At 39.6% G+C, this 288,358-nt stretch overlaps 1 protein-coding gene across 1 annotated transcript; it reads right to left on the bottom strand.

The window, feature by feature from the left end:
- Window positions 1-59,043: 59,043 nt before the first annotated feature.
- tinagl1 (tubulointerstitial nephritis antigen-like 1) lies at window positions 59,044-172,236 on the bottom strand. The gene is made up of 12 exons (XM_028819067.2): window positions 172,046-172,236; window positions 153,952-154,309; window positions 130,441-130,504; window positions 108,029-108,121; window positions 106,048-106,162; window positions 99,832-99,952; window positions 96,751-96,901; window positions 88,948-89,137; window positions 87,179-87,224; window positions 74,761-74,884; window positions 61,078-61,123; window positions 59,044-60,200 (listed from the first exon to the last, which is right to left on the bottom strand). Exons 2-12 carry the CDS (start codon window positions 154,268-154,270, stop codon window positions 60,054-60,056), a joined length of 1,416 nt encoding a protein of 471 aa, XP_028674900.1. The 5' UTR covers window positions 154,271-154,309; window positions 172,046-172,236; the 3' UTR covers window positions 59,044-60,053.
- Between the last annotated feature and the right edge of the window lie 116,122 nt (window positions 172,237-288,358).

The following is a 288,358-nucleotide window of genomic DNA, read 5'->3' as shown; positions in this document are numbered from 1 at the left end:
GGTTGTGTATTCCATCTGTGTACTATGCACCACATACTCATCCTGGGCATTCACTGTGACTATACTGGTTTCTTGGGTCTGTAATGCTGTAGTTTCTAGATCTGAAAGTAGCTGAGCATAGGATGCCTTAAACGCGAGCTAAATGTCCTCTTTTTTACAGTAAGGATACACAGATGTGTTAAATTTATGTCATAGATGTATGAGTCCCACTACTTTGGAAACACTTTCTGCCAACACTTTCTTGTCATACAGACGGTGTAATATTCTGAGCTGTGTTTGGTGGAATCATTCTGTGTACCTCTTCCACATTGTTAGGAGTTACCATCTTCTCAGTCCTCAGCATTTGTGCATTCCAGTTTGTAATTTCTGCTGCTAGAGAGTGCTCCTCTGCTTTCTTGAATGTTAAGTTTGACTCTGCTAGTAGCTGATGCTGTAGTAAAGGATCGGCCATACCACACACTATGTGATCACACAGCACCTGTTTGAGATGTTCACCAAAGTTAAAATGCACTGAAAGTTTTCTCAGTTTAGTAATAAAGCATGAACTACTTTGATTAGGCAGTTGTTTATCATTATATAATTATAGTTGTTTATAATTATATTAGATAAATGATTCTTAATAAGTTTTTTAATAACTGTAAAATCATGTCAGTTTTTCATTGGGTTCTCTCGGTAACAGGGAAAAAAACCTTTGTAAAGAACTTCCTTTTCCACTTTAAAATCCCACCTACTAACATTCTACTGGAAATTACCAGAAATAGGAATGTCAATAAAGATCAATTTAAATTTAACTCGTTAATGAACATACAAATACACAACAGTAGGCTTCTAAATTTTGGAAAGAAATTGGTGTCTCCAGATCAGATCACTCAAAATACCAGAGGAATTACTATGAAGGCTTGATTTTTCTAAAGCCACATGAAGGGCACAGCAATCACTTCTGTCAGAATTCATGTCCTCAAAGGTGAATGTGTTCGAGAAAAAACAGTCCTGTCAGAAAGAAAATATCCCTGTTTGTGCCATGATCTGCATTCAACAGACCTGTGCTGACCTGTCACTGGGAGATATTCCACGCAAAGTATTTAGAGCAAAATGACAAAGACTCACATAAGTAAATATGTTATATGTCTATAATGAAGACATTTTGATTAGTTAAATTGCCTGTGAAGGCTTAATTGTTGCCTTAGAACCTGTTTTCATCTGGGCTCAATCTGCAACAAAACAATACAAAAATAGACAATATTGTGATATTTGCCCGGACACCACCAGTCTGAGACCACATCTTTATCCAAAAGACTTCTTTATTTCTCTTCCTCTCCACACAACAACACTCAGTCCCGCACAACCACAGTGCCTTCAGCCCCAGTCACCTCTCTCCTGGGCTTTCTCTCTCCTCGTCCCTGGGCCACCTGTCCTCTCTCTCCAGGAGCTTCGTCCTGCTCCTGCTCCTGCTCCTGCTCCCGACTCCAGCTCAATGACAGGAGGGAGGCGGCCCCATTTATCCTCACCCGGATGAGCTCCAGGTGCTCTACCTGACGTCACGTCCTGGTGAGGCGGAAGCGTCAGGAGATCACCCGGAAGCACTCCGGGTGACCCTGGAAGGATCGTCCTCCATCTGTGTGGTGGAAGTACATAAGTCCCAGACTCCATGAGGCTCAGGGCGCCCCCTGGCGGTGAACAGAGGCCCCAACGGTCCTGAGCCTTCCTGCTCCCCTTCCGTGGGCCTCTTCTACTCCAGGGCGGTTGCCCCCTCGTGGCCCGGAGGACAAATGTGCCTCGTCTTGGTCCTTCCAGGCGTCCCAGCCGGGTCTGACCCCCAGCCATGTACGACATTGGCCCATCGCCAGCGAAGACTTGTCGGCGGAGCGGCCCATCCCACGAGGGCAGGTTCCTAACGAAGTTTGTCCTCCGGCTCGTCCAGGGCCCGGTCCTGTAACACACAGAAACAAGGGGGCAGAGCCGCTGCCAGGACACCTTTCCCTGGCGTCCCACTGTGCTGCACACTGGCAGCGCTCCCCCCATCGACCGGCACCCCGCGACTTGCCTTTTTTTGCACCCCCTCCGCGGGTTCCAAGCTCCTTTGGTTGGGAACACTCGCACACCAGAGATCCCTGCTGGCTTTGGGGCTTCCCCCTGCACCTGCAGAGGCCTGCCCGTCTCCGAAAGTTAGCTCACAGGCTCACGTCTCACTCTGTGGGACGACCCAGCTTTATTCCTCGGGCCCTCCCCTTTCTTCTGGGGTGTCCTGACGGCATGAGCCTCCCTACGGGAAAGGAAGAGACCCCTTGCCGTCTGCACCCGTGTGGATCGACACACAGCTGATGCTGGCGCCGATGATGGTGCACTAGGACCCACGGCACTCATCAGCTGGCATCTAGGCACCACCCCTCCCAGGCGATCAGCCCTTCTCGTCGCCTCCACTGTTGGAACTGCGGCTACTCGTTCACCGAAACCACACGATACCGGGAACAATTCGCTCGCTTTTCCATTTACATTTACGACGCAAGTCCTACTTACCTGCATCTCCACGAACCTCCGGCCAGAGAATCCAGCGCCGCGTTCCTCCGCCCCCTGACATGACGCAACTGCCGTCCTCTTCAGCTCGACCAAACAGTCTCGAAGGTCGTGTATTACCTGTAACATGGACTCGACGGTCCGAAGGGAATCCTCCGGCTCACGCCGAGTCACAGGCACAAAAGGAACGTTAGTCGGCGAAGGACTTACCAGTTCATCGGTCCTGATCGCCGGCTGCGCTCCCTGGAGCTCTCTTCCGGGTTCTCTCCGGCCCTCCCCTTGCTCGAGATGGACGTTCCTTCGTCCCACCTCCATCCAATCATCGGTGGGTACGTAAGACACGCCGTCCAATCTCTTGCTTGTCACGGGTATGGACTTCCTGTCCGCCACCATCTGCTCCCTTCTCCTGAGGGGTTGACGAGACCCGCTACCGCTCCTCTGTCGCGGCCTCTCGAGACGCTGCGGACCCTCCTTTCCCTCCAGCGTCGCTATCTCGGCCTCGCTGTGCAGACCGACACAGCCTGGCCGGCGACACGGACCCAGGCAGCCCCACCCTGCAACACAGACGCTGGCCTCGGCGCAGTCGACCCTCGCGAGCCGACTGCCGCCAGGCCTGGGACTTACTTCCTGGAACCCGTCCTCTGGAACACCACGCAGCCTGCCGGCCATATCCATGGCTGTGCCGACCCCGAACCTCACGGGAACAGCGACCACTGGTAAGTCCGCAGCACTCGGGTCTCTTCTGTCGGCTCTTTTCCCCATCGGGTGGGAGACTGTGCTTCGGCAAACCTCTCGCGGCCCCTGGGCGATCCGCGAGCCGTCCGCAGTGAGTAACGGGCCACTGCCATGCGGCGCGTGTGTGTGGTTGACTGAGGTGCCGGGCAGCTCACAAAATATTTATAATAGGGGTTCCCCGCCTTGGAACAGGCAGGCAGTCCCTGTTCGGGCGCCATTGTGATATTTGCCCGGACACCACCAGTCTGAGACCACATCTTTATCCAAAAGACTTCTTTATTTCTCTTCCTCTCCACACAACAACACTCAGTCCTGCACAACCACAGTGCCTTCAGCCCCAGTCACCTCTGTCCTGGGCTTTCTCTCTCCTCGTCCCTGGGCCACCTGTCCTCTCTCTCCAGGAGCTTCGTCCCGCTCCTGCTCCCGACTCCAGCTCAATGACAGGAGGGAGGCGGCTCCATTTATCCTCACCCGGATGAGCTCCAGGTGCTCTACCTGACGTCACGTCCTGGTGTGGCGGAAGCGTCAGGAGATCACCCGGAAGCACTCCGGGTGACCCTGGAAGGATCATCCTCCATCTGTGTGGCGGAAGTACATAAGTCCCAGACTCCATGAGGCTCGGGGCGCCCCCTGGCGGTGAACAGAGGCCCTAACGGTCCTGAGCCTTCCTGCTCCCCTTCCGTGGGCCTCTTCTACTCCAGGGCAGTTGCCCCCTCGTGGCCCGGAGGACAAATGTGCCCCGTCTTGGTCCTTCCAGGCGTCCCAGCCGGGTCTGACCCCCAGCCATGTACGACAATATATAAAATGGAATTGATAAACATATTATTACATTAAAGATCAAAGACAGACTTTCATTTATCATGTGCAATTCTATAACAAAACTAATATTATACTTTAAAATAAAAACACACATAATCTGGCCTTATATCCTTTGTACACCATTTTACAGCCTTGGCTGCAAGCTGTGATGACAGTTGAATAGTTGGTTCCCAAAATCGGACGAGAACTTCATGTTGACTAGAATTTTTGCTAATGATGGAATACAATTGGTATTATATGTCTTTAAGATGTACATACTATCTTACAATTTGCACTTTAAAACAGTTAGCCAGTGTAACACAAATAAAATATTTCCACATTTCCCTAATTGATTGACCTGGTTTCTTTCAAATTACTTTTGGATGCTTTTTCCTGTTTACTTGCCTGTAGACCAGGGGTGTCAAATTCAAGGCCTGTAGACCTTGGGCCTTTTTCTAGTAGTCATCAATATTCAAAACATGTTACATACTGCCCATGATGATGGTTAGTGTTCTCAACAACCCCTTTAACAAGAATTACATATACAGATTGTATATGTAGATAATTTATCCAGATTACAATTAAACCAGGCATTAAAACACATTTCCAAAGTCGGCTGCCATTTACCTGTACAACACAGCACACCACTACTAACCTGAAGTTGGAATGGAAACTGATTGCTTATAATTAGTGAACAAGAAAAAATGAAAAGAAAGTGACTCGCCATCATAAAGAACTTTAGTGTTTTGGCATGATGTCAAAATCTCTTGAAGAGGACTGCTCCCAATCCGCTCACTTTTTAATATTTGCACAGATATCAGAGTTCGCCACATCACTATGGCTTACATGACAAATGATTCTTATGTTTTTCCTCTGAATTGATTTTGTATGTGGATAGAAAATGCATTTGCATTTCCACTCATATTAAATGCGATTGGTATACATTTCTGAGCAACTCGGCATGATGTCTGTGTGAATCATCACCAACGTGTTTGCACCCAGCCTTTTATGTGGTCCATTGAAATCCAATTGTGATGCTCATTAACACAGATGTAAATGGATGTCCTTTGCTTTAGCTGAGAGTATATCTCAGTCAGTCTCCTGGTTATTCTGCAGTGTCTAATCAGTCTCCACTGTCTCATCTGCCTTTTGATAACTGGCAGTTGATGAATAACAGATTTATATTTAAGGATACCATTACCAGAATGTAATTGAATTTACTCAAGGGAGGCAATGCCAATGAATTTAATGCTTACTTCACTTTAGCATGAAACAAAGATAGTATCTTACTTTTTCTTGTTTTGCATTGAATAAATTATGAAAAATTGATTAAATGACTAAAGTCCCTAGAAATCATTGTGGCAGGTTTACTGGTAATGGACAATATTGTGTCAGTAGTGACTGCAGTATCAGCTGAGGTCAAGATGTACACAACCAAAACTATTACATGAACACTCTTACAGAATGTACAGTAATATGGCCACAGTCCAATGGTGAGTAAGCTGCACTTTCAGATTGCATAACTATGCTTGTACAGTAATGTATCCTGTATTATGTTATTTTCCATTCACAAAATCAGCAAGTGTCTCTCTTTTCTTTTGTCATTCTCTATGGTGCTCTTGCCTGTGTGTGTGTGAAATACATCCAATGCCAGCATGTTAGGAGGAGTTTCAGCACCAGATTCTGCAAAACAATGAGGCTGCAAAATATGTATCCCCCATGGTTACTATAGTGGCTCTCATACATTATGAGGTCCTGCTCCAGTGTTAAGAGCAAACACTTCATCAAAGTGTCAGCAAAAACAAATACTTGCAATGCAAGGAGGACAGCCTTACCACCAGCCTGGAGAGGTTCATCCCAGATATGTTAGGTCCATGGTTTTTCAGACTTCCCTCCCATCAGCTGGTTCACCACCTGTGCAATCTCAGTGAGATTGTGTGGTTCAGAGCTAATTGGAGGATCAGGCTCAAAAACCATGGACCTAGAGATGCCTAACGTCCCAAATGGAGGATCAGCTTTAAACAACTGCTGAAATTAGCCAGCCCAGCAGGTCACAATTGCAGCACCATCTGTAAGGACTGTTGCATCACCCTCCAGGACTGTGGCTCTCAGAGGAAACGATTCAGATGTGCTTAATACTTTGATTCAACTATAAACAGGACATGGGTCACTAGACCATAGATGGTGTGTCACTTGCTCACAGATTCCTCTAACAAATCGCCCCCTTATCTGCCCTCAGAGCTCTCACAGTCATCCTTCTCAGTTCCTGGTACAAATTGGAGTTGCCATTAAGCTGTGCACTATGACTATTATCAATGATATCCAGAGTACCCTGCCAGATGAAACACCTTCTGGGAACACTGGCAACAACAACACAACTCTCAGCAACCTTCTCCCACATCACATTAGAAACAGACAAACTATGTACAAACTCGTTAGTAACAGCCTGATCTTGGAGTCTGGCCAGGTCCAGCCTCAGTCTCCTAGTAGGTGGTACCCTACTGGACCTAAGCTGGGTCTTCAGAGTAGCAACAACATGTCTGTGGTCAGAATTCAAAAATGGGGAACTTCTGTAGACACTGCAGTTCTGTATGATAATATATTATATGATATTGAAAAAAAATTCAAACCTTATCTTAATTTAATTCACTGCATTTAATTTAGTTCTGTGAATTAGAAGATTTATGAATATAGGAAATGTTACAAAATCATTCACTTAACTTTTGTTTGTTTAACTGTAGACTAATACTGTGACAAACAGATCCACCACTGAGTCCAAAACCCTGGAAACAAATAACACACAGATAATCAATAGTTCAAAAACAGAGGCTTTTATTATAAAATACCTCACAGCAGGTTTCTTGGTTACACAAGCGCAAAATACACAGTATACTCTTTTTTTCCTCTATCTGTCTTCTCTCTGATGTCACACACATGCGCATGGGTGCAGCTAGAAGGACCAAAAGAAGGTAATTCCACGCTAGGCCAGGGTTGCGGGGTTCAGTAAATCTTTCACTTTTATTTCTGCAGACCAGACATGAGAAATTCTGCTTGATTTCAACAACGTCACTTCCAGTTCCGCTCCGATGATGTCAATTCCAGTTATAGCCCCCATATGATGTCACTTCTGCCAACCGTCAAAAGCCAGTCATCCTCCATTTGTACTCAGTTCTGTTGCTGGACTCAACCTGTACACTTCTGTGTTACCTAATCTTTGTATTTGCAGCCTTATTCAAGTATACAGGTGGCTGCCCCAAACCTCCTTTTGGTGTCAAGGTCTATTCATTTCACAGGAGCAGAACGTGAGGAAGACCATGACAATCAACCAGGACCTTCAACCATTAAAGGATCAGGTTGGCGAGTATCATTCTCGAGTTGCTGGGTTGGAGGCAGTCACTGTGGGTAAGGAGAACTTGGGGAGGGCTTCAATCCAGGGGTCTACAAAAGATTACTGGGCATGTAGATTGGGGCCTATGGACTAGAGCCGGGCTCGGAGGAGGACACACTGGGGACTTATTATGGACTCCCGGGAAAAGGGACCGCTCCACAACCCACAAAGAAAAATTCCTTTGAGAAAGGCGGGGGTGCCCTGGGCCAGTAGGCAAGAAATATTTTTCAATGAGAGTTTAATACATCTTTGCCAGCTGCTCCACAGGCTTTCAGCCAATGGACTAAAATCTGCTGCTGACCGAGACTGGTCAAATAGTAAAAGCGGTTTAACACTCACCACCCCTAAACAAACACTGGGCCTAGTAATGGATGTGGAGACTGCATCCTCATGTGCCTCCACGCCATATTCACAGCCAGAGGCTGGCTTCTAACAGTGACGTGGGAACTCCCGGGATGTCACACGCTGATACGTCATCCACAGATGCCACAGTAACTTGTGAGGAAACCATGCCCCTTGAGGTCACCTCCAATCCTGTCACAAAACTGCACTTTTAATTTAGGCAGACTCCAGCTTCGTGTGAAGGAAGCAATGGAATGATGACACCCTTAAATTTGCAAAAAATGCAGTTGTTCTAATAGATGGCCATCGCACTCAGCATCCTATGCCACAAGGTCCTCACTTTGTGTTAAATAATGACCTTCTATATCGGGTAGCTGAAGAAGAATGAGAGGTGTGGTCCCTGTTGTTAGTCCCACGGACTTACCAGCGACAAGTCTGTGAACTGGCTCAAACCCACATCCTTGGGAGCCCATCTGGGCCCCGAAAAGTCTTTTGAGCATATCAAGCTCAGAATTTTTTGGATGGGAATCAATGAGGAGGTCCGCCGCTTTTGCATATCCTGTCTGGAATATCAACTGCGGCAGATGTCTGGAATGTCAACTGCAGCAGATTCCTAGAAGGGACCGTGCTCCTCTTGTTCCCCTACCCCAGATTGATATTCCCTTTGAACAAATCAGGGTCGACCTTGTGGGACCCTTAGAGCCCTCGGCCAGGGGGCATAAGTATATAATGGTCCTGGTAGATTACGCGACCCAATATCCAAAAGCTGTTCTGTTGCTCTCAGCTACAACCAAAGCTATTGCATAGGAATTGGTGGGCATCTTCTCGCGAGTCTGCATCCCTAAAGAAATTCTAACGGATCAAGGGACTCCCTTTACCTTGGAGATGTTCATCGAAATGGACAAGTTACTGAAGATAAAACATTTGAAAACCACAGTGTATCATCCTCAAACCGATGGTTTGGTGGTGTGGTTTAATCAAACCCTCAAACAGATTCTTCACAAGGTGGTCAGCGAAGATGGAAGGAACTGGGATCAGCTCCTCCACCTCATCCTTTTTGCATATCAGGAAGTCAGACAACTGCGGGGCATATTGAACATTCTAAAAGAAATTTGGGAAGAAGAGGCCTGCCACTCAACAAACATATTGGAGTAAATCATCCAGTTACGAGATAGATTTGCTAAAAGCCGACCTATGCTATACTATAAACTCACTTGGAAAAGGCGCAAGCAGCTGAGATTAGCTGCTATGACCGTGGCACGTCTCTACGAGAGTTCTGCCCAGGAGATTGGCAAGGCCCTTACGAGATGAAGGAGATGAAGCGGCTCATCAATTATATGGTTAAACTACCAAATCGTTGGCCAAGTGAGCGGGCATACCACGTGAATCTGCTGAAACTGTGGAAGGATAGGGATCCGGATCCCTCCTCCAGACAGCCCTGTTCACTTTTTCATTCGTAAATTAGATCTTAACTTCGGCCCTAATTTGACACCCCATCAACAATAAGAGCTGGAAACAGTTATCCCAGTTCTATCCCAGAGGTAGTGAGTGAACAACCTGGATGGACCTCCCTGATTGTGCATGACACAATGACAGAACCCAGGGTAATAGTCCGTTTTGGCTTTCAGAGGCAATAAGAACACAAGTGGAGCTGGAAATCAAACGAATGCTGGAACTAGGCGTGATAGAGGAGAGTCATAGTCCCTGGTCCAGCCCTATCGTCCCAGCCTGACGGGAGTTGGAGGCTTTGCAATGACTTCCACTGGCTTAACCACGTCTCCCAATTCAACGCATTTTTAATGGACAAGTCAAATTCTTCAACACCATTGACATGACAAAGGAGCATTGGCAGGTTCCCTTAAAGGATACTGCAAAGGCGAAGACTACATTTAGCACCCCTGGTGGACACTGGCAGTATTGTGTCCTTCCATTTGGGTTACATGAGGCACTCGCGACATTCCAACATGTGGTGGATAAGTGCTCCACCCCATAACTCATATAGTGCTGCCTACCTGGATGATGTCATTATCTGTTCCAGCACATGGAAGGAATACCTTCAGCAGTTACAAGTGGTATTGTGGGCATTAGGAGAAGCCAATCTGTGAATTAACCCAAAGAAATGTTTGTTTGGATTAATTGATGCCAAATATTTAGGCTACATGGTGGGGCGGGGTACTGTGAGACTACAGTGTTCTAAAGCTGATGCCATACTTAAATGGCCCCATCCAAAGACTAAGAGGCAGGTCCAAGCCTTTCTCGGATTAGCAGGCTACTATTGTCAGTTTGTGCCCCTTTTCTCTGAGAGAGCGGCACCCTTGACAAATCTCACAAGGAAGAGAAGTTCGAATCATGTGGTATAGGATGCTAAATCTGAAGCTGCATTTAGTGACTTAAGGCAGGAACTTACATCAACTCCAGTATTGAAAGCTCCTAACTTTTCCTTGCCTTTCATCCTCCAGATGGATGCTTTGGACACAGGTATTGGAGCCGTGCTGAGCCAAAGTGTCGAAGTATTGAAAGCATTCAAAATAAAACTAGAAAGAGATCTCAAAACACGTAACATGTTTTTCAAGCCAAACTCTCAATTTAGATTCCTTTTACTTATGTAAAGCTATTTCTCCTAAGAAAATTTAGGAGAATATCTGTGACAAAATTGACTCTTTAATGAAACATCAATGAGAATCTGTTAAGTCTGACATTAAAGATCAGCCTTTGAGCAGTAAAATTTCCCAATAGGAGTACATCACAGTACAAACACACAGACACACCCAGGCTATTTCAGCAATGTCGATTCACCTAAATTGCATGTGTCTGGACTGCAGGGCAAAACCAAAACACCAGGGGGGATGTGCAAATACCATGCAGGGAGCACACAAACCATAAGTCTCTTTCACTCAGAGACAGCAGAACTATCACTGTGATGCCCAATAGGAATAATTATGTATCCATCCATCTATATTGCTAACCTGTCGATCCTGGGCAGAGAGAGAACCTATCATAACAATCATAGGGCATAAAATAAAAATAGCACCTGGATAATAATAATGTTGTAATGGATAATGATAAGATCATCATCATGATTATTGTCCTCAATATCTCCCATTTATTAACCTAATATTAATAAAAATAACCCATCCATCCTTTTAACCCTCTTATCCAGGGTAGGGTTACAGAGCAGAGAGAGCCTATCACAAGAAACATTGGAAGCAAGGCAGCAACAGCACCTTTCCATCACAAGGCTAACACACACACAGAGGCCAATTCACCTGTTTTTAATAACATTGAAGTTCAGTATGTTCAGTAGAGATGCTTTAACATAAGGCAGAGAAGTAGTGCACAGATGTCATTCCTGACTCACAACGGCAGGTTCTAAGTGGAAGCTGTATGTTCTCCTGATGTATTTACGGATTGGTTGGTATCAGTGTCTCCGAATTTACTCACTAACAATGTTGTGCTTAGTTCTTTTATCATCATATACCATATCCTCAGCAAGATGGACTCATCATGCATTAAAAAAAATCAATAATTAATTTGTGATGCTTCATTCTACTCTGTCACACATTCTGCCTTTTTCATTTTCTGAATTTTTTTTGATTGTGTGTGCACACAAGACACACCATGGAAAATGTGGCTTGGCTCTTTCAAAAATCTAGGTCTTTCATTAACAATACACTGCAGTGTAATCAGTTAAGTATGGATTTATTGTTATGTGTACAAAGTACAATGAAACTCACTATGCTGCCACTCTCTGAGCATCTTGTGCTGTAGGCTATGTAAAATAACTAGAAAAAATGTAATGGGCTGGTGGGGTTCAATGTTGGGTTGTTATGTCTCCACCCACGAAAGTTGCTGGAAGCTAACAAACAAGCAAGAAATGCATCCTTACCTTGAGAAAATAGTAGTCGTTGATAAAATAATTACTTCCAGTTTCCTTTTGTTATAACATGGATACATAATAAATGCTGAAGGCATGTTATGTTAAATAAAAATGTTTGCTGTTTCAAAGTAGATGTACTGTATTTGGTAAGTTTTAAGGCTTTTCCTTTAAACTTTAGATCCTGGTACCCTATAGGCCTATTGTAAACTGCAAGAGCAGACAAGGCATTTTTTAAACTTATAAAAGAAGCTTCACCTTAGAATACAACTTCAAGTGGCAAATTAATATACAGTATATCATGATTGTGAAGAAATTACTTTGACTTGAACATGATCCATTTATCCATTAATAATCTGATCTGCAAGACACGGTAATAGAATAGCCAATTCTGCTAGGCAAAAAATATTGAGCTTGTCAATATTCAGCCTTATGAAAACCTTACTTTTGCAATATTTCTAATCTGTAGAAAGAAGATCTAAGAAGGCTAGGGGATGTTGTTAGTTAATGTTACTTTAATGGCTAAGAAAGCACACACTGTCATTCCTAATATTAAGTAAGAGCATTGTGAATGTTCAGGCTGAAGCATTGTAACCTTTGGCATTTAAAGTCCTCACTCATTCTATATGCAACACTTTCAGAGAAGAATGTTACTGTAGGTTTATTGCACCAGCTCAGTCACAACTTCAGATCTTTTAACTCGTGAGAAGTTTACTAAAATTAGGTGAGGTTAATAAACTCTTAAGAAATGGCTGAGATGTTTACTGGTATGTTATGTTTGGTGATCATACACAAACACAGAGCCTATGTCTTTGAATCCATTTAATTTTGAATTTCTTAAGTAACCATTAACCATATTCAAAAACAGAATAATAGCAAGGACAAATATTTTGGTCAAGTGGTTAGCATGTTGGACTTTCAATCAAATGGTCGAAGGTTCAAGACCAATGTAGACAATTTAAAAAAAAAATCATTTTGTTTAATTGATATTGAAGTTTTGTCAAATTACTTTAATATGACAGTTAAGCAGCACTGGTCAAGTGGTTAGTGTGTTGGATGTTCAATCAAATGGTTGAAGGTTCGAGACCAATGTACGCAAACTATTTTTTTTAAATTTTACCAATTTTTCAACATTTATATAAAAATATGGAAAAATACTCTTTTCAGTGATTTGGCAATGTTGGCTCTGTTGATATAGTTTTGGGCTTTTTTAAGTAAGATTGAGGATTCGGTATTCCAATAGAGAAAAGCCTAATTCCAGTACTTCGCACATGTAAGGTGGTTAGGATTTTCTGAAATGAGAAATGATTGTGAAATAATGTTACATTTCATTTTAAGATCGTAGGTTCAATTCCGCTCTGCAGCTAACGTTATTTCTGTCAAATCACTTTCCCACCCAATTCAAGGTTTTTGTAATGTGCTAAGAACTCTGTGTCATTAGGGTGGCTAAAAACTATACATACTGTATATAGTTGACCAAAACTGCTAATTGTTCACATGTATGTGCATTGGTTAAAAGCACTATATATATGTGTGTATTTGCTAAAAGTATAATATAAGGAAATATTTTATTCAAAAATGCACTAAAATGCAAAAAATAAAATTGTGTGGTGCCCATAAAAATTTATTTAATTCAATTAAAACGCATAGATTTAAATGATTACAAAAAAAAAAACTTACAATATGAAAATGTCTCCAATTATAACCATTATCCTATATACTTTAATCAACTTTTATATCATGTGTGATTTTCTTTCCAGTGTTAATGTGGTTAGGAGTTTCACTTTAACGAATCTATGCATTTTAATTAAATTCAATAAATTCTTTTATGGGAGCCACACAATTTTATTTTTAGTAACATATGAGCAACAGAATCTTAGTGCAAGAAAGAAAAAACATTTACATTTTAGTGCATTTTGGATGAAATCATGTCACATAATCTTTTAAAAATGTATTGTTTATGTTTGGCCTTGGAAGGCTGTAGTGGTTGCACTTGTTTTTATAACCTAATGACCACTTTCTTGGTATCTATGATGACTTCCTGCCAGTTTCTTGCTGGGATAACCAACTTCCTGTTGAATGGTGGTCTGTAAACACAATGGAGCTAGAGGGGCTGTTGTCTCAAAAATCTTCCCAAACTGACCATGGCATATTTTATACAATTAGTACAGTGCAACATGTCATCTAAAAAACTTGAAAAGGGATGCAAATAGTTTCATTAAAATTATCTTTTCAATTGCAAAGGTAAGTGCTCTCTTGTTAATTCTATTTTGCTAGCTAATGTCATACACCATTTTAATTTTGATTTATGATTTGAGCAATTTTCATTTTCTTTTGTTCTTTGTACGTGATTAGTATCAAATGTGTTGAATATGGAGGTGGTGGTAAGATGCAGTGTGATAAGCCAAGTCCAGTGGCTGTACAAATAAAGCAAATATAGACAGCCGCTTGGCTCGTCTCTGACATTGGAAAAAATGTTGAAGAAATAAAGCTTTTATGTACTTGTGTTAGCACCCCTTCCAAGATTAACACGGCATTGGCACAAAGTTTCACTGGTGTTTGAGCACAAGGTTGCTCAAAGGGCTGCCTGGAAGCCTACATGTGCTCCAAGAGCAAGCGGTGGGGATCGAAGTAGCCGACACTGAGGCACACATCTGAAGCCATCTTTTGAGCGCACTCGCTGTTTCTGGCGGAGGTGCGTTCCTGTAACCACTGCGGGAGAGAGGGCAAAAGTGCTATATTTAAATTCTGAGTGACAGGTCAGATGGATAGTACATAAGGTCCACGGAGAAGGGGGGAAAAAAAGTTAAAAGTTAAAATAAGGACTTTAAAAAAAAACGGTTATGTAGTACTTGTCTGTAAGTTTACAAAAACGTTTAGAAGAAATTATGAACGATTCACATGGGGCACCTCGTTCCTTGGTGTGGAATCGTGTCCACCTAGAATCTGTAACAAATTGATGAGCATATTTTGCGTAAGGCAGCACGTATTATAACAATCTAGCATCTATTCTACCCCATGTCGATCATATCAGAGAGGCTATGAAATGCTTCACTAAAGCCGACGTGGTCATTACACCAGTATATGCGCAAGACACTCCTCATTAAATGTTTTTAGTATTCAGTGATTTCCAGATCTGTAGCTGATATGTATTATTGATTTCCAATAAGCAATGTGAGTAAAAGCGTGCACTGTATAACTAATCACAACTGTCTTTAAAACCGAATCGGTGCAATCGACAGTGTCTCCTGCAATTTAGCGAAAGCCTCTGGATTTCTGCGTTGATGAGACAAAAAAGTTGTAAAGAAACTTTGCAAATTTAACCAGAGGTGGACATAAAGATCACTCAAGTACTGACAAGAATGAACAGCTGGATAAGCACATCTGGAGCCAAGCTTTCAAAAAAACACTCGACTTTGTCAGCAACATCTTTTCTTTATGAATGCATCTTATCAAAGGCTGTGGTGGAGGGCAAATAAGTAGTCTTCTGAACTGCAGCACAACAGAGTAAATTATTTATGCAAATAGAATTATTGAAAGACTAAGCTTTTGTCGTTTCCGTATACTTAAACCATCTTCCAGTTACACAATCCCCTGCAGCCCATGACACATTTAACATTCCCTGCTCCTTACCTGTCTTTTTACCCAAAGAATCAACAATGAGTTTCATTCAAGGCTTTACCGTCCTTCCTTTCATACACATAAAATAAGACACACATTTCCTCTACATACGTGTTCAATAATAATAATAATAATAAACTGTCAGGAATGAGAAAAAGCACAAGATAAGAATATTTATTAGAAAAGCCTGGGTATCAGGGTGAGGAGGTGCCTTGTCACCCATTATGTGAGTTTGTCTGCCGCCCCTCAGTTACACTGGCACGCGTGACACTGGGGGCAAATGCAATGGAGAATACTGACAATGTACACCTTCAGAAGTGGAATAAATGGACTCTATACTGAAGCATTCCATTGCCAAATGTAAAAATACACAGAACATTTAAGATAAACAATGAGTTTTGTTAATTATAAACAATGCAACATAGCTATCATATGTGTTGTTACTTTTTTATTTATTCTCATCAAACGTTACATATCTACATGGGAAATGAATTTGGGTAATATGTTTATAATAATTCTGATTAAAATACAGTCAAAATATATTAATGAACAAACTGAGACAAGTTGGCCTTTAGCAAATATCAAAAAGTGTCTGCGCTGTCATTTAGGACAGAATGCATTGTTAACGTCATGCACTCTCTACTGACACGATGTCACGATAAAAAAGAAATCGAACAGTCCACGCAAACTCATAGCCTCCTTGTATTTTGACCTTATGATTAATTGTCAATATCATATAAATAAAGTAATTTTAAGAAGATGACAAGTCTGCTATAGTCAGTTCAATAAAAGCTCCATTTAAAGTGTTTGCATATCTTAATACATAATTCGCCTGCCTCCTCACTCACTCACTCACTCACTCACTCACTCACTCACTCACTCACTCACTCACTCACTCACTCACTCACTCACTCACTCACTCACTCACTCACTCACTCACTCACTCACTCACTCACTCACTCACTCAATCACTTACATCCGTCCGAAGCCGAATGCGCAGTCGCCTTCTGTGCACTCACTGATGTCAGTCCGAAGCCGAATGCGCAGTTGTCCTCTGCGCCGCTGGCCCGAAAAACCTTACGAGACTGAAATCCATCCCCAACATCGCGGCAGGCGGCGGATTTAGCCTACGCATTATACAACTGTCTTCAACAGGTACATTCATGACTTAAACTTTTCAAAGTTCGTCTCACTTCCAACTTATACAAATGCCTCCAAAGAGAAAATTTGCTTCATCCGACGAACGTCCGTCCGAAGCCGAATGTGCAGTCGCCTTCTGCGCATCCAACCCCAACATCGCGGCAGGCGGCGGATTTAGCCTACGCATTATACAACTGTCTTCAACAAGTACATTCATGACTTAAACATTTCAAAGTTCGTCTCACTTCCAACTTATACAAATGCCTCTAAAGAGAAAATTTGCTTCATCGCGGCAGGCGGCGGATTTAGCCTACGCATTTCGGGATTATTATTCTGAAATCCCAAATCCTTCCGCCCAGGCGTAGGATATTAGCCCCGATCACAGCCAACCCTCACACTCAAAATAATACGTAAGAACATATTATTATTAAGTACTTTCAGCGGGCGAGTGATGTGAAGGTGCAAGTTAAAGATGGGCCACATCAAGGGAAATTACTACCAAACAGTGAGAGTGTCTTCACAAAATATGTAGTCTACAGAGATTTTACAACTTTAGTTGCATACTGACAGGCCTCCAGTATACAAGCAAAAAACGTTGTCATAGATAGCATGTCTTTTTTAAGTGTACAGTATTTTTTGCCATGATAAAGTCATACATATCCCAAACCTCTTAGTTAATTATCATTACTTACATCACTTTCTTATTTATTTCTTACTTATCATTTGTTCTTCATACACTACTGACACAAACTCGTGCCCGTTTCATCTTACGTTGTCGAAACGGGCTTTTTGTCTAGTAATTCATAATAACGGGAACAAGTAAAAATTGTGACTTCCTAAAATGGACACTCTAAACGTTGGCATTTCAATGAATAATTTAGGAGGTTTGTGTGTGCATTTCAATATCGATTTAAGAACTAAGTAAGCCACCTGCTGTACTAAAGGGTAGCTCAAACAGGGGAATAGAAAAAGAATTTTCACAAGAGAAGGATCAATGATGCGAGCCTCTTGTGTTTTTACTGAGAGAAAGTTACAATACCATTGCTCCAACTAATCAGCGTAATTAACGAGCTCCACACAACTGAACTACTACTACTGTTCTTAGTGCAGCGGATGTAGGCAATATATTTTGTTTGACATTTGCATATTAAATTGGTTTAATTGACACAAGAGTATCATTGTTGTATTCTCCCAATTAAGCATTGCATTAAAAGGTTGCACGATTTATCGAATCTTTTTACTGTATATATAAAGTTGATATATGACAATACTGTATATCTATGGAACAGCAATCCACAATAACAATAATGAATTCTCAGCAACTACATGAATTGTCGTTTCAGGCCGTCACTTATTTATATCAACTGAAGTGTGTAGTGTCAATACAAATTACAAAATATAACTAGAGAGTTAAGTGTCAGATAGACTCTCAAAAATATAGAGCTCAATGCCTTCGAGTGTGTTGAGGCTTCACAAAGCCTCTTTTATTTGCTCACGTCTGCTCAGTGCTTCGACCGACTTGATGGTTCAGTAACCAGTGTGCATGTCTGCTCGGTGTTTCGAACCATGCTAGATAGTTCATTAACCAGTGCGCATGTCTACTCTGCATTTTGAACTGCGCTAGATGGTGCATTAACCAATGCGCATATCTGCTCAGTGCTTTGAACTGCATGTCAATCCCAGTGCGTTTGTCTGCTTAGTGCTTCAAACCACGCTAGATGGTTCATTAACCAGTGTGCATGTCTGTTCAGTGCTTTGAACTGCGCTAGATGGTTCATTAACCAGTGTGCATGTCTGCTGAGCACTTCAAACCATTATTTATTGAGCTCCGTTAGAAGTACATATGGTGTCAGCAGAGTTCAAAAACTCGATAGAATTGCCAGGCGAAATGAATGTTTGTGAATGATTAATACATTTTAAATGATGGTGCCCAATAATACTTAGTGATAAGAAACAAAACTATAAATTATACATCATAAAAATGCCGGCTTGTAGACTGCATAATGCTGCAAAGAAGAGCTTTAGTAATACAGGTGACAACACCTCTCTCACTGTAATACTTCTCATAAATATCCCTTCTTTGCTTCGTGAAATGTTTTCAACATCTATATATATTTTTTTGTCTTCATTAGGAGAATATAATGATACTCTCATGTCAGTGCTACCAATTTAAAATACATACATACATAAAAAAACATTCATTATATACATCCAATCTGCCGAAAACAGTAGCGGTGCAGCGGTAGTGTTGCCGCCCCATAATAAGGCACGCGTGGGTTTGGGTCCAATGTCCATCGAGTGTGAATTGTTACCCAAAGAGTATGTTTTTCTTTTTTTTCCATTTAACAGAAAATTCCATCGTGGATTGATGCAAGGCAAGCTATCGAAGTGGGATTGGTTTGCCATAGGTGGCCCATGGGCACACACCCCTACTAATGATAAATCAAATGCAAATGTGCACCTTGTTTCATGTTTATAACAAAACAAATCATTTGAGTGACGATTTCAGCTGTTATGGTTGTTGATTGCGGGTTTAAAGGTTTATATTTTTCAGTATTAATCAGGTGGAATGTGTTCTTACTTTGAGTGTTGCGGTGCGGGCTACACGTTAAATGTGTTAGTGACTGGAAGATTGTTTAGGAATGATACAGACAGGACATCTATCATATTTGTTTAAGGTAATGTTTTATTATTGTACTGTGCTGTGACTGAGATAACTTTTTACTGATCGCCTATTCTGACCTGGAACAATGTGTTCACGAGGGAGGGATGCTGCTCGTAAAGGCAGGTGCTTTTTTGACAGCAGGTCCAGATGTGTTTATCCCGCTGCTTTTTGTTGCCTCAATACTCAAGAGAGTTTTTTTACCACAAAGGCATCTACAGTGGCTGCTGTTTCTGTTTGAAAGACAATTGTAATTAGTTGTGCAGCACGTAGATCACTTGATATATGCAATGCTCACTTTGAAATGTTCCGTGTGTGTCTGTGTGACAGTGTGTCGGTGACCAGTCTGCACCATGTCTCTCAGCCTCTCTGATGTGCTCTGGATTGAGAGCAAATTCAACCTGATCTGCCACAGTGGGTTTGTTATCACCCTATTCAATGAAGTGATTCAAATACGTCAAATGGCAATGAAATTAACATGGATTAATGTGAGTTGCCTTCTGCAATTAGTCATCGCAATTTGATGGCGATTCTAAGTGGGGATGATTCTCGAACAAATCTCTTATGCGATCCTTCTGCAGTATCTCTCAAAATTATTTAGTTCAAATTGGTTATAAAGATTTAATTCCTGATCGTTTTTTTCATTATTAATTTTGATGAGTCTTTAATTCGGATCGAACTCAGGTAGGCACTATGCGCAGAACTTGAAAAGCAACCACCTTAGTCAGTTGAGCACAACCAACTGTGACGCCATCTTCGTAAAAAACTTGTTACTTTTGTGCTCCACAAATTATTGTAAAGTATTAATAAATTAAATATCTCAATACTTAAATAATAACATCTGTTGATTTAAGGATTTTATCTTATCTTTCTCAAATGTGCTTACCTAAATACAGGGTTAAACCTTTATTTTCCATCTACTCTGTTTTAGTTAAGTCAGAACGAAGAAAACATTTAAGGATAAATAACAAGGCTCGTTTTCAACCCAGCCACAGGGGATGCACAAACCAGTGTGTTTCTTCGTGCCGGTCCCAAGCTCGGATAAATGGGGAAGGTTACATCAGGAAGGGCATCTGGTGTAAAATTTTGACAAATTAATATGCGGACAACAATACAAATTTCCATACCGGATCGGTCAAGCCCCGGGTTAACAACGACCGCCACAAGTACTGTTAGCCAGCAGGATGCTGGCGGAAATTGGGCTACTGTTGGCTGAAGAAGAAGAAGGAGAAGAAGAGGGGGGACACGTGTCCAGAGGCAGGAGGAGAGGAGGAAAGTAAAGAGAGTGGTACTGAGGGTAGGACCTTTGAATGTTGGCAGTATGACTGGTAAGGGGAGAGAGTTTGCAGATATGATGGAGAGAAGGAAGGTTGGTATATTGTACGTGCAAGAGACTAAATGGAAGGGGAGTAAGGCCAGGTGGATCGGAGGTGGATTCAAATTATTCTATCATGGTGTGGATGGGAGGAGAAATGGGGTAGAAGTTATTCTGATGGAACAGTATGTCAAGTGTTTTGGAGGTGAAAAGTGTGTCAGGCAGAGTAACGATTATGAAGCTGGAAATTGGAGGTATGATGATGAATGTTGTTAGTGCATATGCACCGCAAGTTGGGTGTACAATGGGTGAGAAAGAAGATTTTTGGAGAGAGTTGGATGAAGTGATGAACAGTGTACCCAAGGGACAGAAAGCGGTGATTGGAGCAAATTTCAATGGGCATGTTGGTGAAGGGAATAGTGGAGATGAGGAGGTGATGGGTAGGTATGGTGTCAAGGAGAGGAATGAAGTAGGTCAGAGGATAGTGGATTTTGCCAAAAGGATGGACATGGCTGTAGTGAATACATATTTTAAGAAGAGAGAAGAACATAGGGTTACGTACAAGAGTGGAGGAAGATGCACAGAGGTAGATTACATTGTATGCAAAAGAGCTGATCTGAAGGAGATTGAACACTGCAAAGTGGTGGCAGGGGAAAGTGTAGTTAAGCAGCATAGTATGATGGTCTGTAGGATGATGTTGGAGATCAAGAAGAGGAAGAGAGTGAGGGCAGAACCAAGGATCAAATGGTGGAAATTGAAAAAGGAAGACTGCAAGGTTGAGTTTAGGGAAGAGGTGAGACAGGCACTGGGTGGCAGTGAAGAGTTACCAGACAGCTGGGAAACTATAGCAGATGTAATAAGGGTGACAGCAAGAAGAGTGCTTGGCGTGACATCTGGAAAGAGGAAGGAAGAAAAGGAAACCTGGTGGTGGAATGAGGAAATACAGGAGAGTATACAGAGGAAGACAATGGCAAAGAAGAAGTGGGATAGTCAGATAGATGCAGAAAGTAGACAAGAGTACAAGGAGATAAGGCACAAAGTGAAGAGAGAGGTGGCGAAGGCAAAAAAAAAGGCGTATGATGAGTTGTATGAGAGGTTTGACACTAAGAAGGGAGAAAAGGACCAGTACCAATTGGCTAGACAGAGGGACCGAGCTGGAAAAGATATGCAGCAGGTTAGGGTAATAAAGGATAAAGATGGAAACATACTCACAAGCGAGGAGAGTGTGTTGAGCAGATGGAAAGAGTACTTTGAGAGGCTGATGTATGAAGAGAACGAGAGAGAGAAGAGGTTGGATGATGTGGAGATAGTGAATCAGGAAGTGCAATGGATTAGCAAGGAGGAAGTAAGAATAGCTATGAAGAGGATGAAAAATGGAAAGGCCGTTGGTCCAGATGACATACCTATGGAAGCACGGAGGTGTATAAGACAGATGGCAGTGAAGTTTTTAACCAGATTGGTTAATGGAATCTTGGAAAGTGAGAGGATGCCTGAGGAGTGGAGAAGAAGTGTACCGGTGCCGATATTTAAGAATAAGGGGGATGTGCAGGACTGCAGTAACTACAGGGGAATAAAATTGATGAGCCACAGCATGAAGTTATGGGAAAGAGTAGTGGATGCTAGGTTAAGAAGTGAGGTGATGATTAGTGGGCAGCAGTATGGTTTCATGCCAAGAAAGAGCACCACAGATGCAATGTTTGCTCTGAGGATGTTGATGGAGAAGTTTAGAGAAGGCCAGAAGGAGTTGCATTGCGTCTTTGTGGACCTGGAGAAAGCATATGACAGGGTGCCTCGAGAGGAGCTGTGGTATTGTATGAGGAAGTTGGGAGTGGCAGAGAAATATGTAAGAGTTGTACAGGATATATACAAGGGAAGTGTGACAGTGGTGAGGTCTGCAGTAGGAGTGACGGATGCATTCAACGTGGAGGTGGGATTACATCAGGGATCAGCTCTGAGCCCTTTCTTATTTGCAATGGTGATGGACAGATTGACAGACGAGATTAGACAGGAGTCCCCATGGACTATGATGTTTGCTGATGACATTGTGATCTGAAGCGATAGTAGGGAGCAGATTGAGGAGACCCTGAGAGAGGAGAGGAATGAAGGTCAGTAGGAACAAGACAGAATACATGTGTGTAAATGAGAGGGAGGTCAGTGGAATGGTGAGGATGCAGGGAGTAGAGTTGGCGAAGGTAGATGAGTTTAAATACTTGGGATCAACAGTACAATGTAATGGGGATTGTGGAAGAGAGGTGAAAAAGAGAGTGCAGGAAGGGTGGAATGTGTGGAGAAGAGTGTCAGGAGTAATTTGTGACAGATGGGTATCAGCAAGAGTGAAAGGGAAGGTCTACAGGACAGTAGTGAGACCAGTTATATTATATGGGTTGGAGACGATGGCACTAACCAGAAAGCAGGAGACAGAGCTGAAGGTAGCAGAGTTAAAGATGCTAAAGTTTGCACTGGGTGTGACGAGGATGAACAGGATTAGAAATGAGTACATTAGAGGGTCAGCTCAAGTTGGACGGTTGGGAGACAAAGTCAGAGAGGCAAGATTGCGTTGGTTTGGACATGTGCAGAGGAGAGATGCTGGGTATATTGGGAGAAGGATGCTAAGGATAGAGCTGCCAGGGAAGAGGAAAAGAGGAAGGCCTGAGTGAAGGTTTATGGATGTGGTGAGAGAGGACATGCAGGTGATGAGTGTAACAGAACAAGATGCAGAGGACAGAAAGATATGGAAGAAGATGATCCGCTGTGGCATCCCCTAACGGGAGCAGTCGAAAGTAAGAAGAAGAAGAAGAAGGCTTGTTTTCAATTTTTTTTTTTGAAACTACAACATTAGGGCTGTGGAACCCCAAATGTCGGGCTATTAAATGTGATCTCAAGAAAAGATTAGGGTTAATAATACTAATAATAGGAGCAATAATAATGATACAGTGTAAAAGTCAATATTCATCTAAAGACCCGGTGCTCCATGAGTGAGGCATCTTATTTTGTTTGACTCTTACTATCGTATAGTACCTTCTGCCTGTCGGCATTAGTTATATATATATATATATATATTTTTTTTTTTTGACATCAGACACTGGAAGCCGCTGATGAACCCTTGTCTTCGTTGTCAGTCTGTAGCAGCGAAAAAGTAAAAGCAATACAGTTTTAACAGCCGTCATTGAAGTTGATCCTGAGTTTTTGTAACGTTAATGAAAATGGCCAGGAGGTGTCACTAGAGAGGTGAGTATCAAATGCTTCAATACAATTTCCGACACAAATGATTCAAATGTTTCTGTGCTTCGTGAGGCTTCACTCCTCCCATCACTAGAGACAGTATGCTTGCAATGAAGAAAGCCTTCTCAGAAGAACATCCATTGAATTCTGTGTTCGTTTATCCGACCACCAGCTCACGAACCCAACATTTACACAGTATTTCAGTTAAACCAGTGCAATAGCCATTCATATATCCACTGAGTCAACTAAAATAACTAAAATAATGCAAACAATTTTTCTTGAGCAATAATTTTCTTCTAATTAAGAATCTGGGGAAGGAGACTTCTAGCAATTGTGTTTCCTAAGACCAAACTTGAAGATCCCTATCACAGAGCAGTATTTAGGAGGGCATACTCCAGAATGTAAAAACTCCAAAAATCAAGCTCTCCACCGTGTTTCCTAGACTAGCTTAAACTGGTTTTAATATATAAATAGTGACTGGAAATAAATACTTAGGAACTAACCTAGATAACAATCTTTACTGGAATACTAATACAAAAAAAAAATATTCTCTAAATGCAACCAGCATTTATTTCTCCTCCATAAACTCAAACTATTTAAAGTAGACAAGGACCTCATGTTGTCCTTTTAATGCAGTATGGTCCAGTCTGTGATCACTTTCAGTTTCATTGCCTGGTTTAATAGTCTGACAAACCAAAACTCAAAAAAGCTCCAGCACATTACGAAGTACGCAGCTAAAGTTATTGGGGCTGATGTAGATGATCTGACTAGTGTGTGTCAGAGGGCAATGTTAAAGAAACTGGAAATCATCTCAACTGATGAAGTGCATTGAGCATGGGAAAGGCACTATATAAATTAAATGTATTATTATTATTATTATGACAGACATCCATTACGTGTAGAACTAAATTTCAGTAAATCAGGAAGGATAATTGCTTTGAAAACCCACACAAATCACTCCAGAAATTCCTTTCTTCCTTGTGCCATACGACTTTTCAATAAGAAATATCGGAAATAATGATTAAGGTTTAGATATATATCCTGTAACCTTTTTTTTTTTTTTGGTGTAAATACGCATTATATGACTGCCTTACCTTAACCTGTCTTGTTCTATTTGTTTGTTTTATTTCATTCTGTCTGTTATTAGATGCAACTGAGAAGGCAAATGTCATGTTTTCTTGTGTAAACACGACTAAATAAAGAAACCTTAAACTTTATCTCAAGGTGCTTTTCATGTTACTTATTTTGCTGACTGTTTCAATACCCTAAGAAACAAATAGCACAGCACAAAGAAAATATTCACCTAAGCAAAAAATTTATATACATATTTAAAATTTGTCTGTGTGTTGGATGAGGAATTGTTTTCGTATAAAAAAGTTTGAACGTGAGCATCAGTAGGCTTGACGCCCTAGGAACCTAGTTACCCAAACTATTCTATAACATTTCAGTAATTATTTACTGCTCTGATTCTGATCTTTCTGATCATAAAATAGGTGATTACAATAGCAATTGACCAGAAGAATTCGTAATTAATTGCAGAATCACAGTATTTGAGGGTTCATCTAGAGTGCCTCTTTTCTTGCACGATTTGGCTCAAAAACTAATCACTTCGTCTCATAACAGCTATAGACCGTCCTCAAGAAACTGTGACACAAAGACACACACACACACCCATCATCAAGATTTCAATGTTTTCAGCATCAGGGGACCCTAAAACGTCAAGATCCCTTGAAAGCTGGTGATCAAATTTTTTGACGAATCTAAAGCTTTCGCTCCTCCTCCATAGATGACAGGTTATAGTGGGGGAGGGTGCAAAGCAAAAATAATCAGAAATCTGAAGCATCAGCTTATAAAAAAAGAGAGCTGCTGGTCAATATAACTAAATCAGTTATGAGTCAAAGAGAGAGATATTCAGAAATCAGCATTCATACCAGGAAACATGCATGATAAAACAAGTATTGCTACATGAATCATTTGCCCCTTGTGGTCATTTAACATCTGGGTTGTTTACCCTGTTTACTTTGATTTTATGAGAGTGCTTTCCAAAATATCTTTTGTAAGGATTTTGCATCACGTTTAAGTGGTATGTATCATCACTAACACTAAGGAAATAGCAGAATGTATAGTAAACGTTAAGTACAAACCTGTCTTCTCTCACATGAACCATAGTGCCTAGGCTCTAGTCCTTCTTTTTGAAACTAGTTCTGGTATTTTATTGTCTAGGTCATGTTCCACATGTGCATATTTAAGGCTTACCATTCACACATTGCCTTTTTAAAATGCAAACTCATAGATCAGTCATGCTGTGACAGAATGAAGTGATGATCCGTAATTAGTTGTGCAAGTTCTGCAAAAGCAACAGATTGAAATGGGCAACTATGGGAAACATTGAGAGAGTGAAAGTGAGCAAATCAAAGGTTTAGGGATCATGTAAAACACAAATATTTGCTTTAATGTTCATTAATCGAAAGAATTTTTCAGTAAGCAAGGAAATACTTAAATATAGGTAAGACAGTAAAACTCTGGCAAAGATATGCAAAAATAATTAAGCCCAGGTAAAGTAAAAAATGACAATCAAATATTAAGCAAAATCCAAAACACTGTAATTGCTCCACTTCAATTTCCATATATTGTACCTAATGAGAGTTACAGTAACAACATATTGAGCTGGACAGACCTGGGGCCTCATGCATAACGGCGTGCGCAGAATTCGCACTATAACATGACGTAAGCACAAAAGCCGAAATGTGCTTACGCACAGAAAAATCCAGAAGCATAAATCTGTGCGTTCGCCAACTTCCACGTTCTTCCGGTACATAAATCCCAGTCAGCGTGAAAAGTAACTCCTCCCAGAATTACGCACATTTGAATATACAAATCAATATAAATAGCCCTTAAGCTCAGCGTTCTGTGAAAAGATAATGGGAAAAGCACGGGGGAAAATAGAATTTCAGCGAATACCAAGTGGAGGCAAAGAAAAACGATACTATTTGTTAGTTTAAACAGTGGTATAAACAACAAAAGGAAGTCAATCAAGTGACATGGAGTGTCAGAGAAACTCGAAAGCTCAAGTTCAGAAAGTCGCACAGTGCCCAAAATAAAAAAGTTGTCACATATCAAAGTCGCCGTGAAAAGGCGAGTCGTAGCCCATCGTCTGAGTGTCATATGAATACTCATTAGGGTACAGACAAAAAAAATAGGCACACAGTGGGAAAAACCCACGAAATGTCAACTTCAATTTCGAAATTTTAGAACATAAACTTCATCTTAAAATCATTTAATTTACTAGTTTCTCAAATCCCATCATAACTAAAGTAGCACATTAAATGCTTTGTTTTGTATTTGATCTTCAATGTGCTCTATGTGTGTGAATCACTACATGCTTCTGGGTTTTGTCTTCCTCCGACAGGACACAGAATCCATTACATTCGTAATATTACAGCTCTCTGAATAATTAAAATACTGAGATGTATACTTGATATAATTTTCATGATGATAGGAGTTAAAGCATGTTATTAAACATGGGAACACGGTGGCGCAGAGATTGTGCGTGACCTTCGATGAATTTATTGCAGCAGTACTGTCTCTTTCAAATGTACTAACCCCCAATTCCTGTCCTTAACTTTCTTTCTCCAAATACCCAATCGCCACACAATCAGCTCTGTAATAGAAGTTAAGCCATCTGTAAGCTTATAACGCCGATTCTTCAAAACTTTTAAGAAACATTTAAATATCTTTGTAGTACATGTTTATTTATTCTATCCTTCACACCAGTCCCAGTGAAGCATACAGTGAGAGGCAGGAACAATCCGTGAACGGAGCGCCAGATCCTTGCTAGCGTAGTGACACCGTGTCCTTTAATTATTAACGATATAGATTATTTAAATGAATTTAAAGTTTTATCTGTATAATATAATAAACATATTTTGCTGCATTTCATCTTTAAAATGATATCGTCATCATATGTAAATACGCACTTTATAAAGTGGCTCTGGTTGTGCAATATTATAACTGTAGTGCAAGTTTACAGTGAGGTGATTGTACTAATAAGTACAAACAGTTCTACAAGGAGCAGTTGATGGACAGATTGAATGTGTTTAGAGCTCTTAGGATGAAACTCTTTCTGAACCGCGAGGTCCGTACAGGAAAGGTTTTGAAGCATTTGCTGTGTGAGAAGCAGTTCAAATAGGAAGCATGGCTGAGGCAGCGTGTGCTTGATGCTGTATACCGATAATTCTCTTTCCAATCAGCTTCTCTGAGTGGTGCAGTGAGAGTAATTTGGAAAAAGATGATCCGCTGTGGCAACCCCTAACGGGAGCAGCTGAAAGAAGAAGAAGGAGAAGAAGAAGAAGAAGAAGAAGAAGAAGAAGAAGAAGAAGAAGAAGAAGAAGAAGAAGGTGCAGTGAGAGTAACAACGCTAAAGCAGCTATGGTATTTGGAATAGTTTGGCCATTCCGTGGACTATTATATTGTTACAGGTTAATTACAATCAGATGCCTTAAACTAATAAACAATATGCAGTTAATTTCAGTCTATTTATAAAGCCGTGTCAGGGATGTGGATCTGAAAAAGAAAGATAAACCACACAGGAACAGTAGCACTGCTTTGATGCTGGGTGCCGCTAGTCTGCAAAACTGAGCGGAGAACTTGCATACGACAGGGTATGAGTTACCGTGGAAATGTGTGTGGCTTTACACCAAGTTTAGGTTTTATAATTTGTGATTTGAACGTGGAAACGTTCTTACGCAACATTTCTGCGCGTTCGCACCGTTTATAAATGAGGCCCCAGGTCACACTGTCATTAAAAACATTTTCTAGTTCATCCTGGAGAATTTCAAAACATTCCTGGACTAAATCTAAGATAAAATTCCTCAAAAGGAATGTGGTTTAATCACAAATCAACCTAATTAGCTCCTCTTAGTTCAGAAATTACATCTGCTTACTCCAAGGTCCTCCTGAATTGCTTAGGTCCTCGCCCACTCACAAACACCGAGCACAGCAACCCTGCGCAAAAGTAAGTGTAAGCAGCAGAAAACTAGGACAAATGGCATGCAAATAAATGCAAGGTGACACATGTAAATTGAAAACAAGTGGCTTGCACAAAATAAGAGGTGATGCACAAAAAATTTGAGGAGTGTGAGCATTAAAATGTGTTGTGCACAAAGTCAAAGGGGTGGCAGGATTAATAGCTGGTGTGCACAAAAACAGAGTTGAGTGTAATAAAAAGGTAGGGACAGATTCAAAACAAAAAAAGAATGGTGATTTGTGAACTGACCTTTCAAGCACTTCTGAGTGAAAGTTTTATAACAGTAGTGTCATGAATACTGGGAAAATTATTTTTTTTATTTAAACTGCCAAAGAAAGGTTAATAGCAAATATTTTTAATTTTTTGTATCTCTTGCTTCACGTGTTTCTTCAGTGCCTTTTCACCATATCCTCTTTTGACCGGTGCTCCTTCTCTCAAGCATTTTCCCATAAAGCCTGCTTTTCAGACTCTATCATTATTTTCGGTAATCCTTTCTTCTCTCCGTGACCGGTTTTATACATCCCGTATTTAAAGGAGACTCTCAGCATGCCTCCTATGAGTTTACTCCTCCTTGTGTGTCTCACACTCGCACGTCCTCTTTCAGTCTTGTTACCAAAATCAAACTGACCAATCAGATTACTTGTAGGGTGCTGACACGCATACACCTAGGCTAAGAGCTTTTCTAGCTGCGTGTGGTCTTCAGAATGAAAACAACCCAATGACTCCTTAGCAGTTTTACTATATTCATAAATTTGGAGAGGTGTCAGATATCTCTTAACAATTACCCAGGACAGAGAATATGGACCCACCTGTGCTTGCCGCCCCAGTGGCTTTCGTAAGAAGACACTGGCGATACCATATATTAGCCATATTGCTGGCATATGAGTCCTATTAATCTTTGTCTCAAGAAAATACATCCAAATAGACAATGTCTTTAGTGAAAACTTCAAGTCTTGCCCTCCATTGCTTGGGTGTTTCACTTGCACATTGCGGTGTTTGCTTCCTTTCGACGTTGTGTCTCTTCATCTGTGTCATTAGAATGACGTCGTTGTTGCACAACGGTGTGTGCTGCACACAGGTCTTTTGCAGTGAGAAGTGAGGTGCATGCAAGTGCAGAAAAAATTAAGTGCATGCATGTGCCATCTAGTGGCTGTGGTTAAGCATGAGCAGAATGGACTACTCCACACACACAGGTCTTTTGTTTATATATGTCTAACGATGTAATAGATATTTACATACTGTCACACACACGCACTTAGGGGACAGTCAAAAGGCTCGATCGCATGTGAAAGAATGAAAGACAGGGGGATAAGAACGAAAGACAGAGGAATAAGACAGGGGGATAAAACGGACATACCGGCCAAAAAAGACTCCTCAGCTGGCTCCGTGGGGTCGCCATGTTTCCGGACGGCCCTGATAACTACAGTCCATCAACCACACTCCTGACATCATCTCCTGCCACTACGTTTGACGTCAGCTCCAGCCTCTCCTGCACCTCCTCACTGTTAATTGCACTTCATTTTTTGTTTGTATATAGGAACCAGAGAGAGACCTTTAATTTTTCAAATGTTTTGCTTTGATATTGTCCCTTATTTTGTACTGGACGCTACACCCAGTATATGGGGAGGATTCCGAACTCTTAACCTGAGTTTCTGTGTGTTTATTCTTTCACACTACAAATTACATAATTGAATTGTAAATAGTACCACTTTCAAGTATTTCAGCTCTGATGCTGTCATTCTAGTTTATTAAAAGTATAAAATCAGTTCTTTTTTACATTGAGTGCAAATAAACTAGGGCTTTGTGTCCATTACATTTCCATTTTCACTGTTGTGCAACAAAGATATCTGGATGCAAACCATCTGTTACATCTCGCTCCTTTGATAAACGAGTATAGTGACTCCAGATTATTCTGAAATAACTGAGTATTGTTCTATATATGTGGTAGCATTCCATCTATGGCTCCTCTCTACCCTTAGAAAATAAATTAATGGATAGAGAAAGTTATAGCCACATTAAAGTTATTTTATTTTGGTGTACATACACATGTACATTTTGTTTTATTAAACTAGATCTGCAATATCAGAGCTTGGAGTGCATGTTTAAAATTCCTGTTGCTTGCACTTCAAGGTCATCATACAGAAGCCTTATTTTGGTTGCTTGTACTTATGATATCATTCCTGCAGTCATTCTTTAATCTCATCCAGAATTGATGATAACCTTACACACATAAGCTCCAAGTTCCCTTAGGCTCATTACAGGAGAGGTTCAGAAAATTGAGAGATGTTGATTTTTTTTTATTAAATCAGCATTAATATATCTATCTATCTATCTATATATATATATATATATATATATATATATATATATATATATATATATATATATATATATATATATATCCATCCATCCATCCATCCATCCATCATCCAACCTGCTGAATCCAAACACAGGGTCATGGGGGTCTGCTGGAGCCAATTCCAACCAACACAGGAACCAATCCTGGGCAGGGTGCCAACCCACCACAGTATATATATATATATATATATATATATATATATATATATATATATATATATATATATATATATATATATATATATATATATATATATATATATTGTGAAGGATTGCTGGCTTTCTATTCCGGCACTCACACCCAGGCCGCCAGGAGGAGCTCTCCCGACAGCATGAACGTGTCCCAAATTCCAGCAGGGCATCATGGACTCTGTAGTTTATATGCACAGCCCTGCTGGATACCATGGGGGCCTCCAGGAGTTGCTGTAGGGAGGTTGTCGGACTCTTATGTGCCCTATAACCCGGAGGTGCGTCAAGATCACATGACAGGAAGAAACGACGTGCCTCCGGGGTAAAGAAGAGTTTTTATATGACCCGGAAGTGTTCCTAGTCACGTGGACAGAGAGGACGAAACACTTCCGGATCAGGACTATAAAAGGACTATGGGAAATCCCAGATGGCGAGCTGAGCTGGGTGGAAGGGTGGCAACGCGCCTGGGAGTGTGGAGGATTGATTATTGTGTATTGTTTATTATTGAGTATTGTGGAGAGGAGGGTGCTTTGTGCACAATTATTATTATTAATAAATCATTATTTCGACTTTTACCTGGTGTCTGGAGTCGAGTCTGAGGGTTCAAGGGGTCACGGAGACCCTCTGTCTATCACAATATATATATATATATATATATATATATATATATATATATATACTAGTTATTTAGCCCGTTACAATAACGGGCGCTAGAACAGTAGTGCATAAACATTAATAGGAACAGTCTATATTAAATGGCAAGGGACTTTGACCTCATTCTTTTTGTTGGTCGTATTTTTCTTTCTACAGGAGTAGACAATAGAGACAAAAGAGACAAAAGAGAAAAAAGCATTAGTGCCCAGTTCCAGCTCCCATCTTTCGTTCGTTTGTTCATGCCCCATCAAACCCTTTGACTGGCCCTATTTGCGTGTGAGTGACAAGTGGTAAAGACTTATTTTAAGTCTGCATCTGGCATCCACTTTAATTATATGCCATCGACCTTACTCTCTATTTGCTTTCAGTGACTTTGTTTCACTATTTCCTCATATCTAATATCTTTGATTCTTGAGGTAAATCTGTTAGACCTCATGGCATCTGTTCTGTGGGAACTTCTTTAGCACTCTTATGACCTTCCTAAAATACAGAAAGCATAAAGATGTAACCTTCCTTATAAATGGGCATCAAAGTGGGCCATGGCAAATAGTAAAATAACATTGTGTATGCGTTGTTCAAACATCCTTTAGACATGTACTGAATAAAAAGACAAAAACTTAGGAAAAATGCTGGGAAGGATCATTCCAAATGATGTTGGCTTTAGTCATAGTATTTCCACTTACTTTTTTTGATCAATGTAAAGTTTGTAATTGCCATGTCAATAACTAGTTCTTGTATTTTTATGAAAGTATCTCTCTGAACTATCACCTAGGATTCTACAATTTTCGCTTGATGACAAAAGCGTATCAGTCTGGGACTTCGCGGACTGCATGTTTTTTTTTTTTTCTAGTCTGATATCCTGTTAGGTTGAATCATTTACAGTATGTTAGAAAACAAAAGCACTGATATCTGTGTGATTATATCCGTCTGGCTCAGACCAGGGCCTATTGTAGGAATATCGATCCCACCCACGACTGAAAGTAAAAAAGCACTCTGATTATCTTTAAGAGACTTTGAACCAACATACTGAATTATGTCCCTTTATTCTATAAGCTGAATGATTTTTACATTAGGAACTGTCTATAACATTAAATGCAAACATACTTTCATTCTCATATTTTAATGAAAGTATATGTGAACTAACTGTATTATACATTAAAGTTGATTTTTTTTTTTTGTTATGGCATGTGCTGAATGTGCAGAATTACTTGACAGCCATGCTAGTTTTTAATGATTATAATTGTGGCAACTGTTGCAGCTTGTTGCCATTCTGGGAGGTTTAATTTGATTCTTTACAGATTTTAAACAGCTGCTGTTTGATTTATCATTAACAGAAAACAAAAACTATACAACAAAAAACAAGTGTGTAGGCAGCAGAAATTGATCTCCCCTTTTATTTGAAAAGGGTGGCATAGCAGTTAGTGAAGTTCCTTGAAAATCCTGAATCCCATCTCAGGGTGGAGTTCACACTTTCTTCCTTTGTCTTTTCATTCATCTGTTCAGTTTTTCCTCCTACACTCCAAAGGCATGAAGATTAGGTTCACTAGCAACTGCAAACTGCCCCGGTATGAACAGGAGTGGATGTGTACATGATGTCTTGACATTTTTATATTCTTTGCACTTTGTAGATCGGCACATTTGGTTTTTTTTTCCTGTAATCTGTTGAATCCGGTACAAAGTGGCAATTGTAATTGTGCTTTAAAATGTGCAGAAATACGTAATATTCAGACTTGTATCTTGTGTTAACTTGTTTTCTCTAAACAATATTTGAAACACTCACAATGACTAATTGTGTTCAGAAGTGCGGCAAGGGCCATTTTATATATACAGTACATATATTGTCACACAAGTGCGCATGGGAAACAGCTGAAGGGCCTAAACACTAGTAATTCTACGCCAGGCCAGGGGGCGACGGAGTGTAGTGACTGTATCTCTCAGTCCCTTGCAGACCTTTCCCGGGAAATCCCGCCTCTTGCCAGCCCCAAGGACGACGTCACTTCCGGGCACGAGGACGCCACTTCCAGTTCCTGCACCATTGACGTCATATTCCTTTCCAGGCCTATAAAACTGCCATCTTGCCTCAGTACAGGCAGTTCTGTTCTGGACTCTGATCTATACACATCGAGTACAAAAAGAAGCTATTTTGCAGCCAAGCATATTATACGGGTGGCTGCCCCAATTCTTTATGATGTCTCTGACTCATTCTTGTTACAATATATATATATATATATATATATATATATATATATATATATATATATATATATATATATATATATATATATATATATATATATATATATATATATATATATATATATATATATATGTAAATGTAAAGCCCTACTCTCTGGAAGAATAATTGTTAAAATATAATTGCACAGTGGGTCCGGAGTTGAAAAGTATAACTAATGAGAAATCCTTTAGAGATGTAATAGACTCATCACCCTCTTCAATGTTAAAAAAACAAAGGTCAAGTCAAACTGCATAAGGTGTTACACGCCGGTCAAGATACTTCAGCATTATATGCACTTATGAGGACAGATCTTGGATACTGAGCCCCATTTAGGACTTAAAATCACAAGAAGGTCATTATAGAGCTGGACAAATACCAAAAGAAGAGCTGCCAGAGTAATTTGAGGGCTGGAGGCTCTGAACTGTAAGAAAAGATTAATAGAGCTAAATCCTTTCATTTTAAGTAACTGAAGATTAGGATGCGACATGATGGAACTGTTGAAAATTATGAAGGCAGCATGAGGGGTGGATGCCAGCTGTTACTTTTAAACTTGTCATTAAACAAGAACATAAAGAAGCCAAGGAAAGTTAACCAAGGATAAAATGTACACATATTTTTGAAAGAATATCTTTATATGCAGTAGAGAACTATTGATATGTATAACAAATTATCCAACATTCTGGATCTGGAAACTTACAGATCTTCACAGTTTGAAAAAATATTTTAGAAATAATACATAAATAAAAATCAAACTTTCTTTTAAACTTTTTTTCCTTTCTTTTAAGCTTTTTTATTGTACAGGTACAGGAAGAAGCATTCTGTAATATACTAGTATCAGAACTGCTCAAACATGACAGCATCTGAAACAGTGGTTAGAGAAAAGAATATGCTGAGGCCATGACCAATAACTTTCAAGCAGTCTCAAAGATACTTTGTCTAACCTGATTATTAAGAGGCAACAGGGGCACATCTGATTGATATGGGAGAATGGTTGGTTTAACAATTTATATCTCCAAATCTGAACTCTTTGCTCAGAAAAGTGTGGCTTGTTCCTAACATGTAAGGCCTTTCCTGCTACCCTAGGTGAAAGAATTCAGATACCTCAGGATCAGACGCAGGTCTACATTCCCATCCTCACCTATGCTCACCAGCCCTAGGTGAGTCTAAATGTTAGTTTTATTATCTGAATCGGCATGCAACTTAGGCATTATCTTTATAAAAGGCCTGTCAATTTTAAAGACATTGCTGAACTATCTAAAATCTATTTTTCTATCTTTTTTCTTTCCATGAGAAAGACACCAGAAATATTTGGTAGTCAGAATCCAAGGATGAAGGGATTCTGCTCTCTTATGCACAGCTCAAACTAATGAAACTCTATAGAACGCTCAGGAGGGGCTGAGTAGGAAGTTGGCCAAGGTCTGTCCATCTCGGTGACTGTCCTTTACTTTGTCTATTGTAACCATACATGGACAAAGCAAGGGTTTCTTTTTTTCTAGTTATGCTGCTGACTGGAGTTTTTGTTTTCTTTTTCACCATGGCGAGCTGGCTTTAGGTGTGGGATGACGTTAATAGACATATATTGTTTACTGTCCCTTTATGTTAGTGAATTTGAAAATAGATATTTTACTCTGTGTTTAACCTAATATGTAGCTTTATTTGTCCTGGGTATGACGTTAAACTGCATCCGGCCCTGCAAGCGGTCCTCCAACTTGCAGGGAAATCATGGGGGTTGGTGGCAGGATTGGCACTCCAGCCACTGTAAAATAAAAACTTCACACAGTTCTGAGACTACAGAAAGGACTCCTTTTCGCTCTCTGTGGGAGTAGCTCTGCTGCAGCCGCCCATAGGAAGGCCGCTCGAATCATGAAAGGGATGGGGGAAAGCCCTCGGGAGCCCCATCCCCAGAAGAGTTGAAACCGTTGGAGAGCCAATGGGGTCAGATCTGTTGGGGATCGGAACTGGTGTGGTGCTGAGGCGTCGTCTGCTTCACAGCAGCACTCGGGTCCCAATTTGACCAGCCCATACGGGTAGGCGCATGGAATGTCTTGTCTCTCCGGCAAGATGATCATCTTCCTCTGCTGTCGCGGTGAGTGATTTCTCGGCGAGAAAGACATTTTATTTGCTGCTTCACTTGGTGGTTGATGGGTGCCCATGGGGTGACACTCCTCTGGTCATGGGTGACTTCAATGCAGCCACTGGCACTGACAGGGCTGGCTATGAGGATTGTCTTGGTCCCCATAGGTCTGGTGACCATGGTGAAAGTGGCTCCATATTCCTTGACTTTGCAAAAGGTCAGGGGCTGCAAATCGCTGGATCATGGTTCCAGCGCCAAAAACCGCATTGTTGGACTTGGTACTCCAATACTGGTGGTGCGGTGAAGGAGATCGATCACATCCTTGTGGGCAGACGCTGGAGGCTCTTGCAAAACTGCAGGGTCTACAGAAGTGCCCAGTTTGTGAATTCTGACCACAGACTTGTTGTTGCTACTCTTAGGATCCAGCTTAGGTCCAGTAGGTTACCACCTAATAGGAAAATGAGCCTGGACTTGGCCAGACTCCAAGACCAGGCTGTTTCTAATGAGTTTGCACACAGTTTGTGTGAGGAACTTGCGGATTTGGGTACGACTGCCGATCCTAATGTGATGTGGGAGACCTTCCGTGACAAGACCCTGAAGGTTGCTGAGGGTTGTGTTGGTGTTACCGGTGTTCCCTGAAGGAGGTGTTTCATCTCGCAGGGCACCCTGGATATCATCGAGAGGAGTTGCAGCGCACGGCTCAATTGCAACTCTGGTCTGTACTGGGAACTGAGAAGGACGGCTGCGAGGGTTCTGAGGGCAGATAAAGAGGCGTTTGTTAGAGGAATCAGTGAGCAAGTGACACACCATCAGTGGTCTAGTGACCCTCGTCCTGAATACAGAGGAATCAAAGCATTACGCACATCTGAATCTGTTCCTCAGAGAGTCGCAGTCAAGGCGACTGATGGAACGGTCCTTACGGATAACACTGCAGTTGTGACCTGCTGGGCTGGCTACTTTGAGCAGTTGTTCAAAGCTGATCATCCGGCTAGGATGTTGGATATCTCCTTATCCACGGTCCTTGAGGCTGATCCTCCAATTAGCTGTGAACCCCTCAATCTCACGGGCGGTGAACCAGCTGAGGGGAGAAAAGGTTGCAGGGATCTGTGGTATCCGAGTTGAACTTCTCCTGGCCGGTGGTAAGGCTGTCCTCCTTGCATTGCAAGCAATCTTTGCTTCCATTTGGGAGACTGGCATCATACCAACTGACTGGAAAATGAGACCTGTCGTCCCTATCTGGAAAGGGAAGGGTGATTGCCTGGATTGCAGCAACTACAGAGGGATGGCACTGCTCTCGGTGCCAGGTCAGGTCCTTGCTAGGGTCGTCCTCAATAGGATCCGTGATCACTTGCTCACCTACCAGCGACTGGAACAGTATGGTTTTACGCCTAAGAAGTCTTATGATCGACCGCATCCTGGCACTGAGGGTTCTCATGGAGCACAAACGCAAATATCGGCAGAGTTTCTTTGCAGCCTTTGTCAATTTTGTTCGCAGGATCCCCTGGAGGTTGCTGGATATCATGGCCGGTCTGTACACTGGTATTGTGAGTGCTGTGCAGAATGGAGGAAGAACCTCTGTATTTTTCCCAATTGATCTGGGGTTCATCAGGGGTGTATTCTTGCTTCTACTCTGTTCAATGCTTGTATGGACTGGGTGTTGGGCAAGGCTGTGGGGTCCAGTGGCTGTGGGGCATCTTTTGGTGAAGAAAGATTCACAGATCTTGACTTTGCTGACGATGCTGTGATCTTCGCGGAGTCATTGGAGTCTCTGATAGGGGTGCTCGAGAGACTGAGCGAGGAGTCTGAGTGTCTGGGCGCCCAAGCATCCTGGAAATTAATCTAAGATCCAGGCCTTTAATGACCTCTTGGGCACAGCCTTTAGCAGTGTGTCTGTTTGTGGAGAGAGTGTCAACCTTGTCGAGAGGTTTACTTACCTTCTGAATCCGTCCGGCTTTTTTCTTCCCCATTAGCATGGCATCCCTAGAATCTCCCTGGTGGTCGTCCTGTGGCTCCCTGCCGCGTGTGCGCATTTTGGGGGTGCTGTCTCGGGGTGCACCTTCGCCGTGGCTGTGCTGTACATGTGCCTCGCACTGCTGTGCCAGGTCCTTACACAATTTAAAGATGGACCGGAATCCTGCCAACTATGCCAGTGTAAGATTGGTGTTATATTGCACCTGACCTGACACAGATTGACACGGGAGGCACATGTAAAATAACACAAATATTTTTTTTTCTTCACCTGTGGGGCACATCTTCCCCCTGAACCCCACAGGTAGAACTCAGTCCCAAGTACAAGCACTCCAAGAACACACAAAGTAACACACACTTTCTCTTCCTCCACCACTCCTCCCTGGCAACCTCGTCCTCCTCCTGATTCTGACCGCCGAGTGGTGGTCGCTGGTTCCCTTTATTGGGTACCCAGAAGTGCTCCAGGTGCTTGATTGCCGACATCCGGCTGCACTTCCGGGTGTAGCAAGACCAATGCCTGAAAGGGGCCAGCAGCTCCTGCTGCAGCACCCCCTGGCGGTGCCTGCAGAACCCAACAGGGCCGCGCAGAACTTGAACCCCCATGAAGCCCTGTGGGAGTCTGAGGCACCGCTGCAACCCAGAGAAGCTGCCCTCTAGCATCCAGGGGGAGATACTGGATTTCCCACCCTTGCCCCCCTGGTATATATGGTGAAGGGGCGTCCCGGCCAGGCATAGGCCTTGGCCATCTGTCACACTTAGTATACATTTTATGGTTTTGTGTACATTTTGCCATCACTAAAATTACACAAATTATGCATTGCAGTGCTATAAACGTGTGACGTCAATGTGATTTTATATATATAGATGGTGGTGCCCATGATTTTTATGACTGAATAGGAATATTTGTGAAGATTTTTCTTTTGTCATTTTTTTTTAAATTTTTGAAACAACCTCTTTCATGTTCAGAAATCCCAGGTTCTTGAGGATTATGTTTTATTTTACTTTTTGAAAGTTTAAAGCAGCATCTTTCACCTTATAAAAGTTTCTGGTGACTTTCTAGTTAAATAAATATTCCTTTGTGCTTTCTCAACAAGCACAGCATATACAAACAGGCATGTGGACTGGAGTATAAGTGAAGCAAATAAACAAATGTGAGTATTACAGTGAAAAGAGATGCGCCTTTGACCCTGTCCATGGCGTTTTCTATGATAACAGATACTGTACGGTATATATTTTATGCTAAACAGTTGTTAAAGAGCTTATAACAAATTGCCTTTAACAAATCCATTATGATTTATGATATTGTAAAAGATAACATTTTCTCTGCTTTTGGTGTGGGTTTTTACTGTTCTTTGGAAATGCAGCAATTGACATGCAGTATGATGTAGTGTTTTCAGGTAATATGTTGTCTTCTATACCTTCCGTAGAACATTGCCAGTAGGGACTAAGCTAATTCAGTGGTCATCTTTTTAAAATATTCTACTGGAATACCATCTGCACCTGTTTTGAGAGTAATTTATAGCATTTTGGATTTGGAAAGATTCGTGGTTAATCCAGCTCTTCCATGAAGAGAGGATCAAGCTGCAGCATTTGTGTTTTAATGAAGAAATTATTGGCACAAGCTTCACTTTCATTCCATTCTGTTTTGTATAAAGTGTGCTAGCATTCTTTAAATATATTAATTATTTCTTTGTGTTTGCTGATTTTAGTTCCAAATTGACGTTAAATGTCTGCAGTTGTGGTTAAATCTTCCCCCTTATGTTTTCCCAGAATTACCGTCTTAGTGTTTTTTTTTTTTTTTTTCTGTTTCACACAGCATTATGTGATCTTACGTATTCATCATCAGTTTTGCAAAACTTTGTAATTAGTTCAGATGCTCTATTAGTTTGTACTTTATTTTTACAAGAAACACGTGAAATGATTTGTCCCCTGAAATTTGCTTCTGTTGTTTTTTGAGTATTCCTGTAGATATCTTTGGAAATATGTTGGTATTAATGATGATTTCCATTTTTGTAGAAATTACTTAAATATGTTATTTAATATTAACAGGCTGAGTCCCCAGTTGTAGGTTGTTTTAAAGACGTTTAACAAGAGTGGCTCAAAAGCCAAAAGAAGTAATTTAGAAATAGCATGGGAATTGTAGTTGCAAAAGTGCAGTTTTATCAGTAATTTTGATGGTGAAGAAACCACCATGGGTCTGATGGGTTGTAATTCTTGAAAAAACATTGCACTATTTAGGCAGATTTAAAGATAGAAATTGCAGCTGTTGCAATTGCAGCATCTAAATCCAATTTTAATACACAATTAAAATCATGTGCAATCGTAAGCTTATATTGAGAACTGAAACAAGAATTTTAACCACAAATTCTTAATTTTCCAAAATTTGTGCATTTATAGTGTGATAACGAGAATTATTTCAGATTCCCCCATCAATATAGTATAGTACCCCTCACATTACAAAATTATCTCATCTATACTAATAAAAGGCAAAGCCCTCACTGACTCACTGACTGACTGACTGACTGACTGACTGACTGACTGACTGACTCATCACTAATTCTCGAACTTCCCGTGTAGGTGGAAGGCTGAAATTTGGCAGGCTCTTTCCTTACAGCTTACTTTCAAAGGTTAGGCAGGTTTCATTTCGAAATTCTACGCGTATGGTCATAACTGGAACATATTTTTTGTCCATATACTCTAATGGAGGAGGTGGAGTCACGTATCGCGTCATCACGCCTCCTTCGTAATCACGTGAACTAAAAACAAGGAAGAGATTTACAGCACGAGTCAAACGCGGGAACGAAGGTAAATGACGTTAATTTTTGACTGTCTTTTAATACTGTGTAAGCATACATATTAACACATGTGCAATTAAACGTGTGCATTTACGGGGTGATTTCTCAGGCTTAAAAGCTCGCCTTTTATCAAACGCGGGAACAAAGGTAACTGACGTTGTTCACTGTCTTTTAATACTGTGTAACCATACATATTTACACATGTGCAATTAAACGTGTGCATTTACAGGGTGATTTCTCAGGCTTAAAAGCTCGCCTTTTACTAAAAAGGTAAATGCAAAACTATTTTCAATCATTCTATGATCTGCCTTCAACTGAAGGCACCGTGGCTGATGGTAAATGACGTTAATTTTTGAGTGTCTTTTAATACCGTGTAAGCATACATATTAACACGTGCAATTAAACGTGTGCATTTACGGGGTGATTTCTCAGGCTTAAAAGCTCGCCTTTTATCAAACGCGGGAACAAAGGTAAATCACGTTCTTCACTGTCTTTTAATACTGTGTAACCATACATATTAACACATGTTCAATTAAACGTGTGCATTTACGGGGTGATTTCTCAGGCTTAAAAGCTCGCCTTTTACTAAAAAGGTAAATGCAAAACTATTTTCAATCATTCTATGATCTGCTTCTCACAACTGAAGGCACCGTGGCTGATGTTACGTCACTTGCTGTCCAACCATAAGCGTTACCTGGTAGGTAACCGGACACTCACTTCACTCCCTTTTGGGAATCGAACCTCTGAGGTTTTCTTTTGTTCTTAATTAAAATTTAAAAGCAATACTTCACCGCTGCTAAGCCCCTCTAGCGCTGACGTCCGAGGTTCGATTACCGTAAATAAGTGCAGTGACTGTGTAATTACATTCACGGCATTCGTAGTCTGATTCACAATCTGATTGTATGGGTGGTTATCTACCAGGTAACGCTTATACTTGGCCACCAAGTCAGGTCGAAGTGATCACTCGAGTAAAGGCAGCTTCACAAAAAAACAGATCCTTAACAAACTGTTATTAGTATATTTTCCCTCAATTTAAAAACGTTTTATTTTCTTCTTAATAAAAATTTAAAAGCGGTACTTCGCCGGTGCGAAGCGCGTGGATTTGACCGACTGACACATACAGACATATTCATGAGTGCAGGTACTTCGGAAAGAAAGCACCGTGTAAACCTAAAGTTTAAATTAAGTTCATAGACCTACAAAAGGTTGCCATTCATTTGAGGCAAGATTGCTTTTCTTCTGTACAACTATACGTTGCATTCTCAAGAGTGTGCTTGCACGGCTTCGGATATATATATATATAATATATATATATATATATATATATATATATATATATATGTATGTCTATATATAAATATGTAAGCTTATAAGTACTGCCTTACTTCTCTTTAAGAAAGGAAGATGTAATGATACTTGATTTAAACGATTCCATGTCTTCCTGGGTTTGCGTAGCTTATTGTCAATATCTTTACACCTGTTTTAACACTTATTTACTGAAACGGGCTTTCACGAAAAAAGTTAGGGCTTTGCTACAGGATACACCCTCCACAAGTTAAGCAAGTAAAAATAAAATATATATTTCTGTTTTATTTAAACCTTTTAAGTTTGTATGCATAGCCCCATTTGGCTGTTTAATTTTTTTTTTCTTTCTTCAGTAATATTTAATCTCCTTAAAGAAAAAGAACATATCCATTTTATTTTTTTTGTATCTCTTTAGTAATATTTTAGTGTAAAAGGATAACCAGTATTTAAACCTTTTATGTTACTTTATACATTTATTTTACACAATGTTGAAAAATTAATAAGAAAGCTACATATTTTGGCAGCTGCTGCTTTCATTTTCAATGAAATGAAAAAAGCTCTCCAAGAGAAAACGTCAATGAAGAAACCCTCATTTATAAAAGTTTGCTGCAGATGACTTAACTGAAAATAAATGAATAGTTCCTATGTGTATAATACATATTTATCTATTTTACTTATGCCTTTATTCCACCAACTTACAACATCTGAGGTACAATTTGTTACATTACTTTTGTTTTTTGCAGCACAGGCAGGTGAAGTGACTTCCTCAGGGTCACACAGTGGTGTCAGTACCAGGATTTGAACTGACAAGCTCCGGGTTTACTGAAATATTACTGAACAAAGAAAAAAAACGAAAACGGGCAAATAGGGCTATGCATACAGATGTCCATCCGTCCATTATCCAACCTGCTATATCCTAAATACAGGAGCCAATAAATACATATGTTTATATACAGTATATATATATATATATATATATATATATATATGTGAATGTATGTATGTATATATGTATGTCTATATATATATATATATATGTAGATATGTAAATTTGTATATGTATATATATGTTTATGTGGATGTGTATATGTGTATATACGTATGTATATGTAGATATGTGTATATGTAGATATGTATATATATATGTATATGTATATATATGTTTATGTGTGTGTGTATATTATATATATAAAAGACAGCAACACTCATAACAATGACAACACAATTACATTGACAATCATGTTACGTTATTTTTAAAATGTTTCCTTTTTTTTTTTTCATAACCTCTTTAACACACTACATCTCCGCTGCGAAGCGCGGGTATGTTGCTAGTTAGCTATAAAGGGGATTGCTGCGTCAATCAAAATTCCTACTTGTCATTGGTAGAGGGAAGTATGTGTCCCGTCTGATCTCTTTTCAAACTGGGCTGATGGTTTTTATTTATTATCTGACTTCCAAACGCTGAGATGCAAGAGCACATCGTGAGGACTGAAACCTTCCTGGATCATTGCAGGAGTCAATGATGAACTTGCATTCTGTCTGACATGTTCACGCATTCATACCAAGCCAATTTATAAAGATGATCATTTTTTTTGGGTGTGCTAAATACCATCTGGAGTAACTGAATTTTTTTTTTGTCCAAGTGTTCTTATAGCGCATTTCGTTTTTTTTTTTTTTGCTTTTTTCACTGAGATGCAAGTGTTTACTTCTGTTTTAGGTGCTTCTCTGAAGTGAACAACTTGTAGAGACACAATCCAACTTTAATTATGGAGTTTATGTTGATTTATGGTTTTGCTTTCATAAATGCCAGGTTTTTGAGCACATTTAGGAGCGCAATTAGATGAAAGGGTTGAAAATATATGAAAAGCAAAAGAGTGCCAAACATTTGTGCATTAATTCAAATTGCAGAGATGTGATGTCATTTAAATTGAGCATCTTTTTAATGGTCCTTTTTATAAGCATTAATCTATGAAGAATGTTAAAGTGAAATATTCAGTTAATACAATTCAAATTGCTCTGCATTAACAGAAGTGTTGTATTTAATTTACAAAAACAAATTTATTTAATAAAATTAAACTCAACACTGACGTGGATTGCCAACACCGATTCACTTGTTAAGCACGCATGTGGCAGTATCCCATTTTGGATTGTATCTATTTTCTTTGACTTGGAGTTCTTCACCCTTCTTACTTTTTATCTGAGCTTCTATCTGCAAGGATATTTCTCTGTTTCCATATTCAGTACATTATAATAAAAAATCTTGAGTAGCAATTTATGATCATCTAGTCATTTACCTGCTTGCTGAATGCAACATTTTAAGGATTATGTGGAGATGGATACATTTAATGGTAGCACTGTGCTATACACAGGAACCAACCTTAGGTGGAAAAACAGTTCATCACAGGCTTTAATACGCTGTACTTTAAAAATCCACTACATTTTCAATTATCTAGTTTACTCTAGCCTTTCATCTGGTTCTTCCATGCCCTCTGTTTATCTGCTACCACTCAGTAAACACTATATAAAACTATATGAGTCTGTGTTTTAATGGCCCCCCTGTGTTGTATATGTCTTAGTCTCAGTATACAAATTACCCATTATATCACCATGGAGTACGCATTTACCATCCAGCAGGGAGAATGGAAGGATAAAGGCTGTCCTGAGTTAGTTGCTTTCTGGTTTAAATCTTTTCAAAGTGGGGCTTCCAACACATCTAACAATACAAAATTTTATAACAAACCGTACTTTCCTGGAGTGGGAAACACCAATTGTGAATTATTTAATTAAAGTCCCCTTTTAGAATCTAAGAGAGTTCAACAAAGTAGACTAATTCAAATTAGAACATTAATGTAAAATGTGATACAAGGTCAGATTAACCACCTACATTTTGATGCGAGATGGCATACTGAGTCTCTCTCCGACTTTTCACCTGATGGCTTTCTGATGATGGCTGTAGATGTTTGTACCTTTGGCTATTTGTGTTTGCACAACTAAGCCAGCTCTGCAGTTACTTCGGAGGTTGATCAAAAATTCTTTTGCGGTGTCATTTCCTTCATGTAACTCTATCACTGGCCCCATCAAAGACAAGTGTATGGATCTCTCTATTAGAGTTAATTTACATTAAAATTCTTAATTGTGGTTGCAAATGTCTCTTGTTTTTGGGTTTTTTTTTTCTCACCTTTGGTACATGTTATCTTAATTAATTCATTAATTCATTCCATGATTCACATGAGACTTGTCAACACTTTCATCCTTTCATATGCTCCCGCAATACACTTCTGTGGCACTGGTGCCACTGGTTGGCTCCCTCCTTTTGCTGTTATAGTAAATGTCGGTGCAGTGTATACTTAGTTTGGGTGATTACGAGCCATTAAACCAAAATAACATCCAGGACGTTTACAACATTCTAATATTCAGCATCTTTCAGGCCATCAAGGTATCATCTAGCCCATTGTTCATGGTATGTTGGATGTCCAGCTAAATTTATTAAATTAAATTATGCAGTAACAAGAATCATATTAGATTATTAGACAGAAATTATGCAGAGAGAGAAAGATTTGAAAAGGATTTGATCCTTTTTTGTAACTGGAAAATTGTGGACACTATCTGCTGAATGTTATCGTGTTTGTGCTTTGAAGATTAAAGGCAAACCTTTTCAGACACATTTATAATTTAAAGAAAGGCTCATTAACACTACAATTGTACACCTACCAGCACTCTCAGCTTTTGCCAGCGGTGGTGAAATTTTACAAAAATGTAAAATAAGCAGCGACTCGCTTTCCTGCTTTAGTTTGATTATTCCAGGGTTGTGCCTCACAGTGATGGCTGGGAATGCAGAGAGCTTTAAACAAGCGGGGGCTCAAAGTCTTGTGCTGTCAGCATAACTGGAATCCCAGGGTATTAAATGTGAGCTCCAGCTTAACACTCGACTACAGAGAGGGGCCAGGTGGAGGGTGGGCAGCATAGTAAAGTTACCGGTTATCCTCCATGCAGAGGTTTAGAAATTAATTCTTCAATTTTAGTGGTGCTTATTTTAGAAGATGCACTTGTTTTTAATAAAATCTGTATGCTTACTGTATTGTTAATGTTTGCTAAGGTCATGTGCCTTTGACTGTTACCAAAGCACAGTGATCATTGAAGTACTCTTTTCAGATCCTAAAACAATGTCCACCAAATCCATATGTTGAGTAACAATAGTTACTTAGTTAGTCAATGTTAATTTTTTTAAAGTGCAGTGGTGAAACTGTTTCCCATTTTGAAAGTGACTTTGTGGTAGTTTACACACCATTGCTCAACCACTAGCTCTTAATTCCATGCAAGTAAAGTAGTTTTTTGCTTTTACTGTTCTGTTATATTGCCTCTTTCTTTTACTCATCCCTTCATAATGTGGTTCAGGTATCTGTTTAAAATGACTCATGCCTGCACTGTGTGGCTTTTGTTTTGATAAGATTTTATGCTTTTAGCAGTTCATGTGTTATGTTCTTGTTTTATTTTTGGAAAGTTTTTGCCAGGCACTTAGATCTTATCAGCTAATACAAGATCACATCAGTTCTTCCTATATGATGATTGGCATTTTGTTCAGGCATAGCACAAACATGGCTTTGTATGCCAGCCATGTAGAGTAGACATAACATACTGCTGATTGGAAAGTCAGAGTTTCTTAAACTCACCTGGTTCACTTCTTCATAACATTAATGCCAGACAGTCTCAAAACTTGTAAACGTATACTGCTCAATCAGGCTGTAATTTCATTACCAAGGAGTGGAGATGTGACAATAGAAGTTGAGACAAATAAGGGGAAAGGAGATAAGATTAGACAAAACATCTTAAAATTCTGAGTGAATGTGGCAACATGATATGAACCAAAAGTAAGATATCAATATTTTTGATGTTACTGTTTGTATGGAAAACCTCTGTGGATAACATGGATGTCAATTAACAATTTTCTTCATTCTTTTGTTACCCCCTAATTTCCAGTCAGTGTTGGGTGTGCAGACTTTCTCCCCTGTTGCAATTAGAGGGGTTGGCCTTTTGTATCTGAAATTGTTCATCTTCTGTTCATTAACTGAACACAATCGTCTGTTACAGAGTTGTTAAGTGCTAGTGAACCTGCCAACAGATATGTGAGCACCACTTGAGGAATTGTTCTGCTAGGGTCATGGAGACAGGACCGTTTCTACTATTAGAGTGAGTTGGTTCCTCTCACCAAGGGAGTGTATGGGAGTGTCTTGTGATCAACTGGTTCCCCATCCACTGTTGGTGTTCATATTGCCAATGCTACTGAGATAGGCACAAACACTTCTCGACCCAAAATAGGATTATGCAATATATGTGGACTGGTGTTTTCTCCCATTGACTGGCACTTCATGTAGGATGAGTTCCTGTCTTATGCCAAAATGATATTACTTTAGATATTTACTAGAAGCCCCACTTTGAAATTCATTTCTAAAGGCTTTTGCTCATCTCATAATCCACTGGCATATTGGACTTGTCTCACTTCAGTTAGCTGAGAAATATGCACATCCAGCAAGCTTATACAAGGATCAACTAAATATGAGTTCTGCCATTCTTCATGTAGATATTTAAGAAATGCAATTGTGATGATTTTATTTGTGCATTTTTTTTCCACAATATTTCATTTGGAAAGAATGCAGCAGGTTAGCTTGAAATAACATTTTATCATTAGTCATCTTCTAAAGTGTACCTCCCACTTCAGTGTGTGTTTCATTTTTATTTGGAACATTAATGCATCTTTTATGAGCATGCAATGTGAAGAAATTCTGGTTTTGTCCCCCACTGTTTTGTATTGAATATAGTTGGTAAGACCTGCTGCAACCCTTCTGATACCAGAAATATGAGCTTGACTTAAACAACATAGACATACATAGTCACGGCACTACCAATATATTAAATTACCATTGAACAGTCCAGTTATATCAGCGCCTGGTGCCAGAAGGCAGGTCCCATGAGGAACATAATTATAAGGACTTGCTGGTGACAATGAAGGGTAGTGTAGGTGTTTGTGATGATCATCTCTACAAGGACATTTAATTGCCAAGGAAGGGACAGTGTTTGAGGAATTTAGTCAATGGACAGTTTTGTTGCATTAGTTTTTGGTTCCACTGCCATTCTTTGCTGAAGTACGGCAACATTATACAGTGTGTGCCTCCAGAGGGCAAATGGTCTCATCCAACCCACCTGTGTTAACATGCTGTATGTGGCTTGCATGTGTTGTGATCCCCACAATAAATAGTATGATTGCAATTGACTTGTTGCAATCGTGCTTGGTTTATTGAATTCTTGGGACGGTATTTGGCAATATATGGCATATTAGCGACTAGGCTGATTCCAGGGCTACAGGGGTTGCATTATGAGGAAAGATTAACAGAGCTGAGCCTATACAGTTTAAGCAAAAGAAGATTAAGAGGTGACATGATTGAAGTGTTTAAAGTTATGAAGGGAATTAGTACAGTGGATCGAGACTGTTATTTTAAAATGAGTTCTTCAAGAACACGGGGACACAGTTGGAAACTTGTTAAGGGTAAATTTTGCACAAACATTAGGAAGTTTTTCTTTACACAAAGAACGATAGACACTTGGAATAAGCTACCAAGTAGTGTGGTAGACAGTAAGACGTTGGGGACTTTCAAAACTGGACTTGATGTTTTTTTGGAAGAAATAAGTGGATAGGACTGGGGAGCTTTATTGGGCTGAATGGCCTGTTCTCGTCTAGAGTGTTCTAATGTTCTACTGTTCTAAAATAAGACATTCTATGGAGAAGAGACCTATGGGTTTGCCCCTAAAAGGATGAAGTGGTCTGGACTGGCTTCTGCCCTGCACTCAATGCTGCTGGGGTAGGCTGCAGCTCCCACAACAGAATTGGACCAAGCGGGTACTGTACATGGACAAATAAATCTTCAAGATGTGGGGCTGTGGGGTGAATCTTCAGTAACTGGGACTGTGGGATGCATGATTGAGTATACTCCAAACTAGATTAAGCAGGTTGGGGAATAAATGGATGAATGGGTAATGTATTTGCTTTTAAAACTGTATTTTTAAAATGTAAATGTCAGTTTAAATAACTTTTCATCAATAACATTTTAGATAAACAAAATAGATGTTTTAGAGTCTGTTTAAATTAATTACTGCAATTAAAATTAAGCATTAAAAGTGTATTTATAAACCATCCCCAGGGATTTAGACAGGAAGATTCTGTTTAAAATGACAGTACAGATTTATGAGGAACCACCAAAAGTAGACAACGGTTCTAAAGTGACAGGTGCTTTCTGCATTGATTTTCAAAAAGTGGCAATACAACGGTTAATTCTGCTCCATCAAGACTCTTGCTTAAATCTTGGTCTGGTCACTGCCTGTATGGAGCTTGCAAGTTCTTCTCATCTTCATTTCTTTTAGTCTCAGATACCAAAAATGAGTATCTATAATAATAAAAGGCAAAGCCCTCACTGACTGACTGACTGACTCACTGACTCACTCATCACTAATTCTCCAACTTCCCGTGTAGGTGGAAGGCTGAAATTTGGTAGGCTCATTCCTTACAGCTTACTTACAAAAGTTAGGCAGGTTTCATTTCGAAATTCAAAGCGTAATGGTCATAACTGGAACATATTTTTTGTCCATACACTGTAATGGAGGAGGCGGAGTCACGTATCGCGTCATCACGCCTCCTACGTAATCACGTGAACTAAAAACAAGGAAGAGATTTACAGCACGAGTCACACGCGGGAACGAAGGTAAATGACGTTAATTTTTGACTGTCTTTTAATACTGTGTAAGCATACATATTAACACATGTGCAATTAAACGTGTGCATTTACGGGGTGATTTCTCAGGCTTAAAAGCTCACCTTTTATCAAACGTGGGAACAAAGGTAACTGACGTTGTTCACTGTCTTTTAATACTGTGTAACCATACATATTAACACATGTGCAATTAAACGTGTGCATTTACGGGCTGATTTCTCAGGCTTAAAAGCTCGCCTTTTAGTAAAAGGTAAATGCAAAACTATTTTCAATCAGTTTATTGAAACGCTCCCGTTAAGGATTGCAATAACATATTCGCGAGATAAAAGAACGAAGTAGGGGGAAATGGAGGAAGAGCCGCGAACAGCTAAGAGCAAAAAATTAATTAAACAATTGAGAACGGAGCGAGTTAAGCATACAAGCATGTTCATAAGGGAAAGAAAGCACGGTGTAAAACGTAAGTTTAAATTAAGTTTATAGAAACGCTCCCGCTGCGGATTGCAATAACATATTCGCCAGATAAAAGTTTAATGAGAACACACGAGGTATAAACGAACCACATGCCGTGGCGCAACGTTAGGGGCAACAGTTTCAACCATTCTATGATCTGCTTCTCGCAACTGAAAGACGGCACATGGCGGATGTTAGCCGACTTGCTGACCGCAACGTTAGGGGCTTCAAGTATGGCGCTGACGCCACATCTCAGTGCCAACACTTTGCGGACTGTACTTAAAAGACACGCCCTCCTCACTGGACAGTTAAAAACACCAATCAAACTAACGATGACATCAAGTATTACCCAATCAAAAGTAGGAAAGGAGGCATCTTCATAAAATGCGTGTGGGATGATTTGCATGAGACGCTGCTTTAAAAAAAAAAATGATAAAAAAAATACGGGATAAATCCCGTCCAGTATTGATTCAAAACGGGACGCGCAATTTCATTCTCAAACGCGGTACGATTCCGTATTTTAAAGGATGGGTGGCAACCCTACAGTGCCAGGTAACCACCCATACAATCACATTGTGATTCAGACTAGGAATGCAATGAATGTAATTACCCCGATCTACATACAAGGCGAAAGTCTTGCAACATTCAAAGATGATGGTTTGGGATAAGTACACCATACAACATAAAAGAGCTTATGAAGCCTTGAACCGAAAAAAGCAAGATCTCAGAGATCGTAAAAAAAAAAATAGGAGGTAATGTCGTTTTACTCGCTGTAGATTTTAGTCAAACATTACCAGTTATTCCACGAGGGAGACCAGCAGATCAACTCAACGCGTGTTTAAAATGCATGCTTCTCCCACGCTCGGTTATATGTCGCGTGTTCTCGGGTAGGTGCACCAAAAAATGTATACATTTAAGCATGTAATGGGCAAACAAAAAATGAGGTATACCCGAAGGCACTGCAGTAGTACTTTATGTAACTTTACTTCTTAAATGTTAATGTTTTACTGTTTAATAATTTATACGCTTCTTATATGTTGTTCAAATTCTCTTATCAAAATACCACTGACAGCGCAATGCACGATAACATGGAGTGAATACACCATACGCATCCGCCCACGGCTGCCCTGCTGTGCGCAGATAGGAGTTGATTCTACAATAAAATAAAATAAAGATAAAAAGACTAAAACAATCATCACCCATAAAGCGGATAGTACACGTGACGTACTATATGTGTACCACATTTCAAGTGTATAGGTGAAACGGTTTGCGAGCTACAGGTCATTTAAAATCCTGGACAGACACACAAATTGCCACGGTAGCAAATTACAGAAGATTTTACTGTTTAATAATTTATATTTATATGAAATGTGCTTCTTATATATTACTTCATATTCTCATATGATAATGATGTTAATGTTTATATTGATTTCTGTGTTATTAAAACTGCATGTATGTGTGTATATGTATATATATATATATATATATATACTAGCAAAATACCCGCGCTTCGCAGCGGAGAAGTAGTGTGTTAAAGAGGTTATGAAAAAAAAAGGAAACATTTTAAAAATAACGTAACATGATTGTCAATGAAAGCCCGTTTCACTCAGTAAGTCTTATGTGTGTGTTTATGTATGTGTGTATATATATGTAGATGTGTATATGTAGATATGTATATATATGTATATGTATATAAATGTTTATGTGTGTGTGTATATTATATATATAATATATATATATATATATATATATATATATAAAAGACAGCAACAGTTATAACAATGACAACACAATTACATTGACAATCATGTTACGTTATTTTTAAAATGTTTCCTTTTTTTTTCATAACCTCTTTAACACACTACTTCTCCGCTGCGAAGCGCGGGTATTTTGCTAGTTCTAAATAAATGAATGACTCTGTGCTGGCCTGACATGGGTAGTTGTCAGACAGTGCAAGTGTGTCCGATGGTAGACTGGAATTCCATCCTGCCACAGATGGGGGACAGCCCAAGTCCTATGTCTGATGTAGCTCCTCATGACCAGGCAATGGAAAATAGATGGAGGAACTTAATAAAAGTCTTTCAATGATGTGCCCCCTAAGAAACTAGTTAACAAACTACAAACAGCAAGGAATTATTGCTTCGTGTGCTTAAGAGTCCAGCATTAACAATCTTTTTCATTGATGGCTGATATTAAATCAAATCAAATCAACTGGGGTCCTGCAGAGGGGCCAGTGTTTAGAATCAACTAGTTGTTAATGTATATAAATAATTTACGACTTTGTGGTCGTGTCATCGGACTTGCGGCCACATGTCTTGGACACTCGGGTGAAGAGAGGGGTGGAGCTGTCAACTGATCACCACCTGGTGGTGAGTTGGCTTCGATGGTGGGGGAGGATGCCAGTCAGGCCTGGTAGGCCCAAACGTGTTGTGAGGGTCTGCTGGGAATGTCTGGCAGAGCCCCCTGTCAGAAGTAGCTTCAACTCCCACCTTCGGCAGAACTTCGACCACATCCCGAGGGAGGTGGGGGACATTGAGTCCGAATGGGCCATGTTCCGTGCCTCTATTGTTGAGGCAGCTGACCGGAGCTGTGGCTGTAAGGTGGTCGGTGCCTGTCGTGGCGGCAATCCCCGAACCCGTTGGTGGACACCGGCGGTGAGGGATGTCGTCAAGCTGAAGAAGGAGTCCTACAGGACCCTTTTGTCCTGTGGGACTCTGGAGGCAGCTAATAGGTACCGGCAGGCCAAGCGGAATGCGGCTTTGGTGGTTGCTGGAGAACGACTTTCGGACGGCTTCGAGGAGATTCTGGTCCACCATCCGGTGTCTCAGGAAGGGGAAGCAGTACAGTGTCAACACTGTATATGGTGGGGATGGTGCGCTGCTGACCTCGACTCGGGACATTGTGGGTCGGTGGGGGGAGTACTTCGAAGACCTCCTCAATCCCATTAACATGCCTTCCAATGAGGAAGCAGAGCCTGGGGACTCAGAGGTGGGCTCCCCCATCTCTGGGACTGAGGTCACCGAGGTGGTCAAAAAACTCCTTGGTGGCAGGGCCCCGGGGTGGATGAGATACGCCCGGAGTTCCTCAAGGCTCTGGATGTTGTAGGACTGTCTTGGTTGACACGCCTCTGCAACATCGCATGGACATCAGGGACAGTGCCTCTGGATTGGCAGACCGGGGTGGTGGTCCCACTCTTTAAGAAGGGGGACCGGAGGGTGTGTTCCAACTACAGAAGGATCACACTCCTCAGCCTCCCTGGAAAAGTCTATTCAGGGGTCCTGGAGAGGAGGGTCCGTCAGATAGTCGAGCCTTGGATCCAGGAGGAACAGTGTGGTTTTCGTCCTGGTCGCGGAACAGTGGACCAGCTCTATACCCTTAGCAGGGTCCTGGAGGGTGCATGGGAGTTTGGCCAACCAGTCTACATGTGTTTTGTGGACTTGGAAAAGGCATTCGACCGTGTCCCTCGGGGAATCCTGTGGGGGGTACTCCGAGAGTATGGGGTACCGGCCCCCCTGATAAGGGCTGTTCAGTCCCTGTACGATCGGTGCCAGAGCTTGGTCCGCATTGCCGGCAGTAAGTCGAACCCGTTTCCAGTGAGAGTTGGACTCTGCCAGGGCTGCCCTTTGTCACCAATTCTGTTCATAACTTTTATGGACAGAATTTCTAGGCGCAGCCAGGGCGTTGAGGGGGTCTGGTTTGGTGGGCTCAGGATTGAGTCACTGCTTTTTGCAGATGATGTTGTCCTGTTTGCTTCATCAGGCCGTGATCTTCAGCTCTCTCTGGATCTGTTCGCAGCCGAGTGTGAAGCGGCTGGGATGAGAATCAGCACCTCCAAATCCGAGACCATGGTCCTCAGCCGGAAAAGGGTGGAGTGCCCTCTCAGGGTTGGTAGCGAGATCCTGCCCCAAGTGGAGGAGTTCAAGTATCTCGGGGTCTTGTTCACGAGTGAGGGAAGAATGGAGCGTGAGATCGACAGGCGGATCGGTGCGGCATCTGCAGTAATGCGGGCGCTGCATCGGTCTGTCGTGGTGAAAAAGGAGCTGAGCCGCAAGGCGAAGCTCTCAATTTACCAGTCGATCTATGTTCCTACCCTCACCTATGGTCATGAGCTATGGGTAGTGACCGAAAGAACGAGATCGCGAATACAAGCGGCTGAAATGAGTTTCCTCCGCAGGGTGTCTGGGCTTTCCCTTAAACATAGGGTGAGAAGCTCAGTCATTCGGGAGGGGCTCAGAGTAGAGCCGCTGCTCCTCCGCATCGAGAGGAGTCAGATGAGGTGGCTCGGGCATCTGATCAGGATGCCTCCTGGACGCCTCCCTGGTGACGTGTTCCGGTCACGTCTAACCGGGAGGAGGCCCCGGGGAAGACCCAGGACACGCTGGAGGGACTATGTCTCTCGACTGGCCTGGGAATGCCTTGGGATTCTCCCAGAAGAGCTAGAAGAAGCGGCTGGGGTGAGGGAAGTCTGGGCATCTCTGCTCAAGCTGCTGCCCCCGCGACCCGACCTCGGATAAGCGGGAGACAATGGATGGATGGATGGACATAAAAGTAAGAAACAGACTCATTATATTAATTCATTAATTACTGATGAAAAATAGTTTTGCAATTATGAAAAGTAAAATTGGAAAAGGTTTTGTTATCTGCAAATTTGGGTGAAGAAGTGCTTTGAAAGATGACCTTTAACCTGTCACATCATTATTGGGAGGACACACCCCTTATGACAGGAGACACAAAACGATGGCACCCATAAATAACTAAAATGGTGGTGGAATCATCCCAAAAATTTAACTACAATTAAGGTATGCATCCATTTGAAAAACTGATTTCACAGTCAGATTCCTGGCCTAGAACAGCATGCATAACAAGTGTAAGAGCACCTTTGCTAATAAAAGACACAGGAATTTACTGAAAGGCAGATTCCAAATAATGCATGTTTTGTCTGTTTTCAAGTTTTAACACATAAAAATTTCTGGAGTTATTTTCACTATTGTTCTTGTTATTTTCATTATCTGTCTTGCCTTTCTCTGTTTACATAATTTCTAGGTAGCTGGTCAAGTGACCACAATTGTCGCACTGATGATGTCAAGGGAAGTGACAGTATAAATACAGAGGCAATCACACACTGCCTTTACGCACAATGGAAACAAAACCCTTTAATGTTCTTAGAGGTAATTATTTTTCAATCAAGTAATCTTTGCCTGGGATTTGTGTTCTGAGTATGATCTCTTTTTACTGCATTACCGATTACTCAGTTTTGTTTGGCTTTCTCTGTATTGTAACTGTGCTATTTGCTTCTTAATCTTTTCCTGGTTTTGCTGAGCTCACAATAATCCCCATGCATGTTTGTGTGCCCTTAACACGTATAATGCTGAATGGTCGTTGGAACTTGGTGCTGTGTGATCTGTGACCTAATGGAGTTACAATATATAATAGCTACCTGTATTCAGCAGGCATCTAAACTTTAAAGTTAAAAAGTGAAGACTAAAAATAAATAATATCTGTTAGGAAAACATTTGACTTCTGCTTTTTGATTTGATTTATGTGTTTTGATGTAAATTTTCTCTGTGTACTAATCTTGACTACAGCTGACCATTCCATTGTTTTTTCTTTTGTTAATCCCAAAAATGCTTATGGACATGCCTCTCTCCCACAACAATTACTCTGAACTTAAGTCAAGACTCAGTAAAACAGAGGATAAAAGTAAGATGTATTCAGATTGTGTGAAATTAAATTTTATGTAAATAAGTGGTACTCAGGTGTTGTACCATGTTATGGATGTAAATTCAAGCAAAATAACACCTTTTATTGGCTAACTAAAAAGATGAAAATATACAAGCTTTTGAGGCAACTTGGGTCCCTTCTTCAGGCAAGATGTAAATAAGTATAAAAATCTACAAGCAGGCAGTGCAATATTAGGAAAATCAAAAATTTCAGAATTTTGGTTCTAGACACTACACTGTATAACAAAAATGTAGGAGTCCTGGTAGAGATACTATGAATAATTATGCTAATTAGATGTTGGAGTTGTGTAGTATGCTGTGTGGTGTTCAAGTTAAAACAGGTTGTATTTTATCTGTGTAACCTTCTTATGAGGACTTATCTAGAATACCATGTGCATTTTAAGTCTCCATGTTATAATCAGAACATAAGAGAAGAGCAGAGTAATGTGATGTTTTAGATGATTGTTGTGGACTGCATCATCAGTTCTGAAGCAAGCCTTTGAATATGAATACAGAGCTGAGATGTCAAACAGCTCAAGATTAAGTTTTACAGAATTGTCAGACATATTTCCTCACAAAGAGGACTGTAGATACACAGATATACAGATTGAGTAACTACAGAGTATCACTTGACATCCGTCAAATTTATTATTATTCTGGAAACATTAGCTAAAGAGGAAATGATGAGCTGTGATATATGAGGGGGAGTCAAGCTACAGTTGGAAAGTGGGATTTATTAGAAAATAAACAAACTTTAACAAAACTGATAATGTCATTTCTCAATGTAGTCTCCACACTTCTCAATGCACTTGTGCCACCTGCCTGGATTCCAGCAGAATAAAAGGTTTTGTCTTGTCCTCAAAACCACTTGTACACCCGAGTTACTGTCGAACACTACATGCCGAGGAGTACTACAGTCACTAGTGCAAGTTACTGTGACTTGCTGGAGACGAATGTGAAGCCTGCTATTTGATCCAAGCGATACAAGACAATTCCTGCCCACACACTGCTAAGAACACCGAGGCTTGTCTGGAGAAACTTAAGTTTGAGGTATAGCCACATCCTCCTTATTCATTAGATTTGGCACCATGTAATGTTCACCTTTTCAGACCACTAAAAAAACATCTGGTTGGTCTTCAATTCAAGACAGATGATGACGTGAAGAAAGCAGTGCGAGGACAAGACAAAACCTTTTAGTTGCTTGCTGACATTATCAGTTTGTTAAGGTTTGTTCCATTTTCTAATAAATCCCATTTTCTAACTTTAGCTTGACTCCCCCTTGTATATTAGATAGATAGATAGATAGATAGATAGATAGATAGATAGATAGATAGATAGATAGATAGATAGATAGATAGATAGATAGATAGATAGATAGATAGATAGATAGATAGATAGATAGATAGATAGATAGATAGATAGATAGATAGATAGATAGATACTTTATTAATCCCAATGGGAAATTCACATTTTTTTTTTTAGATTAGCTTAGTGGCTTTTCCTTTGAAGCTAATTGAAAGGAGCAAATCAAATGACTTTTTCTTAGAGATCTAGAGGCCACCATGTTGCATTGGACAGAATTTAGAAAATTGTTTTGAAAATGGACCACCTGAACTTTACATTTTCAAGAAAAAACATAGCATTTTATAAATATGCTTCATTTTTCTATTTTCTGAACTGAATTATGAAATAGATGCATTAAAAATCTATTGTAATTGCTTTACTGTAGAAAAAGTAATAATAAGGAGTATACTCATATTGTAAAAAGTTGAACCTTTGGTTTGGGTTAAGAATTAACTTGTTTAAATAAGGTGAGCGGCAGAGTATTCTGATTCTTTACTTGGATTTTGTGAACTGCAACTTCATGTTGGGAAAAAAATAGATGTATTGGTTGTATCTGTCATAATGTGTAACACATTTTATTGTGCTTTAGGAATCTTCATACTGTAGATAAAAGCAAAGAAATGAGGGGCTTAGACTATTACAAAGCCATCAGTTGTTGCTCATATTGAAATTCTGTCCCAAAGCTGTCAGAACCAGAGTTTGTTAATAGCAGGCTGATTTTGTAAAGCCATTCTCTGCCTTTTTCAGCCCTTAGAAACAAACAGGTTTAAGTTATCATTTGTGTCAGTAACTATAATTATGTTAGACATGCTGTATTTCATAAAGAAGCTTAATGTGGAATTTATGGTTCTTTTCTTTTCTTAAAGTTGGCTGCTCTAGAAATAATGAGATGCTGTTTAGAGATAATAAAGCTCTCTTTCCTAGTTCTGCAAAGCTAAAACCAATGTTTCAGTGCTGCTAGAGCAGTCTAGGGTAACAGTGTCACTTCCACATTGTAGATGGAAAAGAACACCTTTTTACATTTATTCAAATGTTCAGTTTTCAGAATTACCTTTTAAAATTACACTTGCTGCTTTGATTATGCCATATTTGCTCCTTAGCTATTTGTGATGTAAGTCATGGCCTGGGTCAACACAACATCTTGGTCTTCCCAGATGTTTTCTCAAGTGTTAGATTGTCTCAGAATGGATTTATGCATCCCAGACAGGCTTGATTCCGGCCTTACAGTAACTGCACATACAGTCTTAGCCTCTCCATGACTGCAAAACTGGATTAATGTCAATAGTCAAAACACTGTTAATTGCAGGGTAGACTGATGAGATTTTTAATGCATTTTGAGTCATTCAATAATTACCATTTTGGAGGAAAAACCAGAGTTATTAATTACTTAAGTCACACATATAAAAATGCTTTAATGTATCAACACAAGCCTGGTGACTGTGAATGCTGAATTAGAAAATTTCAATTAAGACAGTCAGTGAAAGAGTTTGACTTTTGATTCACTGATCACCATATAAAACTTAGCACTGAGTCTTCAAATGATAAGGACACTATTTAAGGTTTGCACATTGATGACAAATTTTATTTAGCAGATATAATGAGACTTAATGTGGAATTGGAGAGGTTTTGATTTTGTTTTTTTCAGACCAGAGAGCCTAACTTTCAGGTAATAACATCTTTCCATTTTGGCTTTTCTTTATTTTTTATCGTCCACCTTTGCATTGAAAGGACTTAATGTGACTCTTATATTAGAAAGTTTCCAAGAATCACATGCTGCTTTACACAGCCCAGTCTTACAAAATAAAAAAATAGATTTAAATTCAAGCAGACAAAATATATTTTAAGACTTTTTAGAATATATTAAACAAAGAAATCTTCTTGGTTGACAAGTAGGTGGAATGGTTTATGTACAGTACAACTATCACACATTTATTCACACATATTTATTACTCCTAAGATCCCAGCCATCAAAGCTAATGTGAGAGTACCATTTCAAACTCCCCCTTCCCATCCCAGTTCTCTTCACGAATACAAACTTTGATCCTACTGATACTCTGCCAGTGTTTACCCAGTAGGGATGCACCTTTCAAGGCTGAAATGTATTAGCCAATACAGTGTATCAGTGATGAATATCTTTTAGTCACAATACTAAAGCAAGGTTGCAGAGCCCACCACTTGGTGAACTGTCTTACAGAACTGAGCATTACTTTGTAGTAATCTGTTTGTGACTGTGGAACAGCCCTTAATAACTACATTAATTCCTCATTATAAACCAATAGGCAATCAAAATCTGAGCATCCGCAAAAATTAATATCAAACCACCCTTGTCAACCCACTGAAGAAAGTCAGACATCTATTCGGAATGGTTATTAAATATAGCTTTTACATTAATAAAAAAGGCTGAACTCCTAGATACAGAAAACAAAAGACATGTTCACATGTTTGGAATTGGTGTTTTAGGAGATCCTGAGTTTTTTGCTGCATTTTGAAAACAACACAGTGGTCCAAGAAAGGTGTGTAGTTGGCCTTTGAATGGTTTTTGTAATAGCTGTTCACTGCTGGCTCATTTATGGTGGTGATGCATATCCTCCATGGTGACATGGCCCCATACGCCAATGACGAATGCTTCAATCTGGCACTCATTCTCTCCTCGGGCAATCTTAAAATAACCATTTTCTCCCCAGTTCTTTCCCCAAGAGTTGGCAGCGATCTACAAAAACAATGAAGAAGGAATTTATACAAATATTACCTACAGAAGCACAAATAAATAAAGTGAAATAAATAAAGGGCTGACGTCACTTTCCAAAACATACAGAGGTCAAGATTTTAATTTTAAATGATGTTATCCTCACTGTCTCCACTGTGATCTGATTGGAATAAAAGTTTTGTTTATTTAACAGGCAGCCTTGGAATCACAATAATACCTAAATCAACTTACTGGAATGTTTGACACATTAGTGCTTAATCCTGAATATATTGTGTTAAACTGTGGTAAATTCCAAGCACATTGTTTAATATTGCTCAACTTCACCTTACCAATCTATTATGGTGCAATGGAAAAAGGATGTTTTGTTTTATTTAAATTGGAAAGGTTAAATGCACTTTATGAAACCACTCGTAAAATGTTGTTAGAATCAGCCAGGCAATAATCAGTGATGCCTTAATTAATCAAGAATGCTGGATCTTTGCTAACCTTTCAATCACTTTATCTTCTTTCAGTGAGAATTTCAAGGAGTGCCTTCCTCTTTCTTTCTATGTTCTCTGGATTTATTGGTGGGTATATATATATATATATATATATATATATATATATATATATATATATATATATATACACTGTATATTTTTTTTTGTAAGATGGGAGTGTTGCATAAGTTACTGACATGTACTCATTGTAATCAATTCCTTAAAATCAATAAAATATTTTAAAAAGATTGACTTGAGTAGTACACTGAGGAACAATAAAAGAATGTTAGAAAACTTAGCCATAATTACAAGGTGATCAAGATCCTTATAAATTTCACAAAGTCCAGGAGATCAATTTAATTTAAAATACAGTTTTCAGGTAACAAATGTGAGAATCTTACCCAGTATTTAAGAGTCTCTCCATTGAGTCCCCACTCTTCACCCCATCTGAAAAAATATGTTACATAAGACTAATTTACATTTATGAACACAACTTCACACTTTTCATTTAGGCAATTATAGATCTTTCAGATCTATAAAGACCCATATAATTGGTTGCTTTCAATATTTCAAATAGACTGGAGGCCATAGGCTCAAAACGTAGAATTAGAACAGTATACAAAATGTCATAATATAATCTCTTAATAAAATGTTTTCTAGTGTTGTGATTTTTTTTTTCAAATTTAATTTACTTGGATTGAGAAATGAGTCAGGAACTAGGTGTTTTTTTAGGGAATTTGACCCACTATCATATTTTAAGCCCATAAGGTGTGGTAGAAATTTAAAATTGTATTAAAGAAAGAAACCTCATCTAACAGGACAAATCAGTAATCAGGCAGGAGAAAAGACGTCCATTGTATCTTTTAATTACACCTTGGCAAAATTCTTTAGCGGGGGTATTCTTTGAATGTTACAGCATGGTCAGAATGATCACAGAAATAAAGAGTAGAGGTTCATTTTACAAACTGTTGAATTTACATAACATGTCAATCAATGCAAACATTTACTCTGCTTGGTTCGTTGGTTTACATCCAAATGACATATAAAATATAAGTCTATTATATTCTGGTTCTTCTTTATACCCTTGAGTTGAGCCACCACCCTTGAAATTTCTGTACATTTAACAACTGTCCATTCTGGTTGTTTACAGGACATCTGCTGACTTCTTAGTCATCTCTTCGTCATCTTTCAGTACATTTTGTTGTTCACTTCACCTTTACCTGGTTTCCAACATTTATTAACTCTTTATGCTATTTCTTTAAGATGAATGCTATGCTATCCTAAAAATTTTCCTCCATATTCCACCCTTTGGGACTTCTTAAATTCCAACAAAAACTGTAAAGACCAGTTTCCTACTGTATCTCGATTCCCAATGTGTATAAAATGTGTGTATATTAAATATGGACTAAAAAGAAGTAAAGGACTGCCTGGCCAGCTGAATTTGGGGAAATAACAAATCAATGTAAATAATTAATACCTAAGATAAATCCCATAAATAAATAATAGCTAATAAAGATAAATCACATAAATCAGTAATAGCTAATAAAATCAATTCTAGTGAATAAACAATAACATGTATCAAAGTCCCTTTTCCTCAGAGTATACTGGCATTACATGCTTTCCCCTGTAAATCTCAGATTTGTGTCCCATAACCTCATAACTATCAAGTACAATGATTAAACATTGTCAACAACTATTTGATTTCCTTCTTATACAACAAACATTGGCTATTATTAATTTATGTGATTTATCTCAGGTATTAGTGTTTTCCACTGATTTGTTATTTCCCCAAATTCAGCTAGCCAGGAGTCTTTTTCTTCTTTTTTACTTTAAATTAAATTTTATTTGTTGTTATAAAAATACAAACACACACTGCAATATGAAAAATAAACAGTCTAAACATAATTGCAATTAATGTAACATGTAAAGGAAAGAGTTAAGATACAGTACATTCATCAGAATCAACACGTGAAACAACATTCTTACCAACTGTGGACAGTCATATGATGATGAATACCCTATTCATAGTATTTCAGATATTAAACTGAAACCTGGTAGACTATATACTTTAAATCTGAGAAGTGTAGCTTCAATACTGATTATGCCTACTTAGACTAATTCAGAGTTCAAGATACTACTGTATGTGAATAACAGATTACAGCAAACATAACTTCATCCTGCAAGGGCTACTGGAGTAAGTTTTAGCTGGTACAGGACTGCTGTCTCTTAGTACAAATTTATCATTTGTACTCTTGTTATACCTTATTTCAAAATATTGTTGAATTGCTTTGAAGCTATTTAATGTACTTGGATTTAGTCAATTACCTTTACATACGTTGGTGTATTTTTAGATGACCTTAATAAACTGATCTTCTCCAGCGGTGGGTTCTCTCATAACTACTCATTTCACCAATGGGGATGCCCTGCCCACTCTTACCTTTGTGCTTTAAACAACAATTTCTGGTTCATGAATAAACTTAAACAGGTAAAATTTGTTTGCGAGATCATAAACATTGAGAAACACTGGTCTAGACTATAGGAGATGGACATGAAACCTCAAGGTAATAATTTTAAAAACCAATTGGCCAATCATTGTGTGGTCTGCTTTTATGCCAATTTTGTAATTATTATTAATAATAATACATTTTGTTTATTTATATATTTATAATTGCTCAAGGTGCTTAAAACAAAATAGTATCTGCATAGAACAATAAACAAATAAACACTTGGTATACAAAAGTATTAAACAGAATGAAAGAAAGTATAAACTAGAGTATAAAACTAAATTCAATGTGAAGCGAAATGCCTGAACAAATCACATGATTTATGATGTAACACACACATACACAAATTATCTTGAGCATCTCGACATAGAGATCATGGCTGCATCATGGCTGCCACAGTTCCAAGCGTTCATTTGATGCGTCCTCTGAGCACGTCCTCAGAAATTAATGTGGCGTGTGTGCGAGTTGCAGTACCAGCAAAAAGTTGGGAGGCAGTGCGATAAAAGTCGGAATGTGACGTCACAGTCTCTGTTTACTATCTACATGTGACAGAAAGCCACTTTGAGGATCCTCTGGGATTGATGTGCATGCTTCGATTTTTGATGAATGGTTCGATGTGGTGAAGCAAAATGCTGATATACAGATGCATTTGTGGTGCTTTATATTAAAGCGTAGCATATTCCCCATCGTAATAACACAATACATTTTAAAAGCCTCACATATCAACTTCTGTTCCAGCTTTTTTTTTTTTTTTTTTTTTTGCACCTTTACAACAGTATCCGAATGTATGGCAATGAATTTGAGCCACAGAGAAAAAAATGAAGAACATGGTGAAAAGGTCTATTTTGTGATTAAAGTGGATATTTCGGCTTTAATCTTGAAATGTCCACTTTAACCTCATAGTTTACTTTGTCATTAAAGTAGACTGTCGTAAACATCATCTTTAAACCGACCCAGTTGTTAATCGCTACGTCCTTCTGGGGCTTCCTCCTGACCTGACAGCAGCAATCTTCACAAGAACACATTACATTTATGATATTCCAGCACTCTGCACATTTAGAATCCTTAGATTTATACTTGATATCACTTTCATGATGAAGTGTATTAAAGTATGTATGTTACATTTTACAGATAAGTCGTTAACTTCATTTAAATAACAAATACTGATAATTATAATTACACATGTTGCGGCGGCATGATCTGCCTCGCAGGGAATCACATCTTCCCTGTCTGGAGTTTGCATGTTTTCCTGGTGGGTTTCCACAGTGTGCTCCAGTTTCCTTCCAAAGACATGAAGGTTAGGGAATTTGGTGACACTAAAATGATGCTAGTGTATGTGTATGTGTGTGCTTGTGTTCACCTTGCAATGAGCTGATGCCCCGTCCAGAGATTGTTTCTGTCTTGCGCCCTATGCTTGCAGGAATGGGTGCATCCCTAGATTGATGGATTTAGTCATTAAAAATCCTTTTCAGAGATATTGCAGCAGGGTAACCTTGGAATTTAATAGTTGTTTCAGGCAATTCATAACACTGTGAAGCCAAACCTTTTCTCACCGTGATGATATCTCCCACTGCCACCAGGTGGAATCTTCCAGATTTACGTAAAGAATGCATGCAAGTATGAACAGTACAACACTTGCGTAGCAGTAGCGTCTACTGGAGATTGAAGTATAAACCACTGGAGGGCAGTGGCAGACATGTTCTCCATTCTGGACAGCACAATATCATGTCTGACAGTGTTGAATGCTGCACTAAGATCTAACAGAATTAATATGCTGGTTTGTCCTGAGTCTGTTGCCATAAGCAAATCACTGGTTACCCAAAGCAGAGCAGTTTCACATCTGTGCTGTGCCCTGAAACCAGACTGAAAAGGTTCCATCAAATTATTGGAAGATAAGTACTTAGTGAGTTGGGAGGCTACAACACACTCAAGAACTTTTGACAGAAAAGGTAAGTGAGAAATAGGCTGAAAACTGTTAAGATTGTCAGAATCAAGACCAGACTTTTTTTAACACTGGGGTTACAGAAGTGATTTTAAAAGTGGCTGGCACAAAGCTGGTGTCAAGAGATGTATTTATTATTGTTGTAACAGTCGGGATTATGGCATGAAGGCAGGATTTAAGAAGTGTGGTGGGGATGGGGTCCAGTACTCAGGTAGTCGTCCACCTCTTATAAAGCAGGTCATTGACAAATGCAGACGTGACTGGTAAAAATTTAGTAAAGGAGCTGGATGGAGTGGGAAGACAGTTGAAGATATAAATAGATAATGGATTTATGTTAGTTGAATTTGTTTTTGTTGTTCTAATATGTGCATCAATTTCAAATAGTGTCAAAAAAGGATGGTGTGTATAAAACTGGGTTCACATCCCACGTCAGCCTCTTAAGCCAATTAACTTTATTAGGAGTACTTCAGTTTTTGTTCAACATATGGGAAAAAGTGTACGGTTGATCGACCCTACGTAAATGAATGTGGGTTTGTGCTTGCATGTGCTCTGCAATGGACTGTCATACTGTTCAATGGTGCTGTAAAGATGAAAGGAGTGTGATGAGCAAATGGATTGATGGATGACTTGTACATGATGTGGCATTGTGCCACACTGGGCGGTAACTGTTTTCTCACTGCCTTGCTGGGTTTTCTCCCACATTCTTGAGGTCTATATTATAGATTAAATAGCTACTCCATATTAATACAGTATATGAGAATGTGGGACTCTGATTGAGTATGCCCTGTAATAGACTGACTGGCTTCCTCCTTTATATATTGTTCAGCTAAAACTCTGACTTCCCCTCTATGTACAATGTGGCTAGACAGAGAAATAACTGGTACATGGAGATTCAATACCTCTGACTTAAAAATGTGTACCTAGTTAAGGTGATCACGTAACATTTGCTTCAACTACTACTGTGTTATTCTAGTGAATGACTTGACAGAAATAAAAAACTCTGAAAGAAAATAAAATAAAAGCTCTACTCTGTTGCATTGGTCACATTTTAACAGAGTATGATGCTTATTACACTTAAATATTTCCTGTAAACAAGAACCTTTATTACTTGAACCTCCGGTCTGGTTTAATAATTATGCACGGGATAGAATAATGCCTGCACATTTCTGGAGTTTATCCAATCATTCAAAGATAAAAATGTGCCTTTGTTCCGCTAATGAAATGATTAACTTGAGCAGGATTTTATCTGAGAGTAGTTCAGTAGAGGTGCCATGTTACTCTAATGTTACTTATTCTTTCAGGTGAGGCCCCCAGCATGCTGGCTACTGTATTCTGAAGCATTTAGAAGGTAAAATCAAGTGTGTATATCAAAATCAAATCAGGATATACAAATTCAAGAGAACAACATATGTACAACATAAATCATAAAACAAGCTATTTCTAAAAGCAAGGGTTTTAAAATGAAGAATTTAAAAAATTGGGTAAACCTCATTTTTTAATAAAAGCTGTTGAAAAATCTATCCATCTGTCCATCTTACAAACCCACAGGAAAGCCAGAGGCTAAAATGTAATCTATCTATCAGCAGTTGTGCCGGAGGCTGTAGATCCTCTATCAGCTTTTTGCTGGGACAGTAGATTACAATGTGCTCAAATGGACCACAGTCACACCCTTCTTGAACAATGCATATTTTCAATTCAGAGCAGATTAATATTGATTGTGTACAACTTGGCATTCTTCCAAACAGCAGATGGCTACTTAGGGGTTCAGCGGCCAGAAACAAAATGTGAATGGCACTGCACAAAGTGTAATCCTTATCAGCAGTCTCTGCAGTACTAGACTACATAACATTACACCAGGCTCAGAAGAGGTGATGATAAAAAGTTTCAGCCATCCATCCACCTATTCATTCAAATAATCTCTATAATCTAATTTTAAGGCTGTTGGGCACTGGAGCCTGTTAACACATTCTAATACAAAAGTGATTGTTATATGTCCTCAGTTTACTGATACATTCTTCATTGACATATCAGCATTCTTGTTCAATGGCTCGCATTAGTGTCTCTTGTAGTAAGCACTGTATCTTCTGATGTACATATTTTGCACATTTTTTAAAATACATCCAGTACTAGAACAATGACACTTTAAGAGCAGTAGTGAGAAACTGATATCTTGATTCAAGCCCGGCCACTGCTTGTGTGCTAAGTGTATATTCTGCATGTGTCTATTGTAGGTTTTGCTCAGAGTACATCAGTTTTCCTCCTACATACAACAGAGGTGTTAAACCCAATTTTACTGAAGGTCAAAAATAACACTTTATATATCAAATGATGGCCAGAATAGATTAACAAACTACCTCCACATTTTCTTTACAAACTCACACAGTTACCTCTTTGTGCACCACAACTATGTATTCTGTCTTGCGTCACTCTTAAAACTGCCATTCCTTTTTATCAGCTTTTCTTTGTTTGGACATTGCTGCAGGTTAGAGAAGCTATAAGGGACTGAAATCAGCCTTCAGTAAAAATCAGTGCATAAAGTTAGGCACATTTGACAATTTTGTAGCTAAAGTTAAGTATATTTGTTTACACTTGCATTATACTGCATTAAGATCAGACTGTACTTGACCACATTAAAAAGGGTGCAAATGCACTTGGCATGGATCATACAAACCACATTTGATTGATAGATAGATAGATAGATAGATAGATAGATAGATAGATAGATAGATAGATAGATAGATAGATAGATAGATAGATAGATAGATAGATAGATAGATAGATACTTTATTAATCCCAATGGGAAATTCACAAATTAGTCAGAAACAGATATTGATTACTTTTAACACATATTGGAATGCAAATGTGTCTTCTATTCATATACATCAGTCATGCTAGTGGAAATGAAAAAAGAATTGTGTAGAGTGGTGGCAGAAGTCAGGTAAGCCATGAAAGGGTGGCCATCCCTGACACCTGTGCAGCTTTAAAAAGTGACTGCAGTGGCAGCAGTAATGTGTGTGAAGGCAAGCTACCATCTCCTTCATGAATTGTTACATCTTTGGAATCATGCTAAAACACTAAAGTTCTTTATGGCAAGGTGGCAATTTAACTTCTTTTCTCTTTTTCTTGATGGGTCATTTCGAGCAGCCAATTTCCATTCAAACTGCAGGGTACTACTAACCGTGGGGTGCTGGGCTACACAGATAAATGAAAACGGACACTGGAGATGCATTTTAATGCAGATGAAAATGTATTCTGGATAAATTATTAACACTGTGGTGGGTTGGCACCCTGCCCGGGATTGGTTCCTGCCTTGTGCCCTGTGTTGGCTGGGATTGGCTCCAGCAGACCCCCGTGACCCTGTGTTCGGATTCAGCGGGTTGGAAAATGGATGGATGGATAAATTATTAACATATACAACCAAATGAAATGTGAAATTTACATTAAAGGGGTTGTTTGGGAAAAGTGATGGTTATCTCTCTTTTGAATATTGATTAAGTTAATCACTTTAAAAAGATCAAATGGCCAGAATCGGCCAGCACCCAGACACTCCTGTTTACATCCTGAGAACATTAAAGTTAATATTATTTGCAACTCTAAATTAGATCTTTATTTGTAGTATAAGCGTTCCCAGTAATAAGATGGTAATTCTTACAGAACTGGTTTCTGCTTTGAGCTTGATGATGTTGGGATAAGCTGCAGCTCTCTGTGACCTTGAACTGGAATGAGCAATTGCAGAAAATGGTTGGATGAAATCAGAGCCCTGGCATGCTGATGTATTTACTGAGTCTTATCGAGTAAACCTTTGATGGGAAGTGAAACTGCCTTCTGTTTCAAAGATATACTCCTTAGTCATTAGATCAAAATGGCTAAATAATCAGGCCTAGATACCAATCATGAATAGTTTCATTCCTACAAGGTGACATACTGTAGCTGGAGTGAAAATATCATGGGGAAAAAATTTGATTTGTAACATGAAACAATAATAATGCAAATTAAAACCTAACAAAATTATTTTGATTTAACTTATCTGGTAAATATTCCTTAGCACCTTGATTTTTCTGTATCAATATTATGCACATGGTGGCACAGTGATTAGTGCATCTAACTCAAAGGTCCAGGAAACTAGATTTGAATCACAACCCATTTGTGTGTAGTCTTCTTTTTCTCTATATGTGCATTTTCCTTCAAAAACTCTGGTCTCCTTCCCAAGTCCCAAAGATTTGTAGGTTATGTTAAAGGGTAGGTTCAGTGTTTATCAAGTCAAACGTATTTCTTCACAAACATTATATTAATGCATTTGCCATCTGAAATTATGTTCTAAAGTTAAGCATTTTCTATAAATGTAAAAAAAATCATAGCCACTCCTGGTATTTTATAATGAAGCCTATTGTGCTCAGAACGCTCAGAAAACAAAAGTCCAAAAACGTTATGAAAATATCAATTTTTCAAGCTAAGAAAGTTGTCGAGCATTAATCTGTGAGATTACACACATATTGTAAAATAGCTTATACAGTACATGCCATATTCAAACGTAAAACACCAATATTATGAGATTAACATTTTTTAAAAGAAGACCACCTGTGTGGACTACATCAGTGCTTGTCTTCATTCATAAAAAAGCGTTTCACTTTCAGGGGTTGTGGCATTTCGAAAAACAAAATTACATTGTGATCAATTAAAGTATCTATCTATCTATCTATCTATCTATCTATCTATCTATCTATCTATCTATCTATCTATCTATCTATCTATCTATCTATCTATCTATCTATCTATCTATCCATCTGCTACTTCAAAGAAGATTTATTTGGTAAGTTTTTAGGCTTATATTTTCCAGTGGCACCCTGTGCCCCAAAGGTTCTATTATAAAACACCAGAACTGGCTATTTATAGAAAATGATTAACTTTAGAACACAATGTTGCGTGGCAAATGCATATATACCATGTTTGTGAAGAAATACCTTCGACTTGAAAAATACCAAACTTTTTCTTTACCTGGTTACTCCAGTGACTGTTAGTTTGATGACACTTCCTCTGCTTGTCCATTTACTCTGAACTGGCCTTAGAGTGCATGGGTGCTTGTGTAGGAGTGTGCCTGGTGATGGACAGCTGCTGCTCCGTCTATTGCTAGCTCCTACACTGGATGTAATTCTTTTGGGATAATCTCTGGCTACGTCTCTGGCTACCTGTGACCCTGCAATTTAAAAAAGCAGGTTCATTAAATGGATGGGGGGTTTATTATTCAATGTCTTAACTACTTGTGGCCACTTTACCTGAGTTACAATACATTATCGAGAGAATGCTACAGTTTAGAGGAGCAAAAGCAACTATGTTAAGAGTCTTGAATAATGTTGAAAGGTGTGACAGGGGCTCAAAAGTTTGTAACTGACAGAATGTGCTGTGATGTAGAGATGAACAAACAGGATTACTAAACACTGAAAGAACTAGAGCTTGTACTGGGCAAGACAAAAGCTAAATTCACTTTTAGAGAACACATATTCTCAATAGCCCCACTAGGGTATTTTCTTCCCTTTTTATTTTTAATTCTTCTGAAAATGTGCCCTTCCAATCTGATATTACAGTATATTGTGTTTTGGAATAAAAACCTACACTTTTGTAAATTTTGTGCTCTGGAATAATTTTGTTCAAATTCCAAAGAGTGTCGCTGCAACAGTATTTTATTCCAGTTTTGTTTATTTTGAAAACTGCATGATTTTAACCTTAATCTTCTTTCAAAGAAAACTGTACTTCTTGAGGACGTTGTCTTGCCAGTTCCAAAAACAATATGTTGCTCAAAAAAAGAATCTTTTATATCTCTGGCCAGCATTACTTCCTTCGAAAATTCTACAGTCATTTCCCTGACAGGATTAGGAAAGCCAGCTTCCTTTGCTTCCCATAATAATTTGCAAACTACTGGCTAGTATTTCCATGAAGAGAATATAAAAGAAAAAAATAATAATAGGACCAGAATATTCCCTGGAAGACTGCCATGTCATTCTTGCAGACAGACAGCAGTCAGCAGACCAAACAATAGCCCTTCTAGCAGGGTCAACTTGCAAACAGGAGCATTTCGTTTTTCCCATCCTATGGTTATTAAAATATGATCATTTATGAATCCTGACATCTGACAGGTTTCAAAAGGATTCTCACGCATTCTAGGAACAAGTAGAAGAAAGCCTCAACTCAGTAGTGATGGCTAGTTTAACTTCAGTTATACAGTATCATCAAGCATGAACAGACCTCGTGTAGAAAAGCTCAGTGCTCATCATTGTGGCATCATACCTGTCAGTGTGGAGAGTGCAAGTTACTTCACTGACTAACATGTTCAGCTTACTGACTAATAATGCTGGTGAGAGAGTGGTGACATATTGTATATTGATCCTTGATGCATCTAAGAATTTAATTGTACTCTGTGTACGTCACAGCAAACTTGGACTTGAAATTGACATTATTAATTGTGCCTGTATTCGCGTGTTCAGTGGTGTGTCCAATGATGAACTATTGCCCTGTTCAGACCTAATGCCTGTCATTCCACTGCTTCAGTCAGGACATATCTCAGTAATGATTTATTTAATTCATTCATTCATTATCAAACCATGCTTCATTCATTTCTAGGCCAAGGGGGCTGAAGCCCATCCTTACAGCATTGAATGCAAGGAGCAACCTTGAATAAAGATATAGTCCATGGTAAGGTACACTCCCTCACACCCTCTCACTCGCTGTTACCAAGCCTGTTTTGAGTGGGTTAAGTGAATGCAGAGAAAGATGAACAGCCATCATGCTGACAGTCACTTAGGGCAAGGGTCAACCATGGTGTAATGATATGATGGACATAAGTGGACTTAAATTTATAAACCTCATGATTAATACAGTAGATCATGCATTTGGAAAAATAGCTGTCTTTCAATACACTACTCATTCCTTAAAAGCATACAACATAAAGATGCTGAAGCCTTATGTGCTTTTGTTGCAATGTCTAACAATCATCTCTTTGCAAAGAGTCTCAGTTGCTCTAGCACTTAATGGTTCTAGCACAAAATGATATTGTAAATACACATTATATACTGCATGTTATTTATAGCTTTTTGTGTTACTTTTGTTGGTATTGTATTATTGTCATCTGTTCTAAACATACATGCACATAAGAATTTCATTGGACTTGGTACAGTAAATGTGCACTTACTGTAGTTAACTTAATATGTAATCTCTTTATTTAATCCATTTGTTTTTGTTTTTAGTGTATATATAACATCTCATAAGTTAAAGGCTACAAAACTCTTTAATTTGTTAAAACATCCAGTCTGTTAACTAATGACATCTTTATAATATTTTTGCAGCTTTTTTCTTTGCATGTATATTTACTTATCTTAATAAACTTTAATATAAAGAAAGGAGAAGGTAAATAAAGTGAGAGAGGATTTCTTCTTTGGATAAAATGGCTGCTTTGTGCTTTCTACAAAGAAGGAAGACCTTTGCTTATATTTCATGGCCAATGGGGGTTAAAAAATAATGGGAATTCCAGTTTTCTTTCAGCATTCCATAGATATTCATTTGAGAGGCTTAAAAGAAGCTCAGAACTGTCCAATTGTGGTTACCGAGGTGGACTGGCACTCTTTTCAGAGGTGGTACCTTTATAGAACTGAACTGGATTAAGTGGGTTAAATCACAGAAGAATTGACTTTCCTCACATTCCTGTTAGTTTCTCCCATAGGTTAACATTCATTACCACCATTTGATTTTAATGGTGTGCTAAGGCATGCTCCTCTACCAGTATACTGAAAGTTGTTTTCATGTCCCAAAGCCTTCAATTTACAACCAGATGGAATCACTCATTAGACAGTAAGCTTAAAATATTTTCATGTATTCTGGTAAAGGAGGTGTGCTTTCTTAATCAGTGGATCTCTGGGGAGTTCACTCACCAATAATCTATAATGGCTTACTTTTAATACAAATTATCATTCAGAATTAGAGTTGTTGCACCACACAGAGGCGGTTATCTGCTTAAGCTTGTTCAAAGGTGTGATAATTGTAGAATGACTAAAGTTTTTGAGCATGGAAGGAAGCAAAAGGACTATGAGGCTCAATTTAGGCCTAAGGCAAGATAATGTGTGAAACTGCTATCTTGCAGATGTGGTGTGTTAGGTGGGAGGGAGGATGTCTGCTATGGCAGGTGTTACGCCAGATGTTTTTAACTTGATACATGACCACTGTATGGATTTCTTCTTTGCTCATCCTGCAATAGCCAAGAAAGGTAACCGAAGAGTGAAGCAACATCTGGGGATAGAGGCATATTTTTTATAGTTTGTAATGCTGTATTTTACTGTCCATCTGCCTGCAAGTGTTTGTATATGCTTAGGTGAGAGTGGGGACAATGAAAAAACATCTGTACACTATGTATGGCAAAACCAGCTCAATTCATTTTATAATAACACAGCTTTGGAAGAATTGTTTACAAATATTTTTGACAACAAGGGCACGGGCAGGCTGAGAGATTATCTCAGGGTTACACAGTGAATCAGTGCCAGGTAGTAAGTAGGTGGCTTATTCCCTAGTTAAATGCCTTAGGTCATGTATAAGACTGGAAGGATATGGTACTGAAATTTTAAAGCATACCATAGGAATTCTGTCTAACATAAGACTTGCGATACTTGCATAAGAGAAAAAAACATTTTTGTTCTGAATTTGTCTAGAAATGTGTCTGCTGAAGAGGAATTCTGTTATATTATCCCAAGTTGGCTATCAATTGCTTATTCATTTGTACCCCTCATTGGAAACTTCCCATTTTTTTAGCCACTGCCAGCACCCATATTGTTTATTGCAGGTTCATGAGGAACATTTGGTCTGGACATTGGGAATAATGCCAAAGTCAACTCACGATGGTATGTTCACTCCATTGAGAAGCAGAGCATATTCATCCCCTCATACACATCCACCCATGCTTGTACCAAGCCAGCATAGAGACACCAATTAACATAGTATATATATTTTGGGGCTGGGAAGAAAAACATGAATATTTAAAGAAAATCCACACATGTATGAAGGAATAGCAACTGCTTTACTCTCAATCTGAACATATCCTCCAAATGTTGACAGACATTGTGGATGTCAGGAAACACCTTGTGTTATGCTTCCACTGAGGCACATTCCTTTTCATTTTCTTAAAATTTTACTGACAGACGAGATTCATTGCTCCCATGTTCATGGCATTTTCCATAGAAAGGCACTGATGTGCATGATTCCATAGTTAAGGTATTTGTGTGTAAGATTATTTACTATAACACTCAGAAACTACCTTAATCCAGCTCAGTGCTGCGCGTGGCAGAGCCTATTCTGGCAGCATTTGGCATAAGGAGAGAAACATCCCTGGACGGGACAGCAGTCTATTGAAGGGCTCACCCATGCAAACATCCAGATGCAGAGACAAACCTAGACTTGCCAATCAATCTAGTTTTTTAGTCAATCATGATACAAAGAATGGCAGCTGATTCCTGCTTTCTCTCCACTTGCTCTTCTAACTCAAGATTATAGTCTTCTTTATACAGTATGATAATTGCTCACTTAATGTAAAGAGCTTTGTACTGTGAAATGAAAAATCATACACAGTTAAGTCTGCCTAATTGAATGACAGCTCCTCTTACCCAATGATTCTCACTGAGTGAGTTCCATGCTTCTTGTATTGTGGTGGTTTGTTCTCATTCAGTGGAACGTGTCGATAGATCCCACTTTTGTAAATAAAGAAATCCTCATGGACCTCCATGATAGCTGTAAAAATGAGAAAGAGAATTTTGTAAAACAGAGGACAGCAAGATCTACTGAATGTTCAAAGAATATTGTCAATAATAAACATTTTTTTTTTACTATTAAAGTCTGGTTTGCCAACACAACTGGTTATACATGGTGAAAAAATAAGCATGGCTAGATAAGACTTATGTAAGATAATGTAGATGATGTGAAGCCATGGAAAGGCTAAACTGTGAGGGTTTTCTTTTGAATTGAGAACTAACAGTAAAGCGCTGATCCTAGCTAACATGAAGAACAGAGCATTTCATATAAATAAATACATAGACATACATTCCTTAATGAACAAAAAAAAACCCATCTGAAATAAAGCAAAATGTTTAATATATGTAATTGTAAATATAAGGATATACCATGCATAGAAAAGCTGCATAAATTAAAAATAAGACAAAACCAGATTGTTCACAATCATATACAACCATAACAGAATGTATTCTTAGTATCTAGCACAAGCATAATAGATATAAAGGCCAAAATTAAAATGATCCAATTTGTTTATTTATCCATATTAATTTATTTGAATTAACAGGTATGGGGAAATATCAGAAAAAGAATAAAGTAGTATCTCATCTTAGGCATCATGTACAGTGGAAAATTGCTTTGTTTCAGAAAGTGTCTATAGAGAATTCCTTAGGTTGCCCCCAAAGTACAACTTGCATACCTACTCACATGTAGAATTACAATTGCATATGAGTAGCTTTAAATGAAGCATTTCAGTGTATAGTAACATTTTAATGTGGGGGGCTGAGACTCTGTGCACAAAGCTACATCTGAGGCACATACCAGAGCTTGTATAACTCCAATACAGCCAGAGAGTACAAAGCAAATTATCTGCAAATGACAAGACACATTTAAAAAGGAAGAGCTATAGTATCGGAGATTGTTCATTGGCATCCACATGCTGTTTACTACAGCATTGTGACCACATGTGTGTGCTGTGACGTGTGAGTCCCAGTCTTGCACCCCAAAACACGAAGCTGAGTCTCATTACTTTAGCGACACCATCTTTATTCAGCTTGAAACAGGAATAGTGTGGTTATGTATTGTAGCAGGATCTGCCACTCTCCTATACACAGACACAGCAGTCAGGCAGGGTCATGCCCAGGTTAGTGGCCAAGTAATACTGTGCCCTGCGCATTTATAATGTTCCTTGTATCACCCATCAATGGCAGGTGCTTATAGCATGACCGCGATCTTTTCGGATTCGCTTTTATGGCGAACTGCATGGCTATGTCTTATTTGTGAAACGGAGCCGTGTAATTATTGTTGCTACGTCTGATTGGTGAAACGGAGTCTTGTGATTATTACTGCTACGTCAGATTGGTGAAACAGTCATGCAGTAGATCCACTGGTGGCTTCTCTCTGGCAAAAATATAGCGTATCTAATGGAAAAAAAGTAATGATTCGAGTGTTGCCCAATGTAGTGGAGTAAGAGTAGAGTTTCTTCTTCACAAATGTACTCAAGTAAAAGTAAAAAATATGGTGCAGTAAAGCTACTCTTAGAAGTACAATTTTTTTAAAAAGTTACTCAAGTAAATGTAATGGAGTAAATGTAACTCATTACTACCCACCTTTGCTCCTGAAGGAGGTTGTAATCATTGGCACCTAATCTGGAACACCTGACTCTAATTTTATGGCTATTAAGAGAAAGTAAATGTAGGGGTATACTTCCAATTGACAAATCTGTACTTTTGTTAATTGAGATGATGAGAATGAATACACCATGTACATTTTATGTGTCATTAGTTTGAGTATATCACCTTTATCTGTAGGCACTGTTTTCATGAAGATCTAATATTTACTTGTTTAAGTATGTTGAAACAGTCAACAATTTCCATGAGGTGTATACTTTTTCAGATGTTCAATACATCAGGTTAGTTGATAAGTCTAAATTAACTCAGTAAGAGAGTGTACATGAGTGGGCTCTTGCAAACAGACCGATGTCTTGTGCACTTATGCTTGACTGGTGATCCTTAAATAAGTAAGAATGAGTGTGCACAGATGTGATCTGTGATTGATTGACTCATATGCAAGTTAGGTTAGGTGACCCAATATGTGTGAGTTTTAGTTTATAAACTAACCCATACACCTTTAGTATATGAGTGAGAGTGAATGTATGTGTAAGTATGCCATATATTGGACTAGTGCCTGTAGGATCAGTTCTAGTTTTTCACAATAATATAATATAAAAATCAGACTGAGGAGATGGATGGATAATTAATTTATAAACACTCCCAGTTTGTGTTGTTCAGTTTGTTCCTGACTGAATGCATTTGTTCTTGTTCTAAAATCACTTTTCCATTTGTATAAGGAATGAAGCATAGCCAGAGTAACTCTGTTTGTGTTTTGCTTCCATTGATTTCTGAAACCACCTGCGCTATCCCATCTGGGTTGTTTCTGAAACTGTTTGTAGACCCTAATATAAATTAGAAAGGGCTCAATAAGATCTTGCAGAGCTGGATGGTGTTGCTGAAGATTCTGTGGTGGTAGGCAGGCATGAGGAGCCCCAGTGGTCACCTCAGAACCAGTTCCCAGAAAGAGAGAGGTAGTGATAGTTGGGGACTCAGCCATTAGCGGGATTGATGCACAGGTTTGCTCCAGAGAAAGGGAGTAAGGGAGCCTTCTTGGTACACAGGTGGGAGACCTCCCTGGAAGGTCTCCAGGTCTAGAGCAGGGATGGATCCCAGTGGTCATTGTCCATGTTGGAACAAATGACATACATACATATAGTTCTGTGATCCAAATTTAAACAGTTATGTGCCAGGCCGAGGAGCAGAACTGACAAGGTAGTCCTCTCTGAAGTTCTGCCTATGCTACACTCCAATCCAGGTAAGACTGAGTAGATTAGAAGGCTTAACATGAGGCTCAAATCTTGGTGCAGGATAGGAAAGTAAAGTTTTATGAGGCATTGGGACTCCTTTTGGAACAGATGGGATTTGTTCTGCCACGACAGGTTACATCTGAACTAGAGAGGCACCAATGTGTTGGGGCGGTGTATATGTAGGTTAATCAAGGATTCTTTAAGTTAGGGTATGGGGGGATTAGCAGGGAGCTATGGACAAGCCAGGCTTAGAACTGTACATGAAGGAACAAAAAATAGTGTAAAAATAAAAATGCATAGTAATGTAAATTCTAACCCAACATTTAACACTAGAATTACCAGAGTTTACGAAAAAACTCGTAGATTCGGCCCACCTTAAATCCATTCACACCTCTCCACCAGCGTCCTTTGTTCTCTAAATGTGCCAATAAAAACAAGCTGCAAGCAGCTGGCTATTCCCCACCAATTTAGAACGTGCACGAGCATCTCCCAGCGCATGCCTTGATTGATTATCTGGGAGTGAAGTGGAGTTTTAGAGTGGAAATAATAGATCGTTATTTGGAATGTGAAGTCCAAACATCAAATAAACACTTTAACAAAAGGTTCAAGAACAATACAACAGCTTCTGTGGCGTAGCGGTACGTTTTGCTGTCTCAGAGCACAGCAGGCTTACTGTCCATCAGAAACCTGAGTTTGATTCCCCGTTGAGGATAAAGAGTTCTTTTTTTTTTTTTTCTTTTTAACCTCAAACGGACATACAGTGCATCCGGAAAGTATTCACAGCGCATCATTTTTTCCACATTTTGTTATGTTACAGCCTTATTCCAAAATGGATTAAATTCATTTTTTTCCTCAGAATTCTACACACAACACCCCATAATGACAACATGAAAAAAGTTTACTTGAGGTTTTTGCAAATTTATTAAAAATAAAAAAATTGAGAAAGCACATGTACATAAGTATTCACAGCCTTTGCTATGAAGCTCAAAATTGAGCTCATGTGCATCCTGTTTCCCCTGATCATCCTTGAGATGTTTCTGCAGCTTAATTGGAGTCCACCTGTGGTAAATTCAGTTGATTGGACATGATTTGGAAAGGCACACACCTGTCTACAGTAATCCCTACTCCCCACGAGTAGTTTATATGGTTATTTTTATATTGTCATGCTTGGGCCACAGATTTGCACAGAAACACAGGAGGTTGTAGAGAGACAGGAACTTTATTCAAACACTGCAAACAAACATTTGTCTCTTTTTCAAAAGTTTAAACTGTGCTCCATGACAAGACAGAGATGACAGTTCCATCTCACAATTAAAAGAATGCAAACATTTCTTCCTCTTCAAAGGAGTGCTCATCAGGAGCAGATAATGTCAGAGAGAGAGAGAGAAAAAAGCAAACAATCAAAAATCAATAGGGCTGTTTGGCTTTTAAGTATGCGAAGCACCGCCGGACAAAGCAGCTGCAAGGATGTACAATGTAGAGGAAGTCTTTCAGCATTTTTCAGAGGAACGTCCGTATCCTCTAGGCCAGTGTGCGAACAGCCCCGTTGCTCACACCCCCTCCGTCAGGAGCAGAGAATGTCAGAGCAAGAGAGAGAAAAGCAAACAATCAAAAATCAATACGTGCTGTTTGATCTTTTAAATATGCGAAGCACAGTGCAGGAAGCATATCGCTTGACAAAGCAGCCATATGTAAGCCCAGCAAGGAAGAGAGCAATGTGAAGGTAATCTTTCAGCGTTTTTTGAGGAGCGGCCGTATCCTCTAGGGGTGCGAACAGCTCCCGTGCTCACAATATATTTGAGGAGTTTTATTTAATATGTAATACGCGCTCTGGTTGGGTAGCTTCTCAGAAATCAACTGGGCAAACCAACTGAGGAAGCATGCACCAGAAATTAAAAGACCCATTGTCTGCAGAAATCTGCGAACCAGCAAAAAATCCGCGATATATATTTAAATATGCTTACATATAAAATCCGCGATAGAGTGAAGCCGCAAAAGTCGAAGCGCGATATAGCCGAGGGATTACTGTATATAAGGTCCCACAGTTGACAGTTCATGTCAGAGCACAAACCAAGCATGAAGTCAAAGGAATTGTCTGTAGACCTACGAGACAAGATTGTCTCGAGGCGGAAATCTGGAGAAGGTTCCAGAAAAATTTCTGCTGCTTTGAAGGTTCCAATGAGCACAGTGGCCTCCATCATCCGTAAGTGTAAGAAGTTTGAAACCACCAGGACTCTTCCTAGAGCTGGCCGGCCATCTAAACTGAGCGATTGGGGGAGAAGGGCCTTAGTCAGGGAGGTGACCAAGAACCCGATGGTCACTCTGTCAGAGTTCCAGCGGTCCTCTGTGGAGAGAGGAGAACCTTCCAGAAGGACAATCATCTCTGCAGCAATCCACCATCAGGCCTGTATGGTAGAGTGGCCAGACGGAAGACACTCCTTAGTAAAAGGCACATGGCAGCCCGCCTGGAGTTTGCCAAAAGGCACCTGAAGGACTCTCAGACCATGAGAAAAAAAATTCTCTGGTCTGATGAAACAAATATTGAACTCTTTGGTGTGAATGCCAGGCATCATGTTTGGAGGAAACCAGGCACCGCTCATCACCAGGCCAATACCATCCCTACAGTGAAGCATGGTGGTGGCAGCATCATGCTGTGGGGATGTTTTTCAGCAGCAGGGATTGGGAGACTAGTCAGGATAAAGGGAAAGATGACTGCAGCAATGTACAGAGACATCCTGGATGAAAACCTGCTCCAGAGCGCTCTTGACCTCAGACTGGGGCGACGGTTCATCTTTCAGCAGGACAACGACCCTAAGCACACAGCCAAGATATCAAAGGAGTGGCTTCAGGACAACTCTGTTAATGTCCTTGAGTGGCCCAGCCAGAGCCCAGACATGAATCCGATTGAACATCTCTGGAGAGATCTTAAAATGGCTGTGCACTGACGCTTCCCATCCAACCTGATGGAGCTTGAGAGGTGCTGCAAAGAGGAATGGGCGAAACTGGCCAAGGATAGGTGTGCCAAGCTTGTGGCATCATATTCAAAAAGACTTGAGGCTGTAATTGCTGCCAAAGGTGCATCGACAAAGTATTGAGCAAAGGCTGTGAATACTTATGTACATGTGATTTCTCAGTTTTTTTTATTTTTAATAAATTTGCAAAAACCTCAAGTAAACGTTTTTCACGTTGTCATTATGGGGTGTTGTGTGTAGAATTCTGAGGAAAAAAATGAATTTAATCCATTTTGGAATAAGGCTGTAACATAACAAAATGTGGAAAAAGTGATGCGCTGTGAATACTTTCCGGATGCACTGTAAAATTTATAAATTGGTATGCACTGTCAGTTAATGAGATTGTTATATTTTCATGTGGGATGCTCCTTTTAAAATATTTTTTAACAATTGAGACTGCAATTAACATGAACAAGTGTCCTTATAACAGTTATTTTTAAGATCCATAACACACAATCAGACAGAACACTGCGTAATAGAGAGACAGACAGGCATAAAAGTCACTAGATATATAAATAAACAGGGAAGGCACATGTACTGAAAAAAAAAAAAGATCAACATGTGCGTTGATCCTGCTGCACTGAATAAGCTCACATGCTCTAACACCCCCCCCCCCCACTCCCGATCTGACTCTAAGTAACAGCGCAAGTACAGACGCAAATCAAGTGTATGTGTGTACTGTATAATATTAACAAAAAGAGCAGCTTACTACTGAAAACAGCAAATATAGGAGTGAGTGGGGATTGAACCGGGGACTCTTGATCACACTTGGTTTGCATCTGTACTTGAGCTGTTTCTTAGAGTCAGATGGGGGGGCTGTTAGAGCGCGTGAACTTATTCAGTGCTGCAGGATCAACGCACATGTTGATCTTTTTTTTCTTTCAGTAATAGCGCCAGCATAAATCCACACCCGATCTGACGCTGTTCGTTTTCAAATAATATTGCATTACTGCGATGATATTTGCACATATATTGTCTCTTTCTTTCAGGTGTGTAGTAGGAACCACAGCATAGAGAGAAGTGTGTACATTGTAACAGGTATACATGTTGTAAATGTAGGAAAGACGATCCTTGAGTGTGTGTGTTAACAGTTAACATTTGAATTTGATGATTGCATATAGCGCTGAACTTACTGCTCTGTATTATTCTATCCTCTGCATGTCCTGGAGTACAAAAGAAACAGCATACAGCAACATGTGGGGACTAGCAAGATCGGGAAAAAAAACACGCAGTCACTGATTACAAACCGCAAGATGTTATGCAAATGAATATGAATAATATGAATAATGTTGCATCCGTGCCACAAAGTTTTCCGAAATGTACTATACAGGTCATAAAACGAATAATTCCAAATATCTTATATGCCTATGTCTGTGGTTTTTTTTTTTTTTTGACATCATACACCATAAGGTGCACACTAATTCAGCATGAGCAGGAACACTCAATAAAACTGAATAAAAAAAAATCAAGTGACGGTGAGATACGAAGAAGGCAGATTCGCCAGCGTTTGTGTGTCAGCTTTTATCCCTCCAGATGAGAGAATGTCCAGTTCCATTGTCTCAAAACACCACTCACATCTCCAGTTATTCCATTTCATATGAAAAGTAACAGCGTCAGATCCCTGGGTGGGGGGGGTTGTGATAGTATATATCGTGATTGTGATTTAGAGAGAATAAAAGTTAAAAAAACGGTAACTTTTACAAGTCCTATAAATGCACACCGTGTGTTACAGTCACAAACCAAATGTATGTGTGTACTGTATAATATTAACAAAAGGAGCAGCTCACTACTGAAAATGGCAAAGTGAGTGGGGATCAAACCAGGGACTTTTGATTACAAGTCAGCAAATCTTACCACTATGCCAATGAAGCTGTTGTTTATTCCTTGAATTTTTTGTGAAAGTGTTTACTTGATCTTTGGACTTCAGGCTTCATACATTATATAGTTTATGCCTACATTTTGTCATTTACTACTAAAATATGAAAAACGTTTCTGTTTTAAAAATGTGTTTACACAGATTACTGTAGAAACGGAACACACATGAGATGCGTGTGTTCCAAATAGCGATCTATTATTTCCACTCTAAAACTCCATCACTTCAGTCACTCCCAGATAATCAAACAAGGCATGAGGTGGGAAAACTTAGTGAACGTTCTGCGGTGGTGGGGAATGGAATATCCGGCTGCTTGCTGCTCGTCTTAATCGGCACATTTAGAAGACAAAGGAGAGGTGAGAATGGTTTTAAGGTGGGCCGGATCTACGAGTTTTTTCGTAGACTCTGATAATTCTAGTGTTAAATGCAAAACTAAAATGAGTAATACATTACAAATAGCTAACCTAAATGTTAGAAATTTCAAAAATAAAACAAGTGAGTTGGAGTTGTACATATCAGAGCATAATTATGATATTATAGCAATAACAGAAACCTGGCTAAACAACAAAGATTAGGATGAGTATAACACAGAGGTATACACATTTTTAGGAATTATAGACAACAGAAAAGGTGGTGCGGTTGCTGTTCATGTCAAACAGAATTTAAATGCAAGTCCTCTTCAGTTGGACAATGAGCCCTATCTTAGTGAGGACATATGGCTTTGCCTGGAAAGCATTAGGGAAGGAGGCTTTATTTTAGGAGTGTGTTACAGACTACAGATGGCTCGGTGGCAACTGGGCGACAGTCAACTCAGTGAAAGGACAACTCGGCGAAAAACAACCCGGCGAAAAGACATGTCAGTGAAAGACAATTCAGTGAAGAAACAACTTGGCGAAATACAACTCGTACCTTACCAGTTAGGTAATAGATAGGTTCAGAGATTTTTTAATTATATTTAAATGACAAAGTGATTTAAAATGTTGAAAATAAATTGATATAATTGACGAACGAACTTTGTTCTGCAGATGGAACAAACTCTATCTTACATTATCTTCTGCAACCATCCATCCATCCAGTTTCCAACCCGCTGAATCCGAACACAGGGTCACGGGGGTCTGCTGGAGCCAATCCCAGCCAACACAGGGCACAAGACAGGGAACCAATCCCGGGCAGGGTGCCAACCCACCGACCAAAATTGCTAATCCTTTATATAAATTGTATTGATTGTAATCGTATGATAACAATATTTAGCATACAAAAGGTAATCTGCGAGTACGGCTTAAGGAATATCTTTACTCTCAACGTATTGAGACTCTTATAAAGCAGGTGATTCTGTGGATTTTCTGGTGCCCTACGTTGTCATTTAAATATCATTAAAAAATCTCTTTGAACCTAACTATTACCTAACTGGTAAAGGATGTCGCCGAGCTGTCTTTAGCCAAGTTGTGCTTTTGCCGAATTGTTCTTCACCGAGTTGTCCCTTCACCAAGTTGTCTGTCACCCAGTTGCCCCTGAACAACTGCAGACAATAATTTCAATGCACATCTTTTTAGTACTATTAAAAAAGCAAGTTTACAGGGGGATATTAACTACCCAAGTATTTACTGGGATAACCTTACAAATAGCAGAGCATAAGAGCAGTAGTTTTTAGAAGTAATCAGTGACTGTTTTTTAATACAGTGTGAAGATGAAGGTGAAGCCTGTCTGGATTTAGTATTTTATAATAATCAGGATAGAATTGAGAGTGTAGAGCTGATTAAACCACAAGGGTTAAGTGGCCATAATATAATACAATTGCCAGTGTTTTTGAAGAGTGCGGATACAAAGACTAAAACTGTTAAATTTAACTTTGGTAGGGCACATTTTGAGAAGATATGGCAGAGTCTAGGAAGGATAGACTGGGATAAGCCTTTAAGTGTGGAGACAGTCAAGGAGCAGTGGAACAGGTTTAAAAATGTTTTATTTGTAATCCAGGACAGGTACATACCCAAAATTGGAATTAGTAATACAATTTTCAAAAACTCTGTTGTGGATTAATAAAGAGTTGAAAATGAAGCTGCAATGGAAAAAACAGCTGTATAAGGTGTATAAGACTCCAGTGTGAATCGTTGTGCATTTGAGAACATGAGGCAACCATTAAGAAGGATATTAGGGAAGCTTAAAGACAGTTAGAGAGGAATATAACAGATAAGGTGAAAGATGACTTCCGTATTTTAGCAGTAAAAAACCAGACAAGGATGAGGTGAAATGCATCAGGAATAGTAAAGGAGTGAAATAGCAGATGCTCTAAACTCACATATTTCTGAGGTCTTCACATGTGAGGAAGTAGATAATCTCCCAGTGGTAAAATAGATAATTTGATTAATATTTACAGTCATAAGAGTTATACTAGGAATTTAATTCAGGTAATTTACATTCTTGCTGTGTCTGACTAGTAAGTAAGTGACAGAAGGAATGTGCACTATGATAGGTTAGTAATCCAACTAGAGCTTAATTTAATAGTAAAGGCTCCTGTTACCTGAGATCATAACAAGAACAAATAGGCAACAATAAACCATGGATGAATATAAATTTGTTTGTGTGTAATTCAGGCATTTTTGCACTGAGAATGCAGTAAAAGAATAAACAAATCAGTGGATAAAGAGAGATAATAATTTCAGGTTTGGGTTATAATGCTTTTTTTCTTTTAGGAGCCAAAATTTTCATTTGTCCAAACATTGTCCCTGAAACATGTTGCCTTCTGAGGAATGACAGTCCTTTAATTACTGAAATTGCCAGAGAAAGGAAGGGTGAAGGATCACAGCTGAAAGTGGCAGCTTAAATGACAGATTCACCTGTAGATTCCTTCAAGTAATGGGTAGGTCACAAGGTCAGTGGAAAAGTGTGCCTTTTGTCACAAGCCCAGGATTTGGTGGCACTGCATTCTTTTTGTAGCACGAGTATGTCATCTTATATCTATATGTATATATAAAAAGATCAGCAAAATCGTGCAAAGTTTTCATGTGATGTCTACATGCAATGCTCATTTTTCTTCAAACCATATACATCGATATATCATTTTTGTTTGTCTTCACTAGGAGAATACAACAAAGATACTATCATGTCAATACAACCAATTTAACGCGCACACGAAAAACAAAATACCTTATATACATCCACTCTGCTTAGAACAGTAGTAGTTCATTTGTGTGTTAGCAGTTGACAAATAAAGCCTATGTAATGGCACATGCTTACAAATTGTAAAATATTCAATTGCCGGCAAAATCATGACTGATGATCATCCGGGAGAAGTCGTATTCCTTCCATATATTTATTTAGATACTGGTGATACTTCAGAAAGTAGATTACCATTTATCTTGCATAGTTTCAGCACTTGCTATAACTATAAATAAATCTTGGGGCCAGAGTTTTGACTGTGTTGGACGGATAGCACATAATGCAAGCTATCAAGGTGGGGCTGGGCTACAATAATACTTCCTTTGTTCTTGTATATGATAATAAAAATCTTTTTAAAATAATCCACAGGAAAATGTCATGTCTGCCCTTTTCAACGCTAGTACAAGGTGTTGTTCATTCAGTTGTGCTTTTACAAGACCCCATGCAATAGGACCTTTTACTGTGTGTTTCAATAAGACTGATGGCTTTGCAACTTGTGAGCAGATAAGGAACTTTGAAAAGAAAGGCATTTCTCTTAGATTGCTAAGGAAAGACATGTATTTGCCATTTTTCTAGAAATGCCACCTATCACAGCGAGACATTCTGTAGGTGATTTCGGTAGATAAGCCATGATGTGAAAGGTCTAGAGGAGATCTGAAAGAAGGCATGAAGGAACACAGGAAAGAAAAAAGCAAAAGGATTACTTAAAAACGATGAACACCTGTCCTTTGTAATTCAGAAATCCATACTTAAGTCAGAGAACAGAGTGGTTTCTACATACGAGGCAGGTTATACATTGATAGAACAAGCTTTATCATATCATTTAACAGGGGTGAGCACAGCATTCTGATTTCATTCACTGGCTTGGGTTACTATATGTGGAATTTGAATGTTTTTCCTTGTCTTCATGTCGATTTTCACTTTCAAGTCCACTTTCTGCTCACAGTCCAAATATTTGCTCATGGATGGAGTTCAGAAAAGGGCTGGATTGTTGACTTTGTATTTCTGTAAAGAAATCTGTCAGACTGCTTAGAATTTAAAATTAATGGGGAAAACTATCTATTGGGTTGTTACAGTTTTTTTGCAAGTTTTCACAATGGTGCTACCTTGTCTAGAGTACACATTAATCATAACCCCTTTTTCATCTATTATCTTAATCAGGCAGAATAACTAATATGACTTTAAAAGTCAAACTGGGACAAAGAATGGTAAGCAGGTGAGCAAAAGTTTTCACTTTAATTTCTTTGAAGATAGCATCTTTCTATTAAAATTTCATTCTGAACAAGGCATGAAGTTTATTAAATTTAATTTTATATTTCTGTGAAATAAAAATTGAAACTGAATGCCAATGTGGATTGTAGCAGAGAATGTTAACATGCTAGAATATGTTTGATTACCTTGTACAGGCCCATTCTTCATGATCTCCTTCATTATCTCCTTTTCCTGAGAAAAGAAAAAAATCCAAAATGAGAATATGTTCTGAACAGGACATTCCAAGTAATGCTTAGGAGGTGAATTTTCAGTAAGGACAGAGCTCATTTCAGATGTAGTGGACCGGGCAAACCTCATCCATGGGTGCAATTTTGACTGCTGCATAGTATACTCAGGGAGCAGTAGCTTCAGGGGAGTTAGAGCAAAGTTCTTTCTTTCTTAAACCCACAAGAAATGACATGTCATTGTAAAATTTCGGAGGTCAAAGAGAGCCATGACCTCTTCTGCCAAACATTTAAAGATAGGAATATTTGCAGATATTTCCAGCTTTCCATGGCTTTCAAAATGAATCCATCTCAGCATTAATAACAGCTTGCTATACATCCAGTGACAGAATTCTAATAAATAAAGGATTTTTAATGACATTGTTTCTTGCTGTGGTTTAATGTGTAGCAGGTTAAATTGGGAGTAAATTACAGGTTTGGTTATATTTCATGGAAGGTGGTGAAAGGTATTTCTAAAGATGGTGCAGTGCCCCGGGGAACATGTTTCTCAAGAAAGCAGTGTTAAAATATGTTGTCCAGATTTGCTTATTTTATTCACAAATTCTCTTTCAATGGTGGTGTATTGATCCTTAACAGAAATGATGCTAAAATCTTTACTTGTTATTGTTTACCTCACAAAATGTAAATCATCTGATTAATATTAAAAGTATTATTTTTAAATATCTTGGTGAACTTCAGATAATTTGATATCTTACAGTATTTAAAGGGTGGACAGGATGAAAATCTGGACCAGCAGAGTATTGCAGTAAGAGTGAAAGCACACATGGTTAGCAGCAACTCAAATCTACAGCTAGTGCAAAAATAACACCACCATCAGAGGGAATTGAGCCCTGTAAATATTGGTGTAGTCTCATATGGTGACTTGAAAAGAGGCTAATGTAAGCTCTATCTGATACAGGACAGTGCATGGTCCCAGGTTGGAAGATGAAGGATCAGGTTGTTCTTTTAAGCTTAATCACTGGAAAGACTAGAAGTAAACTAGGCCTTGCCTTTTAGATCATTAGGAGGCAATACACAGCTGGAAGAAAAGGTGCCACATTGCTCCTTAATGAAGATAGGCAGAAATCTCCAGAGGGCCATAAAGAAAGCTAAGATCAGGCACACCTTAAGTGAAAGAAGGCCTACCTCCTACCTTGAAGTCATTCTGGGAGTTGGCTGAATGTGCCTAGAGAATGGGAATTAATATAGTCTCATCCATCCAACTTCAATAGAGTCAAAAAGATCATTTAGAATGAACGTTCGGTGATAAGAAGAAAAACCCAGGGTTGCAAAACAGAAAATGAAGACGACAAGAGGGCATTTATAGTGGTATTTGGGAGGTACTTCCTTCCAAATATACACCTCTGTTGAGGTTAGAAGCAGTGTTTGCAATTCACTTTTTGAATTTGGCTGACAAGGAAGCAAGCTGTTATTTCCAAAACAACACCCCCCCAAAGTATAAATAATGTTACCAGTTTTTATGATGAAATCTCTATTTGTTGTAACTCCATTTGTATCTCTTGTCATATAATATCAAGGAAAGATTTTCTTATCATTTTAAAAGTATCATAACTAATATCTCATTTGTATTTTAATGACAACATGCATTAAAAGAGTGACATATCCATTGCTACACCTCAATATGTAACTTTTCAACTAGCCCACCTCACTGAAAGCTAATGTTTGCTTACATTTGATGAGAGCCTGTAGGGAGGAGTGGTCTTGTAGATCTCGTTAGATGAAGACTGTGCATTAGGGCAGTGAGTGATGGCTTGTCTCTTCCCCCGGCCTACAGAGCCGGTTTGCACCATACAGCGATTGCCATGAGAGCCCGCAGCTGTGTGTAGGCCAGTGAATGGGTAACACTCTTCTGTCACAATCCTGTCAAGGAGAAAATTGAACAGCAACACAAAGTGAGTCTACAGTGAGTCAATTCAAGGAGCTACTAGAAGCATCCTAAAAATGTCAGAATGTGCACATCAGGGAAAAAAAACGTGTACCAACAACTTCTGAAAGAAAAACGTTTATACTAGGGAAGCCTCCTGGACAGTGGTACTTTTCATGTGTCCAGGCAAGCTTATAATTACTATAATAACAGCATCCAATAAAATAATAACCATGTGAATCAGAGTTGCTTTCAGCAAGTAGAGTATACGTGTATATACCAAGTGCCTGGAATTACAAACCATATTAAACATATGTTTGCTTTATTAGCTTGCATTTCAGCTCATTACATAAATCCTTTACCATTGTGCTTGTGCTCACACAGTATTCTCTTGAACTGCACTGGATTTAATCACTTTTAGAAACCCGTCTTCACTCTGGCCATACACATCATCTAAAACAGATGAAATGCTCTCCAAACATGATTGCTGTTACAATGGATATTACAGGTCATATAAAAAACTGAGGGTTCAGCCAGTTATCTTATCAACAAGCCAGCCATCACATTGAGCACCTTCAGTATTTTGTCTTCCAAAGGTACTTTGCCTCAAAATAAATGAATCATAGGTTGACCCAGGTCATTGACTCATAACGTTTGTCAGTCCCATCTTGGCATAATGGATGACTTGTGCGTTGATGGAATGTCACTGCTCTCAGTTAACAAAAGCAGCTTCATTCTAGCTAGGTGCCTTTATTGCAAAATGAATATAGTAAATTGACCCAGTTACAATAGGAACACCTGATACTGCTATATATAGCCTTTTTTTGTCAGCAGAAACCTGTAATGTTTTGTGTAATTACACCCAAAAAACGAAAACTGAATTTAGTGCCTCATCAGATGGCTAATGACTTGATGGTGTAAAGCTTTGCTGAGATATTCCTGACCTGTCAGCCAGTTCCCTGAGAAATGACAACACTGGGGAATATAAACTGCTGAAAAAACAAAAAAGGCTTATAGGCAAAGGTTGTAAGTGTGCCACTGTGATCTGTAAGGGTTATTCATACACATTATTTTGTTTCCAATGGGAATCCATTTGAAATGGTGAATGTGACAAAGATGAAATGAATCAAGTGTTACAGTGTTGAAGTGCTAATGTGCTATGTTTGGTTGGGGTTGTCAGAGTTGACAGTAATTTCAAGGTTTCCCAAGCATGCAACCTCTACAGTAACCGTGTGCAATTTCCTAATCATGCTTGCTAGCAAACACATTGTACCCATATTTGGAGGTTGCATGTTCAAAGACAAGGTATAAAAAATAGACAACATGGAACCTAGAAAGCACACCTATGGACAGAAAGAAGACATTGCTCCTGCCAATGCCTAGGACCACCAAAATGCTTTCCCACACTCTGACTCGAAGTTGGTCAAGCGCAGGAAACTCCGACTGCATCTGCTTTGGCCAGGTATTGCTCTCCTTCGACTATTATTTTATTGTGAGTGTTAAACCAGTAATAAACAAAAGCTAAAGTATAATCTTTCTTTAGTGTTACTAATCCTTTACTTCGTTTAGAATCACTGCTGTACCGCTAGGGAAAGATATAAGATATATCTTTATGTATATTGTTGGGTTTGTAATGGCTGCAATCTCTAACCAACCTCTTTTGAAGGAGCATTTGCCTGCTGCTGGATACAAGGTTCTTCAGTGCAAAAATGCAGAAATGGCCTTCTTAGAAGAGAAATAAAATGCAGCCTATAGATCATAATTAGACAGAACTTTATTTGTCCCCAGGTGGAAATTTGACAATTTACAAATAAAACACTGCACACAGTGAGAAATGTGTGGGTGCATGTCCTACGGTGGACCAGCACCCAGTCTAGGTGTTTGTTCCTGCCTTGTGCCCAATGCTAGTTGGAATACGTTCCAGACTTCCAAACTCCCCCAAACCAGACAATGGTCTGAATTAAGTGGGTTAGAAATCACATGACACACCAAAACAAAGAAATCAAATGGTAGCCTTCCAGCCATAAGACTGATCACCAATGTCTTAAAACACAATTTATATTTTAAGTATTTATCTGTTGTGTTCACATCCTTCATAAAAATTGTAAGCTGAATAAATCCTTGCAGGTTAATTTTGTTTTGAACTATAATTTTTTTATCTAGATGTACAGCATTGTTTCATTACACATTAAAGTGTGGTGCTCACCTGGCTAAGCAAATAAGGGGCCAATTGGGGAAAAAAGGAAAGTTTTTGAGACCATACAGACCCACTTTTTATTCATGTAATATGTCCAAAGTATCCGTAAGTGGGAATTCCGGCTTTCAAATAATTTGTTAATTCAAAAAATATTTTTTGTCTCTTCACCAGACAAGCATTGTAGCAACAAGGCCAGGGCGATAAACTGTACAACACAGACCTGCCACTTCAGTTGCTGCCTTACTATGTGGCACCTCAGGAAAAGTCAATTCACCTATGCATGTGCATAATCTCAAAAATTGTGCTTTAGCTCTCTACGTTTTAGCCCTAACTACCACTGACATTTTTAAAATGCAAAATAAGGATGTCTAGACATGCATGATGCAACTGTCTTACAAATAGTGTACATCATAGGAAGGTGCTATAGAAAGAAAAGTGAATTTATTTACCTGCTTCCATTGTAAACGTCTTCTACTTTATTAATAACTTATTTTTAAAGAATAGATTGTGTCCACCTGACTTATTACCTACATAGAAGAAATATGAAAGTCTTCAATCCAGCAAGGCTGTCCTGCGTATGAAATGGCCAGTAGTACTAGTTAAAATGTTTTTCATGCAGTCTTTGGCCTTCTGTTGCAACCATGGCATTAACTTTTACTCACTGTTCTTTATATATTTATGGCACTATTAGTTTGAATGTATTTTCCAAGCAGTTTTTAACATTTTACATATTAGCAGTGATGAATCCCCTATTCAATATGTTTTATTTTTGAACGTTTCTTTTAAATAGTTTACTAATTTTATTTTTATTCCGGCCGCCATTTTATTTTTATTCTGCCCGTTGCCAGTTAAATAACATGGAGATCATGTGACACCCTTGTCATCGTGATTTTTCTTTATAAAGTTGTGGCATGTATGTTTCTCTCAACTGAGTGTTGGAGCATTTTCAAATTAAAGAAAACAAACGAAGACAACTTTACTTTTTGGTTATGAATCTGTCTTTTACTCCAAAATGTAGTGGCAATGCTTCACAGAAAAAGATGGGGGCTGACACAGAAAGAGAATGAGCAGCTGACACCACCAGGGATGTGTACCAATCACAGTATGTTAAGAGACGAATTCTGCACAGCTGATGGATGGAGTACTCTATCTGAGCCAGAGAATACAGCTTCGTAGGTCACCACTGGATGTTCACCACAGCTCAGATATTCAACCTGAGATGCCTTATGGTGTGAGTCCATAGCAATTCACAAAAACAATCATAAACATCAGCAGTCTCCAGGGTGTTTATGGTGATGTTGAATGGACAGCACACTTTAACAGCCCTGATTCCACATTTCCTTGAGTCACCCAAAGAGGCATTTTGATACTTGCCATTGCTTTGAATGTACAATTCATAACAGGGTCCTTGTGGACAGCAGCCCTTACATATGAATGTGAAAATTAACAGTTTAACTTGCTCCTAGTCTATGTATCACAATGTGCATTTAAATATACAACGTATTGTCACAGATCTCTCCTCTTGCTTGTGATGTACAAGATGGGAGCTTAGGCAAAACTCTGTGGAAACCGGAGAGGAATCCCAAATTCTTCAAATTGTGTTCTTCTCTTTTCTCAGATGGCTACTAAAAACAATTAATGAATAGAAGGACAAACTCAAAAGTGCCTGTAGCAGAGACCTCCAAGTGATTCCAAACCTTTCTGTTTACAGGTTGCCGGGCATTTAAGTGAAAAAGAGAAGCCAGGCAGAAAGCTGGTAGTTCATTTAAAAAAAAAGATAAAGGAAAGAACTCTCCCCTCCTTTAACCGCCACCTTATCGTGGTGGAGGGGTTTGCGTGTCCCAATGATCCTAGGAGCTCTGTTGTCTGGGGCTTTATGCCACTGGTAGGGCCACCCAAGGCAAACTGGTCCTAGGTGAGGGATGAGACAAAGAGCGGTTAAACAAACCTCCTATGAAGAAAAACAATTTTGGACGGCGTTTTCCCTTGCCCGGACGCGGGTCACCGGGGCCCCACTCTGGAGCCAGGCCTGGAGGTGGGGCTCGATGGCGAGCGCCTGGTGGCCGGGCCTGCACCCATGGGGCTCGGCCGGGCACAGCCCGAAGAGGCAACGTGGGTCCCCCCTCCCATGGGCTCACCACCTATGGGAGGGGCCAAGGAGGTCGGGTGCGGTGTGAGTTGGGTGGTGGCCGAAGGCGGGGACCTTGGCGGTCCGATCCTCGGCTACAGAAGCTGGCTCTTGGGACGTGGAATGTCACCTCTCTGAAGGGGAAGGAGCCTGAGCTAGTGCGCGAAGTTGAGAGGTTCCGGCTAGATATAGTCGGACTCACCTCGACGCACAGCTTGGACTCTGGAACCAATCTCCTTGAGAGGGGCTGGACTCTGTACCACTCTGGAGTTGCCCCCGGTGAGAGGCACCGAGCAGGTGTGGGTATACTTATTGCCCCCCAACTTGGAGCCTGTACATTGGGGTTTACCCCGGTGGACGAGAGGGTAGCCTCCCTTCACCTTCGGGTGGGGGGACGGGTCCTAACTGTTGTTTGTGCGTATGCACCGAACAGCAGTTCGGAGTACCCATCCTTTTTGGAGTCCCTGGAGGGTGTGCTAGAGGGCATACCTTCTGGGGACGCCCTCGTTCTGCTGGGAGACTTCAATGCTCACGTGGGCAATGACAGTGAGACCTGGAAGGGCATGATTGGGAGGAATGGCCCCCCCGATCTGAACCCGAGCGGTGTTTTGTTATTGGACTTCTGTGCTCGTCACGGATTGTCCATAACGAACACCATGTTCAAGCATAGGGGTGTTCATATGTGCACTTGGCACCAGGACACCCTAGGCCTCAGTTCGATGATCGACTTTGTGGTCGTGTCGTCGGACTTGCGGCCACATGTCTTGGACACTCAGGTGAAGAGAGGGGCGGAGCTGTCAACTGATCACCACCTGGTGGTGAGTTGGCCTCGATGGTGGGGGAGGATGCCGGTCAGGCGTGGTAGGCCCAAACGTGTTGTGAGGTTCTGCTGGGAACGTCTGGCAGAGCCCCCTGTCAGAAGTAGCTTCAACTCCCTTCTTCCGGCGGAACGGCGACCACCGAGAACTTCCCACCAAGGGAGGTGGGGGACATTGAGTCCGAATGGGCCATGTTCCGTACCGGCAGGCCAAGCGGAATGCGGCTTTGGTGGTTGCTGAGGCAAAAACTCGGGCATGGGAGGAGTTCAGGGACGCCATGGAGAACGACTTTCGGACGGCTTCGAGGAGATTCTGGTCCACCATCCGGTGTCTCAGGAAGGGGAAGCAGTGCAGTGTCAACACTGTATATGGTGGGGATGGTGCGCTGCTGACCTCGACTCGGGACGTTGTGGGTCGGTGGGGGGAGTACTTCGAAGACCTCCTCAATCCCATTAACATGACTTCCAATGAGGAAGCAGAGCCTGGGGACTCAGAGGTGGGCTCCCCCATCTCTGGGACTGAGGTCACCGAGGTGGTCAAAAAACTCCTTGGTGGCAGGGCCCCGGGGGTGGATGAGATACACCCGGAGTTCCTCAAATCTCTGGATGTTGTAGGACTGTCTTGGCTGACACGCCTCTGCAACATCGCATGGACATCAGGGACAGTGCCTTTGGATTGGCAAACTGGGGTGGTGGTCCCCCTCTTTAAGAAGGGGGATCGGAGGGTGTGTTCCAACTACAGAGGGATCACACTCCTCAGCCTCCCTGGAAAAGTCTATTCAGGGGTCCTGGAGAGGAGGGTCCGTCGGATAGTCGAGCCTCAGATTCAGGAGGAACTGTGTGGTTTTCGTCCTGGTCGCGGAACAGTGGACCAGCTCTATACCCTTAGCAGGGTCCTGGAGGGTGCATGGGAGTTTGCCCAACCAGTCTACATGTGTTTTGTGGACTTGGAAAAGGCATTTGACCGTGTCCCTCGGGGAATCCTGTGTGGGGTACTCCGAGAGTATGGGGTACTGGCCCCCCTGATAAGGGCTGTTCGGTCCCTGTACGATCGTTGCCAGAGCCTGGTCCGCATTGCCGGCAATAAGTCGAACCCATTTCCAGTGAGATTTGGACTCCGCCAGGGCTGCCCTTTGTCACCGATTCTGTTCATAACTTTTATGGACAGAATTTCTAGGCGCAGCCAGGGCGTTGAGGGGGTCCGGTTTGGTGGGCTCAGGATTGGGTCACTGCTTTTTGCAGATGATGTTGTCCTGTTTGCTTCATCAGGCCGTGATCTTCAGCTCTCTCTGGATCGGTTCGCAGCTGAGTGTGAAGCGACTGGGATGAGAATCAGCACCTCCAAATCCGAGACCATGGTCCTCAGCCGGAAAAGGGTGGAGTGCCCTCTCAGGGTTGGTAGCGAGATCCTGCCCCAAGTGGAGGAGTTCAAGTATCTCGGGGTCTTGTTCACGAGTGAGGGAAGAATGGAGCATGAGATCGACAGGCGGATCGGTGCGGCATCCGCAGTAATGCGGGCTCTGCATCAGTCTGTCGTGGTGAAAAAGGAGCTGAGCCGCAAGGCGAAGCTCTCAATTTACCAGTCGATCTATGTTCCTACCCTCACCTATGGTCATGAGCTATGGGTAGTGACTGAAAGAACGAGATCGTGAATACAAGCGGCTGAAATGAGTTTCCTCCGCAGGGTGTCTGGGCTTTCCCTTAAAGATAGGGTGAGAAGCTCAGTCATCCAGGAGGGGCTCAGAGTAGAGCCGCTGCTCCTCCGCATCGAGAGGAGTCAGATGAGGTGGCTTGGGCATCTGATCAGGATGCCTCCTGGACGCCTCCCTGGTGAGGTGTTCCGGGCATGTCCAACCGGGAGGAGGCCCCGGGGAAGACCCAGGACACGCTGGAGGGACTATGTCTCTCGACTGGCCTGGGAACGCCTTGGGATTCTCCCGTAAGAGCTAGAAGAAGTGGCCGGGGAGAGGGAAGTCTGGGCATCTCTGCTCAAGCTGCTGCCCCCGCGACCCGACCTCGGATAAGCGGGAGACAATGGATGGATGGATGGATGGATGGAAAGAACTCTGCCTTCTGATTTTATGGTAAAGGGTACCAAAGCCTTAAAATCCAGGTAGTCCATTGACCTCTCCTACAAAAAGAGAATTTTGATAAGACTGTGAAAATTGGGCAGTATATTAGTATCTGGGAAGGATGGAAAAGCTGCTTTAAAAATATAAAATTGTACTGCATTTATAACAGAGTAACACACTGATAAACCTAAACAGGCCTATTTTAGAAATATTCTGCCTATGGAACTGCTTGACTTAATTTGAATAGATGGTATTGTGAATTTTAGAGTTAGTTGATATTTAGCATTTAAATATATATTTTAGATGAATGTGACAGGAACTAATTGTTGTTTTACTAAAAAACATTGTTCAAATAAAAAAAAAAAAAAGCAATAAACAAAACAAAAAACTGCTACCCTTTTCTGCGCAGGTACCACCAAGCTCCATCAATTCGGCCACCATTGCAACCTGCTTGGTTGCGAGTGTCACAGGAAATCAGATTCTGAGGAGACAGTAGTGGTGTCATGTGTCCCATGGACTGAATGGATATCCTGTCTGAGGCAACAGCTGAAACAGAAAGAGCAGAAAATATCAGCACTAATGGATTTGACTGTGTTTAAAACATCAACCTTGTGTAAAATGGCCTTGGCAGATACTCTGTGGTACCTTTCTCTTTAGATGCATTTTCATCTTAGCTCTTTTCCTATTAATTTACCCTTTTTTGTATAGTTACCTATCTTAATTGTATCCTAGGAATGTGTCCACAATGAGTAGACACCTGTGTCCATATTTATTAAACATTTCAGAGTAGGAAAACTGTCCTAACAGGCTCAACATTCTCAGAGTGATAGAAATTGGGCCTATTCCTGGAATTGAAGTAATAGCATTTAATCAGTTTTCCTAATTTAGGAAACTACTAAATTCACCAGGATTTAAGAGAGCTCATGAGCTGCCCTAAATCATTAGGAGCTGCCAGAAGATGGTGTTCAAGCAGAGTTCAGCACACATATCCAGGGAAAGGGAAAATGTTTTGGAAACGCTAGACAAGAATGAACTGATAAAAATATATCAATTTGACAGAGATTATATAATACATAACAGATCTTGTACATTATGTGATTGATCTGTCTACATGGATAATCAATATACAATCAGCTGAAAGTTCTGGTAACGTTACTTTTTTGGCCACTGGGAAAATGTAGCTTTGCCATAGTGATGATCTGGATAAGTCACAACCAGCTTTTTCTGAACCAATCTTTAAATGACCTTACAACACTCACATATATACATTTGCCCATGACAGTGTGAAGCAATGTTAAATGTATCCACGCAAATCAGCATGCACATAAACATCATTGTCGCAAGTGTGGATAAACATGCAGATGTAAATTGCAAGCCGTATTACAGTATCAACACACAGGTGGTCAAGGATCCAAACTGTATAGTAGTAGCCAGCATATTTTTCCCATGAAGATAAGCAGGGTTGGATGTGTGATTGACAGTGAAATGTCAGGTGTGCTTAGCTCTGCATTCCATGAATCTCTGGAAAGTTCCAATTATATTTTGCAAGCCTGGGAAGGTTCATGAAGGCATATGGAGATAGCAGGGCATTAGGTAAATAGAGCCTCTCAGAAAACAATTGGCGGTTAAGAAGAGAGACACTACACAGCACACGGCTGAGGATCATCCATCCCTGCACTCATTCATCCATCCAGTTTCCACACCTGCTTTATCCTAAGCAGGGTCGCAGTGAAGATGGAGCCTATCCCAGCAAGCATAGGGTGCAAAATAAGACAAGTCCTGGATCATTCATTGAGTGTGTTTACATACACACATATCTCGGTTAAGGCAGAATCCTTGTTTCTTAAAAATCCATGTTTACTTTGGCAATTAATTTTTTGAACTTCTCCTTTGCCAAAAAACTCAGACGTTATTAAAATGTGCAAACAAAGTTAAACATCACTCACCGTGAATCTGAAAATAAATATGATCATTTCTTGTGCTTTATAAATATGTTTAGTCAAATTAATGCTTTATGTATAAGTTTCTGTTTCTGGACAGCATGCAGAACAATCTTTTCTGCTTGGATGTGCAATTGAGCCCAGCAAATTAATTGGTATGTGTGCTCCTTGCCTTACACCCAGTGCTGCTGAAATAACAATAAAGCAAGTATTTTTACTTCAGTAACATAAGTATTACATTAAGTTACTTTAAATAGGTACTTTACTTTTGGTAACTTTTCGTTACTTTAAAATGTATTTGGAATATGTAACGCACATTACTTTTAACATGTTACCCTACAACTCTTGTTACTGAGTTTATACTCTGTATGTTCAGCTCATCAACATAAATGTAGTGATTTCTGAAATAGTAAGACAGACTATTTCAGCTAGGAGAAGGAACAATGTGATCACCTGAACATTTGCCTCTAGAAATTTATTTTCTGGACACTTCCACATGTGGATGCTGAAAGCATGTTCAAAGCAAATACATGCACAGGCTAACAGAGTGCAACGGACATGCACAGATTACAAAATTCTTAACAGTAACCCGGTTAGGTTTACACCGCCACATAATCTGGTTATTTGTAGAGAAATCTACTTCTGTTAACCAGATGTCTCTAACTGGAACAAGGATTATATGGCATTTAGATGGAAGGTTTCTTTTAAAAACTAGGCTATTGTGGAGTATGTTATGGTGCCTATTGTTAATTACACATGCCCATTATTGGGCTTTACTTTCATTTTGTGTGTGTTATAGCATTTTTCTTTATACCGATGTAAAGTGGTAATAATTATGTGACATGCAGTGCAATATTCTACCTTATGTTTTTCTTTTTCTACTACTACTACAGCTGCTATTATTACTATTTATATTGTCTTTGTGGTGCGAAAGCTACAAAAAGTAATCATAATTTCCAATTTGTGGCTTGGAGTGCCAACAAGTCATGATGTCATTCATTCTACAATGTGAACTTGTAAAATATTTCATCTTTTAGGTAAGACAAATTCTTATTGTAGTGTGACATTTAGTGCAATTCCTAGGAGTAATTCAGAAATGCCTGACAAATACAAGCCCTGAATAAAGACACTGAATGCTGAAAGGCTGCAACAACTTCAGTGTCAGACCTAATAATGTGCTCTTTAGTAAATGATAGATTAAATAAGCATAACATCTCAAAAAGCAGAATGAAGATCATTATAATGATGAAAATCTCAAAAACCAAGTGAAGAAAACACAACACTATATTATTCCAAAGTAAGATCCATAAATCCTTACAACATTCTAATAAAAATTTGCCAAACTTACTTTTGTAATTTTTACATTGACCTCAAAATAACAGATGCTTAAATAGGCAAGGAGTCCAGTTAAAAAAAAAAAAAAAAACCCAGAAGTTAGTTGGAACAAAAATTTGTAGCCCTATTAGGTCCCCAGAACTTAGTTTGAAATCTACTGCACCAAATAAAAGAATAGGGAAAAGAGTGAGTTATACACACCTGCAGTGGAGAAAGCCCAAGAGGCTGCACAGTTTCCTTGGTCCAAGGGTTCATGTATCAATCCTGGCCACTTCTCTGCTGCATTGAAATAGCGAGGCAGAAATTCAGTTCCCATGTCCATCTGCAAAGACAGGAACTCTTGGTCTTAGTCTCGAATAATGTGAAATTTTGCTCTTTTTTTGGGTCATTCACCTGGAAACTAAACTATATTGTAAAGTTACAGTATCTCTTTTAATACACACAATAACATAAATGAACTGGACTGTGCTTCTGTAGAAAGTGCATTATCTTTCAAAGATTACCAGGAAAAAGCATTCTCCCATAACTATCAGTCAAGCCGCCAATTCTTTACTCAAATACTACATGAAAGAAGCAATGCTTTGAGAACATGTCACTCAATAAGTGTGTGTTTCCGTAGAGCATGGCAGACTGCTTACTGCCACTAGGCAGATTACAGTTACTTGATGGCAATGTATTCTCAGGGAACCCATTGATATTTATTATAATATTATAAAGGATCATTTTTAGAAATGAATCTAGTGATGTACAACAGACTTTGTATATAATGGTTTTAGAATTTAATTTCTAGTCTTAATTCCTGCTATAAAACTATAAAACTGTGCAGATTAATGGACACATTTTTTTCATTTGTCTAGGCCTTCAGTACAGAATGTCTGCCTCCTTTGTCTCTCTGCCTCCTCCTATCTCATCACCATTCTGTTTTGAGTCCCTAACATGATAAATTTATTTTAGAAATTGAATGTAGAGAAAAGCCAAGCAAAATGACACCTTTTATTGGCTAACTAGAAAGATTACAATATGCAAGCTTTCGAGGCAACTCAGGCCCCTTCTTCAGGCAAGATGTAATCAATATTTTAGAAATTGATTAAGTCCTGTTCAGGGTTTTGGCATGGAAGTATTGGTTTTGTTGTTTCTGGAATGACTCTAGCCACATTTCCTAGTTTATAGTGCACTCAGAGAGTTTAATTTTTATGTTTGCTAGTTTCTGCAACACCATTTTGTTTTATATATACTGGTGGACTCCATTATCTAGATACTGTTCGGGGCTGCCGAGGGCTTGGCCATTTGCCTTGTGACATTTTTTTTAAATCTTTTATTGAATTTATTAAAAGCATGTAACATTCCATACAATCAAGTCAAACATGACAAAGCTAAATTTAATTCAACCCCCATCATCACTGTGACAGTAAATACTGTCACACAATCTATCTGTGACTTGGATAAGCAAAACTACAAACTTTTTTTTGTGCATGTCTTTCTAGTATTTCTTGATTCTGAATCTCTGTTGGTCCTCCCAACAACAATCTTTGTCTTACGTTCTGGTTGTAGTATTTTTGATAGTATTTCACTTCCTGACAATGATTCATTTCCCAGCCCTGTGCATTCATCTATTTTCTCACTGTTAAAGTTTGTGAGAAGTACACATTTCTCATTGCTTCCAAAGATTTTAAGATTAAAGCAAACTGTGTGTTTCTGTTAACCCTGTTCTAGAAAAGGTATTAAAAAGTGCTAATTCACCAGTTGCAGTAAGTTATATATACACTCTCTAATAAGCAGTTTTTGCACAGGATTTTTTCACAAAATAATCAGTCAATCACAGAGCATGTTCCTTGGTTATATATGAATCAAATTGCTTAGAACATTTGGAATCACAACATTTGCCAAAAGTCTGCCTTTCCTTTTACAGCACAGTGTCATATGGAGGGCTTTATGCATTGCCTGTAGTTTTTGTATTGCTTAAATATTTTGAAGCTTTTAAATTTAGTTTTAAAAAAGAAATATACAATATAAAATAAAAATGGATCTATGTTGCAAATATAAAATACCATATATCCAATTACTTGCGATACTTTGTGACTAACATCAATCCCCACTAATTAAAAGATACTTTATTTATAATTTTGCATCACACCTTCATTTTGTGTTACTGCCATTTGTGACTTTGCAGCAATGTCCTTTCATGATGTGTTACTTACAGCTCCTAGACTTTAACTGGCTAGGCTGCACTGATCTTGATTGAACAGCTTTTGCAAGTTTTTCTGCTCTTATGATAACAAAACCCATGATGTTCTCATGTATGATTATAATTAGAGCTCACATTTCATATCTTCTATGCATTTCAATCCTCAGGCATCGAGAGGTCAATCTTTCCTAGTATTCCTCTCTGTTAATCATTCAACACTAAATGACAGACACCCTATCAGACATTAACAAGTCTTATGATTTTTATTTGAGCAGTCCGAGGTAAATACCAAAGCAGTAACCGTTTTTTAACCAGGCGACAAACATTTAATGAAAGAATTTGTATTCCAGTCAATGTCCCAAATAAAAATTAAACTCAATTCTCCTCTTATTTTCTCATCTCTTCTACTAGATTTGTATTGTGTGTGATTTGAAGATAAACTGTATAAAAAGAAAAAAGCCAAAAAACAAACTTTTATAAGCCAGGTAGACAGAGAGACAGACAGAGAGACAGACAGACAGACAGAAGACAGACAGACAGACAGACAGACACTATGGCCTGAGCACACATCAGAATGGACACAAACAGCAAAAAAAAACTAAAAAGAAATAAACACTTCTGACTTTGTGTTTACAGTCACAGTGAGGCATTATACAGACATATTGCTATTGGCATAAAGGAGCTCCAGTAGCGTTTCTTGACACACTTCTGCTGAAATACCCATTGGCTGAAAGGCCTCAGTGTTAGTGTGTTACACAGAGGATGTGCAGCATTTTTCATAATGACACTCAGAGCATATTGCTTTGGATCTGAACCATATGAATTATTTTGCTACGTAGATGTTAGTCTTTACACTGACATATGTTGAAAATAATGACTAATTGGTTGTCAATTTCAAGATTTCTTTTAGGAAAATTACTGAATGCAGCTTGTTGTCATTCTGGAAGAAAAAAATCAGGTTCTACTGTTGATGTTATGGACAGGGACAGAAGCATTTACATAGCTATTTTCTGAAAAAAATATACAATTTGCACTTTTTTCTGTGTATCTGTGAAAACTTGAAAAATATTCTGTTATCTTTAAGTGTTTAAAACTATGTTCAAGCAATTTGAAAAAAGGTACCCTTTTATTTAAACAAAGGTGGCACTAAAATCTGAGCTTTTAAATCTGCAGTACAACCATATATGAACACAAGTTAGAAAATGTACATACTGTATGACGTAACATTCAGGTGCATTTGGGAACTTACTGTAGTTAATTGTTTTGAAGGTTGTTCCATCTTTATTATTTACTTCTTTAAAGAGACCGATACAACATTTTTATTCAATAAATGATTATGTAGCAATAAGTTATATCCAGAAATAACAGTGATAACAATGTATCTACATTTATTAGTAAAGTACATAAAATACATGTTTGCTGATAGCATTTTACAGTATCTCATAGTCAAAAACCAAGCCCAAGGCTGTGGTGGCTAAAATGGTATTCATTGACAGAAAGCCAACTAATGTAAAAATTGCATTGCTTGATGTCTTGTTATTTTGCTCTTTGTGAAGCGTTCATAGGTAATTGTAGTTCATATTTTTTAAGTATAAACTTTTTGTGAGAATTACCCAATGGAAAGTTAAAGCCTCTTTGGAAGTCTTAAGCTAAAATTGTTGGCTTTAATAGATAGCTTGTCATTCTGGTCCTTTGACATTAAATTATAGTGCCACGGAAATATTAAATTATTATAATCTACAGATAATTTAGCCATGGTGGTTTTTTTAATTAATATAAAATACCATTCTTATAGAACCAGTTTTATCTAGCTTTTTTTTGTTTTTTTTTTTATTTCAAAGCGCTTTGAGTAGTGAGAAACAGGCTATATACATGTAAAGAATTATTGTTATTATTAGCAGTAGTAGTAGTAGTTGTGCTTTTTTTTTGTGTTTTTTTTTGTTTGTTTTCTTTGCTTTCCATACTTGCATGTTTTACTTTTATGGCTACAAAGATAGTTTACCTGACTTGGGCTAGCATGACCAGCAGGGGAAGTGAGTTTGTTTGCTTGGCACGGGTTTATACAAGCCGCTGTGACTTGTATAAGCAACAGGTTCAGGTACCAGACATTGCTGCACACACAACTCTCCTGATGTATTTATCTGACAAAAGCAGCAATCAAAAACAGCAAAAGTAGAACGTATACAAGGTTAATTTGAAAAAGTAAACATCTGTAATTGAAATCACACAGAATGTTTCCCTGTTTTAAAATAGACAGGTGCAAAAATTCAATAACACTTTTCAAAGGGAGTTTTGAAATTTAAAAAATGTATGGTCCACTCAAGAGGTTAACTTTCCTGCCAGATTTACTTGAAGAATAAGTGTGCCAAATTTCAACAAAATCTGTCCACTGGGAGCTTAAATGTTCCATGTGGATAAACGGACCAACAGAGAAGACAATTACAGTGTGTTCTTTTTCCCATTACATGCAGAGAGAGAGGTTGGGAGCATGCACTGATACAGAATGTTGCCGTACCCACCACACAATGAACCGTCTGAATTGGGACCTTTGTGCAGTGAGTAACACCACCACACTGGAACTGTGTGAGGTTTTTTATGGTGGCTGGAGTGCCAATCCTGCCACCAACCCCCAAGTTTTCCCTGTAAGTTGGAGGACCTTCTTGCGGGGCTGGATGCAGATTAATGTCATACCCAGGATGAAGCAATTGCAGGTTAACAGCCGCTTAAGGGCCCAGTGGAGCAGAGTCACTTTTGGCAGATCCAGGATTCGAACCGGCAACCTTCCAGTTGCCAGTGCAGATCTCTAGCCTCAGAGCCACCACTCTGCCAATGCAGAGACAATTAAAAACTGCTAAAGGTGATCCCCATGCTAAAAAATATGACAAGTTTAGAGAGTTTTTGGCTTTATAGATTTATCAGGTTTGTCAAAAATTAGATATTTGATGGATAGCACAGTGACACAGTTGATAGCATTACTCCCACACAGTGTATGTCTTGTGGTTTCATATTCTGGGCCATTCACTGTATGTGTTCATTTTTGTTCAGGGGAACCAGTTTCGTCCAGGGGCAACTGGGTGACAGACAACTGGGCGAAAAGACAACTTGGCAAAAGACAACTCGGCGAAGGACAACACAATGAAAAGAAAACTCTGCAACATCCTTTACCAGTTAGGTTCAAGAGATTTTTTAATGATATTTAAATGACAACGTAGGGCGCCGGAAAATCCACAGAATCACCTGCTTTATGAGAGTCCCAGTACATTGAGAGTAAAGGTATTCCTTAAGCCGTACTCACAGGTCACCTTTTGTATTCTAAATATCATTATCATACGATTACAATCAATACAATTTATATAAAGGATTAGCAATTTTGGTTGCAGAAGATAATGTAAGATAGAGTTTGTTCCATCTGCAGAATAAAGTTCGTTTGTCAATTATATAAATTTATTTTCAACATTTTAAATCACGTTGTCATTTACATATATATTAAAAATCCTCTTTGAACTTATCTATTATCTAACTGGTAAAGGATGTTGCCGAGTTGTATTTTGCCAAGTTGTTTTTCGCTGAGTTGTCCTTTCACAGAGTTGTTTTTCGCCGAGTTGTCTTTTCGCCGAGGTGACTGTCGCCCAGTTGCCACCGAACCCTTTAGCTTGATTTATAGAAACATGAAATTTGTTCATTCATTCATTTTCCAGCACTGTTATTCTCCTGATTGGTCACATGTTGCTAGACATTCGTAAGTCACAAAACAAATTAAGGATTACGCTAGTCCCCTGTAGGGTACACAGTTGTACACAGTCACACTCACATATTGGTCCAATTTAACATTACTGACTAATTTAAGAGACACATTTATCAGGTCAGTCCAGTTTCCATTCACATCCAAAGTAATGTTAAATTGTGACTTACCAATGACAGGCTCTAGCAACATGTGACCAATCAGGAAAATAACAGTGTTGGAAAATGAATGGATGAACAAACTTCACATCTCTACAAATCAAGCTAAAGACTGTTTGGCTTTGAATAAACCCCAACGCAGAATGACATATGAAAACCAAAGTTAGTATAATGGAGCATAGACATTATCAATGTGACAAATCAGGACAATTTAAACTGACATTAAAGTACCTTAATGACAAGTCAGAAAAAGAAGAAATTACTTGATTGTACTCAATGGTGTCTATTAAAGCTTACTTCAGGCAGTTTTCATAACTGATAGACCATCTCACCTGCACTTCATGCATGTTCATAACTGTACTGGAGGGTTTTTTTGTCCCCAGTCGGTAGGAAATGGCTTCGTTCAGAGTCATGCCCCAAAACTGGCTGTAGTTGCCTGCTTTCCACCTGAGAATAAAAAGGAGAATTGGATACAGTGGGTCATGTTAGACAGTTTATGTTTGCCAACAAGAGTCAACCCTACAGTGTATGGACTCTAAGAGGCATATATTTAAGGAAAAAAAAGAGAAATGATTGTCTTTAATGGTACAGTTAGTCATTATGAAGGAAACAAATATTTTTAAACTATTAGTGCTAAAAAGTGCAGATAAAGATGGCCAGTGTCATCATGGTAAATTATCTTATCAAACCACCTTCCTCTTGAGCAAGAGCTACATCCGATCTTTTGGTTTAGATGTGATGGCCAGCTTGTAAATTCCACTGAATTAGGCTAAATTTATTGTTATCTAAACCATTCCATGTTAATAATAGTTTCCTTTAGAACATGACTAATGCAATATTGAAATAAATAAACTACAAGAGTTGATGCTTCAAAGAAATAGAATTTAACAGCGTGTTGTTTTCCACACTTTTCTGTCAATTTAACCTTAATAGTGTTTCATTTGTGTTTGCAAATCTATCATTTGGAAAAAGATAGTATTTTTAAATAAAGATGACAATAAAAATGAAGTGTACATATTTTCACTAAAACTGTATATGTCTAAAATACTGTAAAAGCACGAGTTTGAAAATGTTCATCCATGTAACATATTTTGTGCAATCAATATTAACAAAGAGTGGGAATAAACTGTCATATTGTGCGTTGGGCAGATACAAACATTGATTGTTGTAAGGAGGCCATTAACCTCTAGTTAATAAATGTATAGTAAGTTTATTGCACACTTTCATTGTGTATGCAATGTGTGAGTACAACTTCATGGGTGACTGTTCACATAATGATCACATAGTACATTTATTTGATACTTTCAAAGATTTTTTAATAAATGCAAAACACTGAAGAAAATTATTTTGACTTAGAAATTATATTGTGCAGATTGGAGAGGTGAAATTATTGATTGAACCGCCATTACATATTTATCTTTTTCTCTTACAAATTCCATTTGTAGTGGAAAATAGATTGGATCTGGATCATTTGAATATTTTTAAAGATGTCGTTTAAAACAATAAGGCAGATGTACCACAACTGTGACTGGATGGATTTATGAGGCAGCAGTAACTCCGCACTGGACAGTTGTATTATTCCTGTTCAAACACCCTTTCCAAATGTGTTTTCTTTTTTCAGTCACTTTTCAGACACACCAAACACATTGGTGTATAAGCAGTTTAGCTTTGTTGTTTTTATTTGAGGTTCACACCAACAAGAAAAATAAAAGTTGCCCACAGAAAGGGCATTTCCCACCTATTCTAAAATGGTCTGCTGCTGGATGCCCTTACTCTTTAGCACTTAGCAGGACTTTTTTGCCAGCTCAAACTTACTCAGTTTTCTCCAGGACTAATACGTCTTTAGTACCACCCTTTAAATTGTAGCGTGGACAGCAGAAATTCTTGTAAAGTCCTAATAACTGCCTATAGCTGTTGTCAAGATTAACAGAGGGCATCAGCACCACTTGCCATATTATATATCAAACGTTTGCACAGCATTACATGCTAATGTAGTTCATTCGTTGCCAATTTAATTAAAAATCTGTAAACAATTAGCACAATAAACAGTGAAAAAAGTGGTGTGATAAATGGATAGTTGAGTTTTATATGAGAAAGGTGTTGTCAGCTGAGGTAATCACTAGATTGCATCTACTAGTTATATACTGATTTATTTCCACCATCTCCTGATATAGAAAGGTTTTAATTCTTGAGATTTTTAGGGTATTGCAGTCAGATTTTTCTTTCCATGAATGGACTTCACTATGAACAGAGAATATGTTGTGTTCCAATTATATTTTCCCATCTGAACCTGGATAAAGAAAGGAAGCTCACCCATAGTCTCTTGAGTTAATGGAGTTGATCATTTCAGTATCAATCAGACAGACATTCTGCTCACAAGTCCACAAGCCTTGGTCAGTACAGGTACTGGGGAAAAATAAGACAAAAAGAGTAAAATAAAATTCTGTTCTCTACCACGTCACATATTTCAAGATCACAATTATTGATAAGGTAGAAAAAGTTCTTTCATTCCAAATATATTAAATTCTAAATAGCCGAGAAGAGAATTCCTAAATGTCTTTGTGCTATCGTGCTTTTTCTGTTATCAGTAAAAGTCTATTACTAAGATCAAGTCATCCAAGGCAAAGCTGAATATTTGTTTTACTTTGCCTCTGCAATTAATCTTTAAAGAACCATTAATTTAGAGCAATACAGTTACGAATTACAATTAAGCTCTTATGTCAAGATGCTTTCATTATAGTTAAACAATACAAAGAAAGGAAATCAGAAGTGTAATGAAGTCCTCCCAAAAGGTTACTTGTTTAACACGGAGCTGTGTCATCTTGAAAGTTGGCTGAACAAAAATGGGTTGCATTGTTTGCATTACATTAAATTAAAAACTAAAAAAGTTCTTTCATTCCAAATAGGATTACTACTTTTTAATGCTTTGATTTTTTCTTGAGTCAGGTTTCTTTCACTCAGTCTAAACTTTTGTTGCAACTCTAAATTTGTCATTTGTATTTCAGTGTAATGGTGTCATTTGAAAATTACATGCTTCAGCTTATCATGACCTGGGCTTTGAAACTGGATAAAAAGTGTTCTTTAAATATGAAGTGCTGTGTAGTAAAGTAAAGTGCATTGTAGTAACTAACAGCATTTTAAATACACGATTTTTTTTTTTTTCATAAAGCACACTTCCCATTGACAAGTTCAGATTACTTTAAGAATTAATAAGAATAACACAGTAAAACAAGTTTACTGTAACATGCATAAGAAAACTTAACCTAACTCTTCAAGCAGCCCATGGTCAAGAGGGCCTAAGAAACAAATTTATATAAAAAAAAAAAAATCATGATTATAAAGTTCAGTTTGTATTTTGTTTCCAGAGCTAATGTCAGTAAAATCATTTTTGTTTAATATCTTGAAATTTAGTTTTAATTCTAAAGAATGAGTATTAATTACATTTGAGCAGAATAAAGGTCCAAGCAAGCATTTTCTTTTCAGTGCTTCAGGGTAAAACAATCTCTCTAACTCTGACTTCTACTTCTGGGCATGCATCAAACTTGCAGAAGACCTTTAATATTCAGGGTCATTAGAACAGATTTTTTGGAGTAACAAGTGAATTAAGAAAATCATACTCAATGTGTTCTAGAAACAACTTTTTTAATGTGCCTTACATGAAATGGCTACTGTCATAGTTACTGGCTTGTCAGTGTATGTGGCTCTATGCCTTGAGCATAAAATCAAAGGATGTCCAAACATTATTAATTTAATGATGAGGTGGCAGAAAATGCCACTTAGTCTGCTTTAGGTGTTGAACTTGTAATGTTGATTGCTCTATTAGTCCTGTAACAGCTGGTTTGTAAATTTCTTTTTTGAATTTCAATGGGTGGTATAATTACACTACAGACCTATAATATAATATGTGTTGTGTGGGTGTTGTGGAACATACTTAGTAAATAAAGAAGTGTCTTGAGCCATCGTTAATTATGAACTCCAAATATGAATGTCTTTTATTTACACCTACAGATGGAGTCCCAACATGCTGTTATTAGTGCAGCATGGCAAACTGAAGAAATCTAACAGAAACCTTCCTTTAATCAGCTAGGTTCATTTACATTTAATCACAAGAAACATTTCAAACACACCAGTCATCATATGTCCTGGTTATGATGTTAAACTCCATCTGGCCCTGCAAGTATTCCTCCAGCTTGGAGGGAAATCTTGGGGGTTGGTGACAGGATTGGCACACAGCTCCAAAATGGCAGACAGGACTCCTTTCTGCTGCAGCCACTCATAGCAAGGTTGCTCAAATTATGAAAGGGATGGCGGAAAGCCCTCAGGAGGTTCATCTTTGGAAGAGTCAAAACTGTCGGAGAGCCACTGTGGTCAGGCCTGTTGGGGATTAGAACTGGTGTGATGCTGAGGTGTCGCCCAGTTTAAGCGCATGGCACATCTCTCTCCAGCATGGCGATCACCTTCCTCTGCTGTCGGTGGAACTTCGTAAACTCCACACTTCAGTGGCGCCATTCTCTGGCACTGGCCAGATCTCTGTAGGTGGGTACACCTTTTATTGGTCTGGTTGCTCTGATGGCTGTCATGCTCAGGGAGTAGCTGTTGCTGTGGCAGATTGGCTCCATATGATGGTGTCTGATGTCGCTCCTTTCAACAAGCATATTCTGAGACTCAGACTACGGCACTCTCTGGGTGCATTGTCTTTTGTCTCAGTGTATGCTCCAACCACATTGAGTGATGTCTTGGTGAGAAAAACATTTTATTCACAACTTCGCTCAGTGGTTGATGGGTGCCCGCAAGGTGACACTTCACTGGTCATGGGTGACTTCAGTGCAATCACTGACACTGACAGGCTGGCTATGAGAGTTGTGTCAGTCCCCATGGGTCTGGCGACCATGGTGAAAGTGGGACCATGACTTTGCTCCTTGACTTTGCAAAAGGTCAGGGGCTGCGGATCCTGGTTCCAGCACCCTGAGCCACATCGTTGGACTGGGTACTCCAATACTGGTGGTGTGGTGAAGGAGATTGATCACATACTCGTGGACAGACGCTGGAGGCTCCTACAGAACTGTAGGTTCTACAGAAGTGCCCAGTTCGTGAATTCTGACCTCTATGGTCTAGAGATCCACGTCCTGTTTACAGAGGAACTGAGACATTACACACATCTGAATCTGTTCCTCAGAGAGTCGCAGTCAGGGCAGCTGATGGAACAGTCCTTACGGATGACACTGCAGTTGTGACACGCTGGGCTGGCTACTTTAAGCAGCTGTTAAAGCTGATCCTCTGGCTAGGACGTTGGACATCTCTGGGTCCATGGTTCTTGAGGCTGATCCTCCAATTAGCTGTGAACCACCTAATCTTACTGAGATTGCACAGGTGGTGAACCAGCTGATGGTAGTGAAAGCTGCAGGGATATGCAGGGTGAACTTCTCCAGGCTGGTGGTAAGGATGTCCTCCTTGCATTTCAAGCAATCTTTGCTTCCATTTGAGAGATTGGCATCATCCCAAATGGCTGGAAAATGGGTCTTGTCGTCCCTATCTGGAAAGGGAAGGGTGATTGCCTGGATTGCGGCAACTACAGGGGCATGACTCTGCTCTTGGTGCCGGGTAAGGTCCTTGCTAGGGTCATCCTCAATAGGATCTGTGATCTCTTGCTCACCTAACAGCGACTGGAGCAGTCTGGTTTTACACCTAAGAAGTCTACCATTGACCGCCTCCTGGAACTGAGGGTACTCAAGGAGTGCAAACACAAATATCAGCAGAGTTTCTTTGCAGCCTTTGTCAATTTTCGTAAGGTTTTTGGCTCAGTTGATCGAGCCCTGTGGGGCATCCTGAGACTTTGTGGGTTTCCCCCTGAAGTTGCTGGATATCATGGACAGCCTGTACACTGGAACTGTGTGTGCTGTGCGGAGTGAAGGCAGAATTTCTGCAGTTCTCCGAGTTGATTCTGGGGTTCGTCAGTATTGTGTTCTTGCTCTTATTCTGTAAAATGCTTTCACGGACTGGGTGTTGGGCAGGGTCGTGGGGTGCAGTGGCTGTGGTGCATCTATTGGTGAAGAAAGATTCACTGATCTGGACCTTGCCAACGATGCTGTGATCTTTGCGGAATCAATGGAGGCTCTGATCAGGGCTCTGGAGAGACTGAGCATGGAGTCTGAATGTCTGGGCTTGCTAGTGTCCTGGATAAAAACCAAGATCCAGGCCTTTAATGACCTCTTGGGCACAGCTATTGGCAGTGTGTCTGTCTGTGGAGAGAATGTCAACCTTGTCAAGTGGTTTACTTACCTTGGCAGCGACATTCATGTCTCTGGTGACTCTGGTGATTGGAAGAGTATGGGGGGGTCATAAGGTCACTGGAAAGGGGTGTGTAGTACTCCCGATATCTTTGCAAAATGACAAAGGTCCAGAGTTCTGGTGCTCCCTGTTTTGCTATATAGTTGCAAGACATGGATGCTATCCAGTGACCTGAGACGAAGACTGAACTCCTTCAGCACTGTCTCTTTAGAGAGTACTTGGGTACTACTGGTTTGATTTTGTGTCGATCAAGTCGTTGCTGACAGAGTCCCAAATGAGGCACATTACCTACATTGTGAGGGAGTGTCAGTGACGGCACTACAGCCATGTGGCACAATTACCAGAGGGTGATCCAGCTCACAGGATCCTCATTGCTGAGGACCCAAGGGGCTGGACCAGGTTAAGGGGATGCCCATGTAACACCTGGCTGTGGCAGATAGATTGTCATTTCCGAGGGGTGGGATTGGACCGTTTGTCTGCCTGGGGGTTTTCCAACCAGGATCCTGAACTGTTTTGTCATGTGGTGGGTGCGGCAACACCCTGTACCAGTGCCTGCTTCCCAACCTGACCTGACTTGAATAATCACACAAATAAACTGCTATCAGGGAAAGCATAGTTGTGAATTTTTCCTAAATAATTTGTTTAACAATGGTCTTACTGATAAATTTAAAGTAAGTGTAAGCGTCTTTGACAGTTTTTCACTTTCCTACCACCAATTTTTGTTGCAGAGTCTGCCATTCTTTTAAACTGTTTAATGAGGTGTACAGCAGGTTTTATGAAAAACTGACTTCTACATGTGTATCTTCATTCAACAAAGCTTGGAATGTAGGTAGTTTGCTTTTGTACAGTTGTTGTGGTATTTCAATTAGACACTGTGCATTAGTTATAAACGTTTTTATTCCAACTTGTCCTTGGGTGTATACTTTTAACTTTTACTTCAGCATTACACCAAGCCTACCTGTTTGCTGTTGGCACTGTGACCCATTCAGGATTTAAGAGCACATTAAAATAACTAGCTCTTCTCTTTCTTCTTCAGAAATGAGCTCTATACATTATTTCTGTCACACTTGGATTGCACTAGATGTTTGACCTGAAACAAGATTTTCACTCCTTTGGCTTTTTCTTGAGCATGTGGAAAGTTGAGCTATTTTGCACTTTAATTCTGTGCCTTTGTGGTACACATTTCATATGGCAGGTGATTTGGTATACCTTTGCAGCTGCTAGTTGTTGTACAGTGTTATTAGGTGTTATGTTTTCTTGATCATTGAGAACTTTCATTGAAAACACTTTTGTTTTAGACATCATGCTTCTGTTGGGTCTCTGTGTTTGCAACATAAAACCTTCCTCAACAAAGCTTTGAGGATATTATGAGAACACATAATGAGAGTTTCATTAAGAGATGCCACTCTTATTTTTTAATCTGAAGATCTGCAAGATTTGTAATCCGCTTAAAGGCTTAGCTATGGTATAATTCTTCCACTCCTTAATTGAAACACATACTAATATATAACTACAGACTCTTTTATAAAACTTTACTCTTAGTTCTTCTAATTATGAAAGCATAAGTAAACTGTAATATAAAATACATTAGGCAAAGAGAAAACTAAGGACATCTTCTTTGTGTATCCTAAATTATTCTGGAAATGATGATATATCTTAACATGCACTAGAAACGTTCTGCTCTTTGTAAATTGTGCTATTTTGTGCCTCACAGGCATATGCTACTACAAGATATCCCAGATAATTTAGAAAGTTTCCTGAAAGCATTTCAACTAACCTGAAGCTACAAAAAAAAAAAAAAAAACAACAAAGCAAAACACTTGTTAGGGCTCAACCAAGTCTTTAAATCTGATATGTAATTTTGAGCTTAATGACAATGGTCTAAAATGTGTTCTAGCCTGTTACAGGTAGAAAGAGTAAAGAGGCCATGACTGAAGTGACAGAATTTTTAGAATTTTCTGAATACTATTAGTTGTGGGCTGAAGTATCTATGAAAATGGTACTTTCTTCTTAATCACTAATAAGACCCCAACATTTAATGAAGCCTGTGCTCTTGAGAGATCACACTTTGTTTCTCAATCCATTCATTCACTGCTAAACCTACTGAATTTTACTGACACGTCTAATGTTTTTCTAAAGGAAATTAAAAAAAAATAATAATAATGCAGAGTATCTTTCTTGTATCCACTGCTTTTAGTGATATCTACAGTAATTTCCTTTTAGTGAAGTACTGTACAGGTTTCTCTGCACGTCAACAACCATTGCTCATATTTTCTACACATAGGCATACATATCGACTGGAATGGATTTCTGTCTGCTCAGTCCTTCAATGCACATCTCCTGTAACAGGTTCTTACCTTAACTTAATAGTATTCCCCTCTTGAACTTGCTATCTATGGCCGAGGCTTTGCACACTTACTGCAGACTTTCTTTTGAGACCATAAAATGCAACCTTTTTCAGCGAAGTGGAAAACACATTGCTTTAGCTTGTAGTGATAAAAGAGCAGTCCTTTCATGAAGGGGACTAACATTTCTTGTTTATATGGGTATGTCATGTCATTTCATTCTTCTATTAACATGTTTTCACCTGAACTATATTATAATACTATGTGTGGTCACAAGTTTAATACACCTAATGCCATTGAAAACCAGATTCAGTGCTGGATGTATGGATTGATGTATCTAATCATTAGTTGATTTCCCATTTGTGCTGTGAAAACCTTAAATTCATTTGATTAAGAAATTCAACTAGATGTTGAAAATATCAGGGTCATGCGTATTTATTTTGACTCCTGCATTTTAGCTGCTACAGATTACATGCTAACAAATTTCTACTCCAGATAGCTAATTGCCTTTCATCCTATAATTGCTGAAATTAATGGGAATCTGCTCACCAGAAGGCTGCTGCTTTACAATGCATTATTGTCACATTCCTGTAAATAATACTGTGACTTTCATAGCCTTTTGCCGTGGTACATTATGTTTCTGGTTAAGCCTATTTGCAGATGGGTACACTTGTTAGCTAGAAAGGATGTACCTGGGGCCTAATTTATAAAATTTGTATGCACACAAAAAAGAGACTCAAAATGTGCATATTCAACTTCCAATGGGAGCATGATTTATAAAAGAAATCACAACAAAAGAGCATGCGTATATTTATGGCAATTATGACCCAGGAGTATGCAACATTTCAGAGGAACTGGGGAATTATTTCACTCTTGATCAAGTAGGAAAGTGTAGCTAACTGATGACTCTCACACATAGTTCATGTCACCAAGTCATTATTATAATATGCACTGATGTGAAAAATATATTACATCTTTAAAGTGATGAATATGATGTACAGACTGTGCTATTTTAGTTCACTTTTAAAAGGGCCAATGCTGTGCTGTTTTAGGGAACTGGTCAACATGTCAAGAATATCTCAGCAAAGCTTCTCTCCATCATGCCTGCTGTGCTGGAAGCCAATAGCTGACTGGCGTGGTACCTTATCCAGTTTTCATAAGGTGTTGTTGCACATAAATAAAACATAACATGTTTTGTCAACTTAAAAAGGCAATTTGCAGCAGTCTCCGATTTTGCTAACATAATCAGAGCAATTTACTGCACTCATATTGCAATAAGAGCACCTAGCGAGAACAAAACTGTGGTTATTAATCAAGAGCAGTGACATTCCATTAATGCACAAGTCATCTGTAATGTCAAGGTGAGACTCACAAACATTGCGGCTAAGTGGCGTGGATCAACCCTTGATTCAAAGTATCTTTGACAGACGTGATGGTACTATACGTGATGTCTGGCTTATTTGTAACATACCTGGATAAACCCTTAGTTTTTCATATGACCTGTACTACTCATTGTAACAGCAATCATGTCATTACATATGCCAGATAATTGCTGCTACCCATTCAGACGCGAGCCCATAATGCCTTTCTCTAACCCCCAAGAACACAGAGGAGAGTTGCTATAATGCCATGCAGTATCTTACATTCTCAGTCACAGAATGCAGCCAGATAATCTTAATTGTAGGCAGCTGTGTGTTGATGCGTCAGAAAGGAGCTGCTCTACCAGACAACAGCATCGTGATTGTACATGTATGAGGTTGCTCCATTTAAAGAGCATTCACATGCACACATTTACAAGGTGATTGTGATTTATAAATGAAATGTATGTATGCCAGGTTTTATAAATCAAATTTTTTTGCATACTTTTTCCTTTTTTTTTGGTATGTACATATTTTTACACTCAAATTCACGTAAAGTTTTATAAATGAGGTCCTGATCAGTAAGTATTCCTTAGGCAGTCAAATGTTACTCTATATGGATCAAAGGTTCCAATGTGTGTCACAAAACCACACCGCGTGACATTACTACCACCAGCTGAAAGGATCTACAGACTTAGTTTTCTCTAAAGACTCAGTGCTACAAATAGTTTACATTATCAATAGGCAAGATTCAGTCAGTGTCCATTAAAGTTCCTTAGCATACTATAAATGCATTATCTTTTTTTTTTTTGTTATAAAGTTATAAAGAGTTATGTGTTCTGATGTACCTCCTACTGCACCAGTACTGTTGTAATCAGGGTTTGGCTGAAACACAGGAGCCTATTTTACGCTCTGCATTACAAGCTGGTCAGCCCGTGTTTGCCTCTTTCTTCAAACGTTTTTTTTTCCCTGTTCAGATGACTTTTACTGACTGAATGATAGCATGATGAAATTATGATATTATATTCTGAACAGGTCATCCACAAAGAGAACAACAAGATTTCACCAATGCCCATTAACTTGATTTTGAAACTGCTTCATTTTTTAGCCTGTGAATTACACACACGCTCACAAACATTTGGTACCTACCTACATGTTTTAAATAAATGTGTCTGCATGTATGATGCTTTTGCTGACTGAACAGGCAGTTACTTGAAAAGGGCAGGACTACCTAATAAAGTGATGTTTATAGAAAAGGTCCAATTTTAATAAATGAAAACGAATCTACACAATTATTACAAGCCAGAATCTTGCCCGGACAAGCACACAATTTATTTGGCAGCCTTCAGAAACTTATTAAGTCATTCAGTAAATTTGTGTTTCCTGCTGTGTATTCTAGCCAGTGCCACAAACAAGAGCCCATCTCTTTGACTTGTTACGAACAGCAAAGTCTTTCTTTCTCTTTACAGTCTGAGCAGCTCTAAACTGTGAATTCATTTATTTTTTTCTTATTGTCACATATTTCCTGTAGTTGTTAATATTTATCGTGGTTGCTACTACTAAATCAAAGGAGGACTCCCTAAAACAACCCAAAACATTTCTGTGATAGCATTCTTTCAGAATTTTCTCTTATTAAACTATTATTGGTAGACTAAACATGACCGGTGTTTTGTTAAGTTGTATTATGTAAGGCCCAAACTACTGCAAGTTTGACTATCTCCTTTTAAGGATAAAACACAGAAGAGTTCCATTTTTAATCACAGCCAGAGCAGCCAACTGACCGAAATGGTCAACAACAGTTTTCTGAATATCAGTTCTTTTTACTGATTCTGCCAAGCCACTCACTTTCTAAACAAACCCGTCTTATCTGTTGAAATTCACACAACTGAGAAGATAGCAACACTAGTGAAGGGGAGAGACAGCAATCTGCATTGCAGAAATGCCATTCCATCCTCCTTTTTAAATGGCCGAGGCTTTCACTCACAACATTTACATTAGGCTGGGGATGTGCTACTGTTATCATATAAGTTTACCTTAACTCTTTTATGGCTGAATATTTTTTCCAAAACACTCAGTTTTCTGAAAAGCACACAAAGCAACGTGTTTCACACATAAATCAACATAAAACGTCTGTTGCTACGTGCTGGGGTTGCTGTTGGCGCTTGTTCGGCATCTCTTGCGGTAGTGGCATCTTGATGGCCAGCAGGAGTGCACAGTGGGCTAGCTGCCTTTGCACAGCAGGTGGGCAGCAGTGGCAGTCGTAGTGTAATGCAATAGGGTTTGTACCTCTTTTCATCATAAGTGGTGGTCTTCCCAGGCAAAGGCTGCTGTAGGCATACCAGCTACACAAACGTGTTCAACACCATGATCACCTGGGGACTGGTCAGCTAATGCTGGTACCTCACTTTTGTATTCAATGTCAAAGCCATTTTAGAGGTTGTTTGCTCTTCACTACTCATGCAGGGAATCGAGGTTAAATCAACAAAGCTACTTAACTTTCCTTCTAGCAAAGAAAGTCAAACTTAAATGTAAGGGTGAGTTTTGTCGCATTTTACAGCTGATTACCGTCCTCTACCCCAGAATTTCAAAAAAAGTCGACATTAGCCCTGAAAGAGTTAAGCTGTCTTTCTGAAAGGATGCTAATTAACATGACCCTGCTAATATAAAACAAGTAGATAGATAATTGCATCATTCCATTCATTTCTGAAAACTATTTCCTTATTACAGGACATGCAGCACCAAAAAGGTAAAACCAACACTACTTGGTGAAAGGTAGAAACTAATCCTGGATAGGACACCGGTTAATATAAGATTAGTATTATTGGAGAAAACAGGGAAGATGTTCAAATCCACATTAACATGCACAGGATCATGAATTGAACCCAGGCACTAGAGCTATGATGCTGCTGCACTAACCTTTGTTCCATCATGTGGTCATAACAGTGATTTCAAACTTTCCCCTTCCGAGTATACACTATGTGCTACATGGTATAAAATAAATCAGACCTTTCAGATTATTATTTCTTTCAATCTCTGAAATGTGTCCATTACTTCACTGAAGATCCAGAGCTATGTTTTTGGAGTTTACTTTTCTAAACACCTGCATATAGAAGCAGGGTGATCTGAAGATAACAATGAGTAAGCTGTGGACATCCTGCACTCCAATGGTCTACCTCAGAGAACTGCCGACAACGGAGCCTCACTCAGACTTTTCAGAACGCTTGGTGGGCGGGCTTTGCAGCGGTACAAAAAGAGGAGAGAGACCGAGGTGAGAGAGTATTACAACAAAGTATTTTTATGGTCCCGACAGTTTCCGCATATGACACGAGTCTATAGAAATCTCGTTACTACGAAGTACATTCAGCAGATGCTTTCATTACAATGAAGTGACCTTGAAATGCTTGAATGAATCATCCACAGAGCAGTTAGTTCTGTGGTCGCAGCTCAGTTGTGCACATTTGCACAACGATCCCCAAACAGAAACATTGTAAAAAAAATGTCTTTCTTCGAACTTTCCTCGTACTGTTTTTTTTTTGCTATTTTTGTTTTCTGTGGTTTTCAGTGATACCTTTTCCTTATTGCTTGTCAACATTTGAAAAACATCCATTGGAATTTAACTCATTGTCACCCTCCTATAGAAATGGCAGACACGAAAAAACAATAACAGTGTTAATGTTTGTGATGTGTAATCTGTTGAAATGACAAATGCAATGCATATGTCTTTGTTTGTTATATGCAAAAAAAGAAGAAAAATCTGGGGTTGCAAACATATGCGAACTGCTGCATTTGAAGACAGTTTATGTGGTTCAGTGATGCTTTTTCAAGAAACATTCCTATTAATGCGGCACTTATTCAAGAAAATTAATTTTCTAAACTCTCTTGGGACCTCCGTCAACGGGACAACATGCCGAAGAGCATCCCGAAATGCAATCACCACGTCTGTTTAAGACTGTTTATCTGTTTCCGGGGCAAAAGCAGGTTCACAGCTCTACTGTGAAGCAATCGCGCTTTGGGACGCACTTCATGATGATGTTCCCATTGGGGGGGAGATGGGTGTGGGGTGGGGGACTCCCAAAAGAGTTCAGAAAACTCACAATATGAACAGGCATACATGCAGTATTGGGCACCCCATCTTTACCCACTCTGCAGACTCAGTATCCAGCCAAATTGGAGGAGTGCTGGAGGAGCTTGAGGAGGAAAATCTGAGGCAGCTGTGGAGCAGCAGCACGTGGGGCAGAAGCAGAAGATAACCGTTGTTCAAGTTGGCAGATAAAGTGGCTGCCAAACTTGATTTATGGGGCTGACAAGTGAACATTAGGATTTATGATATGTTTCAAACATTAGCAGAGGTTGTTAAACATACCAAACCAGGGCCTTCTTTCTCCCAGCTGGTGTATGATCACATATCTCAGCTTTCAATGGAGTTTGAGCATTATTCCCAACCACAAAAGACCCCCGAAATGGAAAGGAATGGATCTGTGAGCCATTTGTGAATAAGCCAGGTGAATCAACTTTGTCTGTACTTGAAGAGGATCAACTGCTTGAGGTTGCAAATGATGGTGGCCTTAAAAGTATGTTTGAAATAACTTCAAATCTCCATACGTTTTGGATTAAAGTCAAGGCGGAATATCCTGAGGTTGCCACAAAAGCACTGAAATGTCTGCTTCCATTTCCAACATTCTATCTTTGTAAGACAGTGTTTTCTGCAGTGACAGCAACCAAAACGAGATTACAGAGTAGACTGAACGTAAGCAACACACTTCGTGTGTCACTGTCTTCCATCGTCCCCAAATGGGATTGTCTGGTTGCAGGAACACAAGCTCAGGGCTCCCACTGATTCTGCATTATGATAAGTTGTATAATTTCTATTATGATATTATAACTTAATAATAATAGAAATGTAATGTAGATTGTGTATAAAACTACGAACCTGCCCCGAATAGCTTTCAACACTATCATCCCTGAGAAACTCATAGAAAAGTTGAGTCTGCTAGGCTGCAACACTTCCTATAAAACTGGATCCTGGACTTCTTTAACACTGCATCCAAAGTCAAGAAGGCAAAGCAGTGTTTCCACTTCCTTCAGTGACTGAAAAAGGCAAGCCTATAACCACCATTAAGATCATTCTAACCAGCTGCATCACTGTCTGGTTTGAGAACTGTAGTACCTCTGACTGTAACATCCTCTAGTGAATAGTACACACAGCTGAAAAAATCAGTGGGTCCTCTCTGCCCTCCATTAAGTTCATCATTATAAAGTGTTGCATCTGCAAAGCATTGTGAAAGAAAGCTCTCACTACTCCCACTGTCCCTTTGTCCAACTTCCATTGGTTAGGAGCATCCAAACCAGTTCCGCCAGGTTCTGCTCCTCTTGGCTGCATGGACTCTGTGATGCCCTCCTGCCCTCGGATCTGCTCCTAATAACTTATTTATATGTTGTAAATTTTTTACTACTGTTGTTTTTATTGAATGTATTTATTACTATCCATTTCAAATTATTACTACATATTCATTTATCTATTATTTATTTGTCTATTCATAATACAGTATAATACTTTACCAGTCTTGCAGTTGTCCTTTTGTCTATGCATGTTTGCACTATAGTATTGAGAAACCTTATTTTTTGCCACTGTATGCAGCAGTACAGTATGTGGATGGTATGGCAATAAAGCCCCTTGACTTGACTTGACTTAATCTGCTGATCCAGTTCAGGGATGCTGGACATTGGCAATGGTGGATGAAATGTGGAAAACAAATTTGGATTATACTAATTTATTCAATTCTTGATTTGTTGGAATCATTATATTGTTGGGGACTAAAGATTTTTTAAGATCTAGTAAAATGTTGCTACTTGATAGAATCTTACAATATTTCTCTTAAAAACCACACAATGCTGCTGAAAACCTTTCACTTTCAAACATTATTTGTCTCTCACCATAAGCATTCCAATGATGAATGTGCGGTTTGCCTGAAATCTTATGGTTTGCATTTCTTTTAACCCTCCCAACTTCTTAAGGTTAGATTAACTCTGTTTTATCTAATTTCAGAAAACTGAGACATCATCTTGCAAGAACTGTATAGGCTCTGTTCAATTCTAACAGAACACAACTGAAGCCCATTAGTTTTAAATTTACAACAGAAAATGTAAAATTGAGATCTTAGTATCAGCAAGTGTTTAAAAGATGATTTCCTTCAAATCTGTAAACGTAATAACAATACAAATTAAAACCTTAAATCAAGAAGGTAGTGTCAAATGGAAATAAAAGCAGCAGATGACAAGTTCAATAAACAGGCAGAAATACAAATAGTATTCTAACATATGACTACACCCTTCGTGTGTCCATATAGAAAATGAAGCAAAGTAACAATAAGATCATCTATTCCTCTGAAAATACGTGGATATAAAAAAATCCTCAATTTTCTCTTTCATTTTCTGTTTTATCCATTTTTCAAGTACTTTAAGTACTGATGACTTAAGGGTCTTTGGTATGAACTTAATTAAAATTTTACAGTATTTGCTTTTCCGTTCATAGAATTTTATTAGCATGCTTGTACAACTCTGACACCTTCTGCTCTATTAAAAACAAAAATAAGCTATGATTGATATTGAGCTCAGGAGTCTTTCACTAATATATTCTGCTCCAGCGTGTCTATTTTCTGTAACTTATAAAACATGTTTTTCACATTTTTTGATTGTACACTATTTGGCCAATACATTTGCCAATCCTTTCCTGAAAATTTTGGAGTGTGCCTGTGTGAATTTGTGGCCATTCAGCCAAAACAGCATTTATGAAGTCAGGTACTAATGCTGGATGAAGATGATGATGATGATGATGATGATAATACATTTATTTATATAGCATCTTCCCTTGCTCATGCCCGCAATCAGTGTTCCAATTCACCTCAAAGGTGATTAATAGGGTTGAGATCAGGGCATTGTATAGGCCTCTCGAGTTCTTCTGACAAACTCCTAAAACCATGTCTTTATGGACTGGCTTTGTGAACAAGGGTGCTGTCACACTGGAGCAGAAAAGGGCCTTCCCCAAACTGTTTCCATATAATTAGAAACACACAACTGTCTAAAAGCACAGCTCTTGTGTATGGAGGAATATTTTGGACAAAATTAAATAAATGAATGCACAAATAAATAAAAGTAATGTAGTAATAAATAAAGAAATGTGCATCAAATGTGAGCATAAATAAATACATGTGTCACAGGCTTCCAAGTCATAAGTTTTCTTTTTTCTTAAATCTTCTTTTTAGTAATTCTGGTGTATGTTTATATATATTTATTTATCTACCATATTTATTCATTTAAAGAGCTTCTGTAAAAAGTCAAATTTCTGCCTGTGCAAGACCTACAGTGCATCCGGAAAGTATTCACAGCGCATCACTTTTTCCACATTTTGTTATGTTACAGCCTTATTCCAAAATGGATTAAATTAATTTTTTTCCTCAGAATTCTACACACAACACCCCATAATGACAACGTGAAAAAAGTTTACTTGAGGTTTTTGCAAATTTATTAAAAATAAAAAAATTGAGAAAGCGCATGTACATAAGTATTCACAGCCTTTGCCGTGAAGCTCGAAATTGAGCTCAGGTGCATCCTGTTTCCCCTGATCATCCTTGAGATGTTTCTGCAGCTTAATTGGAGTCCACCTGTGGTAAATTCAGTTGACTGGACATGATTTGGAAAGGCACACACCTGTCTATATAAGGTCCCACAGTTGACAGTTCATGTCAGAGCACAAACCAAGCATGAAGTCAAAGGAATTGTCTGTAGACCTTCGAGACAGGATTGTCTCGAGGCACAAATCTGGGGAAGGTTACAGAAAAATATCTACTGCTTTGAAGGTCCCAATGAGCACAGTGGACTCCATCATCCGTAAGTGGAAGAAGTTTGAAACCACCAGGACTCTTCCTAGAGCTGGCCGGCCATCTAAATTGAGCAATCGGGGGAGAAGGGCCTTAGTCAGGGAGGTGACCAAGAACCCGATGGTCACTCTGTCAGAGCTCCAGAGGTCCTCTGTGGAGAGAGGAGAACCTTCCAGAAGGACAACCATCTCTGCAGCAATCCACCAATCAGGCCTGTATGGTAGAGTGGCCAGACGGAAGACACTCCTTAGTAAAAGGCACATGGCAGCCCTCCTGGAGTTTGCCAAAAGGCACCTGAAGGACACTCAGACCATGAGAATGAAAATTCTCTGGTCTGATGAGACAAAGATTGAAGTCTTTGGTGTCAATGCCAGGCGTCACGTTTGGAGGAAACCTGGCACCATCCCTAGAGTGAAGCATGGTGGTGGCAGCATCATGCTATGGGGATGTTTTTCCGCGGCAGGAACTGGGAGACTAGTCAGGATAAAGGGAAAGATGACTGCAGCAATGTACAGAGACATCCTGGATGAAACCCTGCTCCAGAGCGCTCTTGACCTCAGACTGGGGCGACGGTTCATCTTTCATCAGGACAACGACCCTAAGCACACAGCCAAGATATCAAAGGAGTGGCTTCAGGACAACTCTGTGAATGTTCTTGAGTGGCCCAGCCAGAGCCCAGACTTGAATCCGATTGAACATCTCTGGAGAGATCTTAAAATGGCTGTGCACTGACGGTTCCCATCCAACCTGATGGAGCTTGAGAGGTGCTGCAAAAAGGAATGGGTGAAACTGGCCAAGGATAGGTGTGCCAAGCTTGTGTCATCATATTAAAAAAGACTTGAGGCTGTAATTGCTGCCAAAGGTGCATCGATAAAGTATTGAGCAAATGCTGTGAATACTTATGTACATGTGATTTCTCAGTTTTTTTATTTTTAATAAATTTGCAAAAACCTCAAGTAAACTTTTTTCACATTGTCATTATGGGGTGTTGTGTGCAGAATTCTGAGGAAAAAAAATTAATGTAATCCATTTTGGAATAAGGCTGTTATATAACAAAATGTGGAAAAAGTGATGTGCTGTGAATACTTTCTGGATGCACTCTATCTATCTATCTATCTATCTATCTATCTATCTATCTATCTATCTATCTATCTATCTATCTATCTATCTATCTATCTATCTATCTATCTATCTATCTATCTATCTATCTATCTATCTATTCCTCCAAATGCAACATGACATATGGCTTGAATTTAACACTGTCACTTTCACTCGTCAAAGCTGACAGGGCAGGCTCTAGTGAGTACTCTTTGTTGATGGAGTGGATGTATGTGCTTTGCTTCATTTGGGAATCTTATGGCTTCTGTGCATGCTCAAAGTTGAGACCTTGCACATCAACTACGAGTGCAAGAAAAAGTTGCCCAGAAATGTGAAGAGTGAGCAGAATGTGAAGCAACATTAATTCTATAAACTCTGAATTCATCATTAGGAGTCTTCATCTCAAATGTCTGCTGTAAATGTGGTATTTGATGGCCAAAGGTTTAAGCCCAGTGTAATGACATTTCAACCAATTAAAGCAGTGCATTCACTACAAGCAGCCCTCTAAGCCTCGATGAGTAAAAGTGACAGTTGTAAACCCAAGTCACATTTCTGGTTGCATTTGGAGGAATTAATTACAAAATTAAACAAATAATGAGGTAACAAAAACATTCACTGGTACAATTATACATTTACTGTCACATTTCATGCTGTTTTTCTCTATTTATTGTTACATGTCACATTACTTATTAGCACATTTATTTATTTAATTTTTTTTGTTCAAAATATTCCTCCATACTTGTGCTGATGTTGCTTCCAAAGGCAGTTTTGAATTCTGCTGTGAGCGATGGAACAGAAAATAGACAATGTTTACATTCTATGCACTCAGCAGCTCAGCTCTGTGTTCTGCAGTCCTGCTCTGTAAGTTTAGGTGGTCTTAGACACTTTCTCTTAACAGTAATAACATTTAGAAATCGCCGGGACAGATGCAGCAGAGCAAAAACTTCATATACTCAAAGCTGAGAGGGCAGGCTGTAGTGAGTGCTGTGTCTTAATTGGTGAATTGACTTGTGGCAACGTTTAAAGACACTGAGCTCTTCAGTACAACCCATTCTATTGTCAGTAAAAAAGTAATAGTGCTGATAACAACACAGGAATGTTCATCTAAACTATGTGCTTGTGTTGCACTATGAAGGTACTAAGCATGTCCATCACTCCAAACTTTAATTGTTCTTTGTGGGTTTTTTTCAGGCTTGTTTTGTAAACAGGGAAAAGGTAAACAGAGTCATAGGGACAGTTTAGCAACGGATTTGCAGGCTTCTTTTATTGACCTGTTCTAAAGTTCAAAGAGTTGTATTATTCCTTGTTAGCAGGGTTGCATACTGATGAAAGACTGTCAGGTTTCTTCCAAGGAGCAAATGACTGAATTTACAATTTGTTACAGACAATGCATTTTCTGCATTGACTTTCTTGGGGTCACAAGAATGGTTCAAATTCTGGCCTAGTCAAAGCAGCTTTGGAGCCTGTATATTCTCCCTATTTCTTTAGGGAGTTTTACTTCTAAATACATGTTATTAAGGGTGTTGATTGGCACCTATATATGGAAGGCATTAATAGATTTTTTTGAAAATGTAGAATTATTCTGACAGCCTATTAAAGCAACTCAAAGTTGGGTGATAGTCCTATGTAGGCCCTGTGAAATACAAATTCTCACATTCTAATACACTATTGAAATTAATAGCAGCTACTTGAAACATAAATTTCCTTCCTTAATTCATTTACTAAACCAACAATTTCAATACAGGGTCATTGGGAAACTGAGCCTGTCCAAGCAGCATCAGGTGCTAAGCTTGGAGCAGTCCTTTGCAGTGTTCTTCAAAAATCCCTTGTTAAAAAGCAGATCACCACAAGTTGAAGAAGCTTAAATTCCAGCTTTGTGTTATTGTTGCCTATATCTATCACTTCTCTGAATTACCCTTAAAATAGCATGTAGCACAATAACTTCTTGCTGTGCAGGCAGAGTGCATTACTTGATTTCTCTTGAACAGATCGTTTTGTAAAGTGCTGTATGAAATATATATTGGCTGAGTACCTGGATCACGCCATAAGAACACTAAAATAGTAATACTAACCACCTGTAAAACTAAACAGTTAAATAAATCACACTGTTGTGAAGTAGAGTTTTATTGGACTACTTATATTGGACTCCTTCCATTTAGGATTAAGTCTTATGCTTTAAGTCTGACTTTCAAAAGCACTTCATAATCTTTGTAGTGGATTGCAGATGGCTATTTAATGATTAGATTTGCACCTCTAATTCACTCTGTGACCCTGAGCGAGTCACCTAGCCAACCTGGCCTTAAATTAAAAAAAGTACAGTATAATAATAATAATACACTCAGCTTTCCAGTCACTTTGGATGAAGATGTCAGTCAATTATATAGTAACTAGGGGGTTCGCCCCCTGCTCACTTCACTCGCCAACCCCCCCAGGCCTGCACTATGCACCAGCCACTTCACATCTCTGCTGCTGCTTGCTGCTGCTGCCTGTACAGCAGCTGTCCCTTTTTCTCACTGCCTTGTCTCTACGATGTTCTACTTTGTCATCTACTCTTTGTCTTTAATTTCCGGCCCTGTTTGTGGTTAAATCTCTTGGCACAAAATCTTGTCTCGTGGGACAGGAGTTATTGATATTTTTTAGTTTATAATTTAAAAACGAAATAAGAATCTGAAAATCTAACAACATCACATTAAAGTTTGATAGATTCTGAAAAGAATGATACCAAACATATACAGTATATGTAGGTTTTAAAATAAGCCTCATTTAAAGCGTGACAAAAAGTGACATAAAAAGTAACATAAAATCATTGCACAAAATCGTTTTATATATATAGAGTAGATAATCATAATACAGTAATTGAATAGATTATGAAGCATAGGCCACCAAAAGATTTTCTGTTTCATTAAATTTGACCCAGGCTAAGAAATTTATGGATGGCCCAGGAAGAAGTGCTTGACTAGGACTTAAAAAGATTTCAAGTGAACTTGTGGTCAGGAAACAAACTAAACAAGAGTTCAAGTGGTAGGAGGAAGACAAAGGGGACTTCTACGTGAAAGGGAAAAGAAAGATTAAAAGGTGCAATACTGAAGAAGGTTATAGCAATGTGTACTATAGTTGGGAATAAAGAGGCTACTGGTAGTTTTTTGTTTTCCTCTAATATTGTATACTTTGTTTTACTCTTTTGTTTGGCCCTGCCTGTGTTTACATCTATTGAAAACGCTCTATATTCCACAATACTGAATATGTGGGGAACCCAAAAATGCAAAAGCCTTTACTATAAAACTTACAGCAATTCCCTTTTTGTCAATTTAAAAATACTATCAATGAGATGCTATAAACTTGTCCCAGTGCTTCTCCCATTCCTGGAAACGTTTTCTGTACTCATCTTTTGTTACCATGTCTAGAGCCTACTACATTTTCTTCCTGAATGATAACACAGTTACTAACATGGTAGCAAATCTTCTTCCCTTCAGTCTCAGTTTTAATTTTGGGAGCAAAAAGAAGTCACAGGGTGTGGTGCTGCTTGTTTGAAGCCTGTGGCAGTGCCGAATTTTAAGAAAGAAAAACAGTGCAGATCACACTTGAGGGTGCAGGTGCATGCTGCTGTGATGCTGTGCAGTCACGGAGTGTTCAATTGGGAAATGAGCTGATTGCTTGTTTAACATGCAGGTGAGACCAGCTCAGATGTTCTTCATTGACACTCTGGAAGTTGTTAGTGAAAGCAACTGCACCTACAAAAGTATAAAGGAGTCTGAGCAGGATGGATGGGACCAGAAAGAAAAGGAAAAAATGATTGATCTTTCAAAAACAGTGATGTACATAAAACAACCTGGAGTGCAGAAAGGTGCTGCTACATAGCTATATCTGACTCAAAGATTTACCTTGGTAGCCTCTATTCTAAAGAGTTATTTTGTTTTATTCCTAATAGAAATATATTTTTTTGTGAATGCAAAATGAAGATCAATATAAATCTGAATTTTGATATCTCGATGAGATGCCATATGTCTTCATATCTGCTGTGCTGTCTTTGTAAATATTATTGACAATACTAGACATGTCTTTTGAAGGTGGTCTTGACTGAAACTAAAAGCAACATAGGATATTAGTTTTGGAATCTCTGGAAATTAGCAGTGTGATTTTTTTTTTGGATGAAAACTGTCAAGAAGAAGCTTACATGAAAGTGGGACCAAACTCTGCCAAATACAACAAATTCGTATTTTTTTCCCCTATTTCAGTTGTGAGATGGTCCACTCCACGGCTGGGTCTACTCAAATATTTGCAAATCTACTATGCATGTCACTCTTTTTCAAGTGACCATTGTGTACATTTATTGGAAACAGAATGACACTTTTCACTAAACCACATTGGACATAGGTATGCTTCTTTGTGCTCACACACTGTACACATCTTCTTCTACAATATAACTTCTCTCCATTTAACTTCTACATACACGGCTCACAGAATAGAAGCAGCACTTGGTTCTGATGTAAAATAACATTTAAATATTCTGCCAGGCCTGAGAGGGGAAGATGCCTCCTTCCTGGCAATCATGAAACTTAGATTCTGGCACTTATAAATTTCAAAAGCAAATTATGATTTTCATAATAATTGGACATTAAAAAGGACAGCAAAATTTGACTAAAGAAGCATCTGAATGCATTATTTTAAGAGGAAAAAAAATGGACAAGTGTACTTGTTAAAAAGATGCTTTCTGAGCACCGTCAGCTATTGTACTGCTTCAGCCATCAACCTGCAGTCTCCCCAATCATCTTTACAAGGTGTAGACATTCAACCAATTGTTTGGTTGTTACAACTTTAAAATTAAAAGGCAAATGCTGACAAGGAACAAAAAACGCTCATTTTATTTTGTACAGAATAGCACCTTAATAATTTTTTTTTTAATAATTTTTGCATTTATATAGTGCTTTTCTCACAGCACTCAGCAATTGCAGGCCTTGTACAAGGGCCCAACAGAGCAGAGTCCCTATTGGCATTTACGGGATTCAAACTGGCAACCTTCCGATTGCCAGTGCAGACCCTTAGCCACAGAGCCACCACTCATAATGAACATCCAGAGGTGGCATTAGGGATGTGCGGGGCCTAGGGCTGACCCACCCCCACTCGGGGCCGGTTACGTCAAACTCTGTTACCGATATGTGTGGACTGTATAAACCTGTGCGTGAATTTAAGAAAAATAATGTCAACATACACTGGATTTTCTCATTACAGTATTCATCTAAATTTTTGCAAGATAACACGTGGACTTTATCAAAATATAACGATATAATCTATTAAAAAAGTGCAATTCAAAATTCATGACAATACCACAACAGTGCGAAATGTGATGTGGTGTCATACGGAAATTAGTAAAGCCCCTTCCTGAAAAGTACCCAAATTGCAAGTATATTCTGAGTCTCGATATGCAGGATGTCATAGTCTGGAGTCACGCTGGTTATCATTATACATGTTTTTGTACATTAATATTCGGACTATGGAATTTTTTCGAAGACGTATGGTATTTGACCTTGAAGAGGGATTTTAAAATGGTTCCTCTTAGAAGCATCTCAAATATATCTATATATACTGGAGAATATAACTTTTCAAATCTGCTCGAACGGGAGACATGGACCTCAAAAGTGAGGCCCTCTTAAGCGCTGGGTCTTCGGTGGTCACCCCACTTGCTATCCCCAAATGCCGCTCTTGTGAACTTCAAGTCAGTGTGGTAAAAGGAAAGATTATAGTACTAAGAATAAACTTACCACATGTTACAATTCTCCTTATATGTTGCTCCTAAAGTGTACTGCTGTCCATTTCGATGGCAAACTGTAAGAGGGAAGATAAAACGTTAAGGAGAAAGGTGAGACAGGGAAGGAAGCTGGTGTTAAGTAGTCAGTCAATCTTTAAAAGTGTCAAAAGACAATAAGAAAGTTTAGAATCCTGTGAAGACATTTCACATACAGTATCTTATTAGGTTATCTACACTTCAGAGGGTACAAGTACCTAATCCCTTAACAGATAATAGGGTATCAGCTCACAGTTTTCCTAATTTATCATCCTAATAGAATCTATGTCTTGATTCAGAAAAGAACCATTAGATTATCTGTGGAGTTTAACCTCATACAAGGAGGGTGAAACAAATCAAACTGGACCAAACCTTCTACTTGTGCTCCTCAAACTCAACATTTAAAACCAACACAAAAAGATAAAGGAAGGTGTTCTGTCACAGAAGAGAACTCCACCTATAACAGTACTAGAACCTTTGACTTTTAAAGATCAAACCTCTATTGGATACTAGAAGACCTTGAATTTCAAGCCATACCACTAACAAAAGGCTAACTACATCTGACTTGCCAAGGATTCCCTAAAAGATATAATATAGTAATGGGTAGTAAACATTGCATAAAGTCCAGTGGGTAAACACTAAATAAAAGAACAGAGTCATAAAGGTTCATGTCACTCCCAGTTGGCCACATTAAATGAAGTATGTATTAGTTGAGTGCTCATCCTGAACTAAACAGTTAATGGCAAAAGATGATAATGCTGTGATGCACAGAATATTTCTTTGTCCTGAGTTAGTGTTCTAGACCCTGAATTGAGTAGATATCACTAATGAGACTTCCACTGATGTTCATAAATAGATATCAATCGAAATTATGGCTATAAAGTAAATAATAGTAAAAATAACGATGATGATGATGAAAGAAAAATGGCACTGTGCTTCACAGATCCAACATCTTAGGATTGAATTTCAGTCATTATATCTGATTCTGCTAAGACAGACTCTGGATCTTTTGCACCCTGTATTGAAATATTCAGGGTAACAATTAGAGAATATTATACAATGTTGTAATATCATATAATAATAATAATAACAGTTTCAAGGGAAGGTAGTTGTACTCACTAATCATGCTCAATGTGTTGTATTTTTATTAGTAAAATTAAAACTAAAATTTTTACTGTATTCTCTACATGACAATAATGACCTTGTAAAACCTATAATAATCAGATATATCCTTTATAGTCACATATTGAACTAGAAGCCTGTAGATAACCTCTAACTTAAACAGGACTGGCAAAAAAGACACACATTGGAAATATTTTACATCAAGAAGTAAAAAGGTGGACATGCTGAAGGAGAAACTGCACAATGCAAATACGAGTCATGATGAATGACTTTTTGTATTTATTTCAGCTTTAACATGAGACCTGTGTCATTCTTGCAATGCAAACAGTAGACGAAAAAGCATTATACAATAAACACGTGCTGTTTGAAGACTTTTTAAGTGCATTTGTATATAATGTGTCTGTCTATGCGTCTGTTTTTTGTTGAGATGTGGCACACTTATTCTTCGAAGAAATATGTTGAGACAGTTCAGTTTCTCTTCACATATTTTGAACAGATTGCACTGTATGAAGTTTTAAAATTTCAAAATCTCCCACTGAAAAGCACTGGTCCCTCTTGAAATGGAGAAAACCTGTGTAACTTTAACTGGGAATTAGCTTACCGTTTTAATTTTACCTTGACAGTGGTTGTTCAAACTCAGTATTTTGTATATTTTCCTATTTTACTCATCTGACAGCAACTCGGATGCCCAATGCAGATGAGTCAAATGCTGGAGACGTACAAATAGCTCACACACCAGTGACCTTCTTCTGTTACTTTAGGTAACTTAACTAATACAATACAAAAAAGTCACTTATTTGGAAATAAATGGATGGGAAAAACAATCATGTAAACATATAGAAGACTGAATTGATTGGAGAATATTATCATCAGATTATTATTGTAAAGAACTGACATTATCAATCTGTAGCTAAATGGTGCTTGAACTAATTAATAACATGGGAAAGGTGCAGCAGGCCTAACATATAAATATAGGATGAGTTTAAAAATGGACAGCGGTGTCATGAAGTGGGAAGCTTAAGCGGCTTAAGCCACTGTTATCTGGTGCTCAGCTCCTGAACTTTCAGTCCCAGACAACAATCGTAGCAAGCACCTAATCTTCTTGCAAATTGTGTACCTTTTGCATTTCCATTATGCAATAAATCAGTTCTTTTCCAAGCTCTAACTTATTTATATAATTTTTACAATTTACTGTGTTTTAACTAGATTAATTACTAGACAGGGGTCTTATTTCAGTTCCTGTTCTCCTCTCATAGGTTAATATTGATACCGATTTCTTGTATTAATAAATATTTTTAAATTCCTAATTATTGGGTATACTTTCAAAAATGTCATGTTTATGAAAATTTAACAACAGTAGTCACAGACCCTCCAGCACTAACACACATGAAGCATTGCTATTTTCTCATCACTTGAATTGCAATATGCTGTGCATGAAATCTATTGAGCCACCACATTCCTTTTTGTGCTGTTTTTAAACTCCATTATAAAGTGCAGTTAGAAAACATGTACTTACTGTAGTCTTCTAAGACATGCAATTGCATTCTATTATTGCTATTACATCTGGATATGACTCATTGTTACACAATATTTAATAAACAAAAATGTAATAAGTGACTTGTGGATCAAGTAAATAAAAAATGTGAAAATGCTTGAAGTTTCATATCAGTTAACTATGTTGCTAAACACATCTGAATGTTGCATCATGCGTACGTTGTCTAACTTCTCAAATTCAGGCATAACTGACTAATTAAACAAGTGACTAAAGTCACTGAATTGAAGAACATGACCCTGATTTGATTTTAGAATATTCAGAGTATAAGCCAGGTAATTACCATTGTTTAAGGTTAGAAGCAGTTGTCCAGTCTTATGGAAGTGACAGGAGGATGTTTTTAAGACACTTTCACCTTAGAACAGATTGAAGGAAACCTACATTTACTCCCTTATTAATACATGCTGTGTGCAAGGGAGGAAAATATGCATTTTTTATTCAGGTAGGTTGAAAATCCTCTTATTATGTTTTTAAACCTGAATTAAGTCGTTTTTACTTTTAATTATACAACAAGTAACCAGGAAGAGGAATTAAGAACAGTGACATGAGTAGTGAATTGTAAAATATTTACATATTGATGTTTACATTACATGTAAGCCTGAGACTATAATATTGCTAACATTCATTTTTATTGTGTAGGGTTGTGTCAGTGTTTGTCTGCAAACGAAAAAAGGTGAAAGAGAGAAGGCTTCATCGGGTGTGCAACTGATAAGGAAAGAACAGGTAACATATGCATAGGAGGGGAACAAGGTAACAAAGCCAGGGCAGATGAAAGAAGAAAAGTTGAGAGTATTGGAGAAAAAGCTGCCATTAAAGAAGATGAAGGGAGACATTAAAAACTTAGTTGTTCATTAAGACCTGGAGAAATATTTAATCCTAGGCTGAGAATGAGTTTCATTTCTTTGTTTTTTTTCTTTAAAAACTGTCTTAGAAGCATTGTGAAGAACACCAGCAGGGGTATCAGTGTAGTTTTGATCATGGGATGTGTGAAATGTTCAGGCTTGTAGGGTCTTTTATTTTAATGGCTCAAATGTGCCCCTTGAAACTGTCTTCTAGATGACTTCCCTGTTTTACCTAGGTCAATGGCTGGACACTTTCCACAAGAAGTGCAGTAAATATGATTTTGACTGGCAGGCACCCTGTTACAGTAGGTTAGGTGGTTGACAGAAGGAGATCAAGGGAAGAACCAGAAAAAAGATTATATGAAAGGATTAGTCTGCAAAGTTTTATTTGATGAACTGTGGGAGAGATAAAGTGCTAGTGTGGAATGGGAGGACCAGCAGGATGCAGGTTTCATTAAAGGGGTTCCTGTTAGAGTGGATGTTATAAGTTCTACTCATGACTTGATTTAGGGCCCTATCTCCAATATGAAAAGAAACTCCTAATTCTGAGTGCTTCATTATAGAAGATCTCATTACTAAAGAGGTGGCAGAGTATATAAAAGTAAAAGAGGTGGAAAGTTTTAACTGTGCAAAAGATGAAAGGAGCTGTAGAGAAGGTTATTTGTGTCAATTGGTTGGCTTGTAATAGATATTTTTACGGAAATTGTGAAGGAAAATCTCTGTAGTTTCCATTTTACATTTTCATTATATAATTTGGCTTGCATGTCAAAAACTTTTCACCTACAGTTAAAAGATTATTAGAAAAGCTACCCAGAAAACAAAGCTTTAGACTTATAGAAAGGATACGTGAAATTCAAATAACTCTAATTCTTGTTGTGTTAGTTGTGCTAGTAAAGATGTGTTAAATCTATCAGGGGAGCATCATTGCAAATATTAACAGATGCAACACATCTGTGACTGGTTGCATCATTAGATTGGTAATATGCAGTCTTTGCCCCTGGGTAACATCTGGTCTGGACAGCTACAGGTCAACAAGTAGTAGTCTACAGAGATGTGTGACTCATTTGTACTTTGGCAGCCCAGTGCTCAGCTGGGAAATCAATAAAAAAAAAGATTAAAACTCACTCAGTAAAAAGAAAAAAGTGAGATATGATCGAAAGTGTAGAAGACTATGTGAAAGTATAAAAAAATAGTTGCAGGACATGCTGTTGCAATATGAATCCTATACATTTGAAAGTACAGTGACTTGCAGAAGACATCTGAAAAAAATGATGTAGATATTTAAATTATAAGTATGTTTATATATGATAAATTGATAAATCCTGGCTACCCATGACCCTGTATTGGACACAGCTGACTAAGAAACATCATGAATGGATTGATGGACTAATTGATTAATGTTATGAGCATGTAACTCCAATTCTTAAATCTCCCTATTTTTACTTAAAACTGATTTTTAAAATCCAACTTTGTAATATTAGATGAAGCTCTATGGAATGCTTTCAGCTTTTTCAGGGTTCTGGTGGCTATTACAAAACTTGTCATGGCCTATTTCCAGGATTTACAGCCATGTGTGGCAAGAGCAGACTACTCCACAGCATGGCAGCATCTGGAAGTGGGAATCATGGATGGCTATATCATCTCCCTGCTTTTTGCCTTCACCATAATCATGGAAGTGATCATTAGAGCATCTTGACGAGTAGTCAGAAGACAGCACATAAGACCTGGACTGAGGCTGCCACCTATCAGAGGATATGTGGACGACCTTAAAACACTTACTATGACTAAGGCTTGTAATATATGGCTGTTGAGAAATCTGTAAGAGAACATAAAACTGGCTTAGATGAAATCAAGCCAAAAAAGTCCAGAAGCATTTCTATCATCAAGGGGAATGTTAGACCAAAGCTTCTGCTTTGGCAATGAGATGATTCCAACAGTCTAAGAGAAGCCTTTGAAGAGCCTAGGTTGGTAGTATGATGCATCCCTCAAAGACATAGAGCAAGTACAGCAGCTCAGGAAGGGTGCTGTTGGTGGCCTGGAGAGCATCGATAGAACCTCACTTCCTGCCAAGATGAAGCTCTAGTGCATGAAATTTGGGCTCCTTCAATGACTAACATAACCATTGACCTTATACGAATCTCCAATTTCAAAGAGACTGATCAGCTCATACATAATGAAGTGGCTGGGTCTTCACAGGTACCTTAGCAACATAAGACTCTATGGCAAAGGATTCCTACAACTACCCCATTTCGCATCTCTCAGAGGAGTACAAGTGTGCCAGAATAAGACTGAAACTGAAGGCGATGCTAACAGGCATGTTTAATTAATTTGTAGCTTAGGCTGCTCCCATTCTGGAACCTTAGAGGAAATGGAATCCACCAGAAATAACCTAGTGTGCTAAGGTGGGGCTCAAGTCCAGGGACATTATGGGCCAAAACTAGCAAGGGTGGAGTGGTGTTAGCCTTGGGGCCAGTACACCAGTCTGGAATATGGCTACTTGGTCTCAGAGACCAAGTTGTGCAAAAGATACATCTGCAGGAAGGGGCAGCAAGGTGTGGAAAGGCTATGGCTCATGAAAAACCAGGCCAATAGATGAGATTGGAAGGAGTGGAGAAAAGGAAAGGACTCTGGGAAACAGATACACTAAAAGCAAGCTTTATCATCAAGGCTGCTTATGATGTCTTGCTATCTCCCAAGAATCTCAGCCACAGGTACAGAGAGGATCCTATGTGTTCCTTTGCCAAACTCCAGCAAAACATTCTAGTGAACTGCAAGATCAGCCTTACTCAAGGCAGGTACACCAGGCAGCACAACCAGGTGCTATGGTGTCTTGCAGCACTGCTGGAAAAGTACGAGAAAAGGTCCACCAGCAAGCTGTCAAAGACCACACAAGAGCTGCTGAGTTGGGTAATCAATGGCTTTGGATGAAGAGGAAGGATGTCTGGGCCTTCAAGTGAGTGTATAGCATTTAGGGGATGCCAGGATTCAATGCTAAACCCTCTGTTGGTGTTGTGGGCCTATCAGTGAAGCACCAAGGAAAAAGGGTGTCCACCTGAAAGCCCAGAAGATAGTACCACTCACTTGACCATCTTGCAGAGTCTCTATGTTGCCGGAGTTATTCCACCAATGAACAACACTGGAATTATTGCTGTTTACATCATCAAAGGCTACAACAGTGCAGAAGATGATCTTGCAGAATATAGGCATCATGTCCCAAGTAAATTAAGGAATAGTATCATGCAGTCCCACATAACAAATCAGATCAGCAGAACAATGTTGACTAATCTTATGACTATCATGAACAATGTCTCACATTTTCTGCATGATACCCTGTTCAAACTGTAGAGCACCTTCAGAGTAAGGACGGTTTTATCAGTATTCAACAGGGAGCCATACAGGAGGTTTACCTCACCAGCTGCTTTCAGACTTTACAACATATCTTCTGATAAGACAATATTTATTATCTGCCTAATTATTTTACTTTTTAGGCTTGAATGTAGTTTTTTTTATTTTTATCTGACTGATGTTAATATGTGTGGCTGCTGGCACATTGAAGTTTCTCTTTGTGATCGATTAAAGAATCTATCTATCTATCTATCTATCTATCTATCTATCTATCTATCTATCTATCTATCTATCTATCTATCTATCTATCTATCTATCTATCTATCTATCTATCTATCTATCTATCTATCTATCTATCTATCTATCTATCTATCAGCAGAACAATGTTGACTAATTTTCTGACTATCCTATCCAGTCCCTTAGCAAGCTTATTAGTTATGATTTTTTGAAACAGAGCAAGTATTCAACTTTTCACTTTTAGCCGCTTAAAAACAGAGCTGCTGTCATCAGTTATATACCAACTAGCGTGAATCAACTTTGATTTGCCAGACAAAGTAATCTAGGAAACAAGAATGAAAAGAGAAACCAAGTTGAGAACAAAACACTATGACAACCTGCCTCCTCTACTTAGATTTTTTTTTCGCCAACTTGTGGTTTCTGCGTAAGAAGCTAGAAAACAACAAAGCCAGACTGACTTTATGAAGAAGCATCAGAAAAAGCTGCATTTATTGTTTCTCTAAAATGCAGCTAATCACTAAGACTCCAGACACCACAATACAGCCAGATAGTTTTGCTGTCTTTCACATGAACTAGACTCAACTGTCAAGTAAAAGAAATCTCTAAAAATGTCTCTAAAACTGTTTACATGATCTTATGTATTTAATGATCAAATACATTTTATCTTCCAAAGAAACTCTCCAGTTTTTTTTTTTCAGGCTGCTGTTTACATTCTTCCACAACAAACACTGATAATGCATTGAACAATCTGTACAACAATAATACAGGATAAGAATGTTTACATTCAAAGGGATTATTTATTGTCAAAATTTAACGAAGCATAATCGTGAATACTAACCCTAAATATCATCATCATGTCACCTACCACTCAAGGGGTGCTAACACTCTGGATCACTGATACATCCTGATAAAAAATTATTTACAACCCACTACTGTGCCCCCATCTCAGATGGTCCAATCACCTTTCTGTATTCCAGCTGTCAACTCACAACCACACTCTGAAGCAGAACAGCCAGCAAGGAAAGTGGTACAGAGCTGAACTAAAGGAACAGAGGAAAAACAGAATGACTGCTTTGATTCTGTAAATTGGTGTTTTGTTACAGTTTGGGTTTGTTCCATGATTATCTTTTGTGCATTGTTTGTTTAACATAAATTATAATTATACGTATATTTAATGTAATAATATATTTTTCTTAATATTGTTCTGTTTATTTTTTATTTAGTATCTAAGTATTGTGTTATGTTCTCCTGTCTTCCTTGTGTTTTGTGGGTGAAACCCTAAGAGGTAGGACCACCCTGATGTCACCACTGAATGACCACCCTCAGCCTTTATCTTTGGTTGCTTGGAGCAGATCCTTTAATTGGTTCATTGTTAATTGAAGTGTGCCTTATTTAGTGTATTGATTTTCTGGTTTCTGGAATTATTGCATTTTCTTCTTGGATTTTGCTGTTGTTTTATGGATTTGGATTTGTTCACCTTGCATTGCCTTTTACATTCATAATTTTGCCTTACTTTTGCCTTTTTGGGTATTTTTGTTCTTGTTTATATAAATAAATTCATATTTTATAAAGATTCTTTGGGATATAAATCTCAAGACACAGTTTTTATAGTTTACTTTTCCTTTGAGAGGTATTTTGATACATTTTGGGACATTTAAAAGTTATTCGAACCTTATAAGCCTGTTCCACATTTTTGAGGCACGGACAGCCGTGGAGCCTATTTGTGGAATTGACAGACCAAGCTGCTTTTGGTGAAACATTTTCTAGGCAGGCTAGGGAGGGTCTCACACCAATTTTCCATTTCCTGTGCTATTCCATTACAACAACTGGGACACATGTAGAGAGTGTGGAGATGTTATAACTGGATTCATAAAAAAATGTGTGGATGTGTTTAATTTGCATGTTTTTTAATAAAAAACTGAGGATCACCAGTTATTATCGTAATTTTACTGAAGGCACTCAGTAATGCATTTTGGGATAATGATATGGAAGTATACAAGAAATGCAGGTACATGGTCAGTAAAACAATTAAAGTAGTTATAAATCAGCAGATTAGATTAGATTATTTAATTATAAGAGTACATGTAAAACCATAGAAACTGTGCCAATGTGCTGTACAAAGAAGCATTAAAATAAACACAATACAAACAATAATATAGAAGCAGATTAATAAAACAACACTTAAAACATTGCCCACAATCCCATTATACACATTGAAAGGCAGAAGAAAACAAGTAGGTCTTAAGCCGACTTTTAAAAACCTCAATAAAGGATGAACACCTGATGTAGAAAGGCAAGTCATTCCAAAACCTAGGAAGAATAGCCCTGTCTCCCCTTGACTTCAGCTGAGATCTTGGAAGTACAAGGAGTAGTTGTCCAGATGACCTCAATACTCTTGGTGCCGCATGGGTTGAAGGAGGTTGCACGTGTATTTTGGAGCAAGACCAAGGCTTTAAAAACAAACAAGATTTTAAAATCAATGCGATATCTTACTGGTAGTCAGTGGATTGAGGCTAAAACAATTGAGATATGATCCTTTTTTCTAGGCCCAATTAAAAATCTAGCTACTGAGTTTTGAAACAGCTGAAGGCGCGACAGAGCTGATTTGGGAAGTCCCACATATAAGGAATTACAATAATCTAGCCGAGATGTAATAAAGGCATGAATAACTGTTTCCAAGTCATTCTGTGAATGAAAGGATTTTAGTTTAGAAATTTGCCTCAGTTGCTAAAAACTGGACTTTACTACAGTGGATATTGTGTTTTTCAAAACTTAGTGATGACTCGAAGATGATACCTAAGTCTCTGACATCATTATGAATCATTGCTGTCAAGGACCCTAACTGTACCATTTCCACTGCAGATGTGGTAGGACCAAAAATAGTGACTTAATGTTTTATTTTCATTTAATTGTAAGAAATTTTGTGCTATCCAATATTTAATATCCTCACAGCATTTCAACAGCTTTTTTACAAATGAAGTGATGTCAGGACTGACTTTGAGGTATAGCTGCGTATTACCAGTATAACAATGATAAGTGACATCATGTTTTTGAAAGATGGAAAATAGAAGAGGAGCCACAATAGAGCCTTTCTGGGACGTCTTGTGTGAGAAGTGCTGGCTGAGAGAAGTTCCCATCTATGTTAACAGACATAGATCTGCCTTTAAGGTAGGACTTTAATCATTTTTATGCAGTTTTGAATGCCTACTTCACCCTCAAGCCATTTTAACAGAACCCCATGGTCCACTGTGTCAAATGTACATTCAATAAAACTAAAATTGCAGAAGAGCCCGAGTCTAAAGTTAATAGAATATCATTTGTCACCTTCAGCAAAGTCAATTCAGTACTATGAAGTTTTTTAAAACCTGATTGAAACACATCACATAAATTGTTATCCTCCAGATATGAAAGTAACTGGAATGAAACCACTTTTTCCATAATTCTGGACAATAATGGGAGCTTAGCAATAAGCCTATAGTTTGAAAGAGCTGTAGGATTAACAGTGGGCTTCTTCAGCAGAGGCTGAACAATTGCATATTTAAAGTTGTCTGGCATTATACCAGATTTTAGACAGTTGTTCATAATAGCCAAAACAGTTGGACTAATAGCTAGTATCTCTAAATGGATGTGAGGGTAAAATATTTAGCGGATAATTGGAAGGTTTCATATGCAGGATTATATCAGCTAGCTGAGAAGAGGAAATAGATTGAAAGGAAGTAAAATGTCTGTGTGTGTTGTCCCACAATAATCAACACCTGGAAGAGTAATGCTGGATCAAATGGCTTGGATTTAAATTCATAAAATAATTGAGAAAAAACTCACAGGTCTCAGGTGAACTCTCAGAGAAGCCACTGACAGGTAGGTTGAAGAGAGCATTTACGGTGCTAAAACAACACCCTAGATCTCAAGGCAGCATTAGGAATTAGACAAGATAAAAATTAGATTTTGCTGCTCTCACAGCTTCCTGATAGGACTTCCAGCGAGTTCTGTGAATTTCAAGAGACCTGCAGTTTGTTCTTTTTCCACCTCTCCGCAGCCTTGTCTGAGAGCATTTAACCAGGGTTGAACACTGGATTTTAACTTGGCTCTCCTTAACCTTAAGGGTGTGACCAGATCCAGAGTATCCATACAAGTGAGATCTAGAAGCTTAACTTTATCAGTAATATCCGAACACACAGAGAGGGCTTCTAACACCAATGGTAAATGAAAGTCAGAGAAGATATATCAGAACTGCTGCAGTGTGTCAGCATCTATACAAAATCCTTACTATATCCATGAGGTCTATAAACAAGGGCATTCAGTACAGTATTTGTAAGATCAATTTTAAACAGCTGAGCCTTAAAACTGGAGAAATTGTCTACAGTGATAAGTCTACATTTAAAATGATTCTGAAAAACTGTAACAAGCCCACCACCTCAACCAATGATTCTAGGTGAGCTAAAAAAGTCACAATCAAGAGGAGAAAGATCATGGAGAGAAACAGAGTCACCAAAGCTTAACCAAGTCTCTGACATAAATAGAAAGTCCAGGATGCCAGATGTAAAAAAGTCACTTAAAATAAAAAACTTATTAGCTATGAACCAAATTCATTAAGGCCATCTTCACGAAGCCTTTTGAAGGCGTTTCACGGTCTGTTAGATTCTTCTTAATCTTACGTGAGCATTTAAGTGAGCAAAGGCCATTAAACTTAACTCCTCCACCCCTCGCACTTGAACCACCGAGAGAATATCCAGAGCACAACAGATCATAGGAATTAAACTGACGGTCAGGGAACTTGAGTTGCGTACTTCAGCTCAGCCTCCGACGAGATCCGTGATGTATATAGTGCAGGCATCGTATAATTCCTAGAGCAACACAGTGATTGTATAATCCAGTCTCCCAGGCGAGGCATAGAGTTCAAACTCCTCAGCCCAACAGATGAATAAACAAGAGCCATGAAACTGCATAAGCTTAGCCCATAAGCTGAAGAACAGATGATCAGATCCAAAGAATATAGTATAAAATAACTATTCACTCTTAACGCAGCAATCTGCTCCCCAAAATGCCATCCGGGCACATAGGGTTCAGAATCATGTTAGCCAGTGAGGCAGAATGAACAGACAACTGAACAAAAACCGAAAGAAATTTGCTACTTACTCATGGTCTGCCGAGTCAGACTGAAGTGTCACGAGCAAGTGAGAGCTTGTGCAAACCCCAAGACCGGCAGCAAGATCTTAGCGAAGGCAACAGAACAACTGTAGGCTGATCTCTAGCAATCTTAGGTCTCCAAAAAGTTCAGGAAAAAAAATTCAGAAAGTCCCAATCACGAACACGAAAAAAAGATCCCACAATAAACGAGAAGCGGCAGACAAACACACCAGACTTCACCCAACTGGAATGAAGATAAACGGGAAACCAGCTACAGCAGCAGTAATGATTCCTGCAAACTTTAATAAAACTTACAGATTACAAAATAAAACTGAACCCACTCTCATCCACACGTTCCTCTCTCCAATGAACTTAATGTCTTCTTTACCTACTTTAAATGCAAATGACAAGACAGCAGCCATTCAACTGCCTGCAGCACCACATGATTCATCCTTCTTTGTTTCTATGCATTTCAACAACGAGTGCTTTGAGAGACTGTTGCTGAAACAAATTAAACAAAATATTCCAAATAATCTGGACAGCCTCCAGTATGTATATTGTCAAAACCAGTTCACATAGGATAACATATGAAAACTGGTTAAAACAGGAACAAGCAGCCACTTTGGGAGACCCTGCCCAAGTGTTAATATTAAAAGGACCAATGACCCTGCACTAGATTAATGTCTTTATACATACACTGGATTCAGAAGTCTATTTTTAGTTTGTGCAGTCACAGTTTTAGATCACAGGTGTAACCTAGTTCATAAATAGCAAATAACAGTAACATAAAAGTATGGTTCACCTTGAGAGACATTACCCTTCTCAAATTAGTTATTATAATATTATTATTACATGTATTCATGAGATTGTTTTCTGTATAATGTATATAACTGAAAACATGTAATGGACCTCACCAGGTTAATTCACAATGCAATGTTTTATTTTCTTGAACATTCCCACCTTCCTTTAATGCTTTGACAAACCTTAATGCTTACATGTAAAAAAGTCTTTACAAACAGTAAATTCATTAGTTATGATTCAAATAAAAAGCATTCCATTTGTTCTGTTTGAACTTTTTCAGCACAGAAGACAGCACAAATGGTTAACTCTGAGAACAGTAACAACTTGGGGATCATTACTCCTTTATTAAAAGGGTGGTAAAAACCTAAATATTTGTATTGGCTGTGAAAGTCTTTATTAGTGATGAGCGAATCCTGTTTATTTTGCTTTACTGTGAATTTGGCAAAATCATGGAAATGTTCAAGAACTTCACTGAACTCCACAAAATGCCCTGAAGTCAATAGGGAAGGAGAAAACGGACTAATTTTGAAGGGATTAGGACCACTAGGAAATGTGACCTACGCTGTGAGGCAGCAGTGCAAAAGATGCAGATGGAACAATAACCACAAAATACACCAAATGGTCACAAATTTGCAATAATAAAAATAAATAAATTAAAAAAAATATCTATATATATATTAAAAAAAAAAAAATATATATATATATATATATATATATATATATATATATATATATATATATATATATATATATATATATATATATATTAAAAATATATATATAAATCATTGTGCTCACAGAGTTGCAGTCTTGGGGCAAACATGAGCCATGCGATGGAGGTGTGGAACTGGCTCATTCTATTGTTTGAAGTCATGTCTCTGGGCACAGCTGGAATGTCTTTTTTGTTTTCAGTCTCTGTGGAGATGCTTTGCACTTTTTTCTTACTCTAAGAAGACAGAGATGCCTTGTAAACTGTACTAAATCTTTGATTACTGTTTTACAGGGTCACATGTGTTTTCTGTCAGGCTTTAAGGCTTGTTTTGGTTTATACCAGCAACACAATTATTATGCATTTAAATTACCAATGTGGCACTGCACTGCCAACACACTGGGGGGTGGCTTAATATATTCGGTGGCAGTACTCATTATATTCTAATTATGGTCAGATAACGTACCCCTCAAAAAAATGCTGCAAGTTTTTTTTTATATATTTAATTCTTTTTTTATTTTTAATGCATGCAGGGTGGAACATGGCCCTTCTAATTGGGTTATTACATCATGCATGCCTTAAGTAGATCGGCAATGATTTTTTCAGTATACGATCATGAAAGTTCTGCACATGGCTGATATAGCTCTGTGTTGTCACACTGGCCTTTCAAAGCATCGTGGGGCACTGTGAAAAAAGTTTGTCTAAGCCCATGTGAACTTCCATGAATATATTCTGTGAACAAGGTCACCTGTGAACACAGCATATTCAATGCAAAACAACACCTTGTTGAATTTTGACGATCAACACTAGTCTTTATCCATATGACATATTTACTTAATTTAGTTTTACATTTAGTAACTATTACTCCCCTAGTCATAAGAATATGTGACTCAGATAACATTTAAGATGCTGATGTTATCATTGGCAATAAGCTGTTATTTCTCAACAATCCTCAAGATCACTGGCAGTTAAAATGTCTGATATAGTGTATTTTTTGCTGTAACAAATCTGTTTTGGACTGTACATAAACCTAGCATGTACTGATTTTCCATCCATCCATCCATCCATTGTCCACCGTTTATCCAAAGTCAGGTCGTGGGGGCAGCAGCCTAAGCAGGGAAGCCCAGACCTCTCTCTCCCCGGCCACCTCCTCCAGCTCCTCTGGGGGGACCCTGAGGCGTTCCCAAGCCAGCCAGGAGATACAATCCCTCCAGAGTGTCCTGAGTGTGCCCCGTGGCCTTCTCCCAGTGGGACATGCCCGGAACACCCCCCTGGATGCACGTACCAGCTCAACTGGCTCCTCTTAATGTGGATGAGCAGCGACTCTACTCCGAGTCTCTCCCGGATAACTGAACTCCTCACCCTATCTCTAAGGGAAAGTCCAGCCACCCTGCGGAGAAAACTCATTTCGGCAGCTTGTATCCGCAATCTTGCTCTTTCGGTCACTACCCAAAGCTCATGACCATAGCTGAGGGTAGGAACGTAGATTGACTGGTAAATCAACAGCCTCGCCTTTTGGCTCAGCTCTCTCTTCACCACGACAGACCGTTGCAGAGCTTGCATTACTGCGGATGCCACACCGATCCGTCTGTCAACCTCCCACTCCATTCTTCCCTCACTCATGAACAACACCCCGAGATATTTGAACTCCTCCACTTGAGGCAGTAATGTGTTCCCAACCTGGAGAGCATTCCACCCTTTTCCGGCAGAGAACCATGGCCTTGGATTTAGGGGTGCTGACTCTCATCCCTGCCGCTTCACACTCGGCTGTGAACCACTCCAGTGAGAGCTGAAGGTCACTGTCCGATGAAGCCAACAGAACCACGTCATCCGCAAATAGCAGAGACGAAATTCTGAGGTCACCGAACAAGACCCCCTCCGCTCCTTGGCTGCGTCTAGAAATTCTGTCCATAAAACTTATGAACAGAATTGGTGACAAAGGGTAGCCCTGGTGGAGTCCAACCTCAACAGGAAACGAGTTTGACTTATTATCGGCAAATGCGGACCAAGCTCCTGCTCCTCCTGTACAAGGACTGAATGGCGTGTAGCAACGAGCCTTGTACCCTGTACTCTTGGAGCACACCCCACAGGATGCTTCGTGGGACACGGTCGAATGCCTTCTCCAAATCCACAAAACACATATGGACTGGTTGGGCAAACTCCCATGCCCCCTCCAGGATCCTGGCCAGGGTGTAGAGCTGGTCCAGTGTTCCACAGCCGGGATGGAATCCACATTGTTCCTCTTGAATCTGAGATTCGACTATTGACCAAACTCTCTTCTCCAGCACCCCTGAATAGACCTTACCGGGGAGGCTGAGAAGTGTGATCCCCCTATAGTTGAAGCATATCCTCCGGTCACCCTTCTTAAAATCCAGAGGCACTGCCCCCAATGTCCATGTGATGCTGCAGAGACGTGTCAACCAGGAAAGCCCCACAACACCCAGAGCCTTGAGGAACCCAGGAGCTTTTTAACTACCTCGGTGACCTCGGCCCATGATATGGACGGGCTCCCCCCAAAGTCCTCCAGTTCTGCTTCCTCTAAGGAAGACATGCTGGTGGGATTGAGAAGATCCTCGAAGTATTCCTTCCATCGATCAATAATGTCTGCAGTTGAAGTCAGCAGGGCCACATCTCCACTGTACACAGTGTTGGTGGAGCACCGCTTTCCCCTCCCTGTACTGATTTTTTTTTTTTATTATATCAATCAAACTGCTGTAATTATTTTTTTTCTGGCACCATCAAAGCCATACTTTGCTTACTTTGCCACATTAAACACCAGTCATAGCAGTAGCATTGAAAAACAGGTACAACCGCAGTAACATCAAAAGGCACTGCTTGACATAAAGGTGGTAAAATATCATATGTCAAGACACTATTTTCACAAATGTATTGTTTAAGTAAAAGGAAAAAGAATAAAGGCAAGCATGCTAAACTGAGAATGATTAAACAATCCTCTGTAAAATATATTTAACTGTGGCGATTGTTCCAGAGTACAAAACACACTCCGAGTTTCACATCTGTGTTCAGTACAGTGCAAATAAGTTAAGTACTATCAGTTTTTAACTGAGTCTAGACAATTGGTGGCTCACTTTATACACTCAACATTACATATTTTACTGCTTTTAGAAAAATCCAATATATTACAATAGTTTTACAAATAAATTTTCCCCTGAAGACTCAAAGAGTTAAAGACTACATGCAAGTTTCACTTTGTGTATCTTCTTTGTATTTTCTTATGCATTATCAGATTGCTGAGGTGGTTCATACAGTAGCCTAAGACCTTCAAGAGGCTCAGTTTGAGTCTTAGCCTGCTCAATCTCGGTGGAGTCTGCACATTCTCTCCAGACATGTTATTTTTTTTCTCTGGAAACTTTATTTTTCCAGCCACATCCCATGTCAGAGTAATTGTACACCATAAATTGGCTCTGCATGAGTGAGTGTGGGCATGTGAATGACTGTGTCCAACATTAGACTGGCATCCCAGGTTAGTCCATACTTTTTACCCAAGATAAGCTCTAGCCGTGCAATTTTAAATGGCTATGCTTTTAGTAAAAGGATAGCCAAAATAGTGGGTATTTATAGCCGAGTATGATTAATCTAGCAAGGCTAAAATTTATTAAGGCTGTTCATGTTGTATTGGCTAACTGAAAAGATTACAAGATGAAAATATGTTCAGTTAGCCAATAAAATGTGTCATCTTGCTTCACTTCTCATTACATCCATAATGGCTAAAACGGTACATCATCCTACTACTTGAGGCTGTCTAAACATTAGTCATGAAAGAAATAATATAATACATAGGGTTGGTGATATTATACCACAAAGATACTATGGTAGACAAATTCATGTCTGAACCTTGCTCTTATTCATATGTTGCGTAATTATCCATTCATTTGCCCCAAACACCACTCCTAACTGCAGACGTACAGCACACCTTTACAACACACAGAGGGCTAGTCTGCATTGCTGACATTCCTTCAACTGAGATTTATCAATCTGTCTCATTGAGGAGCCGCTTTGTGTTCCAAATTGAACAAAGTGAGTCCTTGAACTGAGTTTTGTTTTATTGTTGCATTGTTCCTCTTCAGAATGAAGTTTTCCTCTGACAGAGGGCCTGGTTCAACATTCCAAATAGCATAAATGACTAACAGAGGTAATTAGTGCTTGTTTTATGGCGCTTTAGAGAAAGTAAAAGAAATACAAAGAAATTTCATAACTACGTACAAACTTGTTAGACTTTAGCCTTGATACTAGTCCATTTAGCTGTTGCCTTTTGTAAGGCATGGGAATAATGAGCCAGCCAATCTAAAACAAGTGTGGACAGATTAGGCATCTTTCTCTTTAAATACACATTTTCTTTTTCATAAAATTGACAAAGAATAATGCTTTGATTGTCTAGTTATGTTTAGCTCTCTTTTGTTCTAGCCTATAACATAATAATACTTCTTTTTGTCACATGAGCCAGATTACCTTTAGCAAGGGTGACGTAACCACTAAAGTATGGTTCAGTTCTACGTTAAGTTTCAGATACCAATTTCATGAAAGCTCCAGCTTTCAAAATAAAACTATTCAGTTTCTCTTCCACTGATTTGAGCAAGGAGTAAAGAAGTACAGCATTGTAATAAAAAATTGTAAAATATTCATTTTATTCAACTCAATCTGATCCCAGACTAACAGACTGAAGAACATTTTATTTCCAAGAGTCTTGTTGTCCATCTCCCCTTCCCTGCTTCAAAGACTGCCAGGCACACCCTTTGGTTCCCCTAGGGACAGCTAACACTCATACAAACGCACACACCTACACACACAAAATACAGATATGCGTTCACACAATCGAACTTCCGAGGACTGATATGTTGTTATTTACAAAGATGCTGCTATTTAAGTAAATACTCTTTATTGATTATATTACTTCTGGGCATTACATCATAATCATTGAAAACTGTCAAACATGCTGCTTTTTAGTAAATACTGTTTATATAAGTATCAATATACTATATATAATAAGTACCTTTATTATACCAAATGTAACATACATTATTAATATAATACTGCATATATTGAACTTCTGCGGTGGGTTGGCACCCTGCCCAGGATTGTTTCCTGCCTTGTGCCCTGTGTTGGCTGGGATTGGCTCCAGCAGACCCCCGTGACCCTGTGTTCGGATTCTGCGGGTTGGAAAATGGATGGATGGATGGATATATTGAACTTTTCAACAGTCATCTTATTGTAGTCTCTGTGTAATGGTTGGTAATGCATATGTTTATGAATTATTATCTTTATGTCTACTTTTTAAATAAACGTGGTTGTAAATGCAGAGATGTCAACTAAATTTTGTTGTATTGAAATACAATGAAAGAGAAGATTAAGAAGCCTCTGATGGTATTTGTGTTTAATGCAGTGACAGATGTTCAATGACTAGGATCTACTGATATTCAAAGCAGTGACAGTTCATTCTGTAACTTATCTATTCACATCCTTACATCTACAGAACATCAAGTAGCTTGAATCTGTCTGACTTAAAATAGTAATGCAGTAAAACTTAAAGTAAATTTTACATTCAACATTTAAAGTATTTTTGCAGCAAATGCAAAATAAAAAATCGGCATATATACTGTAACAAGGATATCCAGACAATTGATGAATCAAAAAGTTCAAACTATCATATAAACACTGTGAAATTTTTGAGCTCTTTTAAGACCCTCCCCATCTGTGCTACATACTGAAACATGGTTGACATGTCCATCAAGGGTTGCTTGTCCATTGCCGAGGCAACCACAGGTTCTCAGTGCCGCCAACTGCAAGTTCACAGCCTCCCCATGTAACACGTCTGTTGCCCGATGCGAGGAACATTCTAACTCGGCTATTGACATGGCCCAGTCACTGCTTGTTTGCTGTGTCTTTGTGTACTGAAGTGGTAGCTCCCTTATGAGTAAATACCCTGACTGTTACTGTTTTGATGGGAATAAAGTTGGTTTTCTTGAAGCCTTTGGATTCAGTGTTTTCTCTCGGGTGCAATACAGTGACTCACACATCACATGGTACCAGAAGTGGTGTATTGAGGCGCACAACAACAGGAGCACGATGCTCCGCTTCCACCAGAGCTAGATGAGGCTCCTGCAGACGCACCTGTCTTTGCACGTCCCAGAGATGTGCTGGTGAAGATGCATCCCTCAGACAACCAAGAGTGTTTCCTTTTCTGTTTTGAACATGCAGCAACACTGATGCACTGGGATAAGAGAGGCTGTATAGCTATTTTGGCCGGGGAGGCCCTTCAGTTTATGCAAAACCTTCCTCCTGAAAGACTTGATGATTATGACTTTCTGAAGCAACAGGTCGCAGGTTTCTCCCGGGGTGTTGAGGAAAGACATTTTAAGGTCTCTGTTAAGTTAGCTAGATGTGAAATCCCAGCCCTGTTGGACTGCTCCAGCCGATTCCCTATACAAAGACGGACTGGGTGAAAATTCGTTGTGTTCACTGAGATGTTAAAGAATATGAGACTATTTAAAGGGAGGAGCTTTAAAGTTTGGACTGCCATATTATATACTTCACCCTGGCCTCTTTAATCGGGAGAGGAATGCCCTCTTCTCAAGCTTCCTAGCCATCTGCAGATCACCTCTGCCTGTATTAGACAGAGAGGGGCTTGTTGCTGACAAGGTCGGTCAAGAAGCCGGCTTAGAGATTGAACCTGACTTGTCCAGTTAAGTAGGGGACAACCCTTCATGTGAGAGTCCGGGACAATTGGAGGAGTCTTTACATCAGGCAGCCGCACCTTCAACCTCCACAAGCTAGGCCAACAATGAGAAACAATGGCTGGAGAAGAACAGGGTGCTGTGTTGGGGCCCCAGGGACTGATACTCCGACTGAGTTTGTGCACCTGCAATGGGCCAACAGCAGCTAATAGTTTGCATTTAAACAAAAACATGTTGCAAATGACTCTTACTATATGGAGCGGGAGGGCCCAAATTTCAAAACACCACACTTTTTGATTAAGGATGGTTTCTCATATTCTGATTGCATAGGGCAAGGCTGGATTGAGCTGTTGGTGGTCCCAAGCGGGCATACAGAGATGGTTTTAAAAATTGCTCACACCCATGTCTTGGGGGGTTATCTTGACAAGGAGAAGACAAGGGATCACATTTCGAAACACTTTTATTGGCTGGATATGGGCCGAGACGTGGAGCAGTTTTGTAAAGCCTGCCCCAACTATCAAGTTGTTTCTGCTCATAGACTCGCTATGGCTCCCTTCTCACTGATTCCTATTTTGGATGTCCCTTTTGAGAGGGTTGGGTTAGATATTGTTGGTCCACCCTGATGTGACCTTTCCCTGGAAGGCCAACGCCCAAGCTGTTGCGAAGGCCTCATCGGAATTATTCACACATATTGGCATTCCTTGCAAGATTTTAACTGACCAGGGTATGCCCTTCACCTACCACATCATGAAGCAGCTGTGTGAGAACCTTGCAATTAAATAATTAAACACCACTGGTTATCACCTGCAGATGAATGGCCTGACTGAACGATTTAATAAGACTTTAAAACAGATGATTTAGTAGGGGGCCAATGACAACCTGACATCCTGGTACATTGTGTTGCCTTTCCTCCTGTTTGCTGTTTGGGAGTCCCCTCAGGCATCCACTGGCTTGAGTCCATTCGAACTGTTATTTGGCCACCAATCAGGGGTGGAATTGGATATTTTTCGAGAGGAATGGATAGGAGTTTGCAGTGCAACTCATTGGGTGAAAGTTGTCAATCAGGTCATTTTACTCCAAGAACAGATTTCTAAATTGTCCTCTATCATGGTAGATCATCAGCACCACGAACAGGAGGCACAAAAATATAATTATGACAAAAAAAGCAAACTTTGCAAATTCAAAAAGTGTGATTGAGTACTGGTTTTGACTCTATCTGATCCACATAAATTTCAGTGGCTTGGTGTGGCAATTGTGGAAGAACGTGTGTCTCCCGTAAATTAAAAGGTCAGAATTCCTGGCTGCCAGCCTATACAAATCTTGCATGTGAATCTTTTGAAAGAGTGGCATGAGCCCCAGGATGTGTTGGCCATGTCAGTGGCAGTCTCACAGATTATTATTTGTAATGATCTGATGGACACCCAAAAGACTGAGTTGCTGTCGCTGATCAGAAGGAACTCTGATGTCTTTTCGGCCGTACCTGGCTGGACAGAAATTGAAGAACACAAGATCGTAACAGAACCTGGAGTTAAAGTACAGATGTGCCCTTATTGCCTTCTGGAAGCAACAAGGAAGGTGATACGTAAGGAGGTGAACCAGATGCTGTTTATTGATGACTTGTTGGAGAAACTTGGGCAAGCCTTGTATATTTCCACCCAGGATCTCACTATGGGGTACTGGCAGTTGCACCTAGAGGATTCCAGTTGCGATTAGACCACATTTGCCACTCTGGATGGGTTTTTCTAATTCACCAGGCTTCCTTCTGGTCTCCATGGTGTGGCATTGACTTTTCAGCAGATGATGGATCAGATTCTGCAACCCCATTCCGTGTATGATATAGCATATCACGATGATATGGACATTTTTAATAATGACTGGAAGTCGCATCTTGACTGCCTGCAAGGAGAGCTTGACAGTTTGAGGCTGGCTGGGTTGACAGTTGTTTACAAGTGTAAATTGGGTATGTCAGAAATGTATTATTTGGGGCTACTCAATGGGAAATGGTGTGATTTAACCTCATTTGGACAAGGTGGATGAGGTGCTTGCATATCCATGTCCAGAAACGCAGATGCAGGTTCAAGCTTTTCTTGGACTCGCTTGTTATTGAAGTGTTAGCTCCCGTTTGAGTAAATACCTTGACTGATCTTGTTTTGATGGGAATAAAGTTGATTTTCTTGAAGCTTTTGGACTCAGTGTCTTCTCTAAGGTGCAAGACTGTGACTAGCATGTCATAACACCTACCAAGCAATTCAAATGAACTGGAAAAATAGTACTTTGTATACAAACCTTTCACTCTTAGAAATATCATTACATTGTAATGGAAGAAGCAAAAACATTTTATGCAAAAACAAAAAATCACATGCCATGAACCATATGACATGAAAATGACAGACTATGTGAATTTAAAATAGTAATGTAAAGCTTTAAAAATATACTATAATAATAATAATGATAATAAATTTTATTTAATAGGTGCCTTTCTTAACATTCAAGGTCTCCTTACAATGAAATTAAACAACATGAATAAAATATAAAAACAAGAGGATGATAAAATCAAATGGCAATAAGGTACAGAGGTAGTAGCAAACATACAAAGATAACAGACAGTAACAGTATTAAATTCATAATTGGTACACCAGTTTGAAAAGATAAATTTTGAGGGCAGTTGTAAAATGTGTTATTGAGTCTAGTTGATGGCTATGAGAGGGAAGAGAATTCCAAAGTATCTATCTATCTATCTATCTATCATCTATCTATCTATCTATCTATCTATCTATCTATCTATCTATCTATCTATCTATCTATCTATCTATCTATCTATCTATCTATCTATCTATCTATCTATCTATCTACAAACAAAATAACTGAGGCAGTCTTCTTTTTCTGTGAGTCATATTACATACGCTAATGTATGAAGCAAGTAACTTTGTTACAGTGGTTTATAATTATTAGTAGAAACTAATGGTTTATTTTGTGAATATATACTGTACCATTTTAAAAATAAAATACTTCTTAAAATTATTATTGAATTATTCATGGCCAAGTCAGCTTTTTATCTTACCCTTTCCATTGGTGTGTGGTGGTGGTGGAGGAGGTATTCCTAGGCATTTTCTCCAAAAGTCTGGACAGCAATCTGAAATGGTGCGATTGCAGAAGAGGTCACAGTAGCAGATGGTATCCATATATTTCATAATACAGGTGTCATCTCGACCTGGACAGCAGCCTCCCCGGCGCTCACAGTATGAGCCATTAGGGTCACGTATACCATGATAATGTAGGGGAGGTTTAAGTTCCCTGCGAGTTCGAAGCAGGGAAGCCTGCAGCTCCCCAAAACAAATCAGGGAAAGCACTAGGACAAGCACAACTGCATAGATCTTCATTGTATTTTTGTTGGTTTGAATGGCAGTATCCTTTCAAACCTGAAATGGAAACATAAATATAAGGTGAGGAATGGCTCCAACGTTTCATTTCAAATGGTCTACTTTACCCAAAATCATTGCCTTTTTTAATGAAATATAAATTAAAACCATGTTTGGGAAAACCTCAGCAACTTCCACTATTGGAAAGTGAAACATACACACCCTAAAGGAATCCAGTTTGGATTACTGCAATACAGTATGGCAGAGATAGAGGGCAGACAATGTTATACCCAAAGTCTTATGGCTTGTGTAGCTCCCTGTAGTGATGGTGAAGGTTACACCACTGCCACAATAAGTGGTGCTCACAGCGTTACAGAAACAGTCATTGTGTTACCACATTCAGTGCAGTGATCTAATAAACGTTCCTCATGCCTGATGGACATCATTGTGCACCATTCGTACAATTAAGAGAGTTTGAGCAAAGTCGTATATTGGGCCTTAATGAAGAGGAATGGAAGGTGTTTCCATTGCATCAGTGTGGGCAATGATGTAAAGCATATCTGTGCATCTTAGAAGTATGGATATACATCAAAACCAAAGCATGACAAGGGATGCTAGGGCACACATCAGAGACACAGTCATACTATACATGTCCACTCTCCCATATGCAATTGTCTTTTTTTTGTCTTGAAAGATGACTGCTGTTATGAACTGCTACTTACGTATGCCCACCATGCACTCTTGCAGTAGTGCTTTAAACATGCAGATTGGAGAGAAGAATGGTAGTTTTTTCTTCTTTCCTAATGAATGAAATTTTTACTTGGAAATCAGTGAAGGTCATGCATGTGTCTGATGGACACATGGTAAATAGGTAATCACATCCACCTTGTATAAACCTGTGACTCACATCACCCGCACTGGGCATCATAGTGCTAGGTGGTATCACCTATATTGTTCATTCAAGCCTAGTTTTGTGGAGGGGACATTGAGCAGCTTTGCCATCATCTAGACAGTCAAGACCTCATTCCTACATGAAATGGACGTTGTGTTCCTCCAGTAAGATGATGTTTGCCACATTTCATCTATACTCTGAAGATTGTCTGTCAAGTCCCTTGGCCAACATGCTCACTGGACCTCTCCCAGATCAAGCATGAATGTCACTGGTTTGGAAAGCATGTCTCTGGCACTCAGTCACTGACACTGAACCTCAACAAATCACACCTACAGGTTAAAAGGTTATGGACTGACATTACACCTAAGGACATTTTGTCTTCTGTATGATTGTTTGCATGCCATCTTATACACAAATAATTACAGGAGTTCACACAAGGACAGACATCCTCAGATCTGCAGATGACTCTGCCACTGTGAGTGTTCTACAAGATAAGAAGGTAAGTGATATTGAAGTTGTTGATGAGTTTATTTGAAGGTGTGATTGTTACTTTTTACAGCTAAATATTTCTAAGACAAAGGATATGGCTGTAGACTTCAGGTGCTCCCCCCTTTCCACTGTCTTGACTTTAATTAATTAAAGGGGAGACAGTGGAGATGGTAGCTAGCTACAAATATCCAACAACAATCATTGATAACAGAAAAAATTTTGATTAATGAATTTGGAGGAAAGGGCAGACACAGCTTTTCTTTCTTAGAAAAGTGGAGAAAGTTATTATGACACTTTTATAAGTCTTTTATTTAATCTGTTGTTATATTTGCTTTTATATGTTTGTTTAGCAACCTAAGTATTAATAATGTAAACCATCTTAACAAAAAATATAAAACTAAAAGTAAAATGATTGATTTGCAGCAGACCTCTGTGACTTAATTGTATTACAAACAGCTATGAAAAAAGCCAACTCAATGCTGTCAGACAGCAGCAATCCCCTTTACTCTAATTTCAGCTGCAGGTTCCTGTGGTAAAGAACAACAGACTCTTTAATTCCTTAATGGTACATTTTGAATTATTATTTTGTTTACTCTTAAAAGTGTTTTTTTTCTTTTTTGTACTAAGCTTGAGTTAGTACACTATTTGTCAGTTCTGGTGCCTTTGCTGATTTTCTTGTATCTGTGTAACAATGTCTTATGTTTTTGTACTTTCCTGCTGCAAAAAAAAAAATCCCTCTGGGATAATAAAGTCTGTCTACCCTAACCTAACATAGAGTGCAGTCCTGTATTACAGCATGGGAATTTTAACCCCAATATTAAAGTAAGAAGTGATATTCTAAGTATCAATAAACCAAGCTGTACCAACTTGTGTCTGAGGCCACATTTTTAACACACTCGCAATACAGAATGCCTTTTTTCCACTTTCCACTGGTGAACTAAGGCCAATGAACTGTTTTACACATGGGAGAGCCAGAAAGAAACAGTTATTCTACGGTTTCAAATGAAAATATGGGTCCACCTTATCTTGATTATTTTTAAAAAGTGACTTATCAATATTTACTATATCTTGTGTTTTTCAGCTTTTTTTCTTAACTTTGACCCTATGATGTACTATTGTCTGAAATTGCTGTTCTGTTTATTTTATCTGGCAGTCATGCAAATTGATTTAAAAAGCACTTTGCAATAAACAATAGTTTCTGTGAAAAGTGCATTACAAAGGTGACCTGATTAATTGATATTTATTTGAAGTATTAATGGTAAAAAGAAAAAAAAAACTTGACTAAAGTAGGACATGGAGTGAATATTCAGTTGGTTGCCAGATTGTCATGAGAGGGGTCTCTATTGGCAGAGTGAAACACATGACAGTCAGCAGCTGGAACAGTATATCAGTAATCAAGGCTGTTCAACTGAAGGACAAGGTTTTCTCAGTTTAATGATATCTTTGAGACAAAAGCATACAGGATTGTGTTTCTCAGCTATTAATAAATTCCTCTCACCCTGCACCAGACATGCAGAAAACCAACAATTAGTGACAGAGTGTGAACAAGTGAATGCATTTCATTGGCAGCCAATGCATCTTATTCATCTGTATGGACAAAGGTTCATCCAAAGGAGCAAATGTACACAAAAAGTGACTGTAGATTTTAAGTGCAATTGGATTAGTTAATGTATTTTATAAGTGTACATTTTCTGTTCATCTTGTACTTGTATTTTTATCAGAACCCCTGAGGTTGTGCAGAAAGTGTTTTTTTCAGTAAGATTGTGGGAAGTAATAAACAAGTATGTATTTTCTGTTCAGTTATTCTATTGATCTATTTTCATTTTGTTGCATCTTTTATAAATCTGTTCACTGACAACAGCCTCACAGTCTCTAATACAAATGTACACAATTATGCTATTCTTACATAAATAAGTTCATATATATAGTTAAATAAATTGTAATCAAGATATCTATAATATTTGGTTTCAATGTAAGTCTCCTGCATAGAGTTTATTTCCAAAAAACAGTGTCAAAATAGAAATTTTGAAGTATTGTTTTAAAATTCCAGCTCTAAAGTCTCTTGTGTTGCCATTTAACTAATTTCAGAATGATTTCAAGATCAAGCTGCCGGATCTTGAAAACACATTGACTGATTTTTATCAAAGAAAATTAACTACTATAATAATTTAAGGAAAGACAGTATCAATTTAAAACTTATGACACTGGAGTTAATTCAATACATGATTCAAAACAAGAACAATGTGAATTGATAAATGGCATTTTGTTTTTCTTGCCATGTTGGTTACTTTGCTGTTTTATGTAATGAAGCTGTTGTTAGCATGGATTCCAGAACACTTTTGGCAATAGCAATAAATCTGAACTTGATCAGAGCTCCTTGATATCAGTTTCCTGAGATCATTACTATCTCACAATGACACATATTAATTGTTTTTTTGTGGCCAAGATTGTATAACTCACAAATGGACATACAGCTTTTTATTTTTTTACACTTATCCAGTGGCAGCTATGTAAGTCTCAGCTGTTTTTGTCTCTAATATTTGCACTGCAAAAAATGAAATCTTAACAAGCCAGACAATCTTGAAAAGAAATAATAGATCTTGTTTTTTTATTTTAAGAATAACTGACTTGAGTAGATTTGTATGTGTAAGATATATAATCTAATTTTTAGAAAATTTAACAAGTTAACAAGTTAAACTTTCTCACTATATTGGCAGATAATTTTGCTTGATTCTAATACCTTTTTCTTGTTTTTCTTGTTAAAACAAGAAAAAGGTATTAGAATCAAGCAAAATTATCTGCCAATATAGTGAGAAAGTTTAACTTGTTAACTTGTTAAATTTTCTAAAAATTAGATTATATATCTTACACATACAAATCTACTCAAGTCAGTTATTCTTAAAATAAAAAAACAAGATCTATTATTTCTTTTCAAGATTGTCTGGCTTGTTAAGATTTCATTTTTTGCAGTGTGACCAGACTATATAGGGAGTGGTTAGAAATGGTCTTCAATAATGACGCAGAAAAGACTGCGTTGTGCACTCAATCACCTGTACTGTTGACTCCATTACTCAATCCTGACAAGACCTAACTTTGTAACCTTTAAAAATATCAGGCAACATAAAGAAGAGGCATTGGAAATAGTAGAGAATACAAACAATTTCCTCTACCAAGTACTTTATCCCATTACTTGACTCGATTCATTACAATAATGAATTGGTGATGCAGAGGGCATCTGTTCTACCTTCTTTCACTAATTGAATCCTCCACTGTCCAGAAGTGTACTGCCAGTTTCATTGGTGAGTCTAAATTGCCCACTGAGTGTGTGTGTGTACATCTGTGTACCCTACAGTGACCCTGCAGTGGGTTGTTAATTCATACAAGGAAGGTCTCTGTCTTGGACTATTTTATGTCAGATTTGGGTTCTTATTCCCCACAACTCTGGAATCAATAGATAAAAAGAACCAGTGTGAAATATTAATGGATGAGAGGCCTTAAAGTAACACAAATTACATAAACGTGTTAAAAGAGAAGCAGTTACAAAAATCAAAAAAATATTATAGGCAAACTGTCTGTTCCTATACTTGTAGGGTATTTTACAGTCATGGCCAAAATTATCGGCACCCCTGGAATTTTCCCAGAAAATGCACCCTTTCTCCCAGAAAATTATTGCAATTACAAATGTTTTTGTATATATATGTTTATTTCCTTTATGTGCATTGGAACAACACAAAAAACAGAGAAAAAAGCCAAATCTGACATCATGTCACACAGAACTCCAAAAATGGGCAGGACAAAATTATTGGCACCCTTTCAAAATTGTGGGTAAATCGTTTTATTTCAAGCATGTGATGCTCGTTTGAACTCACCTGTGGCAAGAAACAGGTGCTGGCAATATAGCAATCACACCTGAAGCCAGTTAAAATGGAGAAAAGTTGACTCAAACTTTCTGTTGTGTGTCTGAGTGTGCCACACTAAACATGAAGAACAGAAAGAAGAGCAGAGAATTGTCTGAGGATTTGAGAACAAAAATTGCGGAAAAATATCAACAATCTCAAGGCTACAAGTCCATCTCCAGAGATCTTCATGTTCCTTTGTCCACTGTGCGCAACATAATCAAGAAGTTCACAACACATGGCACTGTAGCTAATCTCCCTGAACGTAGACGAAAGAGAAAAATTGATAAAGGACTGCAACAAAGGATAGTCCGAATGGTGGATAAACAACCCCAATCAACTTCAAAACATATTCAAGCTGTTCTGCAGACTCAGGGTGCAACAGTGTCAGCTTGAACTATCCGTTGACATCTGAACGAAATGAAATGCTATGGCAAGGGAGCCAAGAGGACCCCACTGCTGACACAGAAACATACAAAAGCCAGACTGGAGTTTGCCAAAAATGTACTTGAAGAAGCCAAAAACCTTCTGGGCGAACATCTTGTGGACAGATGAGACCAAGGTAGAGCTTTTTGGTAAAGCTCATCATTCTACTGTTTACAGAAAATGGAATGAGGCCTACGAACAAAAGAACACAGTACCTACCGTCAAACATGGTGGAGGTTCTAAGATGTTTTGGGGATGTTTTGCTGCCTCTGGCACTGGATGCCTTGACTGTGTGCAAGGCATCATGAAATCTGAAGACTACCAAAAGATATTAGGGCACAATGTAGGGCCCAGTGTCAGAAAGCTGGGTCTGCGTCAGAGGTCATGGGTGTTCCAGCAGGACAATGACCCCAAACATACCTCTAAAAGCACTCAGAAATGGTTGAAGACAAAGCGCTGGAGAGTTCTGAAGTGGCCAGCAATGAGTCCGGATCTAAATCCGATTGAACACTTATGGAGAGATCTCAAAAATGCTGTTGGGAGAAGGCGCCCTTCAAATCTGAGAAACCTTGAGCAGTTTGCAAAAGAAGAGTGGTCAGAAATTCCAGTTGAGAGGTGTAACAAGCTTGTTGATGGTTATAGGAAGCGCTTGATTTCAGTTATTTTTTCCAAAGGGCGTGCAACCAAATATGAAGTTGAGGGTGCCAATAATTTTGTCCAGCCCGGTTTTTGAGTTTTGTGTGACATGATGTCAGATTTGGCTTTTTTCTCTGTTTATTTGTGTTGTTACAATGCGCATAAAGGAAATAAATATGTATATACCAAAACATTTGTAACTGCAACAATTTTCTGGGAGAAATGGTGCATTTTCTGGGAAAATTTCAGGGGTGCCGATAATTTCGGCCATGACTGTATTATAATAATAATAATAATAATAGATTTTATTTATATAGCACCTTTCCCATGGTCAAGGCACTAACAGCATATAAGAAAGAACGGCAGGGTATACAGTATATAGCATTGTACAAACCAGATAAATAAATAAATAAAGAAGATTACGACAGTGAATTTAGAGAAAAAGCCTAACAGACAACATAATTGATGGTCTAGCACACACATACAGGTTACATGAGCATCCTGACAGAGAAATAAACTGAGAGAAGGGTAATTAAGTCAAGTAGAGCTAAAAGCCTTCCTGAACAGATGAGTTTTGAGTTGTTTTTTAAAAGAATTCATGGAGTCAGTTGACCTGATTAATATCGGTAGGTCATTTATTATAATAAACTAGTCATTTAGCCCGTTACAATAACGGGCGCTAGAACAGTAGTGCATAAACATTAGTAGGAACAGTCTATATTAAATGGCAAGGGACTTTGACCTCATTCTTTTTTTTGGTCATATTTTTCTTTCTTTCAGCATTTCTTTTGTTGATGTTTACTTGCTGAGCTGACCGTTCTTCATGGGCTGCCGCCGTGTATTGTGTGTCTTTAATTTTCTGTGACAGTAATACTGTCTTGTATGTCCGCTGGCTTGTACGTCCGTAATATACCTTTACTTTTCTCTGGCGGTAATACAGGCGTGCACATCGGTAAAATGCCTTTAATCCCCTCTGACAGTAATACTGGCTTGTATGTCGCTGTAATATGTGTAACTGTATTGTGTACCTTTAATTTCCTCTCGCAGTAATACTGGTTTGTATTTCCATAAAACGCCTCTAAGTTTCTCTGACAGTAATATCGCGCGTCGCACCGTGCCTCACGCATGCGCACTTCACCAGAAGACACACACACACAGACACCTGGACGCACACAGGGATTTTATTAAAGAGGATAATTATGTGAATTTCATTAACCAATTAACAATTACTGTAGTAAATTTAATGACGAATGCTGTCCATAAAACTCGGCTCCTGAATCTTTAAGGACTACACTGACTTTATAATGAACCGAACCATCATGTTAGCTAACTTGCTGAAGTTCTGTCAGGCCTGCATTTTTATGCTTACAGCTAACACTGTACATTTGGGACAACTTGGACAATCCAGATAAAGCAGTTCATTTATACTCTCTAGCAAAGAGAGACACACAAAAGCAGGTCTATACATCAATGGCTTCCCCAAAGTAATGCAATGACAAAAGGGTATCTGATTTTCAATAGTCTTCTGCACGCCGTCTGTGGAGCATCATTAAGCATGCTGACTACCCCAAAGAAGCCGAAGAAAAGCTATAGTTAAGGTGGACTTTATTAATGATCAAATAACAGTGTAAGTGAACTTACTAACTGGTTGAGAATATTGCAAATACAGTATGGCAAGTATTGTTATGCCATTCAAAAATAAGCAGCAAATAAACACTTGATTATGTTTGGTTATGCTAGATGTCATGAAACCGGGGAAATTATTAAATTTTTTTTATATCAGAATACAAACAGATGTTTTCCATCCATCCATCCATTCTCTTCCGCTTATCCGAGGTCGGGTCGCGGGGGTAGCAGCTTGAGCAGAGATGCCCAGACTTCCCTCTCCCCGGCCACTTCGTCTAGCTCTTCCGGGAGAATCCCGAGGTGTTCCCAGGTCAGCCGGGAGACATAGTCCCTCCAGCGTGTCCTGGGTCTTCCCCGGGGCCTCCTCCCGGTTGGGCGTGCCCGGAACACCTCACCAGGGAGGCGTCCAGGAGGCATCCTAATCAGATGCCCAAGCCACCTCATCTGACTCCTCTCGATGCGGAGGAGCAGCGGCTCTACTCTGAGCCCCTCCCGGATGACTGAGCTTCTCACCCTATCTTTAAGGGAGAGCCTAGACACCCTGCGGAGGAAACTCATTTCAGCCGCTTGTATTCGCGATCTCGTTCTTTCGGTCACTACCCATAGCTCATGACCATAGGTGAGGGTAGGAACATAGATCGACTGGTAAATTGAGAGCTTTGCCTTACGGCTCAGCTCCTTTTTCACCACGACAGACCGATGCAGAGCCCGCATCACTGCGGATGCCGCACCGATCTGCCTGTCGATCTCACGCTCCATTCTTCCCTCACTCGTGAACAAGACCCCAAGATACTTGAACTCCTCCACTTGAGGCAGGATCTCACTCCCAACCCTGAGAGGGCACTCCACCCTTTTCCGGCTGAGGACCATGGTCTCGGATTTGGAGGTGCTGATTCCCATTCCAGTCGCTTCACACTCAGCTGCGAACCGATCCAGAGAGAGCTGAAGATCACGGCCTGATGAAGCAAACAGAACAACATCATCTGCAAAAAGCAGTGACCCAATCCTGAGTCCACCAAACCGGACCCCCTCAACACCCTGGCTGCGCCTAGAAATTCTGTCCATAAAAGTTATGAACAGAATTGGTGACAAAGGGCAGCCCTGGCGGAGTCCAACTCTCACTGGAAACGGGTTCGACTTACTGCCGGCAATGCGGACCAAGCTCTGACACCGGTTGTACAGGGACCGAACCGCCCTTATCAGGGGGTCCGGTACTCCATACTCCCGGAGCACCCCCCACAGGATTCCCCGAGGAACACGGTCGAACGCCTTTTCCAAGTCCACAAAACACATGTAGACTGGTTGGGCGAACTCCCATGCACCCTCCAGGACTCAGCTAAGGGTGTAGAGCTGGTCCACTGTTCCGCGACCAGGACGAAAACCACACTGTTCCTCCTGAATCCGAGGTTCAACTATCCGATGGACCCTCCTCTCCAGAACCCCCGAATAGACTTTTCCAGGGAGGCTGAGGAGTGTGATCCCTCTGTAGTTGGAACACACCCTCCGGTCCCCCTTCTTAAAGAGGGGGACCACCACCCCGGTCTGCCAATCCAGAGGCACTGTCCCTGATGTCCATGCGATGTTGCAGAGGCGTGTCAACCAAGACAGTCCTACAACATCCAGAGCCTTGAGGAACTCCGGGCGTATCTCATCCACCCCCGGGGCCCTGCCACCAAGGAGTTTTTTGACCACCTCGGTGACCTCAGTCCCAGAGATGGGGGAGCCCACCTCCGAGTCCCCAGGCTCTGCTTCCTCATTGGAAGGCATGTTATTGGGATTGAGGAGGTCTTCGAAGTACTCCCCCCACCGACCCACAACGTCCCGAGTCGAGGTCAGCAGCGCACCATCCCCACCATATACAGTATTGACACTGCACTGCTTCCCCCTCCTGAGATGCCGGACGGTGGACCAGAATCTCCTCGAAGCCGCCCGAAAGTCGTTCTCCATGGCCTCCCCAAACTCCTCCCATGCCCGAGTTTTTGCCTCAGCAACCACCGAAGCTGCATTCCGCTTGGCCTGCCGGTACCTATTAGCTGCCTCCAGAGTCCCACAGGACAAAAGGGACCGGTAGGACTCCTTCTTCAGCTTGACGGCATCCCTCACCGCCGGTGTCCACCAACGGGTTCGGGGATTGCCGCCACGACAGGCACCGACCACCTTACGGCCACAGCTCCGGTCAGCCACCTCAACAATAGAGGCACGGAGCATGGCCCATTCGGACTCAATGTCCCCCACCTCTCTCGGGACATGGTCAAAGTTTTGCCGGAGGTGGAAGTTGAAGCTACTTCTGACAGGGGGCTCTGCCAGACGTTCCCAGCAGACCCTCACAAGGCCTACCGGCATCCTCCCCCACCATCGAAGCCAACTCACCACCAGGTGGTGATCAGTTGATAGCTCCGCCCCTCTCTTCACCCGAGTGTCCAAAACATGTGGCCGCAAGTCTGACGACACGACCACAAAGTCGATCATCGAACTGAGGCCTAGGGTGTCCTGGTGCCAAGTGCACATATGAACACCCCTATGCTTGAACATGGTGTTCATTATGGACAATCCGTGACAAGCACAGAAGTCCAATAACAAACACTACTCTGGTTCAGATCGGGGGGGCCATTCCTCCCAATCACGCCCTGCCAGGTCCCACTGTCATTGCCCACGTGAGCATTGAAGTCTCCCAGCAGTACGAGGGAGTCCCCAGAAGGTATGCCCTCTAGCACACCCTCCAGGGACTCCAAAAAGGGTGGGTACTCCGAACTGCTGTTCGGCGCATACGTACAAACAACAGTTAGGACCCGTCCCCCCACCTGAAGGTGGAGGGAGGCTACTCTCTCGTCTACCGGGATAAACCCCAATAAACAGGCTCCAAGTCAGGGGGCAATAAGTATACCCACACCCACTCGGCACCTCTCACCGGGGGCAACTCCAGAGTGGTAGAGAGTCCAGCCCCTCTCAAGGAGATTGGTTCCAGAGTCCAAGCTGTGCGTCGAGGTGAGCCCGACTATATCTAGCCGGAACCTCTCGACCTCGCGCACTAGCTCAGGCTCTTTCCCCTTCAGAGAGGTGACATTCCACGTCCCAAGAGCCAGCTTCTGTAGCCGAGGATTGGACCGCCAAGGTCCCCGCCTTCTGCCACCACCCAACTCACACTGCACCCGACCTCCTTGGCCCCTCCCATAGGTGGTGAGCCCATGGGAAGTGGGACCCACGTTGCCTCTTCGGGCTGTGCCTGGCCGAGCCCCATGGGTGCAAGCCTGGCCACCAGCCGCTTGCCATCGAGCCCCACCTCGAGGCCTGGCTCCAGAGGGGGGCCCCAGTGACCCGCGTCCGGGCAAGGGAAAACGCCGTCCAAATTTTTTATTCGTCATAGGAGGTTTGTATAACCGCTCTTTGTCTCATCCCTCACCTAGGACCAGTTTGCGTTGGGTGGCCCTACCAGGGGCATAAAGCCCCGGACAACAGAGCTCCTAGGATCACTGGGACACGCAAACCCCTCCACCACGGTAAGGTGGCGGTTCGAGGAGGGGAACAGATGTTTTTATTGGCAAGAATATTAAAGTCTAACACTTCACTAGGACTCTTCAAGCCTCTACAATTCAAAAAGAGCATGGAGGTGGGAATAAAAAAAGTTATTAAATTTAATGCTGTTGAGTCTCAAGAATTTAAATTTGCAGCCTGATAGTGACATTTAAATTTTTGAAATAGATAATGACTACTGTCAGACTGGATTGGGTTGGCCTTCTTTCTAACTTGCTTATGATAAAATTCAGTGAGAAAGGACTGATGCAGACAAATATTTTTACTAATAATTTTGGAAATATTGTTGAGGCCACTTTTTTTTCTTATTACTTTTATTACTAAGATTCCAGAAGAAACATATAAAAGTAAATGTAACAATGGATTCTGTTTAAATTTAAACTTACCTACCCAATAACTGGACTTATTTGCTGCATCATATCGAATCCTGCTGTATGTTATCTGGTTTTATTATCTGCACTTATTTCTTTTGCTTTGTGTGCTCATAAGAATGACTTTTAAATGCTTTGAAATAACTTCAGTTTTTTTTGCCCAGTGCTTTCTGCCTCAACGGAATGAGAAAACTCCCACATAGGATACACCGCTCACAACGTATTAGTGTCTAGTTATGCATGACATTGACCTTCTTTGGGTTTCACCCATGTTTTTGGCCCTTTAGACCCATAGATGTCTTCAGAAAGAATTATCAGGAAGCTTGAGACTGTGCATGCCACATCAATTGACCACAAGGCTTCACCTATTAATGCAGGAGTTCCCAACCTTTTCTATGCCTCTCTTCCCTAGAAAATGTTTGGTTTATGTTTGCACCCCCTACAAAAGAAGTATCACATTTGAAGATGAAGAAGTCAAATCTTTCCCACCACAAATTGAACCACAAACAGTACTGTGGATGAACAAGTTAAATAAAAAAATAAGTTTTTAACTCAGTGCATACAATTTAAATATAAATAAAGCTATTTAAATTTATAAATTTCAATAATTTTGTAAATATGTCCCCTGTGAAGCTTAGACACTTGATTGACAATCTGGGTTCAGATATCCTGCGAAAAGTGCCCGGGAGGAATGACACATGATCATTGATCAAGGAGTTTGAGGGATTGAAGACTTGAAAACCCCTGCGAAGCAATGGGTGCCAGCAGTCTACAAGCTTTGCCCCCAAAAAACACCTGCACTGCAATTCAAATATGGATGACAGCTTTCCCTGTTGTCACACCCCCTGAAATGCCATCTCACACTCCCTGGGAGTGCGGGAACCCCAGGTTGGGAACCACTGCATTAATCACAAAACTTTAAATAATGGGGATCGGTAATAAGGGCGGCACGGTGGTGCAGTGGGTAGCGCTGCTGCCTCGCAGTTGGGAGATATGGGGACCCGGGTTCGCGTCCCGGGTCCTCCCTGTATGGAGTTTGCATGTTCTCCCCGTGTCTGCGTGGGTTTCCTCCGGGTGCTCCGGTTTCCTCCCACAGTCCAAAGACATGCAGGTTAGGTGGATTGGCGATTCTAAAATTGGCCCTAGTGTGTGCTTGGTGTGTGGGTGTGTTTGTGTGTGTCCTGCGGTGGGTTGGCACCCTGCCCGGGATTGGTTCCTGCCTTGTGCCCTGTGTTGGCTGGGATCGGCTCCAGCAGACCCCCATGACCCTGTGTTCGCATTCAGCGGGTTGGAAAATGGATGGATGGATGGATCGGTAATAAAGGCATGTAAAATGTTTAGGTTATTATGAGGTTGCCCATGATGAATATAATAATAGTTTTAATATTTAATTCTTTACTGGTTGACTCATTCCTCTTAGAGCAACTCCCAGAAGGTAAAGTTTACAAATTTCAGATAAAAGAGCGAGGGGGTAACATTTTAGATTATTTCAAGGTCAGTGATTATGAATATCATGCTATTTTTGGTTTTTGATCTTTTACTGGAGATCTAGCCCTCTATGGACCTCTATCAGAGGGTGAAAAATGACAACTACCTATAACAATTGAGAATATTTAGACTTTGAACATTTAAATAGAAGCACATATTTTAATATTTTGCGTAGTTTAATGCAACTATTCTTGTTTATTATGTACTTCTACCTCTTTAAGTAAATCATTACATTTTTTATGAACATAGTGAATAAGGGTAGCTTAAGCTAATGTACATATGTACATATCGTGGTATTTATTACTATCTCTCTTATTGTCTTATTTATTTCTCTGTCAAAACTGTGCTGTAAGAACTTTACTATGCTATTGCACTGTATCTGATAATAAAAAAAGAATAAAGATTAAATTAAAAGACTAATGACAGATAACATTGTAGTTTCACCTAGAACAGTGGTTCTCAAAGTGTGGTCTATGATCATGCGCCAGATGGTCCGTGGGCTGATCTAGTCATCTTTCTTACTAATAAGGGCACATGAAATTTCTATAACACACTAACCACAGAACTTTTTTGCAGACAATAACATCTTTTACTTCTGTACTACTTAATCCCACTCCAGTCCTTTACCCCAAGCCAACATGGTAGCTTCTAGAGTAACATTACAAGAATTAGATTGCAATCTAGAAATTGACTGAAGAGCAGTGGAAGTTTGACAGAGTTCTGTTCATGCTTGGTTTTTAGTGGTCCTTCTTAGTGCACCTTCCCAAGGCATAAAAGTAGGAGTAACAGAGGCACTTAAATTAAGCAGGTGCTTTCATATACGCAGCCCCGTTAAAGCTTACTAACTCAGTATTTGAGTTTATGTGCAACTATTCTTGATTGCATCTCGGGTTGTTACAGTATTTTTCACCTCAGTATATGTAGAAAATTGTAACACGCAGAATTTATGGTAATGAAAGGCTGTTGCCTATAGGTGGTCCCCTAAATTTTTGAGTTTGACAAAGTGATCCTCATTTCAAAACACGTTGAGAACCACTGCCCTAGAAAGAACCCCTTCTTACTGATTTGCCTAATATTTTGATCAAAGATATTTTCCTTCATGTTTGCATGGGTTTTTCACAGTGTAGATTTGTGTTTCTTCAACTTCTCAAAGGCTGACAATGCTCAGTTTACCTACTGTAGGTGTGCATATGAGAGTGTCACAATGAGGACCTGTAACCCAGTCAGTGTTGGTTCCTGCCAGGTTCAAGTCTTGCCCTTTACAACCCCAATTTGGATTTGGATGGATAGATTAGGATAGATATTAAAGAACAAAACCATTTTTATTCTACAAACTGGATGGATGAAAGGGGAAGAATTATAATTTTCAGACCATCATTCATCAACCAAACTTGACCTACTTTTGTCAAATCTGAGAAGCAAAAAGTCACCAACTGATAAATTTAAAGTAAAATATTTGTTTGAAATGGTACAAAACATGTGTTTGTATACTCTCCCTGTGTTCATGTACGTTTCTTTGGAAGTCTCCATTTCTTTCACTCTAGTCTAAACACACAGTGACAGATTGAAATTCATATGTAGTTTGGACTCCCATGAGTGTGGGTGTGTAAGTGAGTAAATATTTGTGTCTCAACAAATTTAACATCTCACAACCAGAAAATGGATGGAAGGAAAGTCTGATCAAAAGGGCGAAATATAATCTTTAAATACAACTAATGATACTTCAGTCCGGTTTTGTAAGTCATGACTCTGCATGTGCAGCTCAAACCAGTGCAGCATCTTCATGCTGAAGAAGAGGTGGGGCATACATGAAATTTGACTTGTAATTACATAACTGAGCAATCTGTTTGTTTCTTAAAGTTCAGATACTAAGAAGTACTTTGTAGATTTTAGGTAATAACATCACACCAAATGCAGCTGACTGTATCATTGCTGGCATATCTTGGGGACTACTGCTGCCTCATAGTTTCACAAGTCTAGGTTTAAATCCAATGTCTATGTGGAGGTTAGGCTGACCAATGGCTCTTCATTGACCACATATATTGTAGGTCTGTGTACAAATTGACAGGCACCCAACCCAGGGCTAGTTCCTGTGTTACACCAAATGCTACAGAGATTACTTGTCACCATATTTGGAAAATGGATTAACAATTTTACATGACCTATTCAAATAAAGCTTCAGTTTAACAAATTGTCTTGATAAGCATCTTAAAAATGCAGCTGGAAGGAAATAGACATGGCATTACATGGCAGGCAGGCTTTTTCCACTTTGGATTAAATGATTCTGCCATAGATGTGTGTCAATCCAGAGAACCTGATGCTCAAGGACATCTACTGTTGGTAGTGTCTTTCATCATGAGGTCAAAGCTTTCTGTATCCTTGGTATATCAAAAATTTAGAGATGCTGGCTAGCCAGGCTGCAGGTTCAAATCTCACTGAGTCCATGTATGACCCTGAACAATATGACTATGTCCTTGAACAGTTTGGAAATTAAATTTACAGTTCTTTAAAAAAAAAATTTAAAATGACCAAAGACTGTATTACGGTCATCTTAATGGTGATTCAGACAATTTACAGAAATTGTTGTTCAGCAGGCCTCACACTTGCACAGAATGAAAGTTTTAGTCAAGTGTTGCCTATCAAAACTGTTAAGTGGAGGAACATCTTACTCTAGCAGCTTCTTCCTTTTGACTCTTTTTTACAAGTGACCACAGAAGACTAGAATCATCACATTCAGACGTGTACTGCAAATGTAGCTTATATGTAACACTATAGCTTGAGCCATTGTCCCAGAAGGTTGAAGTCAATGGGTATATTTTAAAAGATGAAATTGTCCGCTTTGTCTCCAGTGCGCTCTCCCTGTGACTCTGAATTAGACTGGGTGGGTTTCAGAATGTTATTTTATATATGTGCCTGCATTAATTCCAGTTTCTTTATTCAGCCTTGTTTGTCAAACACTCAGTAACCTGCCAGTACAACCCACCACTAACAACATGGCAGGAATCTAGTAAAAAACCATCAAGTTTTAATGAACCTACTTCTTGCCTTACAATGTTTGTGGAAGACAGTGCCTACATGGACAGTATAACTAAAAAGGCAGGAGCTGTTCCAGGATAAGACACTTACTCATTTATGCAGGGCTAATTTAGTGTCACCAGTGAAATTTGTAACCAAAACAAAAGGAAAAACACACATGACGGTACACCAGAGCAAGGGAGAAACCATCCTTGGATGCTACACCATTCCAGAAAAGGGAACACTCACTCAGCCATAACGGGTCACTGTAGAATCTCCAGAAAAATTATTCTAGGCTCCTCTAAGGTAGCACACAAGTGTAAGGTAGGACACAACACTGGTCCACCACAGGTCCCCCACCAGGCAAATATATAATATACTAAATCACCCAGGGAAGTGTAGAATCCCTCTTGAAATTGTTTCATGCACCTCTGGAGTGCCTTATACAGGGTGGTCCAGATCTAATTATGCAACTTTTAATGCAATGCAGGAAAACAATACAAGACAAAACAATTGTTCGAAATATCTTGTAATAAACGAAAATGGACTTACATTGAATTACTTCACTGATTTCCATGTAATGTCCCACTTGTCCTCCATTCAGTTGTGAATTCTCTATGTAATAAACTTAGTACTTTATAGTGTAATGAAAATTGCATAATTAGATCTGGACCACCCTTATACACAGTCAGAAGATGAGTGCAAGGCAGAAAGCAGCCCTGGTCATGGCACTGATCTATCATGTCACACTCTCACTCAGGTCCATTCTATGTGCTTAATGTGTCTATGAAGAACTCAGAGAAAATTTCTATAAAGACAAAAAGCACTGGTCCATCAGAAGACACACTCAATTGTTACATAGGGCCAGTTTATAGTTAATAAATACCAGACATCTCTTGAATGCTCAGAGAAATATCCAGACATTCACTCAAATACTATTGATTTCTAATCCACTAATCTGGATATTCTGCAAAAAAAAAAAAACTCACAAGAATACCGAGAGAGCATGCTGACTCCACACAGACAGTGTCCAGAATAAAAATCAAACTTAGGTTTCAAGAGATAGGAGGTAGCAGAGCAAAGCACCACCGTGTCACACCTCTCCGCCAAAATAGCTGGCTATACAAATGATATTACATTTCTCTTTTGAAATATTTTAACGAATACCCATTTTTTGGAACTGAACTTTTCCCAAAAGAAAAAAAAAATGCTTTAATTAGAAGATTTCCCTTCTTGCAACAGAAAACAAGTTTGGTCCATATGAAGATGCCAGGATTTAATGCAGTATTTAAAGAAGTAGCAAACAGTAAAAGTTAGCTTACAAAAAGTGCAGCAGCAGGATAAGAAAAGTACATATGTGAATAAAGCAATGTGATCATAGCAGTACGTCCCAGATTGAAAAAACAATACAAAATCAAGTGCCTACCTTTCAGTTCCTTCAAGGTGTCTTATATACGCACACACACACAAAGAAAGTTATCCTGCAGCCGTGTGTTTAAGTGAGTTCTTGTAACTATTCCTGGAAGACAGCTGTCTAGAAAGTGACCACTATGGAAAGTGAAGCACTAGCTGTCTTTGGATTTTATGCTATAGAAGTAGGAGGGTCTCAGCAAAGCTCCTTGTTCAACAACCCAAGCCTGACCCCACCTCTTCCAACAGGCCTTTGCTAGGGAGGGTCTTCAGACACAATGCTATTTTTAAACCTCATACTGGGTAACTCAGGCTTTAACCTTCCTGATTGACAGAGAAGTTAAAAATGACACATTGCCACCTAGTGGTCACTGTTGTTTAGTCCTAGTCTAAAATACTCAATAGGAATGTAAGGAACAAGTGCACAGAAAGGGCAAGTAATGAGTCAGCCAGGAAGTCACCATAGTCGTAAGCCCACGCAGTCTGAGTAAGCGCTAGTCTTGAAGTACAGCAACATCTCTAAGAATGCAATCCAGTTATTAAAGAATATTTTCTGAATTAATAATGCAGATTTGCATAGCTATGCAATTTGTAATTGGTAGATGTGACAAAGAAAGACATATGCTATTTTACAGCACTTTTTGATGTTAACATTACTTGAGACCCTGTCTAATCCTGCATTTAGACAATGAGAACTGCATACTGCTTGGCACAAAAACTGTTTTAACTTATTGGTAAGTATTGCTCATTTTCAAAGGTACTAGGTAAAAACCATTTAACCTTTTTAGATGTATAATCCATCCTTTTTTTCTGAACTCACTATAGGGTCATGGAGAATCAGACCTTATTCTGGTAACATGAGTTATGAAAAGGGAACCAACTCTGGTTTCTTAATAAAAAGTACTCACACATAAACCCCACTCAGTCAGACTACAGTTGCCAAATTAGAGTTGTAAATTAACCTAACAAGCAGGATGAGAGAGGAAGTCTGATGAAAAGAAGCAGGAACATGGGGAGAGAGTGAGCAATCTATAAACAGATATTATCAAGGTTGGAATTAACTTCAGGTCCCTGTGACTCAGCAGTGATAAACCACTGCACCAGCCTCAATTTATAATTGTGACTTTTATTAATTTATTTTTTGTTAACTTAAATAAATCAGAATGTCAATCCAGCCATTATTGAAGTGGCTTAATACAGTTCCATCTAGCAGGGGCAAGATCTCTCCCCAGTAACACTGGTTTCAAGGTGTGAACAAACAAGTCTCTCACACCCCGCAATCATTTCCTACAGAGCTGATTTAGAGTCACCAGGTAGCCTGGTGCTGTTTTCGGAGAGTCAAGCAAGTGATCCTTCTTATGTTACTGCTTAATGGAGCTTGGATCACTCTTCAGCTAGACTAGCTGGGCACTGTAAGTAAAGGAATGAAACATTGAAAATAAAATAAAAGTGTTAATGCAATTCCTTAACGTTCTGTTTCCACTTAATAAAATGTGCTGTTTTGTAAACTATATTTTAAATATAACTAGAAAAGATACCTGGAGGCATTTGTGAAAAATATCAGTTCAGAACAACTTGCGATGATGTCTCAGGTGGCTAAGCAGTCAGTCAGAATATTTGTCATAGCTTTTTACCCTGTACAATCCTGTCAGAAGCTCACATTCCTCCAACCCTAGCCTTCTCACTATCCCTAACCCCCCAATGTAATTCTAAGTAAATGCTTATTCATGTTTTTGACTCTTAACAAACAGTTAGGCTTCATTGATTACAACAATTAAACTCCCTGAAGCAACTCCCTTACACATCCACACTGTGAGCACATGCATCCTGAAACTCACTCCTCATGTCTGCCCACAAGACACAATATTCAAGTAGAGGTGGTAAAGTCCATCACTTTTGTGTTGTGTTTTTGAATTGTTATTACTGTATTGACTTATTTTGCCATGCCATTCGCTGTACTTTCAATCACCTCTCACTTTCTAAAATGCCTTTGTGTACATAGATAGATAAAGAGATAGATAGACATACACATGTACTATAGTGTGAGCATGGACCAGGCATTATGCAAACATATTTCTGTTGGTATAAAGAAGACCCAGTAGCTTCTCTTGACACACTTCTGCTAAGCAATTTGTTGGCTGAAAGTACTCACTGTTAGTGTGTAAGAAAGATGATGTGCAGCATTGTTCATAATGACACTCAGTTTTGTCTTAATTCTTTCTTTTGTTACTATCTCTGGGGGGTCCAGAGTGCATACTATAACTGACCCTACCCTTTTAATTAGGATGTTAATTTGGTGGGCCGGTCATAGTGATGTTTCCAGCACAGCACACCACAGCGTAGAAAATCACACTAGCCTTCACAGAGTTGTAGAAGATGTGAAGGATCACACTACCCACATTAAAATAACAGTCTCCTATGAAAAACAGTGCACACTGTCCTTTCTTATATAATTCCTCTGTATTATGAGACCATTCCAACCTGTCATTAATGTGGCCCTCTAAGTACATGTAACAGTGCACCACCTCTATATCCACTACACTGACTGACTTAAATTTTGTACCTAGTAAATATCTCAACATTATGAGTACACCTTATGACAAACACCTAGGAGTCATAGTGGACTCATCACTATCAACATCCAGACAGTGTACAGAAGTAATCAGATAAGCTAAAAGGTTAAATATCACAAAGTGTGGAGTGCAAGTCAAGGGATGTTCAGCTTAACTTATAGAGTATAACACACTAGTAAGTCCTCACTGTGATAATGTGCCTACCAGGCATTACCAGTTCAAAGGAAAAAAGTTCTAAGACTAATAGAAATCAGTTTATAATCAGAACAATAAAGGCACTTACTTTTTTAAACAGTTGAACTGTGAGCATGCGTTTCTGGTAAATATTTTCATTCAGCAAATATCTTCCTAACCACCTGCTTCTGCAAAGTAAGAAGTGTGGAGCATTGGCTTAATATATGCATTATTTCAGAGAAGGGGATCCTGAGATAAAATTACAAAAGAGTAACTTGCTATAATAAGCCCGAAGAATAGATCGGCTTGTCCAGCTGAAGTATGTTCCTGCAGGGGTCGTGGTGGTGAGTGAGAGTGTGGTGTAGCTTAATCTTAAAAATACATCAAGCATATTGGCATGTGCCTTACTTTGTGTGTATTTTTTATAAATAGAGATTTAAATATCTCCTAAATATAGTATAGTTTTGGTGAAGGTATTTATATCATTTGGGTTTGTGGTACACTCATTTTTTTCTCTTTGTAAATATTTTTGTGCATCGTATTATTGGAAGGACTGTGTTTTTATGCAGAATCTTCCTGACTGTATTTTTAGTTAGGAAGATTGACATTTTTTTTATTGTACAGTTTCACTGTTAGTTTTTGGACATTGCTTCTGTGTTTTGTGTGTCAGTTGCATTGAGAACTGTGTAAAAAAGCATGCCTGATACTATTTTTATGGTGCACCTTTAAATAAAACCCACTTTTGTTTTGCAATACCATCATTTTGTGTCTGTGTCTCCCCCTCTAACACCTCTAAATTTCTATCCTGAGAGGTCCCGAACTACAAGATGCCCACTGTGTATTCTGGTGTCATCTTTTCCAAGACACAGGGTGTCACACTCAACTGGAGTACTCTGTTCAATTTTGATCTCCATATTACAAAACATATCACGCAGCAGACATACACAGCAATTCTCAAGAACACTCAGAGAAGAACGACTACACTGATTCCTGGACTGCGAAGTATAAGCTATGAGGAGAAATTGAAGGAGATGAACTTTTTCACTTTAAGCAAACATAGATTTAGAGGGGACATGATTGAAGTGTTTAAAATTATAAATGTATTTAGTACAACAGACAAGCAGATGTTACTTTAAAATAAACTCTGCACCAAGAACATTGAGACATGGTTTGAAACTTGTTAAGGGCAAATGTTGTGCAAATGTTTGAAGGTTTTTCTTTGCATGGAGAAGAATAGACGCTTGAAATATATTACCAAGTGTTGTGGTGGAGAGCAGGGGGGTATTTTTCGTACGTGGATTACTCGTTTAGCCGGATGTAATTGTTGACGATTTGGCCTGATCCTGGATCTGTCGGTTTTTTGAAACTCTTGCTGGAAGTGTTGTCATAGCAACACATCCAAATCCGCAAACCTGCTCGGAGCAGGTTTGTTCTGCGTAAACAAGGATTAGTTTACACACGTGAGCAGTGACGGTGTGGAAGTCATCCAGTCACGGCTTCGCCGTTCATGAATGAGCGACCAATTGATATTGATGTGCAAATTATAGGAAGAGAATTTCATATAAAGAGGGTTTTGCGCGATCGGCAAGATCCTTTATTGCCCCCGGAGGAAATTCTGTACGAAAGATACCGCTTTAGCCGAGGGGGAATATTGTACCTCAAAGATTTATTAGCTCCGTATATTCGAAGTCAAACTCGGCGAAGTCGGGCTCTCACAACCACACAGACAGTATGCATTGCTTTGAGGTTTCTTGCAAGCGGCACTTTTTTATATACTGTAGGCGATGCGGAACATCTATCGAAAAGTGCAGTATGCCAGGCAATTCGTAAAGTCTGTTTGGCTCTGAAACATTTCCTTCAGGTTTTCATTGTGTTTCCTGGACACCTGCGTGTGCAGACAATAAAAGAGGCGTTTCATGCCATTGCAGGTAGGTAATACACAGGCTAAAACACCCACAGTTCCACGAAGAATCCCACAATCAGCCTAACATTCTCATTACCAGGATTTCCAAATGTGATTGGGGCACATGGGACTGATCAGAGTGGAGTTTGATCAAACATTATTTGGAAAGTATACCTCTCCTCCTGAAGAATAATCAGACACAGTGTCTTCATCAAATATTTGACCTTCGTTAATATCTCGTTGGTCAGACACAGGTTCAAAGGATATGACATTCCCTGCAACTGACCCAACGAAAAAGAGGGCTATATGGAACATACCTATAGCACACATGGAGGACAAATATGCAATGACCATCCTTTACCTGAAATGAAGTGACCACTGCATCCTGCCACTGGTTCTGAGGAGGAGCTTCCCCCTGGAATGCCCTCAGAAACAGGGCGATGGGCATTTTGCTGGAGAGCCAACTCTTCTGCAGGGGTTAGGTCTGGACCGCGTGGACCTCCACCTGTTTTTTGCTTGTCTGCCTCCTTATTAGCTTTAGAATTAATGTTTTTTATATTATATATGATTCTTTATGTCAACAATTCTTTAAATAGTTATATACCAATATTTACCAGTTTGAAGTATATCCTTGTACTTCACTTTAACCTGTTCCCATGTTCTCCTTGTGCTCACGTTTGATCTGGAATTATGACATATTAAATAATAATTAATCTGACACATAGGAAATGAAACGTTGCATTCACTAAGTACAATGTACACTACTTAGCGTTTAATTTTTTCGGCCACTTTTTGCCAGCCGTCTTTTCTGGTCTGGGCTGCTTTTGCAGTGTTACCCCTTGTGTATATTAAATCTTGAAATTCTTCGTGTCCTTCGAATAAAAGGTCTTGCGCCGCGTGTGTGAAAAAAAATGCGCCCGTTCTTTCGTCATTTTGTTACAGCCTATCAAAGACTTGCTGATCATGTTTTCTAGACTCAATATATGTGGGCTTTTCACTCAGCGCGGGCGCGCGCATTCATCTCGTATGATTAGATCCAGCTACACTAATCTAATACACAGCTGCGTTTGAAAAACCGACTTATCTGGATGAGTTTCACTGGCATTAACTCATTCAAGATGAGGCACCTGATCTTGGATGGTTTAAGCGACGTACGAAAAATACCCCCCAGGACAACAGGAGCCATCAAATCTCAACATGATGTTATTTTGAACACTCTAGATGAACAGAATGGATGAGCTTCTTGGCTTGTTCTCTTCATAGTTTTTCTAATATTTAATTTATGAGCTCTACCCAGAGTCTCATGTTTTCTAGTGATTTGCTTTATGTTTCAATTGTTTCTTACATTTTGAATTATTTTGCTGGATCTAATTACTTATGAAGGCAAATACATAAATGTCTAACAAGGGTATCTGGGTAGGTGAGGAGTTCAATCTTTCGCATAAGATCTTGGCTCAAACGTCTATTTGGAGTGGCAGCCATACATGTATATTCTGCTCCATCTTTTTCATTGCCATTATTTTTCTGGCTTCATGAGTAGTCATTCTCAAAGTGAATAAATAATGACATGCCATGGAATGTTCTATACCTGGGTCTCCCAGCTCTTGATGTTGATCTAATATTTTGTAAAGCAAGTCTTGAGGGTGTCTTTCAAACACTTCCTCAGGCCTTTCTCTGACCTTGGATTATCTGGGAGTAGAGGACTTGTCAAAGGAGAGGGGAGTCAGGCATTTTATTATTATGAAGAGTACTGTCAACTGTCCTGTCCTAAAATGTTTATTATATGTACATGTCCCTGCAATGGACTGGCATCCTGTGCAGGGTGTGTTCCTGCCTTGCGCCTTATGCTGGGTGGGATAGGCTTTAGGACCACCGGGACACTGGTCTGAATTGGAAAATTACATGACATGTATATGTGTCAGCCTATTAGGAGTTGGAAAGCACCTTTTACACACTTACAGCAAATGTGACCATACAAAGGAGGATTTACACATTCTCCCCAAATAGAAGAGTTTTGTTTAGCATACTTATCTCCCCAACCCCAGAAAGAGTGTGGTGATTTAAAATTAGGCCTGGAATGAATGGACTTCCATCCACAGTACATTCCCATCTTGAACTCAGTCATGTTTTGGATAGAGAGATATTTGATTGATTGATGTTACCTAAATAAAAATCGATGTCCACAGGAAAAAAAGAGCTTCATGCTGTGTTCAGGTTAGGCTAGTGTCAGTTGTATACTAAAGTGTAAAATGCCTAACTGATTGGAACTCCACAATTCATCTTCCTAGAAAATATATTAGTAATTCTGAGTAAACATCAGTCAGTCTGTATAAAAATATGAAAATATAAAGGCTCATAAACAGTATTTCCAGGAATTAATTACAGTTCCATTCAAATACAAAATTACTCAAGGATCTTGCCTCAATGACTCACAGGAGGGATAAAGTGGGATTCATCATTGTTACCCTCTGAAATGTTCAAGAGCAAGGTGCCTTTCAGGCAGGGACAGGGTCTTATTTGTGAGTAATATCTCTGAACATTTTGTAAGAGGCAGTCACATGCTAAGCTCAACTTTTCCACTGCTCACCCTTTTAAGGGGGCAAAGCCATTCCACACAATCTATTGTTCTGCTTCTAGAGCTTTTTGCCAGATCTGCACAAAAAACCCACACATTGTGACTGCCAGTAACTATAAATACAACACAGTGACAAATGAGCAGATTATATTGTGTCATTGCAATAGCCTCACAATGAACCATTTGTAATAAACTAGCTGCTCTCAATTATTCTCCCGATGGAACCCTCAGTGCTCCACAGCTGTTGTACATTTACACTCCAGCAGTGTGGATCCGTCTCTTTACTAACTTCAGAAAATCGTCACTTATAAAGTCATGAAACAAGTGAAATCAAAACATATATTTATCCATCCATCCATCCATTTTCCAACCCGCTGAATCCGAACACAGGGTCACGGGGGTCTGCTGGAGCCAATCCCAGCCAACACAGGGCACAAGGCAGGGAACCAATCCTGGGCAGGGTGCCAACCCACCGCAGGACACACACAACCACACCCACACAGCAGGGCCAATTTAGAGTTGCCAATCCACCTAACCTGCATGTCTTTGGACTGTGGGAGGAAACCGGAGCGCCCGGAGGAAACCCACGCAGACACGGGGAGAACATGCAAACTCCACGCAGGGAGGACCTGGGAAGTGAACCCAGGTCCCCAGGTCTCCCAACTGTGAGGCAGCAGCGCTACCCACTGCGCCACCGTGCCGCCCAAAACATATATTTAACTTTAGTTAAATTTCAAGTGTAAACAGTACAATAAGAACCCACAGACTTGTGAGATTTATACAATATGAACAAGTGACAATTAATACAACACCATATGACATCTGACAATAGATATAAATAAGATACATGCAGATATCAGGTCCGTTCATGCAGTTGTCATTACATGCGCTTCTTTATGACCTAAAGACAAATACTGCCTCTAAATCTAGTAGTTTGAGTTAAAACATCCTGTGCCAGAAAAGAGAAGGGAGGAAAATGACAATGCAGGAAATTTGAGGTCTTCAATAATACTGTTTGCATTTAAAATTCAGAAAGAGAATAGTTATCATGCCATCCTTGTTCTTTTAGATCTTACAGCAGCATTTGATACAGTAGACCATAACATACTTATTTCCCACCTGGAGCATTGTGTGGGCATTAAAGACACCGCATTGGATTGGTTCAAATCATACCTGTCTGACAGAAGTTTTTCTGTCAACATTGGTGACTGTACCTCCTCCTCAGCATCACTCCACTATGAAATCCCCCAGGGATCTATCCTAGGGCCTCTCCTCTTTACTATATACACTCGTCCCCTAGGATCCATTTTAAAAAAATATGGTATTTCTTTTCATTGTTATGCAGACAACACCCAAATCTACTTGCCTTTAAAACAGAAAGATAACAACCTTTCAAAACCACTGTTGGACTGCTTAGAGGATATCAAAGCCTGGATGGCCTTAAATATTCTTAACTTTAATGGCAGTAAAACTGAGATCCTCATTTTTCCAACCAGAGGGACCAGTGATTCCCTCTATTTTTATTATGTTGGTATATCAAGATCAATACAAAGAATATGGAATCATATGTGGCACAGTTGTTGAGAAAGTCAAACTGGAGGTGGTCTAAACTGTATTTAAAATTCAATCTAAAGTGTCCTAGCACCATTGGAGTGAGTATCCTTATTTAGTAATCATTGAGATGGTCCACTTTTTTTTTGGTATATGGATTATTGCTGTGTTTCTGAAGAAGTTGGGAGCTATAGATTTTTTTAGTGTGGCATTAGAAATAACTGAAAATATCAGTCAAGTGACCACTACAGGCTTTTAAAAATCTGAATCATGCAGTGCTGAAGGAACTGGAACTGGAGAAACTTCATTGCCATGATAACAGTAAGTATATAAACCATTAAGGTCATCCAGAAAAGATGCAGCTGGACATGATTAATTTTGTTAACCATAAGTATGTACATACCATGGTACATATTTTGCTCATCCCAAATACTACAGAATGCATTTTCAGCTTATCCTGGTATTGACTTTTAACATTTATTGTTTTCCTGAGCTTGACCTTGTGTTTATTGATGATTTCCTCTCTCTGCTAGCAAAGCCCAGTTTGGAATATCGATTAGTTTACGGAGGTGTGAACAAAGCTGAGGGAGAGGGTGTGACCAGTGTCGCCACCTGTTAGTTGCCCATAATGGCGGTGACCATCGGTCATGTGCAGTTCAGTAGTTCCCCTGCTCCACTTTTCTTCCCGCATAGCACTACCAGCTGCATGCTCTTACACTCTTAACTGCGAGCTATCTCTCTGTTGAACAGTAAACCTATGGCAAAGAAACACACCAGCCCTTGCAGAAACTCCCTCTTAAACAGTATTTCAACAAGAAACAAACACACTCTTACCCATCCCCTTTGCAAGATAAGCTGCACTATATACATCTCTTAAATATATTTCTCTTCTGGTTCGTCCTGCTTCCACTTCAAAACCGGTCCCACCCACACGCAACTGACATGGCATTTCTCTATTCCTATTCATCGTCTTCCATGTCATGCACTATACTGGCCTGCTGAACGTAATACATCCAACAAGTACTCGAGGTGCTGCCACAAGGGTAAAGTAGCTTTACCACCTTTGTGGGAGCCACCTGTGTCTTTACAACAGCTTCTTACACAGCAAACATCAGAAGCTAAAAATTAATGTGAACACATTTGGGAATACAACTCTTCTCTAGCGTTTGCTTCCATGGCTGCACAGATAACTCAACCTCCTGGCCACAGACCATACTGTTTTAAAATACATGGGCAAATTTATCACTAAATCTCTCCACTATACACTAACACTTCTACCTCTCCAGGATATGGACAGTTGTATGTTTTTGACACAGCGCAAGCTACTGAAGTATGCTTACAAAATAAAGGAAACTCTGCATACAGTGAAAATGTACTTCTCCAGCTAGATTCCATGCTCAGAACCATCAACCCATTCGCTAAATCATACAAACACATGCATGAAATCGCTCAGTCCAATCCAACAGCATCTGTACGAATGGTTTTCAAGGAAAACCCTAGGCAGAATTTACGACGATACAATGCCCCGACATGTCACAGCGATGTTGCAGCGATTTTCGTCAGAGAAGATGGCGAAATGCCTGCTGAAAGGGACATTTGCATCTATCCCATAAGCAACTCCTGTAAACAGATTTCCACGCTCAATATGAATTGCAATCCTATGGTTTACCCACTTTTATTCCCTTACGGAGACATTGGCTGGCACAAAGATTTTCAATATGTTCCCGATAAAAGAAGCGCCAAGCGAATAAGGCTTACTCAATGCCAATTTTATGTGTACAGATTAGCAATGACGAATACATTTAGTATTTTGCACTCCGGCGAAAAACTATTCCAACAGTATGTCGTAGATGCGTATGTTAAAACAGAGGGCACGTGTCTCAACTATCTCAGATTACATCAACAAGATCTGCGCGTGGAACTATCAGACGCACTGCAAGCAAACGCTGAAAATAACAACGTACATGTAGGCAAAATGATCATATTACCATCCACATTTCCAGGAAGTCCAAGATACATGCAACAAAACTATCAGGATGCCATGGCCATAGTACGTAAATTCGGAAAGCCTGATTTAATTATCACTTTCACATGTAATCCTGCTTGGCCGGAAATTCTACATGCACACTGCGTCTTTCAAGAAGTATTTATTTCTTCTTGATTTCTGAATTCCTTTCTCACCGTTTTTCGGTCCTATTCTTACACCGCCGTATGCTGCGGCGGCTGTTGGCTAGTATATATATATATATACAGTATATATATATATATATATATATATAGTCACATGAATGTGCCTGGGAAACAGCTTAAGGGCTTATGGCTTATGTGATTGTAATTCTCCACCCAGACATGAGGTGGTGCTGTGCAGTAACATTCTCTCTTCTCCTTTCCCATCTGAAGAAAAGATAGAATTCCACCTATGACGTCACTTCCGGGGTCAAACCACCTGGACCTGCCTATTTCCTCCCAGAATGTATCTTAACCCCAAGTGACACCTTCTTGGGAAGTCTGATTAGGAAAAACGGAAAAGTCAACAGTTTGCACTTTATATGTGTTTGTTTTTTCCCCTGCCTTTTTGCATGCAATCAGTATATGGGGTTGGCTGTGAAGTGCCCCAGAATACTTTCTTTAACTTTTATGTCATTACAATTATATAAATATATACAACATACCATTTTTATACCCACTTAATCCAATGCACTTCCATGGAGGTCCACAGCCACGCTGATCACAGGGACACCAGTCTATTGCTGGGCCCACATGCACACACACTGCTACAGTAATACATAGCCAACTCATGAACGCTGAGTTTTTATACATATTATAGTGGTTGGCACTACTGTACTACATACAGATCCAGAAGACTGACTACTCTGTCAAAGATGTGGATGTTTCGCACAGTGATTGTTCCTTGATATGCCTTGATTGCTCACATTATGAGGTACAAGTCATTGACCTCCAGCTGTTCTAACAGCTGTGCCACATGACTCTAAAAATATTTTAGAAGAAATTAGCATATGTGATGTGCATTGTCAAATATAAAATGGGTTTTAAGTGAAAGGTTAAATATCAGAGTCATGTGAATTAGACTTGATGAAATCTAATGAAACTGTCATATTTCCTTTAGTTACTGAATAAAATATAAAAAATTGCAAATATTTTGCATATTTTTAGCTAAATTAGCAAGAAATCCGTACACAATTTCATGCTGAACATGCCATTTTGATCACTGTGTTGGCAAAGTTATATTTATAAGCATATTTTATGCTGATAAAGATTTTAATCTGCATCATTTCTTATTTTAAACTAAGCAGAATATTAGTTGCTTAATACATGTTAAGAGAGAAGCAATTGTTATACTGACATTTAAATTTAAAATCGTTAAATTTTAATGGCACATGTAACACTTTTTTTTGGAATTTTGAGAAGCTAAAATTTGCTGAGCAATGTATGATAAGAAACAATGAGTACAATTTTACATGATACCACATTAGCATAAATAAAACAAAGCTCACAATATATTTTCATGTGGCTACTGCAGTTCAGACAGTTATAAAGCCAGAAGTAAATGTAATAGTGTAAAGACTTATGTGGTTAATTGATTGAATAATTTATTATAAGCAGTGATATCTTTTAAGTCCATACAGGACATATTTAAGCTACATTTTCATAGCTTGCAGATCATCATAGAAACAAGATGTATAGGGTTAAAGTTAATGGATTTTATTGACTTCTAAATCATTGCAGGCACGCAGATTGTATTTTCACAAAAGAAAAAAGTTTTATAGGAAACCTGTTTCATTCTTGTTTTTCATAAAAGCATTAGTTGATCTACACGTGCGCCATCAAACCTTCATAATCTAATGTGGCCTATTTAAAACATGCAACAAGGAATTTTTAGTTAGGAATTTAGATTTTAAGATCCTAGTACAAATAACCTCCCACTGGGTACCAGTTAAATTTTGGATTTACGTTAATTTTACCAATGTGCCAATATACTGTAACATATTAATAAAAAATTGCAAAGCTTATGTCATTTACCTACATAAACATACAACTTACATTATACAAACAATAAAGCTTGGACTAAATCGTAGCCTATTGTTTTTGTGAGCTTTTCCTGAGTATTTTTTGTCACTTTGGTGAAGTTATCCCTCCTGACCTTGGAACAGAATCTGATAGGACTGAAGACACTTTGTCCTACATTCATTCTCAAACCCCATGTAATCCAGTTGTGGGAGACAGGAGCCTATTTAGGCAGAACTGGGTACAAAGCAGGATACGAGCCTTGGAGGGAGCTGGTCTCGTGCTCATATCCCTGTTCACACAGTTTGGAATTGACAATTAACCTGACGTGAACATGTTTGAGGATATTTGAGGAAATCAGGTGTACTAAGAAGAAATACCACATAGACAAAGGAAAAAAGAAAACTCCATACAGAAATAACCAGGCATAGATTTCAAACCTGGGATGGCAGCCATACAAGACTGTAATGTCTACTACTGTGCCACCTGCATTTTGCCCTATTTCACTAAAATCATTGACTTTGACCTGCACCACAAATGTATTGCTTAAAGATCAGTGGGTAGATGATGAGACAGTTTGCCCATATCTCTATTTGAATACTGAGTAGAGGTGCAGGTAATTTCTTCTATCTATAGATAGACTGGAAATTTTGTTCTGTATTTTCTCAGCTGGCATTAATTTAATAAATGAATTCTCTATCATTTACCTAATATGTAGAAATTTCAAGAGTCTAATAAAAGTGTGCTAATATCTATTTGCGTAATAATGTGTTTTCCTGCGTTCATTCTAGATAGGGTTGCTCAAGATATGCAAAAAAATTATGTAATATAAGACTAAATTAAATTGATCTAAAATGCTTCACATCTTGCTATAATTTAATACTATTAGATGATTTGTTCTCATAAATATTTTAAATACAATGTAAAAATACACAATACTTGTACTTACAAATGCCTATTATTTTGTAAGTGAAAAAATAAGCAAAAATTTAAGAAATTCTTTAGCAGCATTTGCTAAATATTGGCTTGCAAATTAATGCCAGTGTTTAACATTTAAATCTTCCCAATACTATGTCAATAAGCCAAGTAATTATGGACACGGCAGGAACAAAATATAATTCTTCTTACTTCATGAAATCCCAACAAGCTCTTTTCGTCCAGTTGTATTTAAGAGCCTCAACGGATTTGGTTTTTTTTGACAATGTTTCATCAATGCATGGAAGTATAATTATTCATATAGGAAATAAAAAACAGGGGGATTTATTAGAGAAACTAGAAAAATACATTCCTTAAGCCTTTCATTAGGTTTAGGAAGACCAGCTGTGGAGGGTGCAGCTTTCTTGGATACAATTCCCTGTCATCTGAGTGAAAGCAAGGAGCCATCATCCACTAAGCAATGGTCACAGCTGCTGCTGCAGTGCAAGGAAGTTTTGAGCCATCCTAACATACATTTTCTGAATATGCTTTTTAAATTATTCTGGTAATTCAAAAATGATTTTCTTCACTTTACCTCTCTATATGTTTTCTTGCTTAATTTGCCATGACTTTAAAACTTTTCATATTTCAATATAATAGAAATATGCACTCAGCCACAAATTAGTGAAAGGTGTTGAGGTGTCAAGCATAACACATACAGTACATTCCACAGTTAATAATAAACATACAAATAGAAGAATCTCCACACAAGAAGGAGAGGATTTTGATTTCACAAACGAGTGGCTTAGGTGTAATAGTTTTCTGTTAGGAATCTACACATAATGCATAGTTGACTGACTGTCTCACTCACTCATTCATCAACAAAAAAATTATTTCATGTTCAGTTAAAAAGCTGAAATTTGGCACATCTAGAGTACTAGGTATCCGCTACACTTTGATTTATTAATAGTTAAGGGTGATCCCCACCAACAGAAAAACTAAATGCACCAAAAATCTCAAAAATGCTTTCCCAAATTTGATTGAAATTTGGTGACGTTATAGAAAAAAGAAAATTATCCAACCTGTGTTTTTGTCAATAAATTTTATATTTGTCAATATTTATTAATACTACGCTGACATACAAGTTCTGTGCTGACAATGTGTTTTATGCAAAAGAAGGATGGAGCAGAAGAGATGATGGGCCATATGAACAGCATCACAAACTAATAGAGTGGACAGGACCACTGAGAAATGTCGGGGAAAAAAGAGACGTGATCACTTTTGGTGGGTATAGGTATAACATGGAATGAGAAAGTTTGGCGAAATTCAAGGAAGTTGCAAAGCTCACTGGTTAGCAAGTGTAGTGTAAACCTTGAGTGCCAGTGTCAGGTGCTGTGGCTGTGGGCATATAGGTGTTGCTTAGCTAGAAGCAAAAAAGAGTGAGAGAGAAGTAAAGGAGAAGTGAATAGAACACCTGCCAGAAGCAATGGCATCAGTTTACTTAATGGGTCCCCCACAGCTACTCCATTGCATTTACATTTACATTTGCATCTACAGACTTTGAAAGGGGTCCCCCCTCCGACCCATGCAATTGTTTACATGTACATGCACATCTGCTTACTTTGAACAGGGATGCCTTCCCAGATATTGTCAAAATTAATTTCACATACAGTACATTCACATCTATGAACTTTAAAAGGGGAACCATATTCGACTGATGAAAAACATGAAAAGAAATACTTGAGTGAAAGACATAAACAAATTCAAATTGTAAACATCTAATAATGATAATAACATATATTTAAAGAACATGTTTTCCTGTCTGCGGTTGGCTGGCGCCCTGCCTGGGGTTTGTTTCCTGCCTTGCGCCCTGTGTTGGCTGGGATTGGCTCCAGCAGACTCCCATGACCCTGTAGTTAGGATATAGCAGGTGGGATAATAAATGGAGGGATGGATGCTTTTCTGTAAAATAATGTGTTAATATAACCATCAACAAAAACTTAGTTACTAGGAAAAGCAGGAATTGATGTTTTAGTTATGGACAATTGTTTATAGCATATTCAAGACTGGTGGCACGGTGGCACAGTGTGTAGCGCTGCTGCCTCGCAGTTGGGAGATCTGGGGACCTGGGTTTGCTTCCCGGGTCCTCCCTGCGTGGAGTTTGCATGTTCTCCCCGTGTCTGCGTGGGTTTCCTCCGGGCGCTCCGGTTTCCTCCCACAGTCCAAAGACATGCAGGTTAGGTGGATTGGCGATTCTAAATTGGCCCTAGTGTGTGTTTGTGTGTGTCCTGCGGTGGGTTGGCACCCTGCCCAGGATTGGTTCCTGCCTTGTGCCCTGTGTTGGCTGGGATTGGCTCCGGCAGACCCCCGTGACCCTGTGTTCGGATTCAGCGGGTTGGAAAATGGATGGATGAATATTCAAGACTAAGTACCACCAGTGATATAATAAAATTATTAAAACTTATTATTTCCAAAGGGACTTACAACATTTAATATGCAATTAGTTACACTTCCCCCTAATTGGGGAAGTGATTAAGCTCATGGTTAAACACTGTCAGGACCAGGATATGAACCCACAGCCATAGGGTTTGAAGTCTTAGGTCCAAAGCCTTAACCACTACACCACTCTGTCTGCCAATAATGTTATCCCTTGGTACAAATATTGTATACATAAAAAGCACTTAGTTACATAATACCTTTGATACATCTAATTAACCAACAGCACTGTAACTGAGGCCCATGGAGACATGGCTTAGAGCTGAAACTCTAGACTCCGTGGTGGCATTGAATGGATTTAAAATTATGCAGGCAGACAGAAGCAGGACTTTGAAAGTGGTAGAAAGAAAAAAGGCCGGCTTGCCGTTTTTCTGAATAAAAAATAGTGCAATCCCAGACACATTATTGCTAAAGCACAGGTATGCAAACTAAATGTTGAGCAGCTTGTATTGGACGTAAGACCTTATTATTTGCTGAGAGAATTTTCACATGCCATTGTGCTATCAATTTACATCCCATCCTCAGCAGATGCCGGAATCATAACAGACAAGTATATGCTGTGGTAAGCAAACTAACTATGGGCATTCCTACTGCTTTCATCACAATTTCTCGGGAAACCAATGTTTCACTTTCCTCCACCCTCATCAATTTTTACTAGTTTGTGGACTGTACAACAAGGGAAAACAAAACTCTGGACTTGTTATACACCAATGTTAAAGAGACTGTGACAGGCGGCCGGGTTGACGCCCCTTCTGTATATGTTCCGGGGGAGCAGCTATGGACATCTTACTACCTCCCCCGGGACGCTTGGTGGCAGCCTCCCTGGCTGACGATGGTGCCTCAGTTTCCCGCAGGGTTTCATGGGAGATGGAGTTCCCCACAGCCCTGTGGGGAGCTGGGGTGGCTGCCAGGGGGTGCTGCATGGAGCCAGGAACCCACCTGGACATCTCTGCAGCCCCACCCTGAAATGCAATTAGCCACAGGTGATCAAGCACCTGGAGCACTTCTGGGTGGGCTATAAAAAGGGCCAGCATCCACCACGCAGGGCCAGAATCGGGAGGAAGAGGATGAGGTTGCCTGGGAGGAGTGGTGGTGCCAAGGTGGAGAGAAAGAATTGTTGTTTGTGCTGTATAAGTGCTTATGGGACTGTGTTGTGGCTGGGGGGATTACGGGGAAGATGTGCCGTCCAGTTGAAGAAAAATAAAAAGTCTGTTTATTTTACACGTGTCTCTGCGTAAGTCTGTGCCGGGTCGGGTGCTATATAGCGCCTTTTCTGCAAGACATATAACTCTCACTTTGCCACCTTTGAGCAGATATGAGTATAATGTGGTTTAGCTCATACCCGCATATAAACCAATTGTCCAGTTGCTGCCAATTATCACCAGGACCTTGCAGGAATGTAAAATGTAGCTTCCTTAGGAGACTCTGAGGGATGCCTTTGAGAACACTGACTGGAACATAACTGGAACATGAGTCACAGGGTGAGGACATTGAGGGAATGTGCTACTGTATTTCAGACTACATCAAGTTTTCTGTGGCTAACAAAATCCCCACAAAGACATTGTGCTATTATTCTAACAACAAACTATGGACCACAAAAGGCCAGAAAGCCCTCTTGAATAAGAAGAAGCGAGCCTTCAGGTCTTTGGATAATGAGTAAAATTAAATGTATGCAGTCAGAACTGAGAAAGCAGCCCTGTGAGGGGAAAGCCTACTACAGAGACAAAATTGAGCATAAGTTACAGCAGAGCAACGTGAAGGAATTGTGGAGCGGAATCAAGACAATCACTGGCTACAAGCAGGCTGTAAAACAGGCATAATGGCACAAACACTTTAGAGCTGGCAGTTGGCCTCACAGACAGGACTGCTGTGCCCTTTTGTTGTAAACTAATGAATGGTCTGTCTTTTCCAAGGTTCTGTGGATTCAGAGTTAAAAGAAATGAATAAAAGTGCAACAGATTAAAAAGTGCTGCCAATAAAAGAGAGGCTAAAAGTCATTTTGAACTGAATATCTCAAAGACATGGAGAAATTAAGCAATGAGCACAGTGATGGCATAGCCGGATCACAAAGGGGTCTTTCTTGTCACTTTATAATATGAGATAAGCGTCACCTAACACATCTAAATGCACCAGTCTTCACTCTGTAGGAATATTAGATATACTTAGTTTGGCCTTCCCTGCGAGAACTGCGAGTTATTTTCACTCATGTTGGACTGCTACTGTAACAATGAATATGTCCTGGATTAAGGTCAGAAACTGATTTTTACAAAATGGTTGCAACTGGTTGTTGTTGGACTGTCAGGTTTGATTCTCTAGCTGGTAACTAATAAGAACTGTGAGTAAAAAAATAGGTGTACATTTCTAATAGGCAAAGAACACCTGGAATAAGTGGCTGAAACAGAGCTCGGGTTTCAGTGCTCAGTGGTGCCAGCATGTTTCTATTTATACTCTTGGTAATTAAGAAAATGAAAGTGACAAAGTAGCCATTCTGTTCTATGTGACAAGCCATACAACTTTCTTGCATTTAATAGTCTTTAAAAATGCAGATAACTTCAAGGACATACAATCATTAATTTCAGAGCCTATGCTGCTACTAAACATGAGCTAAAATAGCTGAAGGTCAACATAAAGTCTGGATCCTGATTTGTCAGCTCTTATTGCACATATCTGTAAATCCATCCATCCATCCATTATCCAACCCGCTGAATCCAAACACAGGGTCACGGGGGTCTGCTGGAGCCAATCCCAGCCAACACAGGGCACAAGGCAGGAACCAATCCTGGGCAGGGTGTCAACCCACTGCAGGACACACACAAATACACCCACACACCAAGCACACACTAGGGCCAATTTAGAATCGCCAATCCACCTAACCTGCATGTCTTTGGACTGTGGGAGGAAACCGGAGCGCCCGGAGGAAACCCACACAGACACGGGGAGAACATGCAAACTCCATGCAGGGAGGACCCGGGAAGCGAACCCATGTCCCCAGGTCTCCCAACTGTGAGGCAGCAGTGCTACCCACTGCGCCACCGTGCCGCCCTATATCTGTAAATATTTCTTTAAATTTCTTTTTATTTTTTTTTCATCATGGATATGTTGTAAATATATACTGTCTAAAGCTAGGGTTTTACTTTGCAGAGTTTAAAATATTAGCACATTAGACACATTCAGTGAAGTAAATATAGTTACACTTTAAGGTCTCTGTAACAATCAGTTTCAAATTCTTCTTCTGCATCAAGCAGAATAAATCCAGAATGGGAGATAGCATAATAGTTTAGTCATGAAAGAATGAGAACATTGCATTATGAAGGATGGAGTCACAGACAATAAGGCTGAATGGCCCTAACAGATTTGTATGCTCATCTTATCCACCACAAGGCATCGATTTGTGTGTATCTGCTTCTTGCCATATACATTTGAATCAGACATTTGTTTTTGCACCCATTGCATGCCCAACCTACCTGGAAAGGGGTCTCTCTCTACATTGCCTCTCCCAAGATTTGGTCTATTTTTTTCCTTACAAGGATATTTTTAGGAGTTTTTTTATTTTGTCTTCTCAAGGAGTCATGACTGAGGGGCTGTCAAAAACAGGGCCTTTAAAGCCCATTGCAGCATTCTTTTATGTGATTTTGGGGTATACAAGAAATACATTATTTTTTTTGTAATTTTTAGGTCTGAAAGCTGTTGTGTTTTTGTCAATCCAGATGAGACTTCCTGATGGCAGGTTGGGATTTGATTCTGTCATTTAAATTACCGGTAATTTATTAAGTGTAAGCTGTTGCTTCAATTAAAAAATACAAAGAAACAGTACAATTTTATAAATATAGAATGCTGATGACTTTAACCATGAGAACATCGGAACAAACAAACTCTCCTTAGCAATCTGGACCCACTGTATTCAATGTTAACTCCTTTAACTGTAACACAGGTGTGGCACACCTCGGCGGGTCTGACCATCTTACTGCTAAGTACAAGCCTGTCCTTGACAGCAGCAGTTATCCAAGTTGGAAGTTCTTATGTGTGTTTTTGGGGTTGTTATTTTTTGTATAATACAGTATTTATATATTTTTTTAGTTTCTGTAGCTAAGCATTTCATTACAATTTGCACTGTGCTTAATTGTATGTGACAAATAAAATGTGATTTGATTTGACCTGAATTATATAATATGACAAATAAAATCAAACTTAATTTTATATAGCGCCATTTTAGTGAGGTCAACTGTTAAATGCTTTAATATCTTTGATTAAACCAGCCACCTTTTATTTAACATTTCGGGGCCTTTAGCTGCTATGCCAAACAGCCTTCCTGGGTTTTTATTTCATTTCTTTCTCAACGTATGAATCTGGAGAAGTTACTTCACCTGCCTTTTCTCAAATGTACAAATGTGCATATTAGAGTCTTGAGTTGTACATCTGGAGTATATAAAAAAATTGTGAATTGATCAAATGGTTATTTCATTCTCAAGCATACTACCAAGGAATATTAGGTAGGCAAACATTTGCTGGAAATTAACCATGTGAGAAGAGCCAAATGATGCCAAAAATAATCTACAGACAAAAGCTTCCTGAAAATGTGCCCTGTTGACATTTTAATGCTGAAGTGATAAGTTTACACTTGTCTAGACACACAGACATTTCCTCACCTTGGTCCTGAAGTATGTTTTGATTTTATTTATTTTAATTAAAGCTCCTACTAGCCACGTTTTTCACGGCAAACATGAAAAATAATAAAAGTGAAAAAAATATTGCATATATTTGCAAAGACACACATTTAAACCTCTGTGATGCGAACATAGGCTTCCTCAGCTTTCTATCAGGGAGGATCAGAAGGATATTTTAATTTATCAAAGCTGCCACAGACGATTGAATTTTTAGTCTTCTCTTCTGGTGCCAACATGTTATCACTGTCTGAATGAATGCAATACTGTGCCCTGTTCGGAGTACCAACTTATCTGTCTGGGCAAATACTTGAAAGAAGCAATTCTACTTGACTATGCACTGAAAACATTTAAATATCCATGACAATAATTGCAGGATCACCTTTTTCTGTGACACTGTTCATCTCGGGGGAACAAAAAATATGGTTCACTAGCTCAGAGTCCAATTTAAACAAGCTGGGGTCAAAACATTTCTGCATTTTCCCAGTAACTGTTGTTTTTTTGGATCTCATGGTGAGTTAAGTGTATTTTTATAACATTTATTTCCAAAATTCCAAAGATATAGCTTATCTCCTGAAGTAAAACTCAGACATAATAATCTCTTTGTGACGTATCTGGTATTTAAAGCACATTTAGCTGAAAGACTTTTGGCTTCATGAGTTCATTTTATTTACCACTATAACGCAAGTGACTTTAATACTTGTTTAATTCACTTGAATGCACTTGTGGGTCTTGTTTTCAAGACTTTGCTTGAGTGTTTAACCATATGTTATTAATAAAATTTCTCATGCCCAAAAACAACCTTCCCTTTTCTATTCTAGAACTATGTTTTGATTGTTTTCATTCTTTGAAAGCTACAGTGAAGCAGTCCTTGACACTTGTAACATTTAGAACCTGACTTGGTCACATCTGTCTCTGCTGTCAAAACATATTGTTATTTTACTATTAGAGAGTGCAAAAAAGATCATTTGTTTATTGGTATTTTAAAAAAGTTGATAATTATGCACATTTATTTTTAAAGCACTTGGGAAGGTTAACTCGACACACAATGAATGCAAAATGCATTGGAAAAGATTTTAATAAGAAGGTACTGGGCATTTAGAGCAACATAGCTTGATTATTCTTGGACACTTGAATTATCTAAAATAATGCAGTCAAGATTTGATGACTTTCATTGTGCTACTTTACACTATTCACCTGAACTCTTAAAAATAAAGGTGTCAGAGTGGTTCTTCAGAGCAATGCCATTTTTTTGGTTCCCAAAACACCAATCCACATGAAAGTTCCAGAAAGAATTTTTATTTCTTAGATCTGCTAGAGGCATCAGACAGTAAACCATGTACAGATGGTAACAGATTTGTGAAACACCAATAAGTCATGATTTAAAAAGGACTCTTGCTGTATACAATATCACTATAACAAAAATATGTTAAGCCCTGATTTTCTTAATCTGTTAGTGTCCTGTATACATACGTAGGGTAAAGACTTCAGTTGTTTTTCCTTTCTTCTACATATCAGGAAGTTTCTCAAAGCAACTTCATATACAAAGAACCCTTCCCAGAATTAAATGATGCTTTGTCAACCAATAGGTCCACGAGGAACCATACAATACAGTAAAGAACTATAAAATGGCCATAAAAAACTATAATTTTTAATGGTGTAGGTAATCACATGCAACGATGAGTCAATAATCATGCAAGTTTCAACTCACATCTAGATTTGTGAAACTAATACTGAAATCAATTTCACAGAAAAATTTGCAAAACTTAGTAAAATAAAGTTTTTTGGAAATTTAAAATTTTTTTGGGGGGTGGAAAAGAAGGAATATTGTCCCTAAAGCCACATTCACACTACTATGTTCTTTTCTATAGCTACATAATGCATGAAATGTGATTTATATGATTAAAATCAAATGTATTTATGTGGTGAAATGTGGTTTGTTTTGCATTTTTTTTTCTGTAAAATGTACACCTAAGCAGCTTCAATATTTGCTTCTATAGTCTTGAAAAACTTACTGCACTTTACAGTAATAATTAAACCCAAACCTATATATTTCTTTCATTAGAAAGAAATACCTTTACCACCCCACCAACTACATAACAGATCTGCTTTTTGAATCTGGGGCTGACAGGGAGTCAGAACCTATACAATGAAAATCAGGCACAAGGAAAGCAGTAAATATTAACGCAAACAATGGCACACAATTCAATCAAAAGGCATCGGTCTATCTGATATCACATTAATGAACATCTGGAGAAGTTAGTGAAAACTCAATTTCTATAAAAATGGTACTCATAGCCCCACCAGTAACTGAACATGGGTTACCAAAGCAATTGAGCATCCAATGCACAGTTGTGCCATTTTGCCATTAAAAAAATTTCCAAACTAGTCTAAAGTAACAATCCCTTCCATGACAATTTTCCTGATTTAGTTGCAGGGCAACAAATATAGCAAACTAACTGTTTCATAATGGTTTCAAACTACACAGAGTAACCAACTGGAAGTGAAATTTAGTTATGTCACTATTTTGGCTTTAAAGACAAAAATATTCACTCCAGATTATCTATAATCTGTAAATGGATTTAATTTAACAATTAAAAATCTGCAACTAGATAGTATGATCCTATTTCATGCTATCTTAAAGGTAATAACACAGTCTCTTGTAAAACTTGTCTGATAGCTTCTAATAGAGTTAGTTTTTGCAAAATATTAGTGACTTTTCTGCAATATGTGTTCTCATACCAACCATTCACCTTTTTTCTAGGGTTATTTTCACAAAAGTGTAAGTATGGACCCAACAAGGTACAAGCAAAACTGAATTGGCTGGTGAGTTATTAAGGAAAATTTTGTATGGATTTAAGCTCAATCATATCTCCAGTCACAAGCTTGATTAAAATTCTTTACAGATGTTCTTTTGGATCTCCAAAGGAATAGTTGACTTTGGCTCTAGTTTTATGTCACCTGAGAGGTAGATGTATCTAGTGTTAGTGTTGGGGCTGTTGTTTGACATTTTCCTGTCTCCAGAAATCTTTGTCTGTGGATTTATTATTCAAAAAATTGTCGCCTGGAGGGCAATACTGCAATAAAAGGAATGGAGAATTCTAGGAGTTAAAGCTTACACTTTATGAGTGTTGTCACTTGTTGGATAGGGCAGAATATTTTTTTAGTGATATTCACATACTATATGGTTGCGAGACATGGACGCTATCCAGTGACCTGAGATGAAGACTGGACTCCTTTGGTACTGTGTCTCTTTGGAGTATCCTTGGGGACCACTGGTTTGACTTTGTGCCGAATGAGCAGTTGCTCATGGAGTCCCAAATGAGGCACATCACCTGCATTTTGAGGGAGCATAAGTAACAGCACTACAGCCATGTGGTAAGATCCTCATTGTTGGGGACCCGAGTGACTGGACCAGGCCAAGGGGTCAGCCACGTAATACCTGGCTGCGGCATATAGAGGGTAATTTCCGGAGGGTGCTGCCAACCGGCATCCCGAGTTGTTTCATCGTATAGTGGGTGTGGCAACGCACTGTACCAGTGCATGCTCCCCAACTTGACTTGACTTGACTTGATATTCACATAACTATAAAAACTTTTCTTGCTTAAAGCTGTCTAAAATGTTACATGCAACACAAGCATATTGCACTTTATTATTTAGCCAAATTAACATTGCTATTTCATATAATGCTGGTGAAAAAAACAACAAAATCTATATCTTGTTTGGGGTTCTTCATATTGATCTCAGTCTGAAACAAACAATTCATCGTTTTACACATGCTACTCAGGTACAGTGGACAATCAACATTTTTCATGGTGTAAAAGAGGCCCATGATGGATTATCACCACCGGACAACCTACATGAATACTCCTGTTTGTTTCAAAAGACATCGAATTGGAAGTTTTAAGTTGTTTTAGTTAGCTAGAAAGAGACAGGCTATCCATGAATTACTCATACTTTTGTCAACTTTGTACAATATTTCTGGTAGTCCACTGTAAAAACAGAGTATTGTGGAACATGTGAAGTCATGTGTGATTTGTCCCCCCAGGCTTACTTTAACCAATTTCTCTTCTGACCCAACCATAGGGTCTTGTTACTGATTTTGCCTCCCTCACAAGGTTTCACAACAATTCCTGCTGTAGCAGAGATTTAATAAAGTGGTACCTTCTGTCCCCTTTAAAAAGTGCAAATAGCAAAGGAACTTACTTGTATGTTTATGAAAGAAATTGTCATATTATACAGGTTTCCTAAGAATATAATTTCTAAATGTGGTCTACAGTTACTGCCATAATTCTGGAAACATTTTTGTGATAGAATAGACATCAAGATATATGAAGCTTCTGGGAACCATCTAGAAAACAATGAAAAGACTAAGCAGCTCAAACATAAGCAGGGAAAATATTTACACTGTTACATCCATTTGTCTCATACTGACTGGAAGGATAGTCTGCTTATTGCAGAATTGTTCATTAACATTCCCATTTATCAATGCTTGTCACCATTTGAATGTTTATACTGATTTTAGACTACTGAGTATTGATTTCACAACTACCTCTACTCCTGTTTTTACAGAGCATTTGTACAAAAGAAAACATGTTTGACATACAGTACAGGAGAACCTGCTGACAGTTGGAAACATTGGATCCCTCCAAAGTATCAGGCTGGGTAAACAGTTTGGTTTGCTACAACATACTTCAAGCTTAGGGCTTTGTCTCACAAACTGGCACTGTATTGGGCTATATATCCTTGTTAAAGGACAATTTCCAGTACTTTTCAAGTCAAAGTTATTTCTTCACAATCATGTGATATATTAATTTTCCACATGACTTTGCATTCTAAAGTGAAGCATGTTTTGTAAATTTTAAAAAATAATTATCCTGCTCTTGTGTTTTATAATGGAGCTTACAGGTAATATGGTCCCATTGTGAAAAGGGGCCATAAAACTTACAGAATATGTCCATTTTTCATACTAATAATGTTAATGAATATTTATCTGCTTCTTAAGATGAAACAAATATTGAAAAACATTGTGTCAATTATGTTTTAAGAAAGAAAAAATGTAAAAAGCAAAACATGATGAGATATTGAGCCAAGGTTGCCAGGTCCTTAAAAAAATGAAAGCCTAAGGACAACTTAAAAATAACCAATTTGCACAAAGAAATAGCCAAATACATTTGCATTTGTTCTTTGATTTTAATGAGCACATCTACACATGTTCGCCTGCGCATCCATTCATTTTTGTAACTAGTGGATACAGTTCAGGGTTATGAAACAGTCATAGCAATTAAAAATTGAGGCAAGTTTCAAATGAAGTGGCTATTAGACTTGTTTACATAATCGATGAAATATGCTGTTCTTGTTGTTAATACTAACAAAAAATGTATTTAGGAATTTCTGTGCTTAAAGTGCACACCCCACAAATGATACGATATGTACATGTCATTACTGAATAAGAAACTGCAAACACTTCTTCTTCTTCTTTTGGCTGCTCCCGTTAGAGGTTGCCACAGCGGATCATCTTCCTCCATATCTTTCTGTTCTCTGCATCTTGTTCTTTTACACCCATTACCTGCATATCCTCTCTCACCACATCCATAAACCTTCTGTTAGGCCTTCTTCTTTTCCTCTTCCCTGGCAGCACTATCCTTATCATCCTTCTCCCAATATACCCAGCATCTCTCCTCTGCACATGTCCAAACCAACGAAATCTCGTTTCTCTGACTTTGTCTCCCAACTGTCCAACTTGAGCTGACCCTCTAATATACTCATTTTCCTATCCATCCTCGTCACACCCAGTGCAAATCTTAGCATCTTTAACTCTGCTACCTCCAGCTCTGTCTCCTGCTTTCTGGTCAGTGCCACCGTCTCCAACCCATATAACATAGCTGGTCTCACTACCGTCCTGTAGACCTTCCCTTTCACTCTTGCTGAGACCCGTCTGTCACAAATTACTCCTGAAATTCTTCTCCACCCATTCCACCCTGCCAGCACTCTCTTCTTCATCTCTCTTCCATAATTCCCATTACTCTGCACTGTTGATCCCAAGTATTTAAACTCATCCACTTTCGCCAACTCTACTTCTTGCATCCTCACCATTCCACTGACCTCCCTCTCATTTACACACAATTATTCTGTCTTGTTCCTACTGACCTTCATTCATCTCCTCTCTAGAGCATATCTCCACCTCTCCAGGGTCTCCTCAACCTGCTCCCTACTATTGCCACAGATCACAATGTCATCAGCAAACATCATAGTCCACGGGGACTCCTGTCTAATCTCGTCTGTCAACCTGTCCATCACCATTGCAAATAAGAAAGGGCTCAGAGCTGATCCCTGATGTAATCCCACCTCCACGTTGAATGCATCTGTCGCTCCTACTGCAGACCTCACCACTGTCATACTTCTCTTGTACATATCCTATACAACTTTTACGTACTTCTCTGCCACTCCTGACTTCCTCATACAATACCAGAGCTCCTCTCGAGGCACCCTGTCATATGCTTTCTCCAGGTCCACAAATATGCAATGCAACTCCTTCTGGCCTTCTCTAAACTTCTCCATCAACATCCTCAGAGCAAACATTGCATCTGTGGTGCTCTTTCTTGGCATGAAACCATACTGCTGCTCACTAATCATCACCTCACTTCTTAACCTAGCTTCCACTACTCTTTCCCATAATTTCATGCTGTGGCTCATCAATTTTATTCCCCTGTACTTACTGCAGTCCTGCACATCCCCCTTATTCTTAAATATTGGCACCAGTACACTTCTTCTCCACTCCTCAGACATCCTCTCACTTTCCAAGATTCCATTAAACAATCTGGTTAAAAACTGTACTGCCATCTCTCCTAAACACCTCCATACTTTCATAGGTATGTCATCTGGACCAACGGCCTTTCCATTTTTCATACTCTTCATAGCTGTCCTTACTTCCTCCTTGTTAATCCGTTGCACTTCCTGATTCACTATCTCCATATCATCCAACCTCTTCTCTTTCTCGTTCTCTTCATTCATCAGCCTCTCAAAGTTTTCTTTCCATCTGCTCAACACACTCTCCTCGCTTGTGAGTATGTTTCCGTCTTTATCCTTTATCACCCTAACCTGCTGCACATCTTTCCCAGCTTGGTCCCTCTGTCTAGCCAATCGGTACAGGTCCTTTTCTCCCTCCTTAGTGTGCAACCTCTCATACAACTCATCATACGCCTTTTCTTTAGCCTTCGCCACCTCTTTCTTCACCTTGCGCCTTATCTCCTTGTACTCTTGTCTGCTTTCTGCATCTCTCTGACTATCCCACTTCTTCTTTGCCATTCTCTTCCTCTGTATACTCTCCTGCATTTCCTCATTCCACCACCAGGTTTCCATTTCCTCCTTCCTCTTTCCAGATGTCACACCAAGCACCCTTCTTGCTGTCACCCTTACTACATCTGCTGTAGTTTCCCACCTCTCTGGAAACTTCACTGCCACCCAGTGCCTGTCTTACCTCCTCCCTAAACTCAACCTTGCAGTCTTCCTTTTTCAACTTTCACCATTTGATCCTTGGCTCTGCCTTCACTCTCTTCCTCTTCTTGATCTCCAACGTCATCCTACAGACCACCATCCTACGCTGCTTAACTACACTTTCCCTGCCACCACTTTGCAGTCTTCAATCTCCTTCACATTGACTCTTCTACATAGGATGTAATCTACCTTTGTGCATCTTCCTCCACTCTTGTATATAACCCTGTGTTCCTCCCTCTTCTTAAAATACGTATTCACCACAGCCATGTCCATCCTTTTGGCAAAATCCACTATCCTATGACCTTCTTTATTCCTCTCCTTGACACCATACCTACCCATCACCTCCTCTTCTCCACTGTTCCCTTCACCAACATGCTCATTGAAATCCGCTCCAATCACCACTTTCTGTCCGATGGGTACACTGTTCACCACTTCATCCAACTTACTCCAAAAATCTTCTTTCTCACCCATTCACACCCAACTTGCGGGGCATATGCACTAACAACATTCATCATCACACCTCCAATTTCCAGCTTCATAATCATTATTCTGCCTGACACTCTTTTCACCTCCAAAACACTCTTGACATACTGTTCCTTCAGAATAACTCCTACCCCATTTTTCCTCCCATCCACACCATGATAGAACAATTTGAATCCACTTCCAATCCACCTGGCCTTACTCCCCTTCCATTTAGTCTCTTGCACGCACAATATATCAACCTTACTTCTCTCCATCATATCTGCTAACTCTCTTCCCTTACTAGTCATACTGCCAACATTCAAAGTTCCTACCCTCAGTTCCACTCTCTTTACTTTCCTCCTCTCCTCCTGCCTCCGGACACATCTCCCACCTCTTCTTCTCCTTCTTCTTCTTCAGCCAACAGTAGCCCAATTTCTGCCAGCGCCCTGTTGGCTAACAGTACTGGTGGCGGTCGTTGTTAACCCAGGGCTCGACCGATCCGGCATGGAAATTTGTACTGTTTTCCGCATATTGATTTGGCAAAATTTTGCACTGGATGCCCTTCCTGACGTAACCCTCCCCATTTATCCAGGCTTGGGACTGGCACGAAGAAGCAGGACCGGCACGAAGAAACAACGAATCTGCAAACACTAAATTTATGTTATTCATTTGGTTTCTGAGAGCAGACTAAAGTTTATGAGCATAACTCCTAAAATGTGAAGAATATAGTAAAAGCACTTATGATGTCATATATTAGAATGTTATGTTCATGAATGTAATGCAGTCTCAGTTGCGATTAATTGACTACAGGTAACTTTGATAATTCTGGATTTGCACACAGGCTAAACAATAACAAAGCCTTATCACTCAAGTGACACAGTTTGGAAACAGCACAGCAAAAGCTCTTTTACAAAAGTTCCAAAATATTGGATTAATGTAAATAATTTGACTTTTTTAGTTATTAACAAGCTAATGTTGTAAATATAAAAAATGTTGGAAACCAAACAGAGTGATTCTCTGACAAACCAGATTTTATTTTTATATATTTTGTTTTATTAATATCAAAACAACATTTCATACATGCAAGTCAAGTTTAACAGAACTGGTTTGAAACAAATCTACCTCCACCCATGAGAAAGAGAGCTAGGTCAGCAGAGGAGAACTTTAATAATAGTAAAAATATGTAAATAAATAAATACAAATAAATAGAATAGAAAAACAGGGGAGATAATCCAATTCCTCAATTTAAATGCTTATTCTAAAATGTTATTTGTCAGATCCTGCCAGGTTTTGAAAAAGTTTTGTACAGATCATCTAAGTGATAATTTGATTTTTTCCAATTTTATATAATATAAAACATCAGTTATCCACTGACTTAAAAGATGTGAGTTTGCATTCTTCCAGTTGAGCAAAATAAATCTACATGCCAATAGTGAAGTAAAAGCAATTACAGTTTGTTTGTCCTTCTCCACTTTAAGCACATCTGGGAGCACACAAAACACAGCTGTTAATGGGTTAGAAGGGATTGTGACACCAAGGCTGTCTGAGAGTCATTTAAAGATTTTGGCCAAAAATTATGTTAATTTGGTGCAGGCCCAAAACATATTGCCCTCTGAGGCTGGAACTTTATTGCAGTGTTCATCTGGATACAGATGTGCTCCATATATTTTAAGTTGAATAATTGTATGCTTTGTGCATATGGAGCTTCCATTTTCTTAGATGTTGAGTGAGAGATTCTTTTCCCTCAGTACTCTGGAATCTTTGAAAGGGAGAGACTGTAAAATGTTTTTATATATTACAAAAATGCTGTTTCAGTCCTCAAGACTTATGAAAATTTCTTCCGGTATAGAGGTAGGTGGGAGGTGAGAGAAATTGGGTAGGTTTTGTTTAACAAAGTTTCTAATCTGAAGGTAGTGAAAGAAATGCGTTGCTGAAAAGTTACATTTGGAGTGCAATTGTTCATAGGCTGCGAAGACATTGTCTATGTACAGCTCTCTAAGTGATTTAATAAATAAAATTAATTAATAATTAGTAATAAAATTGAAAGTTAGGTAAAGCCATGCCACCTTCTTCCTTAGGTCTGTAGGGTCACCCTTTGGATACGTGGATGTTTTGAATTGCAAATAAATTAGGTTATGGTTGAATCTAATTTCTTAAAAAATATTTATTGATGTATATTGGAATGTTTTGAAATAGAAAAAGAAGCTTAAGAAGGATATTCATCTTGACAATGTCAAGTTAAAGTGAGATGAAGGGTAGACCATCTATGCAGACAGAGAAATTTTGATGATAAAGAGCTTTATGTTTACTCGTGATGTTTACCTCTAGGTATTTAAACTGATCTGCAATGATAAAAGGGAAGGTATCCAATCTAATTTTGTGTGCTTGATAATTCACTGGAAACAGCACACTTTTGTTCAAATTGACAAACCAGATTTTAAAAGTATTTTGTTACAAAAACAGCCTTTAAAGGTGTATTTAAGTGTAAGTATCCTGCTCACATCTCCCCTGTTCTCTCCCAGCTTTACTGGTTACCAGTTCCATCAAGGATTAAATTCAAGATTCTGCTCCTTACCTTCAAAGCCCTACATAACATTGCCCCCCTCTACCTCACTCAGCTCCTAGCTCCTTACACTCCTTGTCACTCTCTCAGGTCCTTGAGAAGTAATCTCCTTACTGTCCCATGCACCAGACTCTCCGCCTTGGGAGGCAGGTCCTTCAGTGCTATAACCCCTCAACTCTGGAACCTCTTCCTCAGTCTCTTCGAGATTGCTCCTGTTTCTGCACTTTCAAGTCTAAACTGAAAACTTTTCTCTTCTACGAACTTTTGTCATCTGTATAATTTTTTTTTTTACTTTTTAAAGCAGAGGAGTCCAGATTATTTTTCCTGAAAAGGGGTTTAACTACAGCAGTCTTAAGACAGTCTGAAAGACCCCTGAATCTAATGACGAGTTTACTATGTCAAGAATACTATCAATTAGTACGCCAGATACTTCTTTGAAAAAACTTGTTGGTATTGGGTCAAGGACTTAGGTGGATGGTCTCAGTTGAGAAATTATTTTATATAAATCAGGTAAATCTATTCTGGTGAAAGAATTTAATTTGTTTATAATGGAATACCAGGGTTTAAGAGGATCAGTGTTGGGGAGATGTACTATATTATTTCTAATATCATTAATTTTTTGATTAAAAAATACAGCAAAAGCCTCACAAGTTTCACTGGAAGTATTTTGGAGGCATTCTATTGAGTGATCTAGGTTTAGCAGACAATCAATTGTAGAGAATAAGACTCTGGGATTACTAGCATTGTTATTTATAATTCTAGAGAAATAACACCGCCTCTCAAGACGGACTATGTTGTTGTGAAAACAAACATGGACTGTCTGAATAACTACAGACCAATGACATTCACTCCTGTCATAATGAAGTGGTTAGAGGAACTGGTGCGGAGACACATTCAAAAGGGCATTCTGGATAGTCATGATAACCTCCAGTTTGCATATTACCTTAACCGGTCCACAAAGGATGCCAAATTCTTTACACTTCATACCATCCCAGCACAAATAGATAATAAAAACTGTTATGCTGGAATCCTGTTTATGGACTATAGCTCAACATTTAGCAATACTGTACCAGCAAAGCTGACCACTAACTTTAGAACTCAGCACCACCCTCTTGCAAATGAATTTTGGAGTTTTTAATCAATAAACCTCATCATGTATGGATTAGTAGCATCACATTCTCCATGCTGACTCTCAAAACGGGTACTGCAAAGGGTAGTGTGCTAAGCCCCCTTTGTGTACTACTTGTTCCCCACTGATTATGTGACAGATATAGATTAAAATCATAAATAAAGCTACTGGTGACACAACAATCAAAGGCTTGATCCCCAAAAATGAGGATACAGCTTACAGAGTAGAGGTCTGCCTGAGGTCTCCATGGTGTCAGCTGAACCAAAGAGTCGGCCACAGACTTTAAGAGGCAGAAAGCAGACTGTAGTTACAACAACATTGCAGGTAATGCTGTCGAAAGTATGAGCAGCATTAAACTTCTTGGAGTTACTATCACTGATGAACTAAAATGCGCACAGCATACTATATTTTGGCTCTTGTCAAAAAGTTTTATCAGTACTTCCTCCGATGTCTGGGAACAACCTGGTTTCTCCGAATGTTCTCACAATCTTCTACAGGTGCACACCAGAGTCCATTCTCACTTGCTACATCGCATCCTGGTATGACACCTGCTTGGCTCAAGATTGTAAAGCTCTGCAGCAGGTGGTGAAGCCAGAACACAACATTGCCAGCACCAAGCTACCTTCTATTCAGAACATCTACAACACCTTTTGCCACAGAAAGGCAAACAAGATCATTAAAGACCATAGCCATCCCGCATAGTTGCTTTTCTCACTCCTACCAAGGCCCTTGGCATGAGTCTCAGCTACAATAATATATTAAAACTTTAGTTTCGCCTTGTTTTTTTCTTTCTTTTTATATTATTTTTTTGTCATTTATCTCACTCTTTTATTTTATTTTTAATGTTTACTTTGTGTTTCTTATGTCTCCCTGTCTCTTGCTTTTTGTTTTGTTTGTTTGCAGAAGCAAAGGTTCTGATTAGTTTGCTGGAATGTTGTCTGCATTTGGCCTCTGATTCTGATTTTATTCTTTATTTCTTGCTCATGTAATTATTGTTTGATTAATTTTTCTCATTGATTTAATTTTAAATTTTCTTAATTTTTGTCATTTATTCTGTTTTGTTATTTATTTTATTATATTTTTTTTTGTGTGTTTCTTAATTGTTAGTTATTTTTCTTCAGTTCCTTTTGTTTTAAGTCTGACTATTTCCAAGGTGGGTAGACCTCCACAGTTTGCAGGTGTGCTGTTAGCCCTGATTCACTCTTGTACGCATGCAATTATGTGTATCTTCCGTGACTTTTTTGTGTGTATATGCATTTTCAAGTATAAGAAGATGTGCATCTGTAATTTTATATTTAAGTAAAAGTCTCTATCAAAAGAACAATAGTGAAATTCAAACTTTGTGTTGAGTTTTTTGCTGTGTGTTGTTGTTATTATATAATGATACTGGCGTTGCAAATTATGAAAGCAATCACGGCGACTGCAATCCTAGATACTGTATGTGTTGGAGACAGAGAAAATATTGCCAAGAGGGAGCTGGATGGTCTTTTAGCCCTGGAATTCTTCCAGATTTATTTTCTCTAGCATCTCACCAGCTGGAGTTAATCTTTTCCTGTCCTACCTGGCCGTATGTCCACAGCATCATACATACTGATATAATGTCTGGAAGTATTTCTTAATTTAATCCATGTTTAATGACTCTGCCATTTCTATTACATGCTTCTGTATTACATAATTTTGTATTTATTTATTTAATCTTTTTCAATTATTTATCCTTTGTAATTGTATTTTTCTCTTAACTTCTTGTAAAGCACATTGAGCTACATATCTTATATGAAAACATGCTTTGGAAAATATGTTGTTGTTGTTGAACTGGCACATTCCTCAGTGGAAAACTGGAAAAAGAAATGGAGGTTGCTAGAGAACGGCAAAGGGATGAATTAAATTGTTGAGTGTATTTCCTCTGTAAAAAACACACTACTATGTATGATCCTGTGTTTTCATGAATCTATACATGTAAAATATGTAGCATGTCATATTTATCATAAACACGCTGTATTTGTCTGTGGTAATATAGAAAGAACTAATTTTAATGTTGCACTGCAGATTACCAGTGCAAAGAGTCCTTCCAATTACAGAAAACTGAGAAGAACACAATATCTCTCAGGTCCTCGAGCAGTAACCTCCTTACTGTCCCACGCACCAGACTCTCCACCTTGGGAGGCAGGTCTTTCAGTGCTATAAACCCTCAACTCTAGAACCTCTTCCTCAGTCTCTTTGAGATTGCTCCTGTTTCTGCACTTATAAGTCTCAACTGAAAACTTTCCTCTTCTACGAACTTTTGTCATCTGTGTAATTTTTTTTTTTTACTCTGTATGTAAAGCGATTTTGGGTTTGTGAAAGGCGCTCTATAAATGTAACATTATTATTATTATTAAATTATTCTGGAATTCATTAATCTAACAGTACAGATAAAATGTTTGAATTTATATTTTTAGTATTATTTTAAGCAGTATTAGATTAGGTTTAGGTTAGGTTTAGGTTTATTTGTCATATATAGGTTAACACAGGGTCAACATACAATGAAATGTGTATGACGAGAAAAACAAGTCACTCAGCCTAGATCTAATAAAGCTAAAAAAATAATTAAAAAAAAAAATTACAAGTTAAAAATAGACGAGACATATAAAATAAAATATGAATGTTTTAAAAGAAGTTATAGAACAATATGAGTTGAATGAGCAGCAAGTACAAATGACAGTTATTGCACAGATAATGTTTTATGAGAAAGATGCATATTCCATAAAGTGCAGATGCATGTTCCAGTCAGTATTCAGAGTGTGTGCAGGTACAGTTTGTATGTGAGTATTGCAATGTAAATGTAATGCAATGTAGGTGTAATGTAAGTGTATGTAAGTGTTCAGGTGTTGCTGTTGAAGAGTCGAATGGCCTGGTGGTAAAAACTGTTCTTAAGTCTTGTAGTCCGAGCAGCCAGACTCCTGCATCGTCTGCCAGACGGTAACAAGGAGAACAGCTGGCATGCTGGATGGCTGTGGTCCTTTATGATGCTGCTTGTCTTACGTAAGCACGGATGGAGGTAAATGTCTTCAATGGCAGGAAGACTCTTGCCCATGATGTGCTCCGCTGCCTTCACCACTCTCTGTAGTGATTTCCGGCTGCTGGCAGAGCAGCTCCCATACCAGACGGTAATGCAGCCCGTCAGCAGACTCTCGACCACACTCCTGTAAAAGTGTGAGGTGATGTTGGCATTCATGCCAAACTTCCTCAGCCTCCTCAGGAAGTAGAGCTGCTGGCGAGCTTTCTTAACCACAGTGTCTATGTGAAGGGTCCATGAGAGATCCTTGGTGATGTTTACTCCGAGGAACTTGAAGCTGTTAACCCTTTCAACTTCTACGCCGCTGATGTACATGGCCTGGTGTTCTCTGCCTTGCTGTTTCCGATAGTCCACGATCATCTCCTTGGTTTTGCTGACGTTAAGAGACAAGTTGTTATCCAGGCACCAATTACTCAATGCCAGCACCTCCTATCTGTAGGCCGTCTCATCGTTGTCAGTGATAAGGCCTATGATGGTTATGTCGTCTGCAAACTTGATGATGGTGTTTGTGCCGTGTTTTGCAACACAGTCGTGGGTGAACAAGGAATACAAGAGGGGACTAAGCACACAGCCTTGCAGAGCTCCTGTGTTTAAAATGAGTGATGAGGACGTGTGCTTGCCGACTCTCACCACCTGGGACCTGTTTGTGAGGAAAGAGAAAATCCATCTGCAGATGGTCGTCCCCAACCCAAGGTTGTCAAGCTTCAAGACGAGTTTTGAGGGGATGATGGTGTTGAATGCTGAGCTGTAATCTATGAACAGCATTCTTACATATGTATTTCCTCTTTCCAGGTGGGTGAGGGCAGTGTTTATTGTTAGCGCAATGGCATCCTCTGTAGATCTGTTTGCTCTGTAAGCAAATTGGAGAGGATCCAGCGTGTCGGGGAGGGAGGAGCAGATGTAACCTTTGACCAGTTGCTCGAAGCATTTCATAATGACCGATGTCAGTGCAACCGGGCGATAGTCATTCAGACAGGAGACCACTGGTTTCTTTGGGACAGGAATGATGGTGGATGCCTTGAAGGAAGTGGGGACCACTGACTGCATCAGAGAGAGATTGAAGATGTTGGTGAACACACCTGCTAGCTGCTTAGCACACGCCCTGAGGGCACAGCCTGGGATGCCATCTGGTCCCTGAGCTTTGCGAGGATTGACCTTTTTGAAGGACCTTCTCACGTCAGACGTTTCAAGGATCAGAGTGACAGACTCACTGCCCCCTTGAGGATATAGCACCTGTTCTTTGTTGGCTGCATCAAAATGAGCATAGAAAGTGTTGAACTCGTCTGCAAGACATGCAGTGGGCTGAACACTGACTGTGTTTTTCTTTTTATAGTCAGTGATGCAGCACAGTCCATTCCACAAGTGCTTGATGTCAGAGCTTTGGTAGCTTGTCCCTGTAGTCCTGTTTGGCCTTCTTGATGGACCTCCGGAGGTCGTATCTGGCTGCTTTGTATGCACCAGAGTCCCCTGAGCCAAAGGCAGAGGTCCGCGCCTTGAGCTTAGCCCGAATCTCCCTATTTACCCAGGGTTTCTGGTTAGGATATAGGTTAGGATATATATTTTTCAGTTGCTGGAAAAAAAACATTAGCCCTTTGTAAGCAGGCTATAATGTATGCAAGAACCCCTTGGGCTAGTAAGAGGTATACAATAAAGTTAAGAATGAGGGTAGAACATAAGCCACAAATTACACATTACCAAAAAAGAGTAAAATGTAAAATTCAATACAAACAAAGAAAAAAATGAGAAAATATTCTGAATTTTAAAAATATATCAGTCATAAACATGAATTCCTTATACAATAAAATAAATCCCCAGTATTGTAAAAATAAAATAAAAAATAGTGTTTTGCTTATTTAACTTTTGAATACAAAAAACACCACATACCATACATACAGTACATATATGCTGAAAACAAGCCCAATTCTTCCTTCACCATGCAAGACAATCAAAACCCTACAAACACTTGTAATGAAATATTATAGGAAAATTAACCAATCATCTTTGTATTAGAAAAACATGTTTTGAATGACTAGCCTAAACCGGCTTCCACTGATATAATTTGAAATATGCTTTGAAGATTAATTGGCACACTACCATATAAAGTGTAATGGATATATCTCACCAGTATGGAGCAGAATCCTGTTTTCAGAATACTGTCCTGTGTAAACCTCCTAAATATAATGCATCTTTCATTGAGGAATTCTCAGACTTAGTGTCAATTATAATAACTAAATATGATAGGTTCCTAATTGTTGGCGACTTTAATTTTCATATTGATAATTAGTGTGACCCAAAAGCAAATTAATTCATGAACCTCCTTCACTCTTTAGATCTGAGCCAGCATTTTGGTCAGGCACCACACACAGGGGTTGGGGGTTAGGGTTCCCATCTCTTCCCTCTGTGTGTTATGATTGGCATTATTTTTTATTTTATTGTGTGCATCTGAAACCTATTTTTGCTTTCAGTTCTGTTGTTATTACCATTCTAGAAGATTATTCTACAAAATTTTTAACTATTTTGAGTTCATTAATTGGATGCTGTTTCAAATTCTGTTCTGCCACCATTTTGTGGAGTTTTCTTATGGTATTGCTTTGCAAATGACTGTTTGGGATTCACATCCAGGATCAAAGGTATAAAGTACTTTCCAAACATACCCTTCCTATCAGAGCTTGTGGAAAAATAAGAATAGTGTTTGTTTATTTAATTAGAGCTCCTGGTAAAACACTTCTGATGTTTATTTTTGATTACAAGCTTGGTCTTTAGATCTTGACTTTACTATAGTGTTTTATCGACTTCCTGGTTACGACTTTTCTCGTTTTTCTGGATCACACTTGGTCCTCTTTTTCTTTATTTTAAAAATTCTCTGTCACCTTTGTGGTGTCAGAACACCGTGCTTCTTAGATTTTTCATTTAAAATTTAACTCTTCTTTTAGAGAGTTTTCTCCTTCTTGTATTAGGCCTAACTTTGCTTAATCATAACTTCTGGTTTTCTTAGGATTATTTCTCTTATTGTAAATTAAGATTTCTTTTGAAATTATTATGGTTTTTCTTGTTACCATTATTGAATTTAAGACTTATTGGCTGTTTGACCTTTTTTTTTTATTTTGAAATACCACATTGGGAATGCAATTTTCTATTAACCTTCCTCTTATGTTAGCTTTCTGTTACTATCTCTCATGTTAACGGGTCGGTTTTGACCCGTGTCTTTAATCAGCCATATTACCCTCAAAACAATTATTTATCATCCAGTTTTTTTCCTTACCTCTTGGTTACTTTGTTACGCTTCCTTGTCCATTAAAAGAATGTTTTTAATATTTTTGCTGTGTCCTCATGAGCTTTTACTTTAACAGCATACCTCTCGTTTTCAATTTTAAAAAATGATTAAATGAACATCAAGAGAATTATTTAAATAAATAAAAGGTTGTTATGTTACCTGACTATTACTGAGGGGTATTAGAACACATCTCTTAAATACATTTGTTATATATATTTTTTATTATAATATTAATTACTATAGTAACATCTATGGTGTTACAGGTCAAATTTGACCCATATATATTTTTTCAAAGAAAAAGGCAAAAAAGTATTTTCAAAAATAACTAATATAAATGGAAAGCTAAACAAGTAAATCTCAAAATGTGGATTTGCAAGGTCAAACAAACAACGAACAATCAAGCAAATCAAATAGAATAGAAATGAGGCACTAGTTCCAAAAAACGTCTTTGTGTACAAGAACATGCATGTGCATTTAGGTGCATGTGTGGCAAAAAGTGACACTTTTAGTGTGTTCTTTGCAAATATATTTTTTGCAGTAGAAACAGATTACGTGTGTCTTTCTGTCTTTATTGCTAGGGCAGACCTGACATCTCTTTCTTTTAGAATCAGGTGGCCTCAGTGGGGTTGTGGCTGTGGCTGTGTAGGTTGATGTTGAGGCAGTGCTGGCCGAAGAGGATGCTGGCACTGATGCTTTTTGTGTTGCTGATGGTGTGGAAGGAGTGCTACGTGAGCTCTGCAGCTGTCTGACCAAGGCTGCAGCGGCTGGGTCCCAGGGCACCCGTTCCCTTCGCTCAATGTGTGCCTTGACATGGGAACTTCCTAACTCCTCAAGAAACATTCTCCGCTTGTTTTTTCTTGTTGAGTTCCACCCTAGGTGAATGTGGGTCCACAACACAAATGCATTGTATGCAGACACATCTAGAATGTTATAAAACACAACCATTGGCCATCTCCTGGTCATTCTCTGGCAAGTGTATGTGGCAGTCAGCTGGTCCAGGTTGTCCACTCCACCTTTGTTTTTATTATAGCCCAAGATAATTATGGGCTTTTTGTCACTTGCTGATGACACAGCTGCGTCTTTGTGAAAAGTGGATATAAGTATCACACTCCAGTGTTTTTTTGGACAATATGAAACAACTGTGGTTGTGTCTGTAAAAGCAAATTTTGAAGAAAGTGGAGCCCTGTCCTTCACCTGCAAAATTTCGGCAGGCAGCTCAGGTTTATTTTTTTTTTACTGTGCCCACCATGGTAAGTTTCCACCTGAGAAGTTCTTGTCCAAGGTCATAGCTGGTAAAAAAATTGTCACATGTGATATTGTGACCCCGCAGTCCAGTAGTCATATCGAGGACTACACGTTTTCCTTGATTTTTCTCAGGAATGCCACTTGCATGTTTGCCTGTGTAAATCTGCAGATTCCATGCATAGCTGGTTTTTGCATCACAGGCTGGCCAAATTTTTATGCCGTATTTCCCTGGCTTACTAGGCATGTACTGCCAGAAAGGGTATTTTCCACGGAAAGGGACAAAACGTTCATCTACTGTTACCTCTGGCCCTGGGTTAAACATCAGTGGAAGGAGCTGCACCCACCTTTCCCAGACATCCCTGATGGGAGCAAGCTTGTCAGATTTTTCTCTAGTTTCTCTGTTGTCAAATCTAAGGACTCTTGATATCATTCGAAATGACTGACGTGACATTGTTGCCCGGAAAATATTTCTGCCTGTCGACGCATCCCAGAGTCTATCAGTGGCCTCATTGCTGGATTTGTAAACACCAGCAAGAAGAAGAACACGAATATAAGCATCCAGGTGTTCCTCATCAATGTCATTCCACATGTCGCCATGAACCTTTTTTCCTTCAAGGTTTGTCATAGCAATCATGACTTTCTTTAGTGACAATGGCATAAACAGATCAAAACATGTCTTGATGTCACTTACTCTCATCACAGCAAACTTTATGATTCCAGGGGTCATTTTGATGACATTTGCAGCAGCTGCCCTGCCATGTAAGTCAGGAGGTACTGAGCTCCCACAGATGTTACCACTTTTGGATTTGAACGTTTCAGCAGGAGTGAGTGCAGCTTCAGCATCGGTGACCTCCTCATCAGACTCATCAGATGTGTCTGTGCCTTCTGGTAGATACTCTACAATGTCTTCCTCCTTGGAAACCTGCTCATCTGTATCACTATGCTGTTCTGTGTCCTCTGCCTCATTTTCAGAAAAGATATGATCCAGAGCTTGGCTTACTGTAAATCTTCTTCTCATTTTTGACTGCTGCAAACAGGAGATGTGTACTCTGCAAGTCACCAACGCTAAACTAAATTTGTCTTATGCAAGCCTTACATGTCTGAACATGTCTGTCTTTGTTTGTTTGTTTTGTTTGTTCAGGTAAGGAGACACACAGGCAAAGAGAGAAGCTCCTCAAAGTGTGTTTAGGATTTTTGTTTTGACCCTAACTATTGTTTTATAACCTTAAATTATAACTGGGTCAAAACTGACCCTACCAGCACAAAGGTAATAATTTTCACTAGAGCATTTTATAATTTAGTACAATTGTTTTTTTTTTGTTTTATTTTAATTAAATACAGATTCCTGACAAAGTCAAAAAGCCTTGATGCAATAAACAAAATTAGGTAGTAGTTTTATGCATTTAAAAAGTAAAACGGGTCGGTGCTGACCCTAACACAAGAGGAAGGTTAAGGTTGGTGCTTGCATTCCATATTTGTACAAGTTATGGATATTCAGACTTTTCAGTGCATTATTCTTTTAATGTTCTATTGGTAGTAAAAGACTTAGCTTTATTTAGGCATTTTTATTTTTGGAATAGTATTTACGCATATTTTTAAAAATTGTTTTGACTTCCCTGCTATGAGCTTGACACGTTTTCTCTCCATGCCTCTTTTTTTTTTTTAGAACATTAGAACACTCTAGACGAGAACAAGCCATTCAGCCCAACAAAGCTCGCCAGTCCTAGCCACTTATTTCTTCCAAAAAAACAAGTCAAGTTTTGAAAGTCCCCAACGTCTTACTGTCTACCACACTGCTTGATAGCTTATTCCAAGTGTCTATCATTCTTTGTGTAAAGAAAAACTTCCTAATGTTTGTGCGAAATTTACCCTTAACAAGTTTCCAACTGTGTCCCCTTGTTCTTGATGAACTCATTTTAAAATAACAGTCTCGATCCACTGTACTAATTCCCTTCATAATTTTAAACACTTCAATCATGTCACCTCTTAATCTTCTTTTGCTTAAACTGTATAGGCTCACTGCGGTGGGTTGGCACCCTGCCCAGGATTGGTTCCTGCCTTGTGCCCTGTGTTGGCTGGGATTGGCTCCAGCAGACCCCCGTGACCCTGTGTTCAGATTCAGCGGGTTGGAAAATGGATGGATGGATGTATAGGCTCAGCTCTTTTAATCTTTCCTCATAATTCAACCCCCTCTTCTCCTCCTCCTTATCATTAAAAATATCTCTAATCCTGCAGACTGGGCATATTTTGCTTTCGATTAGGGATTTCTATTATTTATCAAGTTTATTAATAATTCATTAAATTCAATTTACTTAAATCATGTTTCTTGGTGCACCATTGGTTTTATTTAAATCTACCAACTAATCATAACAATTTTCACCTCTCAGGTGTTGTGATCATTAGGGCCACAGTTACCTGAGGGCTGTTTAAGATCCATGTTGCCACAGCAATGTTGATGTGTTATTAGTTAGATGCAATTGTGGTTTCATTTCACTTTGTGCTTCTTCACTTTGTTAAGGTTGGATTCCTTTTTGGTTTGGATTTGCAGGCTTATAATTCTTAATTTTATGTTAAGAATTGCTGAGTTTTGGATTTTAGGTTTAAAGCATTAGAAGTTTATTATTCTCATTATTTGTGATATTTAATCCATTCTTTTAGTTTCCTTAAATTGTATTTTTATTAATTCCTATTTTTTTTTCCATTCATAATTAATATTCAGTTAATTATATGATTACCGCTTATTCTTAATTAATATTTGTTTAGTAACTTTTTAGATGATTGAATTTATTGAAACATTGAATTTTTCTAATGTATTTATTTTATGATCATTTATTTCATCTTAAGAAACCAGGGGTCTCAAACTCCCGGCCTGCAGGCCATTTACGGTCCCCCATCCCATTCCTACCGGCCTGTTCATGATATCAACAAAATAATGCAATCCGGCCCACAAACGGTAAATTAATTTAACTATTTTCGCCTACTTCCTTCTTTTACTCCAAACTAGTTTAAAAATAATAATTTTAAATTAAAAAATTATTTCAAATTAATGTAAATCTTTCAGTTCTGTCATTTGGTGCAAATGTATAGTTTTTGATAAAAAGAAAACAAGTTAATTTTTTGGGGAATTCATCAATAAAAAAATGTTGTCTCTTTCTAAGAAAGGTGGACATTACAGTATTATTTTGTGGAACTCAGTGGGAATGCCACCTGTCTTATATACAAAGAAAAAGTCGCTGTTTTGAAGGAATATAATCTCAAACGTCATTATTCAACTAAACACAGAGAACAGTATGATAAGTTTCAGGGAGAAGAAAGGGAAAAACTAGCTACACAGCTACACAAAGGCCTGAAATTACAGCAAAGTCTTTTTCGCAAAGTAAGTGTTGTGGAAGCAAGTTATGTGGTACTGTAAGTGAGTTAATTGCTAAGGCAGGAAAGCCATTCAACGAAGGGCAGTTTCTTAAGGACTGTATGTTAAAAGTTGCTGAAATATTATGTCCAGAAAAGGTGGGCTTGTTCAAAAATATCTCCTTATCAGCAAATACCATGGCAGAGCGAATAGGCGAGTTATCATATAACATTTATACGGAAGCGTATTAGGGCCCTAGTACGCTTCCATACATTTATGATTTATGATCAGTTACGCATGAAAACTAAAGATTTTACTGCATACTCTGTGGCACTTGACAAATGAACCAACAAAACTAACACTGCTCAACTAGTAATTTTCATTAGGGGTATTAATTCCCACTTTGATGTGATTGAAGAATTGCTGTTTATGTCCATTGCACGGCCGTACCACAGGCAATGATATATATCAGCTTCTGTGTGATGCAATTGAGTTTGTTGGTTTGCCATGGAACAGACTGTAAAGCATCACCATAGCCGTCCATGGCTGGCAAACAAAATGCACTGGTAGCATTGGTTAAAAAAAATTAGAACAGGAAAAACCTGATCCAAAAGTAGTTTTACACTACATTATTCATCAACATGCACTGTGAAACAACTGCTTAGAATTTGAACATTATGTCTGTTGTTCTGAAATGTATTAATTACATCAGGTCAAGGAGCTTACAGCATTGCCAGTTCAGAGCCTTTTTAGAAGAAATTGAGTCAACTTATGGTAATGTACTTTACTGACGTGTGCTGGCTCAGCAGGGGGAAATATTCTGAAGAGATTATTGAGTTGAGAACAGAAGTGAAAAATTTCATGGCAGATGGCAGAATGGATGCTCCTGAGTTGGAAGATCCACAGTGGGTCATGGACTTTGCTATCTCAGTGGACATTACACAGGAGCTAAACATACTTAACTTGAAGCTCTGGGGCCCTGATCAGCTCATTACAGCAGCTTATGAAAGTGTGAAAGCCTTCACCACAAAATTGAAATTATGGAAAACGCAGGTTTCTGCCAAAAATCTCACTTATTTCCCAACATGTACAGTACTGTGCAAAAGTTTTAGGGAGGTGTGAAAAAATGCTGTAAACAAAGAATGCTTTCAGAAATATAAATAATGATTGTTTATTGTTATCAATTTACAAAATGCAAAGTGAGCGAACAAAAGAAAAATCTAAATCAAATCAATATTTGGTGTTACTACCTTTTGCCTTCAAACCAGCATCAATTCTTATAGGTACACTTGCACAAAGTCAGGGATTTTGTAGGATTATAGTCAGGTGTATGATCAACCAATTATACCAAACAGGTGCTAATGATCATCAATGTCACACGTAGGTTGAAACACGGTCATTAACTGAAACAGAAACAGCTGTGTAGGAGGCTTAAAACTGGGTGAGGAACAGCCAAACTCTGCTACCAAGGTGAGGTTGTGGAAGACAGTTTCATGTCATGGCAAGATTGAGCACAGCAACAAGACACAAGGTAGTTATACTGCATCAGCAAGGTCTCTCCCAGACAAAGATTTCAAAGCAGACTGGGGTTTCAAGATGTGCTATTCTAGCTCTTTTGAAGAAGCACAAAGAAACGGACAACATTAAGGATTGTAGACACAGTGCTCGGCCAAGGAAACTTAGTGCAGCAGATAAAAGACACATCAAGCTTATTACCCTTCGAAATTGGAAGATGTCTAGCACTGCCATCAACTCAGAACTGGCAGAAACCAGTGGGACCCAGGTACACCCATCTACTGTCCAGAGAAGTCTGGCCAGAAGTGGTCTTCATGGAGGAGTTGCAGCCAAAAAGCCATACCTCCGACGTGGAAACAAGGCCAAGCGACTCAAGTATGCACAAAAACATAGGAACTGGGGTGCAGAAAAATGGCAGCAGGTGCTCTGGACTGATAAGTCAAAATTTGAAATATTTGGCTGTAGCAGAAGGCAGTTTGTTCGTCGAAGGGCTGGAGAGCGGTACAATAATGAGTGTCTGCAGGCAACAGTGAAGCATGGTGGAGGTTCCTTGAACGTTTGGGGCTGCATTTCTGCAAATTGAGTTGGAGATTTGGTCAGGATTAATGGTGGTCTCAATGCTGAGAAATACAGGCAGATACTTATCCATCATGCAATACCATCAGGGAGGAGTATGATTGGCCCCAGATTTATTCTGCAGCAGGACAACGACCCAAAACATACAGCCAAAGTCATTAAGAACTATCTTCGGCTTAAAGAAGAACAAGAAGTCCTGGAAGTGATGGTATGGCCCCCACAGAGCCCTGATCTCAGCATCATTGAGTGTGTCTGGGATTACATGAAGGATGTGAGGAAGCCTACATCCACAGAAGATCTGTGGTTAGTTCTCCAAGATGTTTGGAACAACCTACCAGCCGAGTTCCTTCAACAACTGTGTGCAAGTGTACCTAGAAGAACTGATGCTGTTTTGAAGTCAAAGGCTGGTCACACCAAATATTGATTTGATTTAGATTTCTCTTTTGTTCATTCACTGCATTTTGTTGATTAATGAAAATAAATGATTAACACTTCCATTTTTGAAAGCATTGTTTGTTTACAGCATTTTTTCACACCTGCATAAAACTTTTGCACAGTACTGTGTATATCTTGTGAAGGATGGCACATCATTCAGGAGTAATACATATACATCTGCTATTGAAAACCTGCTGCAGGAATTTGATCACCATTCTGCTGACTTTAGGTCACGCCGCAACACCTTCCAGCTGTTTGCAAACCCCTTTTCAGCTAATGTGGAGAGTGTTCCAAGTTTGTTCCAAATGGAACTTACTGACTTACAGTGCAATAGTGAGCTACACTCTAAGTTCAGAGAGGCACAGGGAAAAGCAGACTTGACTGGACAGTTTCTGAGAAAATTACATCTATCCTTTCCAGAGCTGTCCAAAGTGTTTAGTCAGGTAATGTGCCTTTTTGGAAGCACATATCTGTGTGAGAAAATTTCCTCAACTATGAACTTTAATAAATGCAAGTACAGGTGTAGGTTTACAGATGCTAATCTTGAAGCTGTACTCCACTGTAAACTCCATTAGGGCAAATGTGGCAAGGCTGTGTGAGCAGAAACGCTGCCAGGTTTCTGGTCAAAAATACTATATAAGAAACATCACCTGGGTGCACTGGGACGCATCATCAGTGATGTATCCTGAGGTCATCGGGCGTTTCGGGTATCGCAACATCATACACCCTTACTCAGACGACCCAGCCGGGGTTGATCAATTCCCAACTTGTGTCCCAGTAGCGATCCACTGATCAGCCCTTTTTATCCAAAGCCACCTTGAGGTTTTCTCTGCGGCTTCACTTGCGGATTTAATGGCTTTCTTTTTGGCTGCTCCTGTAATGCCCAGCCATGTGAGGACTCAGCAGAGTGAGCATCCTGCAAATCCTCTGCAGCCAACTTCTGTGGGCTCATAGAGTACCCTCCAGCCTCTGTCCTTGCACTTCTCCACCAGCTCCTGGTACTTGGTGTGTTTCCTCTTGTTAGCTTCCTCGATACGCTCTTCCCAGGGCACTGTCATTTCCAGCATGATCAGCTGTTTTGAAGCCTCAGAGGTAATGATCATGTCTGGCCAGAGTGATGTTGTCACGATTTGCTGTGGGAACTTCAGCTGCTTTCCCAAGTCAGCCTGCAGCTGCCAGTCAGAGGCTGTGTGGAAGAGGCCTGTTATTACTGCTGCCTTTACCTGGGATTGCTCTACTGCTTTAACAAAGGTAACTGCCTTCTTTGAGCCATGGAGGAGTTTGTTTGTGTTGATGGCTGAAGCCAAACTTTCAGCAACTGCCTTGAGCACCTTGTCATGGCACTACTGGTAGCGGCCATCTGCCAGAGCCTTAGGGCAGCTGCTGAGTAGATGTTCTAGAGAGCCTCTTCCTGAACAAAGTGGACAGGAGGGTGTCTCACTCATCCCCCAGACGTGGAGGTTTGCTGGGCTTGGCAGGGCATCGTAGACTGCCTGCACCAGGAACCGGACGCAAAAGAAATCTCCCTGCATGATGTCCGACCAGGTGATCCTTCGCTGGAGAGTACTCTCAAATGTATTCAGGTATTGCATGTGTTAGGTTAATGCAAATTTTGTTAATTTACTTAAGATAAGTTAATGAAAAAAGAATTGCACATGTAAAAGTAATGTATTTAGAGTACAGTTTGCTTTTTGAAAAAAATATGTTGGTAATGGAAATAAAAATAGATTTAAAGGATATTACTATCTCTGTTTGTACTTGAACATTCATATGGCCCCTGTATGACATGATAATACCAGCAGTGGCCCGAAGCCAATTTGAGTTTGAGACCTCTGTAATAAACTAGTGTATTATTTTCTGTGTTGTACAAGGTGTTTTGGCCTTTTACATCTGAGAAAAATCACAGAAGTATCATAAAAGCCCATTTACATCTTAGCTATTCCCTTCTGCAACCAATGATTTTTAATGAGCCTGCATTTGAAGATGAGAAGATACTTAATTCTAGACTTGTGAGTCTGCAAATCCAGTATCTTAGTCACTGGAAGAGTTATGGTCTGGATGCTCAATCGTAGGCTGTGGATTGGGATGTTCATTCTTCCTGTCTTCTTTGTCTTTTTCATCAATGACTTCCTATAAAGTGTAATGGATGTCTACAAAGTATGCTCTTTAGGAGGGTTCCTGTCAGGATCTCGACTTTGTTGTTCCATATGTATTATATACAAAATATTAATAATTCAGCTGTATATTTATATTTTACATGCTAGTACCTAATGTCTGACACTTGATGTCATGGCATTGTTGCTACTTAAGATGGATGAACACTTTTCTGGACATCTGAGCCTTATCTCACAAAACAAGGAATCTTGCTAGACAACAGTGAGGCAAACTACAGCCCATCAGGCAGTTTTAAATGGCCCTGGAGGTCATTATTAAATTACTTATTATTCACCATACTCTACCTTGTTTTTTTTTTATTTTCATACTTCTTTATTCTTGACTTTAGATTTCACATAAAAGCACACCACTTTGATTCACTTGTTAGAGTGGGTACATTGCACTGTGAAGGATCGTGAGACAAAATGAGCAAAGTAAAGAATGGAATGATTACAGCTGAATGCAGGGTATTCAGCAAAGAATGAACTGCAAAATAGTTTTCTTCTTAGGTTGGTACAAAGTATGTTTGATTTTTAAGTAAGGTGCTACAATGTTCAAAGAATACAAACTCAGTCAATATTTTTCACCATAATATGCTAACTATGCTAGCAATCTTGCTCAGAAAAATGTATTTTCTCTAGACTTCTAGTCAACAGGCAACTTGCCAGCACAAAAACACCTGCTTTCATATAAAATTCTACACAAAGCAAGCTATTCTCTAAATAGATCAGCCTGTTATTTACACACATTCACACTCTTAGATACAAAGATACAATTAACTCAAAAACTTGAATGAATCATTTTTTTGTCAATTCACTGGTTGTGATGAAGCTGAAAGATCTCTAACACTGGTGTAACATCCCTTGACTTTTGACTAAAAGGCAGCAGCACAAAAATCCCAAATGGAACTGATCAATCTACTGTGTGATGGAGTATTGCAGGAAATTATTTTGTAAGGCTGGATAAATTCTACACATTACTGAACATGGCCACGTTTCACCGCATAGCACAAAAGATGTGTATGTAATTCTGATCTAAAAATCTGTAAGTGCAAACATGGAGGTGATGAACATAACAAGTCATCCCACATATAACACCACTGAGTGACCACCACATCAGTGGTAAGTTGTGGTTTAATGCAACACAACTGTGTTCCACTGTTCCATTAATCAAGAAGACTTTTGGTTGAGGTTATTTGTAATCTTAAATTAATAGACCTATCGTATATTTTTAAACTTGTATAGGGACGATGCAATCTGTAACAGCAGCCTGAAATGGTCTGCTATGCAATTTCAAAATTTTATACAGCCCTTGTTCCTGAAACTTTGCACATCTTATTGCTATACAAAAAGACTACTACCCAAAAGTGAATTTAGAGACTTTTGAACACTTTCACAGTTTGATAATTGGTTCAATTTGCTAAACACTGATACTCAGACAGCTCTTACTCTAAATCTCTGCCACTCATACATTAATTTATAACAAATAAGAGCTGCACATAATGTGAATATTTTAAAAAGAGCCCTGATGTGACCCTTGTTTTAGTTTCACCTGAGGGAGAAACACCAAAAAATGAAATGACTGGTGTAAGAGTAGCGCTATGTAGCGCCTGACCCGGCACAGTCTGGACACAGGAGGCACGTGTAAAAAAAAGAAAAACTATTTTATTTTCTTCCCCTGAGGGTGCACGTCTTTCCCGCATCCCACAGGCAATACACAGTCCCAAATAAAGCACACCAAGTATCACCAAGCACTCTTCTTCTCTCTGTGGCACCACCACTCCTCCCAGACAACCTTGTCCTTTCTCCATCCGACTCTGGCCGCTGAGTAGTGGTTGCTGATTCCTTTTATAGTTCACCCGGAAGTGCTCCAGGTGCTTGATCACTGAGTTCTGGCTGCACTTCCAGGTGTGATGAATATGCTGTCCCCACTGGCTCAGGAGTCCCAAGCACAGCACCCCCTGGCGGTGCCTGCGGGATCCAACAGGGCTGCACCCAACTCCGATTCCCAGGGAGCCCAGGGGGTGGCCATCTAGCGTCCAGAGGGAGGTGTTGCAGTGTTCAGGGCTGCTCCCCCTGAATATAGTGTACAGGGGCGTCCCGGCTGGGCATGGACGCCAGCCGCCTGCCGCACTGGTTATGAGTTTGTACATAAGTTGCTTTTTGCTGTGGCATTCTATTCAAGTTCCTGGCTCCGTGATAACCTTTACCTAACTTGTGAATAAAAGCCTTTTACTTTTTTCGTGTCTGTTTCAAACACACTTTTTTTAAAATATATTTTTTTTTATTAAAATCAAAAAACATTCCATACCTGCAAGTCAATTTTAACAAAACTGGTTTGAAACATATCGACCCCCACCCATGAGAATGAGAGCTACTGTAGGTCATCAGAGTAGCACTTTAATAATAGTCAAAATATGTAAATAAATAAATGAATAATAATAGACAGATCTATCTATCTTTTTTCAAACACACTTCTCCAGTCCATAAATATGCACACACCCAAAATCTCAAGTTTATCCAGTATCATATATGTACAATTTCAATCTTGGTTTGATTGCTTTGCACACATGATGTGAACACGCCAATCACACTTAGATGCAATTCAAAACAACCACACCAAGACCCTTTGGAATGGGTGGTCTTGAACCTGTGCCAAGTAAATGCTGGCGCAGTTCATATGAGGTATGAATGTGATCCATCATGGAAACGATCTAAATATGAAAGTAAGTATGAAAGCAAAATGAAATTTATTGCTTGAAATGTATTGGCTAACTAAAAAATTTTCAGTATGCAAGCTTTCAAGGCAATTCAGGCCCCTTCTTCATGCAAGAAGCTTGCATAATAAAATCTTTCTAGTTAACCAATAAAAGGTGTCGTTTTGTTGACTTTTAAATACATCCATAATGCCTAACATTGTACAACACCCTAGTACAACTCATTGTTCTTGAGGAATACAAACCTTGAAATATAACTGCCTAGGTTTTGAAAGATTTCCAGAAGTGTAAAGTTTAGATGCTGAAATCAATAAACCAATAATTTGTTGAATTATTTTTTGTCTTTTTATGTGATTGTCACTGTAACATTGGATCCAAATTCTGGATGGTTCCTGCCCTGCACCTGATGCTGTCAGAGAAGGTAATAGATACCAGTTGTCCTGTAGCATGACAGGCAGATTCAGACAATGGATGGGTATATTATTGTTTAATGTTGTAAATACAAAATATCAAATTGTGTTTGCAGATACAGTAAATATAATGGACCTGACTTGTCCCAAATTTTCTGGCCTAATAATCTCAGAAACATAATATTCTCTTGTACAAAGTATTTATCATGTCTAGTGCCAATTTGTATTAAATACAAACCTCACATATTTCCCACAGAGAGACTCATGACTTGCTGTTCTCTGGATGTGGACTTTCAAAACTCTACAGCAAAAGTCAGGCAAGGGAATTGAAAATATTTTGGGAAGTTGCCTGAAGCCTGCGGAACATTCCAGAAGCTTTCTTTAAATGGCAAGGACTACAGCTCAGTTGCTCCTATAGGGGCATCCCCACCAGCAGCAGTCCATCCAGATGTTCTTCATAGGATGTGGTTTGACTGCTCCTGCTGGAAATGACAACCAGTTGCTTGCACTTCCAAATCTAATTTACAAATTACTCTTCCCTGTGGCACACTGCATTTCTGAACAAATATTTCTTAATAACGATCTACTTTAAGAGTATATGCATGCTTGAAAGTGTACATGATCATGCTTTTATTGAAATGTCTGCTTAAAAATAATTTCTAAACAAAATGCATTTTTTTGAAATGGTTCAATTGTTGTGTTTATTGTGTTCAAAATGTACTGCTCATGAGTTAGAAGGAAAACATTAATTGACAGATGTAAACTGATTTGGGTAGTCTTGAGAGGCACAGGCTCTCATATAGAAACATCTGCCACATGACCATAATGCTACAACTACTACTACTATAAACAATGCATTTTTACTAATGTAGCAATACTTATTATTTTAATGACTTTTGTACTGATGTGTTACACTTCCAATGTCCTGGGTTCAAATCCTGTGTCAGTTTGGTGTTTGTGTGTTGTTTTCTTCTTTTCCCTGTGTATGTGTAGGTTTTCCCAAAAGATGTGTGGAACTGATGATTCTTTATCGGCTCTTTGTGAGTGTAGCTGTGTGAGAGTGGGCTCTGTGGTGGACTGTTGCCCTTGAGCTCATGCATTTATGATCCAGAACTGAGTTAACTACATTTGAGAATGTTATGTTATGCATTACACTAATTATTTTCTCAGTGGGCAGTCAACAATGCGTCTCCATTACTTCTTTTTTAATGTATTATTGCTCTTGAGTGTTAATGAAAAGTATTTTGGTTTTATTTTTTTAGTTATAGGGCTCTGAATATATAGAATGATCAGCCTGTTAATATGAAGGATACTCCTTTTAATAACAGATTTTAAATGCAGTCTGAAGACTTACTGCTTTAGTCCAGAATACACTGAAAAGAGCTGCTGATTAGCCGTGCATACTGAATTTCTGTTTGTTAGTCATTTGTACAAAAATATAAGCAATGCAATGTTTTTACACCATTACAGACCCTCCTCTATTCTGTTTTTCTTCTCAGTATCTAGTTGTGGCCAATGGAAAAGTCATGTCAGATACTGGGGCCATTGGAATCATTGGATGAAAAGATTCTGCCATCAGACTGGATGCCCCAGCACAGACTGTACTGTAAAATGTCCAGGAGGGGTTAGGTGGCCAGTTGGCCGAGGTATGAAGGACTGTAACCGCATCTGACTTGGTCTTTCATTTTCTCTCTTAGAACTGACTATGAAACCCCACAGAGGTTTATTTCCCCCAGGGATGCTACTGACTGGAGTTTTTGTTTTCCACTCCTCTGTTGTCAACTGGCCATAGTTTAACCATTAATTTTTGGACAGCTATTGCTGGTTTTCACTTATAATAATCAGTTCATACTTTGTTTTCTGTGTGCTTTAAGAAATCTATGTGCTTATGTGTACTAATTCTGTATTTAGTAATTTGTAAAATTTATACTTGCATTTTACCTGAGAACTTGTCACAGTGCTCTGCACCTACATTCAGTGAAGAGCACTGTACAGAAATAAACTGAATTGAATTGAATTTGCAATGAAGAATAATATAAGAAAATTACCTCTTAATGAAATATATAAGTATTGACCTCATTGTGTATTTGTTAGTGATTTTTTGATATAGCACCATAAAGAGCCAATAACATTACAAACTGCACTGATTATGTTCGGTCCATTTTTACAATGTTAGGTGCTGGTACCTCACTGCTCAGGAGAGCTGCGTTCAGAAAAATTAATTGACGGGTATATGGATAAAATAGGTGTCCAGAGCAGTAGCCCATTACAAAATAAGAAATGAATCTGCAAACAGCTAACTAGATTAGACTTTTTAAAATAGCCATTTTTTCTTGTTTTTTTTTTTAATCTCTGCTTGCATCACATTTGCATTATTCTTGGAAAGTGAATGCTAATATTAGGTTGTTGTATTCGATTCTGTTTGTTGGTCCACAATGGCAGTCTTTACCAGTTTCATGTCTGATATGTCTGACATCCACCAATACATTTGTGTAATGGAAGTAGACATGGCTTGAAAATTACAGCTTTTAAATTGCCATGCTGTTTTTCTGGATGGAGAAAACAATTCTTTGATTTTATATGATATCAGATAGACTTAGTATAATGATTAAATTAGATCCAATTCTTTGGGCATTTTGTAAGATTTCTGAAATTATTTTTAAAGTCACGCTTTAAGATATGACTAATACATTACGGGTTGAGAAGTGGAACTGATGAGCTGCCAAATGCTGTAAAAAGTAACTGAAGGTTTTACAGGAAGAGGAAATGTGGTGGTGGTGGGTGGGGGGGTGGATCATGGGCAAAAGCAGGGATTTGTTTAGTGACTAATTATTGTTAACTGTGATTTAGCCAAATGTGTACCATTATATCTTATTTTCCCACTGTTTAACTAATCATGCATGTTACAGTTTAGGAATATAAAACCTTGTGAAGAAGGATGTTATGGCGTGATGTATGGACTTCCCTCCGTAAAAGTTAGCTCAGGGTTGTTGGGCTAAGAAATATAGAGGGACCTTGGGGCAGATCCTCTGATTCTCTGGTTTGAAAGAAATTATTTGAGGAGGTCTGAACATGTAGGGTGGTGTATGATAAATGGCCTAGTAGGGAGGAATTGAGGACTTACATTTATGTTTTTATTTACATTTATATTTATTTGCTTAGCAGATGCTTTCATCCAGAGTGACTTACTAATGAGGTTAACATAATTGATTAATCACCAGTCTACGGGCCTGTTTAGGAACAAATGTTACAGGACAAGGTTACAAATCTAAAGGGAACCACTCAGAGTGAAATGAATGCAAGTTACACTTCCTTGGTTACAAAAACCTAAGAAAACCACAGATAAAGTCAGGATTGATATTTGATGCCATACAGAGGTGGCCTCGGCAGATGCAGTTCATCAGCAGAGATGAGTGTTCAAAAAGGAGCATAGGACTTTAAAGGTATCACCATGTATTGTAACAAGGCGCTATATAGGCGCCTGACCCGACACAGATGGACACAGAGGCATGTATAAACCACAAAGACTTTTTATTTTTCTTCACCCGTGGGCACACATCTTCCCCGTGACCCACAGGCAATACACAGTCCCCAAAGCACTTCTATAACACAACACTCTTTTTCTTTACCACCACTCCTCCTCAGGCTTAGTCCTCCTCCTCCCGACTCTCGCTCTCGAGTGGTGGTGGCTGGCCCTTTTTATAACCCACCCGGAAGAGTTCCAGGTGCTTGACCATCTGGTCCTAATTGCACTTCCGGGTGGGGCTGCAGATTTATCCAGCCAGGCTGTTGGAAGGAGACAGCCCCCCGTAGCGGCCACCCCGGGCCCCAACCAAGCTGTGGAGGACTCCATCTCCCATGGAGCCCTGCGGGAGGTTGGGGAATCGGCGTCGGCCAGGGAGGCTGCCACCAAGCGCCCCGGGAGAGGTATTGAGCTGTCCATGGCTGCTCCCCCGGAACATACACAGCAGGGGCGTCCCGGCCAGGCATGGGTCCCGGCCGTTCGTCACAGTATATAGGTGTTGACTCGTGGACTAGTCTATAGGCAGGCATCAAGGATTTGAACATAATATGTGCTGCTACGGGGAGAAATGTAGTGAAATGAAAACAGGAGTGATGTGCCTGCCAAGGCTGCTTGAACGCCAGATGTGCTACTGCATTCTGAATTATCTTACCAGAGGCATTAAAGCCACTGAATGGGTGGGTAGCACCAGAAATGTCCACAAAATTTCAGCCTACATGTCATAGCTGTTTAAAGCTTAGAGAACATAAACCTGTCCATCCAGTCTCTAAACTTGCTTATTCCTAGTCAGGGTTGCAATAAATAGGATGGGTGAATGGGTGAAAGAAAAGCAGCAGCCAGCCTAACTGAGATGCAAATCTATCTCAAGGTCCAGTCATGCACCCACACTGAGACAATTTGCAGAGACCAGCCAAGCAGGATGCTGTTACACTGTGGAACAAAGGAAAGCATGCAAACTCATGCAGCATTTGGGCATTTCCTAAAGGTAACTTCCCTCATAGGCTCGCCATTTAAAAAAATAACATCTTGGACAAATACAGCAAACTCTTGGCTCATCTTCAGGTTTTGATTTCACAGCTCTTCTGAAAAATCTCAAAAATATCCAGACCACTCTCTGAATCACACTGCAGGGTATTTTTTTAAGCTGTGAATATTCAATTAATTTCCTTATTCACCAACATGGTTTATTTTGTTGGCTCCTTCAGTCACCAGAGCAGTTGTAGCTTTTTAATTTCTCAGTTTTTACTTCCTCACCCATACATTTATCTTTTCTCTTTTTTTTGGAATTTTGTTTTGTGCCTTACATCTTTATGAAATGCAAAGTGAAATATAAGAAGTGCTATTTTAGTATAGCTGATACATAAAAATACAAATAAGTATTGACTTATTGAGCACCTGATTTACGTTCCTGTTTCAGTTTCCTACTGTTTCTGTAATCTCATTTTGTAAGAATTGCTCATAGCAAACAAATGACTTGTTGGCAGCCGGCTCTTTTTCTTGCAGATAACAGTGAATTGACAGACCTTAACAAGAAATAGCTATTATTGACAAAAAACAGTATGAGCCAAGAGATAACATTGCTTTTATCTTTTAAGGATGCTTGTTTCCAGAGGAGACCATGTTGAATTAGAAAGATTAAAGTCATCAGAGTTTGAAGAAGTCATCAAAACTCTGAGTTTTGTGAAATAACAGAGATGCATTCTGAATTATTATAGTAGCCTTTGACTCGACAGTATTTAATTTCCTATTCTTTTTGGAGCTTTTGATTCATGTTAAATCAATTCCTTTATCCAATTCAGTACCTTATATCTATAATAGTAGGGTGTTGTACCATATTAGTCATCATGGATGAAATGAGAAGTCAAGCAAAATCACATCTTTTATTGGCTATTTTAAAAGATTACAATATGCAGTGACTTTAAATTCCTCTTTTTCATCTACTGCTAGTCTTAAATATGGTGTTCCTCAGGGATTCATTTTGGGTCCTATTTTATTCTCTATATACCTTCATCCTATTGGAGCTATTTTTAGGAAATTTAACATTTCTTTTCACTGCTATGCTGATGACACACAGGTTTATATTCCTGTCTGCAACTCTGCAATAAATCAACTCCACAACTGTCTTTCTGAACTTAGATCCTGGATGGCTAATAATTTTCTTGATCTGAATCAAAATAAAACGGAGATACTTATAGTGGGTCCATCAGCTAAAGCCCAAATTGGTCTTGGACTTCTCGGCTCTTTCTCTGTCTTTTGCAAACCTCAAGTCCGCAATCTTGGTGTAATCTTTGACAGTAACCTCTCTTTTGAGAAACAAGTAAATTCTGTAGTCAAGAGTTCCTTTTTCCAGCTTCGTCTGTTAGGTAAGATCAAGACATTTTTATCTTCTAGGGATCTTGAGAAAGCTACTCATTCTTTTATTTTTTTCTCGCCTTGATTACTGCAACTCACTGTATTCTGGGATTAACAAATCCCTAAAACACAGGTTACAGTTGGTCCAGAATGCTGCCGCTCTCTTTCTGGTTGGGGCAAGAAAGTATGACTCTGTTTCTCCTATTTTAGCTTCTTTACACTGGCTGCCTGTCAGTTTTCGAATTGATTTTAAAATCTTGTTGCTAGTTTTTAAATCTTTACATGGGCTTGCTCCTGCCTATTTATCTGAACTGTGTGTTTTACACCAGCCATCCAGAGTGCTTAGATCTTCTGGTCAGCTGTCTCTGGTTGTCCCTCGTACCAAGTGTAAAACCAAGAGGGACAGGGCTTTTGCAGCTGCTGCGCCTCGGCTGTGGTACTCTTTACCTCATCATATATCTATCTATCTATCTATCTATCTATCTATCTATCTATCTATCTATCTATCTATCTATCTATCTATCTATCTATCTATCTATCTATCTATCTATCTATCTATCTATCTATCTATCTATCTATCTATCTATCTATCTATCTATCTATCTATCTATCTAAAGTAGAGTCGTCTACAATTGAACTGTTCAAAACAAGATTAAAGACACATTTCTACTCACTTGCATTCCATGACCTTTAGTAATACTGATGGTTTCCTCATTGTGATTATATAACAGCACTTCTATTTATGTTATTTATGTTATTTGTTTGTTTTTTTCTTTTATTCTATTATTGTAAAGCACTTTGGCCACAGCATTCCTATGTTGTTTTAAATGTGCTATATAAATAAACTAGCAAAATACCCGCACTTCGCAGCGGAGAAGTAGTGTGTTAAAGAGGTTATGAAAAAGTAAAGGAAACATTTTAAAAATAACGTAACATGATTGTCAATGTAATTGTGTTGTCATTGTTATGAGTGTTGCTGTCATATACTGTATATATATATATATATATATATATATATATATATATATATATATATATATATATATATATATACATATATACATATATATGTGTATATATATATATATATATATATATATATATATATATATATATATATGTGTGTGTGTATATATATATATATATGTGTGTACATATATATATACACATATATATATATATACACATATATATATATATATATATACTCATATATATATACACATATATATATATATATACACATATATATATATACACATATATATATACACATAAACAACATTAACATCATTATCATATGAGAATATGAAGTAATATATAAGAAGCACATTTCATATAAATATAAATTATTAAACAGTAAAATCTTCTTCTATAATTTGCTACCGTGGCTATTCGTTTGTCTGTCCAGGATTTTAAATCACCTGTAGCTCGCAAACCGTTTCACCTATTGACTTGAAATCTGGTACACATATAGTACGTCACGTCTGCTATCCGCTTTATGGGTGATGATTGTATTACTCTTTTTATCTTTATTTTATTTTATTGTAGAATCAACTCCTATCTGCGCACACCAGGGCGGCCGTGGGCGGATGCGTATGGTGTATTCACTCCATGTTATCGTGCATTGCGCTGTCACTGGTATTTTGATAAAAGAATTTGAACAACATATAAGAAGCGTATAAATTATTAAACAGTAAAACATTAACATTTAAGAAGTAAAGCTTACATTAAGTACTACTGCAGTGCCTTCGGGTATACCTCATTTTTTGTTTGCCCATTACATGCTTAAATGTATACATTTTTTGGTGTACCTATCCGAGAACACGCAACATATAACCGAGCGTGGGAGAAGCATGGATTTTAAACACGTGTTGAGTTCATCTGCTGGTCTCCCTCGTGGAATAACTGGTAATGTTTGACTAAAATCTACAGCGAGTAAAACGACATTACCTCCTTTTTTTTTTTTTTGACGATCTCTGAGATCTTGCTTTTTTCGGTTCAAGGCTTCATAAGCTCTTTTATGTTCTATGGTGTACTTATCCCAAACCATCATCTTTGAATGTTGCAAGACTTTCACCTTGTATGTAGATCGGGGTAATTACATTCATTGCATTCCTAGTCTGAATCACAATCTGATTGTATGGGTGGTTACCTGGCACTGTAGGGTTGCCACCCGTCCTTTAAAATACGGAATCGTCCCGTATTTGAGAATGAAATTGCGCGTCCAGTTTTGAATCAATACGGGACGGGATTTGTCCCGTATTTTTTTTATCATTTTTTTTAAAGCAGCGTCTCATGGAAATCATCCCAGACACATTTTATGAAGATGCCTCCTTTCCTACTTTTGATTGGGTAATACTTGATGTCATCGTTAGTTTGATTGGTCTTTTTAACTGTCCAGTGAGGAGGGCGGGTCTTTTAAGTAGAGTCTGCAAAGTGTTGGCACTGGGATGTGGCACCCGCTGCAGTATGTGTCCCTTATTTTTTTGTATTAAAAGTGGTAACCCTACCTGGCAGGTAACACTTATGTTTGGTCATGAAGTCGTCTAAAATCCACCACGTGCCCTCTTTTAATTGCGAGAAGCAGATATATATAGCCAAATTCTCGCGCTTCGTTGCGGCGAAGTACTGCTTTTAATTTTTTAAGAAGAAAAGAAAACCTTTTTAAACGGATCGAAAATATACCAATAACAATTTGTTAAGGATCTGTTTTTTTGTGAACCTCGCTTTTCACAGCTGTCGCGCTACGGCGTGTGTTTCGTTTATTTGACAGTATGTAGATCGTGGTAATTACATTCATGGCATTCGTTTTCTGAATCACAATCTGACTGTATGGGTGGTTACCTGCCAGGTTACGCTTGTGGTTGGTCAGGAAGTCGCCTTACATCCGCCACGTGCCCTCTTTCTGTTCCCAGGAGCTGATCATAGAATGGTTTTAATAGTTTACTTTCAAATAACGCAAAGAGTATGCAACACGTGTTTCTCCCTAATTCTGGGCTCATCAGGCGTACACACTCACTGCATCCCCTCTCGGGAATCGAATCTCTATCGTCAGCGCCAGAGTTGAAGCCCCTAACGTTGCGGTCAGCAAGTCGGCTAACATCCGCCATGTGCCGTCTTTCAGTTGCGAGAAGCAGATCATAGAATTGTTGAAACTGTTGCCCCTAACGTTGCGCTACGGCGTGTGGTTCGTTTATACCTCGTGTCTTCTCATTAAACTTTTATCACGCGAATATGTTATTGCAATCCGCAGCGGGAGCGTTTCTATAAACTTAATTTAAACTTACGTTTTACACCGTGCTTTGTTTCCCTTATGAACATGCTTGTATGCTTCACTCGCTCGCTTCTTATTGTTTCGCACCCTTCTCAATTGTTTAATGAATTTTTTGTTCTTCGCTGTTTGCGGCTCTTCCTTCATTTCTCCCTACTGCGTTCTTTTATCTCGCGAATATGTTATTGCAATCCGCAACGGGAGCGTTTCAATAAACTTAATTTAAACTTACGTTTTACACCGTGCTTTGTTTCCCTTATGAAGATGCTTGTATGCTTCACTCGCTCGCTTCTTATTGTTTCGCTCCCTTCTCAATTGTTTAATTAATTTTTTGTTCTTCGCTGTTTGCGGCTCTTCCTTCATTTCTCCCTACTGCGTTCACAGTCTTTTCACGTGATAACGTGGGAGGCGTGATGACGTGACACTCAACTCCGCCTCCTACGGCCATCCAGCTGCCGTCCATTACAGTATATTGTCAAAAAAGAGGTTCCAGTTATGACCATTACGCGTTGAATTTCGAAATGAAACCTGCCTAACTTTTGTAAGTAAGCTGTAAGGAATCAGCCTGCCAAATTTTAGCCTTCCACCTACACGGGAAGTTGGACAATTAGTGATGAGTGAGTGAGTCAGTCAGTCAGTCAGTCAGTGAGTCAGTGAGGGCTTTGCCTTTTATTAATTAGTATAGATTGACATTGACATATAGGTAACAACAAGGGGGATGTGGTTCTTGTTGTCCTTGTTTTAATATTCCAGAAGGTTGTCTCTGGGTATTTCTTTTGAAATGTATCCCGGGATTGTGTTTATGTATTCTTTCCACCTTAAATGCTCATGTTTTACCTGGGTCTGAGTTTTGGACTGAAACTTTCGAACCAGATGGAGTTGAACTTGATATTGGATTAGCCTTGCTTGCCTTTGTGAATTCAGGTGGGTGAAGTACTCTGAGATGAGAGTATAGTTTCATTGTGTTTCCAGCTTTTGTTTTTATGTCTTTTTGGCAAATGCAACAAGTGACTTTGTTAAAATTTGCCAGCTCTCCTTTTTCATTTGGCTTAAAACCAAAAAATTGCCAAATAGTGGCACTAGTTTTCTTTTTTGCAACCCAATGAGCCATCTTTAAACAGTTGACTAGTGATTTCCAGTTCGTAGTTAGTGTGTTCACCTTGCCTAAATCTGGACATTATTCACATATTAATTTGAGCATGTGCAAGTAAACATTTGCCAATCATTGTCTCAAAGCAAAAATATTGTATGTCATAACTGGAAATATCGCAATGATATTATTGCCATATCGCCCAAGCCCATATGGTGGTATACCCAACCAATGTATTTTGTGGACTTAAAATGACATACAACCACATCCCTCACGATGTCCTGTGGGGAGGGGTCCTTCAGGTGTATGGGGTACTATGCCTGTACTTGTGGGTTCATTCAGTTGTGAACACATTTGAAAAAAGGCAGATGGTACACAAGTGCCAGAAAGGACAGTGCAACCCAAGACTTCAAAAGTTTGGGAGAACTGTACTCTGAACATAGAAAAAAAGGTTGTGAGTTGCAAAATGTGTAGGTCTGACCTCGTATGGCTTGAGAGTACAATGAAGATACATCACCGTAAACTGAATGTTACTTCCGTGTTATGTGATATGGATACATGAGCACAATCTGCTAGGCTAGGCATAATAACATGACTTCTGGTTTGAAGTGAAAAATAATTTGTGTCATAGTCCAGACCCCTACAATGCTAATAAAACACTATTACATGCAACAGAGTTTTATGATAGGTGACTAAATAATATGTGTCACTAGCCAGTAGCTAGTAAACATTCTGATTTTTACTTGCCTTTTTTTTTGATGTGGTCACTCTATTAAATTTTAGTGATGCATTACACGCTAGCATTCAGGTGTATCGTGTACTATTCAGGTGTAATAGTTGCAAAGAAACGTACGTCCCTGTCCAAACAGAAAACTTTTTTTTTTCTTTTTAGTCTCGTGTGCAAACGAAATAAAAATCTCAGTGAGAGTGCAACGGTGAATCCCACAAAACATCAACTGCAACTGAAATATATATCGCTCATTCTGAGTCAAAAGGCAGGAGTAGGGTGGAAAAGCAACATTTCCTGACTAGGCGGCTATTGGACTTCAAGTGGCTTTTATGCAATCTGGAGTAAGACGTGATAATGTGCTGCTGCAGCAAGCCAAGTGTATCCTAAAACAGATTTTGTATCAGGATCCCATTGTTTCAAAAGTGAAAATCTCAGAGTGCACTTCTCATAGCAAATGACATGCGTCAGGTTGCAACCATGTGTTGGCTGTGAGCAATTGTGCCAAAGAATGTGCTTTGGTAAAAAAAAAAAAAAAAAACTAAAAAAAAACAAACGATGATACAAAAAGATATGAACTTCAGTTAAAATAAACTTTGCATATTACATAGCAAAAGAAGAACCGACTTTCACACAAATGAAACCACTTGCTCGGCTGCAAAAGGAAAATAGTCTGGACATTTCCCCAACATATGACAATTAATTTCAAACATTACTGTACACAAACAAACAAACAAAGTCACGATGGTGCAACAGATTCTTCTGTGGTGGAATATTGTGGTGATCAGATATTTACATGATACTTTGCCAGAATTCTGAATAAATAAATTAATTAATAAATCAATAAATAACATTGTTTTTTGAATTCTGTGTAATTGTGATTCTGAATACATAAGCCAAATTGCGAGTTTATTAATAAATTATACTTTTTGCTTTTTAAATCAAGTGTATTTCAGTTATTTGCTGAAACACAATCTCACAACAACCTGGCACCACAACAGAGAGTATGTGAAGTGGTTTATGTGACACTTTGAGTTATAAACCAACTCTCATAAATTAAACTCATCTTTGTAGACCATAAATGGCAGCATACATTAAAATTCCCAGAGTAACAAAGTGATATTTACCTGAAAATGACAATTTCAACAACATTGTTACATGAAAGCATCTTAGCATATTCAATTGCTGCCAGACTTTTGATGACTTATTGAAACAGGATATCTGTAAGTGGCACTGAAGTTATGAATGATATTTAACTTTGTACTTTTCACTCATTGTTCATGACATAAAATTCCAAAGGGGAACCTGAACCCTTACCAATAAAAGATTAAGTTTTATGTCAGAATGGAGTAATAAACACTGTAGGCAATACCAAATGACCTACGATGAAGCTGAGTAAAATATTAAGTGCAGGCTAAAGCAATAATGTAAGGCCAAGATCAGTCAAGTTACAAGTATCTGAACAAAGTACAAGCCCACTAAAGGGAGTATATCACATCACAATATTCTGGTTCCCATAAGGAGATAAAATTTTAATAAAGATTACTGTAACAGTGCATATCTAGGAATTGATGAGTGTGCTTTAAAGATAAATGAATAAAGAAACCCCATCTGCAGGTACTGTACTTGGTGCAGTGATGGCAGAGAGATGATCACAAATGGAGATATGAACCTGAGCTTACTTTGAGAACGATTCCTTGAGCATAAAATAAGAAATCTTGTGTCATGCATTAATCACTCAAACTGGTGTAAATGTTTGTTTAATGTATGCTGTGTTCAAGAGATAGTAAATTGGGTAAAATTGCACTGTCGATCTAATTCATGTCATGTAATTTTCTAACCTGCTTAATCCATACCAGAATCATGAGGAGGGGCTGGCGCCTATCCCAGCTAGCACAGGGCACAAGACAAGAACAAACCTTGGACAGGGCGAACACACATACACACACACACCAAACAGACACTAGGGCCAATTTACAATTGCTAATTCACCTGCCATGCATATCTTTGCACATCTCAGCATATTCAATGGAGGAAACCAAAGCACCCCGAGGAAACCCACGCAGACATGAGGAGAACATTCAAACTCAACACAGGGATGACCCGGGACACAAACCCAGATCTCCTTACTGCGAGGCAGCCACGCTACAACTGCGCCACCATGCCACCCATAAATCTAGTGGAAATATGTGAAATAAAGAATTATTTGAACTGTCCCAACAAAAAATATATGGGCATGCTGCATGTTATTTTATGATGCAGCTGTTTTTAAAAAGATAAATAAATCAATCATGAGTCAAAATTTAAACATGCAGAACTGTAATTGAAATGAAAAGGAATGCTTTAAAATTAGATGCTGTAAAAGAAGCTGATCAGAACTGTTTCATATTAAGAATAAAAGGTTGCATTAAAGAGAATATTAGAGTGGTTCAGAGCTCTGCAATAAAAACTCAGCTACAAACTTGAGTTCTTAGTTAAAAATCTCCAACAATGCTTTGAGATGAATGAGTTACCCATTAGTTCAGTTAAAGGACAAGCTAGCACATGGTGCTCTATGGAAAGCATTAGACCCTAGCTTGAAAAAGTGCCAGTCATTGCGAAAGCATGCACATTTCATGAGGCCTGTGTTGATATTAAAGAAATGGATGACTGTGAAAATGAAAAGAAACAAACATCAGCCACATCACTGTGATAGGGAAAATAAAAGATCACCAAATTATCATTCTTCCTCCAAGTCAGACAGAGCTACTAATAAAGTGATGCAAAAGTATGAGATTGTACAATACTTAAATCACTCCTTTGGAGGTATCAAAACATAACTATCAGATTAAAGCAATATTTATTAACAGAAATAAAACTGTACTGAAAAAAGCTATTTTTACAATGCACACCTATAACAAGCATTTTAATTTAACTGACCCTAATCATCTGCACCAGAGAGATGACATACAGGTTTTAGATGTGTAAAGATTCTGTCCTGAAAAGGAAGGCACACATAAAAGTGAACACTGTAAAAGGCTCAACTAAGCCACCAGGTTCATTGTATTCTGAACTGTATCTTTGTCATGAAATTTGACTTCTGTGCCTTCTTTTTAACAAACAAATCCGAAAAGAAACTGAAGTGAGGCGTGCAATACCTTTAAATTACGTCCCTTAATCCAATTACTGAATGCATTTGTTCAAATAGCACAGTTAATGGTCCAAATCATCACTTGTCTTAAAACATGAACTGTTTTTACTCCCATCAGGCATGGTGCATAGTAATTAATGCTACTGCCTCACAGCTCTAAGAGAGTCGGTTGAATCCTGGCTTGGCCATTGAATGTGCTTAGGTTTGGATATTTTCCCTGCATCTATATGGAGTTTCCTGTAACTTCAAAAGAGGCGTGGACAAGGTCATTCAAACTTGGATAGTATGAGTGAGTGTCGTTATGCCATGAGTGTGCCCTGCTTGTAGTCTCCAGGGTTGATTGCTGCCTTGAGCTTCATGATGTTGGATGGGTTCAAGCTCCCCACAACTCCTCATTGGCTTACTCAGAATATAGATTAATGTATCTTCTTAAACATTACGTTAGTATACTGAAACAATTTAGGTCTGTTTGAAGCACAAATTGCTGACATAAAAGAGATGAACAACAAGCAGAATAAATTATAAGGAAGGGAAAGATGATAAAGGCAAAATTCAGACCAGCAGAATTGCTAATGAGAAGTCCTTCTTGCTAGTGGGCAGGTGGGAAGACCTTTACTGTTAAAAAAATCATTGACTGATGTTTGCCACCTATTTTCAGACAACTGTGGACAATGAGGGTACAATTTATAAATATTCTAGTTGTATGCTGGTTTTGTCACATGACACTAGCAATAAAAGGTAAAAATTTCTTTTCTGACATGAAAGATGAAAGATTAGAATGGTAGAAGTTCAGACATACCATGTGATATAAAACAAGCTCCCCAGTAGCAGTGTAGAAGGATTAAAGTAGAGATATCTATTGTCAACACAGTCCAAATACTATAAACCTAAAATATAATCTTAAACAGTCCTGAAAGAATAACCCCAGGGAATGATGTTAAACAGTAGCCTTGGATATGCCAAATTGTCTTAATACAATACCCAATACAATAATAAACCAAGGGTATGATGTTAAACAGTTCCCTTTGGGAAAAAAATATATAATTGTAATTAAAACATAAAAACAGCAGAGAAGGAGATAGAATATATATAATTGTGGCAAAAGTCTCATTGCGAATGGACCCAACAGCAGGTAAGATCTTTTTTGCTTTGCCAGGACATGATATGACTCACGATCGAATTTCAAAGAGTGTCAGGATCAATTTTTTTGCTCTTTTTCTACTTCCTCCAGAGAACTTGCCTTGAGTGTCCACTTTTAATTTAGCAGGATATAAGACGTCGTATCTGATGTCAGCTTTCCGCAAGCACTGTTTAATGCCATAAAATGCGGTATGCCTAGCAGCAGTTGAAGGTGGGAAATCAGGGAAAATACGAGTGTGGTTATTTTCAGATATAATCTCTTGTTTCAGTCTGAGAAGTGACATAACATTTAGTTTAGATTGTAATTTGTTGAAATGCACAATAAGGCTTCTAGGTTTTGAGGTGTTCGATCCACATATGTAGTAAGCTGCTGATATCTCGGTGTGTGATTTGAAGTTCTCTCCAATTATTTTAGAGAACAATTCAGCTATGAATTTCACTGGGTTTGGACTTTCATGGTTTTCAGGTAGACCTTCAATTCTGATATCATTCCTCCTGTATCCATCTTCCAGTGCAGCTAGTCTGTCTCCAAGCACCTTGCATTCTGAATTTGTAGCCATTGCTTTTCTATCAGCAGTAGATGCCAGTTGTTCAACTATTTCAATATGAGTCATGAACGTTTACTTAACAATAATAATAATAATACAGTAATCCCTCCTCCATCGCGGGGGTTGCGTTCCAGAGCCACCCGCGAAATAAGAAAATCCGTGAAGTAGAAACCATATGTTTATATGGTTATTATTATATTGTCATGCTTGGGTCACAGATTTGCGCAGAAACACAGGAGGTTGTAGAGAGACAGGAACGTTATTCAAACACTGCAAACAAACATTTGTCTCTTTTTCAAAAGTTTAAACTGTGCTCCATGACAAGACAGAGATGACAGTTCTGTCTCACAATTAAAAGAATGCAAGCATACATATCTTCCTCTTCAAAGGAGTGCGCGTCAGGAGCACAGACTGTCAGAAAGTCAGAGGAAAGCAAACAAATCAATAGGGCTGTTTGGCTTTTAAGTATGCGAAGCACCGCGGCACAAAGCTGTTGAAGGCGGCAGCTCACACCCCCTCCGTCAGGAGCAGGGAGAGAGAGAGAGAGAGAGAGAGAGAGAGAGAGAGAGAGAAAAACAAACAGTCAAAAATCAATACGTGCCCTTCGAGCTTTTAAGTATGCGAAGCACCGTGCAGCATGTCGCTTCAGGAAGCAGCTGCACAGAAGATAGCAACGTGAAGATAATCTTTCAGCATTTTTAGACAAGCGTCCGTATCGTCTAGGTGTGCGAACAGCCCCCCTGCTCACACCCCCTACGTCAGGATCAGAGAAAGTCAGCGCAAGAGAGAGAGAGAGAAAAGTAAGTTGGGTAGCTTCTCAGCCATCTGCCAATAGCGTCCCTTGTATGAAATCAACTGGGCAAACCAACTGAGGAAGCATGTACCAGAAATTAAAAGACCCATTGTCCTCAGAAATCCGCGAACCAGCAAAAAATCCGTGATATATATTTAAATATGCTTACATATAAAATCCGCGATAGAGTGAAGCCACGAAAGGCGAAGCGCGATATAGCGAAGGATCACTGTACATTTTATTTATACAAGGCGCCTTTCTAAGAACTCAAGGACACCGAACAAACAATAAATAAAAAAAACACATTATAAAATTTAAAACCAAACAAAGCCACTGTAATCATAGAGAAAAAGCCATTTTAAACAGATGGGTTTTAAGTTTACATTTGCAGGTTGAAAATGATTCAATGTTTCTAAGCTCAGTAGGTAATGAGTTCCAGAACTTGGGAGCAGAACGGCTGAATGCTCTGCTCCCCGTGGTGGTTAGGTGGGTGAGAGGGACGGTCAGATGGATGGAGGAAAAGGATCTATGGTTACGGGAGGGAATGGCAACATGAAGAACGTTGGACAGATATGGAAGGGCAAGGTTATGAATGGCCTTAACTGTTAACAGCAGAATTTTAAAATCAATTCGAAACTTAATCCGGAGCCAATGAAGCTGTTGCAAGACCAGAGTAATATGGCGATTAGATGGGGTTCAAGTAATGATGTGAGCAGCAGAATTCTGGACTAGCTGAAACTTATGGAGAGATTTATTAAAGAGATCAAAGAGGAGTGAATTGCAATAGTCCACATGAGAAGTAACAAGACTGTGAACAAGAATGGCAGTGGTATGGGGAGTGAGGGAGGGGAGGATGCGATTAATATTACGTAGGTGGAAGTAAGCAGACCGGGTGATGTTATTAATATGAGATTGGAAAGATAGAGTACTATCAAGGATAACACCCAGACTCTTGACCTGAGGTGATGGGGAAACAAAGGAGTTATCAATAGCAAGTGAAAGATTATCGGCTTTGGATAATGGTGATCTTGTACCAATGAGGAGGACCTCAGTTTTGTCACTGTTTAATTTAAGAAAATTTGAAGAAAACCAGGATTTAATTTCAGCAATGCAGTCAATAAGCGAAGATGGTAGAAAAGAAGAGGTGGGTTTACTAGCAAGGTAGAGCTGGGTGTCATCAGCATAACAGTGAAACTTAATGTTATATTTACGAAAGATATTGCCAAGGGGAAGAAGGTAAATAATAAAAAGATGAGGCATCAGGACAGAGCCCTGGGGCACACCTGAAGTAACAGCGGTGGGTTGGGATGTGAAAGTTTTAACTGAATGAACTGAGTGCAGCCTGACAAGTAGGATCTGAACCAATCTAGTGGAGTGTGGATAATTCCAATCAAAGATAATCTATTAAGGAGAGTGGTATGACAAGTAGTATCAAAGGCTGCACTCAGATCAAAGAGGATGAGAACGGTAATTAAACCAGAGTCAGCAGCCATAAGAAGGTCATTAGTAATTTTAACAAGTGCCGTTTCTGTACTGTGAAGGGGGTGAAAACCAGACTGGAACTTTTCATATAGATTATTATGAGATAAGTGGGAGTGAAGTTGGATAGCTACTATTTTTTCAAGAATTTTGGAGATAATGGGCAAATTAGAAATAGGGCGAACATTATTGAAGTTAGTAAGATTGGCATCAGGTTTTTTCAGTATTGGGGTTATTGCAACAGTTTTAAAAGATGAAGGAACAGTACCAGTAGTGAAAGAAGAGTGAATTATAGCAGAAATGAGAGCGACCAGAGAGGGGAGGCAGGCTTTAACTAGAACTGTAGGGAGGGGGTACAGATGATGGCTTGGATTTGCAGATGAGATCGATTTCTGAGGAAGTGGGAAGCTGGAAAGAGGAAAATGAGTGAATAGGTGAGTGTAGTTCAAAGGAATTACAGAGAGAATCTGCACCAAGGTGCTGATGTATCCTCTAGATTTTCTCATTAAAAAAGGGCATAAGAGAATTACAAAAAGCAGTCGAGTAAAGGTGAGATGGTAAAGAGTCTGGTGGTTGTGTAATATTATTAAGTAATGAAAACAATGACTTGGTGTTACCTTTATTACAAGAAATTAACTAAGTGTAATAGTTGGTTTTGGTTTGAGCTATACAGTCCTTTAATAAAGTACATGATTTTTATGCAGTTTTTTTATATAACCATTCAAGTTGCCTGCCCTTGGCTTTCAGAAGCTGAAATTCAGGCATAAGCCAGGGGGCAGAAAGAGAAAAAGAAACAGACCTGGTTTTTAACGGAGTGAGAGAATTAAGAATATCATTGAGTCCAGTATTATAATATGAGACCAATTCTTCAAGAGTGGATAAATTATAAAAGTCCATTTGGGAATCAATTTTAGAAGAAAGAAAATTCAAGTTAATACTCTTAATATTATGAAAAGATATGAAACGGGGGAGCTTAGTAATAGAAAAAGTAAGTTTAGCATTAAATGAATGGAGAAAAAGATCAGTTATAGTGAGTTCATCTGTTGTAGGATCGAGAGGGACAACACCAGAGCAGCAGATCAAGTCCAAGATATGTCCTTTACAATAGGTAGGAACATCAGTATACTGCTGGTATCCAAAACTCTCAAGGCAAGATAAAAAGTCTCTAGTGAGAAGAATGTTGATATTGTCCATAAATATATTGAAATCCCCCAACAGAATTATGCTTGAAGTAATTGTAAGAAAGGTAGCAAGATCGTTCAAAAAATCATTGTTTGATTTAGAGGGGCAGTAGACAGTTGCAATGATGGTAGGAATAGGCCCAGACAATTGACACAGTTGATTCAAAAGAGCTAACAGCAGGAGCAGACAACGACAGACCTTTCCACTTCTCACGATAAATTATCGCGATACCTCCTTCATGGCCAGAGACACGGGGTTGACAAATGTAAAGAAACCCCGGGGGGGTGGATTCATTAAGTTGAGAATACAGTATTCTTGAGGTTGCTGCCATTTCTCGGTTAAACAGAGAAAGTCAAACTTACGGTCAGCGAGGAGATCCTGGATGAGATGCCCCTTGCTTGTGAGTGAGCGGATGTTCAGGAGACTGAAATTGACAATAATGCTGTCGCATTTGGTAGCAGTGGTAGCCGACCGAGCTAGGCTGGCCAACATGCTGCTGTGAGCATTCCTATCTGTGTTACGTGCAGGGTGCCGAGAGTTAGACCAGAAGGAGTTAACATCTTCAAACTGAACACAAGTGCTCTAAATTTATTCTCACATTTTCCTTTATTTTTCCTTCATTTTTTCCTCAATTTTTTCTAGCATACCTTTAAAGGTTGCCTGAAAGTGATTACTTAAATGTTTCTCCTGGTCTTTAATATCCTGAATTGTCTTTTTTATGTCCTTTACACCTTTCCTTATATCATTTGCATCATTTGTAACCTTCTTTATATTATTCTTTAGATCCTCTCTGTCCCCCCAAGAGTGGTAGTTATTGCAGTAATCATTGCAGTGATTGTTACCTTCAGCTCAGATTGTTCCTGTCGGTCTTCTCCGTGCTCCGCAGGTGGAGTAGCAAGCACAGTTGGAGTCTGTGTCACGGTCTCACGGGGGGTAGTTGACTGCGCAGATAGTAAGGCCATTTTCAATTTCAAATGATCCTTCTGGAATCAATGAGTTCTACTGGCCCCACCAATATTGCACTTTCGTGGCCAATTTCACTTTCGGCTAGAGGTGATGCTGTGGCGTCAGGTCCCGGAAGTTCGATTCTTTCGTCTGTCTGTTCCAGGTAAGTTTCTGGCAGGCCGTACCTTGAACTTGAGGCCTGTTTAGCCTTAGATGAAGTTTTATCTGTCTTATCCATTTCTTTCTGAGCCCTTTTTCTGCTATTTATGCTTATATATACTTGCATTAACTTTAATTAAAACCCCTCTGATTCAGTAAATACGGGATACCTCGGACGTCCATCTCCCAAAATGGACGAGATCAAAAAAATTTTCTCATTAAAGAAGTTCATGAAGTTGATACTGCTAATATCTGTTAATATTTTGCACTGTAGTTCTGATTTGCCAATTGTTAAAGTAGTCACCGTTCTAAACAGTACATGAGGATTTTTATTGTTGTTACCTATTATTTTAGAATAGTAGTCCGAGTAGGCTTTAAAGAGAGCTTTTTTTTATACTTTTTAACAATGTCCATACAATTCTATACGCCTGACGCTTAGTTGTTCTCCAGGTTTCGACACTTTAATTTAACCAGGGTGAGTTTCTATGTGTTTTGATCACTTTTGTTTTAAGGGGAGCCACTGCATCCGAAACCCCTCTCAAGGTCACATTATAATTTGATGTTGGGCTGATTTAAATTGTTTTCCACAGTTACAATTAATTTACACAAAATATCTATAAATTTTAAAGTACAGTTACAATCTAGATGTTGAACTGTCTTTGTCTTAATCTGTAAATGTATTGGTAAGGGCAGAACCAAATCAAACCTAATTATGTAGTGATCAGAAATAACTTCGTTTAATGGAGTGATATTTAAAATTTGAATTTCAACTCTGTGAGTTATAAATAAATCTAATGTGTGATTATGATTAAAAGTTGGACCACTGACAATTTGACAAAATCCTACTGAATTTAACAAACAAGTAAAACATTTGCTAAAACTGTCAGTTTCTACATCCATGTGTACATTAAAATCTCCTATCAATACTACATTATCATAATTTATAGCCAAATCAGAAAAAGTTTTCCAAATTCAGTCCTGAACAATGGATATGACCCTGGTGGTCTGTAGACTATTATACTATATATATATATATATATATATATATATATATATATATATATATATATATATATATATATATATATATATATATATATATACACAATATATATATATATATACTGTATATTATATATATATATATATATATATATATATATATATATATTGTAGGAAGTAGCCCAGCCACAGACAGACACGACAACGCAGTGTCCACAACACACATGTTTATTTACAGGAATATGTACAACACTATTTACAGTTCACAGTCCTTGGTTCTCTCGGCCGCCTCCACTCCTGCCACGCAAGCTACGTCCTTCTTCCACCCAACTCTAGCTCTCTGATTGGAGTGAGATGGCCCCTTTTATCCTGTCCTGGATGTGCTCCAGGTGCCTGGAGATGAACTTCCGGCAGCACTCCCCAGTGTGGCGGAAGTGCTGCCCTTGCACCCGGAAGAACTCCAGACATAAACCATCCCTGGTCTGTCAGTACTTCTTGGTGTCCTGGAAGTGCTGTCCCCCAGGGATCAAGGACCGTCCGGGTGCCCAGGGAAAAGAGTGCCGCTCTCCCGGTTCCTCCTTCCTCCAGGCGTCCCCAGGTCACTCAATGGAATGCCTCCAAAATACTTCCAGTGAAACTTGTGAGGCTATTGCTGTATTTTTCAATCAAAAAATTAATGATATTAGAAATAATATAGTATAACACTGCGCATCCTCTTAAGCCCCAGTACTCTGTAATAAACAAATTTAATTTTTTCACCAGGATAGATTTACATGATTTATATAAAATAATTTCTCAACTGAGACCCTCCACCTGCGTCCTTCACCCATTACCAACAAGTTTTTTCAAAGAGGTATTGGGCATGCTAATTGATGGTATTCTTGACATAGTAAACTCGTCATTAGATACGGAGGTCTTCCCAGATTGTCTTAAGACTGCTATAGTTAAACCCCTACTCAAGAAAAATAATCTCGACTCCTCTGCTTTTGAAAATTTTAGACCTATTTCTAACCTGCCTTTCTTAAGTAAAATTCTAGAGAAGGCAGTCATTATGTAGCTAAATGACCACCTCAATAAACATGCTATTCTTGATAAGTTTCAGTCGGGTTTCAGAACAAATCATAGTACAGAAACTGCACTCGTTAAAGTAGTAAATGACTTGCGGGTAAATACAGACAGTCTATTTATCTGTTCTCATCCTCTTAGATCTGAGTGCCACATTTGATAACATTGATTACAATATTCTTAGAAATCGCCTTAGTCAGTGGGTGGGCCTCTCTGGCAGTGTCTTAAATTGGTTTGAATCCTACCTGGCAGGTAGAAAGTTTTTGTTAGTTGTGGTAATTATACTTCAAAGACACATGATATTCTATATGGTGTGCCACAAAGCTCTATCCTGGGTCCGCTGCTCTTTTCAATTTACATGCTTCCGTTAGGTCAGATTATCTCGGGGCATAACGTGAACTACCACAGCTATGCTGATGACACGCAAGTGTATTTATCAATAGCACCTGATGACGCTGACTCTGTTGTTTCACTAACACAATGTCTTACTTGTGTTTCTGAGTGAATGAGTAGTAATTTTCTCAAGCTAAATAAAGAAAAAAATGAAATTTTAGTGATTGGCAATAATAGATATAATGAGGTTATTAGAAATAAACTTGATGCATTAGGATTAAAAGTCAAGACGGAGGTAAAGAATTTAGGGGTAACTATTGACTCTGACCTGAATTTTAAATCAGAAAAGAAATATAGCAAAAGTTAGACTCTTATATCATTGAAAGATGCTGAGAAATTAGTTCACTCTTTTGTTTTCAATCGACTAGATTACTGTAACGCACTCCTCTCAGGACTACCCAAAGAAGGTATAAATCGACTGCAACTAGTGCAAAATGCAGCTGCTAGAGTCCTAACTAGGAAAAGAAAATCTGAACACATTTCTCCAGTTTTGATGTCACTACATTGGTTACCTGTGTCATTCAGAATTGACTTTAAAATACTGCTTATGGTTTACAAAGCCTTAAATAATCTCGCTCCATCTTATATATCGGAGTGTCTGACATCTTATATTCCAAATCGTAACCTTAGATCTTCAAATGAGTGTCTGCTTAGAATTCCAAGAGCTAAACTTAAAAGAAGTGGTGAGGCGGCCTTCTGCTGTTATGTGCCTAAAATCTGGAATAGCCTGCCAATAGGAATTCGCCAGGCTGGTACGGTGGAGCACTTTAAAAAACTGCTAACAACACATTACTTTAACATGGCTTTCTCATAACTTCATTTCAATTTAATTCTGATGCTCTGCATATTCAATTAATTATCATTACTATTCACGGTGGCTCCAAAATCCGTACTCTCTCTTCTGTTCTTTTTCCGGTGTTTGTGGTGGCGACCTGCACCACCACCACCTAATCAAAGCACCGTGATGTCCCTACATTGATGGATTAAAGGCCATAAGTCCATGTGACCGTCATCATCAAGTCCTTCCATGAGAACCCTGAATACAATGAGGACTGATCATTTATGTTGGATAGAATGCCTAGAGAGGGCTGGGTGGTCTCATGGCCTGGAACCCCTGCAGATTTTATTTTTTCTCCAGCCGTCTGGAGTTTTTTTTTGTTTTTTTTCTGTCCTCCCTGGCCATCGGACCTTACTTTATTCCATGTTAATTAGTTTATGATTTTAATTCTTACTTTGTCTTTTTTCTCTTTCTTCATCATGTAAAGCACTTTGAGCTATATTATTTGTATGAAAATATGCTATATAAACAAATGTTCTTGTTGTTGTTGTTGCCCCGGCAAGGCAGGGTTCCTGGCCGTCTATCACAATATATATATATATACAGTATATATATATATTATATATATATATATATATATATATATATATATATATATATATATATATATATATATATATATTCATGGCATTCGTAGTCTGAATCACAATCTGATTGTATGGGTGGTTACCTACCAGGTAACGCTTGTGGTTGGTCAGCAAGTCGGTTAACATCCGCCACGATGCCCTCTTTCAGTTGCGAGAAGCAGATCATAGAATGGTTGAAAATAGTTTTACTGTCAAATAATGCTATATTGTAGAAAATTGTGCTGGAATCTGTTTTAATATTTAAAATGAGTGCCTCAAAGGATGTGAATTCACCTACATTTGTTAGAATTGGTTTGCATTTTGTCTACAATGAATTATTCTAAGTACTCCTCCTCCTGTATACAGAGAGTCTGAACATGAGGTTCTGGAGCTGTGAGGCAGTAATGTTAGCCACCACACCATCGACTCACCCCTTTATGAATCACTATGTTTTCAATACTTTTAAGTAATATTAATTTTTATTTGACATTTAGAATTTACTTTTCCACTGAAATTTAACTTTTTGGTGTATTACCACAAGTGGGTTGACTTTCTCCTTGTTAATAGCTCTCCTGTTTTCAATGCTTAGACAAAACTGCCACCTCGTGGACACACAAGGAATAATTTTTATATTGCATAAACAGTCTTAAGTTTTTTAGTTTAACAAATTGTAGCTAAATGATATTTTTACTAAAAGAAGCATATCATTTAACAAATATAACAGAAATAAACTCTGGGCAGAATGAAGACTCATGCATATATCAGCTTTCCGCATAAATTCATTATATTTGTACTTCATGTTACTTATACAACATTTGCCACATAAAATGTCAATAAAATGAATCTCTATAAAAGGCATTATGGTGGTTTAGTGATTAGCTTCCACACAGCCTCTGGGACAAATGATCAAAACCTTGGCCAGTGACTGACTCTAGCATGGTAATTCTTTGATTCTATGAATTTTCTATAGGTATACCATGAAGACGTGCATGACAGACTGACAGACAACTCTGAATTGTACACAATAAGTTTCTGAAGTGCGCCTAGGTGTGCTCGTAATTTAATACTCAATCCAGTTACTCAGTGGTGCAGCCGTGTTGAAGAATTACACAAAATCACAGAATTTGGTAAAGTTACTGAATACTATTTACCAAATTCAACACATTTTAAGATATTAGCAGGCATTACACACTAATAATCAAATTGAAGTCTAAAAGAATATATATTAAATGTGTTAAAATACTATATTTGACTAACAATAACTTAATTTTGTTAATCCATCCATCAATCCATTTTCCAACCCGCTGAATCCGAACACAGGGTCACGGGGGTCTGCTGGAGCCAATCCCAGCCAACACAGGGCACAAGGCAGGAAACAATCCTGGGCAGGGTGCCAACCCACCGCAGGACAATTTTGTTAATTCTTTTTTAATATTTATGAATCATTGTTACAAATATAACCCAAAAAAAAGTGTTTTCTATTGTTATTAATGCAGAAATAAGACTCCTTCAACTCAGCTCAGCATTTGTGACTCAATAATGGAGTTCCTTATTACTGAGTTCGGTTATCTTATATTGGAAAGGCACTAATAAAATAAGATTAGTTTGGTTTTAACTACTCTTCCATCACCTAGCAGAGTATACAAATATTGTGCTTGAGATGCTGTATACATAAACGCCTTATTAAAAAAAAGGAGCTGGTTTACCACAAGTCCTCATTGTGAAAATGAATAATATAATAAGGCTCCATACGCACTTAATAACCAATTCCTGCTTATAACCTTTGCATCATTTGAATCTGCACATATGCCGGTTCATAAGATTCCAGAACACCTCAAGTGTTTTTCCATACTACCTTCCGGGAAATCTACAGTATAGTCTGTAAAGCAAGCAGGCACATTTTTTTCCACTGGACTTACGGTATGTGGACACTGAGCTGTTTTACCAGAAAGCTGTACCTATCATACTTACCTTACATATACAGTACAGTCCTGGTTGAAATATAAAGTGTTATACAGTAGGTGTCCATGCAGTCGGCTCTGAAGGTTTGCATAAGTTACTGAAAATCTCTCAATTTATGCATAACTTTTTCTTTGCAGTTTTCTTTACTAAATACAGTATAATCATTAAGACCTTTCCCACTGATTCTGACTGTGCATAATTATTTATGACATGTATGTGCTTTGCTGACATCTATGTCATTTTTCCTTTTAAAAGTACTTTAAGTGCTCACTCCTACATTGTGCAAAAGCTCAATGTGTAAGCAGAAAAAAATTCACATAAATAAAATATTTTGGATTGAAGTAAGTATGATTGTGCTCAGAACCGTCCTCAGTCTGTTGTAAGCCTTTGAAATTGTGGGGAATGTTTGTAGTACACAGTATATTGTTTATGATTTGAACAACAACTGTTTAAGGGGGATCATGTCACCTGCAAGACAAGATGGCAGTTTTTGAGTGTGCTCTGATTTCCCCTTTCCTCTAATCCCGCATTTCTAGCTTTCCCATCATTTTTTTGTTTCCGAGTTTCTGTACTAACATATACAGTGCATCCGGAAAGTATTCACAGCACATCACTTTTTCCACATTTTCTTATGTTACAGACTTATTCCAAAATGGATTAAATTCATTTTTTTCCTCAGAATTCTACACACAACACTCCATAATGACAACGTGAAAAAAGTTTACTTGAGGTTTTTGCAAATTTATTAAAAATAAAAAAATTGAGAAAGCACATGTACATAAGGATTCACAGCCTTTGCCGTGAAGCTCGAAATTGAGCTCAGGTGCATCCTGTTTCCCCTGATCATCCTTGAGATGTTTCTGCAGCTTAATTGGAGTCCACCTGTGGTAAATTCAGTTGATTGGACATGATTTGGAAAGGCACACACCTGTCTATATAAGGTCCCACAGTTGACAGTTCATGTCAGAGCACAAACCAAGCATGAAGTCAAAGGAATTGTCTGTAGACCTCCGAGACAGGATTGTCTTGAGGCACATATCTGGTGAAGGTTACAGAAAAATTTCTGCTGCTTTGAAGGTCCCAATGAGCACCGTGGGCTCCATCTTCCGTAAGTGGAAGAAGTTCGAAACCACCAGGACTCTTCCTAGCGCTGGCCGGCCATCTAAACTAAGCGATCGGGGGAGAAGGGCCTTAATCAGGGAGGTGACCAAGAACCCGATGGTCACTCTGTCAGAGCTCCAGAGGTCCTCTGTGGAGAGAGGAGAACCTTCCAGAAGGACAACCATCTCTGCAGCAATCCACCAATCAGGCCTGTATGGTAGAGTGGCCAGATGGAAGCCACTCCTTAGTAAAAGGCACATGGCAGCCTGCCTGGAGTTTGCCAAAAGGCACCTGAAAGACTCTCCAACCATGAGAAGGATAATTCTCTGGTCTGATGAGACAAAGATTGAACTCTTTGGTGTGAATGCCAGGCGTCACATTTGGAGGAAACCTGGCACCATCCCTACAGTGAAGCATGGTGGTGGCAGCATCATGCTGTGGGGATGTTTTTCAGTGGCAGGAACTGGGAGACTAGTCCGGATAAAGGGAAAGATGACTGCAGCAATGTACAAAGACATCCTGGATGAAAACCTGCTCCAGAGCGCTCTTGACCTCAGACTGTGGCGACGGTTCATCTTTCAGCAGGACAACGACCCTAAGCACACAGCCAAGATATCAAAGGAGTGGCTTCAGGACAACTCTGTGAATGTCCCTGAGTGGCCCAGCCAGAGCCCAGACTTGAATCCGATTGAACATCTCTGGAGAGATCTTAAAATGGCTGTGCACCGACGCTTCCCATCCAACCTGATGGAGCTTGAGTGGTGCTGCAAAGAGGAATGGGCGAAACTGGCCAAGGATAGGTGTGCCAAGCTTGTGGCATCATATTCAAAAAGATTTGAGGCTGTAATTGCTGCCAAAGGTGCATCGACAAAGTATTGAGCAAAGGCTGTGAATACTTATGTACATTGGATTTCTCAGTTTTTTTATTTTTAATAAATTTGCAAAAACCTCAAATAAACTTTTTTCACGTTGTCATTATGGGGTGTTGTGTGTAGAATTCTGAGGAAAAAAATGAATTTAATCCATTTTGGAATAAGGCTGTAACATAACAAAATGTGGAAACAGTGATGCGCTGTGAATACTTTCTGGATGCACTGTATATTAAAATCTGGGTTGGTATGGACCTCTCTAGTGTTCACTCTACTGCTGCTGCCAAGGGCCCTGCTAGAAAATCTTTCAAATTTTCTCATGGTAATGGCATGGGAGCAGGAGTTCCGCAATGGCAAAAGAACACTCTGTGATTAGGCAGTTTGTGGAAGAGCTAAAACAGTATGTTCTTGAATAGACTGAGAAGCTGAACCTGTCTATTCAGAAATCCTACACAAACTTTCAAGTGAATTTAAATATACTGAAGAAAGAACAGACTAAAATTGCCGGACACTTTGGTTTAATTAAACAGAACATCAAATTCCATAATGAAGAAATTGTGTTGTGTAAAGGTATACAGATATGTACGTAAGGGTGCATACATATGCATATATGCATACATGTTTAGTTGTTTATTATGCACATTAACTATACATATGGTGGCTATCTGGCGTGTTCCACTGCACCATGCATCTGTGTTTGACTATGAAGATTGCACTTGATTCTGTTAATCCTATTCATGGACTCTGTTTATGGCAGCAGTTGAAAAAGTTTTTGAAAAATTTTGAGTGTTGATGCTCTATAGATAACTGATAGTGATTCACAACAGTTACAGTTATACAATTATGCTCTTCTGTGGGCTTTGTGTGTGTAAACAATATCCTTAGAATGCAAGGGCAGCTTGGTACTTTTATATTAACTCAATTTAGATACACACCTTTGTAACGTTTTCTTGAGGATTTCTTGTTTTGGAGGAAAAGATGATAATCTGCAAAGTGTTTTTGTTCAGATTATGGTGTTTGGTGTTAGTTATGAATGCACTTGTCAGAGAGTGTCAGGTGCTGGGCTGGGTGTCCATTCCATCTTTTTGCCACAGTATTAATATTAATGTGTGTGTGGTTAGATGAAGATAGACTCTGGGGAGGGGGAATTCAGGTAGGTCACTTAGTGCTTTCTGGCATGTGCTGCACTGGGAAAGATTTTCTGTCTGACTGTGGAACATATTGGAATGTGATGCCGAAAAACCATTTTAGTTTTTTGATTTTTTCCTGGTATATTATCTAATGGATGTTATTTTCTAACTATTTTATATTCTTTGGGTTAATGAGCTTTTATAGAGAGGTCTGTGGGAAGGGTGGGATAACAGATGGTGGTCGGGTTGGTTGCCTAGGACAGCAAAATTTAATTTAAGGGTTGGATAGTATCCGAATTATAAATTAGAATGCAAGGGGGTTGCATACAACAAGCAAACATCTCAAATTTTATGCAGTGTTTAAAGGAGGATATTCTGTATTTAACTGAAACTTACCTGACGGAGGCACACAAATTGGCAACGAGGCACTATAAAGTGATGGCATTTATGCCGGGATATCATATAAAGTTAGGTCCATAAATATTTGGACAGAGACAACTTTTTTCTAATTTTGGTTCTGTACATTACCACAATGAATTTTAAATGAAACAACTCAGATGCAGTTCAAGTGCAGACTTTCAGACTAAAGCATTTTTAACACAATCCCTTCATTTCAGGGGCTCAAAAGTAAATTGGACAAATTAAATAACTGGAAATAAAATGTTCATTTCTAATACTTGGTTGTAAACCCTTTGCTGGCAATGACAGCCTGAAGTCTTGAACTCGTGTACATCACCAGAGGCTGGGTTTCCTTCTTTTTAATGCTCTGCCAGGCTTTACTGCAGTGGCTTTCAGTTGCTGTTTGTTTGTGGGCCTTTCTGTCAGAAGTTTAGTCTTCAACAAGTGAAATGCATGCTCAATTGGGTTAAGATCAGGTGACTGACTTGGCCATTCAAGAATTTTCCACTTCTTTGCTTTAATAAACTCCTGGGTTGCTTTGGCTGTATGTTTTGGGTCATTGTCCATCTGTATCATGAAACGCCACCCAATCAATTTGACCGCATTTAGCTGGATTTGAGCAGACAGTATGTCTCTGAACACCTCAGAATTCATTCGGCTGCTTCTGTCCTGTGTCACATCATCAATAAACACTTGTGTCCCAGTGCCACTGGCAGCCATGTACGCCCAAGCCATCACACCTCCTCCGCCGTGTTTTACAGATGATGTGGTATGCTTTGGATAATGAGCTGTTCCACGCCTTCTCCATACTTTTTTCTTGCCATCATTCTGGTAGAGGTTGATCTTGGATTCATCTGTCCAAAGAATGTTTTTCCAGAACTGTGCTGGCTTTTTTAGATGTTCTTTAGCAAAGTCCAATCTAGCCTTTCTATTCTTGAGGCTTATGAGTGGCTTGCACCTTGCAGTGCACCCTCTGTATTTACTTTCATGCAGTCTTCTCTTTATGGTAGACTTGGATATCGATACGCCTACCCCCTAGAGAGTGTTGTCCACTTGGTTGGCTGTTGTGAAGAGGTTTCTCTTCACCATGGAAATGATTCTTCGATCATCCACCACTGTTGTCTTCCGTGGACGTCCAGGTCTTTTTGTGTTGCTGAGTTTACCAGTGCTTGCTTTCTTTCTCAGGATGTACCAAACTGTAGATTTTGCCACTCGTAATATTGTAGCAATTTCTCGGATGGATTTTTTCTGTTTTCGCAGCTTAAGGATGGCTTCTTTCACCTGCATGGAGAGCTCCTTTGACCGCATGTTGTCTGTTCACAGCAAAATCTTCCACATGCAAGCACCACACCTCAAATCAACTCCAGGCCTTTTATCTGCTTAATTGATAATGACATAACGACGGACTTGCCCACACCTGCCCATGAAATAGCCTTTGAGTCAATTGTCCAATTACTTTTGACCCCCTGAAGTGAAGGGATTGTGTTAAAAAATGTTTTAGTTGCCTCACATTTTTATGCAATCATTTTGTTCATCCCACTGAATTGAAGCTGAAAGTCTGCACTTCAACTGCATCTGAGTTGTTTCATTTAAAATTCATTGTGGTAATGTACAGAACCAAAATTAGAAAAAAGTTGTCTCTGTCCAAATATTTATGGACAATATTTATGTAAATGCATTGTGTTAATACTTGTACGATGGTCCCTTCAGATTAATATCATTGACTCTGATTCTGATCAGACTGGCAGGTTTTGCTTGAAATTAGTGGCCAGAAACTGGGATGCTGTTGCATTTATGCACCAACACCATTTGATCCTTGTTTCTTCAAGGATTTTTCTGGGCAATTGTTGCAATTTTATGGATACGAACTGGGGGTTATTGGTGATATGAACGCAGTCCTGGATTCTTGTCTGGACTGCTACCTGTGAAACTGAATCAGTGAGTCCCTGCCTCTACTCGTGTATTTTCAAAATTCTTAGTTGAGATCAGTTTAGCTGATAGTTTTAGACTTCTTAATCCATCTGTTAAAGAATATTCATACTTTTCTTCTAGACACAAATCGGTCTCTCATTTAGATTATATATGTGTATCTAAGTCATTAGCACACTTCTGTCATAATTCTTCAGTTCTGCCCAACCCTCTCTCTGATCACAGAGTCTTCGTACTCGATCTCCATATTCCTGAGTTCCAGAACAGGTCCAGTTCCTGGCATTTTAATACATAGTTATTGTCCAATGAAACATTTTGTTCAGAATTATCAACAAAATTAGTGGATTTCATTTATATAAATCGTCCATCAGTAAGGGACCCCACCTTTGTATGCCTAGATGTTAATGGCTTTGTTAAAGATTACATGGTTGCTTTTGCCTGGAATTTGGCCTGTGAAGCCAGAGAATCCATCTCCAAAATGGAGATGCACCTAATGGAGCTGGAGAATGCCAGGACCAGGCACCTAGATGTTGCACTGGAATAAGAATTTAAAATTTTAAAGGCTAATCTCAACAGATTACTGTTGAGCAGAGCAGAGTTTCAGATTTGACGCACAAGCGTTTATTACCTCTCCAGCACCAGACTAAGTATATTTTAGCACTGAGGACTGTAGGAATGATTCCTTAGCAACTATGTCTGCGATTAAAACTAAGGAAGGGACATTAACTAGCAACTCTTAATACATCAATGACAAATGTATGCAGTTTTACACAGATTTAATTAACTCCTGGAATATGGCACTATCAGACTGTGAAACTGAACATTTTCTCTCAGGGCTTGACCTTCCAAACCTGGCCATAGAGAAGGAGTAATTGCAGATGGCGTTAACTTCATTTAAATCTAATTAAAGTTCTGGAGCCTCATGACATGCATGGCATATGGACAAAAACAGAAATGTGCGTACGCACAAAAAAATCCAGATGCATAAATCTATGCATACGCCAACTTCTACATTCTTCCGCTTTATAAATCCTGATCAACGTGAAAAGTGATGCACATGCACACACCTGCTGCCACTCTCCAACTCCTCCCAGACTAACGCCTCTTTGAATATGCAAATCAATATAAATAGCCCTTAAGTTCAGCGTTCTGTGAAAAGACAATGGCAAAAGCACGGGGGGAAATAGAAGAAGTTCAGCAAATACTAAGTGGAGGCAAGGAAAAACGTACTATTTGTTGGTTTAAACAGTGGTATAAACAACAAAAGGAAGTTGATTGAGTGACGTAGAGTGTTGGAGAAACTCGAAAGTTCAAATTCACAAAGTCGCACAGTGCCCAAAATAAAAAAGAAGTTGTCAGATATCAAAGTCACTATGAAAAGGCGAGTCGTAGCCCACCATCTGAGAGTCATATGGAAGCTTATTAGAGTTCAGAGAAAAGTAAAAATAATAGGGACACAGTGGGAAAAAAAGCTCGAAATGTCAACTTTAATCTCAAAATTTCCACTTTAATCACATAGTTTAATTTGTCATTAAAGTAGAACATCATAAACTTCATCTTAAAATCATTTAATTTACTAGTTTCTCAAATACCATCATAACTAAAGCAGCATGTTAAATGCTTTGTTTTGTATATGTTGTCACGCATGTGTGTCTGAGGAGCTTCTTGAAGGCTCATTCGATATAAATGGTAACCCACCAGGGTGAGAGGGGGCGCTGTCGCTAAACTTGTTCCCTTTATCCCCACAGCTTCCAGAAACCTCCCAGTGACGGAAACTAGCTTCACCCTTTCCAGTCCTCCCTTTTTAAAAAGACTGTGTGCCTCCTTTAAGTCGTCTTGTCTTGATGAGACCAGTTCTGGAGAGTGAAAGCTCTGAGAATCCTTTCTGTTGTTTTGTTTGCTTATCAAGCACTATAGTAGTTTTGAGTTTGTTCTTGCTTGCCCTATGTTAACTATTAGAAGACGGCACCTGTTTAAGTTTGTGAAATTTAAAGGAACTCAAAGAGACTACCAGGCTGGAGTCCCAAACCTTTCTGAGTTGTTTTTAGCTTTGCTTGAACTGTGTTCGACCACCTTACATTGGTGTAGTCGTCAGGATAGTGCTGAGGTGATGACGGACCCTAGCAACCTCGCAGAAGTACCACAACAAGTAGTACAACCTACAGCTTGTGAACGAAAAAGGCACACTGACAGCAGGCAGATAATATTTCTTTAGTTCTCTTTATTATTCATTCGGAGTCACAGTAAGTAGAGATTCAAACAGCATAACTTATTGCCGCAAAGCTCAGTTTGAACCCCGAATAAAAGTTAGGAGGGGTTTTTTTATAATTCAGCATCTCGTGATTAATAAGACAGAAAAACATCCTTATCATCTAAATAGAGTTAAACAATATGTCTGTTGAGCTAAGCATTATCTGTGTTCTCAAAGCTAAGCACAGGAGAGATGTCTTGTATAAACTACATGTACTTTTCTGCAGCCTTGTGACCTTGTCCCTGAGACATTCACTCTGAGAAAGGGAAAACAAGAAACAGCTTAGATTTTATTCATGTGGACACTATTTCTCCTGAACCCTGCAATAACATATTTTCGTTAGTTCATAAGCCAAAGCATCTCTCACTGGCAAGTTACAAAATAGTTGTTATAAAAATTCTAATTTACTAAACACACAAAATACATGGTGCTGAGGAGAACATTCTTCTTCTACATTCCCCCCTTTTTGAACCAACAAAAATATGGGTTACATAGGAGTAGTGCGGGGAAGAGTAGGAGAAGGGGAAGGAGTGGAAGAAAAGGAGGAAGAAATTTGAAGCATGCATTCTTCGTGTAACATATAAGCCTTGGCCACGGAGGCAGTGAAATACTGGGACACAATATATCTGATCAGGGGAACGATACAGCAGGCCACAAGCAACAGAATGATAAAAGCAACGGCCAGTGAAATAAAAACTGACCTGAGCCATTGGCCCCAGGATCCAAAAGTAGACATAAACCATTGATCCCAGGGGTTAGAAATGCCAGAATTGGTAGCTAATTCACAGTGTTAGCAAAAACCCATTGCCATTTGTCGCAGTTACTTCCCCAATAATACTTCGTAACAGTCATACACACATATTTGTCAGACCAGGTCCACTGGGCTTGTCGACCAGTCCCACAGTTGATAATAGAGCAGAAATCAACCTGCACTGATGTGGTGATTCCTAACGGGAAAGTCAAGGTGACCAGGGCAGTAGAGAAGGGAAAAGAAAAGCATAGTAGCACAGCAATCAAGGGTGCCATCTCTTGCAATGTGAGGCGTGAATCCAGGCGGGCAATCCTTCCACTTTCACTGCATGTGGTGTGGACAGAAGAACTTGGAACAGTCCTCTCCACCTCGGCTGATGCCAATGTTTCCTCCGAGTGTCACAGATGAGGATCCAAGTGCCTAAGGGAATCGGCGTGTCTTTAGATGGAAGATTAGTCCTCCAGGCCTGGTTAACCTGCTCGTGGACTTCTTTCAGAGAAGCTCGGAGACCTGTAAGACAAGAGAGAAGATCATTGTCCACAGTATGCAGGTTAACATTTCCCATAACCATGCCCACAAGCATGGGTCGTCCGGTCAGAATTTCAAACGGCGACAGTCCTAATTGCCGGTGTGTTCTTCCCCTCAATCCCATCAAGGCCAGAGGCAAAGCGTCCGGCCAGGATAAATTTGTCTGCTCACAGATTTTTGCTAATTTCGATTTTAGGGTGCCATTGCACCGTTCCACAATGCCTCCACTCTGGGGGTGGTATTTGCAATAATGATGCACATTTATCTGGAGCCAGGTGGTTAATTCAGTTATAACGGAATTCACAAAATGAGTGCCATTATCAGTTTGTAATTTCTGTGGTATGCCCCACCTAGGAATAATTTCTTTGATTAAAGCTTTGGCTACAGTTTTAGCATCAGCGTGTTTAGAAGGAAAAGCTTCTACCCATCGGGAGAACACATCAACAATTAGTAGACAATAACGGTAACCTTTAGACAGAGTTAGTTCAATGAAATCCATTTGGAGGTGTTCAAACGGACCCATTGGATTAGGTGTAACGGAAGGACTTACCTGGGTGCCCTTCCCTACATTAAACTTTTGACATAATGCACAGCGCCTGCAGAACTGCTCTGCATATGTAGAGAAGCCTGCAGCTTCCCAGTGTTTTTCAGCATCTTGAATCATGGCGTCCTTTCCAGCATGGTCTAGGCCATGAGCGATTTTTGCCATACTTGGGAAAGAAGCCTTTGGGAGGAAAGGTTTGTTAGTTTGCCTATGGGTCCAGACTCCATCAGAGACGGACCCTTCTTTGGACCATTTTCTTTTTTCTCTGTCCGTGGCTGCACTCTGTAAAGAAACAAGTTGATTATCAGGGTCCTGGTTATTTCTCTGTTGGAATAAAGAGATTGGTGTGTTATTATATGCAGCCTGTTTAGCAAAGTGATCAGCTAATTCGTTTCCTTTGCTGACAGGATCTTGTTTTCCTGTGTGAGCTTGACATGTAACGATCGCTAACTTTGATGGTTTAGTTATAGCTTCTAAGAGGGATTCAATCAGCTTTTGATGTTGGATCGGTTTGCCAGCGCTGGTCTTAAATCCTCTTAATTTCCATAAGGCTCCATGATCATGGCAGACTCCAAAAGCATATCTGGAATCCGTATAAATTGTTATAATTTTCCCTTCGGACAACTGACATGCTCGGGTGATAGCTATCAATTCAGCTGCCTGTGCACTTAAACTTGATGGAATTCGGTTTGCTTCCAGCAGGTGGCCACCTTTCACTACTGCATAGCTGGTCGAGGGTGTTCCATTTTCCAATTGCAAAGAACATCCGTCCACAAAAATTAATTCTCCAATATCTAACGGTGTTTTGTGTAGGTCTGGTCTAGGCTTTACAACTTTAGCTATTTCATCATGACAGTCATGTGGCTCTCCTTCTTCTTCAGTTGGAAGAAGAGTGGCTGGATTTAACGTAGAGCATCTTTCAACGGTGACATTTGACAAAGTATAGAGTACATTTTGATAGTGTATTGCTCTTGCAGTTGTGAGATGTGAGGTCTTAGCCTGTACTAAAATAGAATGTACGGCATGAGGTACCTTTACTGTTAGGGGGCGCATGAGCACTATATCAGTACTGGCCAGTACAGCTTCAGTTGTAGCAGCCACAGCCCTAAGGCAAGGTGGGAGAGCTGTAGCTACAGGATCCAATTTTTTCGAAAATAGGCTATTGGCCTTTGTTTGTCTGCATGTAATTGCATTAAAACTGCATTCATAAATCCCCCTTTTTCGTCCACGAACAGAGTGAATGGACGAGAATAGTCAGGAAGACCTAACGCGGGCGCGGACAACAGAGCACTTTTTAAATTGCAGAAAGCTTTCTCAGCTTGCACAGTCCATTGTACCTGGCCATAAAGAGGAAGGCCAGGGGTGTTTGCCAAATTTTGTAACGGCTGTGCCATTTCAGTGTAATTTAAAATCCATTGCCGGCAGTATCCAAAGATGCCCAATACAGACATAACCTGTTGCTTTGTGACAGGTCTGGGAAGCTTCTGAATGGTATTAATGCGATCGCTAGAGAGCGCTCTTGTACCACAAGTAATGTCATGACCTAAATATCTCACAGTTGTTTGAATTAACTGCAGTTTTGCCTTAGAAACTTTATGGCCATTTTCTGCTAAAAAAAATAACAATTTTTGAGTGTCACGGGCGCAATCTTCTTCAGTAGTACTACATAACATTATATCATCTACATACTGTATAAATACACTGTCTTTTTCCGGCCAAAAGCCTTCTAAATTTTGAGCAAGAGCTTGGCCATAAACACAAGGGGCTTCAGTATATCCCTGAGGCATGACGGTCCAGGTCCATCGGCGGTTTTGAAAGGTAAAAGCAAACCAGAATTGAGAATCAGGGTGCACGGGAATGGAAAAGAAAGCGTTAGCAAGGTCAATAACAGAGAAGTACCGGACGGACGGAGGTATCGTGGAAAGAATAGTGGAAGGATTAGGAACGATAGGTGTTCTAGGAAAAACCGCAGAGTTAACTTGTCGTAGGTCTTGAACAAAACGCCATGAACCATCAGCCTTTTTTACAGGTGAAATGGGGGAGCTGACTGGAGAATATGTAATTGGAATAATCGCTCCTCGCCTCACGAGATCAGAATGTACGGCGGCGATACCAGCCTCTACCTCTGGGGACAGAGGATACTGGGCACGGTACGGGCAGAAGGAAGATTTCGGGTGAATCACCAGAGGCTCACAATGGGCTATCCTTCCAAAATCATTCTTCCCTTGGGACCAAAGGGAATCAGGGAGCGAAGAGAGCCAAGGGAGAAAGGTGGTTTGCAATGAAAAAGCAGAAACGGAAGGATGGCACTGCACACGATGTACTAAAAAATCATTTTGAAGCACAACTTTAGTTATTAAATGATCCGAGGTATCAAAGATACCTGGAGCAACGTGCAGCCAGTCCGTTCTATTAAGACATTGTTCCACCCATTCCCCAATATCCACCCAGTGAACGGTGCTAGATTTGGCTAGAGAAACATGGGGAACTGAACTGCCGAGATAGAAAATATTCTGTGAGCATGTGAGATGAACAGAAGCAGCAGCTTGTGTGGATGAAATAAAGATACAGGGAATGTGAAGGGTTTCGGGGCAGGTGCCTGAAGAAAGAAAGGATTCTAGCCAGGGGGTGTCTACCTCTGCAGGGAAATATTGGGCAGTACAATGGAGGGTGTCAGGGACCTGTAAGAGGGGAAATAAACAGGATGGAACAGAGGGTAGGGTGTTGAGGAGGATGGTGTGTGAGGAAATGTTTAAAGTCCAAGCTGCAAATGAGGGTTTGGGGTGAGGGGCAAGTTGGCACAGTAGCTTGGGAGACGAGCAGAAAAATCCCTGTTCAGTCATAGAAATGGAGAGAGAAAGTTTTGTCATGAGATCCCGTCCTAAGAGGTTAACTGGACAGAGCTGATTTAAAAGAAATCGGTGTGTCAAAGTGGAACCACCAGAATGTAGCTGAACTCGAAGAGGTTTTGACACCAGTAAAACATGCGGTTGTCCAGAAGCAGTAAGTACAGTCACTGTATCGTTCGAGGCAGGGACCTCCTTTAGCGAAAGGGTAGAGCGCGTAGCCCCCGTGTCCACGAGAAAGACAATTTCAGTGCCATTTACTAACAGAGTCAATAATGGATCTGTTTCAGAGTTGTGAGTGAGCAAAGGCAACTGAAGAGAGTGGCTGGGGGTCCCTGCGAATTCCTAGGAATAAGGAATGTCTTCAGGATCAGGCAATGGTGGAGGGAGAAGGCGTATTTGTGGACAATCACAGCGGAAATGTCCAAGTTCACCACATCTGTAACAGGCATAATGTGCAACATTTGGATCTGGAGGGGGAAGCAGCCAAGAAGGCGATCCACTTGGATTAGGTAGCATATATCCACGACCTCGTCCCCGTCCACGCCCTTGTTCCCGGACAAATCCTCCATGTCCCCGACCTTTGCCTGGGATGGCTCCGCCTTTATAATAATTCATTTGTGCCGCAATCAGCTTAAGCTGTGTGTCTGACTCCTTTTGCTTTGTCTGCCGTTCGGCGTGCTCAGCATGTCGTTTCACTTCGTCAAAACTGGCACACTCCCAGCTAATACAAGAAGTGTGGACTTTATTCTGAATATCACTTCTCAGTCCTGAAACAAAAGGAGGAACTGATGCTTTGGTGCGGTCGTCTGGATTGTCTAAACCAGAGTGGTTCGTCATCAAATCCTGAATACGATGTGCCCATTCGTCTACCATTTCATCTTTCTTTTGTTTTGCAGTGGAGATAAGGAACCAGTCAGTGGCTTTTTTATATTTTTCCTCTATTAGCGTTTTCACGTGCTCCCATTGAACAAGGAAAGCTCCTTCATTGTTTTGTCCATGAGGCAATGCCTCATTCCATTGCCAGGGTTGCCCGTTATGCTGCCCGCGATTAACAGTGGCCCAAGTGGTGCCAAGTTTTCTTCGTAGCACCTGGGTCCACTCTGCGGCACTGGGCTTATACATATCATCTAGCTGCTGTAGCTGTTCCACGAATTTTAACCCATCAACAACTTTGGGATCAGGCAATTCAGACACAATGTCTTTCAGCTCTTGAATTTCCCAGTTACGATGTATCAGTACAGTAGTGGGGTTATTATTCCTGCAGGGATTGTAGGATCATGTTGAGGATTTGGAATCTCAATTAAAGGGCATGAGAATAGAGGGTAAGGGGGTTTAGAGGATCTGAAAAGGGAGTGGTAGGATGGCGACTGGATAAGGGTTCGACTTCTAGTGCGTGGTGAAACAGAAGATCTGGGATCATGAAACTCAACCCCCGCGCCCATCGTGTTGCTTTTGTCATCCCCTGAATCAGTGTGTGATGAAGGATCATAGTGATATTCTTGATCAAAAAAGTCGAATCCCGAGGGATCGCTTTTTAATTCTAGCGCAGAGGACGCTGGAGGAGGTGGAGGCTGCGGATGGTGTGTGTAAGGTGAGGAAGCAAGTACGGGAAATAACGGATCTTTTTTCTCGCTCTTTTTCCGCCTCTCATCCGACTGTAGCCCCGAATCTGCTTGCACTTTCTGTAAAGCTATCAGTAATTCCTCTTTTACTTTTCTTGTTTTAACTTCTGCAGCTAACAATTCATTTCGTTTCTGTGTAGCCTCCAATGTGCGATCTTTAATTATCAGTTCCCATCTATCAAACATGTCCATTCGGTACGGTCCTCCTTTACAACAGCCCTGTGTATTCATGCACAATATTTTTCTGATTTCTTGTATTTCACGTATATTACACGTACCTTCAATTGGCCATTTCCCTCCGCTCTGTTTAATCCACTTCCTACATGCCTTTGTAAAATCCAACCCAGTTTTCTTTTCTATAAACTTTCTAGGGGACCCTCTCTTAAATCATGCGGACGTGCTTGGAGCCTGGTGATTCTCCGAAAACAATTCCTCCAACATTAAGTTTTTAGGACCCTGGGGGACCTGTTTGACTGGCGTGCTATTAATGTTTCCCATAGTGAGCGGCAGGCCTTCAACAGAGAGCAACTCAATCCCCGATTATTTCTCATCCCACTTGTCGTCCCCGGAACAACCAGTCGACAAGTGGAAAACACGACCTCCCCTTTTTTCAAATTTCACACGTACTCTAACTGCCGCTTTCACCCCTATTCCTCTTTTATTTTAGGAGTGTGCCACTCACTCCTTTCTACTCCAATTCCCAAGGGGTGACTTACTAACATTCACACTGTGCCATCACTCTCTATGAATCCCTAAAACCCCTCTATGGTTTCGATACAGTATTTTTCTCTATTCTTTCTGCATGCTTTTTTTTTCTCTTTTCTCTTTTTTCCTGCGTATACATCTATTTCTCCCAGCACACCAGTCAAACCAACGGGAATCCCCCGAATCTACTCACCGCGACTCCTTCTGCCTGCCTGGAAAAATCCCGTCCAGTTGCTTTTCGTTTTGGTCAGGAGGAGGTCAGCGACTCCCCACGCAGGAAAACGCCCGAGGTAGGCCAGTCCTAACTTTTACCGGAGCTGGTCCTCGATCCGCGGAAATCGGTCCACTTGGACAAACCCGCTCAGGGAGTCATCTGCCCGCCTCCTGCCCCACGGTCGGGCGCCAAAAAACTGTGGACGAAAAAGGCACACTGACAGCAGGCAGATAATATTTCTTTAGTTCTCTTTATTATTCATTCGGAGTCACAGTAAGTAGAGATTCAAACAGCATAACTTATTGCTGCAAAGCTCAGTTTGAACCCCGAATAAAAGTTAGGAGGGGTTTTTTTATAATTCAGCATCTCGTGATTAATAAGACAGAAAAACATCCTTATCATCTAAGTAGAGTTAAACAATATGTCTGTTGAGCTAAGCATTATCTGTGTTCTCAAAGCTAAGCACAGGAGAGATGTCTTATATAAACTACATGTACTTTTCTGCAGCCTTGTGACCTTGTCCCTGAGACATTCACTCTGAGAAAGGGAAAACAAGAAACAGCTTAGATTTTATTCATGTGGACACTATTTCTCCTGAACCCTGGAATAACATATTTTTGTTAGTTCATAAGCCAAAGCGTCTCTCACTGGCAAGTTACAAAATAGTTGTTATAAAAATTCTAATTTACTAAACACACAAAATACATGGTGCTGAGGAGAACATTCTTCTTCTACTAGCTACAACAGGCAGAATGGGCAGATGGGGATGCCCGGCAGAGACGCGGCCAAGGTCCGGCCCAATAACTTGTTCCCATGCGTCCTTGAGACGATGTGAAGACTTATTTACTGGTGTTCGAGAAGATGGCCACCAGGAAGAGATGGCCACAAGATGACTGGGCGCATCTGCTAGCACCTTTTTTAACGGGAGAGGCGCAACGCGCATACTATGATTTAGAAGAACATTTAGCCGCTGACTATAACATTCTGAAGAAAGAAATCCTCACCCGATACAGCTTAACAACAGCTTCCTAAGCACAGCGGTGCCATGAATGGCGCTTTGATCCGGAGCATCCTACGCATTCTCAGACCTTTGATTTGTGGAGGAAGCTAACGCACTGGTTGCGTCCTGCCGAAAATTTGCCTGAACACATTGTGGAAAAAGTAGCGGTGGATTTCCTGATGCTCGCCCTCCCGGACCATCTCTTGCGGCCTGTATGGCAACAACAGTGGAGAACTTGTTAGATCTTGTCAAACTCATAGAGCACCATCGAGTCACTAACCTTTCGGAGAGACAGGACAAGCAAAGACGTATGCAAACGCTGCGAAAGGTCTCCTATGCCCCTACGCTGCTATCGTTGTGGAGATCCAGGACACACGACTGCCCTATGCTCGAAGATGGACGAATCCATGGAGTGTGCCTGGGCCCGGGGAGAAAGATACTGTTATGTGACCACGGCTAACCCTCTCTCGCTTCCTTTTACAGGCACAATACGATTGAATGATCATGTGGTCGGTGCTCTGTATGACTCCGGCGGCAGCATTACCATGTCCCAGTTGGGACAATATGATGATAAGCGGATCGGTCTGACTTGTATTCACGGGGAGAGGAGGGAGTGGCCTACCGCCACTTGCTGGATTTTGGCTCACGGCCTACTCCAACACCTCCACGTGGTGTTTTTACCTACACCTCTGTACGCCATGATACTGGGAAGAGACTGGCCCCAAAGAAAATCCGACATGGACTTGTAATGGCCTGAACCGAAGAGCCTAGCCATGGAAGGAGACACCCCATTCCGAGGAGGATTCCAGCCATGCAATAGAGAAGGTAAAAGGGTGGTGACCCGGTCCTTTAAATGAGGGCAGTGGAACGATGCTTCCTTGAAGCATGCGAGAAATGCAGTCTCCGCTGTAAATAGCCACCCCGCCCCTAACTCCACGTCATCCGGCCCTACCTTTGTCCTAAAGAATGATCTGTTGTATCGGATGACTGACCACCAGGGGGAGCCCCGAAGCCAGCTTGTCATCCTGCAGCCATACTGTTGTGAGATTTGTGAGCTGGCTCACGCCCACCTCTTAGGAACTCACCTTGGAGCTGAAAAAACCCTAGAGCGAGTGACAGCACATTTCTACTGTCCGGGGGTTCACGAGGAAATTCGCTGATTTTGCAAATCCTGCCCCAAATGTCAACTAGTTCAAATACCAAGGTGGGACATAGCCCCCCCTCGTTCCCCTCCTGCTAATTGATATTCCATTTAACCGGATTGGCATTGATATCGTCGGGCCACTCAAACCCTCTAACTGAGGCCACAAGTATATTCTAGTCATAGTAGACTACGCCACCCGATACCCAAAAGCCATCCCCTTGAGATCGGCTAACTCCAAAATAATTGCCCGGGAACTTTTAGGGTTTTTGCACGAGTCGTGATCCCCAAAGATGTCCTAACAGACCAGGAAACGCCTTTCACGTCGCGCACTTTCAGAGAGATCGCCAAGCTGTTTCGGATTACCCATCTAAAAACATCTGTATATCACCCCCAGATAGACAGTCTGGTGGAACGCTTTAACCAAACCCTTAAACAAATGCTCAGAAAAGTAATCCAAGCAGACGGGAGAAATTGGGACCAGCTCCTACCCTTAGTTTTATTTGCATATCGGGAAGTGCCCCAGGCATCTACGGGGTTCTCCCCGTTTGAACTTTTGTATGGGTGGCAGCCTTGATGTTTACTCGACCTGGTCAGAGAAAACTGGGAAGAGGAGGAAGCCTCTCCCTGCTCAAATATATTGGAATACATGGCAGACCTGCGAGAGCAGTTTGCAAAGATACGCCCCTTAGTAAAGGAGCACTTAGAAAAAGCACAACGATTGCAGACCCGATTGTACAATCGCAGCTCACAACTCCTTGAATTCTGCCCGGGAGACAGAGTTATGGTCTTAATCCCCACATTCCATTCTAAACACCTGGCCCACTGCCAAGGGCCATACGAAATTAAAGAATGGAAGGGGTTGGTCAACTACCTAGTGGCTCAGCCCAACTGGTATCCATGGGAGTGGTTATACCACATCAACTTACTTAAGCCGTGGGTACACCGCATTCCCCAAGACATGGCGGCTAACCCCACACTGTCTCTTGTAGTGGAGGCAGAGAATTTAAATGATGGTGACATGCTCTGTATTTGGCAGCAAAAAGAGCTTGAGTCCACCCTTAGGTCCATCCAGGGTGTACTCAGTAACAGACCAGGTCGCACCGACCTGATTGCCCATGATATAATAACAGAACCGGGGTGATAGTCCATGAAAGAGCCTATCGCTTGCCGGAGGCAAAGAGAACTGAGTTGGAGCCCAATCATATTAATTCCAAGACTGGACAGCTCATGAAGGTTTTGTAATGACTTCCGCCGGCTCAACCAAATCTCCCGTTTTGACACGGGTGGACGACCTCCTGGAGCAACTTGGAAGCACCCTCGACATGACGAAAGGCTAGTCGCAGATCCCCCTGACAGACACGCCGAAAGAAAAGACCGCGTTCAGTACCCCAATGTTTACTGGCACCAATGGTACCCCAATGGTGTCCTGCCCTTTGGGCTGCACGGTGCTCCGGCGACTTTTCAATATCTGGTGGACAGACTGCTTCGAGTACTTCGGTCCATCCACAAAGCTGGCCTCCGGATCAACCCCGACAAAGCTATTTTGGGCTGACTGAGGCTAATTATTTAGGCTATGTGGTAGGCGGATGACACGTAAAACCGCAGTGGTCCAAAGTTGCTGCCATTTGTGACTGGCCCCGGCTGCAGTCCAAGAGGCAGGTTCAGGCTTTCTTGGGAATGGCAGGTTACTACCGAAGGTTCATCCCCCGTTTCTCCGAGAGAGCCACGCCTCTCACACAATTGACATGGAAGGCAGCCCCGAAGACGGTGACGTGGTTCCCACAGCGGAGGCTGCATTTAGTGACTTAAAAATGGCCCTTATGTTGCCTCCAATATTTCTGTCTCCTAACTTCTCTCTGCCCTTTGTTCTCCAGACCAATGCCTCGGACACTGGCCTCGGCGCCGTGTTAAGCCAAGTTGTCGATGGAGCTGATCACCCCATCATGTATCTCAGCCAGAAAACTGCTGGACCAGGAGATGAAATACGCAGCGATTGAGCGTGAAGCCCTCGCCATCACCCTGGGCAACCAGACAGCTTCACTATTACCTCCTGGGATGGGAGTTCATGTTGGTGACTGATCACGCCCCTCTGCTGTGGCTATCAACCCACCACAACTCCAATCCCCGTGTAACTCACTGGTTCTTGGCTTTACAGCCCTATAAATTCAACATGGTGCATTGGCGAGGCTCCCTAAATGCAAACGCTGATGCTCTCTCCCGGGCTCACAACCTCACGGCTAGATCCGCTCGTACCTATAAGGACGAGCTAAGGGGGGGAGGGGGCGTGTCATGCATGTGCATCTGAGGATCTCCTTGAAGGCTCATTCAAGGTAAATGGTAACCCACCAGGGTGAGACGGGGCGCTGTCACTAAACTTGTTCCCTTTTTCATCACAGCTCCCAGAAACCTCCCAGTCAAGTAAACTAGCTCCACCCCTTCCAGTCCTCCCATTATAAAAAGACTGGGTGCCTCCTTTAAGTTGTCTTGTCTTGATGAGACCAGTTCTGGAGAGTGAAAGCTCTGAGAATCCTTTCTGTTGTTGTATTTGCTTACCAAGCGCTATAGTAGTTTTGAGTTTATTCTTGCTTGCAATATGTTAACTATTAGAAGATGGCACCTGTTTAAGTTTGTGAAATTTGAAGGAATTAAAAGGGACTACCCGGCTGGAGTCCCAAACCTTTTTGAGTTGTTTCAGCTTTGCTTGAACCCGTGTTTGGCCACCTCATAATGTTCTTCTATGTGCTCTATGTGTGTGAATCACTTCGTGCTTCTTAAACAAGCTTTCTCTTCCTTCGACAGGACACAGAATCCATTACATTCATGATATTACAGCTCTCTGAATAAATTAAATACTGAGATGTATATTTGATATCATTTTCATGATGATAAGAATTAAAGCATGTTATTAAACATGGGAACATGGTGGCGCAGTGATAGTGATGAGCTGGCGCCTCGTCCAGAGATTGTTCCTGCCTCACGCAAGATTCTTGCTGCGCTGTGCGCAACCTTCGATGAAATAATTTATTGCAGCAGGACTGTCTCTTTCAAACATACTAACCCCCAATTCCTGTCCTTCCTTTTCTTTCTTCAAGTACCCAATCACCACACAATCAGCTCAGTAATAGATGTTAAGCCATCTGTAAGCTTAGAACGCAGATTTTTCAAAACATTTAAGGAACATTGAAATATCTTTGTAGTACATGTTTAGTTATTCTATCCATCTATCCATCCAGTGTTCCGCAAGTCCCAGCAAGAATACAGTGCGAGGCAGGAACAATCCCTGAACGGGAAGCCAGATCGTCACTAGCGGTGCAACACCGTGTCCTCACATGTTTAATTATTAACAATATAGATTATTTCAATGATTTTAAAATTGTATCTGTATAATGTAATAAACATATTTTGCTGCATTTCATCTTAAAAATGATATCGTCATCATATGTAAATATGCGCTTTATAAAGTGGCTCAGGTTGTGCAATATTATAACTCTATCGCAAGTTTACAGTGAGGTAACTGTACTTATAGGTACTGATTGAATGCGTTTAGTTTGGGATTAAACTGTATCTAAACTACGAAGTCCCAACAGGAAAGGCTTTGAAGCGTTTGCCATATGGGAGCTGTTCAAATAGTGCATGGCTGAGGCAGTGTGTGCTAGATGTTGTATACCGGTAATTCTCTTTCTGATCAGCTGCTGTAGAGCTGTCATTCCACACTCAGATACAGTGATATAAATACTCTGAGTGGTACAGTGAGAGCAAAAAAGATGGAAAAAGATGATCCGCTGTGGCAACCCCTAATGGGAGCAGCTGAAAGAAGAAGAAGAAGAAGAAGGTGCAGTGAGAATAACAATGCTAAAGCAGCTATGGTATTTGGAATAGTTTGGCCATTCCGTGGACCATTATATTGTTACAGGTTAATTACAATCAGATGCCTTAAACTAATACACAATATGCGGTTAATTTCTGTGTAATTAATAAAGCCATCAAGGGTGTGGATCTAAAAAAGAAAGGGAAACCATACTGGAACAAAAGCACTGCTTTGACGCTGGGTGCCGCCAGTTTGCAAAACCAAGCAGAGAACTTACATACGGCAGGGATTGAGTTAGCATTAAAATGTGCGTGGTTTTACGTCAAGTTTAGTTTTTATACATCGCGATGTGAGTGTGGAAATGGGCATACGCAACATTTTCTTGCGTACGCAAGCCTGTGTCCGAAGCGTCGGTCTGGAGAATAAAGGGCAAAGAGAAGTCAGGAGTGTGTAATATAGGTGCCGATGTCAGGGCCTTCTTTAGGTCACTGAATGCTTGTTCCGCTTTATCGTTCCATACCACATACACAGGAGCCCCTTTCTTTGTGAGATTTGTCAAGGGTGCTGCCCTTTCAGAGAAACGGGAAACAAACCGGCGGTAGTACCCCGCTAACCCCAAGAAGGCTTGCACCTGCTTCTTGGTATTCCAGGATGTCTTTTATTTTGGAACATTGTGGTTTCACCTGTCCCCGTCCCACTAGGTAGCCTAAATATTTGGCCTCCCTCAAGCCGAAGAAACACTTGCGGGGATTGATGCGGAGACCAGCCTTCGCTAGCGTTACGAGGACGACGTACATCTGCAGTATATGTTCCTCCCAGGTGCCGGAATAAATGACCACGTCATCCAGGTAGGCAGCACAGTAGGGCTGGTGGGGCCGGAGCACTCTGTCTACCAGACGTTGGAAGGTCGCGGGGGCCCCGTGCAGTCCAAATGGGAGGACCTTATACTGCCAATGTCCACTAGGGGTACTAGATGCTATTTTCTCCTTTGCGGATGCCGCTAAGGGAATTTGCCAGTACCCTTTAGTCATGTCAAGTGTAGTCAAATATTGTGCCTTGCCCAAGCGCTCCAGTAGGTCATCCACTCTAGGCATGGGATAGGCATCAAATTTGGAGACCTGGTTCAGACGTCTAAAGTCGTTACAGAATCTCCATGAACCATCTGGCTTGGAAACAAGGACGATAGGACTGGACCAGGGACTATAACTCTCCTCAATGATGTTCATGTCCAACATCCGCTGGATTTCGATCTCCACCTCTGCACGTTTTGCCTCCGGGAGGCGATAGGGTCTCTCCCTGACTACCACCCCAGGCTCAGTAATGATGTCGTGCTCAATCAGTGAAGTACGGCCAGGTGACTCGCTAACCACTTCGGGGATGGCCCGGACCGCCTGCTCCAGCTCCTGCTGTTGTAATGGTGATAGGTCTGGACTGAGGTTAAGGGCGGATTTTTCTGCGAAAAGGGAGAGGGCTGTACCGGAGGGCGGAGCCTCGTCCCGATCTCTCCACGGCTTCAATAAGTTCACGTGGTACACCCTCTCGCTCGGTCGATGATTCGGTTGTTTCACCAAATAGTCTACCAGCCCCTTTCGCTCCTTTACCTCATATGGGCCCTGCCAATGAGCCAGCAATTTTGAATGGGACGTGGGCACGAGCACCATCATGCGGTCCCCAGGGTGGAATTCCCTGAGGACAGCATTCCGATTGTAACACCGGGCTTGCGCTGTTTGAGCACGAGTCATATGTTCTTTTAAGATAGGTCGAATTTTACTCATTCTATTGCGCAGTTGAGCGATGTACTCCAAAATATTGGTGGTGGGAAGAAACTCCGACTCCCAGCCTTCTTTTAAAATATGCAAAAGCCCCCAAGGTTGGCGTCCATATAGCAGCTCAAAAGGGGAAAAACCCGTAGAGGCTTGCGGCACCTCTCGGTAAGCAAAAAGAACGAGAGGCAAAAGCTCGTCCCAGTTTCTACCGTCTGCGCTGACTACCTTGCGTAACATCTGCTTAAGCGTCTGATTAAAGCACTCTACCAATCCGTCGGTTTGCAGGTGATATACAGACGTTTTCAGATGTTTAATACGGAGTAACTTAGCCACCTCCCTGAACGTATCCGAAGTAAAGGGAGTACCTTGGTCCGTGAGGACTTCTTTAGGTATTCCCACTCTAGAAAAAAGTTTGACTAATTCCCGTGCGATATTCTTTGAATTGGCGGAGCGTAACGGCACCGCCTCTGGGTACTGAGCCGCATAATCAACCATGACTAGTATATATTTCTGGCCATGGTTCGAAGGCTCCAGGGGTCCAACACGATCTATACCGATCCTCTCAAAGGGAATGTCAATGAGGGGAATAGGAACTAGAGGAGTGCGGTCCTCCTAGGAATCTGACGGGTCTGACACTCCAGGCAGGACTGACAGAAGCGTCGGACCTCCTCATTTATTCCCGGCCAATAGAAACGCAATTGAATTCGTTCCAGCGTCTTTTCGGTTCCCAGATGGGCACCTAGGAGGTGGGAGTGTGCTAGTTCACAGACCTCCCGCCGGAAAGTTCGTGGTACTAACAACAACTTCCGCACTCCGCCTTCGTGATTCTCGATGCGGTACAACAGATCATTTTCTAACACAAAATGGGGACCCGGTGGCAAGGAACTGTCTGACATCTGGCCATCTACGGAGACAATTGCATTCCTGGCAAACTTCAGGGAATCATCATTCCACTGTTCTCTTTTAAATGATGCAGGGGTAGATCTGGATTGGTGACTCATACTGTCTAAGGGGTCAGTATGCTCGGGAGCGCTATTGGTTCTCTGGCTCGGGCCCTCATCCGGGTCTTCTTCCGTCTCAGTGTCCGACGCCAGAGAATCTTCCCCCCGGCCACTGACGTCATCATTGGTTACCTGTGTGCACGGCGTGGGAGCCGTGGGAATGGCGCCTCGTCCATTCATAACAAGACCCAATTTAGCCCCAGGAGTGGTTTTCCGTCTACCGCTTTAATTGTATGACCAGTTGTGTCCCAAAATGACTGGAAAAGGAGGCTTGGGCAACACCGCAACCGCTAATTGAGTCAGGCCTCCCTTCCAGGAAATATAACATTTCGCGGACCTATATGATGTGGTCTCCCCATGTACACAAGTCACGCTTACATATTGGTTCCGCCATTGTTGCAGTAGAACGTAATGGCGAGCGACAATGGTTATGTTGCTGCCGGAATCAAACAAGGCAAGTACAGAATGACCATTAATTAAAATCACTCCCGTATTCGGAATAGCCAGAGGGTTTGACAGAGCACAGTACCTCTCCGAAGTGGCCCAAGTGCAGTCCATCAGCTCTTGCTGATATAGAGGACAGGCTGGCAACAGGTGACCGAGGTCCCCACACTTGAAACAGCGTGGCGGTCCCGGTCTTTCTTTGGGCTTCGTTGGTGCTTCTGCCGTGCGACGGGTGGGCTTGGGGTGTACGGTCCGTCCCTGTCGGGCCCCACGAGCCGGCTTTTCTGACCCCCCAGTTCGGTGGACTGCGAGCTGACGTTCCAGGACTTCCAGGAGTCCTTTCATATCCTTGTATGGAGGTCTATGAACCTGCTGGGCGAGGTATCCTGGCATGGCGTTTACCAATCCCTCGCACGCCACCTGTTCGACTACTCTGCGTGCCTGGGTACCTTCTGGCCTTAGCCAGCGACCCATCTTTCCCCAGAAGTCAAAAGCCTGGGCTCGGGCAGGTTGATCGGGGTCGAACTGCCAGTTTCGCCACTCACTCACCTGCTGGTCCGTGGTGATGCCATAGCGGCTAAGGATCTCCGGCTCTAGGAGGTCATAATTCGCGGCCTCCTCCTTGGGGAGGTCGTGATAGGCCCGCTGCGCAGAGCCTTTCAAGTAAGGAGCCAAAATGGCTGCCCACACCGCCCGCGGCCACTGATTCCGAGTGGCGGTCCTCTCAAAAATACCCAAGTAGGATTCGATATCCGCGTCCAACAGCAGGACAATTGGAGGAGGCAGGGGTCAAGAAGACTCTGGTCTTACCGTCTCCGCTGCGGTTAGTCTGGCCTTGGTCTCTTTCAACTTCCGTTGCGTTGCGGCGTGAGCAAGCTGTAGGTTTTGGATCTGGGATGCCATCCCTGTCAACACATCGTTTAGGTCCTGTCCTTCTGACATTTTCAGACTCTTTTGTATCCTGCCAACTACGCCACTGTGAAATAAAGACTCTTAAGCTCATAAAGGTTTGGGGTTTCCAGCCCCGTATACTGTAAAGAAAGTATTTTTTACAAAAATAGCACATTCAATATCGGCATTCATCTATCAGCCGCCATGATGGCGGAGAGGGGAACATTTATCGTGAGGGACCGGAAATGGGTGAATGGACTGCTGGGAAGGAACCGTGATGGATGCTGGGACTGGTGACGTCATCAGGGAGTGACAGAGGGAAGGCGGAAGTGTTGCAGTGCTTTCATGTGTTCTTGGTGCTTCATGGTGGCGGCGCGTCTTTCTTTCTGCAGAAATAAAGAGAGAGAGGTTAGTCCCCCACCATTCCCGTCTGACATATGATCTCACGTCACGTTTTGAGTCGTTCCGCGGCTCCCTAATCGCGCGTGTATAAATATATACAGTAATCCCTCACTATATCGCGCTTCGACTTTCGCGGCTTCACTCTATTGCGGATTTTATATGTAAGCATATCTAAATATATAACGCAGATTTTTCGCTGCTTCGCGGGTTTCAGCAGACAATGGGTCTTTTTACTTCTGGTACATGTTGGTTTGCCCAGTTGATTTCATACAAGGGACGCTATTGGCGGATGACTGAGAAGCTACCTAATCAGAGCACACAGTTAAGTTCCTGTGGGCTGATTGGCTCAGCGATGGAGTGCTGCATTAACCAGGAAGTCTCATCTCACTCATTCAGCATTAACGTGCTCCTGCTACTGCTTCAGGGGCCGTGTCCAAGCGCCAACAGAAGATGCAAATGATTGCAGAAAAGGTAAAAGTTTTGGATATGTTGAAGGAAGGGAACAGCTACACCACTGCAGGACACCATTACGGCATCAATGAGTCCACGATTCTTTTTATTTAAAAAGGAGGAAAAGCATATAAGATCTACGGCCGCAGTGTCCTTTAACCAGGGCGCAAAACGAGTTGCAAGTGGACGTGATAAAGCAGTAGTCTGGATGGAATCTGCTTTAGGGATTTGGATTGAAGAGTGCTGGAAGAAGAACAACGGCGGTGCTAAACAGTCGCCTGAAGAGGCTCCTGTAATGCTATCCTTTGTTGTGCAGTAAAATTAAACTCATTGTTATCGGACAAGTCGTTGTATCATTGTTGGTGAGTAACCATAATTAATTATCTACGTACAGTACTTATTACATGTACATAGTTTAGTGTCACTGTACACACATTTTACTGTATACAATTTTTCTTGCATTGTACGTATTTATTGCTGGTGGCCTGTCTGTCGTAATGGCTGTAACATATGTGATATCGGAGACGCTCGGTATCTTTAAAATAATATTTAGGTTTTACTGTATATAAACTGTGTTTACATACATAATTTTAATGAATCTTACCTAATATCTAAGAGAACTAGGGGGCTCCGCCCCCTGCTCGCTTCGCTCGCCAACCCCTGGCGTTGGGGCATGACAAAGAGTGAGATGTATGAATTAGATATAGAATAGTGTGCAGGTGTGGATGATGCATATAGAAAGCCAAAAATACAGTGTTTGGCACAGAGTAATGGTTTATTGGAATATTTCTTTGTACACAACATTAGTAGTAAAGATGGTGTCCTGTCCTTGAATGAGTCTTCCTTGGCATGGAGCATTTATAACTTTAACTTTAATGTCAGATGAACGTCGAACACGTGAGAAGGCAACATAAAGTTGTCCATGTCCAAAAACGGGCTCAGAGAGGTAGATGCCAACCTTGTCCATGGTTTGTCCTTGTGATTTGTTGATGGTCATGGCAAATGCAGGTTTAATGGGGAACTGTCGGCGTTTCAATGTAAAAGGTAATTGTAGGTCAGAACTCGTAAGGTCAATTCTAGGAATGAGAACAGTATTGTTAGCATGTGATCCTGTAAGAACTGTTGCTTGAATAACATTGTGTGTCATGGTGTTGACGACTAAACGTGTGCCATTGCATAAACCCTGTTTAGTGTTAAGGTTTCTTAATAGCATGATTATTGTTCCGTTTTTAAGGCTAAGATTGTGTTGTGTTAATCTGGCTGGGTTAATAATGTTCAAATATTCTAAGGGGAAATTCAGATGTTCATTGTCGTCATCAGAGTCAACTTTGTCAGAGCTTAGAAAGAGCCGTGCCTCTCCAGGAAGTAATGAAATGACCTGGTTATTAATGTGATCAACATTAATATTTTTTGGACATAATATAGTGCGTTGTGTTAAAAGGGGCATTTGGTCTAATGAGACCGCTGTTCCAAATATCTCCGTAAGTAAGTCGTCGCAGATGAAGGGTTGAGGAATTGTAATAATATCTGGGTGAAGTCCATCTGTATTGGTGAGTGTACAATGTTCTAGTTGTAATAACCAATTGTTATATTCGTGATCTGGAAATCGCATGTTTTGTACCAAGTGTATCTTTAGAAAGCAAAGCCAATTGTTCGCGTAACATTTTTTGTTCCGCGGTTTTAGAAGCGCGCCGAGGTGAATTTTTTTGTTTGATGCGGGTTCGTGTTTGTGGTCCCGTTACTCGAGCCGTCTAGTTTTGTATCCATGATCGTGAATTGATGACTTGTTTGATCTTTATCGTGAGGAATATGGATAAGTAATAAGTAGGATCGAACTCACTGTTAATATGCGGACTGTTCGTTTTTTCGTATTATCACCAATCAGGTCTCGCGCCTGTATATGTATTGTAGTTCGGTCTCGTGTTGTTTATCTGACGTCGTCGTGTATTTTAAGGTGGACTGAATAATAGCTGAGCGCATGGTATGTGGAGCAATAGGTAAGCACTGTCTAAAATCTACTCCTAATAAAAGTACCTTTATTCCAAAGGGAATATTATTATTCATCAACGCAATGCCAATTGTCCGCGCATTTTAAGGTGGACTGAACAATAGCTGAGCGCATTGTAAGTGGAGTAATAGTTAAGCACTGTCTAAAATCTCCTCCTAATAAAAGTACCTTTCCCGCAAAGGGAATATTCTTATTCATCAACGTTTGTAGAAGTTTATCAATGGTGTTGAGTAAGTGACTGGATGCCATTGTACATTCATCTATAATTAATAGTGTGGCAAGACAGATGTCACTTGCATTGTTACTGTGAATTGTCATAGTGGATACCGATGTTTCTGTGATTGGGACCGGTATTTGGAATAAGGAGTGACATGTGTTTTTGGAGCCGAGACATTTTTTCTTCCGCGGTTTCAGAATCGCTTTTTAGGTGCCGACGTGATTTGTGCATATTTGCGTTCTTGATTTGTTTCAGGGTGCACTGTTCCAATGCGATGTAATATTTGTCCATATACGCGAAAGCAGTATGGGTCATTGCCTTTTGGTGACATGATATTTACTCCGGTAGATGCAAAATCAAATGAACTATGTAGGATGTAATGCAGATGCGCCACCGTGTATTTTGTTGTTTCATGTGGGTTCGTGTGTTTGGTCCTGTTATCCGAGCCAAATCGTTTTGTACCCGTGAGCGTGTATTCATGATAAGTAATAAGGAGGATCGCACTCACTGTTAATATGGAGCCTTTTCTGCAGTTGAACGGTTAATAGTGCTTTATTGTAAGGAGATCCACCTATGCTGCCTAGTGTGAAGGTGTTGAGATGACGTATGTTTAATATGGACGGTTCCTTTAGAAATGGGGCTTTGGGTGTCACTTCTTATTGATGTCAGTGTGTTTGTGGGTCTGAATCGTCGTTGTTGTGAACGTTTCGTGTGCCATGTCTCGTCTCTAATGGGCCTGGCGTGGCGGTCACGGCTTCTTTTTTTTGTTGCGTTAGGAGCTTGTTAAATCCTCCTGTTTGTGTGGGTCCCGTTTCGTGTGCAATGGGATTCGTGCGGCGCCATGTGCTTTTTCGCCGTCTGAGCGGGAGTGGGGGGGGGGGGGGGTTGGTGGTGCGCGAGCGTCTTCTTTCTTTTTGTGTGCCAGGGGCTTGTTGAATCATCCTCTTTGTGTGTGTCCCGTCCGTTGCTTGTAGGGTGGGTGGGGTGGTTTTGGGTTCTTTTTTTTTGTGTGCCAGGGGCTTGTTGAATCGTCCTCTTTGTGTGTGTCCCATCCGGTGCCTGTGGGGGGGGGGGGGGGCTTGCAGGTGGGCGCGAGCGGCTTATTTTTTTTTCTGTGCTAGTTTCGTGTGCAATGGGTTTCATGCGGCGCTGTGCGTCGCCTGCGTTTGACTCCTTTTTTCTGTGCTGACTCCTTTTTTCTGTGGTCGCGGGGCCTCATTTCTTTGACTCCTTTTTTCTGTGCTGACTCCTTTTTTCTGTGGTCGCGTCCGCCTCTCGCGGAGCCTCATTTCTTGGGGCGCCTGCGCAGTACGTCTTTTTGCGGCTATGGCCCATGCGTCCATCCGGTTTAGCATTCTCGGTTAGTAATATGGATACAAAGTGTTTATGCTGTATAATTGTGCGGGAAATGTTTATAATAGTGTGGGAGAGTTTATAAGGGCTTAAAATATATAAAAAGAACCATATGAACATATGGTTTCTACTTCGCGGATTTTCACCTTTCGCGGCGGGTTCTGGAAAGCAACCCCCGCAATGGAGGAGGATTTTACTGTATATAACAAAAGACACATTTAATAAATACTGAATACACAGGCCTCTAAACTACCAGTTCCACAGGTTGGGGAGCAGGAACTAAAAGGAACTGAAATTGATATAATGGTGTACTGTTTATGCTTTATATAAATCTGGAAGATTCCACCATGTGTGTTGTGAATCACCCAAAACATTCATTAAATTCCCAGGACACCTTGTCACAATATTTATGAAAAGGATGGATGTTTAATGATTACATCCATTAATCTAGGGATGCGCCCATTCCAGCAAGCTTCAGATGCGAGGCAGAAACAATCCCTGGATGGGGCATCAGCTCATCACAAGGTGAATACAAGCACACACATACACTAGTGTCATTTTAGCATCACCAAATACCCAAACCTGCATGTTCTTGGAAGGACATCGGAGCATCCAAGAGGAAAACATGAAAACTCCAAGTGGGGAACACCAGTGTAATTATTAATAGTATTATTTAAATGAAGTTAACGATTTATCTGTAAAATGTAACATACCTACTTTAACACATTTCATTATGAAAGTGATAGCAAGTATAAATCTAAGGATTCTAAATGTCAAGAGAGCTGGAATATCATAGAATTAATGTGTTTTGTGTGGCAATCGATGTCTGCCAACATGTAGCGTTTAACAACGTTCTACTTTAATGACAAAATAAACTGCAAGATTAAAGTTGAAATTTCCACTTCAATTGCGAAATAGACCTTTTTTTGTCATCCTGTCGCTAATTTTTTTTTTCTGTGACTCAAATATGGTTCTGTACATTCTGATGCTATTGAGAAGGTGCAAAAAAAATAAATAAAAAATAAATAAATAAAATTAACAATATTAATAATAAAAAGGATGGCACAGAAGAAGGTATATGAGACCTTTAAAATGGATTGTATCATTATGATAGGGAATATGTGACGCTTGAAAAAAAAGCACCACAAATACATTTGTATGTTAGCATTTTGCTTCACCACATTGAACCATTCATCAAGCATTGAAGCACACACGTTGACCTCTAAAGCGGCCTGCTGTCACATGTTGATAGTAAACAGAGACTCTGACATCACATTCCAACTTGAACACACTGTGCCCCCCATTTTTTGCTGGTACTGCAACTCGTGCACGCGTCACATTAATTTCTGGGGCTGCCTCCCTTCAGAGAAGGACTTGAGTCGGGAGAGAAGAGTGGACGAGGTCTCGGAGGAGTGAAGGAGGCGGCCTGAAGGCATTGTGCATTGGCCAGAACTTTGGGGTATTGGGGTTTGAAGAGAGCATTGTTATATCATGGAAGACCACAATAAACGTGTGTGGGGAACTTACAATGTGTCTGCCCATCTGTGTCCGGGCCATATTCCACAATGTTCATGCACAGTTTGTCCACTCTGGTTTGCAGCAGGCTGAGGGACAATCTCAAATCATTTTCCTCATTCAGCCGTGCCCTGTTTTTGGTATTCAGCTCTTTCAATGCAGAAACATCTGCCTCACACAGGTATATTGTTGCAAATGATAACAGGCAGTAGATAACTTTTTTCACTCAACATTGGGTATTTGTTTCTGAGACTACTCCAAAATTCTGACAGGGGAATGGCAGAGAACTACATTTTCAAACTTCCATCATTGGCTTATTTCAATTAATTCCTCAAGACAAATATCTTCAGTTTTGGACTCAAATGAATATCTGATCCAGTTTAAATGATGATTGTCCAGGTCTGGGAAACCCTTAAAGTATTCCTTCAGTATGTGACAATGTTACAGACAGGATTATGTCTGCAGGTGAAATGGATGTTCCAGGCTCCTGGTGAAGGAGTGGGTACATTGTATTATTTCCTTCGTTTAGCTTTTTCTCCCAGTCTGATTTTTTGTATATACGCACGAACTTTAACTTGAAATTTAAGTATGCTGCGATTCAAGGTATTTAAAAGTTGAAATATGTTGGTGAAAAACACAAGCTTCAGAATCCACGACTGGATGTCAAAACAGCTAGCAAACTGGGAGTTCTAAGACGAGACATTTACGCAGCTCTTCGTGGAGATCCAACACTTATTGTAAAACTGGTCCGTGAGACAGATACTGGACCTCAGAATACAGCAGAAGGCTTTCAAAACTGACACCCGTGTCAGTGCATAATTTGGCAAACAGCCTGTGTTTAACAGGTTGTGTTTTGATACCACTTACAACTCTAACAACATCTTGAAGCACTTGTTGTAATTCATCCTCCAACCTTATGGTGACAAGTGCTTCTCTGTGAAGCATGCAGTGTGTAGCTAAGGCATCTGGAGCTCTGACTCCAATACGCTTGTCTGTCATGGCAGCAGCCACCATCTCAAAGACAGATGTCAATTAAATTTGTCTGCATGAACGCGTCCAAAACGAGAAAAATGACATGACCTGTTGTCTTCCCTTGAATTTCTTTGCAGAATAAAAGCTCCTCAACAAACTTTCTATCTTTTACAAATCTGTAATAAACAATAAGCTGTGCTGCATTAGTTATATCTGTGCTTTCATCCAACTGCAACACAAACACAGACTACTATTTTACCTGTTCCTCTGATTGGTCCGTTACATCCTACCATGTCAGATATCCGTCTACACACAGTGTTGTGTAACAAAGGGACAGTGTCAGCTTTACAAGCAGCATTTTCATCAAGCAATTCCCAAACTATGTCGTTGGTAACCCGTAATATCTGATGTCCTCCAACTGTGTGAGCTTTTTTCGCACGGGCAATGCGATACAACGCCAAAAAAGATGCCTTCAGTACAGTCTCTGAAACCATTGCTCGCTGTGTGAAAGCACTCATTTTTTCAGAAGCATTGCTTCTTTTTTTGCAAAAAGTCAACATGTTTCATAACATCAGCTGGACCCTTTTGTTCTAGATGTCTTTTCATTTTAGATGGCTTTAGAGATTTGTTTGATAGAATTTCTTGACAACACATTTAGGGTAATCAAGTCCAGTCTTTTTTCCCAGCCAGTTGCCAGCACAAATCTAAACTCTATAATTACTAAATAATTATAGGCCTATTTCAAATTTACCCTTTCTCTCTAAAATACTAGAAAAAATAGTCGCCAATCAGCTTCAGTCACACCTTATGCATTACAATTTATTTGAGAAATTCCAGTCTGGTTTCCTCACTGGTCATAGTATAAAAACAGCACTAACACGGGTTGTAAACGACATTCTGATATCCCCTGATGAAGGAAACTCCACTGTAATTATGTTGTTAGACTTAAGTGCAGCATTTGACACCATTGACCATTCGATTTTACTGCACAGGCTAGAAAATGACGTTGGGCTCACAGGCACTGTGCTCGCCTGGTTTTGTTCTTATTTATCAAATCGACTCCAGTAAGTACAAAAACGTGCTTACTGTACTCCATCATTATACACAGAAGTGAGATATGGTGTCCCGCAGGGCTCAGTACTGCGACCTTTACTGTTTTCACTTTACATGCTTCCACTGGGAACATAATGTTAATTTTCACTCATATGCAGATGACACCCAGTTATACCTTTCATTTAAATCAGATGAAGTTTCTATGATGTTGTCTTTAATTAGTTGTGTTAGCGAATTAAAGGAGTGGATGGATGAGAACTATTTGTCTTTAAACACAGATAAAACAGAAATGTAAATTGTTGGAGGGAATGACGCTGATCACAACAATATTTTGTCATCATTTAACTCAGTTGGAATCACCATTAATTTTACTGAATCAGCCTGCAATCTAGGAGTTATCTTTGACTCTAGCATGTCATTTAAAGCGCATATTACAAAGTTGTCCAAAACATGCTTCTTCCATCTTAAAAATGTTGGTAAATTAAGGCGCTTTCTAAATAAACTAGATTGTGAGAAATTAATTCATGCATTTATTTCTAGTAGGATTGACTACTGCAATGCAGTGTTCACTGGATGTTCAAACCGTTCTTTATACAGCCCCCAGTTAATACAAAATGCTGCTGCAAGAATTATTACAAGAACAAGAAAATACGAACACATAACTTCAGTTCTTAAATCCTTACACTGGCTCCCAGTTAAGTTTAGGGCAGATTCCAAAATCCTCCTTTTAACATATAAAGCATTAAATGGCCAAGGTCTGGCTTACTTATGAACTTATCATTACAGTAATCCCTCCTCCATCGCGGGGGTTGCGTTCCAGAGCCACCCGCGAAATAGGAAAATCCGCGAAGTAGAAACCACATGTTTATATGGTTATTTTTAGAATGTCATGCTTGGGTCACAGATTTGCGCAGAAACACAGGAGGTTGTAGAGAGACAGGAACGTTATTCAAACACTGCAAACAAACATTTGTCTCTTTTTCAAAAGTTTAAACTGTGCTCCATGACAAGACAGATATGACAGTTCTGTCTCACAATTAAAAGAATGCAAACATATCTTCCTTTTCAAAGGAGTGCAAAGCAAGCAGTCAAAAAAAAAATCAATAGGGCTTTTTGGCTTTTAAGTATGCGAAGCACCGCCGGTACAAAGCTGTTGAAGGCGGCAGCTCACACCCCCTCTGTCAGGAGCAGAGAGAGAGTTAGAGAGAGATAGAGAGAGAGATAAAAAATCAATACGTGCCCTTTGAGCTTTTAAGTATGCGAAGCTCCGTGCAGCACAGCATGTCGTTTCAGGAAGCAGCTGCACACAGCCCCCCTGCTCACACCCCCCTACGTCAGCGCAAGAGAGAGAGAGAGAAAGTAAGTTGGGTAGCTTCTCAGCCATCTGCCAATAGCGTCCCTTGTATGAAATCAACTGGGCAAACCAACTGAGGAAGCATGTACCAGAAATTAAAAGACCCATTGTCCGCAGAAACCCGCGAAGCAGCGAAAAATCCGCGATATATATTTAAATATGCTTACAAATAAAATCCGCGATGGAGTGAAGCCGCGAAAGGCGAAGCGCGATATAGCGAGGGATCACTGTACTTACAAACCAGAGCATACATTAAGATCTCAAGATGCCGGTCTGCTTATGATCCCAAGAATTAAAAAAATAACAGTGGGAGATCGAGCTTTTAGTTACAGGGCCCCTAAACTGTGGAATGGTCTGCCTGCTACTATAAGAGATGCCCCTTTGGTCTCAGCTTTTAAATCCTGGTTGAAGACTCACTACTTCAGGTTAGCATACCCTGAGCAGAGCTGCTGATTAACTGTACAGACTGCATCTCTGTTGTTAGTCATTAGCACTAAAACATAAGTAACATGATAGTTATAATTTTATACTAACCCTCATCCATTTCTGTTTCTCTTCTTGGTACTCAAATGTGGCACCTGGTGCCACGGCCCACCTGCCAAGTTGTTTTGCCTGCCTAATGTAAAGTCATCCTTGATGGAGGATTGCAGGAATCGTGGGGTAGAGGGGTCCTTTCATCGGATTGGTTGACCCATCACTGGCAAAATGGGGGAGGCAGTTTGATGGCTGAGGTCTTCAGGACTCTAAACAAACCAAATCATATTATGTGATATCATCTACTGTTAAATTCTGCTCCGTACTTGTAAAATTTTTTATTTTTATAGTGTATTGAGGATTTGTTCTGTTCTGTGTATTGTATTGACACCCACTGCACGCCCAACCTACCTGGAAAGGGGTCTGTTTTTGAACTGCCTTTCCCAAGGTTTCTTCCATTTTTCCCTACTAGGTTTTTTTGGGAGTTTTTCCTTGTCTTCTTAGAAAGTCAAGGCTGGGGGGCTGTCAAGAGGCAGGGCCTGTTAAAGGCCGTTGTGCCATTTCTTGTGTGATTTTGGGCTATACAAAAATAAATTGTATTGTATTGTATATGAAGCTTCATACTTTCTAGATTTAATTTTACTTTAGAATATGACTCATTTCATGAATTTAAAGCAGATCTACAAGATGTTTTTTCTTCAGAATGTTTCCTTTTTAAAAAATGGTCCATCATTATGTATGTTAACATTCAACGCACTATGTCTTGGCTTTAATGACAGAAAAAATGGAACGTGTGTACGACAACGGTAGCATTTGAAAAACACGTTTATTAATAGGCGTAATTGGCAAGCGCACTAAGTGACAATGATATTATTAAAATACAAGGTGAACAAGAAAATGCATTATTATTTACAACTTTTTAAATATTAAAATCATATAATTTTTTTTTTCCATTTTGATGTGCACCCCAACACCAGGTTAGAAACCAATGCTCTATATTGTTAAAACAGTGGTGGTTTGTAATGCTGAGTGCTGGGGCGCCGCTTCGCTTCCGAAATATTAAAAACTGTACTTAATTAGGCAAAACAAAATAACCATGTGTGGCAGGCAGCCAGGTCCCATGCCCGGCCGGGACACTCCTTCTACTTATGTTCCGGGGGAGCAGCCATGGGCTCCTCAGTACTTCCCCCGGGACACTTGGTGGCAGCCTCCCTGGTTGACGATAGTGCCTCAGTTTCCCGTAGGGTTCCATGGGAGATGGAGTTCTCCATAACCCTGTGTAGATCTGGGGTGGCTGCAAGGGGGTGCTACATGGATCCTGGAGCCAACATGGACACCTCTACAGCCCTGCCCGGAAGTGCAATTAGCAACAGGTGATCAAGCACCTGGAGCACTTCCGGGTGGGCTATAAAAGGGCCAGCATCCACCACTCAGGAGCCAGAATCGAAAGGAAGAGGACGAGGTTGCCTGGGAGGAGTGGTGGTGCCAAGGTGGAGGATTGTTTGTTGTGGGTTCAGTGATTTTGGGACTGTGTTGTGGCTGGGGGGTTCACGGGGAAGAAGTGCCCTCCAGCTGAAGAAAATAAAAGTCTTGTTTGGATTTTACACATGTCTCTGTGTCAGTCTGTGCCGGGTCGGGCACTATATAGCGCCTTTCTCACACATGAAATAAATTTATTTGCACAACATTCCTGTGGTCAGCACATGACAAAACCCATTAAAAACTGGTTTTGACTTGTATTTGTTTAAATTCTATGGAAGCATATTGGGGCAATGGAGAGGAAAAAAAAAGTGTCGAGAAAAAATTCAACATTTCCACTTTAATCTCGCCATTTATGTCGAGATTAAAGTTGACATTTCCACTTTACGCCCTTGTTTTTTCTCTCTCTAGTATAGTTGAGAATAAAGTCTGCATGTTGACCTTATCCTTGACATAGTTTTTTTCTTCACTGTTTCAAGGCGCCGCCATATTAGAGCCTATGTAAACAGAAACGTTTTTCATGTTTTAGTAAATGACAAAATGTAGACATGAACTGTATAATATTTGAAGGCAGATGGCCAGATATTAAATAAACACTTTCACAAAAGGTGCAAATACAATATGAATGGTGCTGTGGTTAGAACTTCCGATTTATAATCCAGCGGTTGTGAGTTCGAAACCAGCTCTCCGGCAAATTTGCCATTTTGAGTAGTGAGCAGCTCATTTATTTCTAAAACATGAAAAATGTTTCTGTTTTAATGATGTGTTTACATAGATTGTTGTAGACACAGAACACACATCAAATTATTTCCCCTTACAATTCTGGGTAGCTCACTCCCAGATAATCAATCAAAGCAGGAACTGGGAGAACTTCTTGCCCATTCTGAGGCGATGGGGGGGATGGCATAGCAGGCTGCTTGAGCTTATCGACACATTTAGAAGACAAAAAAGGCTGACGGAGAGGTGTGAAGGGTTTTAAGGTGGACCAGATTTTTGAGTTTTTCGTTGGCTGTGGTAATTCTAGTGTTAAGGGAACTTCAAAAACTGTACAGAACGAGCTTTTGGACTCCCCTAAACACTTTGTGCTATGCATACATTTTCTAACTTAATTTAAAAAAAATCGGATTTGTTCAGACTGGCATTTGGGTCTGCTGTCAGCTGCGGGTGTTTTTTATATTGTCATTGCTCTGTATTTTGTTTTAGTATTCCATTTTATTCTATGTTTTATTGTTCTTTGCCTTGTGACATTTGTCTGTGATAGGCGCTTTATAAATAATGTTTTACTTACTTATAAAAAGTAATCAAGAAGGTGTTTATTTTGCCTCAAGAAAAAAGTGTCATTTCAATATCGCTAATGGAATTGTGTAACTTTTCAGAATTTCAAAGTTTTAAGTGAAGTTTGGGTTATATTAACTTTATTTTATGAACAGTTTATGACATAGGACATGTGAAATGAAGTAAACATGTTCAAGTTCTGTTGTGAGTCCGAAAATATTCTTTTTTTTAATGGTTCATCTGTCAGGTTGAGGAGACCTTGGAGAGGTGGCGATATGCTCCAGAGAGGAGAGGAATGAAGGTCAGTAGGAACAAGACAGAATACATTTGTGTAAATGAGAGGGAGGTCAGTGGAATGGTGAGGAGGCAGGGAGTAGAGTTGGCGAAGGTGGATGAGTTTAAATACTTAGGATCAACAGTACAAAGTAATGGGGATTGGGGAAGAGAGGTGAAAAAGAGTGCAGGCAGGGTGGAATGGGTGGAGAAGAGTGTCAGGAGTAATTTGTGACAGACGGGTATCAGCAAGAGTGAAAGAGAAGGTCTACAGGACAGTAGTGAGACCAGCTATGTTATATGAGTTGGAGACGGTGACACTGACCAGAAAGCAGGAGACAGGGCTGGAGGTAGCAGAGTTAAAGATGCTAAGATTTGCATTGTGTGTGACAAGGATGGATAGGATTAGAAATGAGTATATTAGAGGGTCAACTCAAGTTGGACGGTTGGGAGACAAAGTCAGAGAGGCGAGATTGCGTTGGTTTGGACATGTGCAGAGGAGAGATGCTGAGTATATTGGGAGAAGGATGCTAAAGATAGACCTACCTGCACGATTGTACCTGGCTTTAAAGTTCCCTAGATGGTTTGGATAAAGAGGACTTATTACAAAATCTTCCAGACAGTTCACCAAAAAATAATTTCTGCACTACACAAGACATTTTCTCATACCAAAGGAAAAGGACAGTGCCACATTAATAAACCAATTAATACAGAACTGTCAGACTACATTGTGCAATTAATCAAATTACATTTAGACAATTACAATATGTGTTTTTTAAATTATTAACTATCGCTAATCGAGGATCTTTGACAATAACCACTGCTTTATTATATCACTGAGGACAACCCAGGATGGATAGTTGTCCCCTTATTTTATCCACAATGCTATGAAACTTTGACTCAACTGCTAGCAAGATTGAATATTTATGGTTCCGTGCACCGCAAAATGTGCCATAAATTACCAAATAGAGGAGAACTGCACAGGCCACAAGCACAACATAACATGTCAGTTATTTGTGGGACTTCTTTTTATGTCTGAATTCTAAATATCCTAGATCTTCAGTATTCTGAAGAGGACCTCTTTGCACGCAGACAATTTTAGTTGACTATAAAATGCCTGAAAATAGATCTTTCTT

Source organism: Erpetoichthys calabaricus, chromosome 14 (assembly GCF_900747795.2).
Source record: "Erpetoichthys calabaricus chromosome 14, fErpCal1.3, whole genome shotgun sequence".
NCBI classification, from domain to species: domain Eukaryota; kingdom Metazoa; phylum Chordata; class Cladistia; order Polypteriformes; family Polypteridae; genus Erpetoichthys; species Erpetoichthys calabaricus.
The sequence above is the reverse complement of the archived record's forward strand: the minus strand, read 5'-3'. Positions and strand labels throughout refer to the sequence as shown.

Bases quoted from the DNA above. Each gene is read 5' to 3' on its own strand.
- tinagl1 (XM_028819067.2), bottom strand. From the start codon at position 154,270: ATGAAGATCTATGCAGTTGTGCTTGTCCTAGTGCTTTCCCTGATTTGT. The intron at 89,138-96,750 runs GTAGCAGTTTTT...TCTCCTTGACAG, and splicing joins TGGTACCTGCGCAGAAAAGG to GATTGTGACAGAAGAGTGTT. The intron at 74,885-87,178 runs GTAATCAAACAT...TCATTTTTACAG, and splicing joins GAAGAATGGGCCTGTACAAG to CTATCATGGAGGTCCATGAG.